Genomic DNA, 257,862 nt, shown 5'->3' with positions numbered 1-257,862 from the left:
TATGCACAACTTTTCGATCCAATTACACATTTTTATCCCACTTTTACCCTCCTTTCCTTTCCTTTCCTTTTCGATTCTCCCCGTGAGGGAATTTCAAAAATATCGTGCGGTTAATTAAGCGACTCTCAATTTTTATTTCGCATTTATTTTATTTTAATAATACTTTTTTTGTTCGCTGTTTTTTGGTGGCTGAGCAAATTAATTAACCTTCCCATAAAATATATAATGCATGCATCTGTGTGTGTGTGTGTGTGTGTGTGTGTAAGTAAATGTTTAATGGCAATTGCATAGTTCAGTTCAGTTCGATTCGGTTTGGAGAGAGAAAAGCTGATGGCTCATCCATTAGCTGCGGTTCCACCTACCAATCGATCTGTTAATATTCCATCAATTTCAATCATGCGAAATTTTGCACTCGCATTCGCACTTCACATTCATTTATAAATAATCATTAATGCTTGTTTTATACTCTTGAGGATAGAGAACAGATATTGAGTAGTGTAAAGAGATCAAACTTGAGGTTCAACCTTTTCTTGAATAATTTTTATAGTTGAGCTTGACTTTCAAACCTTCTTCTCTAATAAATTTGAGCAGATTAAGCTTGACTTTCGTTCATTCTTCTTGAATTAGTTACAAAACTGAGCAGCTAAAAATAATTATATTCTAAGCTTGGAGAATATTCAGCTAACATTTATATTTCTTCATAGTTTAACAAATTTATACACGCAACTTTTAAAGGTTTGGGATTCGATGCTACTAGCGACATCTATATGTCAAACCGGGGACTTCTTAATTGGCCTGAGGGCTAATTAAAAACAAGTAAGAGTCGAGTGTGCTCGACTGTGAGATACCCGCTAGCCATTTTGAACGAAAGCAGAAGAGAGAGATATTAATTTTAAAAAATACCAAATTGATATACCGAAAAAATACTAAAATGCACTAAAGACTATATTTTGGTATATTACATATGATATTATATACAAAATATACCAGATTGTCATTCAACACAATCTAAAATATACCAAATTTTAAGGTGAAAATTATGCTAAAATATACCAAAGTATTGCATAGAGTGTAAAATATACTACATTCAAAATATACCAGATTGTCAGCCAATCATACAAAAGTATATATAAGTATACAATTTGTATCCGATTGTATTCAGGAATCATAGAAACTAGTGGCGCCATCTATGTGGCAGGTAGGGAACTTCTCAATTGGCCTTAAGGCTAACTTGAAATCAGCAGGATTTGCTGCTAGTGTCAAAATGGCGACTTTTTAATTGGCTTCTTACAAATTAAAAGAGAAGAAACAGCTTCGAAGAAGTTTAATACTTAATACTAATCGGTACATTGAACTTTTGGTCAATTGCTTTAGTTGATTTGATTTCATTTGTTGCTCGTTTTTACTGCTGTCAAATTTGCATAATATGGAAATTAACTTATGCACTTTACATGCTCCGAAAGCAGCGCGATTCGTTTCGTTTTTTGTATGTGTTTGATTTAGATTTTTGATTTGAATGTGCGCTAAAATGTAAATTGCAAAAGTCAAGCGAAGCTTCTTCTTCTTCTTCTTCAAAAAAAAAACAAAAATCGAATGACAACAATTTAGAAACCAGCCGCGAGACGCGACGCGATTCGTTTCTCCCCTCTCCTCACCTCGTTACCCCTCCTCACAAAGTTGAGTCGTAGGTCGCGAGTTGCTTTAATTTGTGTTTGTTTGTTTGTGTTTTTATTGTAGTGCCTCGTTTTTTTGTTGTGTGTTGACTCGATGAGAATTTGAATTGTGCACCAAGCGAAATTTGTTGACTATGATTTGGCGAGAAAATGCAGCCCAGCAACAACAGCAACACGACCTACAACAACAACAGCAACCACAACAGCAGCAACCAAAGCGTTTAAGCTTCAGTTTTAATGTGAAAATTGCAGTAAATGTGAACACGAAAATGTCAACGACGCACATCAATCCGAATAGTTTAAAGTGTTGCTCTCAATCTTCGTCTCGGTCTTCGTCTTCGTCTCGGAGTCGAAGTCGAACTCCAACTCGATCGACAACCACAAAACATCTTGTGGGCTGGCGACAACAACTCTCGCATCTCGGCAGGCAATTTGCCAATGGCTACAACAATTGGCAGTGGCCAGGACAAAGTCAAGGACATCATCATCATCATCAACAGGGAAGCGGCATCTCCACCATTCTGATTGTCAATCTTCTGCTGTTGTTGCTTCTCTCCCTCTGCTGCGATGTTTGCTGTCGCTCTCACGCCGAGCAACTGCAGCAGCAACCACATCAGCCACAGCAACCACATCAGCTCAACTATTCATCCTCTCCAGCTGCGATGCCTCCGTTGCGCATCCAGGAGAACATGCGCCCCACCCTCGACAGCGATGTCGTCGAGAAGGTTGCAGTGTGGAACAAACATGTTGGCGCCGTTGCCGAGGGAATTGCCATCAGCAGCGTTGCCCGATCTCGACCTTTCTACGCCCCAGACACGCCTCACTATCCACATCATGAACATCAACAGCAGCAGCAACAACAACAGCAACACGATCTCGGATTGGAAGTGGAAACTGCCATCGATGAGCGCATCGCCATCGAGCAAGTGACTCGTGATTGCGTCCAGCGATGCATTGTCGAGGTGAGTTACAGCTCATAGAAATTAACATCTTTAGGTTCATCTTTAGGGGGGATCTTTAAGTGACAGATTTCCGTAAGAAAGCAACTTCGATTCCAATTCATGACAGATCTTTAGGTGTCAGATTCCAAGAAGATACTTCGACATTCTGTTTTAAAGATCTTCAAAGTTCTTATAGTAAACTTATGTATCTTATTTCCTTAAGTAACATAAGTTCAACTTACAGTTGAGGTATTCTTAAAGATTCTTAAAGGAAAATCTGACTTTCAGTTGAAGTACTATATTGTATCTAAATAAATTATCATCGTTAAGTATCAGATTCTTAAAGCAAACTTCGACTATTCATGTCAGATCTTTTAGTGTCAGATTCGTAGAAAATACTTCGACTTTCAGTTGAGGATGTCTTTAAAATTCTTAAAACACACTCAACAAACTTTGATATCTTTAAATCAAAATCAATTATCACCGTTTAGTAGCAGATTCTTAAAGGAAACTTGGATTCTAATTCTTCGAGAAGAAGAAAAAATTTAATTGTAATCTTTAAGCAGCATTTTCTTTAAGGAATCTTCGATCTTAAGTTGAGGTATTCTTAAACATTTTTAAAGCAAACTTCGATTTCTTTATCTAAATCATGTGAGATCTTTAAGTGGCAGATTTCTAAAAAGAAACTTCGACTTTCACTGGAGTTATAATATACAAATCAGAAGCAGATTTTTACAAGATTTTTCGAGTTTAAGTTGAGGAAAATCTAAATCTAATCTAAATCAATTGTCATCATGTGGTAGCAGTTTCTTAAAGGAAGCTTTGAATATAATTTCAGCAGAAGAAGTGAAGATTAAATTTTAATCTTTAGGCAGAAATTCCATATCACAAACTTCGATTTTCAGTTAATGTATTACATCTAAATTAAATTGCATCGTTTAGTAGCAGATTCTTAAAGGACACTTTGACTATATCTGCAATCTTTAAGTTGAGATATTATATGCAATTTAACTGGAATCTTTAAGTAACAGATTCCTACAAAAAATTCCTCTATGAGTTGAGATTAAAAGAAGAGAAAATTCAACTTCAATCTTTAAGTAGCAGAGATATCTAACTCAATTGTCATCACTAAACAGCAAGTTCTTCCAACAAATTGTATAAATCAATCAAGATCTTTAAATAGCATTTTCTTACAAGATTTTGGTCGTCATTCTTAGTGAATTCTGACTTACTAAAAAATTTAAGTAGCATTCATTAAAGCTTTCCTTTGCCATTTATCAATAGTATCTTTTAGCGAAGGTCTTGAAAGTTTTATGTCAAATGTTCTTGTTATTTTTGGTACATAGAATAATAAATATAGTATATATACTATACTATACTATTCTATAAATATTATAGAAGTTATTTAAAAAACACTTTTGAATGGGCAAAGAGGGCTTCTTCGATTAGCTTTCTTACTTGTTATTATTGAGCTTTGTATGTCTTGTGATCTTGAAATATTTAAATAAGTAGAGAAATTTTCATCTAAAATTGACTATATATTAATATTTGTTGCTTGTAAGTTGACATCAATATTCATTATTTATTTCTTACTTGTAACTTAAAGTTGAGTTCTATAAACAGACTGAAAATTCTGTACTCCGGAAACATTTAAGATAACTGATAAATTGAAAGTATTTCACTTCAAGTGGAAATTTTCTGTTGGAGTTGTAAAAGTACTAATATAGATTATATACAAATTAAATAGTTTTTTTTGCTGTGCTGCATGAGAAAGCTTCATTGATTGTTGAATTAATTTGCTTTCATTGGCAATTAGCCAACTAATTGTGTACCTTCAATAGTTGATCTGAAAGCTGTGTCGATGACGCATTAAGATTACTCTAAGCTGACTTTTAGTTGAGTGCATTGTTAAACTTTTGATAAAGGGACTGAATGAGAGAGAGTTGTTAGAGAACTGGGCGTTAGTCACATGGCCAGCGAACAGAGTTCGCTTAGTTCCATACAAAATCCAAAGCCGCCAATTAAGCAATCTCTGTGTGTAATGTCTATTGTCAAGTTGGGTGATTATAGCCTCTGTTGCCTGTTGCTGCTGTTGCTGCTTCATTCGCTTGCCTGTCATGTCAAACAAACACTTGAAACTAGAGCACAAAGCATCATCTCGCATTCCACATGCAATTGTATCTTTTTGCAACGATGTAAATGTATCTGAATCTGTTGCTGTTGCTGTATCTATTGCTCTGTCTATTGCTGGGATTCTTAATATTTGGGTTACCTTCGCTTTATTGCAATTTAAAGATTGTGTGTGGGGCGATTCGTTCTATTTTCTCCCCTTCAGTTGCCAATAACAGACGCTAGCTGGCGCCAGTGTTAACTCGATTTCACTTGTTTCTTTCAATTTCATTAATTGAACGCTTCCAAATATGTCATCATTATCTATTTTGGTATTTCATAATACGAAAAGTTGCCATTTTGTTCGCTGTTTGATTTTAATTAGTTTCTCACTTAATTCTGTCTGGCATAATTAACATGCAGACAAAAAAAGAATGAACAATTATGTGTGTCTAGCTTTTGTTTTTGTTTGCCATTTCTAGCATTAGTTGCTGTTGTTATTGTTGCTGTTGCAGTTATTTAGACCATTTTGTTGCCACTTTTGTTACATCATTCGCAATTACATGCGAGTGCACAATAGATGGCGCCACTGCGATTTCCATAGCAATCAGCAGCCATCCATTGTTATTCCTTTCCACTCACTCTATTTTCCAAGAGCTCTTTGTTTTTCACCGTTCTGAGCATGTTATCGATATACACACGAGTGCGCAGCAAATTGAAATTGTTTTCAGTATGCAGTTGCTCATTTGTTATCGTTATCGAATGAGTGAAATGTTTGAGTGAAAGAAAGTAATGCACTAAGTGCAAGTTTAATTCGATCACTACTTGTTATCGTTATCGATATACACTCATGATAAATTGGTAAATGGTAAATTATTTTAATAGGAACATTTAACGAATTGTCTTTTAGTTTAACTTTCTAATCTGTTTTATGTATATTGTAATCCTTGCTATATTTTGTATGTATTTGGTATATTTAAGTATTTTTCTGGTATATTTATTTGCATGTAATACTATTACTACTATTGATATACCAAATATACCAAATGGAATATTAAGCACTTATTGTATAGATTTATGTGCACATAATTTCAATTTAAATATTTCAGCATGTTTCGGTATATTTATTTGGTATATTTTGCATGTAGCAGTATATAAATATACCAAATACAACATTTTGAGTATTTAAGCATATTCTGATGTATTTGTTTGGTATATTTTAAGGATGAAGCAGTATATTGATATAGCATAAAGACTATTCAAGCGTATTTTAGTATATTGATTTGGTATATTTTAAGAAACTTGTACTGTATCGAGTTAATGATGGTCGTTTGTGTTCTAAAGATGTCATTTAAGTGCAGTACTGAGTAATCAGAAGGTAATCGTCGAGTGTGCAATTAGAGTGCTCGATCGGAAATCGTCTTAATTGCGTAGCAGTTCACTTATCGCACTCTCTCTCTCTCTCTTCTCTGTCTCTCTCCCTCACTCACACACATGCAGTCAGTGTGTTTAATCCCAATCCCAATTCGAGACGCAATCTCAGTGGCCAGAGCTCAATCCCATCTCCATCTCAATTAAAACTAATCAGGCAGAGGCAGAATCGTTGTCAGGCTGCCTAATGCTGTAAACGAGGCGGATGGAGCTGACGATGGAGTGGGTGATGAAGAGAGAGATGTGTATGTGTGTGTGTGTGTGTGTGTTGTTCGGAGTGTTCCTAATAGCTACGTAAATTGTTGCTTGTCGCTTCGCCTTCGTCATCGCCTCCATCTCCATCTCGATTCCCATTTCCACATCTCCCTCCAATTGCAGTTGAAGCGGATTGCAGAAGTTAAACCGAAAAAGCGCAATGCCCAAGCTTAAACTAGAAATAAACTACAAAAGAATCATTCATCATGATGATGCTGATGCTGTATGATGTGTTCATGATGTTCTTTGCAAAATGTTGAAGCCAATTTATTTGGCTTTCTGTGGCAATGCAACAACACAAAAATGGTGTCAATAACACACACTCAGTCTGTGTGCCCCTGTATATGTGTGTGTGTGTGTGTGTGTGTCAGTCAGTCAGTTAATGTAATAGAAATTGTACAACAAAAGACGCGCAATGACGACATGAAACCCCCAACGCCAATTAGCAGCCAGCCATCCAGCCTCATCCCTCTTCTCTTTCTCTGTGGAGCTCCCCTTGAGTTCTCTCTTTTCCCCCAAGTAGCCACAACAAATATACAACGAGGAAGACAGAAAGAGAGAGGGAGAGTGAGAGCGAGAGAGGAGGATTCTGTGTTTGTGAAAAAGCCAATCAAGCTAAATTAATAAAATATTACGTAGAATTCTAAATTAAATTGACGCGTGTGCGAAAAAGTAGAGAAACTCAATGAAAAGACTCGCACAACAAGCAAGCAACAAGAAAAATACACTTTGTGTGTGTGTGTGTTTGTAACTGTTTATACCCGTTACCCATAAGGTAGAAGGGTATTATAACTTTGTGTTCCCTTGAAAACAGATTCCTCTAAATTTGATTGCGATCAGATAAAGATTGCAGAAGTTACATAAAAAATACTTTTGCCTACTTACTGCGGTATATTTTAATAATAATAATTTAATAATATACCAAATAAAAAGGAATACTTTTGCCTACTTACTGCAGTATATTTTGCACTCTATGGTATATCAATTTACCAAATAAAACCTTTAGTATATTTGCAATATTAATTGTTTTAATGATTCCTTTAAATTCACTTGCGATCGGATACAAATTCTAGAAGTTATAAAAAGGAATACTTTTGCCTATTTACTGCAGTATATTTTGCACTCTATGGTATATCAATTTACCAAATAAAACCTGCAAATATAAATAATAATAATAATAATAATAATATAAAATACTTTTTCCTACTTACTGCGGTATATTTTTCACTATTACATTATTTATATTTTAAATTAAATGGGTACGGGTATCTCAAAGTCGATCACACTCGACTGTAGATTTCTTTCCTGTTTTTTGTTGTGTTGTGAAAACTGCGTGCGATAAGTTGGAAAAAAACAAAGGGGGGAAAAGTCAGCTCACCTCTCCCCTCACCTAGACCTATACTAAAAATACTATATATAACATTTAGTAGAGCAACATCTCCTAAGCTCACGCCAAGTGCAGTCCCAAGGTAGCCCTAAGCTGACCCTGCCGCAGCTTCAGAGCTGTCGAAGCTGCAGCTTACAATAAATAACCAACAATTACTGCGATTCTCAACATTTATGTATTTGAAAGCGGAACGATTGACTCCAGCTTCCAAGTTAAGCACACAAGCAAACAAACAAACGAACAAACAGCATTGGGAAACAAGACACTTTGCTTTAGTATTGTAATCAATAAGCAAAGGAATTAAGTTAACGCAGAGCATCGATTAAAGACAGCTCCTCCCATAAAGACAGCAATTTAATCAGAAATTCAAAATTGAAGTGAGTGGGAAATTATTTTGGGGTGTCATTTTTCATTTTAGGTTCACAATCTGTTTTATGTATATTGTAATTAATCAATGGTATATTTTGCATTTAGTATATTTATATACCAAATTTTATATTTAGTATTGTTAGTGTATCGATATACCAAATATGGTATACTTATTTGGTATATTTTAAGAATATTTAACATGTAGTAGTATATCGATATACCAAATATATCGTTTCTCCTTTTTTGGTATATTTATTTGCTATGGTTTGGGATATTTTGCATGTAGTAGTATATCGATATACTAAATATTATATTTGGTTTATTTAAGTATTTTTGTTAGTGTATTGATATACCAAATATTGCATAGTTATTTGGTATATATTAATGAAATTTTGCATGTAGTAAATATACCAAATATTGTATTTGGTATATTTAAGATTTTATTGATATATTTATTGGTATGTAATAGTAAATTGATACACCAAATATAACATTTGGAATATTTCCATTTTTTTAGTATATTTATTCGGTATATTTTAAGTATATTTTACATGTAGTAGTATATAGATATACCAAGTATAACATTTAGAGTATTTAAGCGTATTTTGGTAAATTAATTTGGTATATTTTAAGGATATTTTAATATTGTGGAGCTTTCTTGACTGTAGTTTTTTTAGTTTGTTAATGTTAAAAACTTAAGTGGAAGAGGAAGAAAGGAAAGAAATTAGGATTTTATTTTGATATGTTATGTTTCTTTAAATACGTATTTGTACTATGCAATAATGATACTTCAGTACTGGAAAAGGTTTAAAGCATCGTATATTATAATAATTTAATTGAAACTTTTAAAAATGTATTTACAACTAATACCAATTAATAAATTAATAGTATTTTACATATATAAATTAAATAAAATCCAATTTGAAAGCTGATATTTCCGTTTTAGTTATTCTTTTAAAAACAATGAGGAGTATTATGAAGTTACTTTTGTTAAATAGAGTTTACATAAAATATATAAAATAAAACTATAATTGACAAAAAAAAACACTTCTTAAATTAAATTTGAAATTGTTAAATTGTTGCTCAATTAAAAATAGTTTTAATTGTTGATACTCGATGTAGTTACTAAATGAGTCGAACTTTGGAATAGTTAATGATGTAAACTATTTATATTTATTGTGGAATATTTGCAACACTAGATGGACTTCTTTTATGGCTTCTCTTTAGGTTGTTTGTTTTGTTTTTTGTTGCGAATTTAATATATTGGCGGCCTTTGCCTTGTTGTTTATTTTTATGCAGATTCGTTTGTCATTTTCGTGGCCAGCGAGTGAGCAAAGTCGAAAATCGAAGATCTTTTTCGGTCTTGGCTTTAAGCTGTTGATCACGTGCTGTTTTTTTTCTGTTGATGTTTGCTGATGCTTTGGATTTAGCTTTAGCGATACACAAAACTAGTTTTGCACTGTGACGTGACTTTCTATTTGGGAATCGGTCAATTGAATTATGCATACAAAATGTGCGAGTGTGAATGTAAATATTCTCGGAAATTGTATTTAAAAATGCAAAACGTATATTTTAATTAAGTCGCGCTCCTCTTACTCTATTGTTGTTTCGATTGTTGTCATTATATTGATGAAATGCTGTAAGCCGAGTCGTTGACATTGGAGGAGAAGTGAGAACTAAGAAGTGAGGAGCTTCGTTTCCGTTGCAAATTGAAAGGCTTTTGTGCTAATTGATTTCTTCTTGTTTTTTTCACGACTTTTTTCCAGGAGGATCTGTTTCTCGATGAGTTTGGCATCAAGTGTGCAAAGGCCGACAACAGCGACAAGTGCTATAAAACACGGGTAAGTTGAGTTATCCTCCTGTTCTTCATCTCCCCCGTTCCCCGTTTCATCTCGCTTCATCGGTGTCAAGTGTTGTCGCGTAATTTGAAACCGCCTTTCAACTTTGCCAGACAACTTGTCGACCAATGCCCCTGACCCAAAAACCAACAACGAAAAACGAAAAACCAAAATAACAAAAGTAACAGAAAGTTCCCAGAAAGAGTATCGACCACTTGTTCAGTGTATTTGATATCCAAGACCTACAACTCGTTTGTATTATATATTTTTTGTTGCTGGGCATTAACCACAACAAGGACACACAACACAACACAACACAACACAACAACGAGGACAGATGCTATTGAGTTACATGAATGTTGATGGGAATCCTTCCGTCACCTCAATTGCAAACGAATTCAAAGTGCGTGAGTCTCGCCCAATCGTTATCCACCTCGAGGCAGCTGAGAAATCCATTGAACAACAATTGCCAACGATCCTGTGTGCATTTCATTACACGACGTCCTCGTCCTTGGCCTTTATTCGAATCCATTCCAAAAATCTGCAAACGCTAAAATTAAAAAATCAACGTTTTCTTTCCCGTTTTTATAAACTTACCGTCGATAAAAACTACACTAAACTAAGACTTTAAACACGAAAAATTGAGAATATTTCGAAACATTGATTGAACTAAATAACTAACAAAGAATTGAGAAACATTGATTTGAACTAAATAACAAAGTTGAAAATATTTTAATTCAAGTTACGAGAAAAGAGAAATTGTTCTCTCGAATTCTTGGGTATTTGAATAATTCAGGTTTTACTATACGGAATGACATGTGATTGCTTCTGAGCTCATTTAAGTGCCAATAAATGTCTTATTACTCGCTGCATTTTAATTGCATTCGATTGCAACAAAATCTTTGTTTAATGACCCGTAATCCCTTGGCACATAACACTTTAGTTTATGACAAACCGATTGACTTTCTGACGAAATGAATAACTGACTAATTGACTGATTAATTGATGTTAGCTCTCCACATTTTATAACCGTTAACCAAAAAGTAGAAGGGTATTATAGCTTTGTGGTTCTATGAAACAGGCAGAAGGAGGCATCTTCGACCCTATAAGGTATATATATTCTCGGTCAGTCGACAATGTAGCATTCTCCATCAGCCTGTCTGTCTGTCAATATACTAAATATAGCTTTTGGTGTATTTTAGTATTCTGTTGGCATATTAATTCGGTATATTTTTAGACTACGATGGCCAACAATCTGGCATATGTTGCACTTAATGGTATATTTTACATGTAGTGCAATATAAATTTACCAAATCGAATCTTTGGCATATTTTCGGTATATTAATTCGGCAGACTTCTTTGGCTGACAATCTGGTATATTGTGCAGTCTACGGTATATTTTCAATGTTGTATATCACTAGTACATTTTAGCAGTATATTAATTTGGTATATTTTAAAATAAATACCGCATTTCATTACATATTTTGCTTTCATTAAAAATGGGTATCGGGTATCACACAGTCGAGCACTCTCGACTGTCAATTTCTTACTTGTTATCTTAGAAACTTCACTAATTTGAATTCTACGAAAGGATGACTTCTCATTTTGAAGCTTGTTTTGGTCTCTTACCGTAACTCCTCTTATCCTTTTCTCGCTCGGTGATCTAATCGGACTTTCTTTGCAGTGCACCAATGGCTGCGCGCAATGGTATCGAGCACTCAAGGAGATCGAGCCCTGTCAGGAGGCCTGCGTGAGTTTACTTTGACTCCAACTGCAACTGCAACATATTAAATAAAACACTCTTCTTTAGGTTTCCACGCAGTTCTATCCATTTGACATGCCCTGCATCGGAGCCTGCGAGATGGCGCAGCGACAATATTGGCATCTGCAGCGATTGGCGATGACACAACTGGTGGAGACGACGCAGCCGCAGCTTGTGGAGATGACGGGTGAATCGGCGACGCTGACCATCAGGTGGGACATGCAGTTCCCCGAGAACTATTTGGCTAGTCGCCCCTTTAACATACAATACCAGCAACAGAATGAGGAACAGGAATCTCCCTGGCACAACATGGCTGATTACAATTGCGATGAGTATTATGTTTGTGAAATTGCGGAAGCACTTATGCCATACACTCGGTATAAGGTAAGTCCGAAGACATAATTCCAATTTCAAATGTAGAACTCACAGTTTAATTCCTCTGCCAGTTTCGCTTTGAGTTGCCCTTCGGGGAGAGCAGCGAGGATGTGCTCTATTCTCCGACCACGCCCATATACCAAACACCCATGGCAGGTGCTCCGATATCTGCGCCCATCATCACAACGCTGTTATCCCTGGACGAGGAACATGTGGGGGTTCACTGGCGTCCAGGACGCTACACGAATGCACCGCTTCAAGGATATCACATACGTTTGCGCAGCGACGCCAGCAATGCTTCCAGTTCCAACAGGGAAGAGGTGAGTTCATGTTGCAGACAAAAGATTTGAGTGTGCTAAGAAGTAAATTGAAATGATTGATTCTTTCACATACTGCATTATCACAGTACAATACAAACGCTAAGAGTTGGGTGCTTAAAGTTGTGCACAACATATATTCAGAGCGCAGTTGTTGCATACGTAAGTTGTTGATAGGTTATATAAAGTGGTTTGTTCTGCATGATTCATTAGCTGATTGAGCTAGTAACGTAGGGGACAAATGATTAGAGCTAATAGGCTAGGAGTTGGTTATGAAGTAAAAGTAATTGTGTAAAATTGTTTGACTGATTGATTTATTAACTTACGGAATGCACAAGGCATTAGTGAAAAGAATATATTTAGAGGGTAGTTATTTATTTAAAAATTGGTCATAAGTTTTCTAAAATGGTTTGTCCTAAGAGCTTGATAATGAAGACTGACTGCGCCAGTAACGTACAGCATAAATGGTCAGAGCTATGAGGATAATGTTACTATTATTATACTACAAGTTGCATCTCTCCATTGAATTGAATCTTTTCTGCGACAGCTTCTGCCAGCTTCACGTAGCAGCTTCATCTTCGGCGAGCTGCATCCGCTAACCAACTACACTGTGGAGCTGACCATGATCAACAAGCAGGGCAAAGGACCCCCAGCCATGGCCAGCATTCAGACAAAGGCGCCGCTTTCCCCTGAGCAGCTGCGCAGCGTGCTTCTGACTAGCGAACGCAACATCAGCTGGCAGTCGCTGGAGCCCGCAGGCGAGTCTCGGGTCATCTTTAGCGCCGAAGCAGACGCAACCATCAATGACATGGTCTACTCAGAGCGTCAGCAGCAGCTCTGGGTGCTGGATTCGCTGGGGAGACTCTACAGGTGAGTGGTCTAAAGACTAGCTTCAGGATTCGTTCACTTGCTCAACTCACTTCTCAGACAACAGTTGGAGGAGGCCAATTCAAGGCAGCTGCTCCAGCTGCAGCTCAACTCCAGCGAGTGGCGGCCACGTCGACTGAGCCTCGACTGGTTGCAGCACCGTCTCTATCTGGCCGTGGAGGATCCGACCCAGCAGCATCAGTTGTTCAGCTGCAGTCAGGACGGAGACGATGTGCAACAGCTGGTCAAGACGGCGTTGGGAACGAAGGTGCAGCAACTGGAGCTGGATGCGGTCAATGGTTGGCTCTTCTGGAGCGACGCTCAAGCTATTTGGCGCCTCGATCTACACAGCAAGCAGCGGCTGCAGTTGCATCAAGCCCAGCAACTGGGACACTTTGTGCTGCTGCCGCATCGCTGGCTGCTGCAGTTGTTGCAGCAGGAGGATCAGCTGCTGGAGCTGAGCTACGATGGCAGCCACAAGCGGCAGCTGGAGCAGCTCCCTAGCGCTCAGCTGGCGGCCACTTTTGCGCTCTCAAGCGATAAGCGACAGCTGCTGGTGGCGAATGCGACACAGCTGCAGCTCCTGGAGCGACATACCCTCAACGTCATTGCCAGCTGGCCGCTGTCAGCGGAGCAGGAGCTGTTGGTGCAGCTGACGCCGTTGGAGCGACGTCGTCAGCCGTTGGCGTTGGAGGCGACGACGCCACGTGAGCTGCGAGCGTTGCTCGGTGCACAGGCAGCGCAAATCTCGTGGCAGGAACCGGCACTGAATCCCTATCAAGCGGTCTCGAGCAATTGCAGCTACGAGCTGGAGGTGCTGGACGTGGCCAGCCAAAGCGCCTACAATATACGCAACATACGCAGTCCGCATTTCGGTCTGGAGCGTCTGCAACCGGACAATCTCTATCAGCTGCGTGTGCGTGCCATCAACGCCGCGAGCCAGGCGGGAGAATGGACGTCGGCGCTTCTCTCGCGCACTTGGCCACGCGGGGAGCATCGTTTACGCTGGGCCACGCAACGGGGAGATCTCTATGTGACCAATGAGCTGGGTGCACAGCTGGAGATGCTTCCGGCGCGCCTCGAGCCGATGTCTCCCGGTCCGCTCTCGCTGCTGAACGCCAGCATTGCGTACTACGTGAGCAACGGTACGCTGCGGTGCATAAATCTGCTGCAGCCGCAGCTCAGCTGCCAGGCACCGCCGCAGACGCAACATGTGGGCGCCGTGGCCTACGATTGGCGCGGTGGTCTGCTCTACTGGACGGACCTCGAGCGGGACTGTGTGCAGCGTCTGGATCCGCAGAGCGGCTCCCGCGAGCTGTTGCCCATTTTCGGTGCACGTCACCTCGCGCTCGATCCCGAGCAGGGACATTTGTATTACGCAAGCACCGCTCATCTGGCGCGGCGGCCCATGAGTGCTCAGGATACACAGCAGCCGGAGCTAGAGTATTATCACGTGAGCGGACTGGCCGGACAGATCAACGGGTTTAGTTTGGATCTGCAACAGCGATACATCTATTGGCTGGTCGGAGGTAGTTCGGTTCAGGCTGAGCTGCATCTCTATCGCAGCTCGCTATCGCTGGCGAGCGGCAGCCAACCGCCAGAGATGATCCAGCTGCCACCTGGAGCGTCTGCTGTGCCGCACACGCTGCAGTTCCTCCAGCCCCTGAATGCGCTGCTCTGGCTGCAGGGAAAGCAGGCGAGCAGTGCGCAATTGCTGCGGATGTCCGAACAGCTCGAGTCGGAACATCTGCGTCCCCAGGAACTCTCCGAACCCTTGAGTGCTGTGCAGCTCCTAGCATCCTCTGCCTTGTCCGCTCCCGATTCAGGCGTGCGTCCGCTCGCCGTGCCACCGGACAGCATACGCATCGATGAGGGCGGCCACTGGGATGACTTCCGATTGCGCTGGCAGCCAGCTGCTAGCGGTGGCAATCACAGCATCTGCTACAAGCTTCTTCTCGAGCACGGCAGCGAGCGTGTGCTCACTCTAGAGCTGGCTACGCCCTTCGCCCGCATCACACAGCTCTCGCATGCGCCGCAGCAACTGCGAGTCAGCATCACGCCGCACACTTCGTGGCGTGCCGGACCCACCTCAAGTGTACAGCTGTCGACACCGGTGGCGGCGCCCACGCAACCTCGCCGGCTGCGCGTCTTCGTCGAGCGTCAGGCTGTGCCGCTGCAGCTGGAGCCGAATGTGAGCGCTTTACTCCGCTGGGATGTACCCGAGGAGGAACATGGCCTAGGGAGTCAGGCGTTGCAGTACCGCATCAGCTGCTGGCAGGGCAGCGAGCTGCACACGGAGCTGCTGCTCAATCAGAGCACCCTCGAGGCGCGCATCGAACAGCTGCAGCCGGACGTCACCTATCGCTTTCAGGTGCAGGCGCACGTAGCTGCCACCGGTGTCGCAGCGGGCGCCACCAGTCACGCGCTGCACGTGGCACCCGAGGTGCAGTCGGTGCCGCGACTGCTCTACGCCAATGCCGAGCACATTGGCGAACTGGATCTCGATACGGCGACGCGACGTCAGCTCGTTCACACCGCCAGCCCCGTGGAGCATCTGGCGTTGATGCAGGGCGAACAGCGTTTGCTCTGGGTCAACGAGCACGTCGAGCTGCTCAGCCACGTGCCAGGCTCAGCACCCGCCAAGCTGGCACGCATGCGTGCCGAGGTCCTCGCTCTGACCGTCGACTGGGTGCAGCGTATTGTCTACTGGGCCGAGCTGGATGCCTCCACACAACCGCCAGCCGCTTGCATCTATCGCCTGGACCTCTGTCGCTTTGAGGGACGCATCCTACAAGGCGAACGCATGTGGAGCACACCGCCAGGTCAGCTGTTGCACGATTTGGTTGCCCTTCCTCATGCGCGTTCGCTTGTCTGGCTGCAGCACGAGCTCGGTGCTCGCAATGCCACGCTCGAGGGACGCAGTCTGGCCAACGGGAGTGCGCTCAGCTTTGAGAGCGTACCGGGACCCTTGTGGCGTCTCTTCGAGGGCAGTCAGGAGCCGCAGTCGGAGACGCTCAATCTGGTGGATCATCAGGGACGTCTGTGCGTATATCATGTGGCACGGCAGCTTTGTATGCCGACTGCGTTGCGTTCGCAGCTCAATTTGCTCAGCGATGACATTGCGCAGCTGGCGCAGGACGCCGGCTACATTTATGCCTTGCGCAATGGCAGCGTGCGTGGCTACAGTCGACGGCGACAGCAGCTGGCGTATGTGCTGGATCTGCAGCCGGATGAGGTGCGTCTGTTGCGCGCCTATAACTATCAGGCGTATCCCAGTCGTCGTTGCCTTCTGCTACCCACGTTGGGCGTCATCGAGGCGCCCATGTGCGAGGAGACCCACTGCCAGCTGCAGCTGACAGCGCTCACAGCTGCCTCTGATTGCCCGCTCCCAGTGCCAGGTCTCGAGTATCAGCTGCAGCTCAGCTCGGCGCATGCGCAGCTCCGTCAGCTGCATGCCCTGGCCGGGGAGCAGCTCAACATCACCGGACTGCAGCCGTATCGCGCCTACGAACTGCGTGTGCGCATCTCCAGCTACTACCAGCAGCGACTCGGACTCGAGGCACTGCAGCTGGCGCCGCTGGAGCTCCAGACGGCCGCCGCCACCCCGAGTGCACCTCGGAACTTTACCGGACGTGCTCTGAGTCCCAGCGAACTGGAGTTGAGTTGGGCAGCGCCGTTGGAGCTGCGCAGCGACAGCGTCTACTATGTGCTGCACTGGCTGCTCGAGGATCAGCCGCTCGAGCAGGCGCTGGAGCAGCCCCTGGTGCAGGAACAGCGTGTGGAAACCGCAGGTACGCAACGTCTGACTGGACTGCAGCCCGGACGTGTCTACCAGGTGTGGGTGCAAGCGCATGCGACGCCAGGGAAGTTCAATCGCAGCGAGTCGCTCTTCCTGCGCTGCTATGCGCCGCTGCCGCCGCTGCAGCTGGAGGAGCTGCACGCCTACGGGATGACGCTCTCGTGGTTCGGCACACCGGATGTGCTCAGTACATTGGCGCTGGAGTGTCAGTCGCTGCGCGAGCAGCTGCATCTCAATGTGCTGGGCAATCACACGACAATGCGCTTGGAGTCGCTGCAACCGAAGACGCGCTACTCGTGCCGCCTTGCCTTGAACTATGCAGCCTCGCCGGGTGCTCCGGTCTACTACGGTGCCAGTCAGGACTACGAGACGCTAGGAGATGCGCCAAGTGCGCCGGGTCGCCCCCAGATCGAACACATTGCGGGTGAAATCTTTCGCGTGAGCTGGACGCCTGCCGAGGAGCACGGCGATCCCATTCTGCTGTACAACATGGAGGCGCTACAGGCGCGACGTGGCAGTCGGAGACGACGGCGTCGGGACACCGCAGCGCAGCTGCTGCCGTGGGCCGAGGAGCCAACGGTGCTCGAGGATCAGTGGCTGGACTTTTGCAACACTACCGAATTGAGTTGCCTTGTCCGCGACTTGTACTCGCGACGTCTGTTCCTGTTTCGGGTGCGCGCTCGCAATCGTCCTCATGGCTGGGGTCCCTACAGCGAGGAGAGTGATCGCATCGCCGAGCCCTTTGTCTCACCGGAGAAACGCGGCTCCCTGGTGCTCGCCATCATAGCGCCCGCTGCCATTGTCTCCAGCTGTGTGCTGGCCTTGATCCTAGTGCGAAAGGGTAAAGGGAATTAAATTAGGAAATAAAGTACATATAATAATCATTATTTGATTGTAGTGCAAAAGCGACGGCATCGCGCCAAGAAGCTGCTGCAGCAGAGTCGACCCAGCATCTGGAGTAATTTGTCTGCGCTGCAAACACAACAGCAATTGCTCGCGGCACGCAATCGTACCTTCTCCATGACGCTAAGCGATGCGGACATTGCGCTGCTGCCGCAGATCAGCTGGAATCGTTTAACTCTGCTGCGTTTTCTCGGCAGCGGCGCCTTTGGCGAGGTCTACGAGGGTCAGCTCCAAGGGGAGGATGAGGCGCAGCCCCAGCGCGTTGCAATCAAGGTAGTTATTTATTCTTTATTGAGTACATCCTACCCATAGGGTAGTCATATCTGACACTCCTTTAAGAGATAGAAAAACCTTCATCCCTAATTTAAGAAAAAAGCAAAAGTATAGAGTTTTGATAATAAGCAAAATATAATATATATTTAGTCTAAATGATCTTTAATTTGGCTGGAGTCGGTTAAAAACTTGAAAAAAAAAACTATTTTGTATATTGGCAATGTGATATGACATGGTATATTTCAACATTATATTTTTATATTATATTATTATGTTTACGATATGTTTTAGTATTTTATTTGTAGTATATTTCAAACATGACTTATGTCAATACAATATGCTATATTTTCATATAATTTCCATATAATGGTATATTTTTATACTAACTATGTTGTGTTCTGGTATATCATCGATATGTTTTTGGAATATCCCAGCAAACAGACGCTTGAATTCGACTCAATCAATGCACTGACTTTCTCTTTTCCTCTTCTACTCTTCTCATCTCGATATAATGGTATACTAACTATGTGGAGTTTTGTTATCATATATTCATCCATATATTTTCGGTATATCTCAGCAAAAAATATGCTTCTACATTGAAATGAATTAGTTTACTTGTAAATAATTGTCAATTGATGCACTAAATCTTTCTCTCTCTTTCTGTCTCTTCTCTCGCAGAGCCTGCGCAAGGGCGCCAGCGAGTTTGCCGAGCTGCTGCAGGAGGCGCAGCTGATGAGCAACTTCAAGCACGAGAACATCGTTTGCCTGATTGGCATCTGCTTCGACAGTGAGTCCATTTCGCTGATCATGGAGCACATGGAGGCCGGAGATTTGCTCAGCTATCTGCGCGCTGCGCGTCCCAACAGCCAGGAGCAGTTGCCCGGGCAGACTGAGACGCAGTCGACGACGACGACTCCAACTCCGACTTCGCAACTGCAACTGCCCGATCTGCTGGCCATGTGCCTGGATGTGGCCAATGGTTGCAGCTATCTGGAGGATATGCATTTTGTGCATCGCGATCTCGCGTGTCGCAATTGTTTGGTGTCGAATGGAGCCGCCGTTGGAGGTCGACGCATTGTCAAGATTGGAGACTTTGGCTTGGCGCGCGACATTTACAAGAGCGACTACTACCGCAAGGAGGGCGAGGGTTTGCTCCCGGTGCGTTGGATGGCGCTTGAGAGTTTGGTGGATGGCATCTTTAGCACACAGTCCGATGTGTGGGCCTTCGGTGTGCTCTGCTGGGAGATTCTAACGCTTGGTCAGCAACCATACGCGGCGCGGAACAATTTCGAGGTGCTCGCTCATGTCAAGGACGGCGGACGTCTGCAGCCGCCGGACGAGTGTCCCGAGAAGCTGTAAGTAGTCACACTTAGTACTCAAAGCTTTAAACTAACTTTTTATTCTCCTTTTTTTTTAGTTATGCTCTGCTGCTGCAATGCTGGCGTTGTGAGCCTTGGGAGCGGCCCAGCTTCAGACGCTGCTACAACACGCTGCAGTCAATCAACTCCGAGCTTCACAGTCCGAGCTCGAATGTTTCCGTTCCCAAACCCGAAGCGCGTGTGCATTTCGATGAGACAACGGAGCACCAAAGCACCAAAGAAAACACAACGCCAGCAAATAGCGTCAGTTCAAGCACAAAAAAAACAGTCGCAGACAATCGCCAGCAGCAGCTTTATGCCAACGAAGGCGTCTCGCGCCTTTGAGCAGCAGCTGCCTCTTCAATCCCGCCTCGCTTCGCTTTGCATCTCTAGCATTATGGTTTCTATTTAATCGATTTACCTATTTTGTACTGAGTCTCTAATCGATGAATCGATGGAATATCTAAAGATAAACCTCAAGTCTTGCCTGTAATTCAAATGGTTTTTTTTGTCATGTTTTTTATATGCTATACAATATTGAGTAATAATAAAATGTAATACATAATTCTAATTTTTATAGTATTCAACTTTCCGGATATACTTATTTGCACATTGATGAAGCTCTTTTTGATTTGTCCATTATTACATCGACGAGTTCATAAACACTTTAAATTCTATATCGAATTGTTGTGTGAGAATTTCAGTCTCCCCTTCTTAACTTAAGTTAATCAGTTTCATTAGGTATTAAATATATGTACATAATACATTGAATATGTTGTATGAAGTATACGCAATTTGTAGTAGATAAAGTATACGTAGTACATTTCGGATATGGCTTATTTATTATAAAGTATACGTAGTTTATTTTATGTGTGAAGTATAAGTAGTATATGGAGTAAACGTAGTATACGTAGTAGATGAAGTGGTATATGAAGTATACGTAGTATATGAAGTAAACGTAGAATGTATATGAAGTATACGTGGTATATGAATGGCATGTGAAGTGTCTACTGTATTTTTGGCAGATCAAGTATACGCAGTAACATATTAAGTACGCACAGTATATTTCATACATACATATATGGAGTATAAGCAGTATATTTTGTACATGCAGTATTTGCAGTATATTTTGTATATGAAATACAAAAAATATATGCAGTCTGTCTAGTAGATAAAGTAGGCAATATGTTTTATATTTAAAGTATAAACAGAATATATTTTTTTATTTGAAATATACAGACTTCACATATTTTAGAGTGCAGTATTTGCAGTATATTTTGGATATGAATTATATTAATTATTAATTAATATTAATCAATGTGTTTAGAAGGTAAAACTATAAGCATTTTTTTTGTATATGTAAGCAAGTAATATAGGGCATATGAAGTATACGCAATATATTTTGTATATGCATTATACTCAGTAACAGATAAAATATGCATAGGCACTGTATAAAGGGTTAGTTAGTTTGCTTCGATTTTTTAAATTATTTTGATGAAATTATATTTCAACTGCTCCTTGAATATTTTCCTGACCAAAAAATCTTGAATTACTTCTTTTGGCTGTCTTTTTCTCTTACTTGATTTTCCTCAAATTAAATTGCATGCAATTTGCTGCGTCGCTTTAAGCGAGAAATATATGTGTGTGGCCTGTCTTTAAGCATGGTCTATATTATCCGCTTGTTCAACTTTGCGAATTGAAAATGCTCGTAAAGTGCAAATGAGCTTTGAGGCTGAGCAATTAGAAACTGTGTCCTGGCCAACTGGCAAAGGACTTTGCCGTCGACTTTGGCCTAGATTTGTGCTGGACACGTGCCGCGGCTTAGAGACGTCCACGTCGGTCCTTCAGGTCGCTTTTGACTGGGCGTTATTTTAATTTCATTAAAAATTTGCGACTTTATGGTATTGGGAAAAAGTTGTAGCCCGATATTTTATTAAGCTTTTTGTGTGCGTGTGTTTTGTCTCTTTTCTATTTTGCTTTGCTTTGTCTTGAACTTTCTGGAAAGTTGTCGGATATATTCAAGTACTTTTTCTTTTTGTTTTTGGTATTCATTCTTTTTGGCACACAATCGAATTAAATGCGATTTTTTGCCAAAAGGCTTTTCTTTACGCATTTTTCCTGCTATCGCTCTATCGTTTTCTGTCTTTCGCACACTTTGCTCTTCAGTTTGCAGGTGTTAAAGCAATACAAACTAAAGAGCTCAGCGACAGACAACCGAATAATTCGTCTGCATTTTTGCATATGCCTCGATCTCGACCTCGACCTCGCATCGAATCGCATCGCATTGAATCGTATCAAATCGAATCGCATTTCACAAAGCGTCAAAGTTGCCAGGCAACCGCTCCCAAAAAGAGGGGGCGTGTGTACAGGGGGGGCATGCCAAGGGTGCGTGCCGCCTCAATAACAAATTGTAAATAGCGCCGCATAAATCGATTACCGCTCTGCGTCCTTTTCCCTGTGCCTGCAACATAAATAAACCATTTTTAATATGCGCGTAAGCAGTTTTCCCCTTGCATACCCTGTACCAGCAAAGCGTTGATGGGGTATATTAACTTGTTGAACAGTTGAAGTTTGAATGAAACTTATTTTCTTTTGTAATTTGTAAATGCAAATTTTGTGTAATTGAAAATAACTTAATATTCAAATTACAAATAAATAATACAAATTAACTTTAAAAATTCAAAATAAATAATAGTGCATCAATTAAAAAATGTATAATAAAAAGTATGCCATAAAATGTTAAATATGTCAGCCAAAGCAGTCTTTAAATATACCAAATAAATATACAGCAAAGATATGAAAAATATACCGAATGCTATGGATGGTATATATACGTAGTACTAAATTCAAAGTATACCATAGAGTGCAAAATATACCAGACTGTTGGTCAAAACAGTTTAAAAACATACTAAATAAACATACCGAAAATACTCTAAAATATAAATGTATAATAAATAGTAGGTAATAAATCATATCACATATTAAAGCAAGAATATTATTAAAACTAAAATTTGTCCATTAGTCTTGACATTTTCTGTTACTAAGCCAGCAACAGTTTAAGGGTATATCACCAGTCTGACATGCCCCACATTGTGCCCAAGTTTGTAATGTAGCTGCTTAGCTCGCGTTTGCTTTGCTTTTACTTATTTTCTTTATTTCCTCAACGTAACGCAACGCATCGCATCGCATCGCATTGGGGGCAACTGAAGGTTGTCGTTGAGTTGCCATTGATTTCGCTTGTTGGTTTTTCGGGATGCCACTGGATTTGGTATTTGGTATTGCTGCGTTATTATAAGTATGTATGTGTATGTATGCGTATATCCCATATTCATTCAATCCTTGGGGATGCTGAGAGCAACTCGAGCGCGGCGGCAAGGATTTAATTTTATTACCTTGCCGCGTCTCCTGTTGACTTATTATGCTGATATGATTAAGTGCTGCTGGTTGCCTGAGGTGCTCCTAGCGATGCCTACTCCTTCTCCTCCTGCTCACTCCTCCCGCCTCTTCATTCTTGGCCTAGCTTATAAGCTACCTCAAGTTTCGCTTTTTGCCACTTGCCGCTTAGTCAGCTGTCTATAAAATCAAAATTGTGGCTTTCGCTGCTTGATGGATGGTTGCCTGATGATGCAGGGCTGCGATGACGAAGCCAGCTTCGGTCAGAGCAAATCATTTCTATATGATGAAATGATTAAAGCATTACTTTTGTATGGCAGAGAAACGACTACAATCTGGTATATTTTGTACTCTATGGTATATTTTAAATGTGATAGTATGTTATATAATTCGGTTTACTTTTGTATTTTTGCGGTGTATAAATTTTGTATATTTTTTTGACTGCTTTTGCACTTTATGGTACATTTTAAATGTATATAGTACTACATGGATATACCAAATATAGTATTTGGGAAATTGTAGTATTTTTCGGTATATTAATTATATATATATTCGGATTATTTTTAGACTGCGTACTCCATGGTATATTTATTCTATAGCGGCATATCAAATATAGCCTTCGGTATAATTTACTATTTTTACGGTATATTAATTTAGTACATTTTTACACTGATTTTGTGCCCTTTGGCATTTTTAGACTGCTTTTGTATTTTGTAGTATATTTTAAATGCGGTACCATATTGATAAACCAAATATAGTCTTCAGTATATTATTAGTATTTTGCGATGTATAAATTTGGTATATTTGTAGTATATATTCTTATTGAAAATACAGGTATCTCACAGTCGAGTATATTTGAGTATTTTTGCAGTATAATTTTGAAATATGGTTCTATTGAAAATAGGTAACGGATATATAATATAAGAGTCTAGCACACTTGATTGTAGTTTTCTTGCTTATTTCATTTGAATCGGAAAACATTTTGGTTGTTGAATTTATTTCGATGTTGGTTTTAGATAATGTAATTGAAAATGAATGGGCGCGCTATGTTCATAAAATGCTTTAGTTTATTATATACACATTTTATATTTTCAGTTTAATAAATTAAACCTAAACCAAAAAGGAAGTCAGCATTTAGTTTGCTGCTGTTGCTAATAAAATTCCATTTTGATGTCATTAAGTTTTATTTTCTTAACATTTTGCGCAAAAAACTTATAAAAGGTGGAAAGCACTTAAAATTTTTGTCCACCCGCAGGTATTATATCTCCTCTTCACTCTTCACTCTCTTTTCTCCCCTGTTTTCTCCCTCAGTTCCCCACTCTCCTCCGTCCTTTCTCCCTCTCTTCTCCCTCAGCATGCTTGAGCTTGCTTGCAGCTCATGTCTCCCTCGCAACTGGCACAATTGATTGAAATTAGATGAGCTTTTCATAATACAAGACTTAAGTCCCACTTTTGGGTGTGTGTTTATGTGTGTGTGTATGTGCGTGTCCTTGTTGTGCGTGTGCGTTTTTCCATTAAGTCACCTGCTGTCGTTTTCTCTACCTCACGTGGCCACAGCCACAAGCCAGCGACATTGCGAGCTATCCTGCATCCTTGCAGCTGCTGACTGGCTCACTGACTGACTGATTGACTGACTGACTGACTGACTCCGTTGAAAGTTGTCGTTGTCGTTGCTGCTGCTGGTTTAGGGACAACACGCTAATATCCCTCAAGTTGCCTTCAAATTGGTTATTAAAAGAGAGCCAACTAACTGAAGCCGCGGCACAAATAAATTGAGATGCGGTTATGCCATAAATACGAGCATCAAGCTCAATCTCAAGCTGAAGCTGAATCTCTAGCTTCAAGTCCTTGCCGAGCTCTCAAGCAACTTTAAGAGCCTGCTATCAAAAATGTCCTGCAACTACGTGCATAACTTTGCCTGCAACTTTTACCTGCAGTCTCTCTTCCCTCTCTCTCTCTCTCTCTCTCTTGTGTGTAATTTTACATAAGCAAAGCTTCCTTCGACTCGACTCGACTCGACTCGACTCGACTCGAGTTGCCAAAGAAGTTTACCTAATCAGTTTCAGTTTTCAGCTACAGTTTAAAAAGACATAACATGCAGCAGGCTGTAGTGAGGCTGAAATGAAAAGCAAATTATGTTTTCAGCCCACTTTCACAAGCTCAGCAAAACACTTTTCCCTCAACTTAATCGATTTAGTTTGCATAAAGTTATTGAACATTGAAAATCACACCACGAAAAATTTAACTTGTCAGCGAAAGCAGCTTAGAGATTACATAGTAAAAAATAACGTGCTGAAATCATGAATAAAATCTTGAATCAAGATTATATGATGTCAAAATTGAATCAAGAATGTTTATTCTTAAACCAAGATCAAAATTCTACAAAAATTCTAGATTGCTCAAACTTAAAATTCAAGATTATAATCGTGTTTCAATAATAAAACAACAAAGAAAGCTCGACTGCGAGATACCCGCTACCCATTTTGAATAAAAGCGAAACAGCGCGGAATTATTCTTAGTATATACCAAAATAATATGCCTTAAAAATACTAAAAATATATCAAGTGGTATATTTGGTATATTAGTATAGTATATATCAAAACATACCAAATTGTCACCCAAGGCACTATAAATATATTCAAATAAATATACCGCAAAAATACTAAAATATACCAACGGTTGTATTTAGTATATCGATTTAGTACTACATTCAAAATATACTATATAATACAAAATATGTCAGATTATCAGCTAAAGCAGTCTAAAAATATACCAAATTGATATTCCTCAGAAATACAAAAAATATACCAAAAGCCATAATTGGTATATTGATATAGGATAATATTCAAAATTCACCAGAGAGTAAAAAATATACCAGTTTTTTATTATTTAAAATATACCAAAGGCTGCATTTGGTATATATATATACATTTCATGGAGGCACAAATTTATAATACCCTTTTTTCCCTGTGGGGGTATAAAAATATACCAAGGACTATATTTGATATATTGATATATGTACATATATTGATATTAATACATTCATATACCATAGTGTGCAGAATATAGAAGTAGTAAGTATCTGATCAAGAATATATACTTTATAGGATAGGCGATGTCCTCTTCTGCTCATATTTATAATACCCTTTTACCTTGTGGGTAGAGGGTATAAAAAAACGCAAGGCGTAATTCGTGCTGCACGTGCATCTTCAGCTTTGACACTTCCACCCTTTTTGGCTGCTTTGATGCCGCTCCAAATTCGCCAATTCTCTAACCGCTGCCTGCCCCACATATTCTGGCCCTGCTCCTGCCTTCATGCCACTCCCCTTTTGGGGGCAAACCAAGCTCGTTCATTATTTCGCACTAATTAACGTTTTGCGACAAAAGGTGAGCTTTATACACGCGAGTATGTAGTTTTTTCTTTTCGTACAATATTATTTTTTTTTTTTCGTTTCAACTGCTGCTTCGCAGTTGCAGTTGCAGCTGCACTCCACGTGGGGAGACGTGCCACTCCAATGGGGCACTTGTGCGGGGCGCGTTAATTGCTGTTTATGAGCGGGCTTCGTCCCGTAATTAAGCAACTTCTTTGCCAGCTGGCAAAAGCGAGAGCGAGTGCAACTGCAGCTAAATATTGTGTGGAAAATATATAAAAGAGATAAAGAACATTCAAAAGTATCTGTTATACAAAACAGAGAGAGAGAGTATCTATAATGGCGAGCAAGTGGCTAGTTATTTTGAGTTATTGTAAGCAATCTTCTACTGAACGATAATTTTATAAGAAAGAGAGCAAATTTGAATCTAAATATCTTTTTGAACAACTGTGATATTTGAAAGTATCTATATTGTAATTGTGTGTCTAAAAGAGGAAGTAGATAAAAGAAGAAGTACATCTAGTTAATGTAACATAGAATGAATATATAAGCAATCTTCTATTGCAAGATACTTTTATACATAGAGATTTAAAGAATGACATTTGAAAGTATTTGCGATATATTTTACAATTCAGCGTCAAAGAGTGAAAAGAAGATGAAGTTATTATGTAGTTGCCTTAGCGAATTCAGAATTTACTACTAAAGATGCAAACTACAATCTCTGAAGGTGTTTTATCTGCATTATATAATACAAACTATCTATAATGCCTAGAGAAACAGTCGCATTTAAGTGTAAAATACATTCATCTGCTACTTCAAATAGTTATGTATTGGCTGCAAAGATTTAAAGTTGATAAAAAATTGATATTTCAAAATATCTAGAAAGGCGATGCAGCCAAAGAAGATGCAGAAGTCTGTTAGATAATGAGGAATAGCTAATTGCACTTTACAGACTTAGTTATTTCATTGCTTTAAACAGATTTTAAATGTATTATTGAAAAAGAAAATAAAGGTAAACCCTGTAAGAGTAAAGACAATGAAACACATTTCCCCTGACCAGAGAAAAACAATTGTGTTAACCACTCTGGAGACAGAGTATTAAATGGTTGTTATTAAAAATGACAAAAAAAAAAACGAGAAAACGAATTAAAGAGTTTACAAAATGAAAATGTACAAAATAAATAAGCATAGACTGTGGACGCTTAATCCAACTGGCATCTCTTTTCGAGTGTTTCTCTCCAGCTTCCATCTTCCAGCTTCTTATTCTACGCTCCCTCGGCGGCGTCTCTCTCGATGTAGTAGGGAATTCCGTTGTCCTGCTTGCACTTATATCTCAGCTGGCAGCATTCCGGGAACGGTTTCGTGGGATTGATGCGCTCCCCGTGATTGCATTTATCGATGCGCAATTTACCGCAACTACAGCGAGCGAGTGAGAAATGGAAAGAGACAGCGAGATATAGAAAAAGAAGAAAGAGAAGGATACACAAATTTAATGACATACACAGAGAGATAAAATCTAGATTGATAAACCTTGATTTGAGATTTTTGTTTCGATCTTAAAGAATACAATCATGAAGTAAGATTTTAAGGTTTGAAAAATCTTAAATCAAGATTTTTATACAAAATTTGCAGTTTGAGATTAAAACATCTTATTTTAGGATTATAATCTTGATTCAACAAATTTTCAAGATTTGGCAATTTTGATTTTTTGTAGAATTTCAATATTGATTCAAGAATAAACCTTCTTGGTTCAATTTTGACATCAAAGAATCTTGATTGAACATTTTATTTTTGATTTAGCACGTTTTTTTTTCAGTGTACGTTAACATTCCACGTTTGGTTTGGTTTGGAGGAAAGCGGAAGACCTTCTGTCTCTGAACTTAATATGTCAATTCCTGGCACATTTCTTCACCCTTTCATTCATAGTATTTTAGCAATTCTCGAAGTTCGACTTTGCTTCTTTGATCCACTTTCGTCTGTATCGATTTCGTGTATTGAATTATTATTTCATCTTTGCTAACAGCAATGAAATGAGAGGGAATATACTCAACTATGAAGACTCTTTATTTTTATGGACAGTTGCATTTCATTGAATCTCTGAATTAATGAGCAATTCCTTTTTTATATTCACTTCATTTTATGTAAATTTGAATATCGTTTCTTCACATGCAATATCAAATCATATTTGCGATCATTAGAATTTAGATTTTGTATGATCAATGCATTAATGTCATTCAATTTCTGCTAACAATGTTGTTACGTATACTTAATATTTCAGTTCTTAGCAATGTGAAATGAATTTGGTATATTTTGTACTCCATGATATATTTTGAATGTATTACTGTAACAGTATACCAAATATAACTTTTAGTATATTTTAATATTATTACGGTATATGAATTCGGTATATTTTTAGCCTAATATATATTTTGTACTACGGTATATTTTGAATATAAAACTGTATCAATATACCAAATATGGTATTTGGTATATTTTTAGTATTATTGCGGTATATTCATTTACAGTTGAGCACTCTTGACTATAGCTGTAATATAGCTGCTTGTTTTATGTTGTTCTTTCTTGAAGTTTTCACATTGATATATTTCTTATTTAATATTCCTTTTTAAAAATTATAAACGTGCTTCATAAAGCCGTTTTCTTGAAGTTTTCACTTTGTTGTGCACAAATCTTGAATTCTTTAGTGCCTAATTAAGATGAGCTCAATTGAGAGCTTGCACTTGGGCTTGCACTTCGTATTGCGCCAACTTGCGCAACTTCATCGAGTACACAATAATATTGAACAAAAAAAAAAGAGAACACAAAACTCTGGAATTCGACGTTCGACTTTTGACGTTGTCATCAACGCCCTACGATGACGACGACAACGACGTCGACGTCTCTGTTGTCAGCATTAGCGTTGGCGTCTTATCAGTGCAAAACATTTCGAATGTTTGTGCGTTCTCTGTTCGTCTGTCTGTCCGTCCGGTTGTCTGTCTGTTCGTCTCTCTGTGTGCTGTTCGATTGTCTATTGTGTGTCCATGGCCAGACTCACCCCTCGATAAGTATGGAGCCATCCTCGTGGCACGTCAAACGCTGGCAGGGCGGGATGCCATTGTTGACGCCCAGCTGCAGCACTTCGCTGCGATAAACGCATTTGCCGGGATTCGCTACAGAAGCGGAGAGAGATGAGAGAGGAGAGAGAGAGAGGCAGTCAGCTTAGTGGTTTTTGGCTGGCAAATCAATCATGTTCGTTCGTACCTGGATCGACGGGAATCAGGGCGCGATAGCCACTCACCTCCGTCATGTGGAGCAGCAGACACAGCGCGAAGCTAGCAAAGATGAGACTCGCTGTCGATTTGCTCCCTAAACGTTCCTTCAACAACATATTGTGTGACGCTACGCTTTCGTGTTCGAAACCAAACTGCCAGCCAGCTGTCGCTTTGCGATCTAAAAAACTCGCCAAGTGTCCCACTTGGGAGAACGTCGCGGGAAACGAAGCCAGCGAAAACCGAAGATGCCATCGAAATCATCATCAACATCATCATCGTCATCGTCATCGACATCGACATCTGTGTTATTATTTCGGTCACTTGTTGCTATTGCTATTGCTGTTCTTCTCTGGCTCGTGTTGTTCTCCTTTGTGGCTTAGATTCACCAATTGGTTTGTTTTTCATACACTTCACAGCGCGGATACATTCGCTGCTCACTCAAGATTTTCAATCAAGCTGAAACATATGCCGCATTTAAGTTACCCTTCATCAATCAAAGCAATTCTCGCTTGTTGTGATTGTGTTTGCATTAATCACATGTCAATCAGCAACACAATTAATATACAAGTTTTTTATTCAATTTATATACGTGAAAATCCTTCAATCACGCAAGCATTCATTGATTCAATCAATCATTCAAGTAATCACGCAATCAAATATTAAACTAATTATTGACTCATTCAATGAGTGTAGCAGAGAAAACAGCGCTAGTATACATTACAAAGTATTTTTTATTAGTTTTAAATGCATCAATCGGACAAGCAATGCTTTCAACCAGTTAATGTTAATTAGTCAAGTAATACTTATTCAGTTAAAGATCAGTCAGTCAGTCAATCAATCAATCAGTCAAGCAATACCAAATCAGTTAATCCATCAATATTTCATGCAATGATATCACATTGCAAATGCATGAATTATTTAAACAGTCACGCATTACTTTTAGTCAGATAATGATCAATCAATCCAATGATCAATAATTAAGGTTCCTAAACATCAGTCAGTCAATCAATCAGGAAATACTTATTCAATCAATCAAGCAATGTCAACATTTTGTAAATGCATTAATCAATCAGGCATTACTTTCACTCAATCAAGCATTGGTTTGAATCAGTTAATACGTCAATCATTCAATCAACCAAATGATCAATAATTAATGTTGTATTCACAGTTGATAGTTAATCAGTCAAGCAATACTTAATAAATCAATAAAGTAATGATATCACTTTACAAATTCATCAATCAGTCAATCAACTAACCATAATGTGTACTCAGTTAATGCATCAAACAATCAATCAGTCAATCATTTCATTAATTTAGTTAATTTCTTTCAGTTAGAAAATCAATGATTGATTGATTGATGTTCGGTTGATGTGGTTCGCCAATCAATCAGTCAAGCGTACATCAATCAGTCTAATCGAAGCTTGTAAAATATTTGAGAGTATTCAATGCTCGTCCACACTCGACTTTCGATTTCTTAATTGTTTTCTATATTTTTGTTTTTGTGTTTTTTCCTATTTCCTATTTTATAGTTTCTTGCCTAAGGTTGTGTGAGTGTGTGTGTGTGTTGTAGTGTTGCTGCTGTATTGCGTTCTGTTGTTGATTATTATGTATTACTATTTAATTGAAGGCGCACTGTCGGCATCGGTCTCTTGTTGTTGTTTGCTCGGGTCAGCGAGTTTATCATGGACTCGACTCATCCATTGACTCGCCACTTGCTGCTTGCTGTTTGCTGCTTGCCACTTGCCACTTGTGGGATGCTTCTCTGCTGACTCTGTTTTTATTGCTGCGAATTGTATTTGAAATGTTTGCACAATTAAACTCAATAATAATAATAATAATGTCGTTGTCGACAACAACATCTTGATCGACTCTCGAACATTTCGAAGAGTCTAGAAAGCGAAAAGCTTTCGTTGAGCTTGCTCGCTTATGATTTAGTTAGTCGCTGCTATTAAAGCTTAGCTCTGCTTTAGCAAAGCTCTGAATCCAAGACAATCGACAAGCAAATGTTGTGGCAAGCTGCACAATTGAACAGACAGACGTAGAACAAAGGCAAAGAGAGAGTTGGCAACTGATGAAATGTTTACCCTGCTGGCTATTAAATTTTTAATCAAGTTAAAGTGTTGCCAAACACTTCATTCAGCCCGTTGAGCTGCAGTTCCGCTCAACCAGACAGCAAAGAGGGGAGCAAAGAGGGAAGAGTGGGGGAGGAGACAACACTCATGTGTGTGGTTGGTATGTGAAACATGCGTCGCCTTTGTCGCTGTAGCTGTAGCTGAAGCTGAAGCTGAGTTTTCTTCGTGTTAGTTATGCATGCAGTCAGTCAGTCATTCATTCATTCATATATTCATTCAGCGACATTCATTTCATTTCATTGCGTTTCGTTTCATTTCGTTTCTTGCCACTTGCCGTTGCCTTTGCCTTTGCCTTTGCCACACACACATAACCATAACCACATTGTAGAAGCCAACTGACAAACCCGCAAACTTCATCTCTCTCTCTTTCTCTCTCTCTCCCCTCTGCATCTCTTTTCAGCCCTTTGAGTGCCACCAGTCGCCAGTCTTTTGGATCCCTTGTTCATCCTTTCGCTTGAGCTCTGCTTTCTTTTTTTTTTTTTTCTTTTTTGTGCCCCTCTTGTGCTCGCTTCAGCTTTTGTGGTAAATTAAATGCAAATAAATTGTCAACTGCAGTTAAATAAATTTTTAATTTATTACACTTTGACTAGCTGCAGCTGTCAACGTCCAACCGAATCTCTATGAAGTTCCCCCAGCCTCATGAATGTGGCGCGTGTCGAGTGTCTTCAAGACATGCTGCAACATGTTCCACCCCTTCTTCTTCTTTCCCTACCCCTTCTTCACTCTCTCCATTCGATGTTTAAGTTTGCAGACGGTAGGAAAGGGAGAGCTGCTCAAACTTTTCATTTCTCATTTGCGGCAATGTCACAAAGGAGATTTTCATATTCATATTCACGAACTGCATTTCCCTTTAATGCTCTACGATGCTGAAGAACTATCGATAGTAAATCGATAGTTACTTTACGTATTTTAGGTAGCTTGACAAATTATTCCAAAAGCTTTTAACATAAAGATAACATAGTAATTGTATATCGATAGTTATGATATCGTATCGATAACAAATTCGTGCTCAGCTTTTGTTGACCACGTTGTAATTTTATAGTGTTTGCTATTGATAGGTTAACTAAAGCAAGCAGTAACCGATAACACTACATGGCGAACATAAATAAATTATGCTATTTCGATAACAATAAGTTGTTTCCGATAGAGAATGGTGATAAGAATAAATTGTTTCCGATTACTGATTGGTAGTTATCGATTTTAGAGAGAGAATACATCGATCAAATAAACTAATAATCGATAGCAGTGTTTGGTGATATATCGAAATCGATAGGTGAAAGTCAATAGCAGTAAATATAAATCAAGAGCACTATATGCGGAACATCGACAATTAATTCAATTCCGATAACAATTGGCTTTTCCGATTACTGATTGATAGTTATCGATTGTAGAAAAGGGCAAGAATTGATAATCGAAAAACAGTGTTTGGCGATAGAATATCGAAATCGATAGTAGTGTCAAACAAGGCCCGACAGTCAGTAATTCTTTTTTAACACTAGCCAAAGAATAATCGATACTCGAGTCGAAATCGATGAACATATTTAATAATCTATAATAAAGTTAGGCAATAGAAGTTTCATATCGATAAAAGCATGTTGAGATTGATAGAAGAGTAGAAGAAGCACTGACAGCTTGTATCTTATTATAGCACTAGGTAAAGAATAATCGATAGTCGCGTAGAAATCGATGAATATCATTAATAATCGATAATAGTAGTAGGCAATCGCAATTCGTTATCGATAAAAGTATGTTGAAAGCGAAGTAGTGCAGAAGGAGTAACGATAGCTTGCACATTTTTTGCAAACAGCAAAACGAAATCGATGAGACTCGATAACAGTAAGTAGCAATCGATAGTAGGGCGATAAAAGTAGCACGCAAAGTGGCCTTAACACAGTCAGAGCTAAATTTAGATGCCGCGGGCTTCTCATCGGGTGCGTTGACTGCCCCACGATGGGGATGCAACAACCGTAGCAGCAACAGCAACAGAGAAGAGCATAGGGGCAAGAGGAAGGGGGAGAGACGTTGGGGTAATTCACCGTTGTTGATTATTTAAATTAGCGAAATGAGTGACAGACCAGCAGCAAACAAAATGCCGAGTACCGAGTGACCAGAGTACCCAGAGTACTCTCACTCAAATTGAATAGGTTCATGAATGATGACCGAAAAAAAAGAATAAAAAAATGAATACAAATAGAAATAACAACAAAAAATATATAAAAGGCGAAACAACAACGGAAAAAAAAAGAATTGTGACCGAAATGTGTAAAAAAGTGAGGAGCAAATTTGAAAGAGCGAATCAGAATCAGAATCGGAGAAGCAGAGAATCAGAGTGGACAACGAGAGCTGCTTGGAGCCAAAACAAATTCACTTTTTCAGAAAATGTATTCAGTGCAGGGGCGACATTCGCAGCGGCAACGAAAGCGACAGCCATAGCACACATACACACACACACACCCACAAAGTAGAGACACACACACACAAACACACATAGTTAGGGATTTAGGAAAGTGTAGAAAGAAAAACAAGGGAAAAGTGAGTGTACAAAGTGTAAAGTGCAAAGTGCATTTAAGAGGCGACCGCTGAGAAAGCGAAACCGACGAAGACGCGCCGTCCTCAGAGCAGCCAGAGAAAGAGACAGCTAGAGAGAGAAAGAAAGAGACAGACAGATAGTAAGAGGGAGAGTGAGAAGGAGAGAGGACGGAGGCGCGCGCGGGGAAAAAACGGCGAAACGGAAATGGCCAAATTAGTGACTTACATCTTCATCGTTAGTTCGCTGATACTTTGGTATCTGCTGCTCTTTGGCGGCTCAAGAGCGGGCGTCAGCTTCGTGCTTGGCGGCGTCGATGCCACCAATGGCCATGGCAGCCAGCTGGAAGGACGAGATTTCCATCATCATGGCGGCAGTCATCACATACGACGTAACGTAGACAGAGAGCGAGAAGCCAAAGTCAAACCCATTTTCAATCAAGCCATCTTTCATCTCCCCCTCTCCCTTCTCTTTCTTTCTCGTTCCCTCCTTTTGTTCTCATTCTCGTTCGCAGGCAACATTAATCACTGCTGGCGACGCTACGATGGCTACAACCTGCAGAACACCATTGTCAACAAGAAGGAGCAGCTAAAGAAACCGTATGGCATACTGTGTAACTTCAAGTGCACTTGGTTCTTTACAATAAAGTAAGCGAATCTCTGTTCGACCCAACAACGCATTCCACACAAACATCAAACATTAACTGCCCTACTGCTTTGTATACCCTGTATATGTTGGGGAGAAGTCTGCTCAAAGAACTGTTAAGAATTTCTCAACTATTCCATTTAATCACTTTTATATAACATTCTCTATCATGACTGCAAATTTCATGACATTTTTTTTGTCATTTCATCCTCATATCATAACTTATATAGATCATGATAGCATATCATATTTTCTAGTTCCCGACAATTTTATTCCATTTGTTCATTATTATATTATATCTTCTATAATTGCAAATAATTTTATATAATTTTTATACGGTTTCTTTACAATTTCTTGACTTTTTTTGTTTGGTTCTCATATCACAACTTTTATAGTTTCTGACAATTTCATAACATTTGATCGTATTTCATTTTTACATAATATTTTCTTTTGCTTCTGACAATCTCATAATATTTATTTGTATTAATAGTATAGTTCCTGATAATTGAATTCATTCTCATATTATGATATATCTTCTCCAATTTCTGGAAATTTCATGACAATCGGCGAGTTAGCAAAGTTAGACGATAAGCAATCTTCTATAGTTTCACAATATGACAATGACAATTTCCTGACATTTTTTCGTGTTTCATTCTCATATTATATTTTCCATACAATTTCATGTGTTTTATTTAGTTTGGTTCACATATCATTCAAAGTTCTTTACAGTTTCGTGACACTTGCTCGTATTTCATTCTCATGTTATATCATTTATAAATTCTAAAAATTTCATGACAATCGGCGGATTATCGAGCGAGTTAGCAAAGTTCTTCTAAAGTTTCTGAAAATTACATCACATTTCTTTTTGTTTCATTCTCATATTACATCTTCTATAGTTTCTGATTATTTCTTGACATTTGATAGTGTTTCATTCTTATATCATATCTTCTGCATTTCCCAAAAATTTCATGATATTTATTAGAGTTTCTTCAGGCTAATAGCATATTATATTCTCTATTCAATTTCATGATATTTTTTGTTTAATTCGAATACACATGTTTTATAGTTTCTGAATATTCCATGACATTTATTTTTGTTTGTATTTCATATAATATTTTCAATAGTTCCTGACAATTTTATGACATTTATTTGCTTTTCATCCTTATATTGTATTTTCTACACTTCCTCAAATTTGCATAACTATCGTCTGATTATCAACCGAGTCCACAAAGTTAGTTGATAAGCTATGTTTCAAAGTCTCTGAAAATTTAATAGCTCATAATTCAGCTCAAAGTAATGATTATTTTTAGGTTTTATTCTTTTCCTTTATTCTGATGGCTTTGCATTTCTTGCAGCTTTCCCACTTGCGAATACATTCACGACTACAAGTTATCCTGTGTTCTGTTCACTTCACTGCCGGACTGCACCAATGTCAAGTGCACGCTCTTAAATTACTTTAGCTAGATGAAGCAATCAACATTGTCAACTATTGTACTCAATTTCTATTACAATTTCTAGCTCTTAACTTTAAGTTTAAGTTTGTTTTTTTTTTTGTCTGTGGATGTAATGTTTTTTTTTTTTGTGCAGTGTGTTAAGTTAAGTTTATGCTTATCTTTAATTTATATTTAAGTTTATATGATGTGCAGCTAGCGAAAAGAAACTTCTTGTATAATCATTAATAACAACGCGCGGCTTTGTGTTTCATTTGTCACATTGCTGACAGGCTAAGTGATGCTCTCTTCAAATTTTTCAGAATATCTCTCTGGTGTATAATTAAAATCTCAATTGAATACAACAAAAATGCATTCAAATATACCTGTCTGAGTCAGTGATTCATGAATGAGATGTCAACGAATGAATTCACAACTCCAATGCTTTGTGAGTGAGAGTATGAAGCGATTCGTTGACTGGATTTACTTGCTCGGCTCCATTGCTCGGCCATCCACAGCACGTAAGCGTGTAGAAAGTACAACAGCGGCGTCTAAGACGTGCCTCGCATCGTGCATTGCATTGCATTGCAGATTGCGTAGTGCGTTTGAGTATTGCGCATACGCCGCGTATGCTTGTTTGTTTGTTTGTTTGTTTTTGCGCTGCAGCTGCATTCACTTATTCATTCATTTTGCACCAGAGTGGACCATTAAAGTAGGGCAGAAAGGGTATTATAACTTTGTGCATACAGAAGACACTATGAAGTATATAAATTCTTGATCAGCCGAATGAAAGTAACAATGTCCAACTGTCCGTATTAATACCTGGATCTCAGAGACTACAGGAAATTGGGTCTATTTTAAAACTTATAGTAACCAATATACCAAATACAGCCTTCAGTATATTTTGGTATTTTGATACTATAAGAAATTAACCCTATATTGTAGATTATGGTATATCAATATACAAAATAAAGGCTTTCATATAGTTTAGTATATACCAAATATATTTTGGTATTTTTGGGTATATTAACTAGATTTCAAAAAATATAAAAGACGAGCACACTCCACTGTAGCATGCTTCGTAGTTGTTGTAGTCTGTCTGATGGCGTTGGCATTCGCACATCATGCGAGTCGAGGTGAGGCGAGAGCTTGCTATCAATGCTTGTAGCATGTGCAAGTGGCATTGCCACGCCCAATTACCTCAAACATACGCCCACCTGCCATGCTGTCCAAAAGCAATTCAAAGTTTTTTCCCTCTGCTCCTTTTTCGCTTTTTCTACCCGTTTGTGCAGTAAACAAATTTGAAGCACTTTGTTAGCTACGTCAGCGCATATACTATATATCAGCTATATATAGTATATATATATATATAGTATACCATATATATGGTATGTATGTATGTGTATCTGCTCTCGCTTTAATAGGGGGTCGCGCGTACCTGTGCAAACAGCCGCAAATAAATCGTTCGACATTTATAAGCCAAGTCAAAGTTATGCCAAAGCGTTTGCTGAAATTTGTATAGCGGCGTGGCAAGAGATGCGGGGGGCGGAGAGGGGTGGGGCAAACTTTCGGGCCAGGCTAAAAATAAGATAAATTATGTGGCTGTAGTCAATGGAGCTGTTAACTTACGCACCTGCGACTCAGCTCAACTCAACTCAGCTCAACTCAACTCGACTTGGGAAAGCAACTCGACTGAACTCGAACTCAACCTCCACGTTTAGGCTAAAAAGGGACGTGATGTGGCGAAAGGGTTTTGTGTGTTGCGATTGATTCCACAGCCAGCGCCAACATCCATTTCCATCCTCATTTCCCTTTCACGTTCCCCCTTCTCCCCAACGCTTGCTTTGCCATTTACACTTTCGCTTCGACACAGCTCGTTTCATTTGTTGTTGTTGTTGCTTTTGTTGTTGCTGTTCTCGCCCTCGTTGCGCACATTTTAGTTCACAGCTCGCAGTTCGCAGTTCTCGGCTCTTATTTTTTTTTTGGGGTCGCACTTTAATGGAATCAAACGAAATGACATTGATCGCTGAAGGCCACTGGACTCAGCTTACTCCCCCCTCCGCATTCACTTTGCCCACTCCCCCCCATACGTATTCATGCCTCACGCAGCCCCACGCTGCATTTCAAATGATCAACAAACACTACGCATTTCAGCTACAAATCTATCTCGCTATGTATCTTTAGCTGTAGATATTTCCAAGAGTGAAGATATGTTTGTATCTGATTATGGTATATAAAGCTATTGCTATCTATCGATATTGATATGTCTACATTTATAGCTATATTCCCTTTTATAACAATCTACCCGACTTCATCTACAAATCTACACTATTTGGAAACTTTGGCTTCAATTTATACCTCACAATAAATACAAAATATAAAAATTCCTATAGGAATATTATTATATATATTATATATGTTATATTATTAATTAAGCCTGCAAATCAAGTTTTACAGACTCAATAAATTTCCTCACAACAAATTAGATATATCTTCATATATAAGTTAACTATATCTTTCTAGTGGTTATGCATCTGTAGATGTTTATTTTTCAGCAGCAATCTACATATATCGATACTTAAGTATATCAGTATATCTAACATATACTATAGCGTTGACTAGATCCGAAACCAACTTATTTGCCAATTCATTTAAGTATATTTAGAAGTGCTTATAGATAAAATCTATAGCAGTGTTTTAGTGCCTCTGAGTCTATAGATTTATTTATAACAATGTCAATTTTTTTGCATATTAGTTTATGTCTATATTCGTGCATCGAAAAGTAACTATAAAGATACTTTCTATATTGAATACAATCTATATTGAAGTAGTAAGATACTTTCTATATTGAATCTATATTGAAGTAGTAAGTAGATACTTTCACATATAAAGTATAATGGAATCATAATTTTAATGTAATCAATATACTTTCTATACAAAAGTATTTACTTATATATATTGTATTAAATATAATATATATTGAAGTAGTAAGATACTTTCTATATTGAATCAATGTTGAATACAATCTGTATTGAAGTAGTAAGATACTTTCTTTATTAAAACTATATTAAATACTTTCTATATTGAATTAGTAAGTAGATACTTTCATATATAAAGTATAATGGAATCATTAAAATTTTAATTGAATCATTATAATTTCTATACAAAAGTTTCAACTTAGATATGTATTTTATTTTGAATGTATCTTTAACATTTTGCTGTGTATGTAGCTGTTGAATTCAAATCGCTTGTATCTATGAGCTGCATCTGCAACTGCATCTGTGTCAGTATCTGTATCTGTATCTGGATTTGGGTCGTGGTCGTTGAGTGCGTTGATTGGTTCGTTAGAATGTCCAGATGATGCGTTTTGTGTTTTTTTTTATTGTTAGGCGCGCGCTTCGGTTTATTGCCGCAATGGCTTCTGGCTTCAGGCTTCGGGCTTCTGTTTCTGTTCTCTGTTTCAATGCTGATTGGCAAATTACGGCAATTTTTGCATGATTATTAGATTATTTCGAAATAGTTATAAACAAATGAATTGCGTATTACGCAATTGTTATTGTGCAGCTTCTGTTTTGTTTTCGTTTTTGGTTTTGTTTTTGTGCTGCATGCGATTCGAAGTGAGTAATAAGCGATATGACAGAGACCATAAAGTGATGTGACATGGCGAATAAATGCCTTTTATTGAGTGCAATATGCAATTTGTGTTTCAATTGTTTCATCTGCTGCACTTGAATAAACGCACTAATTACAAGCTTAAATATTATCTCTACACACTTTTTATTGCTTATTAAAAGTAACAAACTGAATAAATTCGATTCGAACGCCTTAAAGTCAGCCGAAAATAAGTCTGAATGCGAGTCAATTCATGCCGAAATTCACATTGAGGCTGGCGAAGCGCAAAATGCTTTTCTCTTCATATAACATAAATAGCTCACAACAAAAGTGGCTACGAATTATGACAGCGGACGGAGTCCAGGCAACTAAGCCATTGTCCCAGACTGACTGACTGAGTGAGTGAGTGATTGATAGACGGACTGACTGACTGACTACAAAAGGTGTCAACAGTTTCATCATTTGAGCTGCCAGCCAAGCGTCGAGCGGATAGATAAATAGTTGAGAGACTGAGAGATAGACGAGAAATGAAGCTGCAATTCAATCTGTAGTTGCATAAATACAAACTGAGATACATTTGAGTGTAGATAGAAAATAGGATTATAGATCAAAATAGAGCAAATGGATGGAGTATTAGAATGCAGCTAGAGATTGAGTAACTTAAAATAATTGACAGACTGAGAGATAGACGAGAAATGAAGCTGCCGTGCAATCTGTAGTTGAGATACATTTGAGTGTAGATAGAAATCAGGCTTATAGATAAAAAGAAAGCAGATGGTTGGAGATTGAGTAACTTGAAATATTTGACAGTCTAAGAGATAGACGAGAAATTAAGATGCAGTTCAATCTGATAAGATAAGATACGTTTGAGTGTAGATAGAATATAGGATTATAGACAAGAATAGAGCAAATGGAGTATAAGAATGCAGCTAGAGATTGAGAAAATTTTTTCGATTTAAAAATTCTTATTTTAGCAATCATTTTGTATAGCCAAAAATCCATCGGCTGACAATTTAGTATTTTTGTTGTACTCTGCGGTATATTTAGAAAATACTAAATATAGCCTGTGGTATATTTCAGTATTTTTTTGTATATTGCAATGCGGTCTTGCTTGATGTGGTTGACAATTTGACATATTTTTCACTATTTTGTATATAGTCTTTAGTATATTTGAGTATATTTTCGCGGCATATTTCAGTATTTTTTTGGTATATTGCAATGCGATCCTACTTGTTGCGGCTGACACTTTGATATATTTTGCACTGTGTGGTATGTTTAGATAATACCAAAAATAGTCTTTGGTATATTTCAGTATATTTTCGGTATATTATAATGAGGTTTTTCTTGCTTTGACAGATAATCTGGTATATTTTGTACTTTATGGAACACTAAATACAGTAAACGGCATATTTCAGTATTTTTCGGTATATGTCAATGAGATCTTAGTATATTCAAAGCCAAAGCAACACTTAAAAGTTTTTCTTAAACTTATACAATTCTTATCTGATCGTTTCTGACATTTAGGAATCACAAATACAGTAGTTATTGTATTCAACATATAAATAATAGTATTTCAATAGACAAAATAAATCAAAATTAAAAAAATATGCTAGGAATAACATTTGACAATGAATTCAATAGTTGAAATAAATAGAATGCGTATTTCACAGTTTATCTCAGTTGAATAAACTGGAAATATAAAATTTATTATGTTGTTTGTCAATGCGAGTGCCAAAAACAATTTCAAAACAGCAACAATTTTCAATTGAATTAAAGAAAGAAATATCAGAGCAGTTTATTGACATTGAATTTCATAAAATATGATATGATACAAAAACCAGCAAAAAGCAAGGAATATAAATTCACAAACAAATTATGAATAATATAATTTTAAATTTAATTATATAAAGCAACAAATTACTAATATTGAAATTGAAATATGCAACATTGTGAATGAATAATGTCGAAACATTTTGATTATAAAAATAATAAATTGATTATTTAGAGTATTTAATAAAAAAAGTCTCGCTTGGGTTTGAGTGAATGTTACTTGTAAGCAGCGAGTACTCATACTCATACTCGCTGGCACCCAACACACACTCATACTCACACACACTTACATTCACTCACACACACGTACAGAGCACACACTCACACAAGCGAGTGCGATAATTTATCAATTGTCATCAATTTAGAGGCGAGCATTTCTTTGCTGCGTTTTTTTTTTTTCGTTTTCATTTTGATTTTGATTTTGATTTGTCTTGGCGTGTGTGTGTGAGTGTGTGTGTGTGACATAGGCTTCGTTAGAGACTGCGAGCATCAGGCTGATGGCAGTTAAAAACGCGTCGAGACGAACAACGCAGCTGCGAATGCCCGGGCAAACGTTAAAGTTGAAGTGAAAGAAGCCAACAAACAAACCAAAAAACAAAAAAAAAAATAACAGAAAAAGAGAATTTGGAATATGTTGAGCGACTCTAACGTCGCTGTCTATGATTGTTGTGCAATGGCCAAAACAACAACACAAGCAAAAACAACAGCAACATCATCGACCACAACAACAACAACGACGACGATAAATACACGCAGAAGCAGCACAACAATCGCATTTGTTGTGCTCTTAATTTTATGCTGTTTATGTGATTACAATTATGGAAGTACGTAACGCACTACGTAATGTAATGCAACGTAACGTAACGTGACACTGTTTTTTCCGTTTTATTTTGTATTTTTTTTTTCTGTTGCTCGTTTATGTGCTTTAATTAATGACCAAATGAGAAATACAGCAACATTTTGGTTGCTCGCTGCGTATGCGTAATATTTCTATACCCGCTACCCATAGAATATTAGTTTTAGATTAGTAACTTTGTGCCTTCATCAAATGTGTGTAACCAAAGAAGAAGTCATCCCTGATCCCTTAAAGTATATATTCATATATATTCATGATCAGTCTGTCCTACTTTATGGTATATTTTTAATGTGATACAATATATACATATTTATGGAATATACCTATGTTCTTCTGTCTGTCCGACTCTCCCATTCAATGGTATATATGTTATTTTGAATGTTGTAGTATATCGATATACCAAATATAGACTTCGCTATATCTAATCACCTTTTGGCATATTGACTAGATCTTAGAGACTATAAGAAAGAGACTCGATTTGGAAAGTAAGTTTGTATCGATATACCAAAGCCTTTGGAATATTTTAGTATTTTTTCGGTATATTGACTAGATTTTGAGAGTAATAGTATATCGATATACCAAATATAACCTTTCTAGTATATAATAAAATAGAATACCAAATATATCATTCAGTATATTTCAGTATTTTTCGGTATATTGACTGCATCTCTAAGACGATAAGCAATATATTCGAAATAATTTCTTCGGTACAATATAGTATTTTTTTGTTTAGTAATTTGGTATATTTCAAGAATAATAAAGATAGCGGGTATCTCATAGTCGTGTACACCCGACACTTGTTATGACTGTGCGTGTGTGTGCTAAGCGTGCGTGAGTGTGAGTTAATGAGCGGCGCAAAATTAATTGATGTGCATTTGATGGATAGCCCCATATTACGCATACGCCGCATTAGCCAACGAGAACAGAAAATTGGAGAAAAAGCGAGCATATGAAATGCATATTTTGTGGTCTTAAATTGCATTATGGGAAATGAACAAAACATTCTCTTCCTCTCTTTGGTTTTTTTGTTGCTATATCTCTTTCTCTCTGTCCCTCTATATTCCCGTCTCTCTCTCTCTCTCTCTCTCTGCAGGCTGGGCGTCGCAGTGCTGGAGAAAACACAATTCGGGCTCGATACAAACGCCGGACGGTGAGTTCAAGCGCCCGTTTGGCATACTCTGCACATATCGCTGCTTCCTCTGGTTTCCGCCAATGTAAGTTAAGCAATCAACAATCCACACACACACACACACACACACACACGCACACATTAGCAGCACACACACATAGAGAACCGCAAGCACATAGAATTGAGAATTTATGTTATTTTCTACATCGTGTGAATTGCATTTTAAAACAAAAGTTGCCAAGTTGCTGCTTCGCTTTTTATGTGCCAAAGGGGTAACTTTATAGGGTTGCGAGGGGAGGGGGTTAAGAGAGAGGGGGCGAGTGTTAACATTTGAATTGCATAACAATTAAAATAGCTGGCAGCGCCATTTCATTGCTGATGCGAAACATTGCCACCCCTTGAGATAAATATTTCAGCAGCCTGTTCGCAATGGCAATGCGAGGAGCGAGATGGAGATAGTGAGTGAGTGAGAGCGATGACTGCACATAAACTACACATTATGGGAGTTGCGAGTCAAGTGCTTATGTAAGTGGCATAGTGGCAACGACACCTTGGGGATGGATCCAAAAATAAATAATACGCCAAGTAGCACTCCATTGAATAACTAATTACTGTCTGCCTTCTGTTCTCTTCCCTCTCTCTCTCTGTCTCTCTCTCTTTCAGCTATCCACAGTGCGAGTTCATATTCGATTTGCGATTATCGCGACACTTTACTTCGTTTCCGGACTGCTATGAGATACGCTGCAACGAGACCTTCACATTCTTTGGCACCGAGCACAATTTCTGATGCGAGTTTCATAAATATTTAATGGAGTTTCTCCTCTCTTATTTTTTTTTGTTCTTGTGTCTAATTGTAAATTTTATGCATAAATAAATAAACAACAACTAATCGATAATTGTTGATTTAAGCTATTATGGAAATCAACTCGCTTACGCTCTGTCGCTCGATGTGAATCGAAAGGGAAAGGAAAGGGAAGGGAAAAGAAAGGAAAGGGAAGGGGAGGGGAGGGGAGGGAGCACTGAAGCTTACTGCCTACTCAGGAGTGTCCATTAATTTGTGCCAACCTGGCTGGCAATTTCCTTCGGTGTGCCTTTAGTTTATTTCCGCCAACTGCTTGTGTCCATAATAAAGAACAGGCTGGCGCCAAAACAAGCAAATAAACAAAGCGCCAGACACAACAGACACCAGCAGCAGCAAAAACAAACAACAACAACAACAAAAACGCTGAGGGCACAATGGAAACCTCAACTCAACCCTAAACGAAACTCGGAAACCTATCCGCAAAAATTTGCATAAAAATTAGCATTCTAATTGACATGAGTCCCAAAAATGAAGTAACCACCTCAAGAGTGAGAGCTAAGCACTGTCGCTCTCGCTCTCTCTCTCTCTCTCTCTGTCTTTCTCTGTCGATTTGTCCATTGTTTTGGCCACGTTGCTTAGTCGTCGAGTTAATTGTTTGTTTAGTGTCATAAAAATACAGTTTACGCCTTTGGAAACAACACGTGCAGACGCGGCCACAATTAAACACAAGGAAACTCAACAGCAACGCATCGCATTACGTATACGCCTAGGATGCCATTCGGATAAGATAGCACAACAATAGCTTAGCAGTCGAATGACTTCTCTATTGCGTATAACAAGCTACATCGACTGATTGCCTGCTCGACTGTCAGTTATGCTGTAAACAATTTGTGACTAGAGCAAAAATGTAATTTGAATAAAAAAAATAAAATAAAGGAATAAATGAATTAAATTATATTTTTTTTTGTGTTGTTATTGTGGTTGTGTTTTTATATGACTATATACTGTGTTTAGTCTTTTGTATATTTTAGTATTTTGTTAGTATATTAATATAGTATATTTTATGAGCAAGCATTTCACAGTATCGTATAAATTTGTAGAAACATTACCCTTAGAAATTAATTTTGGGTTGAGCTTTCCTTTTAATGATAATTTTATATTATATTTAGTTGACTTGAATTGCAATTCTATTGTGTGGGTTTTCCTCTTGACTTTCTGTGTTTCTTTTTAGTTTTTAATTTATTTCTTATAAGTTGTATATTGATTTAATAATGTAATTTAAATTTCCTTCTTAAATATATAATTTCAGATTTGAATTTAATTTAGTTTTCGTTTCCTTCTAAGTTTTGAATTGAATTTTTGGTAAATTGCACATTTAATTAATTTAATCTTCTGTTCAGTTTTTAATTTAATTTAAATAAATTTTATATACACTGTGTTTCAAATTTCCTTCTTCAATATGTAGTTGCAAATTTTAATTGAATATAGCTGAAGTTTCCTTTTTAGTTTTGAATTGAATTCTAATTTAATTACACTCATTATATAAATATCAAGTATACGTAATTCGTATTCATAGTCTCTTCTCTTGTTTAAGTATTCCCGCTCTGCTGCTGCTCAACTTACAGGGTATCACAATGAGTATGTAGTGTGTTTTGGGCCACGTGCAAACAAAAGGGTCGCAGCAGACAATGTTGTCGCTGCGAAAACTTTCAACTTTCAACAAACTTAATTGCTGGCTGGGCTGCCCACTGAGCTCACTCGAGCGACTCCGACTGCGACTGCGAGTGTGCGAGTGAATATAAGTGAATGAGTGTGCGAGTGGGTATGTGAATGTTCCCCACTGAGCGACACTTGGAGTATGGCGGCTGACCAGAAAAAAGGAGTGTGCCTCCTTTTCTCATGCGACGCTTGTTTTAAGCTCTCGCTTTGTTTTTTAGGCAGCTTTTCATTTGCTGCTCTCCTGCAATAAATTTCATTTAATTTCGTTTAATTTGAACCCCGCTTTGCCAAGTTGCCAGCACGAACATATTGCCATCAGTTTTGTGTAGCGACGATGTAAATCATTTAAAACTCAATTTAACATGCATTTAATTCACTAGCAAAACAAGCTAAAGCAACCGCTTTGCCTTCCAACGAGGGTTCGAATTTTGAGTATATCAAACTTGCCAAAACAACTCTTTTTATTTAAAATTAATTGTTATTTTTGTACACCTTTTCATTTTATTTAAAACTTATTATTATTCAATCATTTATTACAACTTTGTGTATACAGCAAATGTATGAAACAGGCAAAAGAATCCCAAATAACGGCTGTTGTATTCGAGTCTTAATTGCTTTGGCTGACAATCTGGTATATTTTGTGCTATATCGATATACCAATTATAGTCTTTGGTATATTTTAGTATTCATATTTTCCACGGTGTGGTATATTTTGAAGCACTTCGATATGTCAAATATAGTCGTTGGTCCATTTTAGTATTTTGTTAGTATATTAAGTTGGTATATGTTAAGAAAATAATACCGCACAGTACTCACTGATATATTTTGTATTATATTATATCGATATACCACAATAAGTCTTCGGTATATTTTAGTGTACTAAATATAGGCTTTTTAGTATGTTCAGTATTTTGTTAGCACATTGATTTGGTGTATTTATTTTATATACCGTTTTATTATGTCATGGGTATGCCAATATACTGAATACAGTCCTTAGTATATTTTAGTATATTGTTAGTATATTGATTTGGTATATTTAAGAATAACATTCTTTGGTATATTTTGTAATATATTGATATACCGAAAATAGTCCGTGGTTTATTTAAGTATTTTGTTAGTATATTAATGAGGTATATTTTGGGAATACTTCGGCACTGTTTCGTGTTGATTGAAAATGTGTGTATCTCATAGTCGAGCACACTCAACTGTAGCAGTCTTCTTTTATTATCCACTCATTCTTAGACTAGATATTTGAAAAATGAAATATTGCTTAGAGCAGTTGTGGAAGCAAAGTCTATCAATCAATTAAACTGGCAAGGAATTGTGTTTTGACCGTGAGCTGATGGTCGTAGTGCGCAGTACATCAGTGCGTATGCGTAATGCGCATTTGGAGTTATGAGTAGCTTTCTGCCTCGAGGGAGTTGAAGGGGGTAGGGAAAGGAGAGGGGAGTAAAGGGGAAGAACTAAGCACTTTAAGTTGAACTGCAAAATAAATATTCAGAATGCAATTACGCATGGAATTCGCTGGCACTTATCAGGGCGATTTGCTTCCCCATTGTTGTTGCAGAAGTCGCGATGTTGTTGCTGTTGTTGTTGCCTACAAAGTTATTTAACTTTTTACGATGTCATTTGGCAAAAGTTTGTAATCATTTTCGTTAGTGCAGCACTTGAGAACTGCGATGAGAGGCGAAGCGAAATGAAGAAGAAAGGAATCGCAAGAACTGATTTATACGATTTTTCAGACAGTTGCAACTTGCTTTGCTGCGTCCTCTCTGCGTCCTCTCTCTCTCTCTCTCTATATAGTTCATATAAATATAAAGCGCCACTGCACTCGCTTATACCACAAAAACTCAGCAGCCAGCAAGCAAACGCAAGCAAATACATGCTTACGACTGGCAAGTTGAAGTTTTTTGATTTCTGAGTTCTTTCGCCAAAACTTTCGCCCTTCGTTCACATTTTTTTTCTTTCGTTTTTTGGTTCGTTCGTTCGGAGTCCTCTCGAATTAGCAGCAAACGGAATGAAACTTTTACTTTCCATTGAGAGACTGTGCAGGCAGCTTCCAATGATCCTGTTCCTGCTCTTTGCCCTGGCCTTGATGCCAGCCAAAGCCAGTCCGGATGAAGCAAGTTAGCAACTGGGAACTCGCGAACTCAACTCATCTGCAGCTCCTTTTCAATTTTGTTGTACTCTGTTTACTTTCAGAACAGTCCGTTGCATCCGTATCCGTAGCGCATTCGAGTTACTGCCAGCGATTTGACGAAGAAAGTGAGCATACAAACTCACACTCAATCACACACTCATTGCTCGCATTCTATTCCCCAATCTCTAGTCAAAGTCTCGAGGCCACTATGTGAGCAGGATACCATAATTCCGCTCATGGTGAAGCGCTGCTACTTCAGCTGCACGTCAGCCAATCGTCTGAGGTAAGCGATTTGTATACACAGAGTCAGACCCAATCATCATCGTCTTCTCTTCCCCGCAGCGTCACTAGATGCAGGTCCCAACTGGCAGGAAGTATTATATACCCCAGGTGCGACGATATCTTCTGTCAAGCCACCGGATCAGGTACAACATCCATTCCGACTGCTAGACCGCCACTCACGACCCTGACCACTTTACCAAAGACAACTGCGACCACGCCGATCACAACCGAGCCTCAAACCTCTACTGAGTCACCTTCCTCGACAACCAGTTCTGAAACTTGCATCACAGTATCGTCAGAGGGAACAACAACTTCTTCAGATTCCACAGATTCCTCTGAAAGTACAACAACTCCTTCAGGATCTTCTGATAGCTCAACATCTACCTCAGAATCATCTGATAGCACATCCTCCACTTCGGAATCTCCTGATAGCTCAACATCTACTTCAGAATCTCCTGATACCTCAACATCTACTTCAGAATCTTGCGATAGCTCAACATCTACTTCAGAATCTTCTGATAGCTCAACGTCTACCTCGGAATCTTCTGAGAGCTCAACATCTACTTCAGAATCTCCTGATAGCTCAACATCTACTACAGAATCTCCAGATAGCTCAACATCTACCTCGGAATCTTCTGATAGCTCAACATCTACCTCGGAATCTTCTGAGAGCTCAACATCTACTTCAGAATCTCCTGATACCTCAACATCTACTTCAGAATCTCCTGATAGTTCAACATCTACTTCAGAATCTTCTGATAGCACATCCTCCACTTCGGAATCTTCTGATAGCTCAACATCTACATCAGAACCTTCTGATAGCTCAACATCCACCTCGGAATCTTCTGATAGCTCAACATCTACTTCAGAATCTCCTGATAGCTCAACATCTACCTCGGAATCTTCTGATAGCTCAACATCTACTTCAGAATCTTCTGAGAGCTCAACATCTACTTCAGAATCTCCCGATAGCTCAACATCTACTTCAGAATCTTCTGATAGCTCAACATCTACTTCAGAATCTTCTGATAGCTCAACATCTACCTCCGAATCTTCTGATAGCTCAACATCTACTTCAGAATCTCCTGATAGCTCAACATCTACCTCGGAATCTTCTGATAGCTCAACATCTACTTCAGAAGCTTCTGAGAGCTCAACATCTACTTCAGAATCTTCTGATAGCTCAACGTCTACCTCGGAATCTTCTGATAGCTCAACATCTACTTCAGAATCTCCCGATAGCTCAACATCTACTTCAGAATCTTCTGATAGCTCAACATCTACGTCAGAATCTTCTGATAGCTCAACATCTACGTCAGAATCTTCTGATAGCTCAACGTCTACCTCCGAATCTTCTGATAGCTCAACATCTACCTCGGAATCTTCTGATAGCTCAACATCTACTTCAGAATCTTCTGAGAGCTCAACATCTACTTCAGAATCTTCGGATAACTCAACATCTACCTCGGAATCTTCTGAGAGCTCAACATCTACTTCAGGATCTCCTGATACCTCAACATCTACTTCAGAATCTCCTGATAGCTCAACATCTACTTCAGAATCTTCTGATAGCACATCCTCCACTTCGGAATCTTCTGATAGCTCAACATCTACGTCAGAATCTTCTGATCAGGAGCTCAACGGATCTACATCTCTCGGAATCTTCTGATAGCTCAACATCTACCTCGGAATCTCTCAGAATCTGATAGCTCAACATCTACTTCAGAATCTTCTGATAGCTCAACATCTACTTCAGAATCTTCTGATAGCTCAACATCTACTACCTCGGAATCTTCTGATAGCTCAACATCTACTTCAGAATCTCCTGATACCTCAACATCTACTTCAGAATCTCCTGATAGCTCAACATCTACTTCAGAATCTTCTGATAGCACATCCTCCACTTCGGAATCTTCTGATAGCTCAACATCTACGTCAGAATCTTCTGATAGCTCAACATCTACTTCAGGATCTCCTGATACCTCAACATCTACTTCAGAATCTTCGGATAACTCAACATCTACCTCGGAATCTTCTGAGAGCTCAACATCTACTTCAGGATCTCCTGATACCTCAACATCTACTTCAGAATCTCCTGATAGCTCAACATCTACTTCAGAATCTTCTGATAGCACATCCTCCACTTCGGAATCTTCTGATAGCTCAACATCTACGTCAGAATCTTCTGATAGCTCAACATCCACTTCAGAATCTCCTGATAGCTCAACATCTACTTCAGAATCTCCTGATAGCTCAATATCTACCTCGGAATCTTCTGATAGCTCAACATCTACGTCAGAATCTTCTGATAGCTCAACATCCACTTCAGAATCTCCTGATAGCTCAACATCTACTTCAGAATCTTCTGATAGCTCAACATCTACTTCAGAATCTCCCGATAGCTCAACATCTACTTCAGAATCTTCTGATAGCTCAACATCTACGTCAGAATCTTCTGATAGCTCAACATCTACCTCCGAATCTTCTGATAGCTCAACATCTACTTCAGAATCTCCTGATAGCTCAACATCTACCTCGGAATCTTCTGATAGCTCAACATCTACTTCAGAAGCTTCTGAGAGCTCAACATCTACTTCAGAATCTTCTGATAGCTCAACGTCTACCTCGGAATCTTCTGATAGCTCAACATCTACTTCAAAATCTCCCGATAGCTCAACATCTACTTCAGAATCTTCTGATAGCTCAACATCTACGTCAGAATCTTCTGATAGCTCAACATCTACGTCAGAATCTTCTGATAGCTCAACGTCTACCTCCGAATCTTCTGATAGCTCAACGTCTACCTCGGAATCTTCTGATAGCACATCCTCCACTTCGGAATCTTCTGATAGCTCAACATCTACCTCGGAATCTTCTGAGAGCTCAACATCGACTTCAGAATCTCCCGATAGCTCAACATCTACTTCTGAATCTTCTGATAGCTCAACATCTACTTCAGAATCTTCTGATAGCTCAACGTCTACCTCCGAATCTTCTGATAGCTCAACGTCTACCTCGGAATCTTCTGATAGCACATCCTCCACTTCGGAATCTTCTGATAGCTCAACATCTACCTCGGAATCTTCTGAGAGCTCAACATCGACTTCAGAATCTCCCGATAGCTCAACATCGACTTCAGAATCTCCCGATAGCTCAACATCTACTTCTGAATCTTCTGATAGCTCAACATCTACTTCAGAATCTCCTGATAGCTCAACATCTACTTCAGAATCTTCTGATAGCTCAACATCAACTTCAGAATCATCTGATAGCTCAACATCTACCTCGGAATCTTCTGATAGCTCAACATCTACCTCGGAATCTTCTGAGAGCTCAACATCTACTTCAGAATCTTCTGATAGCTCAACGTCTACCTCGGAGGACACTACGGTGCCGGGTGACTCAACATCACGCATAACTGAGGATTCAACGTCGACCACTGAGGAGACAACAGTATTGACTACAATCATTGGACCTTCTTCGGTTCAGACGGACAGTTCAAGCACTTCGACATGGACAACGACTGAATCAGGCCGAACGCCGTACTGTAGAATAGTTTGCGACTGAAATACGATTTCGACTTTGATTTTTTTTTTACAGATTCCAAACGGAATATCAACGACGAAGAGTAACTTTGTTACGAGTATCGGGCTAAGCGTACTATATAATCTTAGCTGTGTTTTAATATTGTATTATATATTACTAGGTGATGGGACACAAATAAAATAATCTACAAGCTGCAATATTTTAAGTTATTATAAGAAATAATTATTGTTTACAAGCTTGCAAGTTGTTGAATATATTATATATGTTTTTTTTTGGTTGTTTGCTAATGCTGTGATAGTAAATGGAATACTATATAAGCTGCGTATTGAAAATATACATGTACAAAATGTACTGCATATCCAAACTTCTTGTTGAAATTGTGCTTTAAATACGTAACAAACTTTTTCATGAGCACAATATAATGCTTAAATATAATACTCCAAATATACTATGTATCCCTTATATTGTACATGTGTCGCGTATACTTTATATTTGCCTCGGTTAATATACTAGGTATACTGAATATACTATATAAACTGAATATACTATATAAACTGTATATACTGAATATACTACATATACTGCATATACTGAATATACTACATACACTGAATGAAATACATATACTGAATATACTACAAATACTGAATACCCTACACAGACTGAATATAATAGATATACTGAATATGCTACACATACTGAATATACTGCATATACTCAATATAATGCATGTACTGCAAATACTTCAAATACTACATATACTGAATACACTATTACTACTACTACACTAATGTACTGCACATAATTTATATACAAAGGATACGCAGTAAAATTCTAATTCTACGGATATAGCGTATACTTAATAAATTCAAAAATACTTGGTATACGTTACTATATATACTTCAACTACGCACATACAAAATATACTGCGTATACTCTATGTACTACAGTTTTTGCGTATACTATACATACTTAATAATAGTCGCTGCGTATACTTATTATGTTCATTCGATCAAAATACTGTGTATACTGCATATACCGAATGCTCTAAATATTCATCGTACACTTACAACGTTAGATTCATGTGAAAAGTAAACTGCGTATACTTGATACGCTACGTAAATATGCAACGTACGATTGATTTCAATCACGGGCAATGCCGCGTGGCCATTGTGATGATGATGATGATGATGTTGATGTTGATGTGCTCGTGAAATCGCGAATATTTAGTTGTATGGTTGTTAATCCCATTTTTGTGTGTCACAAGTTGCACTTGACATTTTGAGGGATCGTTGGGGACAATTATGACAAACTGTTTTGCACAATTTGGTGGCCTGATGAGATGAGGGTGCCTATGATACGAGCGTGAGCGTGTCGTGAGCGAATAGAAATGCGAATGCGAATGAGAATGAGAATAGGAATAGGAATGCGAATTGCGAATGCGAACGAGGTATTTATTAATCATTGGGCGCATGTAAAACGCAATAATTTTGCATTTGCAAGATTCAGTTTTTGGAATGTTGTTTTGCTTCTTTTCGTTGTTGATTTAATCAAGTGGCGCGGCCAATTGAGCCACACACACAGTGGAATCACATTGCGTATACGTAATGTCGAGTGGTGAGTGGCGAGTGACCGTGTGTGTGGGGTGTGAGTTAAGCGCGTAGTTGCCACACATCAGTTGCCCCACACACACGCCACACGGAATACAGTTAGCTAGAGGCACGATGCAGCGACAACATCAACAACGGCATCAACAACAGCAGCAACAGCAACAGTTATCGATGTGGCTGCAGCTGGCTTTGGGCCTGGGCCTGTGCCTCGCCTGGCTGGACTGTGCCGAGGGATTCGGCCAGTTCCATATGAAACACTATCAGCTGCAGCGCGGCTATAACAATCCCGATGACTCGAGCGAGAATGATAATAGCGTGTTGCGTAAGTAGACCATTTGACAAACGTTTGCAATGTGCAGTCAGTTATTTGATGTGTTGCAGGTTCGTATCGCCGCTGCATGTGGGAGCAATCGAAGTTCCTGCCACGTCGCCTCGTCCTACTGAGTCTCTGCTCGAATCTGTTTTGCGAGAACAATCAGATTATGCCGCGTTCCAGGTCTATTTTCGTAGTGGAAAAAATGTCTAGACCAAACGAGTAGTGCCACCAATAAATGCTTTGCTAGTCTAGTAGCATGCCGCATGTGGCATGCCGCACTTTCCCCACGCACATAAACTGCATGCGAACTCTTTTGCTAATACCACCACTATATGTATACTGTATTCTGTTTCTTGCCAGCTGCCTGGACATTCTGCCCGAACAGTGCGAACAGGGAGACGAGGAGGATCTCATGTACAAACCATTCCCGGACTGTTGCCCCGTCTACTGCAACTTGAAGCGACGCATGCAACGCCTGAGGACAATGCACTTCCGGCATCGTGTGCTCCGCAACATGCAGGATCCCAGCACGCCCTCCGATGGCAACACGCTGCTCAGTGAGATGGGCTACAACAACTACTAAACTCAACTCAAGTTGAGCTGCATTCAATTGAGATTTGTTAACTTGGCCTAAACTCCAATTATAGAGTAGCACACACACATTTATATATATATGGGCTCATAACCAACAGCCAACAAACTGATTGCCAATTGTGTTTCTCTTTCTCTTTCTCTTTACGGGGAGATTTCGATTTCGATTGCGATTGCGATTCGGATTCGCATTGCGATTGCTTTTGAGATTCGAGTAGCTTTGGGGTTTTGCCTGCGTCTTTGCGACTTTGTCGTCGCGTCGTCTAGACAAAGCTCTTGAAGCAGTGGCCAAAAAAAAACAAAAAAAAAAACGAGAAATGCAAAGGGAAGAGTAGTTTTCTTGCTCTCACTGCCGATTGTCGTACATCAAATGCTCTTGCAAAGGTGCAGTCCATTTTTGAAGCAAAGCACTTTTGTAGTGAAATCTATTTTCAAAGTACGGCAAGTAAGAAAGCTACACCCGACTGTGAGATACCCTCTACCAATTTTGAATAAAAGCAAAACAAAAATAGCGTTATATATTATATTTTAAAAAATACCCATTTAATATACCTAAAAAATACTAAAAATATACCAAAGGATATATGTGGTATATTCGTATAGAACTATATTCACGATTTGCCATAGAGTGGAAAATATAGTCGACTGTCGACCAATACTAAATTGTCGACCAATACTAAATAAAAAATACCGAATTAATATACCACAAAAATACTAAAATATACCAAACTACAATAAAAAATATATCATAGAACTTAAAAATACCAGATTGTCAGTAAACATTATACCAAAATATACAAAAAATCCTACAAAATACCGAATATTTGATGTAATAACATAATACCACATTAAAAATATACCAAAGAGTGCAAAATATAGTAAACATACCATATATTAGCCAAAGTAACTTAAACCCGTAGTAAGTAGACGTTTTTGCCCATACCAAAGTGTTTCTTAAATAACTTAACTGATCGAAACCAGATTTTAAGGAATCATATAGACTTCAAAATTACGCTTGTTATTATTAAAAGAAATTATAATATCTCTTACCTTTCAAAGTCTCTGAGTTCCAGTGTTTTATATTGACAGACAGACGGACAAAATCAATAGTTGCGATAAATGTTGTCATGTTTTATAGATCTGATAAGTTTATTGCTTGTTATTCCAGTATTTTATATAGTTAATGTTTAGATCAACTGTACAATATATGTATTAATAATAATGTTTTGATTGTCTTTAAATATTATAAATTGCAACTTTGTTAGAGTTGGCTGCACAATTCTCTCGATGCTCATAATGCCCAAAGCCGGATTTAATATTTTACTTCAATTTCCCCAACCAGGAGGATTTCGCGTGATTGAGAGAGAGAGAGAGAGAGAGATAGAGAGAGAGAGGGAGATGGAGGTGAGGCTGTGGCAATAGCCTTTAGGAGAAGTGAATCAAGTAAGCTGGGCACTCGAGACTCGGAGACAGTTGCCAGCTGCTCTCGGCGAGTGCCATTGTCAAGTGGCCAGTTGCAGAGCAGCGAGGCATGACCAAGTAGCTCTGTTGCAGCAGGAAGTGGGCATCCTGATTAGAGAGAGAGAGAGAGAGAGAGAGAGAGAGAGAGTAGCTCTCCAGTTGTGCTCTTCAGCTAGCCGCTCATTAAGCAGCCCGCTTATTTGCATTCCTTTCCACACCTTTAATTGCATTATGGCTTTTGTCTAGTCTGAGCTAAGAGCAACTTCCGCCCTGCTCCGCATTTCCTTTTCCTCTCTCTGTCTCTTTCACTCTATCTCTCTGTTCTTTTCTCTTCTTCTTTTTTTGCGTGTTGTGCCCTTATGGCTTTATGACGCTGCATTTCCTGTTGCAGCAATATTCTTTATGTTTTTGCCGCTATCGCCGCTTATCGTTTTAACACTTTTACGTGCCACACACATACACACACACACAGTGGTAGCTGCTGCTGCAGCGCCCCCTGGCGGGCGGTATGTGCCCTGTGTGTCTGTCTTCATTTTTATCAGCAAACAAGCAATAAATTTTATTTTAATAAGCAACACTTTTGATAGCCCAAGCGAAGGACAGCCTTGTGCATAGCTTCTGCTTCTTGGCTCCTTACTTCCTTGGATGTTTGGCTGTTTGGTTGCTTCTCTACTTCCTTGGCTTCCTTGGCTTCCACAACTGGGGGACAATGTCGCATTGGGGCAGCCGCTGCTTGGCGTTAGCGTTATCCTTGTTGCCGCATGTTGCATGTGGCCCAGAAGTAAATACAAAAGATACTCGGCATCATCAGCTACTCTCTCTCGCTCTCACTCTCTCTCTCTCTCTCTCTCTCACTCGCTCTCAGCTCCCTTGAGACCAGAGTCGCCGAACCGAATGGGATTTAATCGTTTGCGACCGCAGCACAACTGTACCAACACTAGCGCCATCTAGCGTATATTATTTTAGTTTCCAATTTCGCTGGCATATTTTGGTATATTTGAATGATAATACTTCATTGCATTGCTGTTCATGAGAATGGAGTTTGTCATATTAATGTACCAAATATGTAGTTTGGTGTATTTTAGTATATATTCGATTCACATTTTGGTATATTTCAGTATATTATAACGATAATAAATCATTGCATTGCCTTTATAGCGAATGGGTATCTCACAGTACAGCTTGTAATATCCAAATAACAAATATACATTTTGGTATATACCAAACTATATTTCAGTATTTTATCGATATATTATTTTGGTATATTTTAATGATAATATCGCATTGCATTACTTTTTTTGAGCTTGGGTATCTGACAGTCGAGCTTATTTTATCATTTTAGTATATACCGAGAATAAATTTTGGTATATACCAAATATACATTTTGTTATATACCAAATATACATTTTGGTATATACCAAATATATATGTTGGCATATATCAGGATTATACTTATTGGTATATCTGAGTATTTTGTTGATATGTTATGTTCGTATATTTTAGTATATTTTAATGATATTACAGCATTGCATGGTTTTCATTGGGAATGGGTATCTCACAGTCGTGTCTGCTCGACTTTCTTACTTACTAATATTCAAGTTGAGATACTTTTTTAACTGGTTGAGTTTCGCTTAGGTTCTTCATTTTCGCTTAGCTCAGATTTCTCGTCGCGGTTCATTTTGAGTGTTGAGTAGAAACTGAGACATCGAAGATGAGCCTATGGCTCAGTTGTTGCCCCTTTGGCGTGACGCCTCTGGCATTTAGCTGTGGCCCATCAAGCGTTGCACCTTCCCGTTGCCCGTGTTGTTGCCCCGTTTCCCAATGCACGTTGCATGTTGCACGTTGCATCAACTTTACGGCAGGCTCCCCAAACTGCTTCAGCTGCTCTTTGCTCTCCTCTCTCTTCTCTCTGTTACTGGCGCCCGTTAGGCAATGTGCCTGCCTCGTTTACTTGCTGCGGTTACATCCTGCTGCCCCTTGCTCCTTTCTGCTCCTGATCCTGTCCTTCTTCTTCTTCTTCTTCTTCATTTCGTAGTTGTATTTGTTGTTGTTGTTTGTGCTCGGGTTGCTCTGGCGTCGTCTTATTTTTATGTGGTTTCAGGCAGCAGCTTCAGATTCGCATTGTATTCTGTGTGGCATGTTGTTGTTGTTACTGCTGTGGCGCCTCTATCTCCTGTCCTTCATCCCTACAGCTCTTCTTCTTCTCCTTCAGCTCGTTGTTGTTGTTGTTGTTGTCATCATTGTCGTTGCCGTTGTTGTTTTTACTTTGTTGCACTTTGAAGATTATTGCACAATGCAATTTATATTTATCGTACGCTTTTAGTTGTTGCCGCTTCTTGTTTTTCTTTCATTTATGCCTTTGTGGGTTCACCTATACTACACAGACACAGAAAGAGAGAGAGAGAGAGAGGGATGTGTGTGCTTAAGGTAGCTGCGTATTTTGTGTGTAGCCCAGCGGGAATCCGAAGAAGTCTCGCTTTAGGAGAACCAGCTCATTCTTACACAATGGAAGCAGCTCTCTAATGAAGTGCTCAGGGAACAGTAAAGTTTTAAGCCAGGGTTGTCACCCAGCCTTAATTTATATTACGCTACTTGAGTTGTCATCAACAATTTAAAATTAAATATTCAGAATAACTATTTTATTATTACGTTTGCATAAAATGTACAATATAGTTTGCATAATTAAACAATTTCTTTTCTTTTTATCTCAGGGAACAGCAAAGTTTCAAGCCAGAGTTGTACCAAGCCTCAATTTGAGTTATGATCAACAATTTTCAAATTATGTTTTCAAAATAACTATTTCTTACTTTTGTAAAAGATAGCAAATATATTTGAATAATATTAATACAAGTTTTTACTTTTCTTTAATTTTCTTTCAATTTTTTTAAGTCACTCTTTCATAAAATATTTCCCCGTAGTTATTTTCGCTTTAACTAGCTATTTCTAGACTCTTTAGTTTTATTTTTGCTTGCCACGTTCTTGTCATTATTATTTTATCTTCTCCCCTCTCTCTCTCCTTGTCTCCTGTTGGCTTGATTGAAAAATGCCTCACAACAAATGCCAATATTTTGCGGAATTTTCTTTTGTTTTTTTAGTCAGCACCTTTTGCATTTAATTTTGCTATGAAAACTCTGAAATAATTGTTGTTGCCATGGCAACATCCACAGCCACCTCATGCGTTCCCACTGGGTATTGTTGCTGCTCGCTTCCTTCCTTCCCTTCCCCACTGCCGACTTTTCCGTAGCACATTTTGCTCTGGCCGCCTGTGGCGCTCAAATTGCCGACTGACACTCGTGACTGAGGACTGCGATATGCATCTGCATCTGCATCTGCATCTCGGCTCAACTCTGTATCTGTATCTGTATCTTTGTATCTGCATCCATATCTTTCGGTATCTGTTGCGGCTGCTGTGCGAGATTATATATGGTTATTGTTGCTGCCACACTGTGTGTGATTATGAAATAAAGAAATTCAATGCATTCTTAATAATGTTTCCCTCACTCGCTCGTTACTACAGCAGCCAGCTGGGGCCAAGTGAAACTCCGGATCTTGCCTTAAAGCTGCTTGCTTGGCACTTACACCGAGTAAGTTATGCAATTGTTGTTATTATTTCAAAACAAAAAGCATAAGCGAAAGCTTAGAAGTGTGAAACGGAGGAGGAGGGAAGAACAATCCTTACTTGGCAGACTTCGGAGCTTAATGCTACACTTAACCAGCTAATGACAACCCGTTAACAAGTGACAGGGAGCTGGAGGGGAGGGAGCGGGGAGCGTTTCCTGGGCAACGGAAAAGTTGTGTAGCCATCAAGCATTAATTAACATTGTGATAAAAGTTCAACTTGCTGTCAACTATCAATGCCAAGCAGCAGCAGTTGAAAGCTGACTGAAATGGAGACTAAGGACTCAAGATTTGTGCGATGAGAAGGGGGGACTGAGGGCTGCAGTTGCTTCCGTTTGGCAGCGCAATTAGTTGTTAAGTCCAAGTCCTGGGCCAAGGATTTTCGTCTGTAAACCGAAACTGAACCGAACCAAAACCGAACTGAACCCAATTCAATGGCTGAGGCTGAGACTGAGACTTTGACTGAAAATAGAAATGGAAATAGAAACTGGTATGAAGATGGAGATTTGGCAGACGAAAACCGATAGAGAGAAAGAGAGAGAGAGAGAGAGGAAAGAGACTCGCTCTCTTATTACATTCTTCGTGCTGCTTTCATAAAAACGGGCAATACAAAAGAAATGCGAAAACAAAGCGCAGCCGAGAGAGAGAGATTGAGAGATTTCTGTTTTATCATTTCGATTTTGCCCTTCTTCACTACATTGTCTGCGAGTGGCGCCCCCTGCCGTTAGATGGCGGCAAAATGTTGACTAATTAAAAATTGTTGCTTACTGACCCTCCCTCCCCACACTCTCTTCTCTTTCCTTCCCATCTCTTCCCTTCCCTTCTCCTTCGTTTCCTTTCTTTCAGTTCCTCTCAGCTTTTTAATATGCGAGTCAAGTGTAAGATTTTGGGACTTTAATGCACTTGCAGCGCGAGCTCAGCTCACGATTCTTGTTGCAACATCTTGAGGCCAGAGGTCAACTTTGTCTTAGTCGATAAAATAAACTTCATATTATTGGCACTCGCTTTACGACCTCAAGCGTATTTCACGCTGTTTATCACCGAGGAAAATCATGTTAAGGAAACGTCACAAAACTTTAAGCTGAAATGAAGAATTGTTTGTTTTGAATTAAACATCTGATTATTGCCTAACATCCTGTGTACTTTAAAATTACTAAAGGAATAAATATTAATTTTGGTAAATAAGAATTTGATAAATGAGAGATAGAAAAGAACAAGATTTTTGTTTTAAGATCAGGATTTCTTTTAAATAGAGATTTGTTTCTCTATGAGTAAGCAAATAAGAAAAGCAAAACAGTGCGGTAATATTCTTCAAAAATACTAAATGAATATACTGAAAAAATACTAGAATATACCGAATATATACATTTGCTGGCGGCACACCTTTTCTTACCCTTCTTCAGCTTCTTTCAAAATAATTATTTCATATTTACTTTTGTATTTCAGAGCTAAATAAGAATTCGTAAATAATTGGTTCTTAAAATAGAAATTAAAAATGTTTTTTTGTTTGACCACTCTATTCACTTTGATTTAATATTTCATTTTATCGCCAATCTCATAAGATTAATAAATTTATAAGTTCTGGTACATTTCCCTGAAGTGAAACTCTCATTATTTTTGTTTAGCTTTTTTTAAAATATATATATTTGATATATACATATTATATATACATTGTTTAACGCTTATTTGCATTGCCAGTTTCAAAGAGTTAAATATTCGCTTGGCTTGGTTTCGTTGACTAGATGCCTTATGAGGATTACAATACAAAAAAAAGGAAGCTTTTTACACAAATTGATTAGCCGCGCATTTTGCTGAGCGCATCGGCAGCGGCAAGTCCCATTTCATGTTCACTGGAACCGGGCGGCTCCAGTTGCAGGATCTGTGCGCTGTCCTCGAGCAACTTAAGGACCTCCTTGATGCGTCGCTGGAACTCCGGACGTGTCAGCTGACCCGTCTGCATGCCTAGCTGGGCCAGCACCATGATCGGAGCATGCAGCTCATACATGATGAGGCCTGTGAATGAATCACAGGGTTAACAAAGAGAGATAGAGAGAGAAGGAGAGATGGGAGGGCAACTCACCTCGAAGTCGTGTTAGACCCGGTTCGAGCAGATTGATGATGTGCAGGAACTGGCGACAGTAACGTTCCTTGCGTGCCACATCCTCGGGCGACATCTGAGGGAGCAGATAACCCTCAATGCGACCATAGATCTGGCACAGCGAATACTTGGCCGAGAGCAACAGATAGTGATTGGGACGCAGCACTTCGCGGTACCTGTAAAACGCAGTAGAATCATTTAGCAAGGGGCTTAGCAAAAGAATATAATGAAGAAAGAAAAGAGAGAGAGAAGAGAGAGATAGGAGTGCTGACAGCGAAGCATTGATGCAAAGATGGTGATACTGACCGTCGTACGGCGTGACAAACCAGTCTTTTTTTTCTCACACCCCTAATGAAAGCTGAGAATGCTTTAAGAATTAGTTAAAAGTCAAGCCAAGCGATGATTATGAAGTGAATTCACAACATTTGCTCACCGGGTGAGAAAGTTCTCCAGTGCGGGAATGTTGTGCACGTCGATGGATTCGAGATCGTCGTTGATGCGATCGAGGAGCCGCTCCAGATCCGACGCATTGATCCGATGATCGCAGTGATCACAGCTGCAAGGCAGAAAAAAAATTGGGAACACTTTAGTTTAAATGTAGTCACGGTCAAGGTCAAGGAATAAGGAATAGGAAATATGGAATTCGGATCAACTAGGAATAGGGAATAGAGAGTAAGGAATAAAGAAGAAAGAATAAAGAATTTGGAATAAGAAATTTGTTAAAAGGAATTAGGAAAAATAAATAAGGACTGGAAATAGGTATAATTACCATGGAATTAGGAATAAGGAACAATCCATAAAGAGTAAGGTGTAAGGAATTAGGAATTAGGGACTAGAATTAAGTAAAAGGGAATAAGTAATAAGGATTAATGAGAAAGGATAAAAAAATAAGGAATAATTAATAAGGAATAAAAAGTTAGGAATAAGGAACATTTAACATGAAACTAGGAGCCAGGAATTAGGAATAAGGAATAGGGAATAAACAATATTAGGAATAAGGAATAAGAAATGACAAATAAGGAAGAATAATAAGAAATAAGGTATACATTGTAAGGAATAAGAAAGAAAGAATAAGGAATAAAAAATTATAAATAAGAGGGAACAACGAATGGAGAACTAGAAATTGGGAGCAATGAACTAGAAACAAGGAGTAAGAAATTAGGAATAAGGAATTAGGAAACAATCAATACTGAGGCTTTGGGAATAAGAGATGAGGAATAGGGATTTAGGAATAAGAAACTGTGACTGGGGAACAAGGGGCTTGTCATACTTACGCCCAGTCGGCGGTCTGGTCCAGAGGATCTGTGGCTCTCACGTTGCCTTGCGAACAGAGCTTGCAGACGAGGGCGCTGCAGTCGCTGCCCAGCTCGCGGGGATCGGCGCAGCGCTGGCACTGGCACCAGAATAGCTTGCCGCCCTGGATGAAGGTGCGACGCTTTAAGGTGCCCTGTAGCGTATACGCATAGCTGAGCGTGAGCGGTTCCTGCTCCCGCACCGCACGCGAGGTGCGCAACAGTATCGCAAAGTTGCCCGGATCGTCCGTGTGCGATGTGTTCGGACTGCAGTCGTGTGCGAGCAGGAATGCGCTCGGATATAGCGTACGCGCCTTGGCGCCCCTCTGTCCGATCTCAAAGCAGTTGACATCGAGTATGCCACAGATCTCGTGCAGCTCCTCCGCCTCCACATCCAACAGCTGCCACTCCTCCCGCAGTCTCCGCACCACCTTCGCCTCATAGTGCTCCCACAGCGACACGTTCAAGCGCCTCTCCTCCGTATGGGACTCCATGCGCCGGATGAGCGCATACTGTTCCGGCTGCACTCCTCGCAGCAGCACAATGCGCACAATCAGCACCAGTTCGTACAAATCCCGCAGCTCATCGGGCGTTGCACTTTCCACCGGTCGTTGCTGAGGTCTCTTCGCTAACGCCTCGCACTCCCAGGTGCTGTGTCCGGTACTTTGATTGAGGCCACGACACTCGGCGCCGCACAGCGGCCAGCTGCAGGCGGGACAGCGATACTGTTGCGCCTCAAGCTGCACCGGCTGATAGCAGCCCAGGCAGACGGGGTCACAGCTCACGCAGGGTCCAATCGCCAGCGGTTGCTCCTCGATGAGCAGTTCGCCAGCGGCGAGCTCTCGGTTCGCCACCAAGTACCTGCCATAGATTTCGGATTTCTCGACGCGATAAGCAGGAGTTGGTTCGGTTTGTTGCTGCTGCTGTTGCTTGTTGCTGTGGTTGTTGTTGTGCTGCTTGTGGTGATGGTGGCGCCTCTGCTGAAATTGTGGCAGCAACGAAACACGAAAAACAAAAACAAAAGTGCTCATTAGTGGCAGCTCTGCCCACATTCCCTGCTAATTGTATTCTAATTGCTCTGCCATGTTCGTGTCCGGCTCATTAATCACCATGGCCCAATGCCCCAATGGCCCAATCCTGCCTCTGCCTCTGTCTCTGCCTCTGTTAAGGGGTAAGCTGCGGAGGGTCGTTGTCAACAGCTGGCAATTAAAAGACACTCAACTCAACTCAACTCTACGTCAATGTCCACGACGACGACGACAACTTTGCTGGCAACAGGTGAACACGCCACATGGCCACACATAGCTGCACTAAAGTGAGCTCAAGTGGACAGCGCCTGGCTGTCAGTGAGTGGGCAGTCCCGCTTTGGGTAAGAGTGAACAGTCTGCCCCGCTAAAGAAGCGAGCGGTTAATCGATTTTATAAAGTTGTTGTAGAGTTGCCGCTTTAGGGTTACCCTTGCACTACAGTGAGCGCAATTGGACAGTGCCTGACAGTTAGCAAGTTGGCAGCCCCGCTTGGAGAAAGAGTGGGCAGAGAAGAGAGCGCTTAATCGATTATTCTTAAGGTAATGCTACTTTTGTAATTTGCTTTTGCTTATAAGAGGGGACAGTCTGCCTTCTAGAGAAGCAACTGCTTAATCGATTATTGTTAAGGCAATGTTTCGGTTGCAATCGGCTGTTGTTTTACAGTGTTGTTATAGTGAAGTATCGCTTTGGGGTTGCCCATACACTAAAGAAAGCTCAAGTGGACAGCGCCTATCAGTCTACGAGTGTTTAGCTCCGCTCAGCGAATAAGTGGACAGTCTGCCTCAATCTTCTTTTGCTTTATAGAGTTGTTGTAGAGTTGTCACTTTAGGGTTGCCCTTGCTATTAAAAATATATTCAACAAAGGCAGGAGATTGAGTAAAAGTGCCAACGATTTTGTATATCAAATTTAAACAAGACAATAAGAAAGTATACAATATAAATATTGTAAATAAATGATGTAATGCATATTAAATTGTAATTTGTTGTTTTAAGATCGATTTTTTTTATGAGTTTTAAATAATATTTCAAAATGTATCGAGTTTGCTTTAATGCGAATCCAATTTGAAATTGATTCTCCAAGTAAAAATAGAAAATCGGCAAACAAAAACTCTTGTTTTGAATGAAAATTGAATATCGGCTGACGGTTTTTGGACACGATAACATATAGCAGATATATGTGGATGCAGTTCTCGGTGCTAAATATTCGCAGATCGCAGTATTTGTGTTAGGTCTTCGGATGCCACTCAATCAGATCGATCTTTAAAGACTTTAAATTGAACACAAGGGGTTGACAGGTGAAGACGTGGAGACGTTTTCGTATTTATAGAACTATTGAAAATTGTTGCTCGCAGATAGCGTTCACTAAAAATAGCCAAGGGAGACGGGCTGCAAAGACAACACACACAAAAAGACACACAGAAAAGACAGCAATAAAAAAAAAAAAACCAAAAACACAAACAAAAGCAAAGTCGTGTGGCCGATGACGAAGTTGAAACGCTGCGGTTGGGGATGCGGGTCAACTGGGGAATTCTGCTTGCGAATTCCTTCGATCACTCGCTCTCTCTCTCTCTGTCTCTCTCTCTCTTTCTGTCTCTCTCTCTGTGTCTTCTATAGCGATGCGATTTAATTGCAATGCAATTGGAGCGCAACAACAATAAAAAGCCATAAGCAGAACATACACAAATTATCAAAAAGAAAATGTAAGTGATATAAATCACGAAAATTTAAAATTTAGAAAGGAAAATAAATAAATAAAGTGTGCGTTGTGCATTTTTCAATAAATCGCAAATGTAATAAAATAAATAAATTAATTTCAAAAGCTAATGAAAATCGTTTCGAATTTCTGTTTGCGTTTATATTTGGCATGCCATTAAAATGTTTACTCACTGCGAAAGACAGAGAGCGAGAACGAAAGAGAGATGCGCACAGTGGGCATTTAATATGTATATTTATTGTGTGGTAAATTAATTTTTAATTATGCTGCAAGCTCAGAGACAGCGCCCCCTTTTATTCATCCGCCCCGTTGACCAAACAACGAACAACGAACAGAGATATACAGTCTATATGGATGATGTTGTGTTGTATGCGAATGTTTACATTTTTTCTTGCGGGCATTTTTCGTCGCGGCGTCCGATTAAATTGATTTTAATTGATAATTTTTCGCGCGCTCAGCATGGGGGAAGATCCGAGATATAAACTTGTGTGTGTGTGTGCGTTTAACAAGTTGTCATTTAATTATGCTGCGAATTGATTGCACAAACTCAATAAATAGCCTACACTATCAACAAACAAAAAAGTGAAAACAATGACCAGACGCGTTGTTCAAGTCGCCGCGACGCACAAATTGCAACTGTCGAGTTGTCGTCTCCGTCTCCGGCATTTGGCACAGTTTCAACAGTGGCCCGTGCTGCGACGGCACCACAATTACACTCACACTCACACACACACAGCATAGAAGAAGCAGAAGAAGAACAAAAAACAAAAAACACTCATACGACGCGTTGGGCGCGACGGCTGATCGAGAGCAGAAATCAAAGTGCGTTCGTTGATGATATTTATAAATTTATGATATTCAAATACGCCACCGCTGTCGCTTGCCACATGCCGCATGCCACATGTTGCCAAGAGGCAAGGCAACAGCCAATGCCACTGCCACGTGGCCTGCGAGGGCGGCATCAACAGCAGCTGCAACAGCTGCCAACAGTTGCAACCAGATACGAGTTCGCTTCTTGCATAGTTTTCAGTTCTCTGCATACCCTGTAAATGGGGCAATTGTGGGGTGTATATTAAAGTAATACTTTAATTTTAAAGGGGTGAAAGAAAAAGAAAATATTTATAATATATCAAAAAGAAAGGACCAAAGAAAAAGAAAATATTTCAAAACTAAAAAGATTAAAATAAACTTTAGTACATTTTGACATATTTTAAGAATAACACCTTTTCTATGTTATATATACATATTACTATACAAATCTACACTACAGTAGATTTTAGTATTTTTAATATATTTATAGTATAGTATTTATAGTATAATACTAATACTAGTATAATACTCCGTTTTTTGGCTACTCTATTTTTAATGTAACAGTATATCGATATATATAGCATATGGTATATTTTAGTATTTTTCCTCAGTATATTAATTTGGTATATTATAAGAATAATTGTTTTGCTACTCTGTAGTATATTTTAATTTTAGCAGTATATCGGTATATGAAATATATACTTCAGTACTTTTGCAGTATATGAGTTTGGTATATTTTAAAAATAATATAGCATTTCAGTGTATTTCAGTATTTTTTGTGCATATTAATTAGGTATATTTAAGGAATATACTGCTTATAATTTACAGATTGAAGCATTAAATTTGAGGGCATTAAAAATGTATACCAGTTAAATGAAAATGTTAATAAACATGTTGAACAAAAGAATCACTTTAATATCCGAATATGAATAACTTAATTAAATGACTGTAATAATTTTGCCTTTATTATTAAGATTGCAAGCAATTAAAGAGCTCAATCAGAAATATTAAATGTTTTTTGAAAAAGAGCTTGCAACAGAAATGAAATCTCAAAGACTGCCTTGAGTAAATTCCTTTCATTTCACGGCATTCTTTGAGCACTAGAAACAAATATGTTAGTTTGTTTTATGATTTTGTTACTTCAGTTGCCCAGAGAGAGAGAGAGAGAGAGAGAGAGAGAGAGAGAGATAGAGAGAGAGCAGTTGAATTCCTTTAAATTTCCACCAAAGGAGGCTGCATTCTTTCTTTCTTTCTTGGACAGTTGTCATGCAAATTTCCGTCTGTCTTGGGGCAAAGGAATTGGGAATTGTGAGTTGTGAATTTTTCTGCATGCCACTTACTTGTTAGCCACAACAAAAATCATAAATAAATAAATATTGAATTAAATTGAATTGAATTCAAAGCCAGAGAGAGAGAGAGGGAAAATAATTTCGTAAATATTTCTGCTGTTCGAAGCGAAGTGCAACTCTGAGCTTAGCTGCTGCTTTCGAAGTTAATCTCTCAAAATAAGTGCAGTGCAATTTGTCAGCAAGTCGAACTGAGAATACGCTGACAAATCGATCGATGGCAAAGTGTAAGCATGAATCGAAATGACCAACCCAATGGCAGGGTATGACAGACGATAGAGAATTGTATTTTCCTAATAAAGAAAATTGCTTTTCCAAGCAGATTTGCATTGATTGCCACAACTAAGCCTTGGCGCTTAGTACAAAATTCAAAAATTGAGTAAAAGCATTTGATGTGATTCCATTTGTTGGTTGTTGTCCTCTCTCGCTCACTCTGCTCGTTTAGGCTGTCTCGCTCTAACTTGTGTTGGCTGCTGTTTTTAGTGTGGACAAAACGAGGGCATTTCAATTAGTTGGCAAATGTGCAGCCGCTGGCCAATTGTTGTTGTCGTTGTTGTTGTTGCTGCTGCATTTGCAAGTTGCTTTGCTTTTAATTGTTCCTTTTGTAGCCAACTGAGTGCCGCGGGCAGCGACGTCGACGTCGACGTCGACAGCGACAGCGATAGCGAAGAACATGAACAATAACAAGCGCCGCCCAAAAGTATGCAATGCATTGTGGCGGCCGAGGAGAACATGAACAAGAGCGAGCATAAATAACAAGCGTCGCCTAAAAGTATGCAATGCAAAATGACTGCAGGGCTCGCTGTTGCCCTGCGTTGCCAGGTGTGTGACTGACGTGTGACTCACCCACTGACTGACTGACTGACTGACTGAGTGAGTGAGTGGTGTGCAACTGGTCTGGGACCAGGTTGCAACACATGCATAACTCGTGCGCTTTGCTGATGATCTGGAGCGGAAAATTCGACGCACACAAACTCAACAGCGACAGCGACACCCAAACACTACCGCCTCCGCCTTCGACTCCTTCCGAGCTCCCTCTCGCACACACACACACACACACACGGTTGCAAGCTGCCAGGGGCAATGGCACAAGTTTGCCTAGCCGGCAAATATTTGCGAGTCAACTTGGCCCCGAGCCTCATCGCAGCAGCGGCAGCAGCAGCAGGGGTGGAGGGCTAGAAAAGGTCAGGGAGGGTCAGAGGGTTGCAGCAGGGGAATTTAGGGAGTGAATACCCGGCGGGACCGACGCCTGCTTCTCTATTGCTGTTGCTGTTGTTGTTCTTGTTGTGCTTGTTGTTGATGATGATTTTTGGTGTCAGCATAAATGTCACTCGCTTCCTTTTGACTACCTAATGCCTCATCATCCCCCTCCCCATCCCCTTCTCGTATGCCACGTATTCGATGCATTCGCTCAACCGTCTCGCAACATCTATGGAACTGTGTCAACTCTTTAACTCATTGTCTGGCCATTGCTGAGACTGAGACAGAGTGTGTTGCATTAGGTTCCATTACACCGTACCACCCCGCCCCGCCCACAAGGCCCAAAGGCGATGCCAAGTGCAAGTGGGCACGCGACGCCGACTCATCCATCCGTTTAACGAGGGCAGCTCAATGGGTTCATAACAGGGTAGGATCTTCCCTTAAACGGGCCTTTCGGTTACGTCTGATTCTTTCGCCAAGTACGTTCGTGGAACAACCTCTCAATTGCCATGAAATTTTCATTTCAAGACAGTAATAACGTTTTCAAGAACGCCCAAGTCCAATTATCAAATTACCTCTAAAAACGCAGATGAGGCTCGGTACCCAAAAACGCTTGAAGGCATTATTACACATCTAATTGTTAAGTGTAAACACTGGGATGGTGGAAAATAAACAGGTGAATGATGTTTGGAGTATCTATTAATGAGGAGGTACAATGTAAGTGTTGGAAAATACCTTCATTTGAATGTTTTAAATGAGAATGCAGAATAGAATATTTATTTCTTTAATTTGTTTATTTTATTTTATTTTACTTATTGCCGATAAGACCAATATTGAAATTAATGAAAAGCCCATACAAGTCCCAAGTGATTCCGAGTCATGATCGAATTGTTAGTTTCAAATTTTTGCCTCGACTACTTCAAAATAGACAACGCTTCTTCTTATCGGAGAAGGACAATGATAGTGCGACTATAGGAGTGTAAGGACACTATGGGAGGAGCAAAGAGTTAATAAAGTTTGAGCCAATTTACCAGTAACAATTTCCAATCATACCAGAACTCAAATTTCTTTTACGGTTTCAGGTAGTTCCATTATATGCCACAAAAATCAGGCTGGTGTTGCCGATAAGACCAATATTGAAATTAATGAAAAGCCAATTCAAGTGCCAAGTGATTCCGAGTCAATTATATAATATTTTGCGTTTATTCAAAATGGGTAGCGGGTATCTCGCAGTCGAGAACACTCGACGGTAGCTTTCTTATGAAAAGCCAATTCAAGTGCCAAGTGATTCAGAGTCATGATCGAATTTTTTTTTTCATTCATTTGCTTTTGGAATTATTTTAATTCTATATATTTGTTTCTCAGGCTTTGAAGTGTTATGTCATCGTATCAAGGGTTCCATCAATCTTGCGGATTCAATCGATGTGACGCTCATCGCCCTGTTGTCCAAGCTGACGATGCAGAACCGATTGATTTGACACAATTGCCACCGAAACGATCACGTAGAACTGTAATAGACAATGCAAACACATTCGTTGTGGAGAATTCATACGATTGTCCGCTTAATTTTAACTCTGTGCGTCATCGGGAGCCGTGCACAACACGCTGTGGCCACATATTCTGTAAAGAGTGTATCGAAACTGCTGCAAATATAATGACCTGTTGCAATTCTCAAGTGGTTCTAGATTGTTTGCACTATGACCAGGGAACAAGGCCAATAATATACGCCAAAAATTAATTCAGCTATTGGCCAGCAGCTTAGTCTGGCCTAGATCGATAAGCACAATCAATGTACATATAGCATCAATGTTTTTAAGCAGTTACAACGAAGTTGCGAGGATTGCTCGAAGTAAATCTGGCATGAAGCAAACATATCCTTTAATTAGATAGATGTTGTTATAAAGGAATAAAGAGGAATTTGCATATTTAAATAAATATATTTGTATGGGCGAAAACGCCTACTTACTTGTTTATGCTTTGGCTGACAATCTGGTATATTTTGCACTCTATAGTGTATGCCACTCGTCCAAGAACAAAAAGTCATATGGCGCTTTTGTAGCTACTATGGATATGAAGTCTTCCACACGTTATTTCTCTTCAGTTACTGAACATATGAAGGGTCAAGAACTGTCTAATCAAATATTAATGAATATGACATGTGCACTAAAGGCATATCGTGAGCATCATGGGAGTTTCCCCGACCGCATTCTCTTTTTCCGCGATGGTGTAGGGGATGGTCAACTAAATCAAGTAGTCAATATTGGACGAGATCTATAAATCGGCGGGAAGAGAGAAAGGTTGCAATTTGGCATTTATTGTTGTAACAAAAAGAATTAACATACGTTACTTTGTGAATAAGCGCAATCCCGAACCTGGAACAATAGTTGATGATGTTATCACTTTGTCCGAGCGTTATGATTTCTATTTGGTTTCGCAGGCCATAAAACAAGGTACTGTTTCTCCAACGAACTACAATGTTTTGCACGACAGCATGGGTCTGAATGCTGATAAGATACAAATACTCAAGTACAAAATGACACATATGTACTACAATTGGTCTGGAACTGCAGTTTGTCAATATGTTCATAAGCTAGCATTTTTGATAGCTGAGAGTATTCACCGTGTACCATCTTTGGGTTTGGATTTCTTGTAAAACTATCATTATGAATATTTTAATATTTAAATCTTATCGTACATAATGAATACTTAAAATGTATAATAAAGATTAATTTGATATTTTATATTTTTATTGCCTCTTATTTGCATTGCATTGTAGTTTTTTCAGTGACAGCTGATTGATCATTCAATTAAATGGAATCATTCAACTGATTTCGAAAATAAATATTGGTTTGTAACTAGCTTATTGCAGTTTATTATACCTGCATTATAATTTTCAGCGGCAGGAAATGTATGTAACAGAAGGAGGCATCACCAACCCTATAAAGTATATATATATATATAAATATGTATATATTTATATGATAACTTACATTTATTTAAAATAAGTTGGAGTTCCAAATTATCCTTTTTCTGATTGAGCCCTCTATTTAAAAACTAGAAATTTATTAGCTCTTGTATTTCTAATCCAAAATCAAGGCACACTAGATGCGAATAGTTTTAAATTTTTTTTTTTCACTGTAATTTTTTTTGTCGAAATTTAATATTTTTTAGCACAAATAATTTTGGGATTTTCAATTTTTTATTTTTTCACTTTAATTTTTTTTTGTCGAAATTTAATATTTTTTAGCACAAATAATTTTGGGATTTTAAATTTTTTATTTTTTTTCACTTTAATTTTTTTTTGACGAAATTTTTATTTAATATTTTTTTAGCACAAATAATTTTGGGAGCTGTTGCTCGTTCGAGACTTGAACACAGAATGAGCTCTAGAGATGCTTTCTCAAGGCTCATTCGTTCTTTGCCAATGGCAAAGCCTACTAGATCCAAAAAATTTTAAGAAAATTTGAACCAACTCTATATTTTTCGTTTCTAGCATAAGCTCAAAGATATCACAAGCAATTATCGCAAATAAAGCAATTTGGTCTACTTGTCATGTTATTCGCTTCCCACAATGACCAGCAGTAGTTCATAACTACTTGCTGAGTATGCGACTATCAAATACCCTGCACAAGAGAGAGCACATGTCATATGTTTGTGAATTGAACAATTTAATCAACCGTCAATACACACCCCATAGATAAACGAGTACAGGGTATGCATTGCTTGCCAAGTGCAAGTGGGCACGCGACGCCGACTCATCCATCCGTTTAACGAGGGCAGCTCAATGGGTTCATAACAGGGTAGGATCTTCCCTTAAACGGGCCTTTCGGTTACGTCTGATTCTTTAGCCAAGTACGTTCGTGGAACAACCTCTCAATTGCCATGAAATTTTCATTTCAAGACAGTAATAACGTTTTCAAGAACGCCCAAGTCCAATTATCAGATTACCTCTAAAAACGCAGATGAGGCTCGGTACCCAAACACTGCGATGGTGGAGAGGTGAATGATGTTTGGAAAATACCTTAAAATACTTTTAAATGAGAATGCAGAATAGAATATTTCTTTTATTTATATGTTTATTTTATTTTATTTCACTTATTGCCGATAAGACCAATATTGAAATTAATAAAAGTCCTATACAAGTCCCAAGTGATTCCGAGTCATGATCGTATTGTTTGTTTCAAATTTTTATCACGACTACTTCAAAATAGAGAACGCTTCTTCTTACCGGAGAGGGACAATGACCTGTTGCAATTCTATTCTATCTATTCTTCATTGCACTCATTTAAAGCGTATTGCCAAGTCGACTACCCAGCATCTTGGAAGCAGCTGCGGAAACCCGAAACCCAATAAAAATATTTGCGATTTGAGTTTAAGTGCTACAAATTTTATTTGAATCGTAATCTGTAAAATATTAACAAACTGAACATTAAATTCTCGGTCTTCATGACTCAAGCAGAAGATCTTCAACGCGATCATAAAGAGCTTCGATGATGCCACCAATTTTCCCGACAGCGGACATTTGCAGCATTTCAACATTAATACTCCTTCGGGATACGAGAATGTCTCCGCTGCCAAGCACACACCTAAGACAACATCGACGGTGGCAACAGCCTTGACCTTGCCCACCATTGGAAAGGGCGGTGCTACAGCGAAGGCAGCCAAGCAAATATCCATTATGTTGCAATTCTCAATTGGTTCTAGATTGTTCGCACTATAGCCAGGGAATACAATATACGCCAAAAATTAATTCAGCTATTGGCCAGCAGCTTAGTCTGGTCTAGATCGATAAGCACAATCAATGTACATATAGCATCAATGTTTTTAAGCGGTCACAACGAAGTTGCGAGGGTTGCTCGATGTAAATCTGGCATGAAGCAAACATATCCTTTAATTAGAAAGATGTTGTTATAAGTTTAATTTCATAAGTTCTATTGTTCTATAGACATTTTTTAACATTTAACAGTTAAATTTTTAAATTTAATGTGCAACAATGTTGGAAACACTTAACAGCGATTGCTGGTTGGAGCTAAACAAGTACTTGGTCTTAGAGGATCAAATCGCGCTGTATGAAGCATTTAAAGGCATTTCAAATAACTTGATGTATGATGATGTTTCCAGGCAAAGGGCATCATCCCTTTGCCTGGGAACATTTTTTTTTTTTTTTTTTTATTACTGTATGTTTTATATTTTGAATCTTCTCTTACGAGACTAACAAAATGTGTTTAAATCTTAAAAATACTACATTATTCTAACAGTTTCTTAAACTGTATTTATGGTAGGCGGTCCTAGTAATTGTCGCTGGATGGGACGGTCGTTACGACGAAGGCGGGAACGGCTGCATACTAATGTTAGTGCTCTAGCAAGGTGATTTGGATGGTTCGACAGCTTGATGTAGTAATTTTCCATGTGTTGTGCTATTTCATCTCGGACGGGAAGTATATTCAAGTCTCTCTGAATGTTTTCACTCCGAACGTACCACGGTGCCCCGGTGATAGTTCTAAGGATCTTTGCTTGGGCTCTCTGCACGATCTCTACGTTGCTGTTGCTGGCGCTCCCCCACAACTGAGAGCCATAAGTCCAGATTGGTTTCAGAACGGAGTTATAGAGCAGGACCTTGTAATCCAGACTAAGGGGGAGCGGGAGTTTATAAGCCAATGCAGACTGTTTGCCTTCAGCCTTAGGTGAGTTCTTTTAGCTTCAATGTGCGTGCGCCAGGTGAGCCGTCTGTCGAGATGTACGCCAAGATACGTTACTTCATCTGATTGGGGAAGCACGGTGTTGTTTAGTGTAAGGTTGGGGCAATTTCGTCTATTTAAGGTAAAAGTTACGTGTTTACATTTTTGCTCATTTACTTTTATACGCCAGTCTGAGAGCCATTTCTCTACAGCGTCTAGATGGGTCGCAAGTTGCGCTGAAGCTTGTTGTGGAAATTTAGATCGGCTAAGGATCGCGGTGTCGTCGGCAAACGTAGACATAGTCAGTTGTCTACTCGTAGGGATATCAGAAGTGTAGAGTAGATATAGAGTCGGCCCGAGAACGCTGCCTTGAGGAACACCAGCTTCGATATTATGTTCAGCTGACATGACGGTATTGCATCTCACTACAAATATCCTGTTGTAAAGATATGACTTCAAGAGTTTATGCGTGCTATTAGGGAGCATTATTTTGATTTTGTGCATTAGGCCGTCAAGCCATACTCTGTCGAATGCTTGAGAGACGTCCAAAAATACCGCAGTGCAGTACTCCCTATTCTCGAATGCTGTTCGAATTTCTGATGTTATGCGGTTCACCTGTTCGATAGTTCCATGCTTTTCGCGAAAACCGAATTGATGTGCTGGGATACTATTATGTCTTCTTAAGTATGGTATGATACGGGTTAAAAGGCATTTCTCAAAGAGTTTTGATAAACACGAAAGTAGGCTTATTGGTCTGTATGAGGAGGTGAGAGTGTGGTCTTTTCCTGGCTTTGGTATCATTATGATGATTGACTTTTTCCACCTCTTCGGGAAGCAGCCGATTCTTGTCATCGCGTTGAAGAGTTGGCATATGGTACCAACAGCACATAGTGGGAGTTCAATAAGCATTTTTGGTGTTATTAGATCGCAGCCCGGAGATTTTCGCGGTTGCAGCTGCTCTTTTATAATTTTTATGACTTCGCATACTCGAAATACAATTGGTTCGGCAATAGGGAAGTCTACTTCTGTTTGTAAACGTATATTAGGCAGGTTTGTTACTGGATTTGGCTGGAAAACATTTTGAAGGTGGGCAGCGAATGTGTCGGCTCGGTCTTTGTCGCTTCGGGCCCAGCAACCTGCAGGGGTCCGTAATGGCGTAACCGTTGCTGCGCTCAGTGTTGAGTGAGCTTTCCAAAGTGGAAATTTTGAGCTGGTTGGAGATAGTTGCTCTATATAGCGCTGTATGGATCTGTCTTCTTCTTGTCGTAGAGCCTGGGTGAGTCGACGTGAAGTTTCTTTTAACTGTTGTTTTGCAGATGGCGATCGAGATAATTGCCATTCGCGCCGGGAGCGACGCTTTGCCAGAACTAACTGCTCTATTTCTGCATTCGTGTGCTTGGTGTTATGTGTTATATTTTGCCTACGTGGTGTTGCGATTCGAGCCGCTGAAACCAGAACTGTTTCGATATTGTTTACGGTTCTGTTGATGTCATCTTCGTCGGTTAGCCGTGGTGTAAGTTCAATGTGTGAACTTATGTATTTCTTGAATTTGAGCCAGTTTGTGCTGTTAGAGGTTAGCATGACGGGGTTGTCATTACTAACTGGCTGTTGGTTTAGGCCAAAGAGTACAGGCGAGTGGTCTGATGATAGATCCGGTAGAGAACAAGCGCTAATCAGATTACGTGGGATGTTTTTTGTAACTGCGAAGTCAATCAAGTCTGGCAATTTTCTTGGATCACTAGGCCAGTGAGTTGGTGAACCAGGGGAAACGTAGTCAAGCTTGTTGCTAGGTTTTATAATTGCTTGATACAGCTGTCTTCCTTTCGGGGACACGAGGCGAGATCCCCAGTGCGTGTGCTTAGCGTTATAGTCTCCTGCTGCTATAAAGTAGTTGCCTAGCGAGTTGAAGTAGTCAATAAATTGGGCTTCGGATATCGTAAAGCGAGGAGGACAGTATACCGCGGCTAGTGTTATATTGTGACAATCCAACTGTATAATGATAGATGTGGCTTGCAGATAGCTAGTTGCAAACGCATTGTGGAAGTGGTGCTTAATGCGGTTTTTAATCAGTATTCCAGTGCCTCCATGGGCCTTTCCATCAGGATGATTTGCCTGATTCGATTTTATAACGCTTGCAAAGCTTACGTTTTTTGTTACGTTGGAACTACCGAGTGATGACCTGGCTGCTGACGAAAAGAAAACTTCAGGCGTGAGTTTGGAGGGTATTAATGGTGCGTTGTGGGATCGCGTTGTTAAGACTTTATGGTTGATACGACTTTTTAACTCCTTGTATACTGGACAGCCTCTATAGTTTGCGGTGTGGTTTCCTCCACAGTTACTACATTTTTTAGTGGTTGGGTCCTTTTGTGCTTTACATTCAGCAGATGTATGCAGTCCTCCGCAAGCTACGCATACAGAGCGGAGTGTGCAGTAAGATTTAGTGTGTCCGTATTCTTGGCAATTTGCGCACTGGACCGGGCCATTACGTTTGTGCGGCTCTTCGACTGTAATTCTGCGATGCAGTAAGAACTGAATTTTGTAGATGGGATGTACTTCGTTTTTCTTGAGGGCCTTGGAGTCAGGAACGAGTTCCACTTTGAAGAGAGGTTGCGGTTGCTTGTTTCTATTGCGGATATTTATAACGGTTTTTACGTTGAAACCTTTATCTTTTAGTGCCTGTTCTACTTCAGTAGTGTTAACATCTGGTTCGATGCCTTTTATGACCACTTGTTGTCCTTTGCTACTTTTTAGCTGATAAGTGTAGTAACTTTTTTTCTTGGCGTTTAGGAGCTCCGTCAATTTTCTGAAGTTTTCTTCGCTTTTCACTTGGACCTTGGTTTCATGAATGTCTCCTTTAGTCAAGGGGATTACATGGAAGCTATCTTTACCAATAAGATCGATAATTGTGTTCACAAGGTTGTTAGAATTTTTCTCTCGGATGTATAGCGGAGGCGGCTTCGCTTTGCTTTTGTCCGCATCCGTGACTGTAGAAGGCATTTCGTTGGAGATGTCAGCCAAAATTTCAAATCTATTTGCTGTATTAGGGTTCTGCATAGTTCCTTGATCGGAGGAAGCCCGATTGATTTTTGCAACGTTACCCATTTTCGAGCCCTGTGGACTTTGTTTTCTTTTAATGTTTACGTAGCGATCCATGCCAGTCTGTATGGTCGAACCTTGCTTTTTACTTGGTGCTTTTGTCAGTGCAAACTCAGCTGACATAAGTTCTATTGTTCTATAGACATTTTTTAACATTTAACAGTTAAATTTTTAAATTTAATGTGCAACAATGTTGGAAACAAGTACAAGTACTTGGTCTTAGAGGATCAAATCGCGCTGTATGAAGCATTTAAAGGCATTTCAAATAACTTGATGTATGATGATGTTTCCAGGCAAAGGGCATCATCCCTTTGCCTGGGAACATCAACACAGCTTTTTGCTTCATCAAGATTGCTATGAGAAGTTTAAAGCCACACAGGAAATGTTATTTCACTGGGTTAAACTGGAGTTCCTCAGATTTTGGGGAAACTTCACATTTCCCAGCATGAAAACGCTGGAGTACACATTGGATGAGGATGTCGACGATGTCGCCGATGAAGCTCTAACAATTATGACAAAAATATTTCCTGGATTACAGAGTGTGAAACCGTATGGTGAATTCGAATGCAGCACTCTGGTGAAATTGATGCAGTTGCGTAAAGTAGATTTGAGCGAATGGACGCCGGTTTGTGGGCCCCATCATTGTATCCATGAATTCACCAAGTGTCCTTTGATAGAAGAGTTAATAGTAACTAATTTTCCTGATATGTATGAAGATCTCATGGCGATGCCCAAGATGCATACAGTTTCCTTTTACCTGTATGATCGAGATGACATTTTAGCTTCACTCCTAGGGAAACGTGGAATGGACGTCCATAAGATGATCTTTAACCATTGCATCTATAGGTTCAGCATGCCTACTTTGCATAAATTGAAGAACTTACGCCAATTGACATTGCTGGGCCAAAAGAGATTTCCTTGCGAAAAACTAATTGAGATGATTGCGAATTTGAAACAGCTGGAGCAACAGGATTTCATCAATTGTGGAACGATGTTGAATGAGGCAGCGCTGTGGCAAACTGTTGACTGCTGCCCATCGCTAAGGATCCTGAATATATCAAACATGTATTTGAAAAAGGATTTTTTCGATCGTAATCGATGCGTCATGGAAAAGGCTTTGAGCAATCGATCTCAGGATTTAATATTGAATTGCCACAACATAGGTGAAAACGAGAAGCTGATCCGCCAGCTCTTCAAGCATCCACGATTGAAGCTCTCTTTTGAGCCTTTAAAACCGCATAACGTCGAAATGAGCATGATACAAATGCATTTTGAGCCTTTGCTGCCACCCTAAGAGACAAATATGTGATAAATATGCAAATTCCTTTTATAAGTTAATAAATATATTTGTATGGGCGAAAACGCCTACTTACTTGTTTATGCTTTGGCTGACAATCTGGTATATTTTGCACTCTATAGTGTATGCCACTCGTCCAAGAACCAAAACAAGTCAACTATGGATATGAAGTCCTCCGACTGTTTTGCTTTTTTTTTGTGATTTTAATAAAACAATAGCTAAAAATCCCTTGACTGCTATTATTCAATTATTTCTAATCCAAAATCAAGGCACACTAGATGCAAGGGATTTTCAATTTTTTTTCACTTTAATTTCTTTTTTGTCGAAATTTAATATTTTTTAGCACAAATAATTTTGGGATTTTAAATTTTTTATTTTTTCCACTTTAATTTTTTTTTGACGAAATTTTTATTTAATATTTTTTTAGCACAAATAATTTTGGGAGCTGTTGCTCGTTCGAGACTTGAACACAGAATGAGCTCTAGAGATGCTTTCTCAAGGCTCATTCGTTCTATGCCAATGGCAAAGCCTACTAGATCCAAAAAATTTTAAGAAAATTTGAACCAACTATATTTTTCGTTTCTAGCATAAGCTCAAAGATATCACAAGCAATTATCGCGAATAAAGCAATTTGGTCTACTTGTCATGTTATTCGCTTCCCACAATGACCAGCAGTAGTTCATAATTGCTTGCTGAGTATGCGACTATCAAATACCCTGCACAAGAGAGAGCACATGTCATATGTTTGTGAATTGAACAATTTAATCAACCGTCAATACACACCCCATAGATGAACGAGTACAGGGTATGCATTGCTTAGCGCTTCAAACTAGGCCCGACGGGCTTCGTTTGCTGTCAGATGGTGATAACATTGTATTAACAACTCTATGCAGATGCCTTTTAAACTTAATGTTGCCATTGTCAGTAGGCTGCAGGGCATTAAAACTCACCACAGAGTGCTTTTTATTTGTTGTCTTTTTTTCTTATATTCTGAGAGGGGGGCACTGAGAATGCAAGTGTCACTCACTACTCTACACACAGCCGGCTTTTGTAGGTGTCGCTTGTGTTGAATGAAGTGTGGCGGGGGGGAAGGGGAAGGGGCTGCTAACCCACTCAAAACAAACAAATCAAAGCAGAGAAATGCACGTGCTGTCACATAGATGGCGCTAAGTCAGAGACTGAGTCGCTGCGACTGCGACGGCGAGCCGAAGCCATGCACAACAACACCCGAGCCTGTGCTCGGCTGCAGCCGAAGGGCGCGCGCTGAGCCTGTGTTTCTAGCTTATAATTCACCACACGAGCATCCAGCTGGCACAGTCGTCGGCCGGCTTTCGCAGTGTTCGCACGTGTCGCGCTTTAAATCGCAGAAAATCGCAAACGCAAAGTAACGGTATTGAAAATACACAGTTCGACGAAAATAAGCGTAAGCAGAAATTGTCAACACACACGTGTGGAGTCTAAGCAAAATAACTGTGTCTTCTTCGTATTAACTATTCTCGTTGTTGTGGTTGTTGTTGTTTTTAGTGTTAATATCATCGTCGTTGTGTTCGTTCTTGTTGTTGCTGGCTTTCGCGGTTATTGGATTTTTATTTTGAGGCCACGTCGCAGCTGCTGTTGCTGGCGCTGTTTCGTCCATTTTTTTTTTGTTTTTGTTTTGTTTGATAAGTGAAACAGAAACCGCGTTTGGCTTTGGCTTAAGCTTTGGCTTTGGCTTTCGCTTTGGCGGCAACATCCGCGTGTGCGAGAAAGGAGTGAAAAAAGTTATTAATCATTAAAGAACATTTATGTCGCGTGCTGTCACACACAAACACCAATACAGCAAAGCACACACATACACACAGTCGAGCGAGGCTTGTTGTTGTGCGGGAGCGAGTGAGAGGGCGCAACAATGCTGCGCCTAAAGCGGAAATTTAGTTTGCTTTGTTTATTCTGTCTCGTCGTCTTTTATTTTTTTGTTCTCGTGTGCTCCTTTTTTTTTTTGTTTTGATGGTCCTCTTTAAACTTGTGCACTGTCTTTGCGTTGCGGTGCCGCTTACGTTAACGTTTACGTTTAACGTATTAAGCTTCATGTTGACGCTGGCGTTGACGTTAGCATTGACGCCGACGCTGACGTTTCGTGTTAGTTCACGTTCATGTTGCCGTTTATTCTTTATGCTTTTATCGCGTCAAATATTTCATGTGCTTCGAGAAAAAATGGAAAGTGCGAGAGAGAAGGAAACAATCCCGAGTCCGATTCGCAATCTGAAATGTGAATTTGAGAATTGGAATTTGCATTTGTTGTTGTTGCTGTTGCTCTTGTTGTTGTTGTTGATGACGGCAGCTGTCAAAATGGTTACGAGCTTTTCATCTTCGTTTTGGCTTCCTTCTACTTCCTTTTCGTTCTCTTCACGTGTGATTCGCTTTTGATTCTGATTCTATTCACATTCTTTTGAGTGTTTCAATACAGTGCAATATGAATTTGAATTGAAATCCATACTCAAAAGTGGTAAGCTTTTAATAAATAATTTTCTAATTTGAATTAATTATTATTATTTTTAATCAGTACAAAGGTATACCTTATATTATTCGCCCATGTTGATTTTGCCTTCAGCTTTAATTTAGATATAATATAATTTTTTAGTTGTATATTTTCACTCAATTTTTAGAGTTCGAATTTTTAATGTATGAGCTTCATTTTAGAGTTTCATCTTTCGCTCAAAAATAATGAAGTTTGGTAAACGCTTATCCAATATTTTTAAATTACGAAATTATTCCATGTCCACTTTAAATTTGTAAAACCCTAATCATGGACGAATTTAGTGCAATATAACATATTTAGTTGTAATCGATTATCGAAAAGCAGTCTAGTGAATAGAGTGATTGACGTTGTGTGAAATTCGAAATCAGGAACATCTGACACCCCGAGTAACTGAAAAGTGAGTCTGTTAGTCATTGCGGCATTCACCTGCAGCTTATTGATCCTCTGTCAGGCCGTTCTTCTTCTTTGCCACAAGCTGTTAATATAAATTCTGGAGTGTCTTACGATTCGTCGTCCGTCCCGTCTGTCGCAACGATTTATGAAAATTGAAGTCTTTGTTTTATTGTCCTGGGGAAAATGGCAAACGGCCGTCGAATGCCATCGAAACTGGCTCCGCCTTTGACTTCCCTCCTCATTGTTGCCACTTGCTTCAATATTTTATGCAAAACATCTCGAGCCCTTGCTTCCGTTCCCCCATTCAGTGCCCAATCACCGCCCTCCGCACTCCGCCCTCCGCTCTCTGCTCTTCACCTGTCTCCAGCACTTGATTTAGCATCAGGCTCCTGAGCTCTTGGTGCTTAGTGCTTCAGTGTTCGGTGCTTAGTGCTCAACTCTTGCTTCTGCTCCCCCTCTCCCTCTCCTTCTTGCTTCTCCGTCTCCGTGTTCAGTTCAATTCGTACTTCGACCTACTTTGATTCCGCTTGCCGTGTTTTCAGTTCATATTTGTGCGTTCCTCCACCTGGCTCCCTAATGTGGCTAATACCGAATATCGGCTCTGCTTTTGCTGTTCTATATATTTTCCTTATTTTTTTTTTTTTTTTGGGTCTTTTACACTGACAAATCGCAGTAGGTCGATTGTGCCAATTTGGCAATATTAGCAGCATTATTTATTCTATTGTTTTTATTGGATTTTTGTGTTAATTCGCTTCGATTGTGCTGCATATTTCGTTGCACGTTTTTCGCTCAGTGTGTTTTTTTTTCGGGGTCTTGCGTGTCGTTTTTATAACCTATCCCCTCACGTTACCATATCTCGATAGTCTCGACTGTGCCGCTTGGCACACAATTGCCATAATTCAATTTTAGTTTTAATTTCCGCTTTTCGGCGTAAATTGCATTTGCATTCACACACTGCCTGAGTGTGTGTTGGTGTTGGTGTCGGTGTGTGTGTGTGTCAGCTTTAATCGCTTTCGACACTATCGAATATATGTTGTATATATCTATATATGTGTGTGTGTCTCTCTATAGCCAAATATATCGCGAGTGTAAATCGAAAAACGCGCAAATTCCAATCGCAAATGGCTCTAAAGATGATGAAGTGGCTGGCAGCAGACGCCTGGCTAGGATTGGCATTGGCATTGGCAATGGGCTTCTCCTCGTTGCCTCTGGCCGAGGGCGGCTCCTGTCGAGAAGCGCAGCTCTGCTGCAATGGCCGCGATTCGTCCTGCGTGGTGCAGAAAGCGCCCATCAATGCCATCATCGAGGACCTCAGCGATAAGCCGTGCTATTGCGATCACGCCTGCCTCAAGCTCGGCGACTGCTGCGACGACTTCAAGGATCATTGTGGGGGTAAGTTCCATTACAAATTATATTCCATTATGTTTGTATATTTTATGTCACATTATTATCCCAATTCTAAGAATGTTCAGTGGGAATTGACAGAACATTTATCAGAAAACATTTGAAGTTTCATTACAAATAATATTTCACTATTTTTGTACATTTTATGTCCCATTATGGGAGCGTCCTTAAGATCCATGTTTTAAGAATGTTCAATGGGAATTGACTTCTTTTCTACTTGGTTAAGTTTTATAGAACATCAAATTCATATTTATAATCTTATGAATTTATTCTACTATCGCATTACGATACGATTAAGTGAAGAGCAAAACCCTTTTAATTCTAAATTTAAATTTAGGAAAATTTTAACTATATCAAAGTCTTATTATTATTATGAAACACCCACCAATATAATATTCCATTGCTGATCGAAACTTAGCTGATTGTAAAATTATTTTTTGAACTATTTTGTGCGTATCTAGATCAGAGAGATTGTAATGAAATGCAAATAAAGCAACTCGATTATGGCAATCTCTGGGAATGTGTGATAAATATTTCAGCAAATGGAAGAGAAAGGGTTCGACTGCGGGATGATGCCTAAAGACTGTGCTCAGGCTACAGTTCATTACCGGAGCGCAAAAAGATACTTACATACTCGTATACAAAACTAGTTGTAGGACAAGACGAAGCATCTCTCGCAGTTCGCAGTTCGTAGCTCGCAGCTCGCTTCTCGACAGCCTCAATATGCTGCGGCTCAGACGCAAGTTTCAATCGGCGTCGTCCCGTCTTGGCTGTGGTTCCCTTCTTTGCTTTTGCTCCTGCTCCTGCTGATTGCGGCTCAGAAGCATGTAACTAGGACTATAAAAAGGCCAACTTAATGGCCACATCCACAACTAAGAGCAACATTCATGGCTCGTTGGCTCCTCTCGCTCTCGCAGCTCTCACTGTTGCTGTCAGTCTCCACTCCTCTCTGACATCCTTACATCCTGTGTGTGTGTGTGTGTGTGTGATGCGGCTACAATTTGTTCTTTTGCGTTTCCCGTCGTTTTTTTTTTTATTCAGAGGCAGCAACAGCAGCAGCTTGTTGTTTTGTTTTTCCTTTTGTCGAAAGTACAATAGCTAAAGGGCTTTAATTTTATTACACACAGCAAATAAAGTCAACGAACATGCGGCGGCATTTTCCCCATCGTCTCTTGTTCAGTTCCCAGTCTGCCAAATTAAATAAGATACAGTCAGACAGACAGACAGACGGACGGACGGACAGACATGGCCAGAGAGACACTGACACGAGACACGAGAGCAGGATGCTGCAGGGGATACAGACTGAGTGGAAGACAGCTGGGCAGGGGGGCAGGGGGGAGTCTTGGCCAAAAGTTGGCAGCATTTTTCGTGCCAGCTGCGGCTACAACTTGCCACATACCAAAATGAGAGGCAGAGAGAGAGAGAGAGAGAGAGAGAAAATGCAAAAAATATGAGATGCAGCAAGATGCGCGGATACCCTTCAAAAGGCAGCACAAGACACCTTGTCACATACGCGACGGCTGCAGCATGCGACCCTGCCTCAAGCCCAGTGGTGCAGGGTATGCAAAAACTACCAAAAACATTCGCAGGAGGCAAAACAGCAGCCACAGCAACAGCAACAGCAGCTGAGGGAAGCCCAAGTTTATTTAATTTTGTATCAAATTTGATTTGATTTTTATTGTTCTCATTCGCATTCGCATTTGCATTGTTGTTGTTGTTTTTGCTTCTTCTGCTGTTGTTGTAGTGAAGAACAAGTGAGATTTATGATTTGAACAACAGGGGCCCATCAATTAAACAGCCGCCACAAAGAATGCCATAAATACTCTGGAACTAATACGACAACACAAACCCATCCACTCGCACAGTGTGTGTAGAGAGAAACATTGACAATCATTTGCCTGCCTCAGGACTGGACCAAGGTATCCTCCTCGCATCCAGGCTAAAAGACAGGAGCAGCTCAGATTTTGAAGCGGTTAAAGTGGGGTAATATGAAAATGCTCCTTAGAATAATAGTATATTAGTATACTTGTTCGAATATACTAATTATTGGTATATTTGCATATTAGTATGTAAATATATTAGTATATTTGTTTACTAGTATATCAGAAAATGCTGTTTTGTAAAATGGTATATTAATATATTGGCCCATTTGCTAGTAACTTAATGTATCAGAATATTAGTATTTTAGAATTAGTATATTGGAATTTTAGCATATTAAGTAGTATATTAGTATACTGTTATACTGGTATATTAATGAATATATTAATGAATTATTATAGCAATATATTAATATATTATTGATTTAATATTTATTTATTTTATATTTAGACATCTAAAAGTTTAATTCCTTATTATACTTTACTTATACTTTCATTATGCATTTATCAAAGTATAACCGTAAAACTCATTTATTATTGATTAAAAATTTATTTTTGTATTACATCTTTGTATTTTAGAATTAGAGTTGTTTCAAATGAAACCCATGATACAAACATAATTTAGGGCAGTTTGCCCAGCCTAATTAGTAACTTTGTTTCCATTGAACCGCTCCTTTGTGAGCTGCTCGCAGGACTGATTCTTTTTGCTATGCTGCTCTACGCCTTAGTATTTTATTTGAACGTCTATAACTACCAATTAAGTTGGTAAATATATCGTCCTATAAACATAACAAACATGTCAAACTAACAGACAGACAAGAGCAGGAGTCAGAGTCGGAGATGGAAATGGAGTTGGGGAGCTACAATCTGAGTGACAGGCGGAGAAGGGAAATGCGTATAAAGCGATAAATGTCAAGTTAAAAGGAAGACGGCAACAGCATTGCGCTTCTCGTAAAGCTGTTGCTGTTTATAGCGAACGGATGGATCGGGCTTGATTGACCAGTATATAAGCCACAAGGAAGAGGGCAAAAGGAAGTTGCACATTCAGATATATATATGTTATGTTATGTATTTGGCATCGTCTCATCCATTCATCTTAAGTGCGGATAACTAGGTGTGTTTGGGGGGAGCTCAATCAATCAATCAATCAAAGTCGCCTTTTGTGTAAGCAAAACATATCGATAACGCGCCGAAATGAAATGCCGATTGCTGTTTCAATTCAGCAACAATGACAATTCTGGCCTTAAAGCTGCAATCAATTGAAAACATCCCATCCACCCAACCGATTTCCTTTCTCTTTTTCGATTTATTTTTGTCTCTTCCTCTGCTGCAGCAAACCTTCAATCATTCAACTAATATAATTTACGCTAATTAGTCTCACAGAAATGGCAGTGGGAATTATTGCCAATTGAGGAGCTTTGTCAAAAGACCTCGTACTAGAAGCGTGGACAGTTTTCCTTGTTTTGTTTTTCCACGCATAATTAATGACGAATCGCTTGCTTCCCGCCATCGATATGACCTTTGACTCGCAACCCACACAAAGTTTTTCGCTCTCAAAATGAATTGCGGTTGCCCTAGGATAGGCTAGAGTGGTGGAAAGGATACTGAGTATAGTCTGTGGGCTAAGCGCATATCGAATGACCAAAGGAGCTGTCCTTTCGTTTTGTTGTCCTGTTTTGACCCTTTCAGTCAGACTCAGATTTCAAATTGTAAACGACAAGTGACTGTGAATGCGAAAGGCCATGAACACAGAACTCGGACTCGGAGTCAGAGTTGGACTTGCACCTCTATTGAGGATAGCTTTGACGTGGTCGGTTCGGATGGGAAGGAGATACGGAGAGTGCGAGTGGTTGGTAAATGAAACACATTTGCGTCAAGACTTATCAAATCAAATAAATCAGTTGGGAAATAGCAAAGCAGCAATGGAGAAAACTCGAGCTCGATGCTCGCTGCTGCAATGCCCTGTAAATTATGGATTGGAAGCACTAACTCTTTGATTGATGAACCCTTTCTGGAGACTTGTCGTGCACAGGGTATATTAAAAAGGACTCAGGACTGTCTTGGGCTATACTGCTGCTGTTGTTGCTGCAGTAGTCTAATGAGCGCTGATTTGGACTTGCTACACTCCATTTGACTAGACTCTCAACAGGCTCAGCTGTCGGACTGACTGACTGAGTGACTGAGTGAATGACTGCCGGACTCGTCGTCAGTCGTAATTGAATGTCCTTCAGAGCTGGGGATGAATGCTGCCAGTTGGTGCGCAACTTTCGAGTGCCTTTTGAGATTTCAATAGCTCAACAGTTATGGCCAAACTACGTGCGAGTCAGCGGACGTCAGACAGACAGACGGATGGACGGCGGGACAGCTCGAAAGTTGTTGGCAACTTTGGCCAAGTTTTCCGGGTTGACTCGACGGGGCCAAACAAATACAGACAGCCAAGTCCTGGCGTAGTCCCTAAAGCCTAAGGCTGACTGCAGCCTAAAGCCAACTTAGTCCACGGCTAATGCCTGCGCTCTAAAATGGCTTTTAAAAACGGATTTAAATATTAATTATTATCAAAATGGCCAACACTCAATTAAGGAGGGCCCAGGGAGAGGTCTCCCGACTTCAAACTCCCAACTGTGGCATTGTCCCGCTTTCCTCTTTCGCTGTGCCATCCCCATTCGTAATATGCTAGTGTGTGACAGTGTGTGTGTGTGTGTGTGTGTGTGTGTGTGTGTGTGTGTGTGTGTGTTGTCTGCACCCAATGATAATAATATTGTAATTATAATGAAAACGTTTATAAATGCTTGACACGCCCATGCACACTCCCCTGTCTCTGTCCCTGTCCCTGTCGACAAGCATATGCTCATAAAATCCACGCAGACAGCCAAATGGCCATTATAATTGACATGCACACACACACACACAACGAGTATGTGTTGGAGTGTGTGTGTGTGTGCTTGACACTGATGAACAATGATGGATGAGGCAAATTGGAGGCGTGGCGTCCTGTAGTCGAATACTTGCCAAAGACTTTTCGGCTCAAACTTTTAGCACTTTATTAATTTGATTTGGTGTATTAAACGCATTTTCATTCTAACGCCCACATCAGCAATTTGTTTTTGTCGAGCCTGTCAAATCCTAGCTCTAGTTAACCCCAAAATAGACAGCAGACCCGAGAACGAGAACGTCTTTCGGCCGAGGTCAGTGAAATAATCGAAGAAATCGTCCTTTAACTAGATATTAAATGTTTTTGATCTATGGCGTATGCAGAGAGATGCGTTAGGGGCAGAGGGAAATGTTTAATTGTTAAAAGTTGAGTCAATGAATTGATATTGATATTATTTAGATTCATATTGCTTAGTTTCTCAGAATTTTTAAAGCTTTTGCAATACTCGCCTACGAAATTGTCATCTAACTTGATACTAAACTCTTTTTGGTATGGAATATTAAGAAGTTTCCGTTGTGCTGTAAACAGGATGAAATGTTATTTGTTAAAAGTCCTCCACTTGCAAATCTCCCGACTACCACATCATCACCTCGGACTTTCTTCCACCTTGGGTAACGTTGGATTACGTTTACTACCTCAGTAGACTGTGCTTACCTTGTTAAGGCCGTCAGACTTTTTTCAGCCTAACCCTATTACAGTCATAGCACTATTCACAACTCAATTGAAGTTTGCCTTCATGAACCCAAACGACAAGAACAACGATTCTAGTGCTGCGGCAACACGAACGTTGCCGGCGAATACCGATTACACACTGAATGGAGGACTATCAGACGAACAATTGGATCGCAACTTTAGGAAGCACGTGGATGTTGTTAAGGCGCTCGTCTCACAGCATTCGCAGATGAGGGATCACAAGCTGTGCGCCAAGTGGCTAAGTATTCTATGGCGCACCTCCACGGAGGAGAAGTTAGCGCGCAACTGTCTTATTGTGCTGATGATGGCGCAGCTCAAAAGGGAAAATGTGCTCTCCTTTCCTTTCAACGTCGTCAGCAATTTCAATCGAGATGTGCGTTGTGTGCTCAAAGATTATAACCATCGGCAAAGGCGACAGGGAACCGAAGCTCGCAGCACGAAAAACTCCCACATGGAGCCACTTGGCAGTCCCATAGAGGTGCGGGTACCGGAGCCCTCAACGGCTAGTTCGGAGGTGGTTCCACTCTATGTGAAAAAACGAGAAAGTGAAATGGAAATCAATTTGAATGACGATGTCGTCACCATAAAGATTGAGCCCGGCAAACGGACAATGACCATACAACAAAAGGATTCGCGAGCATCATGCGCTTCCGTTGCTCCTCAAGCAGCACGAGCTGAACGTGATCTTCAGGAACGAGACCTCAAAATGCAGATGATCGAGCGACGCAAGACCGAAGAACGAGAGCAGCGCATCAAACGGGAACGGAAGCGAGAACTGCAGCGGAGAACTGAAGTTCAAGACAGGCGCTTTGAGGATCTGCAGCTGCAGAAAGGACGCATCCGAAACGAGAGGGAGCACAACGAGCTGCTGATTAAGGTGCAACAGCGACGCGAGGAGGAGCGACTTCGTCTTGAGCGCCGAAAGTCTGAGCAACAAGGAGGACGAGTTGGAGTGTCTTGGGATGAGCAGATGCAGTGTCAAGAGGAAGAGCTGAAGAGGAGCCGCAAGGAGGAAAGAAGACGTCAGAGGATTGCTACGATTAACAAGAGTGAAACAACTACCCGAGACAGGCGAAGAAACTCCGTCTGTGAAGAGATCATGAAGAGACGCAAGCAACTTAAAAGCTCGGAGCAACGGATTCAGGATATTAGCATTGGAGTCATGGAACGGGATTCTCAAGAAAAACTTCGGCAAATGAAGTTTCTAATGAGGCAACAACGAATCGCGGAACTCGATAAGAAAGAGCGCAACTTGACTGCAGAGTTGGACAAGCTCCTGAGAGAACAAGAAGAACGCGATCGTCAGAGATCTGAATGCGATAAATATAAGGGATCTGAATTAATGAATGAATTGGAAATGTTTGAAGCGCAACGTGAAAAACGCAGAAAAGATGCCGAGCGCGATGCCGAAGAACTGAGGAACATTGATGAGCGTCTGAAGAAAGTGGAGCGCAGAAGACTGAGACATCAACGCGAAGAAGAGTTGCTTAAAAGAGAGCGAGACGAACTCGAGAAGCTCATAGGTAACAATGTAGATCGGCAAGAGTTAGAAGCAGATCGAATGGCAAGACAAACGGAAGAGGAACTTGAAGGTCACCAAGTCGAGAAGATAGAAAGAAAAAGAAAAGATGGAGCAACAAAGCAGCGAAGAGGAGAAGTTGAAATAGAGAAGATAGCAAGGGAAAAGGAAAAAGCAGAACGCGACATGGAAAAGCAAGTTGGGCAAAAAGAGGAATTATGCAACGATGGTTATTCGCTAATAAATACGCAATGGAAAAACCCCGGTGTAGTCCGCAAGACCAGTAAGAAGTTATGGCAGGAATATAACAAGAAATCCGTACCAAAAACTGGAGAAGAGCAGCAAATGGAGAAGCGAGAGCAGCAGCAAGAAGAGCGAATAGAGAATCCTTCAGAGACTGCTCTAGATCAGTTGTCTAGGGTGCAAAATGAATCCGTTTTTCAAGTGCCATCGCACCAAGTGCGCTTCAAGCGACAGGTATCGGAGCAACTCAGTAGATTGAAGGTTTGCCAGCGGAAGGTCCTCGAGATTGTAGCGCTGAAGAAGCTGCTGAAGAAGGAGATCAGAGCACGTAACAAGATGCTGCAATGGCTACATGCGCCAGGCAATGAAGAGCTGAATACCGCACGGATGGAGGCGGGCCTCGATGCCATGCTGTCGTCGGCTACCAAGAATAGTTCTACCTCAGATCTGGCGTGCTGTGGCTGTAATGGATTATCATCGGATATGGCTGAGGTGGGAGTTTTTAATATTGACAATGAGGAGGAGATGCAGCCGCAGTCAAAGCTGTTCTTTAATCCACCGATCTCGAAGGTTTTCGCTATGTCCTCAAAGAAAACAAACGAGGAGCCAGTGGCAATCACTTCAGGAAGATTCACTGATATGACTGAAGCACCTTCGCTCAGCTTTCATCGGCGTTCCAAAGCTCGGCATCATAATTATAACAATATTCCCGCTCGGGATTTCTCTAGTAGCGACCATTGTGTGCGTTTCCTGGATCCGAAAATAGACGCGGAGATAAGGACTGATAAAATGACTGAAGAACCTTCCCCTCCGGAGCTCTCAAGTAGTGAACACCGGGTGCGTTTCCTGGATCCCAAAAGAGACGAGGAGCCAACGATAGGCAAAACTAGTAAAGAGTCTTTGTGCAGCTGTCGACGTCGTTGCGAAGAGCATCCGGATAATACCGAAATCAGGGAGGATCCCAAGCCGGAATCTCTGGTAGTTAAAGCAAAACGCGCAGAGCGACAACCAGCTGGAGAACAGGTGCGTCAATGTGTGGAAAAATACCAACAACTGCTCACCGATTTAACCCCAGCGAAGCCAACTGCTAAGGAGGTGAATAAGGCACGCACTTTTGAGCTCGTTAAGATGTTCCTGAGCCAACAGAACGAAGAGCAAAAGAAACGCGAGGAAGAAAAGCGCCGGCGTCAACAACAGCGCCAATTGTCCAGTCGAATTTGTGTAAACCGAGTGCGTCAGACGATCGCTGAATTGCAGCGTCGGATGTGCGGCGATTATACAAAAAAAGATCAAGAACCGATTTGCGATAATGCAGAACTTTTGGCGAATTGCAACAGACGACGAAAACTAGTATTAACGAAATGGAACTCATCGATGGAGCTGCGGCATAGGAAATACTTGCAATTGTACCAAAGCTGTATGAAACGCTCTTGGGCCTCAGTCGAGTGTTTGTTTCACACAACCGCTGCCTCGGCGACTGATTGTCGAGTTTGTGAAGGGAAGACAGCGAACGAGGAGCAGGAAATGGAAAGTGATCACTCAAGTGATGAGACGGTGGTCGGAGATGATGAGGTTGAGGAGAAACAAGCTCGCAAGACGTTCAGGGCAATGAAAAAAAGGAGCCAACGACGCTTGATCCGTTGGTGGAGTAAGCAACTGCTTGACGTGTCCCTTAAGCAGTTGCACAAATCAAAGACAGGTCATCAGCAATTGCAGATGGCGAAACGCAAATTGCGAGTGATGATGCAATATGGACAACCGAGGATCTATCGTCGCATGATGCGCACGGCATTCGCAATGTTAAAGCGGCGAGTGAACATGAAAGAAGTGAATCAACTAAGCTGCAGTTGGTGTCGCGTGCAGGCGAAGCATAAGTTAACGATGAAGCGGCAGCTGGCATGTCGTTGCTTCGCCCTGTGTGGCAACATCTTTCAGGAGTCTTGTAGCTGCTGCTGCGAGCAACTCTAGGAGCGGAATACGTAAGGGAAAAGCAAAGAAAGAATCAAAATTGAATAGGAAATTGTTATTATTTCAGTGTAGTTATTTTATATGTTATTTTAGCTAGATGTAATTAAATGCTAGCAAAGGGCAAAAACAAAGTTTTCAAAAGGTACATTTAATTGTATAGGTAAAGAAATAAGCTTTAGAAAGAAAGACACCAGATCAGTTGAATTAAATAGGTAGCAGGAAGTTAAATAGAGGAATCGGATATTATTTGTGGCACTAAATTTTAGTAGAACCTCTAGGAGGGGCGAAGCATAGACCACTGGAGGTTCATAACTGTAACGGTATAATTTGGCTTCGTCTCAAAAGTCCCACAGTGTGGATGCATTCATTGGCAAAAGCCAGCAACATCCTGGGTGGTAGCCTTGAAACGTCACGAAGATCGTTTAGATACAGCGACTTGAGGTATTTCAGCCGGAGTCGAGATATCGTTGAACATTCACAGAGAAGATGCTCCAGTATTTTCTTAACTCCGGAATCGTTACATTTCCTACACTGATCACTATTCGTGCTGCATAAGGTACTTGATTAAGTTGATGTCTATAGAGCGCTAGCTCTCGTCTTACTGACGCTTAGCGTGTACTTTAATTTATCTACCAGGAGATCTAAGGGATATCGCATTATGTATATTGCTGATATCGAGTCCTATCCCCTCTTTGGAAAGGGTATCTGCGATCTCATTGCCATCGATGACCCGTTAGCTTGGGATCCAACTACCCTATTGCTCTTCTGTTCTCCGTGACAACCTCGGACTTGACCACATCAGAGTCCATTGATGTACATATTTATGACATTCTGGTAGGCAAATATTGACACAGTGAATTGCGAGGTAAAATATTATTTCGCATTGATTGTTGTTTATTATTTTTGTACGCTGAGCTGTGCTGTGCTGTTTTCTGATCATGAGTAGAATATGCTAGAAAATGAAAATGAGAAAACGATTGCGTTTGCGTTTGGGATTGTGATTGGGGAAGTGGAAAGCTTTTGGCCATTTGAATCGGAAATGCGTTTTAAGTATGGCTCGTTTGCACAATCTGAAGCAGCTTCTTCCATTCCTTTCGTTTCTCTTTCTCCTGGTTGTTGCTCGTTTACTTTGGCTGTGGGTTGGTTGGTCGCTTGGTCGGTTGCAACCTCAGTTTCTGTCCATTTACTTATCCCAGCGTCCTTGCATCCTATTTGTTTTCTGGTTACGCTTCGCTGATGACACTAAATCCCCCTCCAATGCTTGCCTTTTCCCTCCCCGTCTGTGTCTCTGTCAATGTTGATTTTTGCTACTTGTCGTCGTTGTTGTCGCAGTTGTTGTTGTTTCTGTTGTTGCTGTTGTCGTAACGACAACGAAAGTCAAACTCAATTTAACAAAAAATCAACGTAAATGTAAATTGAAACCCGTGTGCGAGCCGTGAGTCAACGTTTGGGCAGACATTTGCGACCCTTTCAGCACATGCTCCTGCTGCCCTCATCTCTCTTTCTCCTCCTTGTGCTCCACATGTCCTGCATGTCCCGATTGCTGCACACACTTAAGTGAGCGAAGAGCGAGGCGCAGATGTGGTGTGACACATCTCGCTAAAGGCGAGCAGAGGTTGGATCTTTGACCCGCACTTTGTGCCTCCAACTTCGACTGCAACCACTCGCACTTTTAGTTTCTCTCCCTTGCTCTCTCTCTTTCGGTCTGTGTTAAAAAGCAATTTCTTTTCTCGCTGTCGTTGTTGTTTGCAGTTACTGCAACAACTGCTGACATTTGCGCCGCCATCAGCAGTCAGCACTTTTTATCACTTACTCTTTACCTTCGTCTCTCTCGCTCGCTCTCGCTGCACTTGTATTTTGGCATAATAAATGATGACAAATTAATTAAATCGACAACAGTCATTGACTGCAAAGGTAGCTGCTCCTTGACGCTTATTAACATTGCGTATACGTAACGCAACGACATGCGATATCACGCATACGCCACGTTGCCACCTCCTGATTAAATGCAAATTTCCATGTACACTCTTGCTCCCTTCTCTCTCTCTCTCTCACTCGTTCGCTGTCTGCGTGTGGTTGTCCAATTAATAATAGGCGTGGCAACGCCCCCTTGCAATCTCATTACCTCAAGTTGCGACTGATAAGGCAGCAAGCAGACAGCAGCCAGCAGCAAGTGGCGAATGGCGAATGGCAAGTGCACACACTCGCCGAGATTTTTCGCAGTCTTGCCTAATTGGAAGATGTTTTCCTTATGAGATTTTAAGCCAAAGCGATTTGAGAACGCCTCTTCTCAAGCTCATTCTCAAACTCTGTCTTCTTCACCTCTTTTTTAGTTGTGTTGAGGCTTGTGGCTGCCATGCAACAGCAAACAAAACAAAATAACAAAAGTGCACAGCAATTACAACGGCAACATCAACGAAAATTGCCATGTAACGCACACTGTAATGACCTTGACAACGCACACACGCACACAAACACACATATTTATTCGAGAAGTCGCTGAGCTGTTTTATCATTTCGTCTCAACTTGCTTGTTATATACACTTGCCCCAAAAAGGCTGTGCCTCATTAGGTAATGCATCATGGTGCACAACTTGAAAAAGTTCTGACTAATTAGAGATGGAGCTTAATATATGAATACATTCATATGTAAGGCTTTAACTTTTCAAATATCTAAATCGATATAAAAACAACTTATTCTTAAATATTTTCCATGAAAATTTATGATTCCTGTAGAAATTATTAAAGAAATACTTTCATATGGGCAAAAGCGCTTTGCTTTGCCTGACAATTTAATATATTTTGCCCCCTGTGGTTTATTTTCAGTATTGTACTGTATTTGGTATATTTTGCACTCAAAGGAATATTTTGAGTAGAGCAATGCATAAGTATGCCAAAAAATAATATTTGGTATATTTCAGTATATTTGTGGTTTGCCAAATTTGGTATATTTTAAAAAATATTTTGAATGTAGTGCCGTATCTGTATATTAATACAAATATCGGTCTTTGGACCAAGTATTAAAAAAACAAGTAAGAAAGTTACAGTCGAGTGTGCTCGACTGTGAGATACCCGCTACCCATTTTTAATAAAGGCAAAATATTGCGGTATCATTTTCAAAATATACCGAAAATACTAAAAAAAATACTAAAAATATACCAAATGGTATATTTGGTATATCGATATAGTACACCATTCAAAATATACCATAGACGGCACAATGTACCAGATTGTCGGCCAAAGCAACTCAGACCCCTAGTAAGTAGGCGTTTTTGCCCATACAAAAGTATTTCTTTAATAACTTCCACAATTTTCTTCTGATCGCAACAAAATTTTCAGGAATCATAACTACTATAGTAATTATTGTATATACCAAAATTCTCTAGCTTTAAAATTACGCTTGTTATTCGATTTTTTTGATTTGCGGGGGCGGAAGTGGGCGTGGCAAAAATTTGAAACAAACTTGATCTGCGTGCAAACATAACAAATGCTGTCGAAAAAAAATTATAGCTCTATCTCTTATAGTCTCTGAGATCCAGTGTTTCATACGGACGGACGGACAGACACACAGACGGACAGACGGACAGACGGACATGGCTATATCGTCTCGGCTGTTGACGCTGATCAAGAATATATATACTTTATAGGGTCGGAGATGCCTCCTTCTACCTGTTACATACATTTCCTGCCGGCACAAAGTTATAATACCCTTCTACCCTATGGGTAGCGGGTATAAAAACGATTGTTGAAAAGTGTTCAAAAAGAGCATAACTGAGTACATGCGAGTTTTTTTTTGTATTTTATTTCTTAAATAAACCAATTAAATTTTTTTGGTATATTTTGTATAAGATTTTGTTAATAAATATTCAAAGAATAATCACAAAAAATTTGGACTCATTTACTTTACTGATAACTTTATTATGCGAACCCAAATTCAGTAGTTGCAAACATGTTTTCAGACTTTCACGCCACTGTACATAATATACATATGTGTATAATTAAATCATGCATATTCGTTGTTATATATAAATATGTATAGCTATTTGTTATTTGTACTATACAAAATGATCAAAGATATTCAGTTATTCAGAGTATTTAGATGTCGGCAAATCTTTCTTGCTAATCTTGTCGTCGTCTTCGTCGTCGTTGTTTTTGTTGAGTTTGTTGTTGTAATTAGTGCATGTAACATTTGAAGGGATATTAATTACTTTGATGCATGTATACTACACTCTCTCTATGTGTGTGTGTGTGTGTGTTAGGGGGTGTGTGTTTACCTGGCTTGTTTGACATGTTGCCAACATGCGGCGCCAACGCTGAAGCCACCTCAACTGACCCACTTCCTTGCTTTGCTGCATGTGGCCTTTGCTCCGTTACATTTTCAGTTACAGTTACAGTTGCTCGTTGTTGCTGCCCCCGCCCCCGCCTCTGCCCACGCCCACTTTTATGCTGGTTTACAAATATCCTTTTCTTTTTTTTTTTGCAATTTTGTTGGGCCCACAGTTTTGTTTTAGTTTTATTTTTTACGTCATACCCTGTAAAGCAATAGCAGCTGAGTCATTTCGAAAGCGAGAGAGAGAGAGAGAGAAAACAGAATACAGAAAGAAGTAGGCTTATTTGAAAAGGGTATTTGTGTGGCCATCAAGTTTGCAAAGCTGTTGCGCTGGCATTTAGTTTTACTAGCTGGCTTTTCATTAGTTACTTTTTCCAGCCTGCCATTTGTTATTTTCACTTGTGACCCTTTTTTCTCTTTCACAAATTTTTCGACTTGTGACGTTTTTAGCGACAAGTTGTTGGCCGCTCGCCAGTTTGCCAGTTGCCAGTTTGCCAGTTTGCCAGCTCGGCAGTTTATTCGGTTGCCAGGTTTGAATAGCCCAAGCCTAATTAGTGAAGACTCGGAGGAATCTGTGCACATAAATATTAAATAAACACGAGGGTGAAACTAATAGGACAACTATTGATTAACATTACATGCAGAATATTGAAATTGAATAGAGATTCGTATCGATGATGCTCAGAATCTATGGCACACATCTTGGTCTCCGTTTCCTCTCTCTCTTGGTTGTGTATTAGAGCTCATTCAGGTTGAGGAATGGCAAACTGAAAATAAAACAACTTTATCATTGATGGGGGTATCAATTAATTATTTTGTCGTCTCACGCGGACCGTGAGCGAGTGGAGAAGCGAGAAAAAAAATGTGTTTGCATCGCACTTGTCATAACACGCGATATTGCAATATTAAAAATCCACACAGTCGGTGAAGAAGAAGAGGAGAGCTGTATACAGCTGCAAAATGAACGAAAGCGAAGCGAATGCGAATGCAAATGCAAGTGAAAACATACGAAAAATTGTTGCTCAATGGCAATCGACGGGGCAAACAATATGGCAGCGTGGAAGCGTGCAACGGAAGTGCTACGTTTTATTTACACTCGTTGAACAATTGAGCAAACAAAATGGCCAAAGACCAACCCAAATAGTTGCTGCTGCTGCTGCTGTTGCCACTGGAAAGACAAGTGAATTATTGAAATGCGCACTCACCACAGACCGCGCCATCACCATTCTCATCACAACCGGACATTTGGCGTTACTCATATTCGCAGGTCTGTTTCTCTGTTACTCGGATGCTCGTTCCATTCCGCAGCTCGTTACTCGCCACACTTCAATGCGTTATGACTGTTATTTTCACTTTGCCAACAGTGAGTGTTATAATTCGCCACTTTTATTCACAACTACTTCTTGTTATTAACTTTTATTTGCACTGTACATTAATCGCATTCGTTTGTGCAGCACTCGTTGCAGCTGTTTACCATTCATTTGAGTTACTCGTTGCTGTTTTCTTTCTATAACTTCCTTTGCTACAGCTATAGCTTTATTCATTATCGTTAAAACTAATAACTTGCAGTGAGTAGTATTCAATCCTTGCATTACTCGTTACTCGTCACTCGCTTGTTTTACAACCAATACAGTTCGCTTTTTTGTCGTGTGTAAGCTATTAGTTAGTTCCATAGTGGTCAAAACTAATCATTTGCATGAACTGCTAATCAATAATTGCATTACTCGTCATTCGCTGGTTTCATAAGCAATAACTGTAGCTCGCCTTTTTGTCTTTGCTAAGCTAGTCGTTAGTTTCATTCTCTAGTAATATCGGTTCAGACTATTCACTTGCACTCAGTACTATTTACTAGTTTATTTGTATTACGCGTTGCTCGTCACTCGCTTATTTAGAGAAGCAATAGCTTCAGCTCTCTATTCGCTAGTATTCACTGATATAAATCACTTTCCATTTAGTACAATTTACAATTATTTTGTATTACTCGCTACAAGCGTGTTTACTCGCTAGCTTGTGTATTAACACAAACGATTACGCTTGTTTGACAGTACTCGCCAAGCTTCTTGCTTAAATCATTCAGAGTACTCGCTGTAACCATCAGCTATATGTATTAGCTTCTGCTGTTGTGTGTACATTGATTTCCCACTCGCTACTTGCAAATGCCAATCCTTTACTGCCTCGAATAGATAAGTGGATTGGCTACTCTCAACTCGTTGTTATTCACAGCGACTCGCTAATGCCAACAAAAGCTGTTGCTGCAATCACGGCTCAATCGCCATTTCCACAGGGCTTTCTCACATTTTGGGGATATCTTTGTCAAGTTGCAGTGTCCCGTTCGTTTGAGTGCACTAAAACAACAAAAACGACAACGACAACGGCAACGACAACAGGAGCAGCGACAACAGCAAAAATCAAGTGAGTGCATTCGTTTTGCATTGGCTTTTGTTTGAGTCCAACGATGCGTGGCTGCTGTGATAAAAGTATCTGGAGTGCTTGACAGGCGCTAGCCACAGGCGTTGATGAGCAGCTGCAACTGCATCGGAGCTATTTCCCCTTCTCCCTTCATCCTTCCCTTTACTCCGCTCTCGCCCTGAACAGTGGTTGACAGGCTTCTGATGATGCGATGAATGGCTGGGAGAAAGAATGGGGATTGAAATATGAATCATAAGAGCAGTCGCAACATGCAGTTTGTTTATACCTCACTGAACTGATTGACAAACTTGGCATATGGCAGGGTGCTGGCTGGGATTGTGCGATTGCTGAGAATGGAAATGGAAATGGGACTCAAACTCGAACTTGATGTGGAACTGGAAGAGGAAATGTAAATATAAATGTAAATGCTTGTCGCTGGTGACTTTCTCAGTTTGTCGGCTTCTCGGTACTGCCATCCATCCATGTTTGTGTTGGACAAATAAATAATTGAGGCGCACACAAGCCACACGCGCGTCGGCATTGATAACAATCTTAGGCCCGAACTTTTGCCCAGGCCATGCAAGCAAGCAAACAAACAATCAAATTGCGTATACGCCCACGTGGCTGAGCCTCGACAAGGCCACAACAACAACAGCAGACGTGAAGATGGAAGAAGAAGCTTCCCGAAAACCACATTAATCATTCGCATATGGTGCGAGCCTGTAGAAACTGTATAATATGAGCTAAGTGTTATATCCTGTAAACTGAGCAGATCTCACATTATATGCGACATATAAGGTATCGCAAAGTCGAGCACTTTCTGTCACTCTCGTTGTTCTTTTATTTCTTGCGGCTCGGCAAAACAAACTCAAACAGAGATGCGACATTAAATTAATTGAAATCGTTGAGAACAAACTCTCAAGTTCGTTTTGCTTGTCGTTTGAGTTTTGAGTTGTTTGTTTAGAGGAACAAGCTGCGAAAAAAGTGTGAGAGATTTTATGTGTGATCTGCTTTAAAACTGCTGCGAGACTGATAAACATCTCAACTTTTGGCAATGGATCAATGACTAATTCGCCAATGAGATGCAAAAACCTCTCAACGCGGAAAAACCTCATCCGCCGGATGACAGGCAATAAATAGCTTTGGTCCTTGGAAATCGAGAATTAAACAGCTGGCTGAGCAATGCCTAATGACCCCCGCATGGGTTAAGCCAACTAACCCTTGCGATGAAACCGAAAAAAAATATATATAGGAAGACCTTGTCTGCCTTCTCTGCCTTTTAATGGGACAACCCAATGAGTTGTCAGAATCTTAAAGCTGCTCGACTGCGCATAATTACCACCGCTGTCCCAAAAATATCGAAACGAAAAGAAAGCGAAAGCAAAAGCAGAAACGAAAATGAAATAAAAATGAAAACACTCGCTAAAGTGCATAGTCAGCTTAGCGGATGAGGCCACCAAAAATTAGCTTGACGCCGTGACAGCGAATCTCCAATAAGTTGTCCACTCTTTACTCATTCGTTTGCTGTCCCTAGACAACCCTTGTAGTTAGGTTTGGTGTTTGTGTATGCATAATGAAGTCGAACACCCAAATGTCTATAAAGTCATTTAAGAAACTCCACTCGTCACTCGCTACTTATTGCTCGCTATTATCTAGTTGCACGCATTTATTGTATCTAACCACTGAAGGGTATTTGTTTATTTAACTTTTACCTTTGTGCTTGTTGTTATTCGTTATTTTTGTGTCTTTCAATCCTAGTGTTAGTTTATATCTAACGAATTGCCTAATTATTCGCTACTCGCTTTTTATTTGACAGCTCATTGAACACTGGTTCAATAGTGATAAGTGCTGCTATATTTAATCTGTCAGTCTGCTTCACTCGCTACTCGTTACATTTTATTAAGTATCTACTCTTCTCAAAACTAGTTACTAGTAACTAGTTACTCGCTAGATAGCTAGATACTCGGTATTTAACCATTTACTATAGAATTACAATTCTTGAAGATGCTTTTCTTTCAAAAGACTACTCGCTACTCGGTAGTTCTAATGGTGTCTTTAATAAGTAGCCACTCTTCTCCTAATGGCTCTCTCGTTACTTAACAGACTTTACAAGCAACTAGTTACTCTAGATAGTTACTCGTTACTTTAACTCTTAGCTACTCGCTTTTTGAGTGGCTCACCGATCCGGCTCGCAATTGGGACAATGAATAAAAAAGACATTTATGTTCAGGCGCCACTCGCTTTGAGGTTCGAGGTGGATGTGGATATGGAAGCGATGTGGATGTGAATGTGAATGCAAGTAAAGTACACAAAACACTTTTATGTTCAGCTTTCAGCTTTCAGCTGGACATCCACATACACTACGGCAACTGCATACATATTTATTGCGTGTTTACAGGCAAATTTAAAAAATGCAACACACCAACAGCAGCAGCAGCAGCAGTGGACCTTGTTCCCAGTTATTCTCTCGTTCCTACACTCGTTGTCGCCGGATGGTTCTATCGCTCTTTCTTTTGTTGATGTCGCTGTAGTTGTCTCTCTCTATCTCTCTCTTTCTCTCTCTCTTTAACACTCGCTTGACTGCAGATGCAATGGCATTTTTATGCAAAACAACTGTTTGCTGTCAACAGCACAGCGGGGAACACTAGACAGTACACAAGTGATGAAGGACGAGAGCGGGAAACGTTGGTCAGTGGGCCTCGCCCACTCATCTCTGCGTGTTGTCGGCATGCTCGAATGGCCCTTTAAAATGGCTTTAAATTTATGGCCAGCACATGACTCAATGAACTGATTGAAATGCCCATCCAGACACTGCCTCACAGCTCACACAGCTCGCACAGAGAGAAGGCCAAAGCAGCCCCATCAAAGGCGCAAGTGTTCCAGCAGATGACCTATCATGGGTCATGGGTGCGAGCTGTTAAGCACTCAGGCAGTTAAAGCACATTAAACGATGGCAAAGATGCAAAATATGTGAAAGCTCTTTCGACAAACAGACGAGAGCGCACGTTAATCTAGTTCAACAGGGCAGATGTCCTGTATAATTTATAGAATATAATGAAAACCATCAATATATTGACAGGAAAATATTTTTATCAGAAACTGAATACATATTCGGTATAATTAAGTACTGTATTTAGTATTTAAAAATGCCACAATTAAATGTAGATCCTGTAAAATTTGTATATTATAATCAAAACCAGAAACATATTGACACGATAAAATTGGTACTTAAATATTGATAATTAAATACTTTATTTAGTATATACATACATTTAGCATATACATTGAGAGAATAATAACTATTGATTAGTATTTAAATATGCCAAGCTTATATACTACATTTAGTATATAAATATGACGACTTGATATCAATTTCATTTGTGAAGAAATTTTTTGAAAATACATAGTTTAAAACAAGAAGCATTTGTCAATATCAGAATATGAATACAATTATATGCAAGTTAAAGGCATAACAATAATTGATATTTGAATACTATATTTGGTATTTAAATATATCAACTTAATATGCTGTTTCTCGGTTTACTCTCGTCGCCGGATATTGTCTGGGAAATGTATAAATGTATTTGCAAATGTCAAAAGGCAAACAGTCTCAGCTCGCAGGCGAAGACGAAGTCGAAGTCGAAGTCGACCTCGAGGTCTTGGTTATTGAGCAGATAAATGATGACTTGTGCCATTTGACTTTGTGTGGGTCAGAGGTCAATTTGGATAAACTAATCGCAAATGAGCAGCAGCAGCAGGCATAATATAATACATGCCACATATTTCTTAATTTCAATTTTCAAGATGCAAACGTTGATCAAGTTTCATTTTGAACTAGCTGAGTGCATTCTGTGTGTATTTGAGTACATTTCATATTTGTTATTGAGTTAACACAAACACAAACATAAACATGCACAAACATGCATACACTGACACATAAACAAACAAAGAAACAAGCACACAATCAGCATGATTAATAAATAATTCTGCAGTTGCATTTGCAGTTTTTGAATTAAATTTAGTTGATGCATTTGTTTGCCAACGTTTATCGCTCAATCTCTTCTCGTCTCGCTTCGCTGTGTTTTGTGGGAACTGCTCATATGCAAATATAAACACACACACACATCAACATTCACACAAGCACTCGCACTCACACAACACTCAGCATTCAACATTCAACATTCAAACGTGGGCTGTCAATTTGCATAATGCTCGTCGCTTATTTTGAGTTTGCATTCGCATTTGGTTATCGTGATGAATATACATTTATTTTTGTTATTTTGTTATGGCTACCGCAATTATTATAATTATTATGCATTAATATGACTCTTTACCCAACCACTGTCATTATTATTATCTTCTTCGGCATCGTTATTATTATTGCGCTGTGAATTGGAATCCAAATATCTCAGTATTTTCATTAGCAGCTCATTTCTACTCATTGCACTCTATACCCAGCATATTGAGAGCCACTAAGAGAGGTTTTTAGTATTTAATACTTACTATTTATTATTTAGTATTTTGACATTTTAGTATTTTTGCATTTAGTATTTTAGTATTTAGTATTTAGTATTTAGTTCTCAGTATTTACTATTTAGTATTTCGTACTAGGTACTCAGTATTTACTATATCAGAAATTTAGTATTTCGGTATTTCGTATTTGGTATTTGCCATTTAGAATTTAGTCTTTAGTATTTTTGCTATTTTGAATTTAGTTTTTTAGTATTTAGTTTCAGTAGTAGTATTTAGTATTAATTATTAAGTAGATAGTATTTAGTATTCAGAATCTTACTATTTCAATATTTTAGTATTTTAGATTTTAGTATATCAATATTTAGTATTTAGTATTTACTTTTCAATATGTATTATTTAGTATTTCGTATTCAATACTTAGTATTTCGAATTTTTGTATTTTATTTTTTAGTATTTAGTTTTTAGTATGCAGTATTTAGTATTAATTATTCAGTATTTAGTAGGTAGTAATTAGTATTCAGTATTTAATATTCTAGTGTTTCAGTATATTTGTATTTAGTATGTAGTACTAATTATATAGTAGATAGTATGTGGTATTTCAGTATTTAGTATTTTATTATTTACAGGGTGCTTGCCAATCGTGCAACATTTGTCACATTTGCCACATTGTTGCAATATTCAAATAATCGAAACTTGCGTATTTACCTCATTAGACTTTGAATACGATTAGTGCTGCAGGGATAAATACACACACACACACACACACACATTCTAAAGTATATACACCAATTATGTACTCTGCACACACATAAGGAAAAGCTTTCGTAATTAGCTTATGTGTAAGCCAAACACACACACACATACACACTTGCTCGTTGAGGCCATAAAAAGCAAAGGAAATACATTAAAGAGCTTATGCTAACAATTAAATTACTTTTAAGCACTGCGCGAAAGCAAAGCACAAAGCTAGCACACTCACACACTCTATCACATACACACACACACATACACGCAGCGAACTGTGGAAAAAATTTTCCACTGCGCTAATTTTAAATAATGCTCATACGCAACGTGGTGCAGCATTTGGAAAATGCCAACCTCAAAGGCAAATGGCTCAAGTGTTCTCGCTGTGCCGGTTCATACCCTGCCCCAAATTGCGGCAATGGGGCATGCCCCATTGTGCGGCAGCCTATCTATGTGGGCGTAGTAAAGGGCATTAAATCTTCGACTCGAACGTTTGTTCGTAGGCGTGCGTGTGGGCATGAGCGTGGGCGTGGCAACTGGCACAGCGCAAATGTTTAACTCGCAAATTAAAGTAAAACACACGCACGCACACTCGACTGTGTGTATGACTGTGTGTGTGTGTGTGTGTGTGCACGGGTCTAATCAATTTGCTTCGCGGACATTTGCGTCTCGAGGCGCTGCAAAGTATGCTACACTTTTTTCCGTTTCATTTTCTTGCTCACTTTCAGCGGGAGAAAGAGACGAAAAGAGAGCGACAGAGAGAGAGAGAGGAGCAACGGGAAACGGAAAACAACGCAAACAGCCAACACCTTTTGACATTTATCGTCGCCTTGTCCACGCCCTCTTCGCCTCCCCTCTCTATTCGAAGTCGTTGAATGACTTGCTCTGTTTTAAGCGGATTTTGCAGCGTTAATGATAAAAGTTTCGGCGTCGTCGCCGTTTGGGTTTGGCTTCCGAATGTTGTGTGATGGCGTGGCGGTGGAAATGCCATCTGTGGTGCTGTTGTTCGTTTGTTGTGTGCCAATGCCAAGTCGCAGACAGAGCGTGTATTTTGTTTTCAATTAATTGTCTACCCTTGTCACTCACATGTCCCATCACGCAAGTCCGCCTGCTGACTGCTGCTTGTTCCTTGCTGCTTCTGCAGGCCACAACATGAATCATGTGCCAACATGTCGGAGAGCCACAACACAACACAAAAGATACAGCTAGAACAGCGAACAGCGAACAGCTGCAGATAATTTTTGCCTTGTTTTCCAACTCTATCTTTTGTGCTTGGTATCTTGCATTTTACTGTGCTGCAAATACATAATCCAAAAAGCGCTTTTCATACCTTGATTCGATTTGCTTTTTACAAAAATTGAATTGTAAATATTATCTGCAAATAATACTGAGAAAGTAAGAATTCAATTGGCGACAGCTCAACACTGCTTGATAGCATGCTATCGAGTTAATCGCTGTCTCCAGTTTTAATAATCTGTTGATAGAATTACGATTCTTGCACGAATCCTCCACTGCTGCAATTTCAATTAGTTGGTCTGCCCATTTAGCTAATAGTCGAACGACGAGCAACGAGTAACCGCAATCGTAGCTAGCTCAAACTCTATCTCTATCTCAGAGCATGTGAGTCTCGAACTCGGACTTTGCTTCGTGAGTTGACTACAAATGAAATTACCACAATTGCTGCTATTCTACTGTTCTGCTGTCCTCCTGCTGTTGCGATATATATGTATATACTATATATACCATACATGTAGAAGCACAGAGTTCTCTCTCTCTCTGTCTCTCTGTCTGGTTTTGGCAATGCTACTCATTTGATTTCATTTCGGTTTCGCTTTTGCGGTTTGTGGCCTTCATCTCGGGGTTGCCTTCATCTGGCTTTTCTATTTTGGCCAGCTTTTTCGCACAGCATTTGCGGTTGAGCTGGAGGCCAACAGGCAGGCGAGCAGTAGAACGGCTGTAACATGTGTAAATTTGACAGTTAAATAAACGCCAGCACTTTTCTCTCACTTACTTTTCTACTCCTCTCTCTCTCGCTTTCTCTCTGTCCCTTGTGTGTTATAAATTTGCGGTCAAAAGATTAAGCTGTTTGATCGCAAAATCAACAGCCACATAAAATGGATTAAAATGAAATGTACAATGTTTTTTTGCTTGTTTGTTTTTTGTGCGATTGCAAAGCCAACAAATATCGACATACTGCCAGCCTGCTTTTTTTTTGTCCCTTTCCCCTCTCTACTGCCCCTTTGCCACGCCCACACTTCAGTTGGCATGAGGCCAAAATCGCAGCCAGACTGCTCAGCTCTGGGCTCTCTGCTCACATTGCACTCTGATTGCTTTCTGTGGTGCGCAATTAATGGTTGGTTGTTGACTCCAAAATGGAGGCATGCAGCATGTGGCATGTGGCACGTTGCAACAGTGGGCGACCAAGGGAGCCATCAGACTCTCTCTCTCGGGTGTTGAAATATGCGTCGCATTTGTAACAGTTGTCAATGCGCACTGCCAACAGATCCAACAACGGCGACAAGTCAATTGATTCGCTGATTCATTGCGCACCCACAGCTCGCAGCTCACAGCTCTCAACTCGCAGCTCACAGCTTCAATTCACAGCCAGCGATACTGACCCGTGAATACGAGCCACACTCTCATTGTCCTTCACACAGTAGCAGCGGCAAGGGAAACTAGAGATGCCTATTGCATCGATTGTAGAGTGTTACAAAGGAGTCTAGGAATAGTATTTCGTATTTAGTATATTGGTAGTATTTTAGTATTTTATATTTAGTATTTAGAATTTTTGGATTTAGTATTCAGTATTTTTTGCAATTATTTTTGGTATTTTTGCATTTAGTATTTATTTAATATATTAGCATATTAGTATTTTAGTATATTAGAATATGTTTATATTAGTATTTAGCATTTTTGCATTTAGTATTTATTTACTATATTAATATTTAGTATTTAGTATTTATTTAGTATATTAGCATTTAGTATTTATTTAGTATATTAACAAATTAGTATCTAATATTTTGTATTTAGTATTTGGTATTTACTATTTCTTATTTGGTATTCAGTATTTAGTATTTCGTATTTATAATTTAGTATTTTGTATTTGGTATTTCTGACTGACTTTTAATCTTGTTACATTATTTGTTAATTGTTCCATCCACAAACTATTCATTTGTAGCAGCTATGTACTTTGATCACTATTTAATACAATTTAAGCCCTATAAACTGGACATTGTTGGCCAGTAAGAGCCCAAGTTTGACAATCTTGAACTTGCTACAAGTTGCAAGTTTGCAGTTGCGAGTTTCGCGAACTCGTTGAGGAAGCTCGCCAAATTGTGGAAATAAACAAATTAATTATAAACAAAGTACATAAATCACTGAGCACATTGTACACATTGAATCATTGTAGAAAAGCCATTTTCGAGAAAACTTCTCTCCCTCCTCTCTCTCTCTCTGTCTCGATTTCCCCGTGTAACACCTACGACGTTTGTGTCACCCCCTCGAGTCACTTCCCCGCTCGACTGTGCGTCCCTTTGCTCCTTGGGCTTCCGCAGAAGTTGCACAGGTTTTCGGCTTTCGGTTATCATTATATTCAAATTTACATAATTTGTGTTTATATTTTTGGAGCGTTTTCTGGGGCTAGAAGGGGCGAGAGCGAAAGCAAGAGAGAGAGCAGTGAACAGTGGATAAATATAAAGATAAACATAATCAAAGCGCAAAGAGAAAATAACAAGCAAAAATGTGGCGCAACTTTCGCTTTCGCTTTTTTCTTATTTCTCGTTTTTTTTCCCTTTGCATTTATTGTTGGCCTCACATTTTTCTCATTTCACCATTTTGTGCTGTTGAACCTCAACGAAAACTTTCCATCGAATTAAAAACAAAACAAAAACAAAACCGGGGAAAAAGAGCAGAAAGAATAAAAAAAAAAAAAAAAAAAAAAAGAACCGAAGCAACTACAAACAACGGAGACACGAAATTTGTAGTCAAAGTTAGGAGACATAAAACAAAGCAACATGGAAAATATGTTTACTATTACGCCTGATGAGTATTGCCGCGGTCCCCTTCCCATTTCCCCTCCCATCCCACAATTAGGGGGAAGAGTGGAGGAAAAAAAGGTATGAAAAGAAAATGTCACAAAAAGCAAACTTTCGACGTTGTCAATTTGATTGCATTGCAGCGAAATTTTGCCAGTGTTTTGCTCGCTGTCCAGCTGAAAGTCTGATGCTGATAGCCAGGGGAAGGGGGTAAGTAGAAGAGGGGGTGACAGCGTTGATTATGATGAACCGAGGTGTCCAACGAGCCAATGACACAACCAGCAAAAGGGTGTCAGAAAATGGTGTCCTGAGTTAACACGATTTTTAGGGACACTGCACTGCATCGATTTAGCCATTTGCCCACAGCTATAAATATAGAGTGGCTCCTCAGCGTAGAGTTATGCTACGATGGCGATGGGGATGTGGATGGAGAGTTCTATACTTTACGTTGAATAGTGAGTGAGTGAGGCTGAGTATCTTAATATTGGGTTCTAATGATGTGATAATCAATATTTAGAGACTCAGTCACACTTACTTACTTTTGCATTTGTGTTTTATGAAATTCTTTTGTGAGTTATGAGGCAAAGCATTTAATATGATGCAATATATAATATGTATATGGAAAAAGTAAGCTGCTTGTAAAATATATATATATATATATATATATATATATATATATATATATATATATATTTATACGTGTATTTCTAAGATATGATATAATAATAAGATATGAATAATAATAATGATTAAGCACTAATTAAATGTTTATTTCTTTTATTTACAGGTAAGCTAACATTATTTCATGATTCTTTCATGCGGACTTGTTTAAAGTAATTAATTTTCTGGGCGTGCAAGTGAGTTGGAAGTGTTCATTCTATAATTCTGTCATAACAATTTTTTTTTGTTATGTATTTATTAAGGAATGCATAAACTGGGATCAATCTCTACAAAAAACTTGATACAGCTCAGATAGTAAATATTTTTGTGTTTGTCTCTTGTCTCTTATTGATTGCTTATTGTTTTTGATATAATCTAATTTCTGATAGTCTTTGTCTGCTTGCATTAATCATTCTCAACTTCTTCGCTCTTTTGTCTGAGCTTTTTATCTAAAACGACAACTCTTTGATCTGTCTCACTTCGACTTTCTTAAATGCCCATAAATTTAAGGGTTTGTTTGATTGCTGAAGTGGCAAGAGGTAAAAGAAGAATGTCAGGTAAAAGAAGCTAGCTAAAACTAGTTGAAAAGCTTTGCTTGCTTGTAGATTGTCTTTAGTCAACGCTTCTTCGTTTTCTTGTTTTTGGGACAACAGAAAATCCATGCGGCAAATCTGTGTGTGAGCGTTTGTGTGTGTGTGTGTGTGTGGAAGGGGGGGAGGGAATTCATTCATTGTGTGCTCGCTGGGGCGATATGAATGGATATTACGAGCATTACGCATACGCAACGTATGCCCGGAGACTTTGTGCGGATTTGCTGGGAATTCAATATGGATTTCAAATGTAATGCCGACGACAGGAAAGTGACAGCAGCAAGCGGCGAACTGAGTGGCTGAGTGTTTAAGTGAAGGTAGCCGTTGTACGTGGCGTATGCGCAACAAAATGAAGTCATGGATAATGCACAAAGTTGACAGGCAATTTGGTCGTCCAAGTCCAGCCGAAAAACTTGCAACAACTGCAAATGGGAAATGTGTGCAAGCAACTCAAGTAGATGCTAAAACAGACAATGACGACGATGATGTGCAAGGAGACTGGAGACTGCGCTGTAAACTGTTATAAACTGTGTGGCCAAAGAGCTTAATCAAAATTTATGATGTCACATGCGGGTGCAGCGAAGGCGAGGGAAAAGTTAAAATGAAATTTACTTGCAAGGTAAACAAACGCTCTCAAAAATGAGAGATGCCGATAAGACGAAGCACAGGCAAAAGCAAAAACTAAACGGAAAGTTTTTCTGCTCAATTGAAGAGTGAGATGAAGATGAAGCCAAAGTTGAAACTGAAACTGAGCTGTGAAGATGAATGTTGAGAAATCGTTGCAGACATTCGATTGAATGGCGTTTAAAGCGTTTTGAATTTAAACATTTTCATTCTCATTCCTTTTGCATACTATTTTGCAGTTGTTCTCTCTTCCCTTTTGACTCCCTTTATGACTCGCTAGCTGCGTTATTTATGACATGTTTCTTAGCAGATTTTACCCGCTCACTTCTCCGGATGCTCTGCGTATTATAGTTGCGAGCATGATATATATAAACATATATATATATACTTGGATATTAATATAGGAGCAGCACTATGCCAGGTATCTCAAAGGACGCTCTGCTAGCTCTTGAATTTGTCTTCGTCTTCGACTTCGACTGCGACTTCCACTTCCGCATTCGTATTCGCATCCGTTATCGTTGCCTCTATTCGATTGTTTGCCTGGTTCTTTAATACCCTGCATAGCTCGGGGTGCTTTTGTGTCTCTCCATTGGCTTAGAGGGTATGAGCTAGTGTAGCATTTGCCCCAAAACATTGCTGCTGCGTTTTTTCCTGCTTTTTACAGCTTCTTAGCAGCCGCAACATTTTTGGCCATAATGTAAAAAGCAACGTGTTTCATTTTTGGGGGAGCTCTTCATTCCCCTTTCCAACGTCTCAGCCACAGCCACGCACGAACAACTCTTACAGGATGGAAATGGAGATGTAGATGGAGAGAGGAAGTGTAATATCATCAGCACACAGATTCTAACTCTGACTCTCGAAAAAAAAAAACTGGGAGAAGGAAAAGGAAGAAGAGGAGGTGAAGTTAGTCTTGTTGCTGTTTTATTGTGCTTCTTTTCACTGGCTTTATGATTATTGCGCCCGAGTCTCGTTCACATGCGTTGTGTAATCCCTTCCCTTCCCTTCCCTTCCCTTCCCTTCCCTTCCCTTCCCTTCCCTTCCCTCCCCTTCCCTTGGCTTCTCCTTCTCCTTATGCTGCTGCATGATTTTTTAATGAGTTGTTTTGGCACACACAAAAAACACGCATTAAAACTACTGAATTGGAAATCTGTTCAACAAAGTTGCCGCATTTTGTGGCACTTGACAGCAGAGTGGGAAATATGGTATATAAGAATGGGGGAAAAGATGAAAAGTCAATGTAAGAGTAATCCTTAGCTTTTACTTCTTTTTACTTCTCCTACTCGATTCACAACTTTGTAAGCGTCTTGTCCAACTTATTTGATGCAGCAAATGTCTCAAACAATTCACATGCCAAATTTCAGTTGAAAAACTTTCAATAATTCCCCTCGCTCTTCGCTCTGCGCTCTTCGCTCTTTGTGACACTTGTGAAAATATTTAATATTTGTCAGTTGCAGAAATGAAATATTAAAAAGGGCGAAACGTAAACGTAAAATATGAAATCTGAAATTGGTTCACAGCGTTTGAATTAAAAATGGCTGCATCAAAGCTTAACAAAATATAAATGTGCAAAAGAAATGCCAAACTGAAACTGAAACCCAAAACTGCAACTGAATATGCACAGCACAATTTCAAAAGCAAAAGCAAAACCAAAACTAAAACCAAAAGCGAATGCAATTGTAAAATAGTAAAATTGTAAAATTTGTGAAACGCATTGAAGTAACCAAAGGGTCAGCTGAAACAACAACTGCACAAAAACTTGCCCAAATAACTTCACTCTCTGTCTCTCTCTTCACCTCTCTGGCAGATGTTTTGCCTACTCCTCACTTCAGAGTAAGAGTATTATTTTTGTTTGCATATTTCTCGCAGTCGACAAAAACGCGTTGCATTAAAATCGCGTTGAATTCAAAAAACGAACAACGAAAAAGCGAAAAAAATGCAAAATAATAAAATTGTAATTGGACGTCAAACAATGCGGCGAGCATTTAATTTAATCAAGTTTCGCTTGTGCATAAATCAAATATTCCAATCTGAATAACGAATACAAAGCACGCATGCGAAAGCGTATACGATATGAATACCCGACTGAATATTCGTTCGACAGCCGAATGTTGAGTGTTGAGTGTTGAGCACTGAGTGTCGAAAGTTCTATAATAACCCTGGATTTCCTGGCTTAAGCCACACGAAAAAGTATCGCAATCGAATTCGAGACTGCGAGATCCTCTTTAGCCAAATAATATTTGTTATTCTTTTTGCACCCAAAGATGGCTTGAGAGATCGGAAATGAAATTGAAACGTGGTATATTTTTAACATCATTCTATATCGATATACCAAAAAAGTGCTTGGTATTTTCCTAGTATTTTTTGTATATGTAGTATGGTATAGTATATCAATATACTGAATATATATTCTTTGGTATTATTAGTCTTTTGTATGGCATATGGCATATTTCGAATGTTATAGTATATGCAGTCTTTGGTATATCTTAGTATTTTTTGGTATATTCATTTAGTATATGTTTAGAGTAATATCAAATACGAATTTATTTAGTATGCGGTATACATCGAAAGTAATAGTAAATTAATATACCAAATGTACTCTTCTGTATAAGCTAGTATTTTTTGAGTTATTAGAATACCAACCAAAAAAAATGTATGTTATATGGTATATTTTGATGTATATAGTAAAACAATATACCAAATATTGTCTGCATATGTTAGTATTTTCGGTATATTATTGTGGTATATTTTTTGAATAATACCAACCAAGAAATTGTGTGGTCAATATACTAAATATAGTGTTTGGTATATTTCAGCAATTATTCGGTATATTAATTCGGTATACTTTTAGAATAATACCCCACTGTTTTGCTTGCATTTGAAAAGGGTAAGAAGTAACATATCTCAGAGGTGTTACTTGCTTTGCTTAAATTGATCAAAATGAATAAGAAATACGATATATTAACAATTTATGTGGAATTGCATTTTCTGAAATACAAATAAGTTGTAATCAAAGCATAAAGAAGTATTTCAAATAAAGGCTGCAATGAAATCTCATGTTGGACATTATGAAAACAGCAGCAATTATTTACCAGGGGATTACAATGTCTTAACTGACTATTAAATCAATATCGATTCCAATTTCTTGGTTCTTTAAATTCCAATTAAAATTAAGACAGACACAAAAAAAATGCAGTTAAAACAAGCTTCCCTTTCCGAGCAGAGTTTATAGCGTATGTAGTTGGTTGTTGATTGAATGCAATTGTCTGTTTGACTTCGTGTTACAATTTAGATAATTTTTGCATAAAAAACACACTCACACTCGGGACTGAGTCGGAGATGAATACAAATGTGCATTTGGACAATCCTCTTGATGATTTTTTTGCTGGCTTTTGCTTTCACGATTCGATTTTGTAGCCTTCGTTTTGAAGTTCGCTTTATGCTCCTTGGTTTTCTTTCCTTGTTTTTTTTTTGTTCCTCTATCGATTACACAATGCATGCACTTTACCATTTATCAGGTGTGCCCGTATTTCAGTAAGTGCTTGTGTGTGTATGTGTGTGTGAGTGTGGCCAACACGTTAGCTACCACAATTTATGCTGTAATCCAAAAAAGGACATAAATGGCAGCGATAAATTGAGGTTAACGCGCCAAAGTCACGAAAAGGCAAAGTCGAAATGTGACCCACACACACACACACACACACACATACACCTATACATACACATACATATGTACACCTGACTGGGCATTTTCATTGGAAAAGTTCTCTGTTTAAGTGAAATTATATTAAGTGTGCGGACGCTTGAATTTGCATGCGATATTCGTGTGTTGCCTCCTTGCCACCTGCCACAGCTGCTTGCCACAATCTCTTTGGGCTGCTTCTCTCCACTTTTTCATGCTCGGTTTTTACTGTTGTTGTTGTTGCTGGTGGTCGCTTTCAGTGCGAATTTCTCTTAAAATGCTGGCATGCAATTTAACCAATTGCTTTGGTTTTCAGCTTTTGGTTTCCACTTTTTCCCATTTGCTCATTTTCGCATTTTGCCATTTTCACAACAACATATTTAATGTTCTTTCTAAAGCACTTGTGTGTGTGTGTGTGTGTTTGTAGTGTACAAACTAGTCGTTGTTGTCTCGTTCATGATGCGCAAATTGCAATTGGCAAACATTTTGAGCTCTTGTGTTGTGTTGCCTTAACACATTGGATTACTTGTATTTACACAGCATATTTGTTCATTTGTAGTGCAACCACACACACACACATATGTTTACACACACACACACACACACACACATACATAGACATAACAACACATACAGTAGCGCATTCGCATGCATTCATTTATGTGCCTTTAACCACTCAAATCGTTCAATAAATAATCTCTGCAAACGCGACAAACAGACGCGAAAAGCATTGCCTACTTTTGAGAGCAGCCTCCCACACACACACAGACACAAGCTGGCATTTGTCGACTTTGTGTTTGTATGTGTGTGTGTGCTTGTTTGCTGATGTGCGTTGGCGCATTATTGAGTGGATTTTGCGGTTTTTGGGTAAAAGACGCAGCACATATAAAAATAAAGCATAAAAAATAAAAACACAAGAGCAAATGAGATAGCACCCGAAAACAGACACACATGCGAGCGAGAAAGCACTTCAGCGCATAGAAAGAGACAGACAGAAAGAGAGAGAGAGAGAAAAGAAGAGGAAGAAGTGAAAATGGAAAGGAAACAATTGGACAAAGAGTTCTTTAAATTGTTATTTATAAATCGAAGCAGAGGCAGCAACAAAAAGTCATTTGCGCGTTTCATCAATTTCCCATTGACACTTGAATTGAATTGCTGCATAAAATATCGTACATCGATAAGTCCAAGTCGATTAAAAGAGTCGACGATAATTGGGGCGCAGTAAAGTAATTCAAATAAGGATGGCAAACATTCGTACTGCACAATCTATTTTTACTACGCAACTGAAGAAGGGGTTTTATCGATAGTAAGCGTATTGATATCGGAAGGAAGCAAATCAATAATAGAGGCTCAGGGAAGTGCTCTCAAGCGACCGCCTTAAAATTTTATTCCCCATAGCTCTACTGCATTATCTACTCCAAAATTGTACAAATTTTATATCGATAACTGACTATCGAATCATCTTTTGATAGTAAACAAATTGATTTCGAAAAGATGAAGTAACCAGCTTCAAGCAGCTGTGAAATTCATTTAATTTTTGATTAAACGAATAATTTACTAACTGACTATGTTACTCTGCATTATCTAATACGAGATGCCTTAAATGTACTATCGATAGTTGACTATCGAGTGTCTTAAAATAAACATTTATTCCGCATTTACGCAGAAGTACTTTTGCTTATTTTTCGAAAGTAAACAAATTGATTTCAAAAGAAAGAAATGAATACATGTGTGGCAAGCAGCTTTAAGCTGCTGCGAAAGTCATTTAATCGTTGATTGAACGAATGATTGACTGACTGACTGAGTTGTTTCTATAAATGAGTAAATTGGAGGGAGAGAATGTGAAAATAAAAGAAAGAATTGATTTTTGGGCAAGAAGTTCAGGCGAGACAAACTGTCGCTTGTCGCTTCTTGGTTAACCAGATCCACAGACAGCGCCATTTGCAATTACTATAAGCAATCACACACCAATACATACACACACACCGACACACACTAATACAGAATCACGCTGTGATTTTGCGAGTCCGCAGCGCGCTGCTGCGAATGTCATTCGTGTAATTGGGTTGCTGAGCAGCCAAATTTTCGGCAATCGTGAATGGATGGGGAATATTGTGTTTTAGGCAGCTGCCAGAGAGATTCACTGTGTGTGTGTGTGTGTGTGTGTGTGTGTGTGTGTGTGTGTGTTGTGTTGTGTTGTGTAATATGTAATATTGCGCATACGCTTAGTTGGCCACGCAATTTGCATATACATTTAAATGAGATTGTAATTGTTGTTGTTGTCGTTAGTTATTGTTACTGTTGATGTTGTCTCTGGTCTCCTGTCTCCTGCCTCTGCTGCCTGTGAATGCGACTCGTTACTTTAATGCCACTTAATTGCATTTCGCATGTGCGTCGATTACTCATACGCACCTTGGACACTCGCAACAGTCGAGTGTCGAGTGTCGAGCGTCGACTTGGCTAATTGTGTTTTGCAAATTAATTGATTTATGGACTCTGCATTAAATGCGTTGTTCCTTCATGTCTTCCTCCTCCCCCTTCCCCCTATCTGCTTATCTCCCCTTTCACGCGCTTCACTCGCTGAGCCAATGAATACGAAATCAAAGTCGACACGAAAAATTTGTTGACTCCATTGAGTGGGCGAGAGAGTGACTAAATTAAAGGTGACCCATTCACAAAACGGGGACAGATAGGGCGGCAAAAATGTGCCTCACGCATTTAATATGCCTAGCAGAGCAAGCGAGAGAGAGAGACAGAGAGAGAGAGAGCGACAGAGAGAGATTATGAATTACTAATAAGCAAAACTGCTGGAATTTTCGCACGCCCCAAAACAACGCCCACAACATGAGCAGTAGCAGCAACAGCAGCAACATCGCTGTCTAGTTTTTTGGGTCGTCATCGTTGGCGCTTTTGTAATTACGCCTCTCGCATATGGCGGCCTCGCTTTCCCTCTCTCTACGTCTCTCTCTCTCTGTCTACATCTGTCTGACCTGGTTGCGGAGCAAGACGCTCTAAGCTAATTGAAGCTGGCTGATAAAGAGCGCTGCCTTCAAACTGTCGGCAACTTGTATTCAATTTCTTGTTTCTCTCTCTCTCTCTTTCTTTGCTGGCATCCACAATATCATATCAACTTAAATTTGTGCTCATTAAGTTTCCACTTTGCTGATATGATTATTATTTTTTTGTATTTTATACCAGGCAGCAGAAGGTATCGCTTCATAAATATTTAGATTGATTTTCTGGCATATTGTGCTATATTGTGGTATATTTTGAATGTGATAGTATCATATATCGATGTACAAAATATAGGTTTTGGTATATACTCCGAGTAGTAGTGCAATAATATAAGATTTGGTATATCTCAGTATATTTTGAGTATAGTACTATATCGATATACCATATATAACATTAGGTATGTTGATTTGGTATATGGATTTGGAATATTTTAATGATGATTCTCTATGGTATATTATATCAAATACCACTTGCGGTATATTTTAGTATATTTATTTGGGTAATTTTAAGTTTAGTAGCATAACGACATACCATTTGGTATATTTTGACTATACTAGTATATTTATATACCCTACATAATGTTCGGTATATTATTTTGGGTATATTTTAAGTATATTTTTAATGTGGTAGTGAAATAATACAACAAATACTACTTTCGGTATATTAATTTTGTTTATTTGAAATACAGTAGTATAACGATATAGCATTTTAATATATTTTCGGTATATATCAGTATTTTTTCGGTATATTGCACACTTGACTTTGGCTTCCTTATTTTGTAGTTGATTTGGTTAAACTGCTATTGCAACTCATCAATTATTGCGGCATATTTATGAAATGTTGCTAGCTAATGAGCTCGCAAGACATACGCAGCAAGCAAAGGCTAGAAAGAGAGAGGAGAAAAAGAGAGAGAGAGAGATATAGACAGAGAATGGAGTTGTGAATATTGTGTTGCAATCGTTTGGCGTCCTTTGTTAACCTAATTGGCATTTGAGTACGCCTTCTGGCATGAGCCAGCCACGCCCACCCAATAGCGTCTGGCATATTGAATGCCACAGTCGACAGCCAACTCTTCACCTCCCCTTTTCCCCCTTTCCGCTTCCACTAAGTCAGGGTCTCTTGCTTATCATCAGTAGCTAAAGCTAAAGCTAAAGCTGATGCTGGAGCTGAATCGCAGCAATAGCTCGACAGCGTTAACTGTGTTTGCCGTCTCTGCTTTCAGCTTAGCTTCTTCTTTATTCCCCCCTCTCTCTCTCTCACTCTCTCTTCCTCTGCTTGCTGCTTTCTTCACTTTTCAAATAGGCTTTCATTTATAAGCCAATTGTATTTCAATTGAATTGAATCCCAATGTCTGTTATGCTATGCCATGTTCTGTTATAATCCCGTCTCGACTCGTCTCATCTCGTCTTGTCCTGTCTTGACTCGCCTTGCGATACCCTGTAGGAAATGGAAATTGCATAGTGGAGATATTATTGTATATATTGAATGTTGTGTTATGAGTTGAAATATCAAACTCAAATTTGTAATCTTTTATTTGTTACTTTTCAAATCGAATTCTTCCACTTGTAACTTCCTTCTTATTCCTTTTTTAAGGCTACTCTTTACAGGGTATTCATTCTTTAGTCAGTCCTCGCATTCAGCTTGTGACTTTTGTTATATATTTTTGGGCTTGGCTTTGGGTTGTGCTGTTGATTTGCTGCGGGTTTCACATTGTCGCTTTTCCTGCTCAACAAAGTTGTTGCCCTCATTCTTATGCTCATTGTTGTTGTTGTTGTCGTTGCTGTTGCTGTTGTTGTTGCTGCTGCTGTTTACATTGTTGTCGCTGCTGTTGTCGTTGTTGTTGCATAAATCAAATATGCGTTTTGCCGGAAGCACCGAAAATACAAATTGTGCATAATACAACTTCCGATCAGCGAAATTCGCTCCCATCTCCATTCCTCCTCATTGAAAGGGGTATTCACACACAAACACACACACACTCACATACTCAGTTTGTGGTGCACACTCATTGAGCGCGGCTTTAATCGGCCGCTGCATCATTGTGCTCGCTGTGCAACTTTTCAGCTTTTCAAAAGTAATTTTCAATGTCCATCGAGCAGCGCAATTGACATTTTGTTTGCACAACGCCCACTGGGCGTATGCGTGATAGTTGTGTGTGAGTGTGTGTGTGTGTGTATGTGTAAAGAGGCAACTTCAATATTTGTTGCAATGTTTTTTCGTATACAACTTTGACGGCTAATGTTTGCCTTTAGCTTCGCACTGCAGTCGCTCTCTCTCTCTCTCTCCCTCTATCTATCTCTCTCTCTCTCTCTCCGTCTGTGCTGTGAATCAATCTTGCGTTCAAAGCGCCAAATGTACCTGGGACTTGCGAGTTTTCTATGATGTCTGATGACATTCCAACAGAGCGAGAGAGAGGGAGTGAAAAAGACTCGTTGCGCACTTTTCCAACACTGGTCGACAATTTGTCTGGCAGCCCCAAGTGCTGGCCACTTGCTATGTAGTTGATGCTGCTGATGCCTCCATTTCTGTTCGCGACTCGCGAACAAACTTCGTCTTACTTAACATTTTTAAAATGCAATAAATCATTCACAGCTCTTTCACTTACTTAACGAACTTTTGCCACATCGATGGCGAAGTGTTCAAAGGGGTGGACAGGGGGAGGGTGCAGTTGCAGATGGCTGCGTTTTGAGCCAGAGAGAGAGAGGAGAGAGAGGAAGAGGAATGGAGGCTGCCTCCCAAAAAAAGTTGGTCAAGTTTTTGAGAGCTCAAACTGTGCGACACGTTGTTTAGCTTATAAGTATTTAGAAAGGAGTTCGATCCACATTCCAAAGCAACGAAAAAGAGAGCGAAACAAAAACAACAACCGACAACCAAAAAAAAACGGACCAAAAAAGTTGCTATTAACCTTTTTCGGTTTGTCGGTTGCTCGCTTCTATTTTCTGCTTGGTTCTCTTCGACTTTCGGCATAAAACATGCCAAAAATAGCAATCGCCATCTATATGCACAGCACAGTTACAGTAGAGCATCGATAAAATGTTCGAAATTTAATTATGTCATGAATTTTTGCTGTATTTTACATATTTTATTTAAGTATTCATTTATTTGTCTAACTACAATAACTTAACTTTGATTTCTATAACTCTCCGTTATATTTAACTTCAACTCTATCCGCTAATTAGCGAAAGTGTGACCAAATTTTGTGTGAAAAAAAGCCTATGGAATTTTTTTGTTTGCATACGATGCGCTTATTGTGAATTTTAAAATTTCCACGGCCTAAAAAGTGCTCTTTTCAAATACGTTGTCGAAAGTGTGACGAAATTCTGTATGAATAAAAAGTTATGGGATTTTTTTTTTGCGAATATTGTGAATGGCAAATAATGTGCTCGTTTTCTAGCTTTTCTCGCTGTTAGTTGTACTGTGTCTTCACTGTATTTGCGTACTGTTATTTATCTTATGGCGCATATCGAATTTTCCGGCAACGTTTTAAATTTATTTTACGCACGTGAACGCAGCCCCAGCGAAGCGCTTCCCCTGCTTCCCCCCTCTCTCTGTCTAGTGCTTGGAAATATTGTGGCTAGTTAGGAGCAGGAGAAACTCCTTCCTTTAGCTGGTTGGTGTTGGTGAATCGAAGGCTGTCGATTGGTTGTAATGCGAGAGGATTAGCATATTTAAGCAACTCTCTTCTCTTTCCCTCTGCCTCTCTCTCTCTCTTTCGCTCGTTCAATCTCTTTTTTTGCTGCTTGCAAAGTAAGTGCAAGAGTTAAAAAGTGCAATTAGCTAATTGATAGACGCACTTAAAGCCAGCACTTAAAGAGCAAATGCTCCCAAGCGAGTCGAAGACGAAAATGGAGACGAAAATGGAGATGGAGATGAGGGCGCGCTTCAATCTCAGGCATCGTTGGCATAGTTAATTATATTTTACTTACTTACTTACCTGTCAATTATTAATGATGCTACCAACATGCATGCATGCCACGCCCATTCCCACGCCCACACTCACGTCTGCCTCTTCGAGCTGAACGAGGCGTCAGTCATTAGTCAAAGCCAAGCACAACTGCCTCGCTTCAGCTGCTGGGTCAGCACAATTTGTGAAGAAGGAGACAGAGAAAGAGAGTGGAAGAGAGAAAGAGTGAGAGTGAGAGGAGCAGACACAGCTGGACAGCTGGCAAGGATTTGACGATGCCTTATGACGGCAACAGCAAAACGGCAAAGACAATTGGCGGCCAGCTTAGCAAACAGTCGAAGCAAATAGAACGCAAAGAATTGAAGAACAACACAAAAAAAGTATCCCGCAGGCAGAGCAACAACAGAGCCAACTGAATCAACTGGACACCACACCGAGGAATAGCTCAAGCATAACAACAAGCATAAGTCGCATCAAGAGATCTACTTAAAAGCGTGCTCGACTAGATTTTACTTCAAAAATGTTTTAAGTTTGAACTGACAATCTTTTTCTTATAGTTTGCTCATCTCAAAATTCAACTCTTCAAACTTTCTTATGGATTGTCCATTCATTACTTTGCTTTCATTGATAGAACGTTAAACATTCCCACACGTTCATGCTACTCGTTTTGTGCTAAGTACAGGGTGCGAATAGCTCAAAGACAGACAGACACAAAGCAAAAGCTCGTATGAATTTGAGGCACGTTGTCGACCCGTCGCCTGATTATTGCTTGAATAAACACGGCAGATAACTAGCAAAAAATACAGAGCGTAATACAGTGTGAGAGAGAGAGATAGAGCGGGAGAGAGATGGCTGCGCCTTGTTGGCCATTCGCCCCGAAACGTCGACGGACACCTGCTGTGAATGTCGCAGTGAAGCATTCGAGTCGCCTGGTTTATATCTCATTTATATTTTGTATGTGTCTCCGAATAAAAACTACTCTGAATTACTATTGTCAACGAAATCGGTCGTTGTTGAACGTTAAATTAAGTTGACAGACTCAAAAATATAATTAAATCATTTATAGCAGAAATATATTTTAGGTTTTTCTCATGCTAAATCTAAATTCAAAAGCATTCTACTTGATTTAAATAGACTTTTCAATATAATTCATGCGTTTCTACATATATAAAATTGTTGATACCCGCTAATATCGTAGGGTAGAAGGGTATTATAATAGGCAGAAGGAGGCATCTCCTAGCCTTTAAAGTATATATTTTCTCGACCAGCGCCAACTGCTGAGGCGATCTGGCCATGTCCGTCTGGTTTTGGTTGATTTGGTTGACAATTTGGTATATTTTAGACTATATGGCATATTTTGAACGCTATGTCAATATACCATATATTTATATACTTTTTATACTTTTAGTATTTTGTCGTACATTAAGTTGGTATATTTTAAGCTGTTTTCAGTGACAATTTGGTATATTATGCAATGTATGGTATATTTTTAACGTAGAACTATATCAATATACAAAATATAGTCTTTATTACACTTTTAGTATTATTCCAGTTCATTAAGTTGGATTATTTTTAAATTGCTTTGAGTGACATTTTGGTATATTTTACAGTATGTGGTATATTTTGAAGTTATTACTATATAAATATACCAAATGTAACATTTGTTATACTTTTAGTATTTTTACGGTCATCAATATACCAAATATAGACATTGGTATATTTTTGCGGTATAAAAATTTGTTATATTTTCAGAATAATATGAAGTTCACATATAGTGCTTAAATTTACTATTTGTCAAATATTCGTTATTCAAATTGAATGTGCAATGCTAAATTTCACACTTTTTTCATGGTGACAACGACAACAAAAACAATTATAATCGATGCTTGTGATTTATGCAGCTTAGTTCTAAGCTCTTCTCGAAGCACATTCCCTGCTTTACTTTGATCAGTTTGCAACGCACGATTGTCGCATGTGAGAGCTTTAAATGAATCGCATTCACATTCACATTCGCATTCGCAATCAGAATCCTCTAGCCATAATTAGCTGGCATCAGCTCAGCAGCGTTTGTAGTCGTTGTCCCTCAACTTGTATTTTGGTCATGATTTCTGGCAGCCATTACACGTTTAAGCAGCTTTCATCCGCAAAGCGTAAAAAAGCAGAGTTCGGACTAAAATAAATGTGTGTGGCAACCAAAGAGAGAGAGAGAGAGTGGAAGAGGGGAGAAAATGGAGTTCCATGTTGCAAGTTCCATGCTTCGGTCGCTGCTGCTGATGCTGATCCTAATGAGTCACACGATAGCCCGAAAAACCAAGAGCAAGCCAACAAATAAAACATGTCGCAATGCATAGTGAAAAGAAGTGATGCACTTGGCAATACCCTGTAATAAATTGTGAAGGGAAAAGATATGTTTTTTTTCTGATTTTCAATTATTAAGTTGTTGAACAAGTCCAGCAACGAAAAAGAAAAGAAATGAACTCATAAGTAGTAAAAAGCAAAGTGAAGAAGTTAAAGAAAACTTGACTTGAGTAATTGCAATAGAATAGTGAAGGGAAAAGACATTTTTTTTATTTCGGATTTTCGTTTTTTAAGTAATTGAACAAGTCCAGCAATAAAGGGGCAAAAAAATGAACTCAAAATTTATCCAAAATCAAGGAGAAGTTGTTTTAACTTGAGTCGAGCAATTGCAGTAGAATATCGAAGGGAAAATGACCTCGAATGAATGAAATTATAGTAACCATGAGTCGAGCATACCCTGTTCTATTCTTGAAGTGCGCTGGGTGTAGAAATAAGTCAGCAAAAAGAATTTCAGACATTTGTCACACATGCGACGCAGTCGCCGGAAACATGGCGAATTTTTATGTCAACAGGCGCTTACAACTAACAACAACGAGAAGCCAAGAAGAAGCAGCAACAACAACAACAACAGCAACGGCAGCAAAATGTGGCAACTCCCAGTTGCAACAAAGAACACAAATATCTTTTCCCATTCCCATTCACATTCGCATTCGCTTCGCCATTTGCCATTTCCATTGTCATTTGGCGAAAGTTGAGTTCGAGTCGAGAGTTCGTCATTCAGTTGAGTTGAGTTCAGTTCATTTGGTGCTGTGGCGAGTGCTGTGGTGGGTGCCACACTCACACACACCCACACACACACATTGTTTAATAGATGACGGCACTTTGCTTAACAAGGAGCCACATTAGTTTATTTACTGCGTTTCTTTTCTTTTCGTTTCCCTCTCTGGGCAGCTCTTTCCATCGCTTCTTATTCCCCACTTCCTGTATGTGTGTGTGTGTGTGTGTGTGGATGTGTGTGTGAGTGGGTGTACTCGTGTGTGTGCCTCGCATTTATTTATTACGATGTTTCATTTGCCTTCGTTGTAGCAAAATGCGTGTAAATTGTGTGATTATTATAAGTGGACCAAATATGTCCAGCTACCTACTGTGTGTCCCCCACACCCCCCTTCCCTTCCCCTTCTTTGCTAACCTCTGCTGAGCTGGACATCAAGAATTCATGAGGCGTCTGCGATGCATGCCAGAAATTTCAATAGATTCAAAAGGCAAATGAGTTGAAAGTCCGCATCATAACTAGCCAAAGCTTCCGCTGCTTTCCCCTGCTTTTCCCCTCCTTCCTTCCCCGCTTTTCTCTGTTGTCCGCTCTAAATAATAACGCACATAAATTTCAAGTAGAGGTACACTTTTTGCCATTGTTGCGCCTTTTGGCAGCCAGTGAAACAAATCTGCGAGGCGTAATTGCGGCAACAACACAACACGGAACAACACGAGCGGGGGAGGGAGGAAGGGAGGGGGGCACTAACATGACCACAAGTATGAAATGGGCCTTTAAGTTGGGCAACCCAATCAAAATGTAACTGTAGCAATAAAAGCAAGGCGACAGCGCTCGAAAGTATGCTTTAAATTTTGTATGAAAATAAAAACAAGCAACGCTTAGACGACTTTCAAATGCCCTGCTAAAGAATGTGCCGCGTATCGAATATCAAACAAGCGAAACAATTTTGCTAGAATTGCGGAGGAAATCAAAGCGACATCAAAAACGAAAACTGAGACACGGAATATTTTATTTTTAAAACACGAAAATTCGAAGAAAAAACAAAAGGTTCGCCTCGATGGTTTAGCAAACGGAACCGCAACTAAACGTGCCACACGCAACAAACAAAGAAGGAAGAGTGAAAGAGAGAAGGGGAAAGGGGAAGGAAGAGGGAGGGGGGCATAAAGTGCTGCTGGGCAAAAGGACAAAAGATAAGCCCGCGGTTACTTGCACAGGAATTAGTTGGGTTCGAGTGCGTAGTATATGAAATTTTTATGGAAAAAATGTAATATGTGAGAGGACACGAAGAGAAAAAGAGAGAAAGGGAGAGTGGAGAAAGTGAGAGAGCGAGAGAGAGAGAAAGTTGCTGCTGCCTTTGATATGATTTTGGGACAGAGGTCGCATTTGCGATGCTTCACTGAATTTTAATGATTTTTAATGACGCCCAAATTGAGAACTCGCTCGCTGCTCGCTGTTGCCTGCAACTTGTGGATGGCTGTAATACGATGCGGCGGGCACAAATCAAATTAATAAATATATAATGAATGGCCAGACGCTGAGGCGATTCCACAAAATCGATGAATAAGTTCTTAATCCATTTGCTGACGTCAAATGAAAAGAATAAAACGAAAAAGAAAGATTACAATAAAATGGGAAAAGCGAAAAACGAAAACGAAGGACGAAAAACGTGAAGTAAGTGAAATAAGTGGCAATTTTCATGGAGTATTCCAACCTGCAGGACACGCAATGCCCCAAAGCATGCAATAAAATTTCCCACCTTACTCCCTGTCTCTCCTTTCCTCGCTCTCTCTTCTTTTTGCTGTTTCGGCTTAGGAATTCATAAGCAGCACATAAATTATGCAATACAATGACGACAACTGCGAAATGCCAGCAAAAGTGCTTTGATATTTTAATAGTTGCCGCAGCTATCGTCGAGTATTGGACTCTCTTAGGGGAAACATCGATTTCTACTTCAAGTAATCCCTGTCAGAAAAAATATTCGTATATGGATGGGAATAAATAATAAGCATAATGTGTGTGGAGTAAAAAATATTGTCAAATAAAATAATACAAAAGAAGTAGGAAAGCTCTCTATCGCTACCTATCTGAATAAAAGCAAAACTTAATATACCAAATATACCAAACACAGCCTTTGGTATACTTTAGAGTTATTAATTATTATTAGATATAATAATTTGGTAGGATAATAATCATTTTTAATAATTATACCGCACATTCTAAAAATACACCAAATAAATATACCGAAAAGTCTGAAATATACCGAAGAAACGCAAAACCAAATAGCTTTCTGTAAATTTAAGATACTGTTCGATAAATTAATTCGGTATAATTTAAGAATACTAGCGTATATTACTAAAATATGCCGAATTAATATACCGAACAATTAAAAATATACTGAAAAGTTTGGTATGTTGATATACTATTAAGTTACAAATATGTTATAGAGGAGAAAATATACCAAATTATCAACCAAAGTATTTCTGAAAAAAACTTCTAGAGAAGATTATAAAAGAAACATAATTAATGTAATTTTTAGTAAAGTCTTATTCTGAAATTGGAATTATTTAAAGTTTCAGTAACAAACCATATGAAGTAAATCAGAGGCAAAAGCATTGCTTTGCACTCAAATGCCTCACATCACATCACAAATATTCACATCAATTAAACATAGAGAAGAGGAGAGTGAAGAGGAGGGGAGAAAGAAGTGAAGCATAATAAACAGAAGCAAACAAACGAAGCGTGCAATTTGTTTGTCTGCATGAACTCTCTCCCTCTCTATCTCTCTCTCTCTCTCTCTCTCTCTCTTTCTCTCTCTCTCTTTCGCTCTTTCATTTTCTTCCCATCCAAGTTATTTGTCTATCTTTTGCGTCTAATTTCCGTGACCCAAAATTATAAAGACTTATTACCTTAATATCTTCTCTCCTCTCTCCCTCCAGCTTCTGTTTCCTCGGCTTCCCATCCGCTTCTTAGAGCTGCGCAGAGAAGTAATAAGCCATGCAAAATATTCGAGATATATTTGTATACTTAGAGAGACGTCGCAAAAGACACAGCGTGCAAATAGCGGCAAAACTATTTGAAATAGACTCAGACTGAGAATCAGACTCAGACACTCACACACTCACAGTCGCACTCAGTGGCGCACTCATATGAATAGCCTTGTTGTTCATGCTCTTTGAAATGAATGGCACAATAACTTTCTCGACAATTCTGACAGTCAGAAAGTCTGAGTCTCACACTTCCGAGTGCGCCTTGCCACATACCTTTTAAGGTTCTTTTGCAACTCACTTTATCGCAAAAGTTTTGCCCAAAATTCTGTTTTATTTATGCGTACGCAACAAACAATCGAAGAAGCAACGACTGCCAAATGCTCTTCGGAATGTTGTTTATCTTGGTTGTTGTCTGTGCATTGAAGTAAAGGGTATTTAGCAGTCGTGGTGCGCAGCATCGCAATGTGTGAGGCTCTCACATGTTTTGCTCGCTTCGCAGCACAGAACACAAAACACAAAACACAAAACATGGCAAAAACAAAGCAAAACAAGACAATAAACTGCCAAAAGCATAAGTTTTTAGCTGGGAGAAAGGGATTCTCCCCCTCTTCCTCCCTCTCTACCTCTCTTTCTCTGTCTCTTTGTCTCTGCGGTTGAGTGTCTGCAATTTGTTTATTTGGCATGCCAGGATAAAGGATGTACGTACAAGGATAATGCGTGCATCATCAGCATGGACATCGAAGTGGCCCCCAAAAATTAGCTTGATAAATGATTCGACTGCACACATAAATGCAGGGTATAAAGTTAAGTACAGGGTATACCACAGTCGAGTTTTAGTAAGAAAGCGAACGCGAAATGAAATTCGCAACTTTATTAAATTGCATTTGTGTTTTTATTAAATCAATGAACATGAAACAAAATTTCGTGTTTAGCGCCGAAAACAAACTTGAGAATTGAATTGGGGAATGATTAAAGAAATAACAAGCAGGCAAGCAAATCGGTTTAGTGGGAGTTTCATCTCCCCCCCCCCCCCTTTCTACCTCTTCTCACCTTCCCCTTCCCCACTCACACTTGCCGCACCCCATTTCCGTTTCCGTTTGCGTTTCCGTTTGACAGCTTGACTGGCAGTTGATTTACCATTGGAAATTGCATTTTTATTTATAACTGACATTTTTATTTCTATAGATTTTTGCATACATCTTTGTCATGCACGCTGTGACATTTGTCACAGCCCCCTCCCCGCTTCCCTTTCTCTCTCTCTCTTTCGCTCGTTTTTTGCTCTCTTCCTTGCACACTCGCTGACAAATGAAGCCGCATTCTGGCGTGGAATTTGAGGCTCCAATGTCGCAGGCAGCGACCGAGCGAGCGAGCAAGTAACAAACAAGCCGCAAAAACCCATCAAACCAAGAAAACCGCAACTTGTCTGTCGCTCCCCCCCAACCTTTAACCCCACGTCGCCCTTTACTTCCTTTCCCCTAGAGGGGCGGGAGCGATGCATAGTATAAAGTGTTGTAGCTGGCTGCCTTGTACCTGCCTCAACTTTTTGTAGCCATCCTCACACACATGGCAACTTTACTGACTGACTGACTCACTGACTGAGTGAATGACTGACTGACTGAGTGAATGACTCACTTACTGACTGACTGCACTTCATTTGGAAAATTGCAACAGAGGCGAAATGGCGCGATTTCTTTATTGAATGTGCCTCGCTTCTGTTCTCATCTTCTCTCTTTCTCTCTCTCCGTCTCTCCTCCATCTCGCTGTATATATTTTTTTCCATATTTTCTCTTTCTCTCCCACTGTCTTACTTTCTCTCGCTATCACTCTCTATTTCCTTATATTCATCTCTCTCTTTTTTTCTTTCTCTCTCTATCTCTTTCTTCATCTTTTTCTTTATGTCTCTCTCTCTCTCTCTTTCTCTCTCATGCCCACCTCACTCTTTCTTCCTCTCTTTCTTTCTCTCTCTTCCTCGTTCTATCCCTGTATCTCTTCCATCATCCCTCTATTTCCATCGATATCACTCTCTGTCGCTCTCTATCTCTGTCTCTCTGGCTCGCTTTTCCTCTCTATTTTCTCTCTCTCTTTTTTCTCTCTCGCTTTTTCTGTCTATCTGTCCCTCTCTCTTCATTTATCTTTATTAATCCCTTTCTCTCTTCCTCTACATATAACTCTCTTTCTCTCGCTATCTCTCACCTCTCTTCTCCCTCTCTCTCTCTCTCTTTCTCTCCGTGTTTATCTGTCTCCCTCTCTTCATTTATCTATCTCTCTACATCTCTCTCTCTCACCCTCCGTCTTTCTCTGTATTTCTATTTCTCTCTCTTAATCCCTTTAAATCTGTCTTTCTGTCTAAATTTCTCTCTTTCTCTGCACATGACTCTCTTTCTTCCACTATCTCTCTCTTTCTCCATCTCTCCCACTTCTCTCTCTCTTTCTCTCTCTCTCTCCATCTCGCATCATTCTATTGTTTACTCGATTCGACATTTCATATTTCTTTGCTAATCTATTTCTCCTCTTTATTCCTTCTCTTTCCAGGTAAGTGAGAGCTATCTCTTGGCCCTTGGCTTAATTTAATCATAATCAAGAATTAAGCATTATGTCAGCTGACCGAAAGTTTGTCAAGTTGCGCAAAGTTTTCAATTGGCGACGGGCGACTGGCGACTGGCTGCTCCAAAGTTGTGTTGTCTCTGTTGTCCCTCAGCGGGTGACTGCGAAATGCATAAAAAGGCACTCAGCAGGTGGGTTCAACTAATGCAGCTAATGCCCAACGGATGTCAGCCATTAACTTGATCATTATCGTGCTCGTTAACATAATCATTATCGTTGGCATTAGCTTTACAGTGAGACGCATTCGTTCGCTTTCGCAGCGGCAGCTGCTTCATGGGGATTTTGACCACTGTGCGCTTGAAAGTATGCTTCACTTTTTGATGCGCTTAAAAGTATGCTACACTTTTTCGCTGTGCATATTTAATTTGCACTCGCTCAACGCTCAAGCTGCTCGCATTTTAACTTCCAAGAAAAACTGTTTGCCATTCAGAGAGTGGGCGAATAGATGGGTGTGGGGGCGTGGTCGCGTGTCGAGACAGCTAAACAAACAAAATTTCAACTGCTGTAAACTACGCGTCAAGTGGCTGCTAGCACTCGCTCTCGCTCTCTCTTTACTCACTTTTCGGCTCTGCTCAAAGCCAAAGCCAAGCCATTAATATGCCGCAAAGTATGCTACACTTTGTGTCAAGTTCCCTCACTCTCCTTTTCTCCCTCTCCCACTCCCACTCTCTTCAGCGACTTCGAGTGGTGGCAAATGGCGTCAATTTCATTGTAATCAAGTGCTCGCTTAATTAATTACCCTACCAATCCGGGCATTGCGGACAGACAGGTAATTGTCGTATAGAGAATGCGGAGACTATCAATTGCCAAAAATTGTTGGTAAATGGAAGCATTTATTATTATTCGTATGCCAAGAAGTCCTCTTCGACTTTCGATATACCGAATAAAGTCTGTGGTATATTTTTGTAGTATGTTATCTTGGTATATTTCAATTAATAATACCTCGAAGGTGTCATCACAGACACTTGATATACCAAATGTAGTCCGTGGTATATTTTAGTATTTTTTCAGTATTTTAATTTGGTATATTTTAGTTAATAACACCCAAAATAAACCATCTCAGATCCTCGATATACCAAACCTAGCCTTCGGCATATTTTAGTATTTTCTGTATAATAAATCGGTATCATATTTGGTTTATTTTAGTATTTTGAAGTACATTATTTCGGTATATATTTATTAATAATACCCAGAAGAAGTCATCTCCGACCCTCGATATACCAAATATAGTCTTTGGTATATTTTAGTGTTTTTATCAGTATATTAATTTGGTATATCTTATTTAATAATAGCCGGAAAAAGTCCTATACAAAATATATTCTCTGGTATATTTCAGTATTTTATATTTTTTTTTCATTATTATATTTTTTACTGTATAAACTGCATTTATCAAACGTGAGTTGAATTTTGAGAGACAAAACTTTCAATCACATCAACTACTAGAATTTAATCAGCAAATTGAGTGACAATCAACACAAAGCGTAAATGACAAATCACTCTTCAAATGTTATGAAATATGAGAAGCACTTTAATCTGCAGCCGAAAAAGCATTTGCTTGAATGTAAATTAAGCTGCAAATTAGAATTTTAACAAGCATTCCTTTCACTTTTGCCTCGGTGTGTCTGTGTGTGTGCGTGTGTGTGTTTGCGTAAATATTTCAAGTTGCCGCAGGACAATTCTCTTTATTAACACACTTCAGTGTGTGTGTGTGTGTGCCCCTTTTTGTGGCATGCAAAAGTGAAGAACTGTGGGGCAAAGAGTTCGCCATTAGCTGCTCATTTGTGTGTGAGCGGCAGCTAAAGTTAAGCGTGAACCGCAACTTGAGCTACTAATTTCCCAAATTGAAAATGCAGATACGAGCTGTATCTCTGAGTATCTCTAGAATTTATCAAGCCGAAGGGGCTTTTCCTAAAATCTTAATTGACTTCATATTTCAGTTGCACAGTCAACGCTGAAAGCTTTCCCAAATTCTCACAACAATTTCTAAATAATATTTAATGATATTGAATCAAATCTGATGAGAAATTCCGTATAGAGTCCCAAGTTTAGGTTTATTACTTTTCTTGTATGGATAGTTCAGTAGAATTGTTCTCTACTTATTATTCATTTAAGAATATTGAAAGTCAAGTCAGCTGGGAAATTTTCTAGGTTTATTCATTGCTTTCAAGTGGAATTCGTTTATATTGTTCACTTCATCTTATAGAATTGCCTTAAATTCATATATTTAGGAGTTCACTTGAATTGTTCACTTATGATTATAAAGCTGTTTCAATTCTATTTATGAACAAGATTCTCACTAAAAGATCAAATGGGGAATTTTCTAGGTTTATTCAACTCTTTTAAGGGCAGATCAATTTCACATAATATCAAAATTGTTGCAACTTTCTAGGTTTATTCATCGCTTTTATGAAGTGAACTGAACTGATATAAAATATCTAAATTTTAACTTTAAATTTGTCTGCACTTTGCATTAAAAATTCTCTGCGAAATTAAATTCTCTGTGCAATTTCGTTCAGAATTGAATTTAGTTTTTAATCAATTTTCATCTCAAGGTTGTCAAATGTTTTTATACTACAGCTTGTACTAAATACTATATCTGGTCTATCAAAGACTTCATCTGCTTCTTCGAGTGGCTTTTGTTTGGACTTAATTAAGTTTCGTAGCACTCAGCTTTCGTCTGCAGCAAAAATGTCCTTTTTAAATTGTCTGCTTCATTTGGCAGTTTTTGTTGCTGTTCTTGTTATTTGTATTGTGGCTGTTTCTGTTTATTGTTGTTGTTGTTGCTGTTGCTGTTGTTGTTGTTATTTTAGCCGCTTGCTTTTATCAGATTATAAAACATTAATTTAATTTACTTACACTGCGAGTGTTATTTGTTGTCTCTGCCTTGTTTGTTGCTGTTGTTGTTGTTGTCCAGTCACGCAGCGCCCCAATTGACGCGAAATTCAATTAAGATATAAAGTGAAATAATTTTTTAATGGCATACGAACGAGACAGACAGAGAGAGGGGGAGAGCAACACAAACAGCAAGGGACACATATAGAGAGATAGACAAATAGACAAGAAACGAGATAGATAGAGAGAGAAAGAGAGCTTTGGAATTGATTTCCCCAGCGAGTTGACGTGGCGTGTGACTGGGAAAAAGGACAACAGGCAGGACACGAGGCAAGCAGACAGGACAATTGTGCATTCCAGGCGTTCATCATAACTTAGTGTTGTGTCATAAACATAAATGGCCGAAAGCGGAAACGGAAATGCGCATCGCATTGAGCAGTTCAATGAGCCACTTTGATTGAAATTTCCGCCCCTCTTCCACCCTCATTTCGTAAGTCTTTTCTTTGGTCAGTGCTGGAAATAATTACAACGTGTTTCATGTTGTCGACAGCCGATGCACATGAAAAGAGAGAGAGAGAGAGAGAATCGAACCAAGACAGCTGCAGCCATTGTTCAACAGAATCAGAGTCAGATGCAGACACAGACACAGAGATGCGTATTTATTTTAATTTGAATTAAGCAAGCACAACACAGAGTTAAACGAAATGCAATCGGACAGCGAGACTGAAACTGAGACTGAGACTGGACTGAAATTAATTGCCAACTCGCCATAATCCAAAAGAGCCAATTAATGACTCTAGTTGAAAGCAGCCAAAAGTGAGAGAGAGAAAGAGTTGCCAAACTTAATGAACTACCGATGTGAGAGCAGTGCAATTTAATGAAGATCGAATCCAGAGAAGAAGCGTTTAATAAATATTAAATGTATTATAAAATATCAATACAAATGCAGGACAATTAAAACGTGCTTTTAATAAGGAATTAAAGAGTATACGTTAATACAACAATAAGCAGTTCATAAATAAACTATTGCATTAGTTGATATGGGAAAATAAATAAAACAAAAGCATTTTAAAATTGAAGCCATTCAAATTCGAAAAGTAAATTAGCTTAAAGTTATTTTGAATTATTCATAAAAAATCAAAAATAATTTGACAAATCAACTGAAAAAGAGTATATGGATGGAAAATAAAAACTATATTTTGTTGTTCCTAAGAATTTAATTGTGATCGTCTAAAAATAGAAGAAGTTATTTAAGAAATGCCTTTGTATGGCAAATTATGCCTTCTGCAATCGGATTTTAATTACGATCTGGTATATTTTAACCAATATGGTATATTTGGAATGTGGCATTTCAACGATATACCAAATATGGCCTTTGGTGTGTTTTAGTCTTCTTGTGGTCTATTATTCGGTATATTATAGGTCTCGCCTGCGATCCTCCATATACCAAATATAGTATTTTAGTATATTTTCCGTATATTAATTTTAGTATATTCTAATTAATAACACACAGAAGGAGTAATCGCCAACCCTCGATATACCGAATATGGCCTTCGGTATATTTTATAATTTTTTCAGTATATTTATTTGTCTTTCTTTTATTAATTTTTTAGACTAATATTCCTTGTTTTAGGAATTTGTTCTTGGAATTAGTTTTTCAGAAAAAACTTTCTTGATTTTAGAAACTGGTTTTGTTTTTAGTGTAATCTTTAAAGTTAGTTGTGCAAATGATGCTAATAATTATATTATATTTGGAATTCATGTTTTTACTTTAGAACAGTGTCATTGGTATGTGTGTGTGTGTGTGTGTGTGTGTGTGCGTGTGTGTTTGTGGCACGTTGCAAGCAAGAATTACTGGCAGCAGCAGAAAATGGCTTTACTATTTACGTTGTTAAATTTACGTATCTCGTTCGTTCGTTGCGCTTCTCAAATTCCATTTGAGCCAAAAGCAAAATTGTTGCTGGCATTGTTTCGCTTTTTGTGTGTTGTCAAAGTTTGTGCATAGTTTGCAGATGACAAAAGTAATAACAGCTCTGCACTAACTATGCAAAAATGCAGTCGTCATCTCGATTAGACGTTTAATTAGATGATTAACTCTCCAACAAAATAATGCGTGCAAATAATGAGTTTTACTTGCAGATGCAGTTCGCTTTTTTCACTTCATTATTTTTGCACATTTGTTAGTTTTTATACCCGCTTCACAGAGGGTAAAAGGATATTATAATTTTGTGCCAACTTACTGTGGACCATAATCTGGTATATTTTGCACTCTGTGGTATATTTTTAATTTTGAAAGCATCTTATATATTTTGCACTGAATGGTGTATGTATATTTAATAATATATTAATATACCAAATATAGTCTTTAGTATATTTGTAGTACTTTTTCGACTTGCTAGTATATTTTGAATAGAGTACTGTACAAATATATCAAATATACCAAATCTGTATATTTTTAGATTACTTTGGGTGCTAGTCTAGTATATTTCGCATTCTAAGATATATTTTGAATCCAATACTGCAACAATGTACCAAATACAGCCTTTGGTATATTTGTAGTAGTTTTTGTGGTATACTAATTTCGTATATTTTAGTCGAGCACACTTGACTCTAGCTTTCTTTCATGTTTCATGTCATTTTTTGCACATTTGTTAGTTTTTTCTGCTGTTAGTTCTTTGAGTTGCGCTGCAACTTTGCACGGACAATGCGGCGTATGCGCAATGTCTGCGTGCTAACGAACTTGCCGCATAGTTTGTGTTGCTACAAATATTATTTGATATTTGATAGTCGCAGACAACAGTGCGAGTGTGTGTGTGTGTGTGTGTGTGTGTGTGTGCACAGCAGGTGCTGCAAAGCGTAGAGTTGGAAGAGGTGGAGAGGGGAAGAGAAAGGTGTGTGTTTAGTTCCCAGTGCGCTAAAAAGTTTGCCATACATGGCAAAAACTTGAATGCTCAGCCAGCCGAACGCCCATTTGTGTGAGCGTGAGTGTGTGTGTGTGTGTGTTTATATGTGTGTGTGTGTGTGTGTACATGTCGCATATATCCGTAACTAATTAGCAACATGACTCACCTGGGAAAGTGAAGCGCGTCTGTGCCGCTCTATCTCTGTCTCTGTCTGTTTCACTTTCTCTCTTTCTCACTCTTCAACTCTTCTTCACTCTCTCTTTCTCTCTCTTTCTGACTCTCTGTCGGTGTTTATTAAGGTGAATATGGAGCTGTGGGCCACAGTGTTTGGTTTTGTTGATAAACCCACGAAATGCTTTGTCTTCTGCCTTTGCCACGCCCACAAAACGGGGGGGGGCGTTAGGCAAGGCACGTATGACAGTAATGATGGGAGCAGCAGTAGCAGCGGGAGTAGCGGAGAAAACGCTAACAAAAAACCGCTAATTAGTTGAAAATAAATAATGAGAAAAAGCTCCCAAAATGCGAAGCGCGACCAATTTAAATGAAATACTTTCACACTCATATTTAAGTGTATGTGAGTGTATGTGTGTGTGTGTGTGTTGGCATTTTTGTGGGTCACACACACACAAGTAAGAAACGGTTAAGCTGCAACAAATATGATTTATTAGTTATGCACAGAGAGAAAAAAATCTAGATTGAAAATTCTTGATTTAAAATATTTTCGATCTTAAACGAAAACAATCTTGTAGCTGAAGTAATAAAGATGTCATGTTAAAATAAAAGCTGACAAACATTTAGGTAAGCAAGTTAAGTAACTAGAGTGTTATTTAATAAAGCTAAAAGTCAAAGGGAACAAGTCCAATAAATATTGAAATATAAACTCAAAAATAGTTCATTAAAAAGAAAACAGATTTTTAGGTTGAACAAATCTTAAATCAAGATTTGTAGGCTGAATTTTCATTTAAAGATTCAAATCTTGATTCAATAATGTTTTAATTTTTAACAATCTTAATTCAAGATTTTATTCTGAATTCTAAGTTTTTTTCTTTCGGTGTAATGATTGCACCACACTTTCAACTAGATGCAATTAAATCTGTTCAACGACCGAATTCCTACGCATTTTATTAAATACTTGAATTGAATTCACATTGAAACTTTGAATATGAAATAAATACAAAATGAGAGAGCGGGAAAAGTGCGAGGTTCATTTTGATATTTGGCAAATGAATTTGCATTTGCGTCTGAATTGAATATTTATGCGGCAGCTGGACTTTTGTGGCAGCTGCAACTGGAACTGAAAGTGGAACGGGAAAGGGAGCTGAAGCTCTCAAGGATGCATGCCAAGGACTCAGACTAAGGCTTATCTCGACGCGCTGAAATGCCAAGGCGATGATAACACAAAGTACAGCAAAAACAACAACAACAAAGAGAGGGAGAGAGAGAGCGAAAAACAAATGAGGGACAAAGCAAAAAAATTGAAAGCGAAGAGAAGTCGGAAGGAAGATAAAACGTCAGCGACAGCCGCAACTTTGGCTTAACTTGGTCTTCTTTTGTTTCAAATGCAGCGCCGATAACGAAGCGCCCAACGAGAGGCAAGAGGCATTGCCTGTGGGGCAGCAACTGAGAGTGAGATTGAGATGGAGATGGAGACTGAGACTGAGACTAGGACTGGGATCGGATGTTGCGCTATCTGCTATCTGCGTGCGGGCAGCGAAAGTTTTTTCGCCTTTATCGAGAAAAACCCGCACAAACAACAACACATTGAAAAATGGTCGAAATCCAAATACACTTCAAAGATAGACAATTCCAGAGATAGTTCCAGAGGGAAGATAAATAGAGGAAAGTTTTTAAATAACAAGTGAAGCACTACAAGTTTAGGTTATTCAATTTGTATAATTCGAATCTGCAAAGAAGCGTTTTTTAATCAACATTAAATAAGTTGAACTACATTTTACATTATGAAATTATTAGAACTTAGAGCAAGAATTAAATTTACGAGTTGCAAAGCATTTATTTATCTATTTGAATAAAACAAGACAATAATCAACGCTTAAGTACTATAAGTTTAGTTTTAGAATTATAAATGATAGATGGAAAGAAACGTTTATATATTTAAATTAAATCAAGAATCCAAATGAACTGAGTTGAATTACATTTTACATATTAAAATTAATGGGAAAATGAGTAATTTGAAATAATTTTTAGTTGTTTAATTTAAATAAATTGAAAGTTGCTTATTTTCAATAAAACCATATTCTACAAATATACCGAAAATATACCGCAAATATATCGAAAACTATATTCGGTATATTGATATAATGCTATACTATGAAATACCAGAAAAACAGAATAAAACTATACCAAATTGTTATACTATAAAAATACTAAAATATACTTAAAGCTTCATTTAGTATATTGATGTATTACAATATTAAAAATATACCATAGTGTAGAAAAATATACCAGATTGTCTGTCAAAGCAACCTACAGATATATTAAATTAATATACCACAAAAATACTAAATATATGCCAAATACTACATTTGTTAAATTTATATAGTACTTCATTCAAAATATACCATAGTCTAAAAAAAATACCAGATTGTCAGCAAAGCAATTAATCGAACTTTTATTGACTGATTTTCGAGAGTAGAAATTGCAAATTGCAGCACATTGTCAGCTATACCCTTGCTTGCTTAGAGTATAACAAAAGCAAAAAAAAAAGGAAATCGACAACGAAGACAAAACAAATAAAGGGACTTGGAACAAAAAGTTTTGCTCATGCAAGCCATTTTTATGCAAATCAAAACGGTTTTAATCTTTTTAAGCCCGGCTCAGAACGCGAGCCCAAAACGCGAAAAGCGAAACGTGCCGTTGCGTATACGCCGTGCTGACCGAGCGTCGGAACTTTGTTTGAGAACTGTGAAATAAACACGTAATTAAAACCGCACGTTAATGGACTCGCTTCCCAGAGGGAAGATAGAGGGGAAGGCAGGTGGAAGGTGGAAGGTAGAAGGTGGACTAGGCCAGGTCAAGTGGGTGCAATCTGGACGATGACTTTGGTCATTTTCATTTCTATTCCCATTTCCATTTCTATTTCAATTTGAATTTGAATTTCAATGTGAATTTGCGAAACATTCGCATTTAAAGCGCTAAAGAAATAGTTCGAATAGTTGACTCTCTTTTGCGCTCTGTAAAACTATTTCAATATAAAATTCATTTCATTTGCACAGCACAGAAATGGAGAGATAGACAACTAGAAATAGAGATAGACACTTGAATACAGAGCGAGAGAGAGAGAGAGAGAGAGAGAGAGAGAATAAAACAGTGTGAGAAAACGAGGGGGAAGAAAACAATGCCAAATGAATGAAAACGAATGAAGCCGAAAAACCGCGTAAAAGTTTTCTTGTTAAACCCAAAAACTGACTGGCAACTCTTCATCTAGCAAACTACCCATTAGCATGTACTTCTCAGCTACACCCCTCTCCCTCAGCTACTCCTCTTTCCCCTCTCCCATTCTCTCTCTCTCTCTTTCTTCTTCCCCTTGAAAGTTCGCGCCGTTTAAAGTTTTGTTTGCCGCGAGATTTTCCTGAGGAATTAAAAGAAGCCTCTAAAGCACTCAGCTAAAATCGACACTTGGGCTTCCCCTCCTCTTCACCTCCATTTCCGTTACCTCCGTTACTTTCTTCGACTGCCGTCGGCGCTGTTTGCAATTAAAGCTAAACACAAGTTGAATCTGAGATTTTGGTCTCGTCTCGTCACAGAGACTTCTTTGCTTATTTGCATTTGAAGGCGTCTTGTTAGGCAGCGATGCAACTTGCCACATTGCCACATTGCCACTTGCGACTTGCCACATTCACAAGCAGCTGGAGACGGGGAGATCGAAGATGAAAGGCGACTTTTGGCGGTGTCTGTGGTCGAGCATCCTCTGTGTCTATGTGTGTGTGTGTGTACGAACAGCTGCTGCAGCTACTTGAAATTCCATTTCAGTTCCCCAAAGAACGTGCAGACTAAGTTAGCAGGCAGCAGCTTACGTATAACAGTATAACGCAATAGAATTCCATCGTCGATTTGCATAACAATCGAAAAGTTCGTTTCATATTCGTGTAAAACAAATTATACAATTGAGTCAGCAGCACATACACTTCGTTGTGCTGACCGAATTGCAGAGTATAACAGTTGTGTTTGGTGCTATGTCACAGTAGTGATCAGTTCAAGTTGAATTTATGCCAATGTGTATGTATAAATGCTTTTCATATAACAGTTTTAATGCTATCACTTAACAATAATCAATGCTAAAACTTCAATTGCAGCTATCAGTATAACAGTTTTGTATAACAGTTGTAATGTGATCGACATAAAAATGTGCAATCCTATTTAAAGCATAAATTAATAAAGCCAACAATTTTCATTTTGTATAATAGTTTATAACAGTTTCGTATAACAGTTGCAATGTGATTACTTTTAGTTATGCGACATAGAATTTCGCTGATCTACAATAAACTAAAAATTGTCGATTGTATAACAGTTTATAACAGTTTCGAATGACAGTTTTATTGTAATGGTTTTTAATTATCTTACATTAAAATATGTTTTTCTACCATCATCGCTCTTATTGTCGTATAACACTTGCAGCTGTCAGTTTTCACGCTCTTTTGCCCCTTCCCAACACTGGCAGCGGGCAAAACACCTCTAGCTGTAGCCTCTGCTGCCCCACACTTGTCACCCTCGCCACTCGACCCGACACATTTGGCGTGTCACTTAAGAAAAACTCGATTTAGATTCGCTTTCGTTCGCATTAGGCGGGTCAAGGTTCACAACAACTGTTGTGTGTGTGTGTCTGTGTGTGTGTGTAAGGATATGCAGCTGTAGGCAAAAGAGCTTGAGATTGGGATTGGGTTTTGGGATGACGATATACATTTATTCAAATCCGAGTAACAGCCCATTTGTCGCATTAAATAAAACTTACGCACAGGGGAAGTCTGCGACTCAGAGACTCGGACATGGCCAAAGGGTAAAGGGTAAAGAGTAAAGCAAAGGAAAGAAATAAGGAAGAGCTAAGAAGAGGGGGAAAGAAAACAAAAAACAGAAAAAACGAAAAAGGGAGACAACGAATGAAAGGGGGGAACGGAAGAGGGAACAAAATGAAACGTGCAAAGCAAATAAACACATGAAAGTCTAAATTTAATGCTAAAAGCCATTGAAGCATGGTTAAACCCCAACACAAACACAAATACACCAACACAAACACACACACACATACACGAATATAGCCAAGCGTGACTAGAGAAGAGAAGGGAAGAAAGACGAAGCCGCTTTTGGGGTCAGAGGTGCCGAGAGAGAATCTTAAGCAATCCCGGTTGCCAGACTACGAACTGAACGTGAATCAGAGCAGCAACACACAATCTAAGTGGACTATTGTTGTGTGTTTGACTGCCGAATACCCTGTAATAGACTTGTTCATAAAACAAGTTCATAATTTATTTCTAGTGACTGTAGCTTAGATTAAAGATGAAATTATAAAGTTTCCACATCTTTATATATAATATAATATTTTTATGATCTTATGATAAGATTTTCGATTTTAGAACTATACGATTTATGTTAATAAAAACTTGAGTCTGATATTAAATGTTCTTGAAATCAAGATGTGATTTTTAACATTACGATTTTCGTGTTCTTGACACACTTTTTAGACCGAAATTCTTGGTTAATTTGATTTCAGAACCTTTTGTCTTTGTGTAGAATGAAATTCAAATTATAAAGTTACCACAACTTTAATCTTCAGCTTGCTTTAGTTTATCCGATTTTCTAATTTTAAATTTATTTGTTTTTTTTGTAATTTTGTTGAGTTCGCTTCGGTTTGATTTCAATTTTGATGGTCAAATTATGCATTTTATATGCTGGTATTAAACTGCTCCTAGTCAATGGAAAGATTTACCTGTTTAGAGTCTATTTTATTCGCGTATTTTTTCTCTCTTTGTCTCTGGCGATTTGTCTGCTGCTTTCAGTTGCCCTGTTGGCACATTTTTATGGCAGCATCAAAACCGAAAAACAACTGAAGCAATTTCAATTCGCTGTTCGCTGCTCTCTGCTCTTTGCTTTCAGCCATTTTCATTTCGTGCCTTTTGTTTTGGTTTCAATTCAATTTGTTGTTGCTGGTGTTGTTGTGGCTGATGCTGTTGATTTTGCCATATGCGACACTTTTTTATGGGCTGTGCTGAGGTCGCGCCTCGCTCTGATAAGCGAAATCAAATGTCAAACTGACAATGTAAACAATTTCAAATGTCCTGCCAGCGAGTACGTGTGTGTGTACGAGTGTGTGTGAGAGTGTGTGTGAGAGTGTGTGTGTGTGTGTCCTGTGGCATGTGGCGTGTGTCCTGTGGCCACCACATTACGAGTGCGAGTTGCAAGTTGCGAATCTGTCTGATTCCTCTCTCCGTCTCCGTCTATCTCTCTCTCTCTCTCTCTCGCTCTGTACTACGCTGTCATGGCGATGATTTCCGTTTTCCGTTTCCGCCAGGCACAAATAGCATTGCCAGCTGTTGATGTCGCACACACGCATAACGGTACTCAGTCTCTGTCTCCATCTCGTAATGCAAATGCCATAAATAACGAGCCGAATCAGCTGTAAGGGAGAAGAGCTCTCTCTCTCTCTCTCTCTCTCTCTCTCTCTCTCTCTCTCTGAGTCTCTCGTCCATTGTCGAGCGACCGATAATAGCATTAATGTGTACATTATATCTACACATGCTTCGTTCCCTCTCTCTGTACCTGTCTCTGTCTCTTTCTGTGCTCGAGCACATTCATCACGCAATATACTAAAGTGAAATTGAAGACATCTTAAGCACCTGCCGCTGAGTTCAGAGCTCAGAGCAATCGCAGTTCTCTCTCTCTCGTTTTTTCTAAATATAAAACGAGGCAAAGCTTTGTTTACATTTGTATACCCGCTAGCCATAAAGTAAAAAGGTATTATAACATTGTGCGTAAAGAAATTAATATGGCAGACAAGAGGAAGCATCTGTGACCCTAAGTGTATAAATTTTTTTGATCACCGTCGAATATATTGTGTATATATTCTTTCGATGAGATAACAATTGTTCATACAAGTTATTTAGGAAAATTTGTTGTATGGTATATTTCGGTATATTATCCATTCTATGATATATTTTGAATGTAACACAATATAAATATACCAATTATATCTTTGGTATATTTTTAGTATTTTTGCAGTGTGTTATTTCGGTATATTTCTAGATTATTTGTCTGACGGTTTGGTATATTGTGTACTTTTCTGCATATTTAGAATGTAGACCTATAACGATGTACCAAATATAGCCGTTTGCACATTTTTAGTATTTTTGCGGTATTGATTTGGTATATTTGTATACGATTTTGGTTGATAATCTCGTATATTTTGCACTTTGAATGAAGTATTATAGCAATAAATTAAATATGTACAGCCTTTGGTATATTTTAAGTATGTTTGTGGTATATTTTTAGACCAAATTGAGTGACAATCTGGTAAATAGTATGTTTTGTATATATTAATATATCAATATACCAAGTAAAGTCTTTGGTATATTTGCGGTATTTTAATTTGGTACATCTTACTGCACTTTTTAGCTTTTATTCACAATGGGTAGCGGATATTTCAAAGTCGAGCTCACTCGCTGGTAGCTTTGTTACTTGTTCACATTATACGCATATTTGCCAACACATTATCATTTGTTGTACCCATTAAGTCGCGATGCCAGAGGGTATCATCAACGTCGTCTGGCCACTGGGAGAGAATCTTGAGTTGATTGGAATTGATTTGCATTTGCATTTTAGATTCAGATTCAGATACCGACCACACACATATCAATCAGCATTTGTCAGGCAGCAAACCAGAGTGCAAAATAGCATTCAGTCAGTCAATCAATCAATCAATCAAGCAATGTAATGAACGTAGTTGAAAGTAACGAATCGAATCGCATTGACATTGCTCATCGGTTAAACAGGTTTTCCCATTATTACACAGAAAATACTTTAAAAGTAATTTGTGCAAGTGCTTCGTCCGACTCTTCGCCTGCCTCTTTTTCATCCCTTTCCTATATTTATTTATGGAATTTCATAACCATTATTGTGGGTGTTGTGTGCTTCCCTCCTCGGTTGTTGTCTGTGTTGTGGTCGCAGTGCATTCAAATTCAAATTGAAAAGCAATTTCAACTAATTTTAAACAAATTGCTTGGATAATTCCAACGAGCATTTGAATGCCGCAACAAAACTATAACAATTATGAGAGAGAAGCACAATTCCTGCCCTGATACCCTGTAAAATTGTAGGGGAAAAGTAGTTGCTTGATAGTTATAGATTAAACCATTTGAAAGTTAGTGGAGTTTGTTTAATTAATAGAAGCGAATGAAATGTGTGAAAGTATCCAAGCGTTTTCATAACCAATTGAAATCGACGAGCTTTGTCGATGACATTCTATTTCGAACAGTTCAAATTCCCTTTAGGCCACGTGCACACAAAAAACGGCAAAAAACAAAAACGAGCCAACAAACAAACGTTTGACAGCAGCAACGAAAACAACAACAACAACAAAAACAACGACGACGTCGAAATGCAATTTTACAAGCAATTAAAACTTGAATTGAAATGTTTTTGGGGCATGGCAACAAAAAACAACAACAACAACAACAGCAGCAAACGGGGGAAAAAATGAAAAGAAAAATGTGCCAATGGCTTGTTAAAAATGCGTTAGTTGCACTAAATGACTTTCAAGGCGAGTGGGGGGAGGGAGGGGTAAATGAGTCGTAACCAAACCAAAACCAAATGCACCTCTCGCTTTTCCCTTCGCATTTGAATAGCGCAAGAACACTGCGAACTTTGTTCAAGTACAGAATGATCAAGAGGGTGAACTATGTAGGTTGAGGTTATGTTGTTCCAAAAACAGTCTATATGTTTTTTTTTACATTTTCCAACACTGTTATTTAATTTAATTGATGATTTCTGAATCATTTGATATAAAAATGAGAATAGACAGTCTTTAATTACACTCATTTCTATTCCACACTTAGTATTTATGAAGCATTTTCCAACACTTTTAGTCAATTGTTAATGATTTTTGAAACGTTTGATTTTAAGACGAGAATAGACAGATTTATAAATGCACTCAGTTATGTTCCACACTCAGTATTTATGTTCTTTCTCCTGATCACTACTACATTTGAAGCATTTTCCAACACTGTTAGTCAATTGTTGTTGAGTTTTCAATTACTTGATATCAAAAAGAAAGTAGACAGATAATAATTATATTCTACATATACTATTTATATTTCAGCTACTGTTCTCTAATATGTTTGAAGTATTTTCCAACACTTTTTTGACCCGTAGTGTTGTCAGTTAAAGTTGTCCATTTTGATTTAAGCATATTTAATGAATTAATGAATTGCTACAGTAATGAGAGTAGTTAGATTACAATTGAAATCAATACTCTTTTATATTTAGTGCGCAAATCAAAGTAACGCGTTGTTCAACACTGTTAATTAGCTACCAGTGTTGCCATCCACCATCCAAATTTCTTGCAGTGTGCTTTAAGCGATTGCAATTTGCGCTCTCGATTGCTTAATTTCGATATCAACATTTGTTGACATTGCCTCCGTCTGGCAAACACTCGCACACACACATACACACACACACACACTCACACACACACACATACAGATGTGTACGCTAATCCGTTGAAAATAGCCGCCATCAACAATTGTTGAGTTGGTTAGTTGGGCTTTGGTTTGTCGTTGGTTTTGGTAACAAGAAGGGAGGCCAGTGGATTAATTGCTTTATGAGCTGCAATAAAAGGCGTGGCATCCGCCTCTCATCCTCGCTCTTTCTGTTGGCAGCTGTGCTGGCATTTTGTGAACTGCAATTAGCAGCAAATAAAATAATTTACGATTGTAACGAGCACAAAATGCCACTACACCGCACTCAAAAGGCGACGACGAGGGGTTGGTTTCCTTCTCCCCCCTTCCCGAAAAATTGGTCAGCAGCAGTCCGGCTAACTGACTGACCACCGAAAGCTGAAGAGAGAGGAAAGCGAGGGGGAACACAGCAAACAGCCGCTTGCGTGGTAATAACAACAAATTGCCAAAAATGTTTGCCCACTTACAGACTGGCGGATTGTGATTCTGATTTCTCTCGTTCATTCATTGCCCAAAAACAACACTCACACTCACACTCACTCGCATTCACATTCACATTCGCATTCACGTTGAGAGGCGTGCGCGAATGGAGAGTGGAATCTTATTAAGCCACTTTAGATTTATAGCCAGCTTTTTGGCGTGTGGTCTCGATGCTCGATGCTCCGAGGGATGAATGCCGGTTGGCTAAAACGGAGAATGAGGAGAGGGAGAGGAAACGGGGATGGGGACGGAGGCGGGTTCTTTATTAAATTGGCCCCGTCGGCGGCTGCACGAAATGTCTGCAGATTTGTCCATCAATTTTCGTTGCAAATATTCCAATGCAAATGAATACACCACATGAATATGTGTGTGTACAAGGCCATGAATATGAATATGAATACGAATATGAATATGGAGGAGTAGAGCAAAACGCAGTCTAGTTAGCACATTCCCCCTCTACAACACTTTTTGAACTGTTCCAAAACGAATCCGAACCCCAACGAACCGAACCGAACTCAACTGAACTGAACTGAACTGAACCGAACCCAATCAAGAAGTGAAAATCCTGTTTGCCACAAAAGGTGTTGAAAAGTTAAATAAATCAGAGCGAAAACGGCTGGAAAAAAAATACAAAAAAAAACCCACACATACACATAGCAAATAATAGAAGCGATCGAATAGCAAATACCCTATAATGAAAGATTAGTCATAGAAACTTAACCTTATTTTCAAAAATTACTTTTAAAATATGTAGTTTCATATTATGTGAATATTTTCTAGACTTTCATAATTTGAGTCCAATTATTTTTGATACAAAGACTATTCAATTAGTCTAGACCAAAAACGATCTGCTATCGATAGATAAATTGATCATTGGTGTTTTATATTATCTGAATAGAGTTTCTATTTCTTTCATAACTTTATTAAATAATTGTCCTATCATAACATAAATTCAATAGTTTGCGACCCTAGCAAAAAGTTCGTGCTATCGATATTATTGATAGTATCGATAGACATATCGATTGTGATATCTATTAATATTATCCGAGTAGAATTTCTAGACTTTCATTATTATTATTTAGCAATTGTCTCATCATAACAACATGACTTTTATGTGTTATCGATACGACTGATACTATCGATAGGCATATCGATTGTGAGGCTGTCAATCGTGCAGCATGCCATAAACTTTGCACACTTCAATCGATAGCGAATCGAGAGGCAGCTGTTGCCCCCTTTCCTCTGTTGTTTCCAGGGGAATGCCTAAAAAATGATGCTAAAAACTAGTGATGGTCGCCACAGGAGCTGTAACGAAAAGCGGGCGGACTTAAAAGGGGGAACTCAAAAGGGGGCGGTATGCATAAATAAAAATGTGGCATGTTGGGTCAGAAATAGCATGACATTTTCGAGCGGCCAACAAAATGGCGGCAGATAACGGTTAACGGCAGCATAAAACGAGAATGTTTAGCAAAGGGTTGCGCTCCACGAAGGCGGCTCACCGAAGGACTCACAGGACGCAGGACACAGAGCACAGAACACAGGACTCGGGACCCTTAGACAGACCTCGAACCAGACCCAGACCCAGACCCTTGGCCACAGGGGATGAGTCAATGTCCGAGTCGAGGCGAGTCGAGTCGGACTCTAAAGTCGCTGGGGGATCAACGTGACCATATGAGAGTAGGAAGGGAAGAAACGGTGAAGAGGGAGAAAGAAGGGAACTGGGGGAGGCTACTATGCTGAGCCACTGAGCCATAAAAATCAATAAAGTCAACGCTTGTTATTGCTGCTTGTGTTGCCCCCTGCAACAACATAACATATAAGAGCCCCTCCACACACAGTGGCCTCACCTGTTGTCCGTCCGTCCGTCCGTCTAAGGACATCAATTGAGCCTGCTCTTGGCTCCCGACTCCCGACTCCCGGGTCCTCTTCTGTCGACAATGAGCCCTCTGAGAGCGATACTCCATGTGAGCACACACAAATTTAAGTTTCACAACAATTTGGCAATTTGGCAGGCGAACGAGCGCATAATCAGACGAGTGCTAATATGATAAACTACCAAATACCCTGTATTATTTACATTTAGGTTGAAAACTAAATGAAAAGTCTTAGTGACAAGTTTGAAATTTTATCACTAAAAATCTTATTCTTAACAGATTAGTTGACTGTGGCATATCTTTTATGAAAGCTGCTTATGCTGTGTAGAATCAGGTTAGCAGACTAGTGCTAATATGCTAGACTAGCACATACCCTGCATTATTTGTATTCATTTATTCTCAACCTAAATAAAACACTCTTTGGTTGCATGTTCTCAACATGTTCAACTGATTACTTGACTCTGGCATACCCTTTGTGCTAGCTGCTTAGGCAGGGTATCGAGGGCCTAAAGCCACTTCAACTTCAAGTAGATATTTTTGCAAATATGTCAAACAATATTTTTGGCCTGGCTGCCTGCCTCCTCTTGCTTTTCGCTGCTGGCAATTGAATAACATTTCATATTCCTTTTCTCCGCTTGTCTCGTTCTCGTTCTTCACTTTGTTGCTGCTCATATCAGTCCAAGACGGAGCTGAGTGCGTGCTCTTCATTAGCAGCAGAATGCGCAGAGAGAAAGAGTCGAGTGTGTGTGTGTGTGTGTGTGTGCACTTCATGTTTATAACTGAACCATCGGCTAATGCTGTCTATCGGTCAGACAGGGTTTGAGTTTGGGATTTGGGCAGCTGTAGCTTGTTAATGCCTCCCGCTGCCATACAAAAGGCAAATTTTTGGCAAAAGTCTTTCATCCGCCATCCTCTCGCTCTCTTCCTCTTATGTGTGCTCTGTTCTGTTGTGTCCTGTACAAAGTGTCCCATCCTGTCAACGGTCGACAATTTGTTGTGTTTTTTATTAGGCTGCCCAACGAGGCCTGGCATAAATGTTTCATAAACGAAAGGCTGAAGGCAGAAGGTTCCGGCCTGGCCACAGCAGGCGAATTACCCCGACAAAAAGTGGCCGTCGCCAGATGCTGCTTGAGTCTGAGTTGCTGCACATTAAACTAAAGCGAAGTTCGCTCTCTCTCTCTCTCTCTCTCTCTGTTCGGTTTTCGCTTTTGATCTGCAGCTGCTGCATTAAGTTGCGACTAATTCATGCCATTTTACAGTCAATTGATTTGCAATGTCTGCTTTCGGCAACGAGTTATGTGTGTGAGTGAGTGAGCGAAGGCAATTGCTCTCAAAAGTATGCAGCACAATTTTAATATCAAGATGGCGTCGCATGCAGAGAGCGAGAGAGTGGAAAGTTGATGTTAAAGAAATACATAAATTGAGCGCATAAAAATCAATTTGCCGTAACCGCACAAGGCAAATAAAGTGGCCCAGACAATGGCGACACAACCAGATAGAGAGAGAGAGAGAGAGAGAGACCAGAGAGCAGACGCTTGGCAGCTGCGTGGGACGTCTTTCATTCCGTCTTCCACTCAGAATGGGGGGGGGGGGGCAAGCAACAACATACATTAGAATGTGGGCAAGGCGCATGTTGATGCATAAAAGCCAAGTCCAAGTTCGAGGCAATCACAGCGTTTATTTGCATACTTTTCGGCTACTTTACATATTTATTATGATTTCTTTTTCGGCTCTCGCTTCGTTCTTTTGCCTCACATTCCTCAGCACACAAAAACTTGTTTTTATTAAACATAAATTTATGCCTGCAAGTGCAAGCGATTACACACACACACACACCCACACAGACTTTGGGTCAGTTAATAGATAAACTGGGAGAGAGGAAGCCACAAAAAGCTGCAGAGAACAACCCGAGCAGACACCTAAAAGTGCGCTATAATTTATGCCCAGGCATCACCCCTTTTATCCTGCTCCTTCCTTGAGGAGGGTTTTCCTTTTTTTTCCCCCATTGAGAGGGTAATCTTCTACAAAATGATTTAGAGCTCGCATCGCTTGCCCAACTTGTAATAGTCGTAATAATAGCAATAATAATTTGCACAACCCTTTCGGCTTTTGTCAATTTTACCGCTCAATTTGATGAGAAATTCCCTCTGCATTAAAGTCGATTGTCCGTAATGATTGTCAAGCAAACGAGGCACCGCACATCGAATGCACTCCGCTGGGGAGTTTTCTCTGTCCCCTGAGGGACACATTATATTTGCTTATTTTGCGGAAAAAAGTGAAGAGTTGTGGGCAAAGTTGCTGTTGCTGTTGCTATTGCTGTTGTTGCTCAGGCGATTAGCTGTCGAGTTCGATTCAGGTTTCACGTTTCGATTAGCGATTAACAGGAATACGACCAGAAGAAGGTCGGTCGCAGCTGCTCTTCCATTTGCATAACTCTATTATGCCCCCAACACACACACACACACACACTCATACACTTGAACAGCTCTGCGGTTGCACAGAGATGAAGAATAGGAATAGCATGCAAATCGACCCACTTTGTTGTGGAATTGAACCGCTGTGGCACCTGCAGCATGCAGCATGCAACACCTCGCAGTGACCACAGTCGAGGGGAGGCAAAGGCGAGGCAAGGCGGGGCAAGAACTTGTCGCGTCCCGTTTGATAGAGTGCGAAGTTTGTGTCAGCGCTGGCATAAATTGCATTCATTAGAGCGGGCGACGACAGCAACGCGTGTCCTGTCGACCTGTCGTCCTCTTGTCCTCTTGTCCTGTCGTTACCACGTTCTCTGGCCCAGGACTCGACGCCGCATTCCTTCTGCTCGCCTCTCTTCTTTTTTATACCCGCTTACCATAGGGTAGAAAGGTATTACAAATTTATGTCTCTATCGTATGTATGTAACAGTTAGAAGAAGGCATCTCCGTCCCTATAAAGTATATATATTATTAATCAGCCGAGAAGATATAGCCACGGCCGTCGGTCTGTCCGTCTGGTCTTAGTTGTTTTAGCTGACAATCTGATATAATTTGTATTGAGTAAAACATTAATATACCGAATATGACCTATGATATATTTTTAGTATTTTTGTGGAATGTTTATTTGGTATATTTTAAGACTAACGGTTTATTTTGAAAGCTGAACTGCATAAATATACCTAATGTAGCATATGGTATATTTTTAGTCTTTTTGTGATATATTATTTTGGTATAACTGTAGACTACTTTAGCAATATGGTGCATTTTGTACACTATGGTATATTTTGAATGTGGTAATATATCAATTCAACTATTATTATAACTGATATTATTTTAGTATTTTTGCGGTGTATTAATTTGGTATATTTTAAGAATAATACTGCATTATTGTGCTTTTATTAAATATATAGCCATTGCTATACTTGCAGTATTTTAGCGCTATATTAATTTGGTATATTTTAAAGTAAATACCTCAATATTGGGGGTAACGGATATCTCACAGTCGAGTGCACTCGATTATTATTGTTATGCCGTTTGCAGCTGGCAGTTGCCTGGTTGACATTTTGCGCTTTTTGCATTGTGGCGAGCAGAACGCGAAGCAAAGTTCGCAACGCGGTTCAATCTAATTGCCGCCTGCAACGTTCGCATCTCAATTTTGTCGCTCGAACCTAAATCGATTCGCTTGATTCTTTCTTATTTTTTGTGTTCAATACCCTGTATACAGAGTGTGGCATTGGGAGTGTTGTAATTAGCTTGCAACAGGCTGCAGAGCATCGAAAGTTCGCTTAGTATTTTATTTCATTTGTTGCTCGATTAAAGATTGGCCAGGACCAAAGATTCGATTTGCCAAACGAAGCGTATATATTTCGAGTTTTATCGGACTCACTCACACACACTTACACACACACATACGCACACACACACAGAGACAGAGACAATCAAAGGCTCATTGTGGGCAACCACATTTGGGTACCAAAAACTGAACAAAATCTCAACAATTTATTGCAGTTCACTTGCTCCTCGACCCATTGCCATTGACAGCGTCTGTGTGCATGTGTGTGTGTGTGTGTGTGTGTGACCATAAGTGTGCTAGTGTGTGTGTGTGGGAGCCTGGGCAATTTGTAGCCTCTTGGCTTAGACGGCTTGCGGTCAAATTAGTTGCATTTGTTGCATTCATGCCTCATTGAGGCACTTATTCCTGACTTCAGGCTCGACCTTTGACCCTTCAGCCATGACTTCAGTTGCTATGCGTTGCTCTCTGAACAGAGTCCATTAGCACAATTGTAATTTGCCTGCACACTCGAATTGCACTCAATTCCACAACTGCATTTTCATAGTCTGCGAAACTAAGTCGAGCATTTTGCACAGATTCCTTTTTTGTTATATGTGATGTCTGTTATCCATGTGAATTTAATTACAAATGCCAGCAAAGAAAAGAGAGAATTTACTAAGAATGTCTGTCTCACATTTATTTGATATATTCTTGAGATGAATTAATAATGTTAATTTGGCATTATCTTGCATCAAAGTAAATGATTTGCTAAAGAGCAAAATTAAAGTTTAAATTGAGATTTATTTTTTAATTATATTTTTCATTATTAGTAGAAGTTTAAAGCGAATGTGTTTATGGAATACTCAAGCATATAACTCAAATATTAATTGAAGATAGAGTTTCAATAATATGATAGGGAAAAAAAACTTAAATTCCAGTTGAGACAAAGTGATATTTTCGAATTATTTTCCAGTTCCATTATCATGCTACTCTTATGATTGGCTGCCGCTGTTGTCAGTCGGTTATTGTAGACATTAACGTGACAGAAAAGTGAAACGAATGAATGAATAATTTATTTAAGCAGTGGAATAGGTAATTGTTTTACACCCAATAACATGTGTCAGATATTACCGAAAGATATGTGGGAGATAGGCCAAATCGAGTCGAAGTTGAAGCCGAAACCGAAGTCGAGGCAGTAAAAGTGAACGCAAAGTGTTTCGAGGCGCTTAAAGTCATCACAAGTCACTTTAATTGCCATTAACACAGACCACAAAACAATGTCCTTGACAGCAGGGTGGCTGAGAGAAGGAAGGGGAGGCGCGGGGGATCGGATGGTAGGCTGTTAGGGGTGGTTGGCAGAAGGTCGCATTAAATACTTATGAGCATAAAACAGCGCGGACGAAAGCCAAAGCGAAATAGTTTCGGGAAGGACGATGGGACGAGGTCGTCGTCGTCTAGGTAATTGGAGTGTCAAACAAGTGCGTCGCTCTCTCCCTCTCGCTCTCTCTCTCTCTCTCTCTCTCTCTCTCTCTCTCCCACACACTCTCTCTCTCTCTCTTGCTCTCTATCGCTGTGGTTGTGGTTGGCAAACTGTAATTTACATTAAGTGTTGACACGTTGACACACACAAGCCCCACATTGCAATTGTCGTTGGCTTTCATTTGTCCTTCCATTTCCCATTTACGAGATTCGTACATATGTGTGTGTGTGGGTGTGTGTGTGGGAGGCACTCACTTTTTATGCTGTATGTGTGTTTGTGTTTGTGTGTATTAGAGCCTGTCGCAAAGGGCTATTATAACTTTGGCAGGCCAAAGCCAAAGGCAACCTCAAAGTAACCCACTCGCTGCTCGCTGCTCTCTTCTCGCCACTCGCCACTCGCTGCTCGCTGACCATGGACCTCGACTTCACTCAAGCAACGAGTGAAAGGCAGAGGGGAGTCGAAAGCAGGCAGCATAAAGTGCTTACTAGCCATGAGCCTCCCAAGAAGTTGTTGCTCTACATAAAAAATAAACAAACATATTTCTCAATTTATTAAATTACTCGAATGAGGTTATGTGCGCTTTTTAAACGCCACACAAAACAACAAAACACAAAACGGGCACACTGGCTGCAAGCAGCTAAAGATTGTGCAAAAATATAATATTTACGTAAACGAAACCCTTTCATCAAACAAAATTAAATGAGCGACGCGGCATTTATTGAGAGAGCTTTCAGGCGCTTTCAAGGTAAAGAAAATCTGTAAAGCAAAGTAAAGTGAAAAATAAAGCTAGTTTCATAATTGCATAATTTAATAGGTATTCAAATGAGGGAAAAAGGACTAGTCAAAGATTCAAGCTGCTAAAGTTGAACAGAATTTTATATCAGTAAAGATACTTGAATGAATTAATCTCGTTTCGTTGAAAGAGCATTCATATGATTTTAAATTACTGAAAGTGACGAAAGTTTGTAGAGCGATGAAGAGTAGAAAATTAACTAAAATTAAGAATTGCATAACTTAGTAGATATTCAAATGATAAAATGGAATTAATTTTAAAAGGAATAGTCAAAAGCTTAAGCTGATAAAGTAAAACAGAATTTAATATTTATGTTTATCAACCATATGTGAATGAATGAATGACTGAAAATCATAGCCAAAGATTCAAGCTGATAAAGTTAAACAACATTGAGCATAAGTATGTTAAATCTACTTGAATGAATGTTCTTATTTCAATAAGGGAGCTTTCAGGCGCTTTCAAATTCAAGTTTATAGAGCGTATTTTATACTATAATTTAATAGTTTAGTAGATACTCAAATGAGGGAACCAGAATAGTCATAGATTAAAGCTGATCGAGTTCAACAGAATTTAATATCAGTAAAGACACTTGAATCGGATTGCCTGACAGTATCAACGATTATGCAAACTAATTGCGCCCACTGTGGTCACCGCACAGTGGTTGTGTATGTGAGCAAATATGTTAAGGGGGATCCATTTCCATTTCCATTGCTGGCAAATAAAACGTAATGTGGCGCTTAAAGGGTCGACTAAGTGGCCATTGGGCTGCTATATGCAAATGTTGTTGTTGTTGTTGTTGTTGTGTTTGTTGTTGTTTTGTTTGTTGTGTTTGTTGTTGTTGTGTTTGTTGTTGTTGTTGTTGTTGTTGTTGTTATTGTTGTTGTGCGTTCTCGTTGTTACAGTTGTTGCCAAGTGCTTAGACGCCAAGTGGCACTTCAGGCAGCTGCAATAGCTGCGCAAAGCAGAAGAGAAGAGGGAGAGGGAGTGAGGAGGGGAAGCGTCAACCATTTGCCACATTGTTAAAAATACATGCACACATATATAAATGAGGACAAATTTGTGTAATTCACAAGGATAACGAGTCGAATCGAGCTGCTCTCACTGAATATTGGCAATCAACACGAGCTGCTATTTTTCTGTCTCCTCCTTCTCCTTCCTCTCGCTTTGCCTCGTTTATTAATTACAACATATTTTGGCACACACACACACACACATGTGTGTATATGTGTGTGTGTGTGGTGTTTGGCTGGGCCTGTAATTGCAATCTTAAATGCCAGCGAAAATAGTGCGTTGGCGAAATATCGCGCATACGCCACGTACGACGAATTGTATATATGCTAAATGTAATTGCAATTCCAATTGTACATTTTTATTGAATTATTTGCGCAATTTCGGCAAATTCCGCCCGCCACTTGCCAAATAATTAAAAATTCATTTGGCAGCAGCTGACGAACCGCATTCCACACAAACACACAGCTCGTATCCAATTTGAACAGCAAATTGTGGCTAATATGAACGACAGCGACAAAGGACTCACATAACACACTCTCTCCACACACACACACGACTATAACAACTCCAACTTATGGCCGATAAAGTTAACAAAGCCAAAGTATTTTGGCCAAGTTTTAGTTATTGTTATGGCAACACCGAAAGCATTGAAAGCAACCTTTTGTCCTGCCTTCGTCCCTTTGCTGTTGCCGTTGCCTTTGCGCTGGCTGCTTGTAGTTGACAGTGTTGACAACTAGGCAAAAGCAAAGCAATATCAGTTATTGAAAGTTTCGTTCGTTCGTTTTTTTTCGGGTTACTGCTCAGTTCTTGCGCCTGACAGCAACAGCTACATGAACGCAACACAAAGCAAACTTTGTTGTGCAGCGCCAGAGAAGCTTAGCAAAAGCTCTGTCGCAAAAAGTTTGCAGCAATTTGCAAGTTTTGTTTGGGGGGGCGAAAGAACAAAGCTGCTGTGACCAAAATACGCGAATTAGTAGTGCTCAAAGTGACCGCAACTACTTAGTTGTGGCCTCCAATGAAGTTTGGCAACAGTGCAACACAAAACAACTAAATCGCATTAGCAGCTACTGCAAATTGTCAACACTACAGTTTATTGGATATATGCCGTTAAACATGTTTTTTGCAATTCGTAAGGCGCTGTTGCCAATCTTCATAGTCGCTTTGAAATTTTGCAACGTTGCATGCCGAAGAAACAACGATGTATTGATGCATCGCAGGCCAAATAAAGTTTAGATAGCCTTTCACTCGTAAATTAAGCGCTGTTGACACACTTCGCCAACAACAATGTCACGGCATTTTTGAAAGGCGAGCCGAGCATCGTTTGGCCATCGTGAAGAGTAAAAGCGATGCAACTTTTTATCCCTTTATCTGCTGCACTTGAGTTTGTCAAAAGCAATTGTTTGACTTGACACATGCAGTAAAAACACGCACACACACACATGCTAAGAAAGGAATGTGGAACAAAGGGCGACCAAAGGGCGAGCTGGTGCAACTGGGTGAAAGTCGATAGTCCAAGGATTTTTGGCTCTTCAAAACAATCGCAGCACCAACAGCAGCAGCAGGAACTTAGGCAACTGCAAGACGCAGAGTACCAACGACAATGTCGAGTGCAATAACAACGTCAACATTTTGGGGCCATTTGTTTCACTTCGCTGGCCACAAATAACCAAGCTGTGTTTATTTCCGTGCCGCATCCCTCGAACTCGCAGCATTCCTTGGTCATGTAGTCGCATTTGCTGTTTGCCCTTTTGCTCTGGCAACTCTTGACGAGGAAACGCATCAACAGCTGCAGTTGCCGTTGCAGTTGCAGTTTCAGTAACAGTTACAGTTGCCTCCGCAACACCGCAACCAGCTTAGCTCAGCGACATTGAGTTATGTGCTGCCAAGCAGCCCAGCTTCCCCATTATGCGTAATGAGAAGACCAATAGAAGGGACAGGGAGAGTGAGAGTGAGCGATAGAGATGCAACAGCAAATCTCTGACTCTGCATTGGTATGCTTAATTCGCACTTTGAGACAATGGTGGCATTTGCATGTGCCGCATAAGGACTTTGCTGCCACTTCTCTTCTCTCACAGTGCGTGCCTATCGATGCAGTTATCGATGCTGCAAGCTGAAGTTTGGCAACACTGCAGTTACGAGTGAACAGAACTTCAACAGCAGCAGCCATAAGTACTCAAGATTGTTTATACTTATTTAATATAAGAAAATGTTTATAATTAGCTCGGGAGGTTAAGCTTACGGGTTATTTTGAGTTGTAAAAAGTCAGCAAGAAATAATTTAATGATAGACATATTTAGTTAATATCTTGCTTATTTGGATTTGATTTACAGTAATAAAATATTAGTTAACAAAATATAAATAAAATGACTTACATTTGCAATAGTCTCATTTTAAATTTAAATTATATTTAGTACAATTTAACTCTCTGCCGAATGTAAGTGAAGTTTGGCAACACTGTGAGCTTTCTGCATGCTCAGCAAGTTGCTACTTAAGCACCATTAATAATGAAGCATTCGCGGTCCCATCAACTGAAGTTTGGCAACAATGTGCAGCTGCACAATCTCATCTCTCACATTATCTGTCCATCGGGGAATCAGCTGTGATGCCATTAAGCGATTATTGTCGTTACCATCAGCATTATCATTATTATCAGGCGTCGCCTGGCGTTATCATAATCCTTTGACGACATTCAACTGTTGGCAGTTGGCTCTTTAGCAGTTGGCTGTTGACTGTTGACTGTTGGCAGTTGACTGTCGCTAAATGCCAGGCAAATGGCCCGTCTGGTTAAAAGGATATGGCTATGAGGCAAAAAGTGCGAGAGAAAAATGGACTCGCAATCCGTCGAGGCATCTGCACTCACTGTCCATCTAATTTGCAGTTCCCTCCGAAACTTCACAGTTCTCAGTCCACGGTCCACAGTCAACATTCAGTTGCAGCAACTACAGCAATCCAGTCGCATGATTGCTAAGCAGCATAATGCCATTTATTGCCACAACAAACCCCCGAACAGGCTTGGGCTTCTGCTTCTGCTTCAGTTCTCCTCCAGGGCTCTAGCCTAAGGCTGCTCCTTCTTCTTCTCCTTCCCCCTCTTTAGCAGGCGAAATCATCCGTTAACTCCTTGGCAAAGTTTTGCTCCATTCGCTGCTCGATTCGCTGTTCGTTGTGGGTTCTCTGCGTGGTTCTTCTCTCTCTCTCTCGCGCTGTCGCTGCTGTTCTCATTCGCATTCATGGCTTGCACACAATATGATAAACACTTTGCCCTGCCCTTTCCCTTCTCTCTCATCCGGGTGGAGCCCTTCAGCAACAGCAACAGCAGCCAATGCAATCATAATTTTAACTACTTTAGTTTTATGCTTATCAACCCCTTTCCCTCGTTTGCTTTCCTCGTGGCCCGCTTGCACTTAGTTTCATTATCCCAGCGCTTTGTTTGGACTCCCAGCTATAATATATACCCTGTACATACCCAAAGCGGGCTGACTGACTGGAACAACCATAGAAAAAATACTTTTAACGAATAATAGTTGCTAGAAGTTAGACGCAGCGTTGAAATCGAAATCATTTGGTAAAGAAAACTTCTTCGAAAATAGAAAAATAAAATTACAATTAGAATTTAAAATTAGAATTATTTACTATTATTTATTAGTACTTTGATTTACAAATTCTACCTCTGCTAGGAAAAAGGAAAAGGCTCTCACTTTAAAATAGTTTATTTATTTTATTTGAGATCATCAGAGTATATTACAAAGAAAACGAGTCGAGACCAATAGAAACATATTAAAGTATTCGATGAAATTAATTGGAGCAAGATTTTTGAGATCTCAAAAGTATTTAGAAAAATGTCAACTTCTAAATGAAGTTTTACTCTCTTTTTGTTATTTTGTGATAAATCAAACAGAAGTTGTTGTAAGTGAGGTAAATCGTAAATAAGTAAACTTACAGGGTATTTGCCATGTCGACTACACTCGCTTTGGCGCCGTAGTGCAATTGTTTTTTGCTTGCATTTTGCTAATTTCGCGCCCGGCCACAATGAAAGGCAAATGGGTAAAATGTGTTGGGGGAAAACTTGTGCAAAAAGAAGGCGAAACGAAAACGAAAATGAAAATGAAAATATAAATTGCCTTTGTGGCGGGAGTGGCCAGCGGCATTGGACGGTGCGGAGCGGTGAGGGGCGTGGCAATGCACTGAACGAAATTGCCAGGCAGCCAGCAAATCTGCGCCACAAGAAATACTTTGGAGAATATCCTTTTTGGCCACATTTGGCCGCAGGACACTTGCAAATAATTTGCACATGTCTGTCCATAATCTCTCTGGGGGCATTAAACGCTTTGCTTTTAAATCGAACTTAAAGTCAACCAGCCAACACAAACCAAAACAAATGCGAGAAATATTTCAAAATTGTAGAACACGCGAGAATTGAAAATTGGTTTTACTCGACGCTTTTTTTGTGGCTTCATTAGCGCCGCTTTTTTTGTGGGAGGTGGGAGGAGGTGGAGAGTGCGTTTTGATTAACATCCAGGCCAGGGCGACAGAGCTAAAAGCCAACGTTTAAGCTGAAGCCAAAGTCGAAGCCGCAGTCAAAGCTTAAATAAGTAAGAAGGTTACAATCGAGTGTGCTCGACTGTGAGATACCCGTTTGGAATAAAACACAATAGTGTGGTATTAATTTAAGAATATAATAAGTTAAAACATACTTCCAGATTGCAAAAAAGATTGTCACCCAAATCAGTCTAAAAGTATACCAAATTAATATAAAATAATAATAATTAATATTAAAAATATAGTGAAGATAATATTTGTGACATATGTACGATAAAGTTCTATATTCAAAATATACTAGAGAGGTAAAAATATACCAGATTGCAGCTAAAGCAGCTAAGATCCGTTAGTGGGCTTGGCAAAAATTTGAAACAAACTAGATCTGTGCTTAAGCACAACAACAAATAAGAGGTGTATCTCCTATAGTCTCTGAGATTAGGGTGTTCATGCGGACGGACAGACAGACGGATTTAGCTATATCATCGCAGCCCAAGAATATATATAATATTATTCCGTCCGCATGAACACTATAAGAGATAGACGATGATAGAGATGAGACTATAAGAGATAGACCTCTTATTCTATTGTGTATATTCTTTAAAGGGTCTGAGATGCCTCCTTCTACCTGTTACATACATTCTAGGGAGTCACAAAGTTGAAATACCCTTCTACCCTTTGGGTAGCGGGTATAATAAACCAAAAAGCTGAAAACGCTGAAACCAAAGCCAAAGGAGCTCTGTGTGTAATCAAGGCAAATGGATTTTAATTAATTTTGCCGGTCTGCGCATTTTTTTAATTAAGAAACTTGAACGTCATCTTGCTGCAGTTAACCAAATGCAGCAGCAGCAGGAATTTTGACCAACTACGATTGTGTGTTGGCCTCTCTCTCTCTCTCTCTCTCTCTCTCTCTTCATTCTCTCCATTCGCAACTAGAATTGTAAATCGCGATAACGAACGGCCAACGGCAGCCAAAGTCGCATTTAATTGAAAATCAAGCTGCAACTCATATGCTATGCGAAGCACAGTGGAGCTCCGATATATATGTTAAATGTATTGCAAGAGAGCAAAGTTGAATGGAAAACGAAAACATATTTTTACAAGCATTGCACTAATGAAAAGAAAATGCATTTGAAATGCAAATAAAGTTGCCGCAACGACGTTTGCTCAAGTAATTGAATGAGTGAATGAAAACAAATCTCTTAATTAAATCGAGTTTATTTCACAGGCGTCAGCTTTACTGTGTTTCGAATTCCATGTATTTGAATATCGAGCTAAGCTCTCTACTCTCTCTGTCTCAGGTCTAATGCTCTCTCTCTCTCTCTTTGTTTCGTTGCAGTGCTGGACTGCCAAGTGGGCGAATGGGGAGCTTGGGGCGAGTGCGACAAAAGCTGCGGCAGCGGGATGATGCAGCGCACGCGCCAAATCCTTCAGGCGGCCCAAAACGGGGGCAAACATTGCCCCACGCTCCTCCAGAAGCGCGCCTGCCAGGGATATCGCTGTCATGGCCATCGCGATAAGAAGATTTTGCGTGGTAAGTAACAACACACACACAGCTAGACATACTTTGGGGGGGCTTTTAATGAAATGCACTTTTAATTAAAAGTGTGTTGCATGCAGCGGCGTGTTGCAAGGTGAACGGTCGCGCACTCGCATTCCATTCCCAATTGTGACTGCGACTGCAACTACGACTCTGAATAGAGCAAAGCTGAGTGGCTCTGAATGAAGCTGACAGCAGATGTTAATTAAAAGCGCATCCCGCTGACTTAGACCAGATTGCAATAAATAGAATTAGAAATGCGACAACGACGGCGATGCCATTGTGATGGATAAACGGCAAAATGCAAGCAATTTCATAGTTCTCTGGCCAGCTCTATATTAGAATAGAAGGCAGCAGAGCGGCAGCAATATGACAATAACTTTGCCGGCACGCCCATTAAATGTATATATAGCATTCTTGACTAGATTAGGCGACGTAGCCAAATTCATTTGTCTCTCTGTTTAATATACATACTTCAAAATGCTAAAATATACCAAATATTAACTTCGGTATATGAGACTTTCAACCCATGAAGTATATATATTCTTAATTAGCGAGGCGATATAGCCAAGTCCATCTTTTAGTCTGTCAAATATTGTAGAAACTCCTAAAACATAACCGTTGGCATATGAGACCTTCGGCCCATAAAGTATATATTATATATTCTGATAAAGACATGTCCGTCTTTTAGTCGGTCTAATATACTGAGAAATAGTAAAATAAACCAAATATGAAAACATTGGCGCATGATGAAGATTATACAAGTATATCATGATATTGTGGCTGTAGAATTTCAGTATTTTTACCAAAAATAACCTTCGCTATATTTTAGTATTTTAAAACAAATATAAGCTTCAGTATTCTACCATACCATGTCCGTCTCTATCTAATATACTGATAAATGCTAAAGTATACCATATATAACCTTCAATATACTTTAGTACTTTTTTTTACAAAATATAAACTTTGGTAAAGTTCCGTATTTTTTACCTTTGGTATATTAAAGTATCTTTTATATATTTTATTTTTCACAACATTTTACCTTTGGTATTATTATTTTAGTATTTTGTTTCAGAATATTAATTCGGTATATTTTAAGAAAATCAGTAGCGTGTAGCTCACAGTCGAGTACACTCGACTCACCATGTATCAATGTTTATATAGAAGCTCTTCTCTGACTTACAATTTTACTATATATATTTCATTTATAACATTCATTCAACTATTTAGCTTAGTTCAAAGCATTGTTAGGTATTTAACGTTCGAAAATTCGATTTTTTTTAAATCAAATTTGTTTCGACAATGCTTCGACATTTTAAAGCTAGATCTTTGATGCCGTACTTGAAGAACGTCTGTGATTTATAGTTAAAAAAGTGAAATAAGTGATTTTTACAGGACTCCTTTCTAAGGTTGGCAAAGCGCATTCCATAACATAGCCATGAAAAAACTGAATTCATTCGCATTGCTTCCTTTTGAAGCACGTTCGCAACCCTAAAAATGATGCTTGAATTTCGAGGTGTCTTGCTATTTGAATACGCTGTTTATATTTAATATGAACCACACTGAAAAACATGCACTTACATAGAGCAAATAATTTATAAAGCAGCTGTTCTTATGGCATTTGCTACCTCTCGCTCTCCCTCTCTCTCACTCTGTCCCTTTTCCCTTTTGTCGCTGTGCATATTTGATGGGCATGTTGATATGTTGATACACTTAGCGCGCACTTGGCGCGAATTGCATTGTTGCCAGCGCCGCGAAGTATGCAACATTTTGATGCAGCGCATCTACTGCTGATACCCTCTACGACAAGCCGGCAAAGGGTATGCCTGTTTTGTACATTTTTATTTATTTTGGATTTACAGAACTTCTTAAACTAATTATAAAATTAAACCAATGGGTATAGAAAAACAGAGTGAGAGATCACATAACTAAATATTATTTACATTCTCGAATTTCTATTCACAGGCATAATTATTTTAGTGTTTTATTAGCAACTTGAAATACAGGCTTATTAGATTTGCTTAGCTTAAATATATTTAGCAACTACGAAGAATTTTAACGGCTATTCACTATTCTACATTAACAAAAAATAAAATAAATAAATAAAATAAGTAAAGAACAAGTAAAAAAGCTACTGGCGAGTGTGCTCGACTGTGAGATATGCGCTACCCATTATGAATTAAAGCAAAACAAATATACTAAAAATATACCAAAGGCTATATTCGGTATATTAATATTGTACTTAATTCCAAATATACCAAAAAGTATAAAATATACCATATTATTAATTCCTTAATTTTAAATATACCAAATTAAAATGCTGAAATAATACTAAAGTATACCAAAAGACATATTTGGTATATTAACATATTATATATGCAAAGTATACCATAATGTGCAAACTATGACAAACTGTTAACCAAAGAAGTCTAAAAATATACCACTAAAATACTAAAATATACCAAATGTTATATTTGGTAAAATTTGCAAGAATCATAGAAACTAAGTTTGCTAAGTGCTGCATAATGTCAAAAAGCATCACTCGCTGGCAGAATTTAGAACTAAGCGTACCTCTTACAGGGTATCAGAGAACCGATCATACTTCACGCACGTTTTGTGTGCATCTCTTAAATTGCAGCAGGCAAAAACTGAGGGCCAAAAAACTGCGCAAGAAGTCAGCGCACGTGTTTGCGAAGTTGCGACGATCTGTCTCCAGACCCCCCCCCCCCCCACCATTGCCCGCCACCCTTCTCCCCTTCTCCCCACTCTCGACACTCGAGTGTCGCCTCCTCGAGCATTGCGGCAGGCAAAGCGAAAGCCAAAGCGAAAGCCAAAGCAATTTTCTGCAAGTGGCTGACATAAAAGCCATATTATATTTGGCTAAGTGTCGCCACCGGCACACACACATGGCCACGCCTCCAGTGCCGCCCTCAAAGTGCAGCATAGAAAAAAAAACCCCGATGCAAAGAGCAAACAGAATGCAGTAGCAAAAAAACAAACGAAGCGAAGCGAAACGAAAAGAGAGACGTAAAAGCAGAAACAACAACAAAAACTATTAAAAATCGCAGCAGAAGTTTGCTGTTTTTGTTTATGTTTTGGGTCGCCTGCGCTCCATTAGCCTCGCCCCTCCTCCGCCCCGCCTACTTTGCACGTGCCTGCATGGCATTTCACCCCCCTTCTGCTGTTTGTGGCGTTGGCTTTAGCTTTAGCTGAATTTAGTTATCCTTGTGGTCCGCGTTTATTTTTCGTTTATTTCTCTCTGTCCGCTCTCTCTCTGTCTCTCTTTAAGCGTTTAATTAAAACTTTGATTGCAGCCATTAAAAAATTGTTTAGCTCTCTGCATAACCTGCATGGCGCAAAAGGATAGAAAAGAAACACAACCAAACCGGACAGGACAGGACAGGACACATGCATGAGGGTGTTAAAGCCAAAGCACATAAAGGATCTAATTAATGAGAGTTTAGCGCCAAATTGAAGTGAATGAAAGCTGAAAGTTGAGAGCTGCACGAAAGTAGTTCGTAATAAAGACACATACATAACAAAAATGTCGAGAGCTTTGCCAAGTGTTAACGGTGAATGCGATTTAATCCCTCCGAAGTGCACAGATTTTCACCACGATAGTAAAATTAACTGCAGCATTAAATTGCAGTTTATTAACAGCTGCAACTGCATTCGTCATTCGTCATAGCGAGCGTTTGGTGTAGAACAGCCGATTACGATTGCAGTAAGCGACTGATTTTCGATGTGCGTCCAAAAGTAGGCAACACTCTTTGTGATTTTATGCGTGATTCTCGCACTGCCCACAAAAGTAGGCAACACTTTTTGTGCGCTGTCCGTATGCACTAATTATCAAGCACATCAACACGGACACACACACAGACACACACGCTCATTTACGCACTCGCAGTTGCGTACGTAAATTTAATACCCATAATGCTGTTTTAAGCTGTTTATAGTGTTAAGCACACTAGAGAGAGACAGAGAGAGAGAGAGAGAGAGAGATAGAGCGAACGAAAGTCTATTGCTATTATTAGCTGTATCTTTGTAGTTAAGCGTGCGTATGTGTGTGTGTGTTTATCCATGTCTGTGTGTTTCTATTTGTGTTGTTTGTCTTCCAAATTGCTGGCTTCACTTTCAGCTTCAGTTTCTGTTTCAGCTTTGGCTTTTGGGGTTGGGCTTTAGCTTTTGGATTTGACTTTGGCGTCGCAGGCAATTACAGGGCATTAAAATGTCGATTACAATGGACAGCAACACGGCAAGGGAGAGAGAAGAGAGGAGAGCAGAACAGAAAGCGGCGGTCTGTGGTCAAACATGGCTGGAAATCCGCAATTTAATCGCTCGCAAAGCGAAAGCTGAAACAGCAACAAAGCCAAGCGAAACGAAACAAAACAAAATAAAACCGAATAGCAACAATGGCAAATAAAAAAAACGAGAAGAAAAACGGCACGAAAAAATAGAGGTAGGAGAAAGGGGAGCGGAGAGGCTGAGAGGATCAAAGCAAGCGACAAAGTTAATAAAGGAAACTGCACAAAGCCAAGCGGCAAATTGCGAAGCAGAGCGTGACACGGGCTTTAAAACTGTTGCATACTTTGCACCAGCAGCAACTTATTGAATAGCCAACTGAACTAACTATGTGGACTATGAGTTACCCTGTAATTAAGTTTACACTCTTAGCTATCTAACACTTTGACAAACTCTGAGGAATTTAAAGTTCGCATAAACGCATAAATAACTCGTAAATAATGTAAGAACCAAACTACCTCTCAGAGCACAGCTTACAGGGTATTTTAGGTGCAATTATTCTCATGTAATTGCTTGGGTCGTCAGCTTTAAGGCTATTGCATTCTTTGTAGCAGCTGCAGCTTACATTACAAGGAGACTGGCAGCTGAGAACGGGCAATGACTGACCTAACAGATACCCTGTAACTACTTCTAGACTATAACTTGTTTTTATATTGCAAATGAAATTGAAAATTGAAATTGAATTGAAAGGCAGAATACTAATTGCAACTGGCAATGACTGACCTAGCAGATACCCTGTAACTACTTTTAGATTGAAACTTTCTTTGATATTACAAATGAAATGAATGAAACAATTGCAATAATAGAATTTTTGTTGACAACATCGATTAGCTAAAGACTCTTCACTTTTTGTACGTTGCTTAACAGACTCGTCTGCAGATTACAGGGTATGTGATTGCGTAATTGGCCTGGTCGCCAATTCAATACAATATAAAGACGTTGAAGACAAAGTAAATGCAAAGACGAGGACGACGACGAAAACGAAGACTGAACAGCAGATTGAGACTAAGATGGACAGCGAAAGCGAACTAATTACAGCGAAAGGCTGCAACAGAGAGAGATAGAGTGAGAGAGATAGAGAAAGAGAGGGAGGGAGAGATGTTGAAGTAGCGGAGCGCACTTAAGTATGCTATTAAAAATTGTGTAATGCCAAGTTAATTGCTAACAAACAAGGTTTTGCTATACGCTGACTGTCTCTCACCTTTCTCACTCTCTCTCTCTCTCTCTCTCTCTCTCTCTCTTTCACTCCTTCTCCCTCTCTCCCCTTTCCCCTTCTGAGGTTGCCTTTTTTCGGCATGTGTGTAATAATTAAGGTAAACAAACGCGCTTACCACACACACACACATTCCCAGCACATAAATTGCGCACATTCCTCCGGAGTGTGAATGTTTTGAATGGGGCAATGAGAAGGGGCGAAGTTGGAAGTGGAGACGTGACACTACAAATGCCCAGTGCCACTTACAGGTGAGAGAATACCGAGTATACTCTGCCGCAAACTGATGGCTACACTTGCCAAAATAGTCGACTAACAAGCAATTAAGAATTGCATAGCATGACAATTACTAATACGACGAGAAAAGTTCAAGAAAAATTCTTTGCTGAAAAAGTAAAAAGATTTAAATTTAAATTAGGAAATTCAATTTAAACAGGAAATAGGAAATTAGTAGAATATAACGGAAAATATTTAAAATATACCGAATGATGTGTATTAAATAATGCCAAAATGTAATATTTGGTATATTTTAGGGTATTGATATTCAGCAAAATTTTAAAAATATACCGAAGCTTATATACAGTAAAAATACTAAAATATGCCAATGGTTATATTTCTCAGTATTCTTATTAAAACATACCGAAGATTATGTTTGGTATATTTCAGTATTTCCTAAAGTATACCAAATAGTACATAGCAAAATCCAAAAATATATTCCAAATGTTATATGTGGTATATTTTTGGTATATATTTAGTGTAATATATTTAGTAATGAAAATATATTTAAGTTTTTATTTGGTATATTTCAGTATTTTTGAGTGCATTAGGCAGACTAACAGACAGACATGACTATGCTTAATCCAGCTAAAGTTGAAGCTCTGTCGCTCAGTGTAATGCAGACGTGCGCGCAATTTTGGCGCTGACTGTCGTCATCATCATCGTCGTCGCCGTCATCGTTGTCGACGTCGTCATCGTCATCGTCGCCATCGGCTGCCACAATAATGCGCAGTGCTCATTAACGTTATAAAAATAATTGCTGCACACTCTTATTCACTCATTCACTCACTCATTCGCTCACTCATTCACACACACACACACACACACACAGTCGCTTGCTCAGTCTAAGAAGACTGCCAAACGGGATGTGAATTACGGGCCATGTGCTAAATTCCAATTAACTGGCAACTGTGTGTGTGTGTGTGTACGAGTGTGTGTGTGTGTAAGCTACCTCATGCACATGTGTGTGTGTGTGCTTGTGGTGCGCGTGTGTTTGCTGCTGCTTGCCCAACTTGATAATCGTCCGAGATGAAAAATGTGACTGAGGCTGCGGCGCAAACAGAGCAGAAAGACGGGGTGGAGAAAGGGAAGGAGGGGGAAAGTGGGAGGTGGGAGGTGTACCACAACAATATGGCATTTGATTATGCAAATGTAAACCCCCGTCCCCCTCTCCCCTTTCCCTCTTCCACTCTCGCGCTGTGGGCGACGCTGTGGCCCTTGACTTGTTAAATTTGCATAAGTTGTGAGGCTGCTGGCGCCCAAAATTATGCATTACATATGTGCAGTATGTCCCTCCCTTTCTTCCTCCCACTCTCACTCGCTCTTTCGTTTCGGCTAGAAACTCTTAAAAAATACTTTAAGCCTAGACCATCATCATTTGTTTAGCCTTAAAATGTTTTGGCATTTGAACTCTTCCAAAATGTGCTGAAGCAGCCATCTCTCTCTCTCACTCTCTCTCTCTCTCTCTCTCTCTCTCCTTCTCTATCTATCTTTCACGCTTAAGCTTGATAAATTAGTAATAATTAAATGAAAGTGATTGCAACCACAAAGCAGACTCACCTTAACTCCTGCAGCACATTTGCAACAGCAACTCCTCCGCACGTTGAGCGCCACGCATTGTCAGAAACTCCTACGCATGTTGGGCGCCACGCATTACCCGTTTGTTTGGCTGCTTCTTCGTACTTAGCCGTCTCGCTGTTTGTTGTCTTTGTCAGCTGACGCTTTGTTATTGCGTCGCCACCCGTCTAATGGCATGTTTTGATTTCGCTCGCAGTTCACAGTTCACAGTTTTCCCTTTCCTAACTCGACTCTCGGCAATGCAAACATTGCGCGCCACACGTGTGTAGCATAACCTCAGGCGCCGAGACACGCACTTCCACTTCCATGCACACACACTCATATTCGTTTGCTCTCGTATCGCACACGTGACATGGCAAACATTTGACGCAACGTGTTAACAAATTGATTTTCATTCCAAAATATTTGGTGTTCTCCCTAATGTTTCTTTCACTCTTTTCTTTCAGAAATGGCTTTGCTCCTCCCGGCTTCCCTCTCGCACAGCCACAGCCACAACACGAACGAGAGCAGCGAGCTGAGACGCAACTTGCGCACGCGCTATCGCGATTCCTACAAGCACAATCGGGATCATGAGTAAGTAGAAGAATCTTTCTTAGATCGTTTTAAGTTGGGAAACATTTCCACATTTCATTTTCATGCACGATTTAGCTTAAATTCGAATTTGATTTTGATTGTGATTTTGATTTACGATTGGAAAGGTGTTCGGTTTGGCCAAAGCCGCCTTTTATGGCCTTTTGGCATTAGGCTAAGAAAATGGAAGGCGAAAGCGAAGGCGAAACGAACGAAACAAAGTTTTCTCGGTATTAATCCCCAAATTTGCTAGCTGTTGTGTGTTTTATGGCACGCGGCATGCAAACAATTTCATGTTCTAATGCAAAGGAACAACGCGAACGTGAACACGACTCGAACATGGACAACAACAGAAACAACAACAAAAACAACAGCGACTTCAGGCATAAGCGGCAGCAATAAAAATCCATCATAAAAGGCGCATAAAAATTGTATAAAATCCCGCCCTGATTTGACGCGCTGTTAATTTTCCTCCTTCTCTTCCCCTTCCCCTTGCTTCTGATTTTCTTTGTTTCTTTCCTGCTCAAATGGAAATCTTTATGACAGGTTGCTGCCCTAGGAGGCCGACAGACTCCTCCTGAATTCTCAGCCTCCTTCAGCCTTCTCATCTCTTGTTTCCTACTCAATATCGAGCTTAGCCACATTTTGAGACCCCGAGTGTCCTTGATGTCTTCTTTCGACGGTGACGTCCAACAACGAAACTAGACTAGTAAATTCCACTTGAGACTGGACTGCAAGTTCTCTTGTCAAAGTATCGCATTTCCATATGTAAGTTAAATCGAAGGTTAACTTTCGCTATGTTAAATTTATAGGACGAGTATAGTATAGTAAAAGTAATTGACATCCTCATTGATGAGAGGTTTATGCACCTCAGTTATTCATCTCATGAATTGCATCGACGAATCGACGAATTGAATCGACGAGAATGAAATTGAAAGAATTGAGAAACGCCTGAAATTAAAATTATACTCTCATAAGTTCAGACCTTGCTATAATTTAGTACTTAGCTGTCTAGTAAAGATATGTGCCACTTTTCTGCTGCTTCAACTGTATATTATTTATTTCGTTTTCATCCATTTTTAAAAGAAAGTAAATTTTAAGCTAACTAAAAGACTGATCGATAGCTGGGCTCCAACTTGGACTTACCTCTACTAAATGTTTCATCTGTACAATAAGTGTTAACTAGAGATTAACTTATACTTTCGTTCTGATAAGAATTACTTTATTTGACACTTTTCTGCTTATTCAGGTATATTTTATCCTCATTGTCTTTAACTTTAACAAAAAGCAGCTACAATTTAAGATAGCTTAGAGACTATTCGATAGTTGAGCTTCAACTTGAACTTACCTCTGCTATAAGTCTTATCTGTAAGATAAGTGATAACTGAAAGATAACTAAACTAAAACTTAGTTCATTCAATGCCACCTCAAGAAAATCTATTTCTTTTAACACACACTTTATCTGTATGATAAGAGTTAACTAGAGGTTAACTGAGATCAACTTACTTCCCCTTAAAGGGGACGAATTCGATTTCCGTTAGTACTGACTAGAGGTTAACTGAGATAAACTTAGTTCACTCAACTGCATACCCCATTCGTCTGTGCTGTCATTGCAGGGTATGCTGTGGCCAGACAAATCCAAACACAAAGTTCATTGCATGTCGCTGTTCGTTGTACTCGTAAGTACGACTATTACAGCTCCCCATTCCCCTCCCCTTTCTCTCTCTCTCCCTCTGTGGTTGTTCGTTTTTTAGCACACTGCGAGACAATTGTGTATGTGTGTGTTGCTGATTGCGAAAACAGCAACTGTAAATGTAGCTTGGCCCCTTTAGCCACTCGCTACTCCCCTCTCGCCACTCGCCACAAGTCCCTCTCCACTGTCCTCTCGCCACTCGTCTTTCGTCTATATGCCCCACAATAAGTAAACGCACATCAATCACGTGCCACGTAGTCCCAAAAAAAAGCGAAGAAACGACTCTGCTCGGACAGCACATTTGTGAATGTCACCCCCCTCGCCCCTACCCCCCTCTCTTTCGCTCTCTCTCTCTGTCTCCCTCGTCCAGTGTTTTGTCATGTTGTTGCTTTGTGGTTTTGTTATTTCGTTTTCTTTTAAGTGCTTTCGTTGCTCATCAAAAGCCGTTTATTATGATGCGTTTCTCTCCTGACGTTTCTCTCTCTCTCTCTCTCGCTTTCTCTGTCTCTCTCTCTCTCGCTTGTCGTTCACTTGCCTCGAAGTGGGCACGAAATTAAATTAAATCCGCAATTTATTATTTTATGCTTTTTCATTTTGTTTCAATTCGGCGTCGCTTTCTTTTTTTTTGCTCGTCGCGTAATCTTCTTTTCCTCAGAACTCCTGAGCCAAAAACCTCACAAAAATAGCCAGCGATTTATCTATTTGTTGAGTCCCGCTCCCCTCTCTCCTTCTCTCTTCTTTTCGAGGCCGATTTGATGCGTATTTATCGATAACAAGCCCAACGCACGTTCTCCACAGCAAGATTATCAATCAATTTGAATTTTATGTAAAACAAAAAAAGTGAGAGAGATTTCGAAGTTTTCGAATTTGCTGCAAATTGAATTTTGAGTAATAGGAAAATGCTGGAATAGCATAAAACTAATGTAATATTATATTATTATAATAATAATCGATGAGATCAGCAGCAATATAAAAATATATTCATGAAGTAAGGCGAAATCAAAACACATAACAAAAAAAAAACAGAGAAGGCATCGAATGCCCCTGAGTGAAATTTCACTTGTCCAATGATTTGTTAACTAGCAAACTTTTATTGCTTTGAAAGAACGAACGGAAGAAGAAGAGAACACAAATTATGAATTATGTACTCAAATACACGAAGCGAGTAAACAAGCGAGGAACGTTGGTGGAAGAGGAAGAGGAGAAGAAGAGGAAGAGGAATGGGTGTAACAGAGGGCTCGAAAATAAATAAATAAATTACGCAAATAACAAACAAAAGAAAACGCAGCGAGCGCGAAAACAAAGCGAAAGCCAAGACAAAAGGGAGAAAGAGAGAAATAGGGAAAAGGGAAAAAAGAGAAGGGAGAAGGGAAGAAAATAAAAATAATAATTCGCCACAATTTCATTTACATAATGACAGTGTGAAGCGGTTGCTCAGTTCAAGCTGAACCAGAAATTACAAAGGCCAACAGTGACAGACAGAGAGAGAGAGAGAGAGAGGGGGGGAGTGGAAGTGGGAGAGAGAGGGGAAGAGAGAGAGCAAGCTCTCTGTGCGCCAGTCGAGCGAAATTCACACTTTTTAATGCGATAAATTTACAAGGCAGCTGGGAAATCTGCAGTCGACAGGCCTTAAAGTAAAGTAGGCAAGGCGGAGCAGCAAGAGCTTCACCTGCTGTGGGTGCGGTGAGAAGAAGAGGGAGAAAGAGAGGGTGAGGAACAGGAACAGGAAGAGGAAGAGGCGAGGCAAGCGAAGGAGCAGAAGCAGCTTTACCTGCTGTGGGTGAGGCAAGCACCAGACGAAGAGGAGGAGGAAGAGGGAGAAAGGGAGAGGAGAGGTAGAGGTAGAGGTAGAGGTAGAGGGAGAATGGAAGAGTGAGAGGGAGAAAGAGAGAGGGAGAGGCAGGAAGAGGCAGGGAGTCAGCGAGAGCAGGAGAGGGCAACAATAAAACGTTTTAAAGAAAAATCCCCATGAGGATTAGCTTGGACCGCATAAATTTTGTAGGCAGAAGACAGCAGAAGGGCAAGGCGACAGGAAGGAAGGGGGGTAAAGGAGTAGGAAGAAGAAGTAGAAGATGGAGCAGAGGGAAGGCGGGGGAATGGTTGATTGGTAGCCTTTAAGTCATTGCTGTGTTTGTGTTTGTAGCGGGAAATTGAAGACAATAGTCCTGCGAATTGACAGATTTTATGATATGCGCGATTCCCTCTGTGTGTGTGTGTGTGTGTGTGTGTGTGTGTGTGTGTGTCTCATTTGCATAGCAGGTGAAGAAGAAGGCGAAGAAGCAGCAGCAGCCAGGCTGTCTGCCACACATTCAATTGTTACCTGCCACGCGGCGGCAGTTGACAGTTAAATAAAAGCCATAAAAATGCGAAAAAGCTGCTGCTTTATTTTCATTATGCAAGCAAAGGGAAAGCGAAATCCAAAGCCGAAGCTGAAGGAAAACAAAAGCAGGCAGGAAAAACAAAGCCGAGGACGAAAGCGCAGCTGCCTTCGTTTTTATGCCCAGTTGATCTATGTATGTATGTGTGTGTGTGTGTGTGTGTGAGAGTCTGAGCCTTGTTGCTTTGCATACTTTTAGGGGCACTCAAAGTCTGCTTTTCAAATTGAATTATGCACTTAATGGAGCGGGATAAGGCAAAAGCGAAAGCAAGAGCTGAGCCGAAAATTAAGAAAACTGTATAGAGAGTAGAGTAAAGAAAGAGAGCGAGAGGGAAGGAGATAGAAAGAGGGAGACAGAGAAGAAGAGAGGGAGTGAGAGAAGCATAAGAAGCGAGATAGTTTTAAAGCGGCTTAAGACAATAGCGAAAGCAAGAGCTGAGCCGCAAATGAAGAAAACTGTGTAAAGAGCAAGAGTAAAGAGAGTGAGAGAGAGGAAAGGAAAGAGAGAGAGAAAGACAGAGAGGAAGAGACGGAGAGACAAATAGAAAGAGAAAGGAAGCAAAAGTGAGATAGTTTTAAGCTAGTTTAAGACGAGCGAAAAACAACAAACGCAAAGTCTAATGCAAGCAAATGAGAAGTTGAGTAGGCAAAGCGAGAGAGAGAGGGAGACAGAGAGAGAGTGAAATGAAGTGAGAAATGAGTGAAAAATGAGGAAAAGGCAACAATCAAATGAGATTGAGATGGTGTGGAGAAAAGCAAAAGCTTCGATAGGATTAATTAAACTGGATGATGAAAGGCAAAGACAAATTTCAAGCAAGATCTAGATTAGATATAGAATAATCCAAAAAGCGAGAAAGAGAGAGAAGGAGAGAGAGAGAGAAAAAGAGAGAGAGACATAGCAGGGGGACAGGCAAATAAGTTTGTAATCGATTTGCAGTTGATCAGATTGCTATTAAAAGACAATTTGTTGTGCCATCAAGCATACGCCCCGTTGTCCAAATCTCATGCTCTATTTGCACAGCTAATTATAGCCGTATATACGCCCTCTTTACACCCCCCTCACTCCCCCCACCACACCTTGCCACAGTGTCAATATCAATTACATGGCAAGCGAAAGAGCAAAAGAGAGAAAGAAAGAAAATTGACTGAGCGTAATCTATGCATAATATTGTACATGGGCAGGCACATCGAGCAGGCATCGAGCAGCCAAGCAGCCAAGCGAAACTGTCACTGCAAGGAGCCAAGGACTAAGCGGAGAACTGAACGATGAAGCAGCTCTCTCCCCTTGACCCTTGCTTGTGCTGGGCAAATCCGCTTTTTGCATTGACTCAGTCGCCCGAAAGTATGCAACAAGATTTGCGCGCTGCTCAATCATCATTAAAAAGCTGAACGAAGAAGGAGGCAGAGGGACAGAAGAAGAAGAAGAAGCGCCTCTTAACATTTCCCTTTTCAGTCGACTCACTCAAGCGCCACAAAGTGCTTCCTTTTGGCCACAGCCACAGTCCAGGAGTCTTAAACTTGGACTCGTATTCGTATTCGAATTCGTATTCGGAGCCTGTTGCTGAGGCAAATCCAAATTGAGATGTCGCCGCGTCGTTTTCGTTTCGTTTTCGCTTCCGCGCTGCAACTTCAAACTGAAGAAGAAGAAGAAGTAGAAGAAGAGCGACCACAAGCTGTGCGGCAACTTTGTCAAGCAATTATTTGTAGCAGCAGCAAACCAGCCAGTTTATTTTTGTATTACTTTCTTTTATACCCACTGCTAATAGAGTTGAGGGGTATTTTAAGTATGTAACAGGCAGCAGGAGGTATCTCCGACCCTAGTAAGTATATGTATTCTTGATCAGCGTCAGCAGCCGATGCGATATATGTTGCAAAGTCCGTCTGTCCGTCAGTATGCACTAGCGCTATAACAAATAGACGACTTTTGAATGTAGTACTCTATCGATATACCAAGTGCAGCCTTTGGTATATATTAGTATTTTTTGGATGACAATCTGGTATATTTTGTACTAATGTAGTATTCTATCAATATACAGTATATAACATTTGGTATATATTTTTAGTATTTTTGTGGTATATTGATTTGGTATATTTTTAGACTGTTTTAGTTTTGACAGTCTGGTATATTTTGCACTCTATGGCATATTTGGAATGTAGTACTCTATCAATATACCTTTAAGTATTTTTTGTTGTATATTAATTTGGTATATTTTCGAGTGCTTTGATCGAATATGTGGTATATTTTGTCTTCTATGGTATATTTTGAAAGTAGCACTATACCAATATACCAAATATATAATTGGGTACATTTTTAGTATTTTTGTCGTTTTGGTATATATTTTGATATATTTTTAATACTTTTGTGGTATATTAATTTGGTATATTTTCATATTAATACCGCACTATTTGGTTTTATTCAAAATGTGTAACAAATATCTCACAGTCGAGCACACTCAACCGTAGCTTTCTTATTTGTTTTTTTTTATGGTGTTGTGTTTGCCTTTCATATAAACGAGTGCAAATACTTTTTTAAGTGCCTGTGTGGCTGCTGTGTTGTATTGCTGTTGCTGTTGTTGGTGTTGCTGTTGCCTGTCAATGGCAGTCGTAGTGGAAGTCGGAGTCGTAGTCGGCGTGTCACGTTGCCTGCCCTTTGAAGTGGCAAAATATTTGACAAGAAAATGACTTTTCCCGCAGGGGCGAGAGGTCATAGTCGAAGTAGAAGTGTGAGTCGGAGGAGGAGTCGGAGTCAGAGGCCAAATGCCAAATGCCAATTGCCTGAATGTCGACTTTCGACTTAACTAAACACGAACAAGCAAATCCTATGTACTCCCCCCCCCCTCTCCGCACTCTGCCCTCCTTCTGCTGCTCACATGAAGAGTTTCCCCTTTTCTTTTCGCTCAGTATTTTTTATTTTGTGCAACCTTTCAACTTGCTGGCATTTTGTGGCTGTGCAGCTTCTGAGGTCTGTTCAAATATATATTTGCTTATCAATCCACTTATCATTGAGTCCTCGCCGTGTTTATGTTATGACTGACTTTGCAGCTCAGCTCGAAGCTCAACATTCAGCATTCACCAAAAGATTTACCTCAAAATCCAATCTCACAAACAAAGCCAACAACAAATCGAATGGCGAAAGTGTCTGAAGAATTCAGCATGTGAAATCATCTGCTGTCTTTCTATATGTCGATTACCAATCCCAATCAAAATATTAGAAATATGTAAACTAAAAATACGTGATATAATTCAAGCTTGATATTAAAGCAATCTTTTTACAATTTTTCACACTTTTAATGTACAATTAGGTCCAATCTTGATACAAAGACAAGAAAACTGAAATGAAAGCTACTTAAATCCACAACAATTTAAACTTTAAATGCAAAATGAGTAGGAAATTTATAAATTTATTTATTTATTTATTTTTTTTTGTCATGCAGAATTTAATTCTAGACTACAACGAATGAAGTCAGAACTGAACACGGAATACTTATTCGATTTATATTTCTACATTTCAGTTGAATTACTTAAATAACTTTTCAAGTCCCTAAACGAGTTCAAGATTTTAATCACATTTATATAGCCTTCACTTCATTTGTGTATTTTATTGGTACATTCATGGTAAATATAAGGAAAAATATTGTTTTCAATACTCTACTGTCGCTTTCTTATTTGTTAATTTGTTTAATTTATTTACTTATTTCTGATAATAATAGATTCTAACTTGATTCTATTGAAAAATTGTATAGCCAAAGTATTTAAAGACTTCAATTTGATCTTATTTCCTTTTTAAATAGTAGTTATTTCCATAAAATTTGCTCTGTAAATTGACTGTATTTCTGTTTTATTGAATGATATTTAAAAATGGGTGTTGTTTTATTTAAAACAAAACTGTGCAGTATTAATTGTAAAATTCACAAATTTAATATACCACAAAAACACAATAATTATACAAAACGCTATATTTAGAATATCATTAAATTACTACATTCGAAATATAGCAGAGAGGTCAAAATATATCGGATTATCAGTTAAAGCAGCTAAGTAGGCGTAATTTGCCATACAGAATTACTTAATAACTTCCTCAATTTTTATACGATCACAATCAAATTCACAAGAATCGGAAATACTATATTGTTTATTTCTTACTCTTCTGACAACTTCCTCTTAAAGTTGTTCTGCTATTATCATTTCTTACTTATCTCCTTTGATCGAAGAGTCAAATAAATCAAACAGACATTTCACAACTATATCATTTGTCTCTCACATATGAAAATTCTGGAGGATTCGAAAAGTGAAAGTGAGAATTGTTTAAGACAAAATCTAATGCTGGAAAGCAAGTTGTTTTGTTCATTGTCTAGTTTGTAAATTTGTAATTGAAATATTTTCACAATTGTGTTTCTAGTTGTTGTCTTTTATCCTCCTTCTTCTCTTTCCCCTCCTCCATTCAGTTCCCTTCTCTCTTCGCCAGACAGCAAGCGACTTCCACTTGAGTTTAATTATATTTTGCCCCCGTCCGACAAGAGGAACTTTTGTGCATTTGCCTTGTTTATTTTTATTACTTTGTGCGGTGGCTGCTGCCACTTTATTTACATGGAATTTTTTTCAATTTACCTTTATGGCCGAGCAGGCGGAGGCCCAGTCGACGACTTCTGCGAATGTCCTGGCCCAGACTCTGGCCGGCGCCATTCAAGTTAATTAAGTGCTCAGTCTTCCCTTAGACTCCCTCCCTCTCTCTTTCTCTCTCACTCCCTCTCCCTTGCTCTCCCTCTCGCTCTCTCTGTTGTATTGGGGATGCGACGCGTTTGGTTTTTGTGGTCTGACGCCGATTTAGATTTCCGTGGGGCGTCAATTGCATGCAGCTCCAGCTAATTTGGCCCAATGTCTTTCTCTCTCTTTCTCTTTCCCTCTCTATCTCTATCTCTGTCTCTGTCTGGGGTAATTGAGGTGCTCGCTAAGTGGCCAAATATCCGCTGGCTGCTTCTGCTTTTCTGCTGTGATTTCCCAATGCGAATGCGAGTGAATTTTGAGGGCGCATTTGAATTTCCGACGCAATTTCCGCTGTCAACACCTTCTGTCAGATCTGTCAGACACAACATCACACACACACACACTCACACACGCACACTTAAACACACTCAGCCACTTGACTCGTTGACTGAATGTTTGTTGTACTTTGTTTTCGCTTCGTTTTTTGTTGCGCGCTGCGTTTTTTCTATGTTTTGTGTTGCGTTGCGGAAACGGAAATTGTTAGGCTTAATAGACAGTTCGAATTTCCGGTTGACTAGCCCCCCTCTCCATCTCTCTCTCTCTCTCTTCAGTGCTCTTCTTTTGATGTCAACTTCCCGCATTTGTTTTGCCTTCCTTTTGCTTTCACATTCACACACAGAGCTCTGGGCAATCATCATTCCATTTCATCATCATTCTGTTCGCCTTCTTTTCTCTGCTCATTTCCTCATTTCGCTTTCGCCAGTTCATCATCCTCATTTCAACAATATGCACTCCCATCCATTTTACTACAATCAAAGTGAAATCAATTGAATTCAAGCAAAGTTTTTGCTCAATAACCTATTTAATTATATTTTATAGTTATTCAAGGCTGCCCCTTTAATTTATGACAGCTTACTGAATATGTTTCTTGTTGGTATTTACATTTTGTTTAATTTATATAGTTATTCATTTTTATTTAATCACTTAATCTAACAACAACATGAAATTTAGTCTCAGTTATATTTCGCATTTCATTTGAAACTATATTGAATTCAATTTAATTTATTTTTTACTTTTGACTTATTTCAATTTAAATTTCCAACTTATTCAACTCAATTTAATTCAATTATATTACTTCATTTTTCTTTTTCTTTATTCAAATTCAATTTTATACTTATTTCAACATAATTTAATTCAATTATTTTACTTTTTATATTTATGTTCTGTGAAATTCGATCATCATTTTGCATTTTTCAAACTTTTTTCTTACTTCTGACTTATTTCAAGATAATTTAATTCAATTATTTTACTTTTTATATTTATGTTCTGTGAAATTCGATCATCATTTTGCATTTTTCAAATTTTTTTCTTACTTCTGACTTATTTCAATTTCTAACTTATTCAATGCAATTTAATTCAATTAAATTCAATTCAACTATGTATTTTACTTTATTGCTGACTTCTTAGACTCCTTTCATATTTTGGTATATTAATATGGTATATTTTGTACTTCACTGCGTATTTTGAATGTAGTACTATATCGATATATCAAATATAGCTTGCGGTCTATTTTAGTATTTTTTTGGTATATTAAAATCAGACAGTTTTGCCTGACAATCAGGTTTGTTTCATACACTATGGTACATTTTGAATGAATGCCTTCGGCATATTTCAGTATTTTGTTTGGTATATTTATAGAGTATGATATTATTGAAAATGGGTAGCTGGCATCTCAGCTTTCTTACTTGGTTTATACTTTATACTTTCAACTGCTAAGAATTTAAAAACTGAAACTGTTATTTAGCTTTCAAGTTGAAGCAAATCCATATTGCTTAAACCTGTGTATCAACATTATTAATTCGATGGCTGTGCTCTCTTGTGCTTGCAGATACTGCGTCGAGTTCGAGGTGATAAAGGCGTCCAAGGCGTGCCACAAGCTGCCGCCATACAATCTGATGCTGGAAGGTGAGTGAATGGGAAGGGGAAAGGAAAAGGGAGAAGGGAATGTGAATCGAAGGGTCGATCGATAGATGGCGATGAATGTGATTAGAAATGGAGCTGAATCAAATTGCGAATCTCTCTGTCTCTGTTGCCGCAGGCGATCGCATCACAGTGCGCTGTGACCTCGAGGCTCTCATTCAGGACAAGGAGCAGCAGGGAAGCAGCAGCAGCGGAGGAAGAGGCGCCTCCACAATGACAACAACAAGCACGACGACGACGACGACGACAAGTACACACAAGGCACATGGCTATCTGATGGAGGATGGCGGCGAGGATAGCAAGGATATCAGCAGCAGCAGCAGCGGAGGCAACAATAATGACAACGAGGACAATGAGGAGGAACAGCAGCAATTGGAGGAAGACGACAGCGAGGAGGAGGATGCACAGAACATGCTCGAGACGGAAGCGGAAATGGGATTAGGAATGGGAATGGGAATGGGAACTGGAGCGGATGCGGAAACGGAAACGGGAGGCGACAGCGAGAGCAGCAGCAACGAGCAGCAATTGAAGCGCCAACGGCAATCGCATCGTTCTCGTAGCGCGACGTCGACAGCGTCGAAGCGGAGCAGCAACAGCAACAGCAAGAGTGCCACAGTGCCTGCCATGCCACAGTCGTTGCAGTTGCAGCAACAGTTGCCACTCAGCTACCATTGCCGTGGCGAGGGGCTGTCGGGACGCACGACGCGCTGGAGCGCTCTGGCGGCGCCTTCGTGTCGCGGCAAATGGCTGCGCCTGACCATCGGTCCGCCCAAGAAGTGCAACCACGCGCAGTTCATATTCATCTAAGCGAGTGAATGAATACGAGTATGAGTGTATGAGTGTAGGGTATACGCCTAGTCTATGTAGCGAAGAAGAGTTCACAGAGAAAGGAAGAGAGAAGTGGAGTTCGAGTTCGAGTTAGAGCTAGAGTTCGAGCTGGAGTTCGAGCTGGAGTTCGAGTTAGAGTTCGAGTTAGAGTTCGAGCTAGAGTTCGAGCTAGACTTCGAGCTAGAGTTCGAGCTAGAGTTCGAACTAGAGTTCGAGCTAGAGTTCGAGTTCGAGTTCGAATTCGAGTCCGAGATTGAGTTTAAGTTCGAGTTCGTGCTGGAGTTCGAGTTAGAGCTCGAGCTAGAGTTCGAGCTAGAGTTCGAGCTAAAGTTCAAGCTAGAGTTCGACTTGAAGTTCGAGTTCGAGTAGGAATTCGAGTTCAAGTTTGAGCTGGAGTTCGAGCTCAAGTTCGAGGCTAAGTTCGATATCGAGTTGGAGTTCCAGTTCAAGTTCGAGTTCGAGTTCGAGTTCTTCAGATGCTCGCTCATTCATATCACAAACCCGCAGCCTAATCATATCGATCTTCAACACCTCCCACACACATATACACACCTACACACACACACACCTGCACACACATTCGAAGAGAGAAGAGAAGAGCAGAACTCGCATGTAAGTGTTTAAGATTTAAGCAAAGTTAATTAAGTAACAAAAAAGTGTTTTTTTTGTGTCCCTTCCCCCAAATGTCCGAGTCCGCAGCATAGTAAATCGCATAGTAATTTAGTAGTGACGAAAGTGGAAAATATTGAAAAAGTACAGTAGTAACTCGCTGCAGCACTCGCTGCCTTCTAACTGTACCCCAAGTTGTAAATAGAATATAAACATTCTCCTCCAAAAAAAAGACGCGAACGCTACTTTCCGACACAGTTCATAGTCAAAGATCAAAGAAATATGTGTGAAAAATATGAAGATAAAAATAAAGCTAAAGATGATGATGATGATATAATACTATAACTATAACCATAATTATAATGATATTAGCCCCCCCAAAATATACACATGATTATTGTCACTAGAGAGAAAGCGAACCAGAGAGAGAAGAGAGAGAAGCAAGAATTAGCATAGAATCCCGCCCCTAACCCAACCACGCCCCTCTTCCAAAAGGGGGAACTAACGAACTAGCTGAAATCGGAAATGAATCGAGGCATTCAATCGATCGATCCCCGTTTGGTTTAGCTATAAGAAACAATTAATAATTACTCATACACATCATTACGCATACGCAGTGTGTACATCATGCTTAACCATTAGTTCATAGTTTTACTTGCAAACTAAAAGTAGTAACTAAGCACACACACACACACACACACACAAATAATTCTGTCACTGAAATAATTCTGATAAAGTTCATTCTGATTACTTTAAAGTCCGTCTGTCTGACATCAATCCAATTCGAGTTAGTATTTTACGTTAAATTTTTATGCCCGCCACAGGGGAGAAGGGTATTATAACTTTGTGCACGTATATATATTCTCGATCAGCGTCCGTCTGTCTTTCCGTCCGTATGAACCCCAAGATCTCAGAGACTAAAAGAAATACAAATATAATTTTTTTGACAGCATTTTTAATATTTAAAAGCAGATCAAGTTTACTTCAAATGTTTGCCACGCCAACTACCAACAAAAATAAAAAAAAAACAAGAGGTATTTTGAAGCTAGACTCCCGAATTTTGGTACATTTAATATTAACTACAGTATTTATGATTCCTTAGTTTGTTTAGGTCTGATCTCATAAAAATTGTAGACGTTATTAAAGGAAAACTTTGATGCTTTGGCTGAAAACCTGGTATATTTTGCCATCTATGATATATATCGAATGTAGTACTTCATCGATATACCAAATACAGCCTTTGGTATTTTTTTAGCATTTCTGTGGTATATAACCTTTTTATATTTTCCCTCTATCAATATACTAAATATAGCATTTGGTATATTTTAGTATTTTCCGGTATATTGTTTGGTATATATTTAAGAATAATACCGCACTGTTTTGCTTTTATTCAAAAGGGGTAGCGGGTATTTATATGTCATTATTATTATTTTTATACCCGCTACCCATAGGGTAGAAGGGTATTATAACTTTGTGCCGGCAGGAAATGTATGTAACAGGTTGAAGGAGGCATCTCCGACCCTATAAAGTATATATATTCTTGATCAGCGTCAACAGCCGAGACGATATAGCCATGTCCGTCTGTCCGTCTGTGTGTCTGTGTGTCTGTGTGTCTGTCCGTCCGTCCGTATGAAACACTGGATCTCAGAGACTATAAGAGATAGAGCTATAATTTTTTTTCGACAGCATTTGTTATGTTTGCACGCAGATCAAGTTTGTTTCAAATTTTTGCCACGCCCACTTCCGCCCCCGCAAATCAAAAAAATCGAATAACAAGCGTAATTTTAAAGCTAGAGTTACGAATTTTGGTATATACAATAATTACTATAGTAGTTATGATTCCTGAACATTTGGTTGCGATCAGATAAAAATTGTCGAAGTTATTAAAGAAATTCTTTTGTATGGGCAAAAACGCCTACTTACTGGGGGTCTTAGTTACTTTGTCTGACAATCTGGTATATTGTGCCGTCTATGGTATATTTTGAATGCGGTACTATATCGATATACCACATATACCATTTGGTATATTTTTTTTAGTATTTTGTAGTATATTTGGTATATTTTGAGAAATATACCGCAAAATATATTGCTTTTATTCAAAATGGGTAGCGGGTATCTCACAGTCGAGTACACTCGACTGTAGCTTTCTTACTTGTTATTATCATTATTATTATTATGATTATTACTATTATTTTTATTATATTTATTATTATTATGATTATTACTATTATTTTTATTATATTTATTATTATTATTATTCCATCTTAAGAGAGATAACTGTGAACTGCCAACTGTTCCTATAGCTGAGATGCAGACTTGAAATATCTGCTGCTATTATTTTGTTCAATTCAATTTTAATAGTGAATCAGAAAAGTTAAACGGCACCAAGCAGCACAACAAAATTTGTTGCTAACTGTAACACACACACACATATATACACACACACTCAAACACACACACTTCATTTACACACACACATACAGAAAGATATTCATCAAAAAGAAAAAGAAAAAGAAAAAGAAACATTTGCAGTTTGATGTCAGAAAAAGAAGCAAAGCAAAAAGAATGAACATGATTAAGAAAATGAAGCAAATGCAAGTCAAAGTCAAAAATGAGAATCCAAGAAACAAATGAAATTCGAATAATAAGAATAATAATAATAATTACATAATACTAAATAATGATCATGAAATGGAAATCGAGAAATTCACAATAAAGAAACAAGAATATTATTTTAAAACAAAATTCTGTGATGTGTTGTTGTGTTGTGCTTTATGTGATGTGGAATTTTCCCCACTTGTCGCGACCTGTTGCAACTTGTTTGAGGCTTCGCTCAGCTGATTCAACGTTTACCGTTTGACCCAATTTGCGGGGCAGGTGATCGACGCAGAGAGCGAGGCAGATGCCTAAGGCAACAGCTGTCGCCGCCGGTTTCTCAAATTTCTCCACCTCGCGAGAGTACGAAGCAGACGGAGAAGAAGCAGAAGAGACAATGGGCCAAACTGGCTTTCAACTCGAAGAAAGAGAGAGAGAGAGAGAGAGAGAGTAGAACTCACTTTCGAGTTCTTCTTGAGTTGACAGACTTGAATCGCTAAGCTAATTGATTAGTCTCCAAGTAAACGCAAGCCGAAGAAGACGTCGCTGGTTGGATTGAATTGGATTTTGAAGTGGATTTTGTTTCGATTGGATTGAAAGACCGTTAAACACTCGCAACACTTTGGATATTTGTTGTTTGGTTTCCCGATTTGCTTTTCGAGCGTTTCTTTATTGCGATGCGGTGCGTACCTCGAACTGTGATTCATTCATCATTCAGTCAGTCACTCACTCAGTCAGTCAGTCAGTTAGTCAATATGTCAGTTCAGTCCATCAATTGCGGTTCTCTGGTCGCGAAGAAAGTTGTCTTCAAAACATGTTAATTGTCTTTGGTGTCGCGGCAACGCGTCACACAACCAACTTATACAAAGCCAAACTGTTTCACCAAACGCAACTTCCATCTAATCCCAACATTAAATTGTTGGAAATTCGAGGGTATTCACAATCGACGAGTGTTGATCTAATTAGTAAAGGTTTAACCATTTTAAGCTATCAAACTGCAAACTTCTTTGATTCTACAACAATGAATCGAGTTGTGAAGTAGGAATTCAAGTATAGAATTGTTGAGTAGAAATCAAGCTTTATATTAAAGAAATTCCATTTAAATAAAGAGAACCATTTAGAATTACAATTTTTAAATAAAAAGATTAAAGAAATTATATTTAAATATAATTTCATTAATATCAAGCCTAATTCCTACATAACAATTTTAGTCTTTAATTCCAACTTTACAATCAAAGTTACACATTTGAATGCAATTTCGAAATACATTTCACTTCATTACAAATTTTAAATTGATGTCCATGAAATACGCAGAAAATTTGAGTTGTAACTTTAGAAAGATACTAAGAAAATTTAGGATGTACATATATATTGAGACTAACTTCAGGAGGTTTGAATTAGGAGAACTTTAAACACATCTTTAAAACAGGGACCCACTTTTTTATGTAGACACATTAAGAAGTAATTTCAAAGATAATTCTTTAAAGAAAGTGTTAAAAAATAGTGAACTAAATTCGGAATGAGTTGCAAATGAAAAACAAACAAAATTTGAGTTGGATGTTCTAATTAGATTGAGAGTAACTTCAGAGGGATTAAATTAGAAACACTTTAAACGCAATTTCAAATCAAAGCTGCATCAAATCAAAGAAGTAATTTCAAAGATAATTCTCTTTAAAAAAAATGGTGGCCAAAAGTTGAGTTAATTTAGAGGAAATCGCAAATTAAATATGGACAAAACTGGGTTACTCTGAGAATATTAAGAGTAAACTCAGAAAATTTGAATTGGGAGAACTTTTTCAAAAGAGAGCTGCACTTTATATAGATCAATGGCATCGCAGAGCAGCATGAGAACGCCGCAGCTGCCGTTGACTGTGCTCCTTCTGGTGATGTTCCTGGTCAGCACACTGAATGGCATCGAGGCGCTGCGAAGGAACTTCGATGGACGCCAGACGAGTCTCAACACAAACACAAACATTCCGCTGTGGAAGCAGCGCGTAAGTTGTCAATTTCAATTGTTTTATTGTTGTCATTAATTTCACATTTATTCTGCTAATCTTAAAGGCATGCGAGAAGCCGCAAAAGTACAAGATGAACTCGCACTACACCTGCGACGAGAAGGGAGATGTCAAGTGTCTTCCTGGGTGGCAGGGCGATCTCTGCCAGGTGCCGATGTGTCGTCGAGGCTGCGATCCCATGAATGGTAAGATGAAGATTGTTTCTGCCTCAGACTCAGACTCATCTATGACTCTCTCTCTCTCTCAGGCTACTGCCAACGTCCGGGAGAGTGTCGTTGTCGTATCGGGTACAGCGGGGAGCAGTGTGACAAATGCATTCCGCTGCCCGGTTGCCAGCATGGGACTTGCAACAAACCCTTCGAGTGCATCTGCAAACCGGGCTGGGACGGACTCTTCTGCACCGAGCGTAAGTTGAGCGCAGTCTGAAGTAAGAGATGTTTCTAAATAACGATTCCATCTCTGCAGCCAGCTGCCGCAGTGGCTGCCACAGCACGCGTGGCTACTGCGAGGCACCTGGCGAGTGTCGCTGCCGCATCGGGTGGGCGGGACGCAGTTGCAGCGAGTGCGCCACGATGCCGGGATGTCAGCACGGGACTTGCAACAAGCCACTCGAATGCCTCTGCCAGCCGGGCTACACGGGTCTCCTCTGCCAGACAGGTGAGTGTGATTACTCTCTTATAAAGTATAAAGTATACTATATATGCTAAGCCAGGTTCATCTTTGTTTAAAGTCAAGGAAAAACTCTTAACTGAAAGTGCAATAATTTTTTTAACCCCCTAAATCCATAAGGTAGAAGAGTATTATAACTGTGACTCCAGAAGGAGGCATCTTCAACTCAATATATATTTTTGATCAAAGTCCGTTTGTCTGTCTATAGTTTTTTCTTCGTCAGCACTTGTTATGTTTACAAGCAAATCAAAAGTGTAAAAAATAAACTATTTGGTATATTTGTAGTATATTTGCGGTATATTAATTTGGTATATTTTAAATGCAGTACTATATCAATATACCAAATATACCCCTTGGTACATATTTTAGTATTTATGTGGTATAATAATATGGTATATTTTTAGACTGCGAACAATCTGGTATATTTTTACTTCAACGTTTTACGTCAACGTATGTCAGTAGCAATATGTCAAATGCTGACTTTGGTATATTTTTGTTTTTTTTTTTTGTATATCAATTCAGTATATTTTAGAGTACGCTGGTTGGTAATGATGCAGTATATCAATATACCAAAATAACATTTAGTATATTTTTAGTATTTTGTGGTATATCAATTGGGTATATTTTAAAAATAATACCACACTTAAATCTGAAACAATTTGAAATATAAGTAAATGTTATTCTTATAGCTGTGGATTACTAATATATTTAGAGCTAAGATTGATTTTAGAAACTTTATTTGTTTTACGATAGAATATATAAATTTGTGAATTATGTTGTCAGTTGGCAACAAACATTTGATATGTGATATGTTATTATTACCAAGTGACAACATAGTTTTTTGATGTATGAAATCTCTATCCGTTCTATTCCTCATCTTGAGTAGCGCTGTCTTACAAACTGCAGCTTGCAAATTAGCTTGCATTTATTTAGTATTCTTCAATAATTAAACAACACATTTTGCAGCACTTTGCGCCTCGGACTGCAACAAGCAGCATGGCTACTGCCGCAAGCCTGGCGAGTGTCGGTGAGTCGAACTCTGCAGCCTAAAAGCCTTCAACTTCAACTACGTACCTCTCTCTCTCATCTCCTCTTGCAGCTGTAAAGTGGGCTGGACGGGGGCGCAGTGCGACAAATGCTTTCCGTATCCTGGCTGCGTCAACGGCGACTGCGATGCGCCGTGGGAATGCAACTGCCGACCAGGCTGGGGCGGCATGCTATGCGATGAGAGTAAGTTTGACGCAAGTATTTGCATTTGCATCTGCTCCTACTAACAACGTTCCCTTCTTCTTCCCCCATCCGCACTGCAGAACTGAGCTATTGCAGCGATCATCCGGAGACGTGCGAGAACAACGGCAAATGCATCTCGCTGAGCCGTGAGGATGGCAGCTATCGTTGCCACTGCCGTCAAGGGTATCTGGGCAAGAACTGTGAGATTGCCGATGACTTTCTGCTCACCTCGGTGGCGCCACCACGCATCACGCCACCGGATTCGGAGTCGGAGTCAGAGTCGGTCACAGCTGCTGGGCCTGAGGATGAAGTGGATGACTCGGTGGAGAAGCAGTCGACGACAAAGTTGGCAACAAACAGTGCAAATTTCACGACAACAACACCGAGAACAACCACAACAGCAACAGCCGAGGCAGCAACAGCAGCAGTGACTGTGGCAGCAACAGCAACAGCATCGAGTGGCAATGGCAAGGAAGAGGCAACAGAGAAAACGACGACAACGACAACGACAACACGTGCCGCAGGCAGCGGCAGCCACAATGCGACTAATGAAGCGTTAAGCGATGTTGCAGCTGCTGATGAGGCGACAACATTGAGGCGTGCCACGACAACAACAACAACAGCAACAGCTACAGCAAACTCTACATTAACAACAACTACAACAGAGGCTGCTGCAACAAGTGGCAGTGGCAGTGGCAGCAAGGACGATGCCACACAATTGAATGCACAGGAACAGCTGACGGCAAAGCCCATCAAGCCAGACCACAATCAGCAGCAGGATAACAACAACAACACCGATGATGATGACGACGATGATGATGATGACGATGATGATGACGACGAGGATGATTACGAGGATGGTGATGGCGATGGAGAGGAATACGAGGACGAAGAGGATGACAACGATCAAATCATACCAAATATTATCTGAGCAATGGGCAAACAAATTCCCTCGAATTTAAATGCAATTCTATTTTTTTTTATTATTATTTATTTTGTTTTCATTTTTAGTTATTAAATTAAATTATTTATTCAATTCTATTTTTTTATTGTGATATATTTTATTTATTTTGTTTTATTTTTTTGATATAAAATTAAATTATTCAATTACATCACGAAATTTCGAAAGCATTAGTATGCGATTTTCGCCAATAATCTTGCCTACGAACTTTAAAAAAGCTCAATTTTAGTTATGCATACTTTTAGTACGTCCAATTAAGTGCGACATCAATTATTTGCGGCATACTTTTACCTCCAGTTCGGACATTCTTCTGCTGCTTTTGTAAAGCATACTTTTAGGATGTACATTAATGACAATGCTGCGGCACTTGAAATTTGACAATGCCAAAATTAACCGCTGCATACTTTTAGGATGTACTTTTCTAACGATTCCGCAACTAATATTTTGCAGCATACTTTTACTGCGCCATCTAAATTTTTGCATTTCTGCTTGCTGCTGATTTATGTTCGCCTGGTATTTCATGTGGTGCAACTGGCATTTTGCAAGGGCACTTGGATCACGTCGTGGATTTGCGGAATCTGTGCTGTTAAGCATATCAACTATTTTAAAGCATACTTATAAGGGCTCAATTAAGACGGCATATAAAATTGAAAAATGCGAATAACTCGGCTATATCCTGTCGGATTTTCAAAGGACATGTATTGTTGGATTCGTAAGGACCAACTCTATCGATTGCCATCTAAAACTTGTAATTTTTCAGTTCCGTTGACAAAACGAAAAATGCGTAAATTAGAAATTCAAAGATAACTCGAGAACTACAAGGACGATCAGGATCAAATTTGGCAGGATAATAGTCGTCGTGAATACGCTTCGATTGACACAGGACTTGCAATGATCAAGAAGGACATGACTGAGATATACGCTATTTTCTGTATAGATTTTATCTCGGGTCCTGCAGGGACTTTCGTCCTGTCTAACATGTCAATCAGTTTGTATTCATAAGAGCTATCCTTGTACAAGAGGACATCACGATCGTCCTTTAAATGACAGAGGTATAGGACATTTTTTCAATCTTACAAAATTTGCAGCATACTTTTACATCCATTTCTGAATTAGCATCTAAGGATTGAATTCTTCATATTACCAAATAAAGAAAAACCCAGTTTTAAGATTTCATATGAAGTTTTATTTGTTTATTGTCGATTTTTGATCATTTTCAGGAATTACACTAATCCTCGAATTTCGATTAACAAATTGTCAAAAAAAAAATACATGTATAATAATAATATAAAAGATTGGCTTACAACTAGTGCAAGAAAGATATGTAAATCTTCGAATCGGAGGAAAGCAAAGTAAGAGATTATAAGAGATAGGGAAAAGGGGAGGAATTGCACATTGTTACTTAAGATTAGAACACCGATTGTTCAGATACAAGGCGTACATATATGTATATTGTATTGTATATAGTGTGAATGATGGGGAAGCTTGAATATGGCCTACGGGGCGTGCCTGCAGTTGGAAGGACGACAAGGGACGACCGCCACTCAATGGATACATAGATACAATATGTGGGCGGACTATATAAATATATTATATATGTTTATGCTTAGCTTAGAGAGTGACAAAAAAAAGATTGGGGTCCGGGGGAAATTAATGCGTAATCATACTAATAAGTGGTAATCATAATAATCATTGTATGTAATAATAATAAACATGTTCGGAATGTTCGTTGTTCGACGTCTGTTCTCCCCATCAGTTGAGCTCCCGCTTGTCGCGCTGACTGATCTGAGCCATGGTGATGTATTGTCGCACCAGGCGCGAGATCTCGTGCGCTTGCTCGGTCTGGACGCGAATGACGCGCTGCTGCATCAGGTTGCCCACCTTCATGTCCAGGAATAGAGCGCCATCCTCCGAGCGCACCTGCAAAGAGCAAAAAGAGAATCGATGAGAATAATCGTGTGAAATCGGGAATTTCCCCTCTTAACTCACCTTGCGCGTCGAGATGACCTCCATGAAGCTCCAGTGCTGCAGCGTCTCGTGTGTATTTGGATCCAAGAATAGCACTCCACGTCTATTCAAGGCCAGAATCAGATCGCGCCACATCGGACTGTGATTGTCCTCAACGTGCGGCCCATCCTCGGCCCAGATGCGCTTCACCGCAAAGAAGCTGCTGCCAAAGAGCGGCCAGGCGGCGAGCACATTCAAGAACTGCGCCTTCACCTGCCCAGGGCTGAGGTTCGCCACCTGCGGCCAAGCCGACTGGACCAGGCCCACCCACTGAGCGGGTCGAATCTCTCTAATGCCCAGCGCCGGCTTCGGCAGCAGGAATTTGATCTCCTTCATCGCCGGCACATGACTTAGGTCGGCGGCACGATGGAGCAGCGCCGCGATGCGCGCCATGTCGCGCACCATCTCGGGCATGGGCACTCCGTTGCCTGGGAGCTCGAGGAGCAGTCCTTCGAGATAGTCGGGCGCCACCTGGTTGAAGAGCACCTCCACATAAAGGGGCATCGGCGCCGGCTCGCGCTTCAGGGCAAAGTGCCAGACGGAGCGGCAGAATATCAAGTAGAATGGCTGGCCAGACTTGAGCAGCTCCGTGGTCACATCCAGAATGTACTCATCCGCTGCCAGGGGCATGGTGAAGGCGTCGCCTTGGACAATGCAGTACAGCGAAAACTCCTGCTGCTCCGCCTCCGACTCGACACCGAGCAACGCACACAGTTCGGCAATGACATCGGCCACCACCGTGGAGCAGCGTGTGTTCACCACTCGCTCAGCGCCGCCGGGCAAGCGATAGATCTGGCGGCGAGCCGAGCGTCCGGCCGAGACGGCGGTCACCTCTTCGACGCTGGGCACGTTCTTTCGGCCGCCGCAACGCGCCGTCTTGCGGAGATTCGTCAGACAAACGGCGGCGGTGCCATGGCACGAGCGACGTCGATCCGAGGCTGCGGATGTGAGGTGCTCCATCAGATAGGGACGCAGTGCATCCGAGCAGCCAAAGTACGCGGCCAGTATGCTGAGCAGACGCCACGCACGCTGCGAGCTGTCGGGACACGGCGATCGGTTCGCCGTCGTCTGCTTCATTAGCTGGCAATAGACTTCATCGCGCAGCGCCAGATATTTGTGACAATGCTGCGGAGCGAATGAATTATTATTATTATTATTATTATTATATTCATTTATTATTATTATTGTTTCCTAGTCTTGCAGATTATATTAGATTAACTCATTCAAATTTGTTAATTTCTAACTATCAAATTTGATATATAGTAAAGAATTTGTTTGATGGACTTACCATTAGCACCGTGTAGACACACTTGACTTCAGTTAGCTCGGGATCGAGGGGAATGTCGCCGCAGTAGCGCAGAATGCAATCGAAGCACTCGAGAGCAAGCGGCGCCAAATCGTTGGGCAGACGCAGCAGGGGCAGGCGAATGGCGTGACCTTGCCACTTGACCAGTTCCGCATACGATCGATTCGCAGCGGAAGATGACTGATGCCGCTCATGGTGACGATCCGCATCGCGTAATTGACTGCAGTAAATGGAATTCAAGAGATTAGTTTAAGATAAATGCAATAATTGAAATACAAAAGTAATTCAGAAATAAAAAAAACCGTAGGAATCCCTACGTATGTCATTTAAGTTGTCTTCTTCACATTACATATTTTCATTATTGAGATAGATAGATAAAGATGGCCCGCAAAAGCGTTGAGTGAAACAACAGCAACAAGATACTAACTATAGTGGCCGCTAAGCGAGACAAAGCTGTAATTTCATAATGAATGAAATGTTTTTACACTTCTTGGATAGTTTTTATATAGAGTGCAAGACAAAGGCAATATCAGCTAAGCAGCACAGAGTGTAAAAAAGTGGCCGTTAAGCGAGATGGGGATGTAATTATAAAAAAATGTAAGTTTTCTACGCTTCTGGTTTGGTATTTATACTGAGCTTAACCATTAGCTGGCACAAATCTGCAGCTGAAGTAATATAGTGGCCACTAAGTGAAAAAAACGCTGAAACTCTACAATGAATGAAATGTTTCTACACTTCATCTTTGGTTTTTATATAGAGTGTAATGAAAAAGTAACATACACTTTCAGCAAATCAGAAATTAGATTTTTCTACACTTTTGGTTAGTTTTGATTTTGAACTTAAGCATTAGCTAGCACAAATCTACATGTAAACTAAATTCTACAATAAATACAGTGACCGCTAAGTGAGATAAGGCTGATTTGCTAAAATTATTCAAATAATTCCACATTTGCTCTTTGGTGATTATTTAGAATGTAAAAATAAGTAATATAAACCTGCAGTTAAGCAGTAAATAAAAGTGGCCGTTAAGCGAGATTTAATGAATTACATTCTTCCATGCTTTTGGTTTAGTTTTTAAATTGAGCTTTCTGATTAACCACCATAAATCTGAGGCTAAACTAAATTCAACAATAAATATAGTGGCCTCTTAGTGAGATAAGAACATAAATATAAAAGCAGAAACATGTTGGTAAACTTACTCGTTGCGGAAGTGCTGCATGGCAAACTGCAGCAGGGAATACTTGGTCACAGAGGGCGGAGTGCCGCCATTGCCTGCATCGTCCTGCATATAGTTGCTGCCATCCAGATCGTGATGTTGCTGCTGCTGCTGTTGCTGCGACAGCTGGCCATTGGTCAGGGAGTTGGGCTGCTGGCCGGCATTTGACTTGCGAGCCGAGTGCAGATAGCTTTGTTGCTTCATGTACCGTTGCTGCTCGAGCAGCTGCTCCTCGGCAGCATCCTCGAGCTGATGATGCTGCTGTTGTTGCTGCTGCTGGTGTTGCTGTTGCTGCTGCTGGTGGTGATGCAGCTCCACTTGCTGCTGCAACAGCTGCTGCTCGATGGCAGCATCATTGCCATTGGAGTGCGAGTGCTCGTTGCGTTGCTGCTGCTGTTGCTGTTGTGCCTGACGCGATTCCAAACGCTCCAGCGGCACATTCAACGTCTGGGCGGCAGCCCGAGCACCCGACGACAGCGTTGACGCCTTCGACTGCGACTGCAACGAGAGAGAAAGAGAGGGTAAGAGTGTGAGCGTGAATGCAATTTGTTAATTGAGCAGACAGCCAGAGGCAAGCAAGCACTTGCCCCGTGTCAATGGCATGTGAAAGTTGCCCAGGTGCCTCTTTTTTATTTTTGGCCAAGACAAAAAGCGAAGCCATGACCAGTTATCACACGTCGATCAGCAACCGGTTCAATCGCTAGCTATCTCTATATACACAAATATCTGTAACTATAACTGCAAGCGATGCACTGACAAAACACTAAAAACATCGAATACATCACTTAATTAAGTTAGATTTATGTTCATTACGATCTGATTTTGCACTGATTATAAACTCATGCTCAAATAATAAATAAATAAGTAAAATAGTAAATAAAGCCAACTAAAGATTCCAAATATGGAACAACATTCACATCATTAAATTTATTAGGAAAGCCTCTAAAAGAGCTGCAGCTAAATACCAAATTTGTTGCTTTAATAATTGCCAAAGTTTAATCGACATTAATTATTTAATCGGTTTTGGGGTAAAACTTGATCCGGTAGCAAAAATAATAAGTGTTGTTAACAAAAAAAAAATTACAGCTTTGTGTTTCATTGTTCAATAATGAAAAAAAATACAAGTGAAAGTGCAATTTGAAAATGTTTCAATAACCAAACCAAATATGCAATTACATAGTAAACAAAGGTAGGTTGCAGAATTGCTGTTGAAATTTGATGTCAATTTAATTATAGATAGATATAAATATAGATTAAGAGAACTCTTTCCTTCAATGAGAGAATTCTTGTTACTTTTATCAGCAACTTGGCAGCTGCATTCTTCCCCAACTTTGCCTTTAAATTAAGAATGTTTAATGCTTATAAATCCCTTACTAACTTCTTCAAAGGTAAACATAACATCAACATAAAACTAAAAAAAAAATTTGAGCCTTTTTGTGGAAGTAAATCAAAAATGGCTCTTCCAAAGCATTGTTTAAAAATATTAAAATAACAGAAAAAATAAAGCAATATGCAAAAAAAACCGTCGCACTGCTATTTCCAATGTTCACAACTGTACAACTAAAGTAGAAGCTGGAGGAGAAACTTCAATAGAAGGACTGATGACTGATGACGACAGAGGGTTGTGAAGATTCCATTTTTCAACCATTCTGACCTCTGGAGACACCAAAAATGGGAGCAAGATTGGGAACTTACACATTTAACTTAAAACCTTAAAAGGAGACGGAGAACTAATTGACATTAGTTTCCACCTGCTGGGGAACAAAAGGAAACATCATCGGGGACAGAAAGCTCGCTTGAAGCAATGCACAGATGCGTTTTTAGACTTTTTACGCTTCAAGAACTGCATACTCCTAAACACAGAATCCAAAAAGGTGAAACCATCCTAGAGTTTTTTAAATAAGCATAGATACTCTTTACTTTTTAAATAAATTGAGTGTTTCATACTAGTTCAATAAAAATAAAAATAAAATATATATTCCTTTTTCAACAAAATCAACAACTAATATTTCCTAGGAAAAATTCCTCCCTCTTGGAAAAGAATGCTTCAAGCTGTAAAATATTTTGCTCATTTCATATTCTTAGATTTCTTTTTTGCTAATTGCAAATAGTGTGGCAAGCAAACGAGAAAAAAATGCAACGCATATTATTCGCTGGCATCATAAATATTAATGTGTGCGCTGTTGATTTCGCGCAGTGTACTCGAAGCGAATTGGACGTTGGCTAGTTGACTGCGTTTTTGGCAACGAAAGTGTTTTATTCGCGGCTTTGGAATTGAAATATGTTTTTCACTTTTATTGCAATTTGTGCAATCTGCAATTCGGTGTTGCTTTCCATTTGTTTTTGCTTTTGTTTTTCACTTTTCGCCTTCGCCTTCGCTCGCCCCCGCCTTTCCCTCTTTCTCTCTTTGTCTCTGTCTGTCTCTCTCTTAGTTGCTTCCTCAGTTGCGAATGGATTTCCCCTGCGCTGCGCTCTTTAACCATTAATTGCTTTATGCACTCGCTGCTGCGGCTGCTGCCAACACCCACAGCTCAAATAGTTCGTTGCAATTTTAAGCACACACTCATGCGAAAAGGTGAGTAAAAGTTGTTGTTGCTGATGTTGTTGCTGCTTGTTATGTTTATGAAAGCGGAAATCTTTCACCAATCAATCATGGCGAGGAGCGAAGTGTGGCACTTCCAAATTGAAATGCGTCTACGCATTAGCATTATCATTGATAAGAGCAACAAACACGCCACCTAGCGACGCAATAAGGCATAACAACATCGAGAAAGCGATGCGATTGAATCGGATCAGATTGTTATGACACACGCCTCGTGAATTAATCAACTGATCGAGTCTGAAATGCGCCTAAGCATTACCATTTACATTAGCTAGAGCATTATCATCAAACAACTATTCGTTAGGCGCAACAAACACGCCACCTGGCGACGTAACAAGGCATACGACATCAAGAAAGCGCCACTGATCGAATGAGATCGGAGATAGTTAACTGATCGAGTCTGATCTTGAATACAGAGCAGATCACAAGTTGAAATACGACTTAGCATTAGAATTATCATCAAAACATTCATTCCAAAAGCACAGCATGTAACAAACACGTCACCTGGCGACATAACAAGGCATACAACATCAAGAAAGCGATGCGATCGAATTGGATCAGAAGTGGTTAACTGATCGAGGCTGAGCTTGGAGCCAGAGCAGATCACTAGTAGAAATGCGCCTAAGCATTAGCATTTACATTAGCCTGATCATTACCATTCAACAGCCATTCGATAAGCGCAGCACGCATCAAACAGACCACGAGAAAGTGCAGATGTCATCGGATTGGATCGGAGATTATTATGACATACTCCTCGTGATGAGTTTAACTGATCGAGTCTAAGCATGAAGACAGAGACAGATCACTTGGCAAAAGCCACGCGTAGGCGAAAACAGTTAAGTTAAAGCGGAGATGGAGGAACAAGAACAGTTAGCGGACTATTCAGCAGGAGGAAGCTGACAGCTGTCGTGGGTTTTAACATGCCTCCATTAGAGTTATGCCCATAAATCATGACTCGGAAAGAGTCACAAACACAAAAAAACAAGGCGTTGGACAAATAGAAGATCGAAGATCGAACTTCAATGCGGTTCCCCCTATTTAGCACGCAACGAGAGACTGCAACGAGAGAGAAGTAAACACGCAACTGGGTCACACGACTTGTTCCGAGCTCGAGTTTGGCCATGAATCCAAAGATCTAGATCTGGATCTGGGATTGAGGTCTGGAGTTGAAGTTGCAATTTCAGTTTGTGCTCCACTTGCTGGCAATGCGAATTAAATTCGCAATACAAATTCATCTATTACGAGTTTGAGTGCAAGCATGAGTGTACTCATACACTCACACTCGTGTTTACATTTGGAGGCAGCAACTTTCTTTTTGGGGTTTGTTTTCAGCCTTTGTTTGGCCACTTATAAAAAAAATACGAGCATTTATGCACTCCACTATATCGTATTGTTGATTGTTAATGTGTGTTGTATCTTTTGTCTATGCCAGCTAATTAAAATTCGAAATTAATGTACGGAGTCCGAAACAAATGCAGCTGAGCTCTCGTCTTGAGATACAATTTTTACAGCTGCAACTGAGGAAGAAGAAACTTGAACGCAAACCGAAACCGAAACAGAGAACGGAGAACGGAAAACGGAGAACAGCTGAGAAGTCGGACAATAATAAAAACGCACGAAATGTAATTAAATTATTGAAATCAAATTACAGTTAAATTACAATTCTTCTTCAGTTCAGTTGAAATGGTCAAATGGGGAAAAGCACTCTTCAAGTTCAGCTCTATCATTTCTTCTCTATCTTTTCTTCTCGTCTGTGGGTCAACGGCTTGGCTTGGCTTAGATTGAATCGGATTGGGATAAGCGAATCCCCCTCCGCTCCGCTCTGCTTTGAGCTGAAGCGTAGCAACGGCCACGCTCGGTAACACACACCAGAGATGATCCCATTAGATGGGAAGCGAGTCAAGAATAATCTTCTTCTTCCAAGAATTGCCAATAAACAAAAACAGTAACGAAAAACAAAACTCTGCTACCGAATAATCACAGAAAAATATAAATAAATATCCGATTCAAGTCAAGTAAATCTTTCTTAATCAAGTTCAAGGGTCGGAAGGGTTGATTAGCTAATCCACAGAGGAGTTCAACGAGGGCAGCTTTTATAGTTTTGAAAGTCATTTGCGCTACTTAACATCATTTCTATTACTAACAGCAAACACCTAAAAATAACTCTAAACTTGAAGTCGCAGTTGTCGCATTTGTTGTTGTATAATCAACACCTATGATCGTCGTTATATTCACAACAGATGAAGATGAAGAGATGAAGAGGAGCAAACACAAACAGATGAATGTGATGTAAGCGAATGCTTGCAGTTAACTCTAGAGGTACACTTGACTCTCTCTCTTTCTCTGTCTTTCTTTCTCTCCTTTTGTCTGGGCTGTCGATGCTAATAATGCGATTATGTGTTGATTAACTTTACCGTTAAACGCAACACTCGAACATCAAACTGTAAAGAGCTGTCTCGACTCTCGACTCTCGAATTCGTCTTTATTTTTATCTTTATCTTTCATCAACTCTCATCTTGAAGTTTGTTTTTTCAAAACCGTTTTGCATACTACTAAACATGCTCATCTTAATTCGCAATTCGTAATTCATAATTCGTAATTTGTAAATTGTTATTTATAATTATTACTTATGCGAAGGCGACGGCGACGGCGAAGGTGAAGGCGACGGAGAAGGCGTCTCATTGTGAAACTCGAGCAACTCATAACATGACCAAGTTATGAGCTGAAAATCATAGGTTAGCTTTTCCTCTCCCTACTTTTCCGCCTCCTCCCTTTTCCTCAACTCAACTTGCGGTTAAGTAAACCAAGTGAGCTCTGCACAACATGATTACAATAATTTGCTCACACCCCCAGCGGCGTTTGTAAGTCATATCTTTTAATTTGCAAGAGCATCGCCGCAGCTGCAAGTTTCTGGGTGCTTTGCAAAGAGAAGAAAGTGATCATTTGATATGAAAAGTAAGAGGGAATAAGGTCAATTGATGCGTAGCAAACAAACTATTCGGAATAACCATAGAATAAATATGAATAAGTAAAGAGTCTGTCATATTTCTAAGCAAAGTAGTCACAAAATAGTAATTACAATTAAGGAACTGAACTAGAAAGAAACCTGAATAATAAAGGGAATGTGATAAGTGATTAGAATGAAGAAAAATGAATGAATGGGATGATTGATTGTAACTAAACAAGTAAAGAAAATGAAGATCACTCAGTGAACTAAAGATTTTCTGAATAATTATCAAATTAAAGAGGATCAGAGGGCGCATAAAAAACAAAAAATATATCTATCATATAAGGATATACGCACTAATCTAATCAAAAAGAAATTAGGAATCAAAGGCGATGACAACCTGAGTTAGTTTCGAAGAAAACAGGGAAAGAAAAAACAGGGTTAATAATCAAGAACAGAGATCAGCTATAATTGCAAGCTGATAAAAAGAGAGACAACATTGCAAGCTGCGGTCCTAAATAAATATCAAACTAAAGGGTCTTAATCCAGGAGTAAAAAAGCTGCGGGTGCCATGATTTTCTTGACGGATACAACCTACGGGCACTCGCAGTTGTTGTCAAAGAAAACAGTTAACAAGTAAAGATGGTTAGGAAATAGTACAGAAAAGAAACAAGTAAAAAGTGAGACAACATTGCGAACTACTAAGCATCGGAGTTTCCTAAAGAGAATTAATCCAGGTACTAGAAAAAGTTGGTTGCAAGTTTACCTCATTGGAGTTCATGGTTTCGAAGCGTGCCAGGATTTCCTTGACGGATATCTTGGACTCGGTTGGTTCCTCGAGGATTGTCTCCATTCGGCTAACGGAGCCGCTGCTCGCGTTGCTCACGCGTCGTGTCTTGTTGTTGCCGCCCCCGAGAAGCAGCGGCGTTGTCGTGGATGGTGTCGCGGAGGAGGAGGAGGTGTTGGCGAAGGGAATGGCAATGGGAAGGCTGCTGGTTAGGGATGCGGTTGCCGAAGCCATCGCGATGGCAGTCGCCGTCACACAGCTGTCTTCGTGCTCGTCGTGGTTGCTGTTGTTGTTGTTGTCTCTTTGGTTGAGCCGCAGCTTGTAGCTGAGCTGCTCCTCAAAGCAGCACTCCTCGCACAAGCTGTTGGCAGACGAAGCAGAAGCGGAGGCGGAAGCGGAGACGGAGGCGGTGCCGCTGCAGCACTTGTACACGATGTCCTCCTCCACACTCCAGGCATTGTCATAGTCCTGATCCTGTGCGCCTCGCTCCCCATCCGGCGGAGCTCCCGGGGCATTCAGTTCGGCGCCGAGGGAAACGCAGCATTGCTCGTTGAGTTCGCGAATGCTCTCGTTGGTCAGCTGATCGAGATCGCTGCGTCGATGCAGCTGCAACTGTTGCTGCTGATTGTGATGCACCTGAGCAGCCGTGGTGCCCGTGATGTGCGCGATTTCCGCATCGTCCGAGTCCGTGTAGAGCAACTCCTGCTCCCGTTCGTCCTGATCCTGATCCTCGTCTGTCAGATTGTTTAGCGAGTCGAGCGAGGCGCATTTGGTGCAACTGGGATCGGGTTCGTGGTCCTGACATTGCTGTTGTTGTTGCTGCTGCTGTTGTTGTTGCTGCTGTAGCAGCTTAAAGTTGTTGACCTTGTCGTGATGCATTTTGCTGATGAGCGACTCCACCTTGTTCACAATGCTGCTGAACTTGTGCGGCACGCTGCCCCCTGCACTTAGCTGCTGATCCTGTCCAGCAGCAGCAGCCGACGACGTCGTCGCCTGGCCAGACTTGCTGTGGTTGCTGCTGCTGTGGCTGCTGCTGCTGCGCACACTCTGCGACATGTTGCAGTTGTTGTCGCTTGTGTGTTTTATTTTGTGGCGAGTTTTTTTGTTTCTTTTTGTTTTTTGGTATTGATTCTCAGTTCACTATTGTAGGGAGGCGTGGCAGTCCACTCCCCAAGCAAGCGCGTGCCAGTGAAAGTTGTTATTGCATTTTCGACTGCGACTACAACGATGATGATGAACAGCGAGCAACACAACACAACACAACACGTCCAGCAACAGCAACTGGCCAAACTACACGGCCATAATGAATGTTAAATATTGTTAACAAACACACAGTTGTCTGTGTTGCCAAATGAGCTGCTGTCGATTCCGAGGAAAACCGTTTTGCCGCACACACGAAATGCGAAACTGCGCTGCGCTGCGTATACGTGATATTTTTTATTGCTTTTATTGTCTTTTGCTGTCGTTTTTAGTGGCACTTCTTCATCTGTTGTTGCTGGTGCTGCTGCTTCCTCTGCTTCCCTGGCCTCTTCTCCTCTCTCCTGGCCATTTGCGAAAATTTCAGTTGCAGTTTTCGCAATTTATTTTAATTTGACAACTTCAAACAAAAGCCGTCAAGAGACACGATTGATTTCAAGGTCAAAGACTCTACATAGAATGCACTTCCCAAGAGGAATGCTGGTGAAAGAGACTTTGTCTGTTTGTATTTTGGAGACCTGCATTGATTAATGGGTCACACAGACACATTACAGCTATCTTTGAGTGGTTGGCACTAACAAAAACATTTCATTCATAGCATAGCACACACAGGAAAAAGCAAAGAATTAAAAAAAAGTTGGTCAACAAAACACACAGCACAGCACAACAACAAAAAGAAATAGAAGACTGGCAGCTGAAGAATTGGTATTTGATGGGTTCGCTTTTGCAGACGCGCGCGCGTTCTCTGCGTGGTGCCGTTACCGAACATTTGTAACAAACTGGCAACAAAAAAACTGGGCAGACTGGTCAAAAGAGGCAACACGCAGACTGGGGACCATTCGGCTGACCATTTCACTCCCAGTCGAGCAGAACACACACACCGAGAGAGTGGGAGAGGGAGAGAGCACAGAAAGATAAACGAAGAGAGTGCGAGAGAAAGGCAGTTGAGTGAAAAGCAAACCGAGCGTAAATAGAGAGCGAGAGAGGGAGAGAAATAGAGAGAGAATAGCAAGTGGTCTAAGCGGCTTTTTTGTTAACTGTTTCGCTAGGCGGAGAGACGAACCGGGTTTTGGGATTCGGGTTTCGTCTTCGGCCTTACACTTGAACCGGGACTTGCGACTTAGGACGGCGACCGTCTTCAGGTTTTGGCGTTCGACAAGTTTTCACATCCAAACTGAATTAAATTAAAATAACTTAAGAGCTGCATTCAAAGAAAGGCAGCACAAACCGTTCCACCGATCGTTCGTTTGATCGATCGAATGCATCAATATCAATATGTGATTGTCGCTGGGTGTCGTCAAGTTATGGTCACACTGGCCAGTGAGACCCACTGAGCTTCTGCTTTGAGCGACGCGTGCGAATATGCGACGAAGCGCAAAATAAAACAAAACGAACAATTGTATTATGGTGGAAGAAGAAAGGTTGCTCCCAAACAGCTTTTTCTCTAACAGGACTTATTCGATGTACTTTTAAAGAGCTTCAAGGTGTTTGCAATAATGCATTGTCTAATGACTTCTTCATGAAAGTAAATACTAAAAGCCTTCCTCGGCGATTCTTAAATTGTCAACTTTACAAATGGGAATTGTATGCGGCATTCTCTGCGATTCCCAATCGAACTATTTAATCTAAGTGTTATTTTATGATAATAGTTTGTCTATGTTTTCTTAAAGAAAGTAAATACTCAAATTCTCAAATTGTCAATCTCACAAATGCGAATTGTAATTATCGTATTCTCTACGATTCCCAATGGAACTGTTTAATCTAAGTGTTACCCGTTATATTAATTTCTTTTAAATATTTTATAATAAACTTGTTGTCTATGTTATTTTAAGAAAAGTAAATACTCAAAGACTTCCCTAGAGATTCTCAAATTGTCAAGTTTTCCTCTGTGATTCTCAAGCTTTTAACTTTTATATAGCTAGCAATGGAACTATTTAATTCAAGTTAGCCTAAATACGAATACAGTGTGAGCTAAACCAAATTTAATTGATCACCAATCAACATAATATGTTGTTTATGTTTTTTTTTAAGGCAAACAAATACTCGAATGCCTTTTATACGAAATATTTAAATAGTTAGCTATGCTTATGTGATGTGTAATATTTCACTGTTTCATTGCCAATTTCAATTGACTAGTAAGTTTCAAAAGTCCTAATATGTAACTAAAAGGTTTCCTTAGAATCATTAAGTTGTTCTCTTATTATTGAAACATAATGTGAACCATTTCATAAACATGGATTACCAATAAATTATAACTAATTTCTTTGGTTTACGTCTAAACATTGAAATTTAAAAAAATTATTGACTCTCCCATCTACATAAACATGCTTCCGCAATGTTTAATTTGGACAAGCTAAAAATTTATGCTTTGAGCTAATCAAATAACAAAAGCTCTCTCTGCCTTTCTAATAAAAAACTAAAGACATAAAGAACTCTCTTGTCAAACTTAAACATTTAAAGGAAGTAAGGAAAGAAAGAGTAGTAAACAAGTATGCAGGAACTTACCTTGCGATACTCTGCGACGAATCCGGTGATCATCGACTGAATGGCGGCAGCGCGTGTGGCATGTAACGCTAGATGCTTCCCATTGCGCAGATTGAGCTGCAGTGCAGCGGGTCGCGGCAGCGTGACAGCGTTCTGGATCTCGGCGAAGGAAATGGCCTGCACCACAATCAGATAGTCGGCATCGCGACGAGCCAAATAGAGGCCGCTGTGTGAAACACCCATGATGGAGACATCCGGATATAAAGGAGCGCCCTGCACAGCAAAGAGACGTGCGAAGTAGAGCGGCCAATCGCGAGCCATGTCCACCAGATGACGCTTCACCAGGGCGCGCACCTGTTGCCCACGGGCAGCCAAGGTGTCGACGCTGACGCCATGGCCATGCAACATATTGAGGGCGGCGTTTTTCTCCTGCGGCGTTATGCGCAAGCAGGGCGTCACACCAAACACATCGCTCAACACCTGGGCGAAGAGCAGATCCAGGGCGACGGGCGGTCCAATCGGTTCGTGCGGCTGAAAGACTTCTTTGCGCACCCGCAATTTCCATGGCACCCGATTGTAGGTGAGACAGGCTGTCGACCCACCGGAAGCGGCGCCAACTGCTGAGCTAGTGACCGCACTTGCTGCTGCGGCTGCGGATGTGGGTGTTACAGGCGCAGGCGGCACTGGGGCGGGCACCACGACCGGGGACATCGATATGGAGGAGGAGGAGTCAAGGAGCAGCGACTCGGACTCTCTGACGCCCGCTGAGCTAGCGGAGCTCTTTCGCTTTCGTTCGTGCTCATACTTCTGGGCCATGTGTGTGCGGAACGTGGCTGGTTCACGTTCCCGCTCTCGCTCCCGTTCCCGAGTCGACTTCGATCCGGTCGTATCCAGGCTGGCTTGTATGACGCGCGGTGGCGCCGGCTGATATACTTTGTGACTTTCCTTCTCGCGCTCCACCTGACGTAGTTCGTACAAACGATCGCGTTCGCGTTCTCGTTTCTCACGCTCCTTCTCGCTGCCACTTCCTGAGGCCGGACCCTCGACCTCCGCCCGATCCCACACCGACTCCGAATAGTCCTCGCGATCCCGCGATCGACTGCGACTGCGCGAACGCTCGCGTTCGGTCTGCAGCTCCTGTTCCCAGACTGCAACGGAGTGCTGATCCTGATGCTGGTCGTGCAGCGACTGCTGCTGGTGTTGGTAACGGTGCAGCTGTTGCTGTTGCAGCTGCAACTGTTGTTGTTGCTGCTGCTGCTGTTGCTGGTGGTGCAGCAGCAGCTGCGATCCCATCGGCTGACGCACTGCACCGAAGGTATCCCGCTCTTGTCGCTGTATGAATGCCGGCACATGCTCCTTGCGATAGTCCGGCTCGGGTTCCTCCGCTTCCGGAGAATGCTGCAGTTGCAGCGGACTTTGCGGCGCCGGCGGCGGAGCGGGTGGTGCCATGCTTGGCGGTCGAATGGGTGGCGGTGGTGCTGGCACCGATGGCGCTGGCGGTAGCAGTACTCCTGGCCAGGCTGTGGGCGGAGCGGGGGGCGGTGACAGTTTGCCCTCCATGCGCTCGATCTGGGTGCGCACTGTGGCCAGGGACTCGACGGCGGGCGTCGCATTAACGCTGGCAAAGAGTCCGCCTAGCTGTTGCTGCAGCATCAACTTGCGCGTGTCCTCGAGCTTGGCGGGTGCTCGCTGCTCCGACTTGTTGGAGACGGTCGAACGCACCGAGTGTCCCGCAGTGACCTGTTCCAGACGCTGGCGCATTTCTGAGCTGAGTTTGAGCTTGCCAACGCTGCCAGGCGGCGGACGATCGGCGCCAATCTCGAAGCTCTTCTTCGCCAGTTTTGTGCTCGTTGTCATCTGTGTTGTGGTTGTTGTCACCGACCCAGACCCAGTCGATGTCATCAGCTGTTGCTGTTGCTGCAGCTGCACTCCATCCATTCCGGAAGAACCATTCGTCTCCAAGCGCATGCTGCTCCTATGCATCTGCATTACGGGCATACGGTTGCCTAATCCCGCTGGAGGCGTGGGACTCTTACATGACTCTATCTCAAACTCCTCCCACTCGATGGCCGTGGCACTGGCGCCGCCCAGGCTGTGCTGTGCCTGCGGCGTCGTCTTGCGCTGCTGCTGCCGCAGCTTGAAGGCAAAGAAGTCCTCCTCGGTCTGGAACTGTGGCTCGCCCTGCGGTGGTGGCCAGCGCCATTTTCCAATGCGGACTGTCTTGGCACGTCCATAGGGATCCAGGAAGTGTCGCGTCTCCGACGGATCCTTGCCCTCCAGCGGTGGCGGCATTGGCGGTGGTGGAGGTGGCGCCGGCGGCTGCATACCCGATGCTGCCTCGAGCACCATGCTGCTGCTGCGCGTCGTTGTCATCATTGTGGTCGTCTTCATGCGCAGCGGAGACTGCACTGGCGAAGGCGGCGAGTTGCCGCCTCCACCAGCAGCTGGCGGAGATCCGCTCGGGTCTCTGTTGTGGCTATTCGTAATGACATTTCCGTTGGCGTTGCTGTCGCGGTCTCGGCCCGCTTGTGCCTGCTGACTGAGCAGCGTCTGCAGTGCCTGATTCTGGGCGAGCAGCTGCTGCTGTATCTGCAGATTCTGTGCCATGGCCGATTGCAGGAAGGCGCGCTGCACCTGCTGCTGATAGAGCGCAGCGGGAGCTGCGTCTGGTTCACCGCCAGGCAGCTGCATCAGTTGATGCAGCAGCGGATCGGCAGTGGCCGTTGCATTGCTGTGCTCGGTGCTGCCGCCGCCCTTGATGCAGGCCACCAACTGCTCCCGACTGCTGAGCGCGGCGAGCAGATCGTCCTCATCATCATCATCCACATAATCATCAAGGAATTCGTCCAGGTTCTGAGCACCGCTACCGCGAATACTGGCAGCCAAGGAACGTGCATCGGACAACTCGTCGAGGGAACCGTCCAGCACCGGACTAAATAGATCGTCCAGGAACTGATCAACGTCCGAGGCCTGCGAAGGAACTCGCACTCGACGCACATGACTGGCGAGCGAGGGCGCCTCACTGGTGTCGGACATGGCCGAGGAACGTGTGGCATACTCCGACTTGTCCATATTGTACTTGCTCGAGTGGGCCGAGCCATGCGAGGCGGCATGCGATCGTCTGCCCGCATGCTGCGACTTCTGGTAGCGTGGCGCCGACTCCTTGCCCATGGGAGCGAGACGCTCGGCGGAGTGATAGCGCTCATTCAGCCGGCTCTCGGACAAACCCAAGGCGAGTGTGTGCAGGGGCGACTCCTGCGAATCGCTGTCCGGCAGCGGCAATTGCTGGCTGCCCATGTCACCGGCCAGTAGATCGTCCAGGGACTTGGAGCGCGACTTCGACTGCGCCCCAGGCACCAAATGCGGTGTAATGGGTTCCTCGGTGCGCTCGAAGTAGCGTTCGTTAAGGGCCGAACTGCGCGACAGCAGCTCCCGGCTACTGCGACGCTGCGGCGTTGACTGTGATTCCTCCTCCTCCTCTTCGTCATCGCGCTGTTGTTGCTCTCGCTTGCTGGCTGCAGCTCCCCCGCTTCCCCCAGCGGCGGCTGCTGCTCCTGCGGATGTCGGTGGCGCAGGCGGCGGAACTCCGGGACGTTTGACGCCCTCGGGTAGCGTGGTACGTGTGAATTTGGCGCCGGAACGCAGCAGATCACTGCGCGGTGCGGGGAAAGCCGGGCACAACTCCTTCTCGGCAATCAGATCCATGACATAGTCCAGGCCACAGCTGTCCGTCAGCTGCTGGCCATCGTCGAGCACCAACGTCCAGCCGCGACTGGCCACGCCCAGCGTAGACACAGCCAAGGCGGCTGCCTCTTCGCAACTGGTCCACGAATCAATGGCCACAGTTTGGCTGGCCTCGTCGGGCAGCGTCAGGGGCAACGCCATGTCGCAACCGCGAGCCCAGGCACGCCACTCCAGCCAGGCAGGGACGAAGCTACGACAGGCGGCTGCGCCACCTGAGCTACTCTGCTGACGCAGCAACTGGCGCTGCAGCAGTTGGCGAGTGGGCGGAGCAGGCGCCTCGTCGGTGACAAACTTCAGCAGGTACTTGCTAAAGGCGGGGCTCGGCTGGAAGCAGCACAAGCACTGACCGAGCAGCTGCCACAGGCGGGTGGCCAGTGCAGGCTCTGCGCCGTGCAGCTGATTGCAGAGCTGCACCAAGATCTCGTCACGCAACCCGCGTGAGCTGAGCGCCTTGTGCACAATGTAGTCGGCGAGCAGCTTCTCTTTGGCGCCCTCGCCCTCCAGCGCCTTGTCGTTGCTCCAGCGCAGTATCAGCTTAAACACGGCCAAGGCATCCTGAAAGTCTTGATCCCGCGACGCTGCACGCGTCAGCAGCGGTGCCGTTATGGGTTCGCGACGCGGCTGCAGTCGCAGTCCGTTGCAATAGACGCTGCTGAACTTGCCAAAGCTAAACTGACCCAGATCCGGGGGCAGCTGAGCACTGGCCGCCGGAGGTCCGGGCACTGTTCCGAGCACCTTGACCAGATGCCGATCGCTGTGCGGTGGCTGCCAGCCCTGCAGCTTCGAGTAGATGAACGCCAGCTCGGCGGGAATGTCCAGATAGCTCAGCTGACTGCGCTCCAGCACCGCCTGCTTAGCCTCGCGTGCCTCACGCGCCCTTTGAGCTGCCTCACGCGCCTCCTGCCGCCTGCGATGATCGGATCGCAGCTGCTGCACGCGACGACGCGCCTGCTTGCCACGCCACAGCCGTTGCACGGTTAAGGCACCGTGACGCAGGTGCTCGTAGCGCTGTTGCTGACGCTGGCCACGCCAACGTGCCTGTAGCTTGGTGGCAGCCAGCTGGCGACGTGTTAGCTGGCGTCGCACCAACATGCCACGCACGTGGCGCTGAATGTGAACCGCCGCTTGACGCAATCGCTCCGTGCGTCCACTTTCGAGCGCGCGGTGCAGCGCCTCGCGCAGAAAGACGCGTGTGGCGCCCAGCTGGTAATCGGGTCCCTCGACACCAGTGCGTGGCATGGCCTCCAGCAGCATGCGGCAGAGTTCGCGGTACGGTGTGCCGCGAGCCAGGGGCGAGCTCAGCAAATGCCTGTAGCGTTCGACGAAGTGCTGGAAGCGCAGGCGCACCGGGTAGCCACGCTGTCGGATTTGTATGGTGTCGAGCATGCCGAGGTAGCGCAGCTGTTGAAGCACACAGGGCATGTCCATGCGCAGCGGCTGCTTCTCCTGATTGGGTTTGATGCAGCGCACGAACCAGGGATGGCAACGTCCCATCGACTGCAGCAGCTGCTGCAGCGAGTCCGCGAACCTCGCGGCCACCGTCGGTGTGCGTGGCTTCATCGTGACAAAGCGACCGTTGCTGCCCTTGGGCAGTGTTTTGCCAGCGTCCCGCTGGGCGCGCAGTTGCTTCGTCAATTCGCTGACCAGGGGCAAACGACTGGTGGCGAGCAATTCCAGGACATCGCCACGCAGCGCATCGCGATTCTTGTCCAGGAAGCCATCGACACAGTACCAGACTTGGCCGGCGTAATGCGTTACCCCGAACTCCTGAGCTCCGATCCGGGGTCGAGCGTATAGCTCGCTGAGTGCATGGTTGTAGTGGCACTTCTCGAGGAAACTCAGATCGGTGGCACGCGGAAAGTTTGATTCGTCGTCGAGCAGATGGCAAATGCCAACGGGCTTCTTCGCCAGCAGATGGATGACGGGCAGATTGTCGTCCCAGGCGAGCGGCGTCCACTCGAGTCGCTCCCTGGCGTATTCCGCCTGCTCCAGCTTGAAGACGTGTTTGTTGAAATACAACTGCAGATTCTCGTTGGCATAGTTGATGCACAGCTGCTCGAAACTGTTCTCCGCCAGATCCTCGAAGCCAAAGATGTCCAGTATGCTGATGCGATGCGCATCATGGGTTCCGCCCTTCTGTACAATCGAATTGATGCGTGACACCAGCCAGTTGAAGAGACCCGCGTACAGCGCCTTGGCGAACGCATCTCTCGCATCCAGCGCCTGGTCGATGCCCAGCGGCGTGTGCAAACGCTCGGCGCGCGCTTCGGTGGTGCGACTGGTTAGCGCACGATGCATTCCCTCGGCGCTGATGTGCAGCAAGTGGGCAGCCCACTTGATTTCCGCATCGGATCCGATCTCAACGCCCTCCTGTCCATGGCGCAGTTGTCGGCGATGGAAGTACACGTTTCCCAGATGTAGCACAGCGGCAAGGACACGCACGATGCCCTCGCGTTCACCCTCGGTGACGCCCAGCACTTGCATGGCGCTGAGCAACGATGCCCAGTCGACACGACCGCTGGCACAATCGGTGGCGCCTTGATTCAGATAGAAATACTTGTCCGCCTCTAGCAGACCGTACTTGGAGCGCTCGGATTCGCTGAGCCCCCCAAGCATCTCGTAGAAGACATGATAGTTGCGTTCTCCCGGCGCCTGGGTGACAATGCGTGACTTTTCCAACAGATATTGCGTGATCTTGGCACCCACAATGGCGCCGCTCTTGAAGTACACCTCCAGATATTTGCCAAACCGGGAGCTGTTGTCGTTGCGTGCGGTTCGCGCATTTCCAAACGCCTCCAGTAGCGGGGCCGCCTCCAGTATCTGCTCCGTGATGACGGCGGAGGCACTGCCACCTCCTGGCACTACAGCCGCCAGATATTGCATCACCAGCTTGGTGGACTCCGTTTTGCCGGAGCCCGATTCACCCGATATGACCACCACCTGGGGTGATGGCAGCGCAGCGTGGGCCGCAGCTCCAATTGCAAATAGATGTGGAGGCAGTGCGCCCAAGGGACGACCCGCATACTGTTTGGCCACCTCCAAGCCGTAAGCATCCGGGAACATCTTGTAAGGATTGACAGCGATCAATATGCTGCCGGCAAAGGTGTAGATCAGCCCCTTGTCGTAGCGCAGTCGCAGGTTCCACAGCAGCGATGCTTCGTGCAAATCGTCGAGGAGCGTCATGTCCTCCACTCCACTGCTGCCCAGATCCTGGCGTGCCCTAAGGCTGCCCTCACCAGGCTGCAGTGCAAACGTTTGTGCCTGTCGGAAAAAGTAGAGAATTAGTTTCGATTGATTTTTGAAAGATTGGGAAAGACAAGACTCAAAGTTGCGGCAGTCTGGGGAGGACATCTTCTCATAGACCTCGATATTCTTAAGTCCTTCGATGACTGGAAACAGTCAAGGGAGAGAGAACTCATTCCTGAAATAGTTCCCAATATTTTTAAGCTCTATATAACTAAACTGATTCTCGCTATCTCAAAACTCAAGTGGAATTAGTTATATTCGATTGAATTTTGTCCCTACACTTGAAGTGAAGCTCCTTCCCACAGTCCCCGATATCCTCAAGTTATTAAACGACTTTACTAACTCGCGTGACTCACATGACGGGCCATGACATCGCTGCAGAGCGTGGATAATCGCTTGACCACCTGCGGATAGCGGCACTTGAGGCGACGCTGTCGGCGAAGCAGCAGCAGCTGCTGTTGCTGTGGCGACTGAAGGGAGGCGCAGATATCCTCGAGATCCTCGAGACTCGCGGGTCGTTGGCGCCGCAGCACGTGGGGTGAGAGCAGGGCCAACGATGGCGACTGGGCTGGACTGGGCGTGACACTGTTGCCGCGCTGCCATGGCTCCAGGTGGAACCGAACGATGCGCATCTAACGGCACAATCCGGACAGGGAAACAGAAACCGGACAAGAGCGCAACAATAACAAAAACAACAACAACGATTAAACGTTGTTGGCCGCCGTCTCGAATGCAACTGAAAGGAGCTGAGCTTGCGCTCCGAAGCCACCACGAAGACACAGTTACCACAGATTTTCCCCTCCTCAGATTCCTCTTCAGGTTTTTCCTCCACCCCGTTTTAAGCGATCGATTTAAACACGTTTCGTGTTTCTGTTTCTATTTCTATTTCGGCTTCTGCTCGAGTTTGTGCAGCTTCGGATAGGGGAGGGGGGGAGCTAACGGGAATTGGGAGAGAGAAAGACAAGAGCAGAGACGAGCAAAGTGTCATCTTCTCCTGGCCACTTTTGGGTAACGACAATAGAGAGAGCGCAAGAGAACAAGGCACCAAAAACCTGTCGCACATCATTGTCTTTCTGATCTCAATTCAATTAAGAAGTCATCTCTCTCTCTCCCTCTCGCTCCTAGTTGAGAGAGCGCCACTTTCCCCAAGCCAATAAGTAGAACCAGTTCAGTGTCGGATTCTTGTCTTCTTGAGTGCGCTGCCTGCGACACCGCCAAAGATGCAACCGATACGGCAGCTGCAGCATTAACTATCGAGAGTGGATCGAGACTTTATCGAACTCAACTTTCATTTACCATATTTGATCTTCTGAAAAGTGTGTCCATCTTTTCTGGACTTATTGAGGATTTAAACAATTATAAGTGAAACAGTCCGACAACAACTAATTGAGGTTATAAACTGATGCCATGATCTTGTAAAGATCCTTTAACATATTTATGTAGACTTCTAAATAAACTGTTAAGTATGATCTTGAAAGTTTTCTAGCAGCTCAAAGAGTTTGCATATCATATCAAGTTTCATTGCTTATGTAAGCAAACGGTTTGCATGAGCTTTCGAGTGCTGTGGGACAGGGGACATGCGAACTCGATCGAGAAATGCTTCTTCTGGCCAATTGCCAAGAAGTTGTCGGACAACGTCACATCTGAACAGGATACAAATTGTGTGCGCGTGTGTGACGAGTGACGAGGCAAGTTTGGGGATTCGTATTCTTGATTTCTTCAGCAAACAATGGCAACAACAACAACGAGCAACTGCAAATGCAACGGCATAAACGTCTAACTGTTACCAGTTATTAGCCAAAGCCGCTGGCTGTTAAACTTACTGAATGACTGACTGACTAATGTTGTTGTTTTCTCTGCTGCTGCTTGTGTTGCTGTTGCAATGACAGGCTTAATTGCAAAGGAAAAAGGAAACGGAGCCAACAGTCGCTGCCGGCATTGTGCAATTACGATACCCGGAGCTGTAGACGGAGCTCAGAAACAGCTTCACGCATAGGTACAAAACATTTCCGTTGCACACCACAACACTGATTACCTAACGGGAAGATACCCTGCAGACTCCACTCGATGTCAAAGGTAATTTAAGACTTAAGAATTTAAAGTTGAAGCGCTAAAGTTTTGTCGAGTCAAAGTATATTCTAATAGAAGGGATATTCATTTGCTTTGAAAAGGAGGAAACATTTTCCCTAACTCAAATTTGTAACACCCCTCTAACCTTTAAAAAGGAGGAAACATTTTCCTTAACCAGCTGTAGACTGAATTTCGACAATGAGACAAATGATTCATCTCTAATTTTAGTGCCTAAAAGTATAATTTATTTTCTATTACTCAAAGGGAGAAATTGAAGTTGAACTATCAGACCAAAAGTCAAACTATATTTCCGTTGCACTCTACAAGAGATATTCATTTGCTGTTGGCTGAAATTTCGGCTATAAAAAAAGACTCCTACATTTTCATAGGTAAACAAATAGAAACATTTTATGGCCTTACTTTCGGTTCTAATTTGAGTGCCTAAAAGTATAATTTATTTTCTATTACTTCGGGAGAAATTGAAGTTGAGCTATCAGATCGTCGGAGATCAGAAATATTTGCGTTATCTATTAGCCCGGTGAATGCCTTTCTATTGTTTCACTTGTGCGTTGACTGTCAATAAGAGAGACAACAGGTTATTCACTCCACTTCAAGTGGCGATAGTTTTTAGTGCTGCTTTTAGTATACCCAATTATGGGGATTTTATGGGCACAGGGTATATAGTTTATAGTAAGTATAAGTACACATAAGTGAGAAGCGACAAATGGCACGCCGTGAATTCCAAGTGCCAAAAACAACGCAATTCGTGTTTTGCTTGACGACGACAAGTGAAAATAGTGAAAAGCATTCATGAAATATTTGCTGACGCGCAGCTGAGCAGCCGCAGCCCTTGGCCAACAAAATGTGTGAAATTTATGCACAGTGACAGTGACAGTGACTGTCAGCAGTTGGTGGACACGGACACGGACACTTACCTTGCCCTTGATCATTGCCTGGACGACAATCACTTGAGCAGCGCGATGCACCTCCTGGATCTCGCCGGGAATGGGATGACCCACCCCGGGATCGAACCACACGAGATCCCCTTCGGCCCAGTCCATGATCCCTGAAGCTCCGCTCTCTCTCTCCGCACTAGATCTGCACCTCGTTCAGTCCTTTCACCCTGCAACAATTATGTGCAAATCTCTCAGTTGTCTCGGATGATGATCTTGATGACGATTGTTTTCCAATCTCGTCTCGTCTCGTCTCTCTTCTCTTCTCTCTGCAGAGTCCAAAAGGGGATTGTGGGGAGACGTCCAAAGCTTCAGGCTGCTGGCTGATGCATTGCTGCAAATACAAATGGCATTTGAATTTGATTAGTTTCAGATTGGAATTCAGATTCAGCTACGATTTGACAGTAGCTCGCAACATTTCACAGCCACCGCAAAAAAAAAAAAAAAAATATCACAAAAACAGCAAAATTCAACAATAACAAACTCGCAAAAAAAAAAACCGAAAACAAACCAAATAAAAACATCACACCACAGAAAAAATTCACGTAATTATTTCAGTTGTATACATCAAATGCCACTGCCTCTGGCATATTAAACTCCAGAGTAAGTAACAACAAGCTGCGCTCTGCACTCTACACTTGATCGACGAGGAGATGCCCATTAATGTTGTTAATGCGATTGTTAGAAACAGAGTTAAGATCGGAATAGAAGTAATTTGTTTTGTAATTAAACTTTCTTAAATTTCGATAAAATGGAATAAGTTATATATTGGGAAGAAAAGTTGTGTGTATCAATCCTTAGCTTAACTTTAGTTTAACTTCAAAAATGCACCTTTATATGTTAGTATTTTTTTGGTATATTATATGGTATAAATATACCGAGTTATTTTTAAACTGCTTTTGTGTTTTATGGTATATTTTAAGTGTAGTACTATAACAATATATCAAATACAACCTGCGGTATATATTAGTATTTTTCGGTATATTAATTCGGTATATTTTCGGAATGATTTGTCTGACAATCAGGTTTATTTTGTGGTCTATGGTATATATTTGTAATGTAGTGCTATATTAATTTACCAAATATAGCCTTCGGTATATTTCAGCATTTTTCGGTATATTACTTTGAAAAATTTTTAGTATATGGTTTTATTGAAAACACCCTCGACTGCAGCTTTCGTACTTGATCAGTTTGATAAATATTTATAGAAAGTTTAGTTGGCAATTTATGCAATTGCAAAACGAATTCATAAAACATAATCACTTCACGCTCTTTTCATTTGGATCACAACTCTGGCATACCCTAACGTAACTGCAAGTACAGGGCATCGGAATGCTTATCAGAGACCTCGCTCAGTCAGTCAGTCAGTTGGTTGGTTGCTCGCTTTGGCTTTTGCCATTCACAAGTGATTGTCAACGCTGTGTCTGACTACTGTCATTGTCACTCCTCGCTGTTGGGGAGGGGTGAATGGCGAATGGCGAAAGAGGGGGGAAAGGAGTGTGAGAGGAGAGGGGATGCAACAGCAACGAGGGCCATTTGCTGCTCAATGAAATTCAATGAAAGTAACTTTTTTTGTTCATCGTTTTTCTTTCACGCTTATTATTTTCATTATGATTTCATATTTGTGTTTACATTTCCCTTCAACCTACCCCCTTTATCTCTTTTTTTTTTAAATGCAATGAAATGCAAGGGCGAATATCATAAATTACTCATACAATGGGATGACAGCAGCAATTGTTTAACAACTGCCAAATGTCAGCAGTAAAAGAAAAAAAAAAAGCAATTTACAAGTTGCAATCACTCACTCAAGATTCAGTCGAGAGAGAGAATATTTTCCCATGATGCTTTCTCAATAAAAAAAAAAACAACAATTACAACTGTAAAGCTTTTTCACTTTTGACTTTTGGGATTATCAATTGATTCATAATTATTAAAATAGAGAGTCCAGAACTTTCGACAACAAGCTCTTGGCGAATTTCGATATAAGAATTCGCTTTCACCTTCAGTTCAAATTAGATTTTTGTTCATCTGCGTTGGATTCCCAAGCAGGGCAAAGTTATAACTACAATTTGGCCCAGATACAAATTTATCAAACAAAAAAAAAGCGGCAAATACTAATGAAAAATCGGCAAAAAGAATGGATGATTAAAATTGAATTAATGAATCGCCAAAAAGGGAATTCAGCTTCGTTAAGAAATTGTCCAAGAATTTCATAAAAATAAATAAAGAAATGAATATGTTAAATATGAAATGCGGACGCCCAAAAGTCGAGACCAAAAACAAATGCTGATGTCAAGAATACTAAATAGCCATGGCCAAAACCCAAAAGACTCGACTCATACTTTGGCAATGTTGTGGTCGATGTTGTTGTTGTTTTTGTTGCTGGTGCTGATTACCTTTTGGTGAGACAAACTTTCACCTGTTTAGCGGCAAAAGCCTTTAACATAAATATTTATGCCCAAAACAACAACAACAACTACAACAGCAACAAACACTGTTGCTGCTTTTGTTGTTATTTGTAATTTTAAAGCAATGCGCGCGCACTCGCATTTGATGCTCGAACTGAATTTGGATTTAGAGTTTGGTTAGAGCTTAGCTTTGTCTGCGGATTTGGCCAACAAATTGTGTGCTAAATGGCCAGACAAGTGTCTGCGAATTGACAAAGTCAATAGAGAGCGCGAAAGGGGGAAAGAAAAAGAGAGCAGCGAGCATTCAACCAACTTGTTTGGCGAGGCGATTTGGCTAACAAGATACGAAATACGAAATATGCTCGAAACTGGCAGCTGTCAGTCATTCATTTATTGATCCATTCAGTCAGTCAGTCAGTCAGTCATTCACTCACTCAGTCAGTCACTCAGTCAGCCGGTCATTTATTCCACGCGTACACCTGGCTCTCTCTCTATCTCTCTCTCTTGCCTCCCTTTCGTTCGCCCTCCTTCTCTCTCTTTCTCTCTGTCTCTCTCTCTACAACAAATCTCAACTCGACTCGAGTCGAGTTCGACCGCATTCCAATGCTAAGACGTCGCTGCCCGCTGTTACTTGCTTTGCTGCTTTGCTGCTTTGCTGCCTTGCCTGCAGTCAATATCTATGTCGATGTCTATGTTGTCCCAACAGCAACAACAACAACCACTACAACAACAATAACAACAACATTGGCAGCAACAACACTTCGGCCATTTAATGGAAGTTCTCATGTGTAATCAATGATTGCGAAACACTCGCGACTGCTTTCAAATCGTGCATCCAAAAGAATTCGATCATTGAATATTTGTTTGCTCATAAAATCGTTTGATATTTAGTTTAGTATCAAATTGGTAGTTTTTTTTTAAAGGTTAAATATTTGTTTGTGCTTTTTAATATGTACTTGCAAGAAATTGCCTTAAATATGTTAAGCAATATCTATTTTTATATATTTTTAATGTAGTACTATATCAAAAATATACCAAATAAAGAATTTGTGGTGTATTTTAAAATTCATAAATTTGAAATGTGGTTTATTTTGCAGTATTTTTAATGTAGTTCTATATCAATGTACCAAATAAATAATTCGGTATATTTTTAGTGTTTTTGTGGTATGTTAATTTGGTGTATTTTATATATATTTCAATTAAGTATATTTTAAAATGAATACCGCACTGTTTTGCTTTTATTCACAGTGGATAACTTTCTTAATATTTTTATTATTTCTAAATAAAATAAATATTTCAATTTAAGTTTAGATGTTTCTTTGAAAAAACCTCTTTATATGCTATAATATTATTATTACTTTCTCTGTTTCTTTCATTAAATTTATTTGTGCACCATGATACTATTTATATTTTCAAATATTTATATTTATTATAATAAAGTGTTCTATGCAAATTTTTTTTTCAAAGAAATTTCTTTGTGTACTATGTATAATATGTATTAATTTCAAACTTTCAAATACTTTGAGATTATTTTCACACTTTTCAAATATTACACATACTATTTATAGTAATAAATGTAAGTGTTGCTTTACGGAAATTTATTATTATTTTCACACACTTCTAATATTTCAATTGATTGTAATAAAATGATCTGTACGAAAGTTTCTTTAAAGAAAATTCTTTATGTGCTATGATATTATTATTTTCAAATATTGCAAGTTATTATAATAAAGTGTTCTATACAAATATTACTTTTAAAGTATATCAATTTATAGATGTTTTTGGAAAAACTCCCGTATATACCAAAATTATTATTCCATTAATTGTTTCTTTAATGAAATTTCTTGGTGTACTCCAATATTATTATTTCCACACCTTTCAAATACTTCAATTTATCTAAGAAACCTCTTTACTATAATATTATTATTTCCACAGTTTTCAAATACTTCAATTTATTATAATAAAGTTATCTGTATAGATGTTCCATTTAAGAAACTTTATCATCTACTTCAATATAATTATTTCAATTTCCCTAAGAAACTTCTTTATGTACTCTAATATGATTATTTCCACACATTTCAATTTAAAATGTAATTAAATGTGCCTTCTTCTATATCAGTTATGGTATTATGTATTACAATCTTAGCGCTCATTACTTAACGGTTCAATTATGCAGATCTTTTTCGAAGCAGCGAGCGTGTTTTAATAGCGCTCAGCCAAGATTCGACTAATAAAATGCAAATGAGGGCGTGGTCAAGCTGTAAGCTGTAAGCCATAAACGGTGTGTGTTGTGAGAAGTTTCTTGAACTCGTAAAGTGACCTACGAAGAGTTGTCCGCTGTCTGTGCTTTTGTGTTGTGGCCAGTTCAAGGTTCCAGTCAAGGGGATCATCGGAGAGAGGCTGCCCCACCCCACAGTCAGTTCGTGGTAGTCAAATGCCGTTAATACGTATAGCATGATAGCCTGGGTCAGTTCGTTGCCTAAGTCTTTTTCAAAAATGCGCGCAAGTTCGTTGCCTAAGTCGTTTCAGATATAAAAAAATGTGCGCAAGTTCGTTGCCTGAGTCTTTTGAAGGCAAGTTCGTTTCCTAAGTCTTTTCCAAAATCTTTCTGTTTTTATTTCACATTTTTTTGGTGGTCTGTCTGTTTTCCCATGACAAAATGCGCTAAAAATTCCCCACAGCATTTCGATTTCTAAAGCTATTTGTTATCACTGCAACAGTGTGTGTGTGTGTGTGTGCGAGTGTTTATGTGTGTGTGCGAGTGTTTATGTGTGTGTGTGTGTGCGAGCGTTTATGTGTGTGTGTGCGAGTGTTTATGTGTGTGTATGTGTGTGTGAGTCATAAATTTGTGTGTTTATGAGACAAAACACTTGAGACAAACGTTGCCCGCACCTGCACAGATGTTAAGCTATGTGTGTGTGCGTGTGTGTGTGTGTATGTATATGTGTGTGTGTGGCCAGAGCCAGTTTCTAGTGTTGGCGAGGCTTGAATTGATTTGTGTGCCAGATTCTTGGCATAGCTCGCAGCAGCTCCCTTGACAACTCATTCGCATTCATTTGAAGAAGCTTTGCGCCGCGCCGCGCCTTAGACTTTGGGGAGTGGCTGCTAACAGTCCAAAGCACACACACACACACACGCATGGCGAGTGAAACTTTTGACAAGACGAAAGATTCATCTCCATCTTCATCATTCATTTTCAATTTCATTTTGAGTTTCAGTTTCAATTTCCATTTTTATGGCACGCACAAAATATGTGCCGTTTAATTATTTTATTTAACAAACACACACACACACACACATTGTTTGATTTGGGATTCGATATCAATCCCAATAAATAGTCATGGCGCCTTTAATTGACGCAGTTTGTCGAACCGCAAATTGCATTTAATTTATTTAGCTTTGCTTTGATTTTACTTTCAACTTGCTTCGCGTTTCTTCGCATTTCTGCACAATCGCAACACGCGCTCGCGCAGCATGCAACACAAAAACAACGCAACTCAAGAGAAGACAACACGATATGAAGCGCATCGAGTGCGCGATTTCATTCGATTTCGATGCGATGCGAATCGAATGCATCTTTGATCAACAATCAAGATAAAGAACGCGCTTCAGAATTAAAGTTTTCTATTTAATCCAATTAAGTTTGCTATCTCCACTTTGATCAAAAAGCGATAAGGAACTTGATTTAAAAATTCCATTTTCAATTTAATGTAATTCGAATTAGAAAACTATTAATGATCAGCCGAGTATTTAACAAGTAATAAAGCTACAGCCTTGATATACCATCACTATAGTATTATTCTTAATATATACCATATTAATATACCGAAAAGATACTAAAAAATACTAAAGTCTACATTTGGTACATTAATATAATATGACATTCAAAATATACCGAAATATATAAATACCGAATAAGTACTAAAAATATACTGAAACCTATACTTGGTATATCAATATACTATGATATTCAAAATATACTATTAAGTATAAAAATATACCGAACGCTATATATGGCATAACGGTATATTTCGACATCATTCAAAATATAACATAGTGTAAAAATACCGACTATACAGAATGGTATATTGATATACTGTCACAGTGCGGTATTATTTTTGATATAAATCAAATCAATATACCGAAAAGGCACAAAAATGCATTGAAGAATATACTAGATCGATATATTATGACATTAAAAATATACCATAGTGCACAAAATACCGCCAAAATATAAAATATATCCAAAGGCTTTATTTGGTATGACATTCATATAAAATATGACATTCAGAATACACCAATACAAAATACCGAAGAATATACCGAATGCTGTATTTGGTCACTCAAAATATACCATACAGTATAAAGTATATCAAATTGTCCACCAAAACAGTTCTTATTAGATTAGTGCTATATTTAATGAGCATCGAAATTAAAATATGAATTAAATAAAAAAAAAATAATTATTTAAAATGAAATTGATATCACCCGAAAACTATTCAGTGACTAGCGGAACCTTTAATAAACTTTACCAAAACTTTGATAAGCATAGTAGACATTAATCGTGTTAGAAATGATTTCAATGTAAATCGAATGCAATCATAAAGCGATAATTGAAGTCTTCAATTAATGCAATAAGAATTGATAAAAACGATTCAGAAACTATTGAGAACCACATAGTGCCATAATTAAAGAGCTTCACCACGATAATAAATAAAATATAGTCGACATTAATCTTGTTCAAAATGCGAATTAAATGAAAAGTGTGTTCAAAGCAACTTGCGAGTGATTTATCGCGTAATCTAGAAAGCTGCCTGCCTCCTTGTTGTCCAGCTCATCTCTGTCTCTGTCTCTTCTCTACTCCTCTTCTTCTGCTTGTTCTTCCTCATCTGTTTCTTCTTCTTCATCTGTTGCTGTTGAGTTGTGCTGCTTTGTGGAGCCAAGTCGACTGAGTTATTGGCCGCTCAGTGACTAGTCACAAATTATTTGAGGATGCTGCTCTGAACTAAGCCGCTTAATGTCTGCTGCCCCGCCTTCCGCCCCCTTACACACAGCAGACACGACTTCACACACACACACGCACACACATATGGATAGAAAATTTCATGTGGAAAGACAAAATATATTTAGCAAGAAGTTCAAACTCGAAGTTGATGTCGATGTCGATGATGTTTGTGTTGTGTTTTGTTGATGTTTGTGTTGTCGGCGCACGATTTCACTAACACCAGGGCCAAGTCAAATGGCTATAAGCAAACTTGACTAAATCGGCGACACACGCACACACACACACACAAACACACACATAGACAGAAACACAGACACGCAGTGAGCCAAAAGGCCAATAAACCTTTGCGCAGAGTCAAGAGACAAAGTTTGTGCCACTGTTTGTTGTTGTTGTTGATGTTGTTGTTGCTCATCGATCACCCGCACACACACACATATAAACACACACACAAACACACACTCTCTTGCTTGCAGACTGAAAACAAAAAGGGAAATTTTCAGCGAGTTGTTTTCATTAGTTGTTGTTGTTATTGTTGCTGTTGTTGTTGTTGCCATTTCCATTGCATGCAAAAGACAATTGAAAGTGCGAGACAACATTTGTTGTTGTTGTTTCTGATTATTATTATTGCCGCTGTTGTTATTGTTGTTGTTGCTGTTGCTGTCATTAAGTTATTCTAAAAAGCATTCGTGTTGCTATTCGCAGTTGTTGCCGTTGCTTTTTTTCTAGGGTGCGCCGCATGATTTGTTTTGTTGTTGCTCTTTTTTTTTTTCTTCTTCTTTGCCAGCTTTTCAACTAGTTGTGCGTTTACAGTTGTTGTTGCTTTTGCTGTTGCTGTTGCACGTTGCTAGCTGCCGCACCCGCAACACAAGCAAAAAACTAAAAATAAAAATAAAAAAGGGAGCCGCATTGAGACGCCTCCAACAAGCAACAAACAACAACGAGCAGCTGCAGCCTGATGTGGATGTTAAGTGGGACGCATGCGGCAAATGTGGACTTTGTCGCTGTGTGGGCGCATTTGCTAAATGTGCAACATGAGGCATGAAACATCAAGGTGCGTTATCGATGTGACTACAGTTACCAAAGATCACAGAGTGAAAAATATACTACAATATATGTACCTATGGCCATATTTGGTATATCCATATACTATGACATTCAAAATATACCAAAGTGTACAATATAGCGATAAGATACTAAAAAAAAATACCTAAGACAACAGTGCATAAAATATCGAGAATATACCGATGGCTACATTTGGTATATTTATATACTCAGACATTCAAAATATACCATAATATATAAAGTACCGAAAATATACTGACGGTATATTTATATACTAAGACATTTGAAATATACCATAGTGCATTGAATACCGAAAATATATTAAAATATGCCGTTAGCTATATTTGGTATATTAGTATAGTATAACATTCAATATATACCAACGAGTACAACATACCGACAAAATACTAAAATATACCGAAGGCTATATTTGGTATAACGAATATACTATGACATTCAAAATACACCGAAGTGTACAAAATACAGATACGATACTAAAATATACTAAGACAATCCAAATATACCATGCAGCTCAAAAAACACTAGATTGCATGAAACATGAGACATGAGGCTTCGATGTGACTACAATTACTAAACATTAAAGATTGAACAAAGAAAACTACTCTATACAAATCTTTTAAAGAACTTTTTTCTCAAAAATTTAAAGATAAGAATCTGTTTACAATAAAACACACTCTTTTGAAATATTTCACTGAATTTAAATCAATTTCAATATATGGGCAATTCTCTAGAAAGTGCAACCGGCGCCAAAAAATTCAAACTCTATAAAAGCATGTTTTCTTCACATTTGTTTATAGGGAAAATATTACATTTAACTAATATAAACGATTTTTCCATTTACTCATAACACATTTTGAAAAATTTCAATGCAAAGTCCAAGATGAGCAAAAGTTCTGTTTTGAACATTTCTACTGCAAGTTTTGTTTTGATTCATTTCCTTAAAGGGGGTCAGTATGCATTGATACCCTTAGTTTAATATCTTGTTTAATATCCAAGGAATATACAAAATATATAAAAGAAATGATGCAATAGCTAATAACGGTAAATTTCTTTTCAGCTAATCAGCTTCTATTTTTGTCGCGTGCGACAGTGAAAAACAGCATTTGTTATGAGTGCATCTAAAGTTTTTGTCCATTGAGCATGCAAAATTGTGTCCAAACACATATTTTGTTACCAAATATAATAAAATAAAATTTGGATGAATATAAGCACAACTTAATTTTTAAGAATTTTTGAAAGTTTGTCGCGTGCGACATAACAAAAAAAAAAATTTTTTTTTTTTTCATTAAATTATTTTTTTTTTAATGTAGATGATGCATACTCTTTTTATGTGCAAAAAACAATATAAATTGCATGTCATAAGCGCCAATTGAGACTTTGTCATTATAAACAATGATAGAATGAATGTGCACAGTATACCGGGTATAAACCAAATGAATTTGTTTGGCTGAAATGGCCAACAAACGAAATCTACTAGAACAGTATATTCATAAAAAAAATGTTTTGACATTAATGATGTAATTTAAGATACATAGGTAATTATGTTTCTAATGTACATGATATGAATATATTACGTTTTGTTTACCTTTATTAAAGTTATTTTTTAAAGTATAAAATTTCAGTTGAAAATAAAAATATATATTGAATATATTAAAAACTATGAAAATGCTTCATATGCTCTTCAAATGATCTTAAAAAGTGAAAAAAAACAGCATGAAAAGTATGATGGAAAAAATGTCGCGTGCGACATGTCGCGTGCGACAGTGATTAAAATTTAATTTAAAAAAAAAACAACTTAATATTTTTAAGTCAAACCAAATACACTATTTAGATAAATATATGCATAATACATTAAAATTAATTGCATTAAAATCTTTCATCACGTTTCGCTGAAATTAGTGCTTGAACTGGTTTTTGAAAAAGTAACTTCTGTTTTTGTCGCGTGCGAATGCGCAACATTTTTGCAATTTTCTTGAAAACGAACAATTGCCCAAAATCCATCTTAGCACCAATTATAGTGCTAACCGAGAGCTATAAGTTTCAATTTTTACAAAATTAAAATAATGTCTTGGCACACGTTTTTTTTCAGTTTGAATGCGTACAAATGTCGCATTCGACATCAGAGAATTGCCCATATATAGATATAAATCTAAAATATAATAATAATAAGCTATATCTTTAAATGATTTCTTTGTACAAGATTCTTCTATTAGTCGCATAACTTTTAGTTTCAGAATGGAAAACTACAAAAATCTGAAGATATTTCTTTCACTTTATTCAAACTATTTCTCTCAATTGAAGTCAATTTGATTAGACCTAATATAATAATAAAAAAGTGTGTATAATATTTATGAAAATATTACTTTAGTACTTTTGTTTTTCGTGAAAAATTATGTAGCTAAAAATACTTCAGTAGTTGTTTTACTTCTTCAACTAAACACCACCAAATCTTGAAATACTTTAAGTATATTAATATTTCTCGCTTTACTTCAAATTTCAGCCTCTACAGTTCAATCATCAATTAATTATCAATTATTATTTCTTTTCTTTTTGCAATTCAAAATATTTCTGAGATGAAATCAGTTCGATACGACATCAGAAACTCTACGAAAGGTAAACTAAACACTTCCAAAAAAAAAGTCCTAAAAATACAGAAATAACTGAAATACTATAATATTTATAATACTATAATAATTTAGCATTTCAATTAAAGGTATGTTATTTCATTAATTTTTTGTTTTGGAATTTAAAATATTTCTCTGAGATGAATTTCAAATCTAATAATATCTCTGACTGTATTTTAGCACTTTATGCTTCTTTCGAACTACACGAAGAGTTGTCTATTTGATGCTTTATGAGTGCAAATAGCAGCATCTTCTTATCGTTATTGTTATCGTTAGCGTTAACATCGAAGTGTGAAAGAATGCGAAAAGGAAATCGGCGTCGAACTCAACTCGAATGCAGATGATGATGGCTCGACAACTAAATTAAATTTCTCTCTGATGGATTTGTGTCTTTCTATTGTCGCTCTTGTTGTAGTTGTTGTTGTTGTTCGTAGTTGTTGTTGTTGTTCGTAGTTGTTGTTGTTGTTCGTAGTTGTTGTTGTTGTTCGTAGTTGTTGTTGTTGTTTGTAGTAGTTGTTGTTGTTCGTTGTTCGTTGTCTTTTGCTTGTTGTGGTATCCGCTGTGACTAAGTATTTTGTTTGAATAAAGTAAAAGCCAATTAACATCTTTGTCACATTAGCATACACTACTCTCTCTCTCTTTCTCTCACTCTCTCTCTCTCTCTCTCTCTCTCTCTTTCTCTACTCTCTGTGCTTGTCTTTGTTATGCATTTTGTTATTGTTGCACTGTCGGCTATTTCTGTGGCCACTCTTGGAAAGCCGCAGCAAGAACGAAGAAGCGAAACGAGGGAAAAAACAAAAGACTGAGGCAACGAACGTGAACTAAGAATGTCGAAAGAGAGACGGAGAGAAAAGAGCATAGCTGGGGCGTAAGTTGTACGTTGTATACGGAAGTGGCACACACACATACACACACACACACACTCACACGCACACAAAGAGTCTCAGTTGAGAGTTGAGACGAAGCAATTCCATAGTCGAGTGGCCAATGCGGAATTCTTTGGCGGCCGGAACCAGTTTTTGTTGTTGTTGTTGTTGTTGCTGTCTTACTTCTACCAATTTTTTACTCGCTTTTTTCTCTCTCTTCCAGCTACTTTAGCTTTTTTCGCTTTTGATTGCCTTTGTTGTTGTTGTTGTTGTGCGCTTTGCTTTTTAATATTTCTGCACGCTTAACTGTTCGGCTTCGAATACCGTTGCAATGCTTCTCTCGTCGTGATTTGCCAAAATGGCCTCTATACCCCTTCCCCTCTCGCTCTCTTTCCCACTCTTCCTTATGTTTCCCCTTCAATGTTCAATTGCGTAGCGAATATCGAATTAAGTTGAATGAGCGACGCAAGTCGAGTTCTGATTCGATTGCACTTGCTTTTCCCTCTCCAACCCCTGTCTCTTCTCTCATCCACCTTCACACCCTCTCTACACACTTATGCAACTTTTGTGGGGAAAGCACCGTTAAAATGAAATAAACTCTGAAATCGATCTGCAACAGCCCAATCTCCAATCTTCCAATCAGAAGCGACACAAAGAACAGGAACAGCAACAAGAACGAGAAGATGAAGAGGAAGAAGAGGCAACAAGTTGAAGTTGAAGTTGACGTTGAACAGGTTCCACAGCTGGTTGCAGCATCGAATTACCTGTAATAGGATTTTACACAGCACTGTTGTTGTGGACTGTGTACTGTGGACTCTGTGTGTATAACATCATATTAGATTCTAATCTGATGAGATCATGCGCATAATAAGCAAACATTCCTAAGCATCGTCAACAAATCGCAATTTGCTATTGCTACTGCAGCAGCTAATGTGGATTTCATTGTCGCTGTGGATGCTATTTGGCCCCCACTTTGCCGGCAAACCGGACAATCGCAAAAAAAAAGAAGAAAATAACTAAACGAAACAGAAACAGAAGAAAATAAAGTGCCGTTTGATTGTTTGACTCGTTTTTGGAGTTGCCAACTAACTGAATTTGTGCGAACTGGCACACAGAACAAAACGCAAAGTTGCCAACTACTTGTTAGTTTTGGCAATGACATTTTTGGGCTAGTTATCGATTATCGATATCGAGCCGGAGTTGAAAGAGTTCGTACTTGTTGCATGCGCTCATTTATCACTTACCTGCTTTGTTGTTGTTGTTCGCAGCTCCCTCGTTCGTTTCAGTTGTTAACTGTTGTTGCTCTCTCTCTCTCCCTCTCTGCTCCCTGCTCAGTCGTTGCCGTTGTTATTGTCGACGTTGTTGTCCACGTTTGTACTTTATATGATTTCTTTGTATTTGTGATTTTTATTTGAACTTCTATGTATGTGTGAGTTGTGAGCTCTTTTTTTTAAGCGTACCGTGTTCTTCTTCTTTTATATACGTCACTTCGTCACACTCATTAAAAGAATTCTGCTACATTATATACGTTTGTTGTTATTGCTGCTGCTGATCTTCTCTGCTTATGCTTCTTCTCTTTTCTCGCTGCAGGTGTTTGCATCTATGTATATGTGTGTGTGTGCAGGTATCAATTGGTTAAGCGCGCACTTGTTAAAAAAAAAATAATTGGCAACAATTTGTATTGCGCTTTTGTGACTTTGTGAATGCTGTGCAATAGTAATTCGTGGCACGCGCGCACTATAAAAAAAATATATAAATGTTCAAATTGGACCGACCGAGTCTGCGCACACGACCTGCCAGCTATAAAACAGAATTTACAATGACAATTGGCGCTCTCTGGCAGCGCAAGCACTAGAGGTGGCCAAACTATCGAGCTTCATATCCACGATCGATTGCATATCTATTTATCTATCGATTGTATATTGATATATTTGCAAGCCGCGTATAAAAAGATGCACTATTTTACAAAGCTTATTTTTTTCTAACTGTATCATTAATCCACTCGACTCAATTAACAGAATTGGTTAAAGCTAAAAGTGAGTTTTTCGGAGTAATGTTAATAGAGCGGGTAGCGAAATTCCTTTTAAATAGATGTGGAGCCTGCAAAGTGCTCCTAATTGCGTCGAGTGCGTCAACAGTTTACTCAAAATGGCACTGTTATACTCGATAACATATTTAAGCGGTGCAAGCAGTTATCGAAATTTTTATGTGTTCACAGCAATTAAAAAATAATTTGAATTATGCCCTTAGTATAACGTATTATTATAGATCATAAACTTATTAAAAAAAAAATAATGAAAACAAAAACCAAACAAAATAACCATCGATAAGAACAAAGTCATCGTTGCATCGATAGTGCCATCGATGTTTCTCCACCACTAATTGATAGTAGCGCTTGAGCCATTTTAGTTTGTTTGGAATTGAAAAGTATTGAATTAAAATCAACAATAGCGACAGTTTGTATGTGATTAATTGACTAACAATGTCAACAGCGAGCAAGTGCAGTAAGTGCCAAAAAGAGACGACAAGCACAGCATTGGATGCTGGGCTTTGCGTGGACTGCTCGCCAGCCCTGGCAGCGTCGCCAACTGCAGCCCTGGGCGCGTCACCTGAAGAAGATGCTGTAAAAATGGAGATTGACACAGACCTCACAACCAACGAGACGATGGACGATATCGACGACCAGGAGAAGTCCACAGCAGAGGTGAAGGAGGAACAACAACAACAGCAGGCACAGCAAATCATATCCAAGGCAAAGTCCGAGGATGAGCAGGTTGCCAACAAAGCAGCGACTTCCATGGACGTAGAGAGCGAGGCGGAAGCCAAGCCCACACCCACAGCCACGCCCTCACCCCGCGTGGGCAAGATCACACGCAGCAGCCTAAATGGCCAACGTTCGCCCACAGTAATGAAGCGTCTGCGAAAGAGCACGCGGAGCACACGCTTCAAGGCGAAACTAACGGGCCGCGGCGGCAATGCGGCCGCTGGCAACGCCGCCAATGGACACAATGGTCAGTCAACGGGCGGTGGAGCAACTGGCTCCATGGCGGGCAACGTAGCCGGCGGCGCTGGCAAGGCACAAAACAATGCGCGAAGTCGCCGGACACTGTTCAAGAGGCCGGCACAGAAGACACCGCGGATGCAGGCGGCGACGCGGTTCGTGAAGAGCGTTTTCTACAAGGGAAGCTACATGCAGATTGGCGATATCGTGAGCATCGTGGACAGCGAGCAGAAGGTGTACTATGCCCAGATTCGTGGCCTGCTCGTGGATGCGTACTGCGAGAAGTCGGCGTTCCTCACCTGGCTGATACCCACACAGGACAGTCCCGATCCCAAGGAGGGTTTCGATCCCGCCACCTACTTGATAGGTTTGACTTCGGGTTGTCTGTCGTCTTCTAAATCTCATTTCTCACACGTCTCCGTGTTGCAGGTCCCGATGAGCAGCTTTCACGCAAGCTGTGCTTCCTGGAGTTCATCATGCATGCGCCGAGCAATTATTATTTCGATCGCACGACGCCATTCCCGCTGCCCGATGTCGATGACTACACCACGCATCGCACTGGCGGATTCATCTGGACGCGATTGCCTGTGGTGAAGCGGGAGAGGGAAAGGGAGCGGGAAAAGGAGCGAGAAAAGGAGCGGGAGCGCAAGGCGGCCGCATAGCAAAGAGCCAGCTGACGTCGTCTTCCAAGCAGGCTTTAATTTATTTTAATTCTTTTTTTTTTGTGTGTCAAACTCATTTAGATTAAAAGCAGCACAAGATGTAAGAGATTGGAGTGCGTTGTTCTCCCTTGCGTCTTCCCATAGATGTCTCTAATGTTGTTCCTCCTCGCAGTACTCGAGATAAGCGCGATCCGCTTCCTCCATTTGCAGCTGCCTGTTGATGGGCACCAAGTACTCCTTGAGTGCAAATTGCTGGCTCAGCTGCATGCGAAGGGCGCTCGCCCCCTCCGCCAGTTGGATGCGTTGCTGCACATCGTCAGCGGTGATGATGGTGACGGATTTTTCCCGTGGCTTCGGCTCCAGCTCAACCGGTATCTCCACCTGCTTAGACTCTTCCGGCTGCTCAGACTCCTCCTCCAGCTGCTCAAACTCTTCCAGCTGCTGCTTAGACTCTTCTGGCTGCTCCTTCTCCGCCTCCTGTCCCTGCTCCGCCTCCAGAGCTGGCAGCTGCATCGCTGGAACATCCAAAGCCGCCGCTTGATGCGCTGCACGCAGCTCGGAAATCACCTCGTTGATGGCCACCTGGAGACGAGGCGTCACATTGATGTCGTTGGCATTGCGTGTCAGCTGCCAACACTTCTCCACGACATCCACCAACAGATTGTACACCCACTTGACCAGCTCCCGGAGCACAGTGCAGCTCAGATGCGACAAGCTCTCGATGGTCTGATAAATTGTTTCCTGATTGCGCATCAGAAGCGGCGCAATGTATTCATCGTGTATCAGATGGCAGCCGCCTCCAATGCTGGGCAGCAGCCAGAGCAGCAGGCACAACTTCAAGCTGGCCAGGAATGGCACCCAGAACTCAATGCAGCTGCTGATGAAGTGGAGTACAATGAAGCCACCAAACACAATCCAATATTTCATCCACGAGAGCTGCGACTGCTGATTGCCGCTGCCGCTTAGAGTTGAATAGGTTGCGTACGCTGGATAGACGCACCCAATGACCATGACCACGAATTCGTACAACATCTTGCTGCTTTCTTTTTTTAGTTTAATTTTACGAGAAATATAAAAGGAAAGAAATTTTCTGACTTTTTTTTTAGGAGCGTGTCTCTCTCTTTTGTGAAAACACTTTTTCAAGTGAATTGCCAGAGCAGTCTCCTCAGGAGGTTGAATCCAAAAAACAATGCCTGCTGTGTTTTTCATTTTCTATTGAATCATCATTTCAAATTAAATAGTTGGCGCCGTATCAACAGTCAGATAAACCATGTTATCGATAATCAACGATAATTCTTCGTTTTAGCATGGCAATGCATAATGAACTTTACGCTATGCTAAAGAGAAATACAAGTATACCCAATAAAAACATGAATATTTAAATATGCACTCATCTTACTATCACTCATTGCAGATAATAATATTATCCTTAAGAGTGCGCAACAAAAACGGCGATTTACATACTGTGATGGCTTAGAGATGTGGTAGATTTGCTGTACTTCCAAATAGTATTATCTGAAACACAATGCTTGGTCACACTGCTGTGCAATCTTGTTTTTAAAATGGAAGCCGAAGCAGCAGCAAACAATTTGAGTGCAGAAAATAAACCTATAAAATTGCGCACTGCAGTTTTAAGCGATGTCGATGATATCTCTGATATTGACATTGAAGATGCGGCCGAGGAATTGCACAAAACAATGACGGCTAAACCTGTCTACAACCGACGCCGCAGCATTTTCAACACTACCCTCGATTTGAATGAGCGTAGGTTAAACACTTTACATGTAGTTTTAAATAATGCAGAGTTGTTTATTTACATTTGATGCACAGCACGCTGCTTGCCCGCCTCCCAAGCGTTAGACCAAGCACTCGCTAGCTTTAAGGCGGACGTAGACAAGGAGAAGGCGGCTTGGGAAACCTTCAATACCAACAACATTAAGAACTCGGGCCATTCAAAAGGATCTCCTCAAAGTTCCTCCTCCTGCTACAAACCCAGCGCGGAGCATGAGGCATACTTGAGAAATGCTCCCAATCTACACGCCTTCATACGCGGCCATGGCAGCTTCATGGACGACAGCATAAGGTTTCTCATGGAATTCGAGGAAATGCAGGATGTCCAGGAGAGTCTCAAGGACAGCTGTACCTACCACGTGCATGAGTCCCAGAAGCACACCATCAGCGAATGTTTGGCGCGAAAACATGATAAAAATTCTTATTGAAATTTGTTGTACATGCCCTCGAAGTCCATTTGGAAATTCATTGTTTCTACAAAATTCACTCTTCATTGTAAAGTATAAATTCAGAGTATTTAAATAAACCTAAAATAATATATTCTGTTGAAATAAATAACCAAATTGTCATAAAATCCGTTCAGAAAGGCATATTTATGTAATTATAAAAAAAACATTTCCGGGACATAAAAAAATAGGTTTTTAGAGCAAAAAAAGAACTATTTACAAAAACACGAAAACTATTTCAATTGAGCAAAAAAATGTTTCATTGAAATTAAATATATTATGTTTCCTTGCATTAATTTAGTTGTATATAGCTAGCCAGCTTTGTCTGCGAATTAAGTAATATTGAAAGCAAGGCAGAGATTGTAATGTTTACTTCTTTAAGAAACCTCTTAAAATAAATACATATGTACATATATATTAACTCATTTGGCTGTTCGTTAAATGTTCAATTAATAGCATATTAATGAAAATGATTGGCATTTATTCTATGGTCTAACTAACTGGCGTATACAAGCTATATAAACTATTGTGTGGACTACTCCTTGGCCCAGGCGGCCAAGTACTTCATCAGATCCGTGAGGCCATCGAAGTCCGTGCGGCTTTTGGGCGGTTCATCTTTGGTTATGCGCGGCAAAGCGTTGCCCATTTTCAGTCGAAACTCCTCGAACTGTTAACAGAATAGTGTTGGTTAATGAATATACTCATTTGTGTGTTGGGCAGGGGGAAGAGGGGGGGCGGGCAACTCACGTCTTTGGCGCCGCTCAGCTTCCAGACGCCATAGCAAAAGGCGCCGGTGCCTAGGACGGCATAAAGTGTGCCCCAGCCGAGGGCACGTAATGCTAGTGTGGAGCCCTCGTCCATGAGGATGAGGCCCTGGCGCGTGCCCTGCTGCTGTAGCACCTTGCTGTCCGACTTCTTGGCCGTCGCCAGAGTGCGCGAGAATCCAAAGAGCGCCGAGATGCCGCCCACAAGTCCCATGAAAGCGGCGGCTATGAAATACGATTGTATTGTTTATGTGTGTGTGTGTGAGTTCGAATGGATTGCATACCTTGGATGCGAAACTTTCGCTGCTTCTCCGCTGCCAGCGCATCGACAGCAACGGCAATGCCGGCTTCACTCATTGTTTTGTTATTAGCTCAGGACTGCTATTGCCTTTTTATTATTGCGTGTTGTCGTAATCGTGTATTTACGTTTAGCGATACATTTTACCAGGCGATAGTTGTATTTTCGGCGATAGTCGATATCGATAACAAACAGCATTGTAAACAAAGCGATACATTCACATCAACAGCAAAACAATATTGCAATGAAAATCAAATTTTATTGAAATAATATTATTTGCAACGTTAAATCACTTGTTAATAAATAACAAAACGATATGCAATATAATATCAGCTGTTTGCGGCCCAGCGTCGCATCACCGATAGCATGAATCACAGTGCGCAGAGTTGCATTGCAGCAACATCGGACTGGCACTAAGAAATTTTTAGTGCGCTTTTCGGTCTGCGTTGCTCGCGTCTGCTTACGAAAAAGGCGGAATTAACAGCATTTTGGACTATTAAAGTGTAATCAACAGGCGAACGAATGTAATGCGATTGCATTGAACGTAAAAGCGTGTGTTTTTTATACTGTTTTGTTTTCCATTACGCTTTCTGCAGCGCTGCGAGCCGTGAAACTCACACAAAAGCGCTTTCTGGGTTTTGCACCTCTCCGCCTGTGACTTTTGTCACGCGTGCAAAATTTGTGCTGTGTGTGGCGACGTCACGGAGAAACTACATATTCTCCACGCATCTTTCTCGCTGCCGCTGTTGCCGCTAGTGGACAACAATGAGCACCACAACGGACTCGAAGGCGCCGCTGCGCCAGGTGAAGCGAGTACAGTTTGGTATTTTGTCACCTGATGAAATTGTAAGTACTACTCAATGCCTCTGCTTTTGCCTAATGTGATGTGTGAAATCGACGCCATATTGAAAAACAATCGGCGCACTCGACAAATAAACAAAAAAAAAATGTTGGGCTTGCACATTTTGCACTAAACACAACTCAATTGTGAATTATTTAGTTTGGTCCTTCATTATGCATTTGGTTATAAGGAGAGTATGTCGGCCCAATGTAGAAATACATTTAATGTAAATGCGACCTATACTATGCACAAAAAATGCAATTAAAACTTGTTTGGTCTAACATTGTCCGTTCAAGGGAATTGACCGCTAAAGAGTGGTGAAATAGTAAAGTGTCCGCTCAACAGAGGGGTTTGGTTTTTTCCAAAAGTATTTCAACATCATATAAAATAATATGAGGGGTTATGTTTCTAGATTTTAGCAGAATTCAATAAAATATAATTCAGTAATTTCAAGAATTAAAAAAATATTAATTAGTTTACACCTAAATAAACCTAATACACATTTATTTAACTAAGAAATGGAGGAATTTGGGAGTTTGTATTAAATTTTTAATAATATCCCTTATAAGGTTAAACAAGAATCCCATTTAAACTAATCGAGAAAACAGAATTCTATGTTTGAGAATGAGGATAGCGTCTTTGCACTCAGTTTTGCGATTCTCAATCTTCCTTTCAATTTGCATTTTCATCATAGCGTCGCATGTCCGTCACCGAGGGAGGCGTCCAATTCGCCGAGACCCTGGAGGGCGGCCGTCCCAAGCTGGGCGGTCTGATGGATCCCCGTCAGGGCGTCATCGATCGCACCTCGCGCTGTCAGACATGCGCCGGCAACATGACCGAGTGTCCCGGCCACTTTGGACACATTGATCTGGCCAAGCCGGTCTTTCACATTGGCTTCATCACGAAGACGATCAAGATACTGCGCTGCGTGTGCTTCTACTGCTCCAAAATGCTCGTCTCGCCGCACAATCCCAAGATCAAGGAGATTGTGATGAAGTCGAAGGGACAACCCCGCAAACGTCTCGCCTACGTCTATGATCTGTGCAAGGGCAAAACGATTTGCGAGGGCGGCGAGGACATGGATCTCACCAAGGATAACCAGCAGGTGGATCCGAACAAAAAGCCCGGCCACGGCGGTTGCGGTCACTATCAGCCCTCGATACGGCGCACAGGCCTCGACTTGACGGCCGAGTGGAAGCATGTGAACGAGGATTCGCAGGAGAAGAAGATCGTAGTGTCTGCGGAGCGTGTGTGGGAGATCCTTAAGCACATCACGGACGAGGAGTGCTTCATATTGGGCATGGATCCTAAGTACGCGCGTCCCGATTGGATGATTGTCACAGTGCTGCCGGTGCCGCCATTGGCAGTCCGTCCGGCTGTGGTTATGTTTGGCGCTGCCAAGAATCAGGATGATTTGACCCACAAGTTGGCTGACATCATCAAGGCGAACAACGAGCTGCGCAAGAATGAGGCGAGCGGCGCCGCTGCGCACGTGATACAGGAGAACATCAAGATGCTCCAGTTCCATGTGGCCACGCTGGTGGACAACGATATGCCCGGCATGCCGCGAGCCATGCAGAAGTCGGGCAAACCCCTCAAGGCGATCAAGGCGCGTCTCAAGGGCAAGGAGGGTCGCATTCGTGGTAATTTGATGGGCAAACGTGTCGACTTCTCCGCACGTACTGTCATCACACCCGATCCCAATTTGCGAATCGATCAGGTGGGCGTGCCGCGTTCCATAGCACAAAATCTCACCTTCCCCGAGCTGGTTACGCCCTTCAACATTGATCGCATGCAGGAGCTGGTGCGACGCGGCAACTCGCAGTATCCGGGCGCCAAATACATTGTGCGCGATAATGGCGAGCGTATCGATCTGCGTTTCCATCCCAAATCCTCGGATCTGCATCTGCAGTGCGGCTATAAGGTGGAGCGGCATTTGCGCGACGACGATCTGGTCATCTTCAATCGCCAGCCGACGCTGCACAAGATGAGTATGATGGGGCATCGTGTCAAGGTGCTGCCGTGGTCCACGTTCCGTATGAATCTGTCCTGTACATCGCCCTACAATGCTGATTTCGACGGTGACGAGATGAATCTCCATGTGCCGCAATCGATGGAGACGCGCGCCGAGGTCGAGAACATTCACATTACGCCCCGGCAGATTATTACGCCGCAGGCGAACAAACCCGTCATGGGCATTGTGCAGGACACGCTGACGGCGGTGCGTAAGATGACGAAACGTGATGTGTTCATCACGCGCGAGCAGGTGATGAATCTGCTCATGTTTCTGCCCACTTGGGATGGCAAAATGCCGCAGCCGTGCATCCTCAAGCCGCGTCCCCTGTGGACCGGCAAGCAGATCTTCTCGCTGATCATTCCCGGCAACGTCAACATGATACGCACCCACTCCACGCATCCCGACGAGGAGGACGACGGTCCCTACAAGTGGATATCGCCCGGCGACACCAAGGTCATGGTGGAGCACGGCGAACTCATCATGGGCATCCTCTGCAAAAAGACACTGGGAACCTCGGCCGGTTCGCTGCTGCATATTTGTTTCCTCGAGCTGGGCCACGATATCGCGGGTCGGTTTTATGGCAACATTCAGACGGTGATCAACAATTGGCTGCTGCTCGAGGGTCACAGCATTGGCATTGGCGACACCATTGCCGATCCGCAGACATATACCGAGATTCAGATGGCCATCAAGAAGGCCAAAGACGATGTCATCAACGTGATTCAGAAGGCGCACAACATGGAACTCGAACCGACACCTGGCAACACGTTGCGTCAGACGTTCGAGAACAAGGTGAATCGCATCCTGAACGATGCTCGTGACAAGACTGGAGGCTCTGCCAAGAAATCCCTCACCGAGTACAACAATCTGAAGGCTATGGTGGTGTCTGGCTCTAAGGGTTCGAACATTAACATTTCTCAGGTAAGCAGAGATAGGTGAAAGAAAAGAACCTAACGAAACATTCCTTGCTTACTACTTCCTCACACTCAATCTTTCGCAATCTCGCTTCAGGTTATTGCTTGTGTGGGTCAACAGAACGTTGAGGGCAAACGTATTCCGTACGGCTTTAGGAAGCGCACGCTGCCACATTTCATCAAGGACGATTACGGTCCCGAGTCCAGAGGATTCGTGGAGAACTCATACCTCGCCGGCCTGACGCCCTCCGAGTTCTATTTCCACGCCATGGGCGGTCGTGAAGGTCTCATTGATACGGCTGTGAAGACTGCCGAAACCGGTTACATTCAGCGTCGTCTGATCAAGGCTATGGAGTCGGTGATGGTCAATTACGATGGCACCGTGCGTAACTCGGTTGGTCAGCTGATTCAGTTGCGTTACGGCGAGGACGGTTTGTGCGGCGAACTGGTCGAGTTCCAGAACATGCCGACGGTCAAGTTGTCCAACAAGGTGTTCGAGAAGCGCTTCAAATTCGACTGGTCCAATGAGCGTTACATGCGCAAAGTGTTCACCGACGATGTCATCAAGGAGATGACGGACAGCAGCGATGCGATCCAAGAGCTCGAATCCGAGTGGGATAAGCTCGTCACGGATCGCGACAATTTGCGTACAATATTCCCCAATGGCGACTCAAAGGTGGTCTTGCCCTGCAACCTGCAGCGCATGATCTGGAACGTCCAGAAGATCTTTCACATCAACAAACGTCTGCCCACGGATCTCTCGCCGATGCGTGTGATCAAGGGAGTGCGCGGACTCCTGGAGCGTTGTGTGATTGTCACGGGAAACGATCGCATCTCAAAGCAAGCGAACGAGAATGCCACGTTACTCTTCCAGTGCCTCATACGCTCCACGCTCTGCACCAAATACGTATCGGAGGAGTTCCGTCTCTCCACCGAGGCCTTCGAGTGGCTGATCGGTGAGATCGAGACGCGTTTCCAGCAGGCTCAGGCGAATCCGGGTGAAATGGTGGGCGCCCTGGCTGCCCAGAGTTTGGGCGAGCCGGCCACACAGATGACGCTGAACACGTTCCATTTCGCTGGTGTGTCCTCGAAGAACGTGACACTCGGTGTGCCCCGTCTCAAGGAGATCATCAACATCTCGAAGAAGCCCAAGGCGCCCTCGCTCACCGTTTTCCTCACTGGTGGCGCTGCTCGCGATGCCGAGAAGGCCAAGAATGTGCTGTGTCGCTTGGAGCACACAACGCTGCGCAAGGTTACGGCAAACACGGCCATCTACTACGATCCGGATCCACAGCGGACAGTGATAGCCGAGGATCAGGAGTTCGTGAATGTCTACTATGAGATGCCCGACTTTGATCCGACACGCATCTCGCCTTGGCTGCTACGTATTGAGTTGGATCGCAAGCGGATGACGGACAAGAAGCTGACCATGGAACAGATTGCCGAAAAGATCAATGTGGGATTCGGCGAGGATCTCAATTGCATATTCAACGATGACAATGCCGACAAGCTGGTGCTGCGCATTCGCATCATGAACAACGAGGAAAACAAGTTCCAGGACGAAGACGAGGCCGTCGACAAAATGGAGGACGACATGTTCCTCCGTTGCATTGAGGCCAACATGCTATCGGACATGACGCTGCAGGGCATCGAGGCCATTGGCAAGGTGTACATGCATCTGCCGCAGACCGACAGCAAGAAGCGCATCGTGATCACCGAGACGGGCGAATTCAAGGCCATTGGCGAGTGGCTGCTGGAGACGGACGGCACCTCGATGATGAAGGTGCTCTCCGAGCGCGACGTCGATCCCATACGCACCTCGTCCAACGACATTTGCGAGATCTTCCAGGTGCTGGGCATCGAGGCGGTGCGCAAGTCCGTCGAGAAGGAGATGAACGCTGTGCTCCAGTTCTACGGTCTATACGTCAACTACCGTCATCTCGCTCTGCTCTGCGATGTGATGACAGCGAAGGGTCATCTCATGGCTATCACACGTCACGGCATCAATCGACAGGACACTGGCGCCCTTATGCGTTGCTCCTTCGAGGAAACCGTCGATGTGCTCATGGATGCCGCTGCCCATGCCGAAACGGATCCCATGCGTGGCGTCTCCGAGAACATCATCATGGGTCAGCTGCCCAAGATGGGCACCGGTTGCTTCGATCTGCTGCTGGACGCGGAGAAGTGTCGCTTCGGCATCGAGATTCCCAATTCCCTCGGCAGCAGCATGCTCGGCGGTGCGGCGATGTTCATTGGTGGCGGCTCGACGCCCAGCATGACGCCTCCGATGACACCTTGGGTGAACTGTCACACGCCGCGTTACTTCTCGCCACCAGGACACGGTAAGACACAGACTTTGTTATTAGATTTACATAGCTTTAGTTTTATTGCATTCAATTTGGTCAGTCTTCAGTTTCTTAATATGTTTTCAATGGCTAGAATTTACTCAGTCTTAAAAAACACATCGCTGGATTACTGAAAGCTACTACAGTAAAGACAACTATCTATATAAAAAACTATGATTTTCATAGTTTATTGACTTAATCTTGAATCTTTAACTATTCTTCATATATCTTCATTGTTTATTCATTTAATTTGAAAAATCTTGAATCTTTAACTATTATCTTCATTATTTATTCATTTAAAATAAGAAATCGTTTATCTCTAACTATGATCTTCGTTCTGAATTCCTTGAATTTTAATAGAAAATCCTTTTTTTTTTGTACCTTAATATGTCTCTTCCTTACCGAACCTCTTCTCATTCGCTCATTCTCTCTCTCTCTTTCTATATCGTGTGTGAGCAGTCAGCGCTATGACTCCAGGTGGACCGAGCTTCTCGCCTTCAGCCGCATCGGATGCATCGGGCATGTCGCCCAGCTGGTCGCCAGCACATCCTGGCTCATCGCCCAGCTCGCCGGGCCCCTCGATGTCGCCGTATTTCCCGGCCTCGCCGAGTGTGTCGCCTTCGTATTCGCCCACGTCGCCCAATTACACGGCATCGTCGCCAGGTGGCGCCTCGCCCAACTACTCGCCGTCGAGTCCAAATTACTCGCCAACATCGCCGCTATATGCGGCTGCAAGTCCACGTTATGCCTCGGCCACGCCCAACTTCAATCCACAGTCGACGGGCTATTCGCCATCGTCATCGGGCTACTCGCCCACATCGCCTGTCTACTCGCCGACATCGAATTTCCCATCGAGTCCATCGTTTGCGGGCAGCGGCAGCAACATGTATTCGCCAGGCAATGCGTACTCGCCGAGCTCATCGAACTACTCACCGAATTCGCCGTCATATTCACCGATGTCGCCGTCGTACTCGCCATCGAGTCCCTCGTATTCGCCAACGTCGCCCTGCTACTCGCCGACATCGCCATCGTATTCGCCGACATCGCCCAATTACACGCCCGTCACGCCTTCCTATTCACCGACATCGCCCAACTACTCGGCATCGCCGCACTATTCGCCCGCATCGCCGGCGTACTCACAGACGGGCGTCAAATATTCGCCCACATCGCCGACGTATTCGCCGCCATCGCCATCGTACGATGGTTCGCCAGGTTCGCCGCAATATACGCCTGGATCACCGCAATATTCGCCGGCATCGCCGAAATACTCGCCGACATCGCCGCTGTATTCGCCCAGTTCGCCGCAGCACTCGCCGTCGAATCAATACAGCCCAACTGGGTCCACATACTCGGCGACGAGTCCACGCTACTCGCCCAACATGTCCATCTACTCGCCGAGCAGCACCAAGTACTCGCCGACATCGCCAACGTACACGCCCACGGCTCGCAACTATTCGCCCACATCGCCGATGTATTCGCCGACGGCGCCATCGCATTACAGTCCCACAAGTCCGGCGTACTCGCCCAGCAGTCCCACGTTCGAGGAGAGCGACGACTAAGCCGGCGACTCCCCATCTCTCTCTTCTGTATCTGTTTGCTAAGTTTAGTTAATCTTTGGTATCAAAAACTTATCAATGCTACTATACTATATACACATATTGGAATACTTGATACGATTCGATTTCGATGGATGATGACGACTGGCGAAGGCCCCAAGCACATTATCTACCCTTAAAAACAATATATCTTGTATATCAAACTAGCGATATTTAAGCATAGATCGAGTCCGAGTACGACGTTTTTCTATTTAGTTGCCCCCGTTTTTTTTTTTTTGTCAACGTAAGACATACAGTGAGCTAGTGAAGTATCCACACACAAACATGTTACCAGATTTTATATACTACATCTCCTTTGTGGAAGGAGGCAAGGTTTTTTTCAGTAAATATTTAATCTATAATATTAATATTAAAGCGTAAAACCTAAAACATATTCCCGACAAACGGTAGAACTTAAAAACAAAAACACATCAACAAAAAAATATATATAAAACAAAAACTTTTTAAGCAAAAGAAAAAAAAATATTAAGAAAACTGCAAAAGAAAAAAGTGAATTGTTTTACTCTAGTAACAATAAAAAAAAAATAAGAAAACTGCAAAAAAGTAAAAAGTGTATTATTCTAGGAGGTATTCCGATTAAATCTAGTGTGATTATCAGAGGAAGTTTGTTTATTTAAAAAGTTGACTAAACGGGAATTTATTGGGCTGCGCTTTGGTTTACGCTCTACTAATCGGTATTTGACAAGTTTTTGTTTTTAGTGTATGCAGATTATTTCGTAATATCGAAGTCTTTGGCATCCCAAAGATGAACAATTTAAAGTTAGAAAAAAAAAAATTTTGTTGAGACACATCATCATATAGTAAGTTCATAAAGTATCAGTAGTTGTACGAGTGAGTGCCGTTATGCTACACGATTAAACAGTATTGTATATATATAGGACTAAGACTAGCATACTTTCGACTATATAGAGGATTGATATTTATGAAGTATTAAGAGTAGTAGTAGTTATAATTCTTGTGAGTGCTACTAGTAAAAACTCCGGGAGATCGGACGTAATTCTATTCGAGGGGTGCGACTTAATCTAAAAGGTAGAAGCTACTTACTTACAGGCTATCCACCGATTAATTAGCATTAAATATAAGTTGACAAAAAAAAATGATGAGCATATTCTTGGTTGGTACTTTGAAGACTAGACTATACAAAGGATGATGAAGGGGGATGAGGGGTCTCTTGAGAGAGGTGGTGGTTAAAAGTCGGGGCTTACGAGTGTGACTAGTATTGATTTAGAATTGGCTTATGAGTACTCTGATTGCTGTGCTGCAACTGCGCAACCGTCTCCTCTTCCCCCTCCCCCTCCTCCTCATCGACGAGATTCCGATTCGATTGGGATTGCGATTGGGATGGGGATTCCTGTTGCTGCTGGGCGGGAGGCGGCTGCGGATGTTTGGTGCGCGGTCAAGCGACAATGTCGTTGCCGGGATTGTAGCCAAAATAGTTGAGATTGAAGTCGTCGCTGAAGAGCACTTCCTCCTCCGAGGGCTCCACCTGATGCGACATCTGTATGCCCAGCTCCATGGGATCGATCTCCGTGATGTAGTACTGCGAGTGGCTGCCACCCAGATGGCTGCTCCCGCTGTGTGGCTGCTGCTGCTGCTGTTGGTGCTGCTGCTGCTGTTGATGATGATGATGATGTTGTTGATGATGCTGCCGGAGTCCGCTCTCGGTGACCACGACGTCCTTGTGGATGGGATTGAGATAGTCTTCTGAGGAGAAAGTTTCAATATCAATACGATATTGGATAATCAGATTAATCACATTTATTGCGATACAATTACAACATGAAACATAATATATAAGAAAAACTTGTATTCAATTCATTTTTGAATAACCAAAATATTAGAAAGTTCCTTTCAATACGAGTGAGCATACTTATTACGGGTCTTAGAACGTTTGGTTGACAATCTGGTATATTTTGGTATATTTTAATATTTTGTGCTACCAAATTGATAGTATGTTTTAGACTGATTTGGTCGATAATATTATTAATCAATATACCAAATATAACATTTGGTATATTTTTAGTAAGTGTGGTATATTAATTTAGTATAGCTTTAGACTAATTTGGTTGATAATCTGGTATATTTGAGTAACCTACGGTATATTTTGAATGCAGTACTAGATCAGTATACCAAATATAGCTTTCGGTATATTGTTGTATTTTTAGGTATATTACTTTGGTATATGTATATTTTTCTCTCTATAGTATATTTTGAATGTAGCTTTCCTAAATGTTCAATCATTATCATCAATCATACAAAATATTTCACACAAATTAAATCACATTTTCATCAGTTTGAAGTGAATTAGCAAGTTGGCAGCACTCACCATTGTCGAGGAGCACGTCCTGGTAGGTGCTGATGATGGAGTTGACCGACTGCACCTCAACTTCCCGATGGATGCCATTGAGGATCTGTCCCGCCGTCTTGCGCAGCTCTTCATCGCTCAGCAGATCGCTGAAGGGTAAAAGTCGCTGATGTTGTTGCTGCTGCTGTTGTTGCTGCTGCTGCTGTTGCTGATGATGAAGATGGTTGTTGTTGTTGTGGTGATGATTGTGATGCGAATGATTGTGACTCGCTGAGGCGGATGATGATTCGCTCGCTTGTTGCAGCATCTCTTGCGTCAGCGCTGCGGCAGCTGCAGCTGCCTCATCGTAGATGCAACTCGCTTGCTGTTGTTGTTGTTGCTGTGGCGAGTTGCAGTGTTGCTGCTGCAGCTGTTGCTGGTGATGTTGCTGCTGCTGCTGTTGTTGTTGTTGCTGCTGCTGCTGTTGCTGCATTTGCTGCTGATGCTGTTGAATGCGTTCCCTGTTGATCGACTCCATCTTGAAGAACAAATCCAATCGCTGCTTTTTCTACCAAACAAATATTCAATTGTCAACTCTGCTGTTCCACGATCTTTCCGTTTCCACCAACTTACATGCTCCCAGGCCAGCACATTCTCCGCTGAATCGCCGCTGGAGATTGCCCACAGATGGCCAGCTCCTTGAGGGGCTTTCACTCCTTTGCGAAAGTGCGGATTGATCGAGAGATTGTGCCGCACCGAATTCTTCCAGCGATCATCGTTTGACTTGTAGTACGGAAAGCGATCTCTGTGTCACGAAATGGACAGAGACAGATATAGCGAGAGAGAGGGAGAGAGAGAGAGAGAGAGAGAGAGAGTGAATGAAAGGATGAGTATTGATTAGATAAATGGTTTTTAAACATATTCTAAAATTCAAAATAAGTTTACATTAAATTTAATGTATTCCGAAAGTTTCAGATCCAGGAATTTATTCTTTAAGCCTTTCTATAAACAGCTCTCATTGATAGAGCTTAAAAAGGTATTGTTAACCTTTTCACTACAATTGAATAATATGCTTCTCGGTATATTTGAAGGAAACTCATAAGCTCATAAGCATAAGACTCCTAAAAATTCGGTTGTGATTAGATAAAAAATTTAGAAGTTATTTAAGGAATACTTTTTGAATGGCAAAAAACGCTTGGTTACTACGAAATTTAGTTGCTTTGACTGACAATCTGGTATATTTTAACCTCTATGGTATATTTTGAGTGAATTACTATGCCAATATACCAAATATAATCTTTAGTATATTTTTAGTATTTTTGTGATGTACAAATTTCAATCAATATAACAAATATAACTTTTGGTCTATTTTTAATACTTTTGTGGTATATTAATTTGGTATATTTTAAAATGGGTATCCCTTAGTTGAACATTTTTAACCTTTCTTGATTGTTTCAAATTCTTTACAGAGCTTTGAATCCTGATTAAAACTAATTAATCCTATTTAGCACATTTAGCCTAAAAATTGACCAAAGTGGATTTTCCATTAACATTTTTACTCACAAATACCTTAAAATGTTCAATATTCAAATTTTTCCCGATTTTTACACTTTTTTTTTATATAATTATTCATATTATTCGCTCTTTGTTGTTCCAAAGAAATAAATCTCTTGGGTTTTTCATATTCAGTATCTTAATGGTTACTTCTAAGTCAGTAATAGAATAGAATTTTAAAAATAACTAACTAGATTGATAACAAGATTAGTTCCTTATAGTTCTCCACTTTATTTCGGAAGTGTGGACCGCAAAATAAATAAAAGTATTACAAAATTAGTTCCTTATAGAGTTCTCCACTTCACTTTTAAGTCAGTAATACAAGTAGAATGCATAAATATGTTGGCAAAATAAGTAACTTGATAGATAACAAGATTATAGAGTTCTCCTTATAGAGTTCTCCACTTCTTTTCGGAACAATCTAATACATTATTTGCCGCCTTGTTGATTGGTCAGAAGTGTGGACCACAAAATAAATAAAAGAATTACAAAACTAGTTTCTTATGGAGTTCTCCACTTCACTTTTAAGTCAGTAATAGAATGCATAAATGTGTTGGCAAAATAAGTAATCAGATAGATATCAAGATTATAGATTTCTCCTTATAGAGTTCTCCACTTCTTTTCGGAACAATCTAATGCATTATTTGCCGCCTTGTTGATTGGTCAGAAGTGTGGACCACAAAAGAGGCGAGGCTTCGGCTTCAATTTGGTTGGCTGTAGAGAATAGAGCTCGGCTAGCTGGACAGTTAGGAGTTGGTGGTCAGAAGCTACCCCCAAGCGTAGACGAGGCAGCCAGGCAGTGGCAAGGGGCAAAGGAATGGGGCACGTTGCACGACTATTAAAACTTTTTGACCAGTTGCAATTAAAGTTTCAACATGCGCACGACAAGCCGCCAGCGAGGCAGGCAATTTACAAGGAACACGTCACTGGCACGCCACTGCGGCAGCCGCACACGACTGGAGGGGAGTGAGAGGGATAGCGAGGGAGAAAGAGCGAGAGAGAGAGATACGTACGCGGACAGTGGCACAAATTATGCGTCGTTTTTGTTGCCAGTCACGAACAGGCGATTTGGACGTAAGGCAAAAAAAATGGAGAATGTGGAAATGGAGTAGCGTGGGATGGAGAGGGGGTAGTTGAGGGAGGGGAGCATGTATGTATGTGTAAAAGGAAACTACGTCGACCGGAAAGGACATCGCGTGCCAAGCGCGCTCCCACTCTGAACACCAACGCAAAGCTCTAGTGAGTAAGGATGTAGTGGGGAAGAGTGGGGAGGGGGGACAGAGGGGTGGCAGGGCTAGAAAATGGAAAGTATTTCAAATTACGGCACACACACACACACACACACACACACACACATAGCTCGACTGCCGCACACGCGCCAGGTCCGAAAAACAACCCCCGCTATGTCATTGGTTAACTGCTGCTGCCCCCCCTCCCCCTCCCTCACCCACCAAGCAACCGCCCTTAGTTGAAAAGCAATCCAAAAATCTTTTTGTATTTCAACACGCGAGGCGAGCCGCCGCTTTATATACGGTTCAGATATATATGTATATTCTACTATATAGTATATGCACTTACATATATCTATATAGTTTCATACCCTGTACACATATAGTAAACGGGTAGCTAGTTCCGCATTGGTTCCAAGCTACATACGGAAAAATATATGAGTACATTTTAAGGGGAATCGAAGAATAATTCCTTAAGGTGGTATCTGAATTAAAAAAAGGTGTAAATATTGGAACTGTGGAACACAAGTTGAATACCTTAAAATATTTTAATTAATTCCTTGATGTGGGAGAGTTCTTTATAAAGAAGTTATGAATATTGGAACTTGAATACCTTTAAATATTATAATTGAATTCAATTAAACAAATTGAAGAGGTTCGGATTATATGTTGAATGCAATACAAGTTGATCTAACAGTCCTGAATCCTTTCAGCTCAATCGAATAAGAATATTAATTCACTTGAAGTATTTAAAGATATTTCGGCTATATATTGAATGCAAAATAAGTTGGATGCTTTGTTAGTCCTGAAAATGTTAGCTCAATTGAGTAATAATATTTAAATGATACGTTCCCTTTAAAAGAACTTTATCTTACTCAAACCTTTGCATAACTATGAATAAATAATTAGATTCTAAAAAGCTAGACAACAAAAAATTACTTTCAACGGAAGAGGCTTTAAAAATGAAGTGAAAAGTCTTGTCCCCTGACTGAATTATAGAATGTATTTTAGAAATATTAAATCTAGAATTAAATACTTAATTTAATTTACAGAAAATAAAGGAATATGTTATATAAAAAAAGAAAGGAATATATACTATATTCATATTTATTATAACATATGTAGGTAGTTTTGGTAGTCTTCAAATTATCACCTCAATAGTATGATAAATGTATAATTAAATAAATCCTATAACAAGGACTTTAACTACTAGCGAGTAGCGAAATAGTTATGCCATATTGCTACTCCTTTTCTAGGGTATTACAACATGGAGCACTCCAAGTGTGGGGATTTTTTTCTATTTTTTTTTTTTTTTTTTGGTTGAAATGACGACTCATAAACGAAATGAAATGAAATGAAATGAAATAAAATGGGATGCATAAATCTATGGCGGGCATAGCATAGGGATATGGCACGGTTACGATACGGACTACTCCCAACTCTCCACTCTCCCTTTGTGTTCCGGGTTTGGTTTTTGGGGTTTGTCTGGCTGGAAGTTGAAAGGCCGCTGGCAGAGCCTTTAATGATCCCTTCGTAATGTTCTGATAACTGTCATTTTCGGGCTCCACTCGTCAGCACAACGGCTTGTCTACTCCACGACCCCGAGGAACATCATATCAGCACCTGAGCCATGTGAACTATGTGAATGTGAACCACCCACCACCCACAATCCACCATCGACCGTCCACCCTCTACCACCACAACACTTGCCCGTGGTGCACGCAGACGTCATGACGCATCAACCGAAAACATACTTGCTACGTGCAACCGGAAAGATGGCACTTCAAATTGCCTTTTTCCTCACCTCCGTCTCGCTCCTTTTCTGGCTGACTGACTGCCTGACTCAAAGGGAAATAAGGAGAAGAAAGGAATGAAAGTATACTATAGTATAGAAGATAGGCTAATGGTCTGCTTTACGTTGCTCCCATTTCGAATTGTGTTCGGTTCGGTGCAGAGATAGCTTTGAGAATTTGCGAAAGGTATTTTGTTGTTAGTTGAAGTCTAATTTCAATTCTGGGGTTATCTTCAACTGGGATAAGTTGGGGATAAGTTATTTAGTTATTCAACTATCCGCTGATTTCGGGAGAAACTTTTCCTTTAAGACGTAGCTTAGAATATGTCGATGCAATTGGATGAGAGACTTATATCTTAGTTAATACACAAAACTGTAAATAAAATTGTGCAAAATAGTATTGAGAATTTCTAGCTTTTTCGCAAAGAAGTTTAAATCTTAGTGGAGGGAACTTTTTGAATTAGAAATATAGGAATCATGTAGAATTAAGAATTAATTTCGAACATTTCGGTAAATAAGTTTAAATCTCAGTAGAGAGAACTAGTTGAAGTGTAGCTTGAACTCTGGGGTTATCTTCAACTAGGATAAGTTCAGGATAAGTTATTTAGTCATTCAACTAACCGCTGCTTTCGGGAGAAACCTTTACTCTAATGCGAAGTTTTGAGTATGTCGATGGAATTGGATGAGAGCTGACTTCTCAGTTGATATAGAATTGAGGACTAATTCCTAACATTTCCGCAGAGAAGTTTAAATCTCAGTAGAGGGAACTTTTTGTTCAAGAGCATTAGTTTTTAACATTTCGGCAAGGAAGTTTAAATCTCAGTAAAGGGAACTTTTTGTTGAAGACACAGGGAATCGGAAATATGGGAATCCTTTAGCTGTGAAGTGGAATGTGGCAAGTGTCAAGTAGGAAAGTGGGAAACGGGAAATGACTTTGTACAATCCGTGTTTGGCATGCTTAAGTTGGCTGCCACAGTTGCCCCGATGCACTTGTAAATTTCAAAATACGCCAATAATCGCAATAGAGGAGGGGGGATAAGAATGGGAAATGGGGAAGAAGTCGAAATGAATGTTGTGTAGTTTATGGAGGAGCTGCATGTCTAGCATGGTTTAATCATCATGCATTCGCCGGGTTTTTTCAGTGCTCACCCTCCTCCTTCTCCTCCTTTTTGGCTGGCTGACAGAGCCAATCGATAGGCGTGGGCGTTTAGACAGTGATACACAAAAGTATACATACACACACTCACTCGACTCGACTCAACTCAACTCGACTTGACTACTCGAATCGTTTCTCGGTGCTCGCACTTTTCGAATTGTCAACGTTGCTTTTGGGGCTAAGGGAGGGGACCAAAGGAGAGGGTTGAAAAGGGGGGCAGAATAATCAAATACCCACTATCAACGTCGTCATCATTGTCAATGAATTGAATGACTGACTGCGCCCCATTCGCATTCACAATCACATTCACATTCACAATCACATCGCATTCACATTCAGTTTCGTATTCATATTGTCGGTTTTTTGGGCCTCGAATGAAATTGTCGAATTACACGGCATCTTCGGAAGGATAGTGCCACGCCCCCACCCACCTTCCTCTCCTTCTGCCCTCTTCTGCATAATGGGCATAATAATAACAGGTCGCTCACACACACACACACGTGTCATATTGTAATATTCATACCCGGAAAGAGAAGCTTAGAAGAGTCTTTTAATGCAGCGTCAACTTAAAGAAGATTTCCACAAACATAATAACATTAATTCGAAAATATCACAGTTTTTATAAAAAGAGTTGCAGGATTTTAAAGATTTTAAAATCGTTGAAGAAATTTTAGCATTTGTTAGCCCAATTTTGATGTGCTAACTTTTTATGGCTAACTCTTATATATAACTTCATTAAAGTGAACCTTTCAATAGCTGATAAGTTAAACTGCAGACGATATCTTATTTGATTGTGAATATCCGTTCAAGATCGAACTTTTATTAAACAGAATTCTTTGCTAAATCACATTATTTGTTAGTACCGGGTATTTGAGAGTCGGGCACACTTTTTAGCTATAGCCATAGCTCAGTTGTTTAGTGTTTACTATTTGTTGTTTCGGTTTCAGTTTCGAAAGCAATGCGAATGGTCGAATGTGGCATCCGGAGTTGGGAAAGGGAAAAGAGGAAGAGAAAGGGACATGGACAGGAATCAAAAAGAGGGGGCCAAGCTGCTGTCCAGCCCTGAGCTCTTCCATTGAGTCCTGTCAAAGGACGAGAAGCAGTACTGAGTCAGAGGCATGAGACAGAGTCAGAGTCGAAGGAGTCAGACTCAGAGGCATTCTGTCTGATGGGCTGGGTGCTGGTCGCTCGGACTGATTGGCTGCCGTGTCGGGGCGTGCCTGGCACGCAAGCCAATCCACACAGAGAAAGAGAGAGAGAGAGGGAAAGAGAGCGAGCGCGCTTCATTTTTTACATGGCGGCGAGGCCGAGTCCTGCGACTCGAGTCTCGAGACCTGAGCCATGGCCTCTGGGGGGATCCCCGGACTGGGCAACTACTTCTGGCGGTTGCTTTCGAGTTGATGGCTCCTCTACACATATACATATGTATATTTATAAGCTATACTAAACTATATATGTATATATATATGTATGTACAATATATAGTAGTAGTTGCTCTGCCGCAACTCAGTTCATAAATTGTTGCGGTCCTTTTGCCTTCCTCCGTTCGCCAAAATGTTTTCTCTGCTGTAAATGTGCAAAATTTATGGATTATTATGGATGGCAGCCAGCGAGCAGAGAAAACTTTTCTGCAAATACGTACTAAAAAAAAGAAGAAAACCCAAGTTGTTTTCTTTTTTTTTAATGGAAACGCCCACAACAAGTCACAAGAATTACAAAGACGGTCTCAAGTTGTGGAATACTTTAACTAGAAATATCTCCGACCAGGACGAAGACGAATGCTGAAGGCAGCAATGAAATTTACGGTATTTACCATCTCAACATAATGAAGAAACTAAAAGATTGCAACCTAGGCAGTAAAAAGAGTTTTGGAAAAAGAAAAGAAGAGAAGAGGTTTGAAATAATAGTTTATAAAGAAAAATGAAAGAAAACTGTTTGGAAAAAGAAAAGAAGAAAAGAGGTTTAAGAAGAAGTTTGGGAACAGAACAAAAAAGAAGAGGCTTGAAAGGATAGTTATAAATAAAATAAAATAGGAAGAAAGAAATTCTAAGTTTTATTTATTAAAAAATTGAGTAGTTGCGAATTGTCTTTCAAAGGAAATTAATGATTTAAGAAGCGAGAGACGTTAATATATTATAATTAAAGTGGGGAAATGAATTAAATTGGAAGAACAACAAAATTAGCTTTGATTGACAATCTGGTATATTTTGTACTCTATTTTAATAATATACCAATAATAATATACCATTATAGTAATATATCAATGTACCACCAATACAGTTCGGTATATTGCAGTATTTTTTCGTTATAATACCGCTCACTGAATAGTAGCTTTTTTATTTGTTATTATTCGAAATGCTGATGACAGGAATAAAATGGAATTCATTAAATACCAAAGCTAAGAAGAGAGCATAGAAAGCGAGATCAAATTCCCACACATTTTTCCCACTTCTGCAGCCAATTTATGGACGAACATTTGTCGGATGTCAACAAGATGGACAAAGGGTTAAGAGGGCTCTTTGCTTAGAAGCATTAAAAACCTCTTTAACGCGCGTCGCAGTTGATAATTAATGCAGAAATTTAGTGTTCCTCTCAAGCCCAAAAAGAAACCGAGTACCAAACACATGTTCGAATGTCCTGTGAATGATCGGTGTTCTGTGTTCAGTGTCCTGTGCCTTATGGCCTTCCTCGGCTGCTGTGCAATGAAGCATGATCCGCATCTAATAAACACTCAATATGCAATTCAAATTGACCGGAAGAACGGTGGGCACTCAACTCGACTTCAGACGGGATCAGCCAAAAGTAGAGAACAGAGTCGAGAGGGGAGAGGAAAGAGGGAAGAGAGAGCGGAGTAATTGCAGCAAGTTGTGCGCTTGTCAAACACCTGATCCTGATGCATTGAGGCGTGTAAAAGGTGTAGAAAGGCCGGAAAGGCGGAAAGGCACGGAACAGCCCCTAAAACACAGCAACAGCGACAGCGTTTAACCCCTCTCCCTCTCCCTCCCTTCCTCACTCCTTCCTCACTCCCTCTACGAGTTGTGAACCCAACCCCGGCAATTAATAATTATCGTGAGCAATGTGCAGCGTATAAATTTCATGGGCAATTGCCACACGCTGCTGGAGAGGGAACTATGAAAGAGTAGGAGAAGGGGGGAAGGAGGGGAGGGGAGAGCTGAGTCGCGTGGGCGACTCAAGCGAACGCGCAGGCGCCTTCTCAGCCTTCTCGGATGTTTGCCTTGAACGGACGAGGACACGGCTTCGAGCTCCCCCCTGAGCTCCCTTTTGTTGCTGTTGCTGTTGCTTTGTTCGTGGGCTACAAAGTAAATTTGTGAATGGTTAATGAAAAGTTCCAGCAACAGAAGGGAGTTGGGGAGGTGGGAGGAGGTCGGGAAATTGGTTGGTCTGCTGGCTCATTACATTTAATGAACAGGTTGCCGAACAGTTCCTCCCCCAAAGTCGAAGGCGATGTCGAAGTCGAAGCCAGGTGATGGGCAACTATCATAAATTGCTGACGAAAGAGACAGAGAGAGAGAAAGAGAGAGAGAGAGCGAGCGAGAGAGCGAGAAGTGGGTGGGAAGCATTTGGATATATATTTCTATAGGATAGGATATTTACACGCAACATTTTTGCTGTGGCTTCAAATATTTACAGTGATTCCCCCTCTTCTGCCTCCCTCACACAGGTGCACTTCGGCCCACCCGGTGGGATGGGGGTGGGAAGAGGGGGAGACAAATTAATGAACCTTGAAAAATGTGTTAAAAGTTTTTTATTATTGTCATTGAATTTGATATACAATACACATCCATAGATGTGTGTGCACTTGCTTCTTCTATATTCATTTTGCTTCTGTCTCTTCAGGGGGTTTCCCCGTTTCGAAACTAGGTAAAATAACGCACAAATAGAGCGAGCGAGATAGATACGAAAGAGAGAGAGAGAGAGAGAGAGAGAGAGAGAGAGAGGGGATCCAATTAAAAGTTGTCGTGGAACAAAACTTCAACTCGCCTCCAATCGCAGCAAATGCAAATGAAGACGAACAAACTTCGAATTTTTCCTTTTTGACAAATTTATGGTTTCGAATGAGGAAACCTTCATCGGCACAAATATAAACATATGTACACAGAAAAATAGTTCTAAGATCAAGATTGTGGTCTAAGGAGAAGAACATGAAAATCTTAATGTTAGAAAAAACATCTCGTTTTAAAGAACGTTTAAGTTATTATTAATAAGTATAACAAATCTTTTAACTTTTAGACCAAAAATCTTATTGTAAATCAACAAAATAATATATTATATTGTTTTTTTTTTTCTTTTTATTTATTATTTTATCATTTTATGATTTAATTATCGCATTTTTCAGTTATTCAGTTGAATTTTGATCATTTACGCAAAATTTATTATCGACTTACTAACTGAGTTATGAACGAAAACATTTGAATCTAGATAAAAACTATAAACTAGGAATTTCGTTTTGAGAATTTGTTCTGATAAAGGTCTTATTTTAAAAGCATATTTGGAAGATGAATGTTCTTGGCTTTAGAACTTGATCTTTTTTTATATTATATAAATAACTTAAGATTGTGCTAATTGAATGGTCATAAAATGAAAAAATAAAAGAAAATTAGTAAAAGAAAAAACAATATAACTTAATATTTTTTTTATCTTATATTAAGATTTTTGATTTAAAAACTATAACATTTGTTCTTGGTATTAATATGAACTTGGGTCTTATATTAAATGTTTTTTAAATCAAGATGTGTTTTCTAACATTAATTCACTTCAATTTGCATGAGGCTCTTCTCCCTGAGAATAATATCTTAGTCCGCTACATAAAGTTAAATTTTATAGTTAAATTTATTTTTCACTGAAATCAATTACCAACAGCTTACTTTGTCCATTACCTGAAATTTTGCTTATCTGTAACTTGTATTAAGCTCTCATTGAATTCGATTTCAAAGAGAATTTTGAAAGTGTCATCATGAATTTTAAATTACAAATTATTGAATATAATAAAGATTTATGAATGGTTGGATAATGGGAATACAAATTATTAATTTGATTACAATTGCAAAGTCTGAAGAGAGACTTTTGCATTTGCATTTGCATTGTAAATGAGGTTTGCAATTGTTTCTAGCCTTTTAGTGGGTTGTTTGACTTTAGATCTTGATGTGTGTCTACACAACTTGTTGAACAACAACAAGAAAAACAACAACAACAATAAGAACAGAGAACGTAGAATGAAATTTAGCAGGTAATAAATTATTGAAGCTCGCAACTTTGTTTGCCTTTTGTTGCTGGTTGTTAACCAAACACTAAAAATGTAAATAAACTTTTGCAACATCAACACGCCGAACAAGACGAAGAAAAAGAAGAGGGAGCCGGAGGAAGAAGAAGCAGCCGGAAAAATGGCTAACGGGAATTCAAAGTGCCAAGTGCCAAGTGCAAGGCGAAGAAAATGCTTGAGATTTCTTTAATTGCATCCGGCAACAAAATGGCTGCCAGATGTGTGAGGAATAATGGAGTATATAGTATATAGTGTAGTACTTACGATATCCATTGGTATATGCCCGACACCGTCAGCTCACCCTTGTCCTCGAGGGCGTATTCGATGAGTTCCGTGTATGTGAACGGTGGTTTCTTTGGCCTGCTTGTTTTGCGGTGGTTGGACGATTGGGTTGAGTTCGGTTCGGTTTGGTTCGTTTCGGTCGAGGTTGGGGTTGGGGTTGGGGTTCGTTTCGTTCCCCATTCGATGAGGGAGTAAAGGTTGAGGGTGGTCCACATCGATTGGTGGCGCATAAAGCACACGACAGCGGAAACGAAAACGAGAAACCAGAAAACGAGAAAAAAAAACAAAACAGAAAATACGTCAAATACGTCATTTGTAATTCGTAATCAAGTGAGATTTTTTCGATGGCTAAGATTCTCTTAAAATTTGTGCATAGCAAATACAAAAAGAACACACACAATTCATAGATACCATTTAAAGACCTTAACTGGATTTCAAGTATAGATTTGTGAAATAATAAAGAAAGTGATCTAAGAATATCGAAATATTGAATATGATTGTATGAAACATTATTCACAAAGTATATAAAAGACGAGACAAAGAAAATAATTCCAAAATTGTATTATAGAATTTATAATTTTGAATTTCTTTGACTTGATTTTAAATATATTTTGTGTTAATCTTTTAAAGAAAATGATTTAATATTGTATGTGCTTAAATCAAACATTGCTCACAAAGTTAACTTATAATATTTTAGAATTAATAAAAGGCTACACAAAGAAAATAATTCCAAAGTCATATTACAGAATTTATAATTTTGAAATTCTTTTTCTTGTGTAGTGTTTTAATTATTCCAATACAGCTAAGAGAGCAAATAATCTTATAAAGAAATAAAATTATAGAAAATAAGAGATATATAGCTCAGAACCGTTGATGTATCTTCAGATGAAACTTATCGTTCCTTCTTAGAAGATAGCTCAGAACCCTTGAAACTTCAGAATAATTTGTTTACTGTATTTGGTATAATAATTAACATGTAAATAAATAAATAAATGAATAGAATTATTCTGAAGTTTCATCAAGGGCTCTGAACTTATCTTCTAAAAAGGATAGATTTATTTTATTCGCTCTAAACTATTTTCTTAAAAGGAGAGAAGACACAAATAATTTATTGACAAATTTAAAATATTTTAAAGTCTCTTTGAAGTTGAATGAATTACTAAAATATTATGAAGTGTTATTGAAAGTCTTAAGTTTCATCAAAATTTTTTTAATGGTGAAAATTATGTTGGATACTATTAGAAAATAAGATTTAGAGAACATTTCTCTTCAGGCTAAAAAATTATTAACATGAAATGCTTATTTAAGGGGATTATTTGACATTCTTTAGAATAAATGTTATTTAAAGGATCTCTATATAAATATTGGGTTATTTATTATATTGAATCAAGTATTAAGTACTACATTTAATTTTAGAGGAATGAGAGCACTATATAAATAGCTCTATTGGAACTAGAATTAAAAAACAAATTGGTGGGGTTATTCGTGATTCGCAATTTTAGATTCGTTATTTGTTTCAATTTGAAATGCTTGCTACTCAAATAATAAGAGTTATGATAATAACTTTAACTACAAAACTTTAAAAACTTAGTTAAATTATAATCGTGAAGATTAAAGATTGAAGTTCTGTGAATATTCTCTAAAGGACTGAAATAATAATAATAAAATTAAATTAAAATTAAAATATATATATATATATATAAATTCGAACTTTTAAATAGCAATTTAGGCTTATTAAGGGCTTTAATTAATTTAAGAATTCCAATTAAAATGAATCAAATATACTCTTTACAGTCTTCTGAATATTCTCTAGAGGATTCGAATAATAATAATAAAGTTAAATTTAAAATAAAAAAAAAGTATTTACGGTCGAACTTTTAAATAGAAATTTAGGCTTATTGATTACATCACTTCATTTAAGATTTGCTTTTCCAAAATGAGTTACAAACTTAGTTAAATTATAATTGTTAAGATTGAAGATTGAAGTCTTGTGAATAATCTTAAGTCTTGTGAATATTTTTAAGAGGACTCAACTAAATATAATAAAATTGAATTAAAATTTTAAAAATATACATATATTTAAAGTCGAAATTTGAAATAGTAATTTAAGCTTATTGATTACTTCACTTCATTTAGGAATTCAAGTTAAAAGTATAATAAAATAATTATCTTGACAGTGCCCGCTACTGAGTCTGAGGGAATATTCTTTATAGGATTCAAATGCTTTACTACTCACGCCTTGGAGCTGGTGTCCTCGACAACGACGTGCTCGGCGACGATCATGTCGTTGGCGTCCATCTCCGAGGTGACTTCCATGACGAGCTCCTCGAACTTGCGTCCCGTCTTCGTGGGTGAATTGGATGTCGCACCTCCCCCTCCGATTCCCCCGCCACCGCCCGCTCCCGTTGTGGTCGCTGTGGATGCGCTGCTGGAGCAGCTTTTGGGTGATCCACGTTGATCGACGAGCAGCAGCGTTGAGCTTGCGCTGGAGTTCGATGTCGATGTCGATGTCGAAACTGATGCGGATGCGGATGCTGGCGAGGCGGAGCTGCAGGGCGAACTGATGGCCATGTGGGCGGCTGTGGTGGGCGTGGCTGGCTCCACGCTGACTGCATTGGCAGCGTTACCCAATCGCTGACCGCCTCCAACATCGGGAGACAGATGCGGGAACTCATCGAACTTGAAGTTCAACAACCACGAGAGATTCTTGTCCTCGAAATCCGGTTCCGATTCGTTCGATGGCTGATTGGAGTTGCGTCGACTGCCCGTCGTCTGTCGACTTGGCGCCTGAGTTGCTGGCTGCGCTTGAGATTTCTGAGGAACCAGGAAGCTCTGCTCCTGAACTCCGCTTGACGGTGGCGTCGCAGTCGAAGCTGGGGCCGAAGGCGGAGGCGGCGGCGGAGGAGGCGGAAGCGTTGCATTCAGCTGAGAGATTTCCGTTTGCAGACCCGAATTGTAGCGATGATCGAGCTCAAGCAGCTCTCCCGTCTGCCAGCCGCCGGCATCGGCTTCAGCCTCGAGGGGAGCACCTGAGGGCGGAGTGCAGTAGGAGACGGCGCCGGGGACGAGGAGACTGCTGTCGTAGGCGAACAGATCGTTGATAAAGGCCGCTGAGGCGACGCTGACTGAGGCAACTGCTGAGCTGGAACTATTGTTGTTATTGTTATTGTTGTTGCTGTTGCTGTTGGTATCCTGCAGCTGGAGCTGGAAGCACATGTCCCCGGCGGAGTTCTCGTAGTCGAGGTGACGCTTCTTCCAGGGATTTGCACTCAACTGATCGTAATCGTGACCCAAAGCCATCGTCTGCTGCTGTTGCTGCTGTGGTTCAAGTTGCGTCTCGTATTTGCGCTTCAGAAAGTTGAAGTCGTTGTCTTGTTGCGGTTGCGAATGCGGATGCGGATGAGCATGAGGATGTGCTTGAGGATGCGAGTGAGAGTGGGAGTTGGAATGGGAGTGTGAGGCTTGGGCATGGACGTGGGCACTGTTGCTGGCGCCATTCACCGCCAGATTGACAATCATTTTGTCTGATTGATTTCCACGCAGTTTTTTCACCGACTTTTCCCACACACACGTGTGAGAGTCGCGCACACAGAACAAACAAAAAAAGGAAGCACGCAAGCACGAGAACGACTCACAGGACGAAGACGAAGTCGAAGTCGAGGACGAAAACGAGGTCGAGGCGAATCGAGTCGAGTAGAGTCGAGTGTTGAGTCCGCGTTGGATTCCGTCTCGCGCTGCGTTTGGCCGCGGAATGCGACCGAACCTGAAGTCCAAACTTTTTCCTTTGCTATCGCTCTGCCAGCGTCGCAGTCGACGTCGTTGCTCATAGGCTCATAGCTGAGTGGTCCTCTCTCTCCCTCTCTCTCTCTCTCCCTCTCTCCCTCTCTATTTCTTTCTCTCTCTCATTACCCTTGCGCATTCAGTCAAGCACAACTATCGATGACCTCTCTGCCCCTTTTTCCTCTTCGACATCGAAGCAGCCAAGGAGCGACCTTTTAACTTCACCCGTAATACTTCTCTTCTCTACACTTCTTCTACTCCGGTACTTCTAGTGTTATAGGGTATGATAAGTTACTATCCGTCTGTCTGTCTGTCCATCTGTTTGAGCCTCTCGATCTCACAAACCAAGAAAGCTAGAATTACCAAATTTGGAATCAGCATTTTTTAGTTTAAGCTTTCTCTTTAACCTTCGTAAATCCCTAAAACGTGAGGCTAGAGTTTCCAAATTTGGATACAGCATTTTTCAGTTCAAGCTTTCTCTTTAACCTTCGTAAATCCCTAAAAAGAAAGGTTAGAGTTACTAAATTTGAAGACAGCATTTTCTAGGGCAAGTTTCTGATTCATACTTCGTAAATTCTTAGAAAGAGAACTAGAATTGCTAATTTCAGAGACAACATTTCCTAGGTC

At 40.3% G+C, this 257,862-nt stretch overlaps 18 protein-coding genes and 2 long non-coding RNA genes across 76 annotated transcripts; 11 read left to right on the top strand and 9 right to left on the bottom strand.

Annotated features, from left to right (window-relative positions):
* The first annotated feature begins 1,737 nt into the window (after positions 1 to 1,737).
* On the top strand, positions 1,738 to 20,228 carry LOC117567325 (protein sevenless). Its single transcript, XM_052008491.1, has 10 exons — positions 1,738 to 2,635; positions 9,932 to 10,006; positions 11,688 to 11,753; positions 11,814 to 12,149; positions 12,212 to 12,460; positions 13,005 to 13,327; positions 13,385 to 17,964; positions 18,022 to 18,299; positions 18,978 to 19,654; positions 19,717 to 20,228. Exons 1-10 carry the CDS (start codon positions 1,808 to 1,810, stop codon positions 20,000 to 20,002), a joined length of 7,698 nt encoding a protein of 2,565 aa, XP_051864451.1. The 5' UTR covers positions 1,738 to 1,807; the 3' UTR covers positions 20,003 to 20,228.
* Positions 10,177 to 10,800, bottom strand: LOC127566388 (uncharacterized). Its single transcript, XR_007955678.1, has 2 exons — positions 10,601 to 10,800; positions 10,177 to 10,544 (listed from the first exon to the last, which is right to left on the bottom strand). It is a non-coding gene; the product is annotated as an uncharacterized LOC127566388 (long non-coding RNA).
* A 7,263-nt stretch (positions 20,229 to 27,491) lies between the features above and the next one.
* LOC117577987 (uncharacterized) lies at positions 27,492 to 29,851 on the bottom strand. Its single transcript, XM_034263083.2, has 3 exons — positions 29,680 to 29,851; positions 29,474 to 29,588; positions 27,492 to 27,837 (listed from the first exon to the last, which is right to left on the bottom strand). The coding sequence occupies exons 1-3, from the start codon at positions 29,804 to 29,806 to the stop codon at positions 27,687 to 27,689; spliced, it is 393 nt and encodes a 130-aa protein (XP_034118974.1). The 5' UTR covers positions 29,807 to 29,851; the 3' UTR covers positions 27,492 to 27,686.
* Positions 29,852 to 34,137: 4,286 nt separating this feature from the next.
* On the top strand, positions 34,138 to 36,577 carry LOC117571530 (uncharacterized). The gene is made up of 3 exons (XM_034253714.2): positions 34,138 to 34,740; positions 34,864 to 34,996; positions 36,350 to 36,577. The coding sequence occupies exons 1-3, from the start codon at positions 34,557 to 34,559 to the stop codon at positions 36,456 to 36,458; spliced, it is 426 nt and encodes a 141-aa protein (XP_034109605.1). The 5' UTR covers positions 34,138 to 34,556; the 3' UTR covers positions 36,459 to 36,577.
* A 5,793-nt stretch (positions 36,578 to 42,370) lies between these two features.
* LOC117570681 (uncharacterized) lies at positions 42,371 to 44,741 on the top strand. The gene is made up of 3 exons (XM_034252483.2): positions 42,371 to 42,690; positions 43,816 to 43,936; positions 44,515 to 44,741. Exons 1-3 carry the CDS (start codon positions 42,498 to 42,500, stop codon positions 44,636 to 44,638), a joined length of 438 nt encoding a protein of 145 aa, XP_034108374.1. The 5' UTR covers positions 42,371 to 42,497; the 3' UTR covers positions 44,639 to 44,741.
* A 3,468-nt stretch (positions 44,742 to 48,209) lies between these two features.
* On the top strand, positions 48,210 to 52,537 carry LOC117576274 (uncharacterized). Its single transcript, XM_034260923.2, has 5 exons — positions 48,210 to 48,498; positions 48,575 to 48,637; positions 48,702 to 48,795; positions 48,855 to 48,937; positions 52,395 to 52,537. The coding sequence occupies exons 1-5, from the start codon at positions 48,390 to 48,392 to the stop codon at positions 52,424 to 52,426; spliced, it is 381 nt and encodes a 126-aa protein (XP_034116814.1). The 5' UTR covers positions 48,210 to 48,389; the 3' UTR covers positions 52,427 to 52,537.
* On the bottom strand, positions 48,998 to 52,225 carry LOC117576197 (serine-aspartate repeat-containing protein I-like). Of its 50 annotated transcripts, none has more exons than XM_052008742.1 (14): positions 52,139 to 52,225; positions 51,959 to 52,108; positions 51,719 to 51,868; positions 51,479 to 51,658; positions 51,203 to 51,328; positions 50,777 to 50,932; positions 50,627 to 50,746; positions 50,510 to 50,563; positions 50,307 to 50,372; positions 50,079 to 50,276; positions 49,899 to 49,988; positions 49,607 to 49,838; positions 49,497 to 49,576; positions 48,998 to 49,256 (listed from the first exon to the last, which is right to left on the bottom strand). In XM_052008742.1, the coding sequence occupies exons 1-14, from the start codon at positions 52,208 to 52,210 to the stop codon at positions 49,029 to 49,031; spliced, it is 1,902 nt and encodes a 633-aa protein (XP_051864702.1). In that variant the 5' UTR covers positions 52,211 to 52,225; the 3' UTR covers positions 48,998 to 49,028. The 50 variants fall into 50 exon arrangements, with proteins under 50 accessions (XP_051864702.1, XP_051864703.1, XP_051864709.1 ...); XM_052008743.1 differs by having other exon boundaries at positions 51,203 to 51,268; XM_052008749.1 differs by lacking the exon at positions 51,203 to 51,328 and adding an exon at positions 50,999 to 51,058 and having other exon boundaries at positions 50,777 to 50,818.
* Positions 52,538 to 54,006: 1,469 nt separating the features above from the next.
* Positions 54,007 to 54,970, top strand: LOC117569665 (uncharacterized protein CG1552). Of its 2 annotated transcripts, none has more exons than XM_034250923.2 (3): positions 54,007 to 54,272; positions 54,332 to 54,446; positions 54,627 to 54,970. In XM_034250923.2, the coding sequence occupies exons 1-3, from the start codon at positions 54,065 to 54,067 to the stop codon at positions 54,847 to 54,849; spliced, it is 546 nt and encodes a 181-aa protein (XP_034106814.1). In that variant the 5' UTR covers positions 54,007 to 54,064; the 3' UTR covers positions 54,850 to 54,970. The 2 variants fall into 2 exon arrangements, with proteins under 2 accessions (XP_034106814.1, XP_034106806.1); XM_034250915.2 differs by having other exon boundaries at positions 54,332 to 54,485.
* A 6,602-nt stretch (positions 54,971 to 61,572) lies between these two features.
* Positions 61,573 to 66,713, bottom strand: LOC117569358 (SET domain-containing protein SmydA-8). Of its 2 annotated transcripts, none has more exons than XM_034250524.2 (5): positions 66,451 to 66,713; positions 63,309 to 64,306; positions 62,468 to 62,590; positions 62,017 to 62,210; positions 61,573 to 61,949 (listed from the first exon to the last, which is right to left on the bottom strand). In XM_034250524.2, exons 1-5 carry the CDS (start codon positions 66,466 to 66,468, stop codon positions 61,732 to 61,734), a joined length of 1,551 nt encoding a protein of 516 aa, XP_034106415.1. In that variant the 5' UTR covers positions 66,469 to 66,713; the 3' UTR covers positions 61,573 to 61,731. The 2 variants fall into 2 exon arrangements, with proteins under 2 accessions (XP_034106415.1, XP_034106499.1); XM_034250608.2 differs by having other exon boundaries at positions 63,309 to 64,303.
* Positions 66,714 to 72,129: 5,416 nt separating this feature from the next.
* On the bottom strand, positions 72,130 to 72,838 carry LOC117569732 (uncharacterized). The gene is made up of 2 exons (XR_004572278.2): positions 72,414 to 72,838; positions 72,130 to 72,360 (listed from the first exon to the last, which is right to left on the bottom strand). It is a non-coding gene; the product is annotated as an uncharacterized LOC117569732 (long non-coding RNA).
* Positions 72,839 to 80,823: 7,985 nt separating this feature from the next.
* On the top strand, positions 80,824 to 180,666 carry LOC117569504 (uncharacterized protein DDB_G0271670). Of its 2 annotated transcripts, XM_034250730.2 has the most exons (6): positions 80,824 to 80,917; positions 83,477 to 83,797; positions 160,837 to 161,031; positions 168,853 to 168,979; positions 179,639 to 179,715; positions 179,849 to 180,666. In XM_034250730.2, the coding sequence occupies exons 2-6, from the start codon at positions 83,527 to 83,529 to the stop codon at positions 180,535 to 180,537; spliced, it is 1,359 nt and encodes a 452-aa protein (XP_034106621.1). In that variant the 5' UTR covers positions 80,824 to 80,917; positions 83,477 to 83,526; the 3' UTR covers positions 180,538 to 180,666. The 2 variants fall into 2 exon arrangements, with proteins under 2 accessions (XP_034106621.1, XP_051864643.1); XM_052008683.1 differs by lacking the exon at positions 80,824 to 80,917 and having other exon boundaries at positions 83,054 to 83,797.
* Positions 89,297 to 92,305, top strand: LOC117569270 (trichohyalin-like). The gene is made up of 2 exons (XM_034250409.2): positions 89,297 to 92,096; positions 92,149 to 92,305. Exons 1-2 carry the CDS (start codon positions 89,355 to 89,357, stop codon positions 92,170 to 92,172), a joined length of 2,766 nt encoding a protein of 921 aa, XP_034106300.1. The 5' UTR covers positions 89,297 to 89,354; the 3' UTR covers positions 92,173 to 92,305.
* A 283-nt stretch (positions 180,667 to 180,949) lies between the features above and the next one.
* LOC117570550 (protein serrate) lies at positions 180,950 to 188,712 on the top strand. 3 transcript variants are annotated; one of them, XM_052008681.1, is made up of 8 exons: positions 180,950 to 181,170; positions 185,585 to 185,756; positions 185,824 to 185,962; positions 186,025 to 186,183; positions 186,243 to 186,434; positions 187,413 to 187,473; positions 187,546 to 187,676; positions 187,757 to 188,712. In XM_052008681.1, exons 2-8 carry the CDS (start codon positions 185,589 to 185,591, stop codon positions 188,605 to 188,607), a joined length of 1,701 nt encoding a protein of 566 aa, XP_051864641.1. In that variant the 5' UTR covers positions 180,950 to 181,170; positions 185,585 to 185,588; the 3' UTR covers positions 188,608 to 188,712. The 3 variants fall into 3 exon arrangements, with proteins under 3 accessions (XP_051864641.1, XP_051864640.1, XP_051864642.1); XM_052008680.1 differs by lacking the exon at positions 180,950 to 181,170 and adding an exon at positions 184,328 to 184,444; XM_052008682.1 differs by lacking the exon at positions 180,950 to 181,170 and adding an exon at positions 185,180 to 185,524.
* A 1,107-nt stretch (positions 188,713 to 189,819) lies between these two features.
* Positions 189,820 to 226,985, bottom strand: LOC117566733 (unconventional myosin-XV). Of its 3 annotated transcripts, XM_034246279.2 has the most exons (7): positions 226,427 to 226,985; positions 213,179 to 213,530; positions 203,205 to 210,188; positions 193,150 to 193,664; positions 191,933 to 192,170; positions 190,627 to 191,769; positions 189,820 to 190,557 (listed from the first exon to the last, which is right to left on the bottom strand). In XM_034246279.2, the coding sequence occupies exons 2-7, from the start codon at positions 213,302 to 213,304 to the stop codon at positions 190,390 to 190,392; spliced, it is 9,174 nt and encodes a 3,057-aa protein (XP_034102170.2). In that variant the 5' UTR covers positions 213,305 to 213,530; positions 226,427 to 226,985; the 3' UTR covers positions 189,820 to 190,389. The 3 variants fall into 3 exon arrangements, with proteins under 3 accessions (XP_034102170.2, XP_051864639.1, XP_051864638.1); XM_052008679.1 differs by lacking the exons at positions 203,205 to 210,188; positions 213,179 to 213,530; positions 226,427 to 226,985 and adding an exon at positions 199,482 to 200,562 and having other exon boundaries at positions 189,822 to 190,557; XM_052008678.1 differs by lacking the exons at positions 189,820 to 190,557; positions 190,627 to 191,769; positions 191,933 to 192,170; positions 193,150 to 193,664 and adding an exon at positions 200,569 to 200,721.
* A 569-nt stretch (positions 226,986 to 227,554) lies between these two features.
* On the top strand, positions 227,555 to 228,949 carry LOC117572425 (uncharacterized). The gene is made up of 2 exons (XM_034255238.2): positions 227,555 to 228,550; positions 228,613 to 228,949. Exons 1-2 carry the CDS (start codon positions 227,665 to 227,667, stop codon positions 228,843 to 228,845), a joined length of 1,119 nt encoding a protein of 372 aa, XP_034111129.1. The 5' UTR covers positions 227,555 to 227,664; the 3' UTR covers positions 228,846 to 228,949.
* Positions 228,950 to 228,995: 46 nt separating this feature from the next.
* LOC117566542 (receptor expression-enhancing protein 3) lies at positions 228,996 to 229,877 on the bottom strand. Its single transcript, XM_034246087.1, has one exon. The coding sequence runs from the start codon at positions 229,875 to 229,877 to the stop codon at positions 228,996 to 228,998; it is 882 nt and encodes a 293-aa protein (XP_034101978.1).
* A 222-nt stretch (positions 229,878 to 230,099) lies between these two features.
* LOC117572426 (uncharacterized) lies at positions 230,100 to 231,203 on the top strand. The gene is made up of 3 exons (XM_034255252.2): positions 230,100 to 230,198; positions 230,260 to 230,609; positions 230,676 to 231,203. The coding sequence occupies exons 2-3, from the start codon at positions 230,408 to 230,410 to the stop codon at positions 231,062 to 231,064; spliced, it is 591 nt and encodes a 196-aa protein (XP_034111143.1). The 5' UTR covers positions 230,100 to 230,198; positions 230,260 to 230,407; the 3' UTR covers positions 231,065 to 231,203.
* A 337-nt stretch (positions 231,204 to 231,540) lies between these two features.
* LOC117572433 (transmembrane protein 242) lies at positions 231,541 to 232,299 on the bottom strand. The gene is made up of 3 exons (XM_034255265.2): positions 232,131 to 232,299; positions 231,830 to 232,071; positions 231,541 to 231,749 (listed from the first exon to the last, which is right to left on the bottom strand). Exons 1-3 carry the CDS (start codon positions 232,201 to 232,203, stop codon positions 231,618 to 231,620), a joined length of 447 nt encoding a protein of 148 aa, XP_034111156.1. The 5' UTR covers positions 232,204 to 232,299; the 3' UTR covers positions 231,541 to 231,617.
* Positions 232,300 to 232,549: 250 nt separating this feature from the next.
* LOC117571982 (DNA-directed RNA polymerase II subunit RPB1) lies at positions 232,550 to 239,956 on the top strand. Its single transcript, XM_034254530.2, has 5 exons — positions 232,550 to 232,668; positions 232,741 to 232,990; positions 233,680 to 235,923; positions 236,014 to 238,258; positions 238,721 to 239,956. Exons 2-5 carry the CDS (start codon positions 232,910 to 232,912, stop codon positions 239,818 to 239,820), a joined length of 5,670 nt encoding a protein of 1,889 aa, XP_034110421.1. The 5' UTR covers positions 232,550 to 232,668; positions 232,741 to 232,909; the 3' UTR covers positions 239,821 to 239,956.
* A 445-nt stretch (positions 239,957 to 240,401) lies between these two features.
* LOC117566564 (putative uncharacterized protein DDB_G0288537) lies at positions 240,402 to 256,974 on the bottom strand. The gene is made up of 5 exons (XM_052004478.1): positions 255,692 to 256,974; positions 253,438 to 253,533; positions 242,795 to 242,966; positions 242,204 to 242,729; positions 240,402 to 241,578 (listed from the first exon to the last, which is right to left on the bottom strand). Exons 1-5 carry the CDS (start codon positions 256,972 to 256,974, stop codon positions 241,274 to 241,276), a joined length of 2,382 nt encoding a protein of 793 aa, XP_051860438.1. The 3' UTR covers positions 240,402 to 241,273.
* Between the last annotated feature and the right edge of the window lie 888 nt (positions 256,975 to 257,862).

This window comes from Drosophila albomicans, chromosome X (assembly GCF_009650485.2).
Source record: "Drosophila albomicans strain 15112-1751.03 chromosome X, ASM965048v2, whole genome shotgun sequence".
Classification (NCBI taxonomy): Eukaryota; Metazoa; Arthropoda; class Insecta; order Diptera; family Drosophilidae; genus Drosophila; species Drosophila albomicans.
Note: the sequence above shows the minus strand (reverse complement) of the source record. Positions and strands in the feature narration are given on the sequence as shown.

Excerpts from the sequence above, each read along its gene's own strand:
- LOC117566564 (XM_052004478.1), bottom strand. The coding sequence starts at position 256,974 with ATGATTGTCAATCTGGCGGTGAATGGCGCCAGCAACAGTGCCCACGTC. Across the intron at positions 253,534-255,691 it reads GAGGACACCAGCTCCAAGGC|GCCAAAGAAACCACCGTTCA; the intron begins GTGAGTAGTAAA and ends CAAAACAAGCAG. Across the intron at positions 242,730-242,794 it reads ATGTGCTGGCCTGGGAGCAT|AAAAAGCAGCGATTGGATTT; the intron begins GTAAGTTGGTGG and ends TTTGTTTGGTAG.
- LOC117572425 (XM_034255238.2), top strand. The coding sequence starts at position 227,665 with ATGTCAACAGCGAGCAAGTGCAGTAAGTGCCAAAAAGAGACGACAAGC. Across the intron at positions 228,551-228,612 it reads TCCCGCCACCTACTTGATAG|GTCCCGATGAGCAGCTTTCA; the intron begins GTTTGACTTCGG and ends TCCGTGTTGCAG.
- LOC117566733 (XM_034246279.2), bottom strand. The coding sequence starts at position 213,304 with ATGGACTGGGCCGAAGGGGATCTCGTGTGGTTCGATCCCGGGGTGGGT. Across the intron at positions 193,665-203,204 it reads TCGTCGCAGAGTATCGCAAG|TCGCAGTCGAAGGCGTCAAC; the intron begins GTAAGTTCCTGC and ends CTCTCGTTGCAG. Across the intron at positions 192,171-193,149 it reads ATGCAGCACTTCCGCAACGA|TCAATTACGCGATGCGGATC; the intron begins GTAAGTTTACCA and ends CATTTACTGCAG.
- LOC117569504 (XM_052008683.1), top strand. The coding sequence starts at position 83,455 with ATGTGTGTGTGTCTCTCTATAGCCAAATATATCGCGAGTGTAAATCGA. Across the intron at positions 161,032-168,852 it reads CGATAAGAAGATTTTGCGTG|AAATGGCTTTGCTCCTCCCG; the intron begins GTAAGTAACAAC and ends CTTTTCTTTCAG. Across the intron at positions 168,980-179,638 it reads AAGCACAATCGGGATCATGA|ATACTGCGTCGAGTTCGAGG; the intron begins GTAAGTAGAAGA and ends TTGTGCTTGCAG.
- LOC117569665 (XM_034250915.2), top strand. The coding sequence starts at position 54,065 with ATGCAGCGACAACATCAACAACGGCATCAACAACAGCAGCAACAGCAA. Across the intron at positions 54,273-54,331 it reads GAATGATAATAGCGTGTTGC|GTTCGTATCGCCGCTGCATG; the intron begins GTAAGTAGACCA and ends GATGTGTTGCAG. Across the intron at positions 54,486-54,626 it reads AAAATGTCTAGACCAAACGA|CTGCCTGGACATTCTGCCCG; the intron begins GTAGTGCCACCA and ends GTTTCTTGCCAG.
- LOC117567325 (XM_052008491.1), top strand. The coding sequence starts at position 1,808 with ATGATTTGGCGAGAAAATGCAGCCCAGCAACAACAGCAACACGACCTA. Across the intron at positions 2,636-9,931 it reads TCCAGCGATGCATTGTCGAG|GAGGATCTGTTTCTCGATGA; the intron begins GTGAGTTACAGC and ends ACTTTTTTCCAG. Across the intron at positions 11,754-11,813 it reads AGCCCTGTCAGGAGGCCTGC|GTTTCCACGCAGTTCTATCC; the intron begins GTGAGTTTACTT and ends ACTCTTCTTTAG.
- LOC117570681 (XM_034252483.2), top strand. The coding sequence starts at position 42,498 with ATGTTGAGCGACTCTAACGTCGCTGTCTATGATTGTTGTGCAATGGCC. Across the intron at positions 42,691-43,815 it reads ATGTGATTACAATTATGGAA|GCTGGGCGTCGCAGTGCTGG; the intron begins GTACGTAACGCA and ends CTCTCTCTGCAG. Across the intron at positions 43,937-44,514 it reads TTCCTCTGGTTTCCGCCAAT|CTATCCACAGTGCGAGTTCA; the intron begins GTAAGTTAAGCA and ends TCTCTCTTTCAG.
- LOC117571982 (XM_034254530.2), top strand. The coding sequence starts at position 232,910 with ATGAGCACCACAACGGACTCGAAGGCGCCGCTGCGCCAGGTGAAGCGA. Across the intron at positions 235,924-236,013 it reads CGAACATTAACATTTCTCAG|GTTATTGCTTGTGTGGGTCA; the intron begins GTAAGCAGAGAT and ends ATCTCGCTTCAG. Across the intron at positions 238,259-238,720 it reads CTTCTCGCCACCAGGACACG|TCAGCGCTATGACTCCAGGT; the intron begins GTAAGACACAGA and ends GTGTGTGAGCAG.
- LOC117576197 (XM_052008742.1), bottom strand. The coding sequence starts at position 52,210 with ATGCGTGATGTTGAGTCACCCGGCACCGTAGTGTCCTCCGAGGTAGAC. Across the intron at positions 51,659-51,718 it reads AGCTATCAGAAGATTCAGAA|GTAGATGTTGAGCTATCAGA; the intron begins GTAGATGTTGAG and ends GAAGATTCCGAG. Across the intron at positions 50,277-50,306 it reads ATTCTGAAGTAGATGTTGAG|CTCTCAGAAGATTCCGAGGT; the intron begins GTATCAGGAGAT and ends GTAGATGTTGAG.
- LOC117569270 (XM_034250409.2), top strand. The coding sequence starts at position 89,355 with ATGAACCCAAACGACAAGAACAACGATTCTAGTGCTGCGGCAACACGA. Across the intron at positions 92,097-92,148 it reads GACAACCAGCTGGAGAACAG|CGAAGCCAACTGCTAAGGAG; the intron begins GTGCGTCAATGT and ends ATTTAACCCCAG.
- LOC117576274 (XM_034260923.2), top strand. The coding sequence starts at position 48,390 with ATGAAACTTTTACTTTCCATTGAGAGACTGTGCAGGCAGCTTCCAATG. Across the intron at positions 48,499-48,574 it reads AGCCAGTCCGGATGAAGCAA|AACAGTCCGTTGCATCCGTA; the intron begins GTTAGCAACTGG and ends GTTTACTTTCAG. Across the intron at positions 48,638-48,701 it reads CCAGCGATTTGACGAAGAAA|TCAAAGTCTCGAGGCCACTA; the intron begins GTGAGCATACAA and ends CCCAATCTCTAG.
- LOC117569358 (XM_034250524.2), bottom strand. Across the intron at positions 62,591-63,308 it reads GACCAGACCGCCGACTGGGC|CTGTGATCACTGCGATCATC; the intron begins GTAAGTATGACA and ends TCTGCCTTGCAG. Across the intron at positions 62,211-62,467 it reads CTGGAGAACTTTCTCACCCG|GTACCGCGAAGTGCTGCGTC; the intron begins GTGAGCAAATGT and ends TGCGTTTTACAG.
- LOC117570550 (XM_052008680.1), top strand. Across the intron at positions 185,757-185,823 it reads TTCCGCTGTGGAAGCAGCGC|GCATGCGAGAAGCCGCAAAA; the intron begins GTAAGTTGTCAA and ends CTAATCTTAAAG. Across the intron at positions 185,963-186,024 it reads AGGCTGCGATCCCATGAATG|GCTACTGCCAACGTCCGGGA; the intron begins GTAAGATGAAGA and ends TCTCTCTCTCAG.
- LOC117566542 (XM_034246087.1), bottom strand. The coding sequence starts at position 229,877 with ATGTTGTACGAATTCGTGGTCATGGTCATTGGGTGCGTCTATCCAGCG.
- LOC117572433 (XM_034255265.2), bottom strand. The coding sequence starts at position 232,203 with ATGAGTGAAGCCGGCATTGCCGTTGCTGTCGATGCGCTGGCAGCGGAG. Across the intron at positions 232,072-232,130 it reads GCGAAAGTTTCGCATCCAAG|CCGCCGCTTTCATGGGACTT; the intron begins GTATGCAATCCA and ends CGTATTTCATAG. Across the intron at positions 231,750-231,829 it reads AGCTGAGCGGCGCCAAAGAC|TTCGAGGAGTTTCGACTGAA; the intron begins GTGAGTTGCCCG and ends TTCTGTTAACAG.
- LOC117577987 (XM_034263083.2), bottom strand. The coding sequence starts at position 29,806 with ATGTTGTTGAAGGAACGTTTAGGGAGCAAATCGACAGCGAGTCTCATC. Across the intron at positions 29,589-29,679 it reads CCTGATTCCCGTCGATCCAG|CGAATCCCGGCAAATGCGTT; the intron begins GTACGAACGAAC and ends CCGCTTCTGTAG. Across the intron at positions 27,838-29,473 it reads GGCTCCATACTTATCGAGGG|TTGCGGTAAATTGCGCATCG; the intron begins GTGAGTCTGGCC and ends CGCTCGCTGTAG.
- LOC117572426 (XM_034255252.2), top strand. The coding sequence starts at position 230,408 with ATGGAAGCCGAAGCAGCAGCAAACAATTTGAGTGCAGAAAATAAACCT. Across the intron at positions 230,610-230,675 it reads TACCCTCGATTTGAATGAGC|CACGCTGCTTGCCCGCCTCC; the intron begins GTAGGTTAAACA and ends TTTGATGCACAG.
- LOC117571530 (XM_034253714.2), top strand. The coding sequence starts at position 34,557 with ATGGCCAAATTAGTGACTTACATCTTCATCGTTAGTTCGCTGATACTT. Across the intron at positions 34,741-34,863 it reads CGGCAGTCATCACATACGAC|GCAACATTAATCACTGCTGG; the intron begins GTAACGTAGACA and ends TCTCGTTCGCAG. Across the intron at positions 34,997-36,349 it reads ACTTGGTTCTTTACAATAAA|CTTTCCCACTTGCGAATACA; the intron begins GTAAGCGAATCT and ends CATTTCTTGCAG.